Below are 284,145 nucleotides of genomic sequence, written 5' to 3'. Positions count from 1 at the left end.
TTCAGTGGGTGTTTTAGCCATGTCTGAATAACTTCTGTTGAAATATGGCCAAACACTGAGTGCATTCATCCTCTGCCTCCCTAACTAGGCCAATGGCAGATCACCACTTTGGGCAGGATCCCTGCTGCAGAACAGCACCTCACACAGCAGAGCCACTGCTCAGGGACACTCAGTACTGGATGCTCCCACTGGTCAGATGTGGCTGACCTGGCCCAACAGGCTGGGAGGATGCAAAAATCCCCAACCATACCAGAACAACTCTGGCAGATTAAACCTTCCAAGTTCCCTTCTGGCACATCAATAACTATACAACAGTTGATGAAGTTCATTCTTAAAGAGGTGCTATATTTTTGTTAACTAATATTTGCAGGGTGGCAGGGAAGTTCTCAGAAAGGCAGTGACCAGTCCCAGTCAGAGAGATGCCTTGACTTCATGAAGAAATCTGCCACTCTCCTCCCCAGGGTTCACTGGACACTTTCAGACCAGGCTTTCCATCTGCTGCCTAGCAGCAAGATGCAAGTTGAAAGTCTTACAGTGTTTTGTGTAATTATGAGTGCAACTCACAAACAAAATTCAATCAGCAAGAAAGTGTGCTATACAGATGAGACACTGGAGTTCACAGTGGTATAATCATCACAGAAAGAGCAGCCCTTAACCCAGCCTGCAGTTATTTAGAGGTTCTTGTTCTGAACAAGTACACCACATACTTTGATCTCTGCTGCCTCCTGCCAAAATTGTGGATATTAGCAAGCCAAAAAACCAAGAGTCACAGACAAAGATATGGCAGACAAAATACATCCCATGGTTACACAAGCAGCTCTCCTCCTTAAGGAACCTGATGCATTTCAGGAGACACAGAAATGAAATTGTAACTAATGACCTTTACCTTAATCAAAACCGTTGTTTTGAACTTACAGACGAGGAGTCTGTTACATGAGAATTGAAACTTTGCTGTTCAGTTCACAGACTATCTGAAGTGATGCTCTGAAAGGGCGTGAATCCAGCCAAAGCCTTGGATAAAGTGTGGTAGCTCCATGGTGGTGCAATCAGAGCTGTGGTCACAGCCTTGGACAGAAACTCTGTGTAACAGGGGTGTTAGCCACAGTGACAGTCACGCTGAGTTATTCCTTAAAGCAAGGATCTGTCCTCTTTGTCACATACGATGAATCATGCCTCAAGTCACAGTACTTCAAGCAAACTCTTTAATTTGGGATGAAATCGGTCTTCAAGAAGAACATGCTTCTGCCCGATTTTGGCTCAAAACCACCTTATTAGAGAAAGATGGATTCCACAGACTTGTCACATAGTTAATACTCACTTAAATCTCTTGTTTTTAAATAAAATGACAGTTGACAAAACTATGTGATAATTAAGCTGCAGGCATGGGAAGCAGACAGATAGTTGAGACGGTCAAATAACCTTTACTCTGCCCTGTAGAGACAAACTGATAGAAAAATTATTAATGTTTGAAGTTTTTCATTACAAATTTTATCCAGTTTATTTTGAAATATATTAATTTCTTATTTCCTTCTGCCTCAAACCGAGAAGGAGCACATAGCTAAGGTGTGCTGCTAAGACTCTATTTTTACAGCTGCTACTGAACAGAGCTAGATTTCTTCTTCTTGTGATGCTTATCCTGATTTTATTACAACATAATTGGAATACTTCTGCCTGTAATCTACTAATAAATGCTTTCACTTTAATTAACAAAGTTTTGTGTTCTGATTACAAGTGAAACTGCAATGAATAATCATGGAGACAGATAAACTTGGACTTGGGATAAAAGATAATATAATAGCTCATCATTTTCCCCACGATCCACCTTAGTTAAAAGAAAGGCCTTTGATGATCCTGGGCAGCCTGGACTTATTTTAACCTGAAAAATCAGACACTCCTGCAGAGGACAGTGTGTTCTCCTGAATGTTTGTTCAGTGCTAGGCAGTACAGCTCCACCTCCTGAATTACTTAAAGGACACATTTCTTGCAGCCCAGCCTTAGACTACTGGGTCTGTGGTACAGTTTTTCCAGGCAAGGGGGCACAGACCCTGAGCAAGAAGCTCCCCTGACAGCAGAAGCATTCTGGACATAGCAAATGTCTGCAAGGTATATGGAAGTAGGCAGCAGTCATCAGAGGCAGCAAGGGCAAGAGCGCTCTGGAGAGGACAAGAGACAAATGCTGTCAGGGTTTCAGAGAGAAACACAGGAACCTTTGGTGCAGAGATCCTCCAAGTCCAGCATTGCCCCACTGCAGGTCTTCTCTATGAACTCACTGGCTCTGATGAATCAGGCTCTAAGGCAACACCAAACCAGATGAAGTTTTGTTACATGCTAATTTCTCAAGATCCTACATTACCACTCTGGTTTTTGAGTGGGCAGCTGTCAATCTCTAGTGTGCAGTGAGATAATACCAGCCTTTTGATAGACAGAGTATACATTTAAGATCTAAAAAAAGCTGTGCAAGTTTTATATAGACAAACTATGGAAAGGAAATGAGTAAAAGATGCATCCCTATCCAAGTGCTCTTAAAGAAAACGTAGGCAGCCAAAGCTGTTCTCCCCCACTTCATGTATTGTACCACTCAAGACATATTATTTTAGGATTATTTCTGGTGCACTGACTAGAGAGTATATCCACAAGTCACAAATGCCACTATTCCACATGCAATCCAGATGTACAATTGCTTCCATGCCCTCCTCCTTTCTTTCTTCCTTTCCTACTTCCTATTTGTTTGACTAATGTATAAACTGAGGCAGGGAGCATCTTACATAGTCTTCAGAGTGGGTATGACATTTTTATTAGCATGTATAGGGTTGTAGAGACTCACAGCTACCATACAGATAATCCTACCACCTGACCACTGCTCACAGCTGGGTACCACAACAACCAAGAGAGCAAAATGGTTCTGAGATGTGCTTGTTTACGTCTAGTTTATATACCTCAGCCTGAGGGTGAAATGGAGCAAGCACCAGGACTTCCATCTATTAAAGGCAGTTGAGACAATGTGAAAAGCACACAGTTCAACACAATCCTGCATCTGGCTCCCTAGGGCAGCAACCGCCAAGCTTTAGCCTCAGTGTGTCTGAAAGGGATTTGGGATGGCTCTACCAACTGTAATTACACAGCTTTTAAAGTAGATCTGGTACTCTCAACACCCTGAAAAGAAGAACAGAATTCAAAAGAACTCATAATCTGTAATCATAAACAAACTCCTCACCTCCTCCTTCTGTGGAAGTATTGGGAAGTATTTTAGTGGACGCCTTCCAGAAAGACACATCCATCTGCATCCCTGCGACATTATGCACAATGCACTTCATGGCACCTGTGACCTACAGTCACAGATCTGCATCTCATTATCTCTGACCTTCAACAAATACTAACTGCAATTTGTGATTTATACAGAATACACCATATCAAACCAGAAGTCATCATATTCCATCCATGCTCTCCATGGGATGAAAAAGACACACTGACTCCATGAATCCTAAGATCCAGGTTGTGCACAGGTTACTCAGCCGAGTGCAATCCTTGCTGAGTGGAGTCCCACATCAAGGTGGGAGAAGTTACAGGTGTCTACACTGCTGGACTCAAGACCACCACTGGAGATGTGAACAGTACATATTGCAGCATAGACAGGAAACAGAGTAAAGAGATGAAAAACAGAGAGACAACTTCATTAAAACCCCTTCCAACCATGACAAAAGTAGTAACCAGGTGGTCAGAGCCTTTAAAGACAAGGCCTGGTTTCCCTCATCCCAGCTGAAACACGCTCCCTCTTCCTTCCCGCTGCCCACAGGTTTGCACCGAACCTCCTTCTCCACTGTTCCTGCCACCGGAAGACCAGCTCACCTGTCCCACTTTCCCGCTGACCCACGTCTTCTGGCCAGCTGCCCCAATGCCATCCTTCAGCTCGCTCCAAACCTTCTTCAGACCTGTCCCGTCACAGGTCGCCTTGCTCCCAGTCATCACCCCCAAAAGCCACCTGCACCTCCACCCGCAGGCCCCTGTGCACCTGCCAGCTCCAGCCTCCTGCCCTCACTACAGCCACCTTTCCCTTGGTGTCCAGTCAAACACCTTTCTCCTTCGTCCTGCAGCCACTCTGCCGCACAAAGCCCCTGCAAGCGGCACTGCCACCCGTGCCTGGATTCCTATACCACCTCTCCATCCCCACGGTACACATGAACCGCCAGACCCAAGGCACTCCATCTCCTCCAGCTTTACTCAAGTCACAGGGCTCCCCAAACCTTAGGCGGGCCCCCAAAAGCCTCTTCCCCGTGGCACCTCATGCACACCCTGACAGCCCCGCCGGACCCTCTGCCCCAAGGGCCGGCGCAGCCCCCCGCACTCACAGCCGCCTCCTTTCCCAGGGACGCAGCCCCCGGCACGGCACGGCGCGACCCCAGAGCCCCCCGAGCGGCCCCCCCATACCTGGGCGGGCTCCGCGCCGGCGGGCAGCCCCTCGGGCAGGGCCTGGAGCAGCAGCAGGGCCATGGCGGCGCGGAGCCTCCTCGCCATCCCCCCCACCCCCCGCTCCCGCCTCCCCGGCCCGACTGCGGCCCGGGACGGGAGCCCAGGGGCACCCCGCGCCCGGACCCGCCCTCGACACTCGTCTATTGGGCGGCCGACGCGGCTTTCGGCTTGCCATTGATTCAGCGCGATGTCGCTTAGGGCAAAACCAGGAGGGGCGGGTCTGCGCACAGGGAGTTGCCATCTTGAGTGTGGCACAGAGCGGAGGTAGCCTGCGGTCGTACTCCGGCCGCCATGTTGTGAGTGGCGGAACTGTCTGCAGAGGGGTGCGAGGGCTGCACGCACACACTCACCCCCCGCAATGGGACTCTGTGAGCATAGCTGGGCACCGCGAAAAGAGGGTTCACAGGCATCCTCCTCCACAGCCACAGCCTCCCTGTGGCCGCCAGACACTCATCCTCCATTCAGCTGGTCTCTCCTGCTCGGCATGACCCCTGCTCAGCCTCCTCCCCAGGGCACTCACATTGTCCCAAACCCCAGCAGCCAGCCCGGAGCTGGGGCGCAGCGGGAAGTGCGGCATGGAGAGGGTGCTGGCATGGCAGCAGCGGCATGGCACGGGACTCAAGGCATCCAGTGGGTAGCGATGTGTTGGTGCTAGCACCACTGGGAGACATGAGCAGCATGGAGAAGAGGATCTCCTGCTGCGGCTATGTCCCAGCATGTCCCCACATAGTGATCCTGCAGGATCACAGCAGGAGTCGGGGCATCAGCTCTTGGCATTGATTCACAGCTCCGGAGAGACAGCCCATGTTTCCGGGGCAGTGTCAGCAGGTTTCTACACTGCCATTCCCAGCGTGCCAGACAGCCTTCATGCTGGATTGGCACAATGAGATTCATCAGATGCTCAGATAACACAATAAGAAAGGGCAGAAAAAAATAATTGATTTAGCAGCTTATCTCCTACCCTGAGTTTTTCCTATCCAGATCAGCTCACCTGCCTGCTGCTCGTGTGGGCCAGCAGACATTCACCCATCACACCTTCAGCATGCTCACTCCTCTTCCTGTGGCAGCCAGATCCTGGCCTCCACCAGCCCTTGGCCAAGCCCTCCAGGTAGGACTGCCAGTGCTTGAAGGAGCCCAGCAGCCTCCTCAGCCCCTACTCAGGCTCTGCTGCATGCCAATATGACATCTTTGGTGTGGTTGCCATTTGAAATAAGGTCGTAAATGTGCTGGAACATTGACATTTCCGCAATACACAGTTATTAAAGGAGCTTTATTCCTGTTCTCAGCTAGCACTGAAATTAGAGGCACAGCAGGGAGAAAGCATGGAGTTCAGGGGAGCACAGGACAAGCCCAGATCAGGTGTGATTCATTGTTGGAGAGCAATTAACACTTTCTGCTCTTCCCAAGCAGGGATGTGTCTGGCTCTGACTCTGCAATGAGGTTTCCTTCCTGTTGCAATGGGAAATAGAGGCCAGGCTGGCCACGGCTTTGCAGCAGCTCCTCTGCTCCCCAGTGAGACCAAGGCAGGCTGCTGAATTATTGTGGTTTTGGGGAGGGCTGGCAGGCACTGGCTGCAGTGACCGTGTCCAGAGTGATGTGAGTTGTTGAGATGACTTGAATCCTCTGGGGGAGATTCCAGCTACAACCTAGAAACCTAGAAACCCTACTGAGCTGAACTGTCAGCTGGCATAAATCCATGTTGATCTGAAGAGAGAATGCACTGCTATAAGCTCAGGGAGGCAGGAGGGAAGGTCTGCCTTGAGGATGGCTTGCCAATTCTACAAGCCCGGAGCAAACCTCTTACTCTGTCCATAAGCAATAAACTGCACCGTGTCCCACTCCCCAGGGCAGGGGAAGAGCTGATGTGAGATGGCAATAGCACTTCAGGGGGTCTCTGTGCTCCATTGCCCCTCTAGTACAGCTAGGAACAGGAAAAAGGGAGTGGCAAAAAAAGCTGAGGCTTTGCTGCCATGGTCCCAGGCTTGGCTTCATGTGGCTGCTGTCCCAGCATCACTGGCCACAGAGCTCCCTGCCCTGCCAGGATCCCTCCAAACTGCCAAGGCAGGAAGGGTGAACAGCAAGAACAGGGAATGGGAAGTTTTCAGGTGCTACAGCACATCATTTTACAAACATTGCCATGCTCCCAAGCCCAGAGGCACCTTGGACCCAAAAGACTGCTACAAGTACTTTAGTAAAAGTCCTCACAGCTGTTTTGGGTGTAGGACAAGAGCAGTGGAGCTAAGAGGCTTAAGAAAAGGAGACAGCAGAGATGTCTCCATGTGGCTTCTCTCCACTCCCAACAGGAGCGACATCTGTTTCATTTCATGTCCTTATCTATTACTTTAATTGTGCTTTAACAAGAGATCTAATAATGCCCAGGGAATAGATATACAAGTTTGAACATGTTTTCCTACTTTCTGCTCTGCTATTAATTATTTCAGAGCTCTTTTACAGCTTTCTAGCAGTAGCTACATGTGGTTGGAGACATCATCCTTTGCCTACTGCAGCTTTGGCAGAAGCAAACCTGCTGTGGATACAGCTTGGCACTTTAAGAAGTACCTTTTGGGTTTGGCTGCCCTCTCTAAAGAAGCAGAGTGGGTAATATATCCCTACTCAGGCATGTGGCTGATGTGAGAATGCTGCTGCCCTAGAGATCTGACACGTATCGCTGAGGAGGAAGAAGCATGGATCATCCACTGGGCCATGGGGCTCTCAGAACAGCCACGTCATGTGGCTTTGTTAGAAACACACTTGTCCCATCAAGGGATGTTCATCAGCAGAGAGCCTGGATGCAGCTGATTGAAAGCTGGGGCTTTAGCCCAGGATCTGGGCTCCTTTCTAGGAGCAGCACACTCAAGCTGCTCTCCTTTGGGATGGGAGAGGCCTCATGTCAGACCCAAGATAGCATCATGAAACTCTGCCTGGCCATGAAGATAAACAGCACCCATGGGTGTAGGAAGGGTCACCCAGTGTCCTCCCAGGCCCTGCAAGAGGATAAGTGTCACTGTGAACATAGGACAATCACCTTTTGTCACTCGCCATGGGACTTTGCAGCCCCAAGAACATCTTGGGGAAGGCTGCCATTGAATGCCCAAGTGTTTCAGAGCTCATGCCATTCCTTAAACTCTTCCTCCTTCTCCTGGTCCCTTTGCTCACCCTCACCCTGATGTTTGGTCAGTCACAAAGCCCACACCTTTCCCTTCCAAGGCAAGCATGAGACCCATGTACCAGCCCAGCCCAGAGAACCAGAGATCAGCCAGAAGCACAACCCACAGCTGTTTTTTAAACACAACCCACAGCTCTTTCTTAAAAATTACATTTATTTTTCAACCTTCCTCTGTTGTTTGCAATGATGCTACTCAGAGCCTGAATTAATGCCCTGACAGCTCTGTGACAAGAAAGAGAGGAGCTACTGTGTTCAATGTGTTCAATGAAGAGCCACAAAGATGATGAGGGATTTGGAATGTCTTTTATGAGGAGAGACTGTGGGAGCCAGGTCTGTTCAGTTTGGAGAAGACTGAAAGGGATCTCATCTATGCACACAAATGTCTCAAAGGCAGGTGCCAAAGGCATGATACCAGGCTCTTTTCACTGGTGCCCAGTGACAGGACAAGGAGCAATGGCCATAAACTAAATCACAAGAAGTTCCACCTCAACATGAGGAAGAAATTCTTTATACTGAAGATAGCAAAGCACTGGGACAGGCTGCCCAGGAAGGTTGTGGAATCTCCCTCTCTGGAGATACTCAAAACTCACCTGAATTCATTCTTGTGTAATCTGCTCTAGTGATCCTGCCTCAGCAGGGGGACTGGAATAGATGACCTCCAGAGGTCCTTCCAACCCTAACAATTCTGTGATTTGTGTCCTCTTCCCCATGTCAAGGGGGTACAGAGACAATTGTCCCCTAAAGCTGTAGTTTCATGGTTCTACTGTGGGGATAAGAGATATAGGACAAGGGTGACAGTGCTCAAAGGATTGAAAAAATTAGAGCTAAAAACAATTAGCTGTTTCTTTCCTAGATGGTGGCAAACACAGAGTGAATAGAACCTGAACCTGAGAGCAAGGAATGCATAGTCTAAGCATTGGTCTTTGGACTTTGGGATGTTCATTCTCGTGGTGCAGAGAAAGCAGGTCCCTTCACACCTGCCAAGACATGATCCAGCTCTTGGGAAGAGGCTACTGTGATAGTTTAAGGCAGGTACAATGGCAGGATATCTGCTTTTGGAGGTAGAACTGTGCTCTGAGCCCCAAGGGAGAGTGCCTCATGCCTCTTGGGGCCAAACCCAGTGAGGCCCAGACAGGCTGGGCCAAAGGAAGGCACAGGAAGCACAGGCATCCCCCAGGGCAAGAGGGACATGGCAAGGCTGAGACATGGCCAGCAGCAGATGGGGATGGCTCAGGACATGCCAAAGTGCTGCAAGCTGGACACACAAAGTCAGATCCTGATTCTACAGTGGAAGAAGGCTGCAGAGAAGGTGCTGGGTGGGGGAGCAGACCGGACTGGGCTGTGCCTCTGCCCCTGCTCAGGGGACATGGGATTGGTGGTGGCAGGAGGCCAGAGGGGTGCAATGGTTCCTGAGGTAGTCTCCATTCACAGTCCTTTGTTAAAATAGACGTAAGGCACTTTGTCCCCATGCTTGGCCATGATACTGTCACGCAGCTCCACCTCAAGGTCAGCCAGTGCAAGAGAGCTGTGGAGAGAGGGGGATACATACTGAGAGCCATGATCCTCCTCCCCAACCACCAGTCAAGCCACCCTCCCCTCCCCATTGCCATTTGAGGTCCTCTGCAGTCCCTGAGATCTTGCAGGCTCATGGCAAGACCCACCACCTTTCCCTCCCAGTGCTGGAAGGCAGAGAGCTGCCCATGGAGCTGGGTGTCCTGTCACTCCCAGCACAGAGCTCACAGAGCAGGGGAGCCATATGCTCTCCTGCTGCCCTGGGCACCAGCGTGTACAGGCAGGCACTGCCTTGGGTTGAAGGTTGAAGGGTGGGTGCCCATCATGCTTCTCCTGGGATGGGCAGAGAAGAACTAGGGGAGGAAGAAGGCTCCTGAGATCCCATGCAGGAGGGGAAACAGTGGAACAGGTACCATCTCTGGGGGAAGAGGGCGCAGGCTGCTGGCACCATGAACAGGAGGCTGTGGGACAGAGAAGAGCAGAGCATTAGTCTTGGGGATCCCAGCCTGTTTGCCCTTCAGCCATAGGGATTTCAGCCCAAGAGGATCTGCTCACACCCCATGATTCCAAATAACTTGGGAAAGCCCAAGCTCAAAGGTAAGCAGCTTTGCGATCCCGTCTGGGAAAGAAGTATTTTTTTAAGCATCTCTTTGGAGCTGTACTCCAGGCACTCACAGGCGATTGAGCAGTGAGATACTTACAAGCCCCCGCAGAGCAGCACCTGCAGAGGCCCGTGGAGAACCCGGATCCGCTGCAAGAGAAGAGCCAGGAATGAGTTCCTGGTCTCACCACAAGACCCACTCACAGGGTGGGCAGATTTCTCCGCTCAGTAGGGCTGAATGCCCAGCACCTCTGGTGTGCACCAAACCCTGTCACCCTCCCACAGCCTCTTCATGTCACTTGAGAGGCCATTGGTGCATCAATGACTGAAGTAGGGAGCAAAGCAAGCCAGGATCTGCAACTCCCTATTTGATCCCCAGCATATCAGCAGCTGGGAAGCAGGGCTGGGGTACCACAGAAACCACTGGCAGGAGAAACATGCACTCACCTGCATGAAGGGGAATTTCTCCAGCCGCTCCATGATGATGGGCAAAATAACTAGGTACAGAGAGCAAAGGTCAGCCCAGATCCCAGAACAGCTATCCTGCTAGCCAGCCTGCAGGGCTGTCCCAGCAGGACCATCCACCTGGAGGCCATGTCAGCAGCTAGTTATGCTGGGGGCTACTGGATGTTTGCCGACAGCAAGGACCTGACACAAGACCCCCACACATCCATCACCCAGCCAGCATCTGTGCTCTTCATGCTTCTGTCCTTCCTTCTGGGCTTGCAGCATGTCAAGGGTCTCAGGAGCAGAGGGGGTGCTGGGCTGCAGGGTGAGGGGCAAGGGCCAAAGAGATGCATCCTTGTGGGGCCAAACTGCCATAGGAGCACCCCCTGTCTCCCAGGCTGTGGTTTGGCATGGAGGGGGCTGGGCAGCATCTGATGGGAATGGCTGGATTAGGAGAGCAAATGCCATCTGGATGTAGGGCCACCCTCCCTCTTCTTCATGAGGGAAACTCAAGCAGGGGAGGGCAAAGTGGTGGGTCCTGGAGAGTCCCCAGTTCAGTTGTGTACCCTCCTGCCCCACACTCACTCATGCCTGGTGCTGCCATGGTGATCCTGGAGAGCACAACCTGCGCGATGCCCTTCACTGCTGCCCTCTGCAAGCAAAATCAGCAGGTGAGCCCCGGCAGCGCCATGCCCCAACCCGTATCCCCATCCCCAGACTCACCCTGGAGCGTCCGAGCTCGTTGTTGTTCTCATCTGTCACTGTGATCCCGTTGATGATCTCCCTGAAGGGGACAGGCAGCCATGAGTGGAGGATGGGATGGCCAGGAAAGCATGAGGACACAGCAACAGGGTAAGGGGGTGCCAGGGGAGTTCTCTGTATGCAGCAGCTCCGGTTGCCCCCAGGACACGGGGCTCCAGCACCCTGGGGCAGCGTGGTCCCCAGCTCAGCCGATGCTGCCATCTTCAGGGCACAGCTGCGAGCAGGATCTGGCCGTGCTAGGGACAGACACTGCCTGGGATATGCAGCTGAGCCAGGGCACAGTCCCTCACACAGCACCTGAGCTCCTTGTGCCGTGACGTGGGAAACCCCAAGCAGCAGACATAGGTCACCACAAGGACCCCAACTAGGGTGTCCCAGCATCAGGATATCATGGACTGGGGTTCTCTCATGACATGCAGATCTTTGGGTCCAAGGGAACTTCCAGCACAGATTCCAGAACAACTATCCTCAGCCAAAAATCCCCCTCCTGCTCTAGGTGGAGGCTGAGCTATCCTACCCAGCACCCTCCACCACAGACATAGCACAGCAAATGCACAGACCCCAGTTCACCTCCCTCCAGCTCCCAGGATGGGAATCCAAGGCAGAGGAAGGCCAGGCAGCCCAGGCTGCCACCAGCTTGCCTTTGGAGGGAGCTGGGTTCCTCAAGCGCCCCAGCCACATGTGACACTTACTGTTGCCGCATCATGGGGATATTGACACAGTTGGCAGCAGCCACAGCTGCAAATGGGACCCAGCGGGCCAGCAAGGGAGGGGCTCGCTGCAGGAAACAGGCTGGTATCAGCACAGGAGAGCAGGATGTGCCCAGCTGCCCCACCTGGCCCTGGCATGGCATACCTTGGTGTAGAGGTTGAGTCCCACTGCAGTGGCCAGGGCTGCACCAGTGGCTGTGACATAAGCCACACCAATTTGTCTGGGGTGAAGAGAGACAACAGGAAGAAAACAGAATCACCAACTCTGACTCAGCCCTGCTCCTTCTGTGCCCAAGACATGGCATAAGGGGTCTTTACAGGGCATCCAGGGGCGCATCAAATGGACACACTCCATCCTGTGGGGCCCGCTCACCTCAGAGAGATGGGGGAAGCAGCGTTGCGGTTGGTGTAGTTGACAAAGGCATTGAATGACTGGTTCACCCACTGCCAGAAAATCACAGCAGGCACTGTCCTGTGGAGGGAAGGGATCAGGAGAGCACTAAAGGGCTGTCAGGGACACCTGGGCTGTGCCCATGGCCAGGTTTGGCAGGGAGACAGCCAAGATGCCTGCAATCCACTCATCATGGTGTCTCCAAAGGGAAGCTTTGGTAGGAACTGTAGTAAAGTGACAAGCTAGTGGCAGAGCTGGGAAATGATCCCAGGAGTTCTGGTTGCCCTGGGGAGCAAGGGAAGGGGAGGCTCAGTTGTGCAAGGCACTTGGGCAAGGGTGGGAGACATGGCTCTCAGCAGGGTGGCAGCCATCCTCTGCTGGGCTGAGATAAGCCTTTGTCAAAGCAAGCAGCAAGGAGGGGACACATGGGGACAGAAGTGGCTCTGGGGAACGAGGGTGCCTGGGTCTTTACTGCTGTCTCAGAGACTCTGACGTGGTGCAGGAGATGTGGGTCTAAGCATGCTTTGGAATGCAGGGGGGTGGAGAAGGGAAATGGATAGAGCTGTCAGCAGGGGCTAGGGATGCTGAAGCAGCCTGGCCTAGGGGCACATTTGGTCCTCAAAGACTGCCATGGGCCACAGACCAAGAGCAGGAGCCAAGTAGGATTTGGTTGCATTAATCATTACAGGGGCACTGAGCTCAGCTGAGCGCAGGGTGAGGTGAGACTATCACCAGCCATGCCAGGGGCCAGCGGGATCTGTGGTGCTTCTACCACAGGCTGGGCACTGGGGACAGAGCCCAGAGACATTGGGCTTGAGCACACAGGCAAGCACAGCAGCCATGGGCATGCATTGGGTAGCACCCATCCCCAGAGTAGGTGGCCTGGCCATGCTCTGGCCACCGGGGAGTTTGAGAGAGGCTGGGGGCTGTCAGGGTTGTTTCCCCAACCTGGTGTACCCAGGATAGAACTCACCGATAGAACTGGAGCATGCAGCCAGTGATGGCCATGCCCCCTGGCACCTGGAAGGACATCCTCCCAATGAGGTTCATCTTCTCACCGCTGTCAGGGTGGAAGGCTGAGTCGTACAGCTTCTTGGCATAGAGCAGCTGCTCCTGGCTGCTTCCTGGTGGCACCAGCCCGGCCCTGTAAGCCCAAAGACCATCAGGGGAAGCTGCACAGTCCTGCCAGCACCCAGCACTGCCGAGGCACAGAGCTCTGGGCACCACATGAAAGGCAGGGGAAACATCTCTTGAGAAGGATGCATGTCACAGCTTGAGGCTCCTGGGAGAAGCCTGGGAAATTCCCCCAAAACTACCTGCAACAAATGTTACATCACAGCATACCTCCTTGAGAATGACTGCCTCCATCCCCCTGCAACACTGCCCAGTGGTTGGCATGGCCATGAACGCAGGGATGGTGCCTGCCCCAGCTGCACCCCTGCCCCTCACCTGCAGCCCTCCACCAGGGCTTTGGCCCGGTCCAGCTCCTCCTCCGGCACCAGCGCTGTCCGAGGGTCAGTGATGTTGAGGAAGTGCTTCAGGCGCCCCACAAAGGTGCTCTGGTCCCAGCGTGGGGAGTCGATGTTGAAGCCAAGGGAAACTGTGGCCATCTTTGTGTAGGTCTGGGCAGGGGGAAAAGGCCACTCAGTAGGATCCTGCCTTGCTTGCTCATTGAGTGCATGCCTGCCACAGCCACAGGAGCAGTCAGCTGGGTGAGAGCCACTGCAGGTTTATGTTTAACAGGAAAATTGGACTTTCAGCAGCCCTGAGCCCAGGAGGCCCCTGCACTCCTGCTATCAGCAGAACACTGCAGTCAGGCTGCTCCTTCACACATCACCCTGTTTGCCTCAGGTTGCCCCACATGTGGTGCACCCCACAGCACCTGGCACCCTCTCCTCACGATGGTATAGTGCTGCACAGCACTGTAGGGCCCAGCTCAACCCTCCAGAAGGCAGGCACTCCTACAGGGGCACTACTCTGCAGCCTCTCTGTGTGCAGAGCACAGCACCCCCACACTGTGCTGTGCCCCCACAGCACCATCCTGCGCATCCCTCTAATGCCACTCTGCACTGCCATGGCATTGCCCTGCATGCTCCCTGGGGTGCTGCACCACATCCCCACTATTGCACAGCACAGAATCACAAAATTAATTAGGCGGGAAAATCTTTCTGAGATCATCTGAGTCCAACCTATGACCAAACACCACCATGTCAACTACAGCATGGCACTGGTTCAGTCTTTCCTTAAACACCTCCAGGGACTGTGACTCCAACACCTCCCTCGGTAGTCTTTTCCAGTATCTAATCACCCTTCTGTAAAGAAATTCTTACTAATGTCCAACCTGAACCTCCCCTGGCACAGCTTCAGACTATATCCTCTCATCCTGTCGCTGGTTGCCTGTGAGAAGAGGCCCACTCCCAGCTGGCTACAATCTCCTTTCAAAGGTAGTTCTAGACAGCGATAAGGTCCCCCTGAGCCTTTTCTCCAGGTTAAACACTCTCAGCTCACTCAGCCACTCCTCATAAGACTTGAGCTCCAGACTCTTCACTAATTTCCTTGCCATTCTCTATAAGGCACAGCACAACTCGCCCTGGCATAGCCCCGGCACACCTCCAGCGCAGCTCCGCACGCTTTATGTCGACTCGGCACGGCTCAACACAACCCAACCCGGCCCGGCCCGGCCCGGCCCGGCCCGCCCCGCCCCGCCCAGCCCAGCCCTGCCCGTCCCATCGCGTCCCCACGTGTCCCCACCTGCGGTCCCAGGCCCCTCTCCCGCCTCCCGCCCACGTGTCGCTCACCCGCCCCCGCGCTCCGACGCGTGGCCGCTCTCAGCCAATCACAGAGCCCCGAGCGGCCGCGCCCACCTCCCCGGCAGGGCCGCCCTCGTACGCGTGCGCAGTTTGGGGGCGGAGCCGCCGCTGGCTCCTCCCCCCGGCGCGGGCACGTCGGCGCGCGGGGTGGGTGTGACGCAGTTGCCCATGGTAACCCCGGGCCGCGCCGAGGATGGTGAGCTGGGCGGGGGTGAGCGGGGGCGAGCGGGGCCGGGGCCGGGGCTGGGGCCAGCGGGGCGGGGTGGGATGGGGTGGGGGCCACGGGCAGCGCGGCCAGGGGCGCCTGAGGCCATGGATGATCCTCACGCGGAGCGTGGGGTGATGGGGGCCGGAGGGTCTGTCGGGCCCGACCGGGCTCATGGCAGGCACGGGCAGGCCTCGGGCCATGAGAGGGGGTGCCAAGGCGATGGAACCAGGAGGGCCGAGCCAGGCTCTGCTAGGTGCTGTTGGGCAGTAGGACAGGAGGCAACGGACAGAAACTGATGCACAGGAAATTCCACCCGAATACAAGAAAGAACTTTGCTGTGTGGGTGACCACACACTGGAACAGATTGCCCAGAGTTTGTGGAGTCTCCCTCACTGGAGGTATTCCAGAACCATCTGGACACGATCTTCTGCCATGTGCTCAAGGATGACCCTGCCTGAGCAGGAGGTTGGACCAGATGACTGACTGTGGTCCTTTGCAGCCTGACCCATGCTGTGATTGTGTGACACCCACCCGGGGAGTCTGGCCGGCCTGGGGTCTGAGTGCCCACCTGTGGTGCCAGTCAGGCACAGGAGCCTGGGGCTGTGCAGGTTTGGGCACCCTTAGAAAGGGATGAGAACAGTGTAAGTTTGGGGCCTCCAGCCATGGAAGACCCTGGCTGCAACTGGGGCCCTGGCAGCACCCAGACATTATGGGGGACACAAAAAAGGAGGTTGAGTCCCAAAAATGGCAACAGAACTGGTGAAGGGCCTGGAGCACAAGTCCCATGAGGAGTGGCTGAAGGAGCTGGGATTGTGCAGTCTGAAGAAGAGGAAGCTCAGGGGTGACCTTATCACTTTCCAGCTACCTGAAAGGAGGTTGTAGACAGGTGAGGATTGGCCTCTTCTCCCAGGCAGAAGTGACCCAAGTGACAGGACAGGAGGAAGTAGCCTTGAGCTGTGCTAGGGGAGGCTCAGACTGAGTATTAGGAAGAATTTCTTCACAGAAAGAGCGATGTTGTAAAGGACTGCCCAGGGGGGTGGTGGAATCACCATCCCTGGATGCGTTTAGGGAAAGATTGGACATGGCACTTGATGCCATGCTCTAGTTGACATGTAAGTGTTCGGTCATAGCTTGGACTTGGTGATCTCTGAGGTCTTTTCCAATCTAATTGACTTTGTGATTCTGTGAATCAGGTCTAGCAGAGGCTGGGAGGCTCAAGAATGCTGTGGGGATGTCTTTGTTGGGATGGAATCATTATGGCTGGAGTTGGTTCAATCAAGGTGTGGAAGGTGTGATGCAAGGGTGGGTGCTTGGTGGGGCTGTGGACCAGGATGGCAGTGGCCTGATGAGGGATAAACAATGGAAGAACCTGGCAAGGATGGAAGGCAGTGTTCAGAGTGAAGAGTCTGGGAACAGCTGTGACTCTAAAGGGGCACCGGACAATCCAGTCAAGAGTGGAGGAGGCCACCATGAGACTTGAATCCTGGTTGTAGGAATTGAGGGAGCTGGAAGAGCTTGCTGAGGTGGAAGGGCTGGGTTTTGATACACAGCCTTAGAAGGGGATTTCAGTCATGGCAGAGAGAGATTGGATGAAGGTGCTCAGAGATGGCCATGACAAGGTGCTCAGGGGCTAGAAGAAAACTGCCAGTTGGGTGGGATGGACAGTCTGGTGAGTCATTGGGAAGACACAGTTGATGTTTGGCTGGCTAGGATAGTTTTCTGGGATGTTTTGTGCCCTGGAGTTTTCTGCCATGGGCTGGCAAGATGAGGGACAGTCTGTGTTGAACAGAAGAAATAAGAATAAACTGTGTGAAAGACTGGAAGTGGAGTTTTGATGTTGATAAGAGAAATAAAAATCCCAGGGAGAAAAGAAGTTTTGGAAGAGAGAAATAAATTGTTTGAGAGGTAGCCGCATGAACTGAGGGAAAACTGGGTGTCTTATGTGGAGGGCAATGCTGTGAGACAGTTGAGGTGGTGAGGATGTAGTGCAGTCTAAACTGAGGCTGGAGGAAGGTTGGATGATGGACCAGGGTCATCCAGGCGTTGGAGACAATTTGGGTTTAGATGCCAGAGTAGTTGAGGTGAGACAAGTGGGATGCTGGCAAAGTGCAGCGAGGACTGGAAGGAAGGGTTGGGACTGTGGGTGGTGAGAGGGAGCTGCCATGGATGTGGAGCTACTCGTGAGGATGCTGCATGAAGGGAGAGCACAAGCAGAAGGAAATAGCAATGGGGAAAGAGCTTTCCCAAGGGCAAAGCTTCATTTTGTCCAGGAGCCCTCTTGACACAAGTTGGATTCATGCAAGTAGAGGGATTTGTGCATGGGAGGAGGTGTAAGCAAGAGCACCAAAGGCAGCTTCTCATCTTCCCTGGGTTAATTCTGTCTGCATCCCTACCTGCTGGGCCACAGAAAAGGAGATTGAGATAAAGCCCGTGGGATAAATAGATGAGTTGGTGATGGGGCATGTCACACCAGGCACCAAAGCTATCACAGGATGGACATCTGCTGTAAAGATGAGGGCAGCTGCCTCCAGCAGTGCAGTGCTTTGTGGGATGCATTTGGCTTGCAGCTGCCCGATCTGCTCTTCTACCTTATGGTGTCCTGATAAGCTGGTGTAGTTTGGGATCTGGCTGCTCTTATCCAGGCGCTTTGTGTGCGGAGAGGGTGGACCGTGTGTTCTCCAGTGTTAAGACAGTGCTAAGGTTATTTGATACAATATTTTACTGCCTCTTTGTCTATTTTCCATTTCTTGGAATTGGTTTTTGAATTACAGCCTCTCAGGCAGGGTGGGTGGCACTTCGGGGTGCTTTGTGGGCTGGCTGGACTGGGCAGAGGACTGGAGAGCAATGCACTACCTCTCTAGATTCTCAACTTTCACTAAAACAGAATAATCATTTGTGGTAGAAACTGTGAAACAGCAGCAAATATATCCAAAGCAGCTATGGCAGCCTGGGGGTGTGGGTCAGCAGTCAGAAATCATCCAGACAGCTTGCTGTAACAATTTACTGCTTGTCATCTGAGCAGTGGTAGGTGCCCGTGAGCATGTTCCTGCCATGTCCCGATTGCACCAGGAAGCGCTTAAACTCCCCTCAATGACTGCTTGCTCCAACTCCAGTGATAAGAGGGTTAATGCTGAGGTTTAAATTATTTCAGTGTTCATCCAAGTGAGTAAGTACAGAGGGGAAGTGTCTTCTTCTGCAGAGCATACCAACATTTCTCACAGCTGTGGGGCAGGGGTGGTGGAAGGTCATAGTTGGAGCGGGGAGGAAAGGATGAGCTATAAAACTGCAAAGCATGAGAGATGTGTAGTGCTGAAGTCTTCGGCACCATTAAGCAGCATCTGCAATGGGCACATGGTAAGGGCGAAGGGAAGCTGCTACATGAAAGAATATGCTGCTTTCCAAAGTTTAGGAAATGCTGTGTGAAGCAGAGCTTGTGGCTTCCTCGTCATTGTAATAACAATCTTTATCAAGAGACTTGGTATGTTATTGATAGTTGCTGGGACCAGAGGATGTCCTGTGTTTTTCTAAAACCATTGATTGGAGATGACATCGCTGTGTCAAAACCAGATTTGTCAGTGTGGCCCTGTTTTATAGTTAAGGAAACTGAGTCACAGAGTGTCTAGCTGACATAAGGCACATCTGGTGAAGAGGATGAAATACCAGCATACCTAAACGCATAATCAGGCATCTTTCTCCTGGGCTTGAGCTCGTGTTTCTAGGAAAAGCAACAACTATATCTTGCCTGCTCTAGACATACCTCGTACCTAGAAATTATTTCTTTTGTCCCATGTTCTTTTGCAGTAAGGCTCTATTTAAAATGGTCCTGTAAAAAAAAAAAAAGCTTTCAAGGATTATAAATGTCTCACTACTTTAGTTTTCAGTACAGTTCAATGTCATGTTTTTTGGTTTATTTTACTGATTGCTGAGAGGTTGATAGGAGAAATCATCTGCAGATAGGAGAGTATACCAATCACTGGCCAAGACTTTGAAGTTCTGAAACCAGACAGAGACTGCTGACATTGTCCAGTGCTCGGCACTGGCTCTTTTCTGCACAGGGCAAAATACTCCTTTCAAACCTGCTGAAACCAGAGGAGTTTGATTTTAATTATGAAAAGAGGAATCATGCTGGTATTGGTTTATGTATCAAACTGGAAAGAGCTGTATGACCTCTTTGACAGAAAACTACATTAGTAGGTTTGAGCTGGAAAAACTCCGTAGGTGACTTGACTCCATTAAATTTTGGATTTCAATGCAGGAAAGAAAGTCTGCATTGAATGACACCATATGGTGGAGACATGCAGCAAGCAAATGATTTTTTGGGAGTTTTGCCAGAGTAAGAAGTATTGAATAAACTGTGCTCAATAGATTAATTTACTTCGGTTGTATTTTGAAAAAGACTGGATGATTTTATGACCATTAGTGACATTTGCAGTTCTGCAGCCGAAGATAAAGGTAATCAGACGTCATTCTTCAGGGCACCAGCTAATCAGTGCAGTTGTCAGGAAGGACTCCCCTCCTCCAGCTCTGTGTGTGCAGGATTGCACCCTGGATGACAAATGTAGCCTCATCTATCCACTGTGCAAGGCAGGATATTTGGCTCAGCTAAGCCCCTCGTCCTTCCCTGTGTCAGCTCCCCCTGCGTGACTTTCTGAAATCGTCATGTGTATCCTCTATCTTCAACTTACTCTTTAAAAATGGTGAATTTTTAAATGCCATTTTGTTTAAACCATATTGTTTAACTGAAAGTCAAAAAATTGGTGTCCAGAGCTGTGCTAGGTGCTGTGCCGGCAGAGCATGGAGGTGCTTCCATACCATGGAAATACAGTCTGTCCTGGGGGGAGAGATAACCAACTGATATGAATAAGCAGAATCCAAGACAGGTTTGAACTTGACATTTTTGCTGCCTAAACCTCATCAAGGATTGTAGGTGTGGCAGAGAAGGAATTAGCAGAAGAATCATGGGCTGGTTTTATGGATATTTTGTGAAGTTTCTCCCACGGTTGTAAGAAAGTCACATAAGTTTGAGAATAGAGCTCAGCAGTGCTGGGCAGTTGTGAGGAGACAGGAGTTGTCATCTCAATGGCAAAATGTTCTTGGCTGAGATGAGCCTTGAGGATAAAGACAAGTGACTTGTGGTTGCAGTAGTAGGGAAGAGGGTGTCTCTGCAGGGGTGTAGAGATGGGGGAGATGTGGTTGTAATGGCAGGCTGAGCTGCTGAGCTTCCTGGCTGTATTGCATCTGAGTGAAGTGAATTGGTTCTACCTAAATATCCACATCTAGTAGATAAGCAATTGGTGGTGACTGAGGGTGGTTTTATTTTAAATTCATTATCTGAGCCTTGTGGCTAATAAAGTTAAACAGAATACATGTACTTCTCTTTCCTAATAAGAATCAACTGTGCTTTGCAGCAGCTTGCGGGCCATGCTTTTTATCCATGCCCCGTGAATCCAGACCTCAGTACAAAGGAAAATTGTTCTTTCCATTATGGCTTTATACTGCCAATCTGATACAATATTTAAACAGATTATCTCAATGCTCTGTTTGTCCCAAACCAATTTTTGCTTTGGCCTGTAAAGTGAATCTTCCTTTCAGTGGCTTCTGTGGTACAGGATGTAGTTATATGCATCAACTTGTTCAAGAGACCCATATACAACATGGATTTAAAGCTGAATAAACCCACAAAACCCTTAGCTAGGACTATAAATGTCACTGTATTTTTATATATGTTGGATTTTTTTTTTTGAGAGAGAGAATAGGATTACTGCATGCAGCTATAATTGAAAGTCCTTTGATAATTTGGTGAGTATTTTAAACCTAGCAATGATATACTTTCATAAAACCACACATCCCTGTTTTGTGAGGGATGCTAATAAGATGGTTAGCTTTGCTTTCATGCTCAATGTGTTTATGAGTGCTCTTACCCATTTAGTTGCATCTCTGAATTTAATGCCCCACTCTGATTTCACAGTAATTGTCAGGAGTCTCTTTTTCTTATTGTATGTCCCTGCTCACTGTCTGGAAAATACAGTCTCCTCACTGCTGACCCCATCAGTCTGTCTCCTCATGGTGCTTGTAAAGAAAACCCTCTCCCACCAAGGACAAATATGTTTTTAAACAAGCCAATCTGATATAAGACATAGTTTGCTTAACCCAGAGGTGACCAAGAAGCGATTGCTGGCTGACTGTGCCCAGCCTTGAGTTCTCTGTCTGGCTGCCCTTCTCCAAAGGCTGCACACGCTGCCATGCTGTGCTGTTCATTATCTGAGCAGCATCTGCAGTTCCCTTCTCTGTTACAGATGCCGCAGTCTGCTTAGTTTTGTGCAGCTGACACGCTGCCCTTACACTCCTGTGAGGCGTCTCTGCGGCTTCTCAGCCAGCTCACATCTACCCTGGCCTGCTCAAGACTCGTCCTGCTTCTCACCGTGGACACTCCAGTGAGTGAGTGCCACTGGCCTGGCTGCCATGCAGGCATCCTGGGAATCCTCCCTTCTCACTACTGGCTAAGTTTCAGCATGAGACATTTGTTACCTGCCCTGCTTCAAAAATTTGCTCCTCCTCTGTTGCTTCTGTGCATCCTCTCTGCACCAGATCTTCCCATTTCATGGCTTTCTACCTGACATCTCCCATCAATAGCAAGGCACTGCTTTCTGATTCTCCTCAGCCTGTTAGTTTCAGCATTGTGTTTGCCAGCAAAGGAGTGCTTGTCCATCAATGTGTGTGTGTGCAAGAGGGGCTGCTTGTCCCACATAGTGGTGGCATGCAGCAGGGAACTCTGCTGAGTTATTTTTTCCAGTCTACTAAGCTGTCAGAAAATGCCTTCTGTCTTTCTAGCCAGTGTGCTCATAAGACCAATTAAAAAAAAAAAAAGAAAAAGAAAAAAATGAGAAACCCATTTGTGCATGGCTTTTCTTAGTTTTAAATCTTCCCTAACTACAGGGAAAATGCTGGATTCACATTTTAAATACTATTTACAAAATAATAACAGTCACAGGAACCAATACTACTATTTGGCTCTTGATTTAAGTTGTATATACAGACCATGTAACCTATGCTGGCAGCTACTGAAATAAAGTCCACTTCTCTCTGTTGGCTTGCTTGTCTTCCAGCCTTTTAAATCAGCTTACTTTATACCTTAGAGAATACTTTTATTTCTATATATATCTTCTCTTCTATTGGCTACCCCTGATAATCCTGTGATCAGCCATGCAGCAGTGTCACTTGAGTAGAATATGGAACGATGCTGATCGTTTTCTCATAGGCTGTCATACTAGCCCAGAAATAGCATCCATCTACAATGGGAGAAGCTCTATTAACATTTACAACTGTTCCTCTTCCCGACCCTTGAGAATTGCTCCGTGGTAGATAAGCAATACTTTGTAATACATTTCTTTGCGCTCAGTATTTTGGAGTTGAATTCTGAAATATAAAGGCACCTAATCCTGATCTGCTCAGGGATACACTGCTCTGCTCTTAGCAAGTGGAGCTGTGAATAGGATTAGCATTTCAACAGCTTCTTTTTTTAACTGTGAGCAATAAACTAAAATAATAGGGCCTGATTCAGAGCTCTCCAAAGTCGGCAGTAGTGCTTTGGCTGATGTACACTGGCTTTGGGTCAGGCCCATAAGAATGGCAAATTCAGTGTTTCCCTAGAAAGGAAGGAGAATATGTGAATTTTAGAGTTCCTACTCCTGTGGAGTCTGTCTGCACGGAGCTGAAATCCACAGCTTTACAAGCCAACAAACACAATTGTAAATTTGACGGCAGGTGAAAAGAAAATGTGTTGTTAGTCATGCAGTTAAAACTTGTGCTTTTTAATGATGTCAAGGGCACTTAGGACATGCATATAAACAAGTAACCATTAGAGGTATTTTTGCTGCTGTTCCTTTTCTCTTCCCTCGGACGTGTGGAAGTGCAGCCCATCATCAGGGTAGAACATGGGCTGGACACTGTGGCCAGGGAGATGAGCTGTTGGGCTGGCAGGGCTTGCAGTGACTGGCTGCACTGAACAGCCCTTCAAATTCATTAGCCATGGGCCTGCGGGTGAGAGCCAGCTGTGAGCATCTGGCCCTCAGGGCCCAGCACGTGGTGTTACAGGCCTGTACACTTCAACTAAAAGCTGTTTGGGGATTTACTGTGCCTGTGCCTGTACTGAGCAGGCATGGCACCCTCTACCAAGCAGAGCCCATTTCTAATTTGATGTAACATACATGCCACGCTAATTCACAGCTCTTGAGCAGGGTCAGGATTCACAGTTTTTTACCTGCCTATCACCTATGAAATATATGAAATAGGTGATACTTTGAGCCTGCTTATTGGGCAGTAAGACTGCAGTTTTGCTGTTGCTTGCACAAGCTCTGAATTTCTGAACCTCAGCTTTCCACAGTGCTTTTTAAAAGCACAGCAACAGTGGCAATCCTGCAGCTTTCTACAGATACCTTTCAAACCCAGTTTTACTAAGTTCCTTCTCCCTGTTTCTTACATGTTGCACATGTATTTTGAGCTGTAGCTGGTAATTTAACAGAAACCAAATAAATTACTCTGAAATTGCAAATGCTTACGGGGGGGATCAGATGTCACATGCATCTGAATCTCTGAGCATTACTAAAAGCTTTAGCATCACGGCCTGTAGTGCCGAGTTCTTTCCAAAGCACTCCCACCTGGGAGCAGTGAGGTGAGCAGTCGGAAGCAGCATTTGCTGAATGGCTGAGGTTGGGAGTGGGCAGAAGGACACTGCTGGAGAAGGGGGATGTGTTGCAGATGTGACAGTTGTACTGCAATGTGCAGCTCTTTATCTTGAGGACAAGTTTCTGGCTGCTGTGATCTGGAGCAGATCAGGAGCAACCTTCAATGCTCAAATAGTCCTTGGCTCTCAGCAGGAATATTTAGAGGGTTTAGTTCCTCATAGCAACAAAGCACTTCAAGACATTCAACTGATTACACCCTTGCAGGTTGACAAGAAGCATTGTCTCCATTTTGCTATTGGGAGAACAAAAAGGCTTGAAATATGGGCCTCATGGGCTCAGTTTTCTGCTAATATTTGAAGTTCTTCCTGGCTCTTGGTCTTAGTGGGCTTCAACAAGGGAATTGTCTGAGAGAGATGGAACAGGATTGCTGTGGGCTGTAGGTGTATTTCTTTCATGGATTTTCTCAGGCAAATGAGTAGCAAGAGCACCTGTGTCCGCAGTCAGGGTGTCAGTGTGGTGTGTGCTGCTTGGGCTCTGAGGAGGGATCCCTGGCATGCAGGGGCTGCTGACCAGCATGGCAGCATGCCCAAAGACACCCAGGAATTCCTGGTGTCACAGCCTGCTCCTGTGCCCTTGGCTGCAACTGTTAATTGCCAGGATCCAGGATATTTTTCCAGCCATTTTAGAGAGGTGCTGATCTCTGACTGGTGGCACTGACAAAAGCTTGGGTGTGCTGCTGTAAGGTGCATGGTTGTAAATGAGCTGACCTGCATATTCTGTTTCCTAATCCTGACTGATACTGTCAGCTCAGAGAGCTGAGCCTGGCTAATGACTGGAATCCACTGTGCTTTTCTTAGCGAGGATGTGTGGTGATCTGAGATAGTTGTTAAGTGCTACATCCTGAGAATCAGAACTGCACGTGCCCCATGGGTTCAGCATGTTTTTGAGAGATAAACGGGGTTTGAGATGACCAGGGAGTTACTGTGAGAAGAACCAATGTCAGGTACATTGTAACCTGCAGTTACCTAGGAGGCAGATCAAATTAATGGGGTTTTTCCTCTGATAAAGGTAATATAGAGCTTTCAAGGACTTGGTCTGCAGCTTCTGCACATGGTATACATAGGCACTGTCTCCCTGGCACAGGGAATGCCAAACAGCTGTGTGACAAGAGCAGTGCAGTCAACAGGGCACCCCACTGCGTGACATTTTTTGTGCTGTCTGAGACCTTGTTGATACTCTGAGACAGAAGAAAATAGGGTCAAAGGGAGGAGTAGGAAACAAAATGGGAATAGGGACTGCAGAAAGGTATTATTCAGGGTGTCTTGGGACACACCATCAGACAGAATCCATTCCAAGGGAGGAGGACATGACATACTGGGGGGCGAGAGTTGGGGTGGGGAAATAACAGCTATGGTCTCTCTTGTGTATTTAGGGTTTGCTGTCAATCCTGCGCAAACTAAAAAGCACCCCAGACCAGGAGGTGAGAATCCTCCTCTTGGGACTGGATAATGCAGGCAAGACCACACTCCTGAAACAGCTGGCATCAGAGGACATCAGCCACATCACCCCAACACAGGTGAGGAAGGCCTTTCCTTCTTGAGGCAGTTACTGTGGTCCCACCTGCAATGTTATATAAAGCCCTAATGATTCATCAGAGTCTTTCAGTAAAAGGGGAAACAACTGGAGCCTGGTGCACCATTAAGTTTGTGTCTTTTCTGCCTAAGAGGAGGCTTCCTGAAGGAGCCAGAGAGCTTCAGGCCAGATCGGTCAGGTAGTACAAAAGTGGATGAGTGCTGTGGGGTTCTGCAAAAGGCTTTTGAGTCATGCTAGGGTTGCATGTTTGAGACTTTGTTCCTGTTGTCCTTGCCAAACAGGGGACATGTAGAGTGGATGCTGCAACACTGGACAAACCCTTGTCTCTTTGCATCTTTCACCCAACCAGCTCCGAGGGTTCTACCAGTGCTCCTCCCTAATGTCTCTCGTGCCCTTTTGTTGAACTCTAAGGGGTTGGAGGAGAGGGATGACTCCCATTAGAAGCACTGCAGCATTGCTCCAGAGGAGGTTGCTAGAGAGCTATGGGAGATGCTTCCCCCCACCCTGTAGCTGCCTCCCAAACCTCCCAGCCCTGGCACCCTCATTCCAAGCCTTGGTCCCCTGGGTGGTGTGGCAGCACGTTGCCAGCCCACGCCACATCCTGTTTTTCTACTTGAATGCACTTTCAGTTGGTGCTCTAATTGATGAAATGGACCCTTCAGACGTGCAGCTGTTGCTCTTTTAAGCCCAGCATTAGCTGTGTCGTGTCGAATTGAGCTGAGACCTCTGGCTTCATATTAGTTGTGACTGTCTACTCAGCTTTCACAAGCTCAATCCTGCTTCTCACAGTGTCCTTGTTTTCTCCTTATCTGCAGCTCTCCCACCTCTTCCTGCACCCACCCTGCTGAGCTCTCTCAGGGCACTTACTGCATCATATGTCTCCATAGCCATGACAGCATCAACCCTTGACCCAAGAACACTGACAAACTGATGGTTTAGTGGCTGCTTTTGCTGGTGCCTCTCCCACAGCTGATCCATCTTTGAGGCTGCCCAGCCCATCTCACTGCACGTTGCAGGCATGGGATATATCAAGTGTTAATGTCTGGCTATGAACATGCTCCAGTCATTCAGGTTTATGCTCTATGTGGCTTTGTTTTTGCTCTTTCCAGGGCTTCAACATCAAAAGTGTACAGTCTCAAGGCTTCAAACTGAACGTATGGGACATAGGCGGACAGAGGAAGATCAGACCATACTGGAGGAACTATTTTGAAAACACTGATATCCTTGTGAGTATTGGCTGCAGCTGAATGCTGTGTTCATGCAATGGCTTTCCAAGGTCTTAGCCAGAAATTCAGAAACAAGTAATGCAATGTCCCAACCCTCAGCAACACCATTGCCATTGTAACAGGAGTTATTCTGAGCTAAATGGCAAGATTGCTTGAGTGCAGTAAGAAAAATACAGTTATGTTTGCAGAAATTACTCAGTTGCATGTTTTTACTTTCACAGGATGGTGCTGTTTATAGCCAGTTCCTTTCCTCTCATCTCAGTCTCTTTCAAATGAAAGAACATTAATAATGTGTACTTTACCCATCTATAGCTCCTTTCACTGTAGACTCTGGAGGCCTGTTGTGGGCATTAGTGACTTAAGCATCATATGTAGAGGTAGGTCAGTATGGTGGCCTTGTTTTATAGGTGGGGAAACTGAGGTGTAAGAATTAAATGCTCTGTCTGGCATCAGATAGGAAAGCTTCTGACGGAGGGACACAGAGAGACCCCTTGTCTTTACTTTTGCTCCTTTAATCATAAGACTGTCTTTTAATGCTTTTGATAACTTAGCTATAATTTCCTTACAATTAGCAACAGATGACCACAATTATATTTACAATGCAGGACCTTTGTTTTTCCATGCCAGAGCACATTGCCCTGGGACCCTCCAGGTGCCGTCTTGGCTAGTTTCAAAGATCACCTCTAGCATGCAGCCACATATGCCAGGATTAAGGCAAACTGCAGGCCTCTCTCTGCCCCAAGCAATATTGCCTGTGGGAACAGAGAAAGAGCCAAGGTGTGCAGGCTCCCATGGGAAAGTGGGAAGTTCTCTCAGAAAGAGGCCATTCCTCCCTCCTGTCACACACATACTCAGTAATGTGTCAGGAGCTTCAGTGCACTTGAACAGAAAGATCAGTGCAACCAGGAATAGGACTCCCTTCACCAAGGCTCATGTCCAGTTGCTGAAAGGACTGGCTGTGCCTGCAGGCTTAGAAAACATTGTCTAAATGAAGCTGTTATTTACATGTGACTGATAAACCCTTGATACTCTCTTTTGCCAATCTTCATTTTTGAGCCTTAATTTGGAATCTAAAGTTTGAGGACAGCTACCACTGAATAAAACCAGTTGACTGCTTTTGCAAAGCAAGCTATGAGATTTTCCATGGGGTAAGATCTGCGTTTGAGAAACGAGCAGGACACATACTGTGTTCCTCTGTGGCTGTTGAGGACAGAGACATGGTGTGGCTGTGAGGTGACTGTGACCACTGAGCCCAGGCTCTGGTGCTGTGTGTGGGGAGGCAGTAAGTGTGCAGATCAAGGTCAGCCCTGCAAAGCAGCAGCGTTGGGATCTCTGCCTGCTGTGGCAGGTGCTCAAGCTGCAGAGGCTGTGCAACCACAAAACAGTATCTGGAAGACTCTGCTGGCAAAGACAACGAGCTACACTGGCCTGTGGGCTTCCACCCTTCCCAGTGTGTGCTGCATGGGAGGTGCAGAAATAAAGGTGAACTTGAAGCCTGAAGAAGATGAAAGCAGTTGTTTTCCCTGCCCCTCTCTCACCCCAGTTAAAGCAATGTACCGAGAAACCCCTTCTTTTCATAAGAGTAAGAAAATGGGTGGATAGAAGCAGAATCAGTTTGGGGGAAGCACCAATGTGAATTCTGAGAAATAGCTGGTGCACAGATGGACTTGAGTTCCCCTAGCTGCACTTCATGCTGACACCCAGTTCCAAACTGGGAGATACTGGTGGGGAATATTGGTGTGTTGGGCAGTGCTTTGCTATTTCCATACGCACAAAAACTGGGATCACGTGTATGCTGATGGATCACGCTGTCTTTTGCCAGTCCTCACCTCTGTTTTAGCCAGCAATTTTACCCTCTGACAAACCTGGTGCAGATTGTGCATTTATAAATTGAGCCAACTTATCCCTCAAGCTATTTCTTCATCTAGTTCCACCACTTGCAATTTCTGCCCAACCCATTTACTCCCAGTTGTGTTTTGGCTTGTTTCTCAAAGGAGGTACCCAGCTTTACAGGAATTTCTTTCTCAAATCTCCATTCTCCAACATGGTGTTCAAATTGGCAAACTATGTTACCAAGCACCACAGCCAAAAACAGCCTCTTGTGTGGCCTTGGCCATAAAAGAAAGTTGGACATGAGACACACTACAGTTCCCAGGACCCCCTGCTTCTCTCTTCTCCTAAACTGTATTGCAAAAAACAGAAAGGACCCTCTAAAGAGTACTAAAAAGCAGGAAGTAATTACAAATTCAAATCCATGCAGGTGCCTTTGAATGAGAGCTTGGTCTTGCATCACACACCTGTGATATTTGGAAGCTTAACGCAGGCAAATAAGGTGTGGATATCTGGCTGATTGCATATTCAGACAGGCACCTGCAGCTATTTGGCACAGTGCTTGCTGGTTTGGAAGTAGGCACTCTGCACATACTTTACTTTCTCTGTGCTGTGCTTTTGTGGCTTTTGCCCCAAGCACTGTTGTCTCTAGTTCTCCTCTTGCAAAACAGCTCCCTAGTGAGGAGTGAGCGGTGCAGGAGAAGGCCTGTCTGGATTGGACCCAGAGCTATTCCTTCCCAGTTAGAGAAGCACCGTAATATGGAAGGTGCCGCCTTTCAGTTCACAAGCAGCACTCGATCATTGCGTTCATGTGTTGTGGACTTCCCCAGAAACGTCCCGAGGGAGGACAGACGACAGTCCAGTCCTGCCCCAGAACACAATTGCCAGCCCTGGAGCTTCTTCCTTTCCTTTGGTCTGTTTCCTACCCTAAATGGGATGCTTGTTAGGGGCCAGGAGGACGTGTGTAGCCGATCCAGTATTGGTGCACGTGCTTGGGATCACATTGCAGGGAGAGGCCCGTGTGTCGCGCCATGCCCACGGGCTGGTCCCCAGCACGTGGCAGCGGGTGCGTGCTCTGCTGACACATCCCTACGCAGCTGCGTCCAGCCCTGCCGCGTGTCTCCCAGCCTCTGTCAGTGCACAGCAGCCCCCAGGTGATCTGCAGAGCGGCTGGGGGTTGCTGGGTTAGCTCCTCAGGCCTTGCATACAGATTCTCTTGCTGCGTGTTTGGTCCCATTTCAAACAAATGCTGCTCATTAAGGGAGTGCCTATAGTTTAATAGATATTTCTGCTAGAGACCTTCCCTCCCCCTACTATTTGGTCAAAATTATGGAGTCTTATGCTGAGACTGCCTGCAAGGATGCCATTTATCTTGATGGCGGGGTGCTGTGCTCATCTATTCCCTGAAAACCAGGCTGACACTTGCTCCCTGAAAGCCACCAAAGAGCATGCAGATGACATGCTAGCAGTTTCAATCACTACTGATGGGGTATGGCAGTGACTGGAAACAAAATGCTCAGTGTTTGTCACCAGTCCTGTCCCTATCTGCTGTCCCAGCACCCTTCTTCAAAAACCTTCACGTATCAAGCAATGAAAAAGGGACACCAGTCTATTCTTGCCTGCATGTTGTACTGAGGTTCCTCATTTTTTTAGATGGCAACTGAAGTCTTGCAGGCTGAATCCAACCCTCGTACCAAACCACCCTCTCCAGGAGGCTGTATCTGATGGAGATGGAGATGAACTCAGTGTCTCCAACACATTCCAACATATGTCACCTGACTGCCATTGTGTGCCTTGGTGGCTTATTGAGGAAGTGATGCTAGAGGGCAGCACGGCATAGTGACACCAGGCCAGTGTTTGTACACTTTGCTGGGGTGAAAGGCCGTGCCTGGCTCCTCAGGTTTTGCCCTCCTTTAGCTTGTAACAATAAGTTTGAAACAATACCAGCAGTCTCCTGTTCTCTTCAGATAATATATGCTGTGGAGATGGTGACAGCATCCCCAGTACTGCTGCCAGCTCCTTTCTGATTCTACCCACATGGTTGTCCACTCCCCTAGCATTAAAAGAGGTGGCTCCTCTCCTTTCAGAGCATCGTGAAGTTATGAAGTTTTGTCAATATTTGCTGCAAATAATAGCAAGGATATTTGTGCCCAAAAGCATAATTAGTAGGTTCAACTGACTTAAGCACATGCTACTGTGGAAGAGTGTCTTCTGGGAAGGGTAACTTTTCCTGTCATTTCTTTTTTTAGATCTATGTCATTGACAGTGCAGATAGGAAGAGGTTTGAAGAAACAGGTCAGGTAAGTTACTTATGCCCAGCTTCCTTTGAAGTAACTCAGTGCTTCTGAGTGCCCCTTGCTCACAAAAGTTAGGAAGAGGATTTTGTTGTTTATGAAGGAAATTTGCATTTCAAGAGACTTGCCTTTCAACATCAATACATATTATTTTGGTAGATGTGAAACAAGGAAAATAGGTAGCCTAATTCCGTTTAAATAGAACAGTGTTCATTAAAGTTATACAATACTAGCAAATGGAGACTAATACTGAAAGCACAAACTTCTCTAAGTCCTTTAAACCTTGCCAAACCAAGACCCTGAGGAATCCTATTTTCTTATTTACAAAGCTGAAATGGAAATCATGTTGACTTGATTGTCTTTTGGATGTAATTGGAAAAAAGCTAAAAACTTCCTAACTAATACTGGCCAGAGAGTAAGATTTCCGTTTTGCAAAGTTCTGATGTTTTGTAACATTTTTTGTTTTAGGTTGGAACAAAAATAGGACTTTTAAACTTTTGTTGTGTAAAATTCAGAAAGTGACAGTGTCCCAAAATAGCTAGCAATAGATTTACCCCACAGAAATGGGAGATGTAGATTAAAGCCTTCTGTTCTGCCTGATTTGAAGGAGACACTTGATCTTTTGCATCTCAAATCTCATGGACACACCACAACAGCAGAACTGTTGGTTGTTCTAGGGGTGGGGGAATCTTTCCCCTGCTGGAGCTATTTCCTTTTATATCAGTAGTTAAATATTCATTGGGCAAAAAAGATGGAAAGGAAACAGAAGCTTAGATCACTTGCCTGAGTCAGGCGGAGCCAGCCTAGACCCCTCCTCATATTTCCACAAACACTTTTGGTTTCAATAAATCAGCTGTGTCAGATGAAAGACCTATTTGGTTGAAAAATTCCCAGACAGTTCTGTTTATAACTCCATCCTCTCATCCTGGCTTCCAAACCAAACATTGCTCTTGAAGGGATGGAGTTGTATTTCCACTGCCGTTTAGCATTTCCCCAACTGCACTTGTTTATTCCAGAAGGTTCTATTCAGTAGGTAAAAGATGTTAGAACATTATCTGAGAGCATGAGACCTTTCCAGCTAAATATGGAGGCCACAAAAATCTCCTATACTCATCTGTCTGCAATGCCAGCAGTCCCTACAGGTTCATGTTCTGCTGAGTTTGTCATATGTTCCCATAGGGAAGTGACTTGAGACTGAGTGGCGGTTTCACATGAGACCATTGCACAACCTAGACACAAAGTATTTCAGCCACCATTGATCCACCACAGATTCAGATTTGAGCTATTCAAAAAATTGTTTTGAATGAACAAACCCATTTTTTAAAATGCCACCCAGTGTGTGCTGTGCATTTGGAGCGAAAATCCATCTATTAAGGCTGATCTACCTTATCTTCAGTTAACCAATGCCTTCAAATGCACTTTCCTGTGGGAGGGAGATTTCTATTTTGGGGGGGGGGGGGGTGGGGCGTGGGGAGGCCTCTTCTGTTTAAATTGCAGTCATTAATACTTCAAACAACCCCTTGAAACTCATGATTAGCAAAGATATCAGGGCCAGTATCAACGGTTGCTCAGGTACAGATGTCAGTCAGGCAATAACTTAAGACAGATTCCTCATACTGCCAATTTACATGGTTTTTTGCTGTTTCATCAGTTTTGGTCTCCTGGGATCAGAGACTGGTAAAACACAGAGTTGTAGCCTTTAAGGCAACTGCTAATTTCAGACCAAAATGAAGATTTTTCTAACCTGTAATTGGAAGAAATTTTGAACCTTGGGCAGAGATGATTGTATACATTTTTGCTCTCATATAATAAGATCTAGGTTTCACTGGAACACTCTTCTAGCATTTGCCCTAAATATATTTCTAATTAAAGACAAGAACTGGTGGTTGAAGGTTTTCTTCCCTTCCCTCTCACCCTCTTCCCCCCGCCCCACTCCCTTGTAAATGATACAGGAGCTGGCTGAGCTTTTGGATGAAGAAAAGCTTAGTGGAGTCCCCGTGCTCATATTCGCTAACAAGCAAGATTTGCTGACGGCTGCCCCTGCTTCGGAGATTGCCGAGGGACTGAACCTACACACAATCCGGGACAGAGTCTGGCAGATCCAGTCTTGTTCAGCTCTTTCAGGAGAAGGAGTACAGGTGAGGCTCTGCAGAAGGCTTGCTGTGCCAGCAGGCCATCTGTAACAGATTGCTGATCTGCAGGGTGGGGCTGGACTGGCTGCCTCACCGATGAGGGTCAGCACAGCCAAAGCCTTGCTGTGCAAAACGGGGGGGTTGCGTGTCTATGGGACTGTGCAAAGGGAAGGGAGAGCTGTGGGCCCTTGGGATCTCTCCATCCCTAGTAAAGGGGAGAGCGATTGCCTCCCCAGCCAGGAGCCCTCAGCTAGCCCAGATGAAGACATTGATTTCTTTTAAAGAGACTGCTGTCAGGTTAATCATTCTCGCAAAACAAATCGTCTTTTACTATTAACTCTTTGACTGGTATGAGTGTGCACTCTAGAAATCTGATTTACCTTTGCTGCTGATGTCATTTGGTGTTTTTACTAAAACCAGGCACCAGAGAGAAAAACTGATAAATTTTTCTGATCTAGAGAAATGCAAGAGTTGCATATGGAGCAATGACCACTTCTAATGTCAGCATGTAGGGGCCTGCACTGTGTCCCTGTGCTGAACTGTAATAGTTGTGTCTAGGTCTCCTGTGCTGTAGTCAGTTCCTGCGGTATAGTAGCTCTTTGTAATGTAAATGGGACCTAGGTTTGTTTATTTCACTCTTAGGCTTTCCTGAATTAATGAAGTATTTGCAGAACTCAAAATCTGAGTACTCCCTTCACTGATATTTAAAGAAACAGAATGGTGGAGACATTTATCTTCACTGCAGTTTCAGTAAAACCTTATTTGCAGATGCTACAGAGCAGTTTGGGATAGTCAAGCTGAGTGTGAAGAGTCACAGAAACAGCCCTCCATGCTGAGTGGGCCGTAAAATGGCAGATGAAATTCGGTGTTGACAAGTGCAAAATAATGCACATGAGAAACAACAATCCTAATTATACACATACGATGATGGACTCAAAATTAGCTGCCATTACTCAGAAGCAGATCCTTGGGAACAGAGCTTGTCAAAGGCCAGAGAGGAAAGTTCAAGTGCTAGACAATTAGAAGAAAGCAAGAAACGTCTTTCCTAGCAGGTTAAAGTCATTGTGAGCCCATACTTTGAACACGACCTCAATTTCTGTCTCTGCCACATTTAAAAAGGTTTTAGTAGTAATAGTAGAATAATAAAGTCCCGCAAAAAATTAGGTAGAAGGGTCTTCAGAAGATCTTTAGACCAACTTCATGTTTAAAGCAGGGATAGCTGTGAGTCTAGAGGAGGTTGATGAGTGTCTTGTCCAGTCAAGTTATAAGTATCTTTAGGCATGTAAATTCCACATCCTTTCTAGGTCACCTCTTCTAGGCTCTTAACTACCCTAATCAGAAAAAAATATGGTCCATATATTTGCTTAGAATTAGGAGAGATTTGAAGATCCTCTGTCAGGAATGATGAGCAGCACAGAGTAGCATCTGTATACAGGGATAATAAATAAATTAGGACTCACAGTTTGGAAGAGAGAGGACAGAGAGTGGGAACATCCTCAGGATTTAGAAAATAAGGTACAAAAATGTCAGACTGTATGCTATTTTTACATTGCTAGAGGGGGAGTGTTCCTAATGAAATAACCAGAAAACAGTTTAAAATAAATAAAAATAAGTGCTTCTTTGCAAGTTGCATAATTAAATTCTGGATCTCATTGGCACAGAATGTTGGGGAGACTAAAGGTATAAGAAAAAAAAAAGTATCAGAAAAATACTTATTTGGATTTCTGAAGAAGGAACATGCAGGCAATCACTGACCTCTAAGATCTAGAGGCAGCTTTTGACTGAGGAACAGCTTGGGCCATGAACTGGGAGGGCAGAACAGAGTAAGGCAGATCCCATTCCTACATGGTTTTTCCCCTAGCATCCAGGAAGAGGATGCTGGCCTAGATGAACTATTGGTCTTACCCAGTACAGCAGTCCTGATTTAAAATTCTCAACCTGATTTTTAGACCTCAGTGTAGTAGGTGGTATTCTCTAAAGGGCCTTTAGTTAGCTAAACTACAAATTCAGCTGTTTTGTAGCCAGTGTTCTGAACAGCTTGGCTCTAATCTTGCTCTGAAATTTCCAGTCCAAAGAAATCTGACCAGGAAAACGAGGCTGCAGTTGACATGGTTTCAGGCAAACATAGGTCACCTTCCTCCCCTCTTCAGGCCCTTCTCTAGGTTATGGAAGTCCACGGGAGCTCTCCAGCTGCAAAGAGGCAGTAAAGAGACAGATGAAATTCAGAGATGTATGTTGGATGTGGAAGAAGTGTCACTTTCTGTTCCTGTGCTTTGAAATATACCTCCTTCTCAGGCAGATTTGTAGGCTCTCTGGAATGGGCTGAGCACTTCTCCATTGACAGCACCTTCTTACTGTGCCTCCTCCCTGAAGCACAGCACATCCCTAATCATCCAGTGGTACAAAATACTCAGCCCAATACCCTCTGCCAGGGAAATGAAATCTGCTTCTGCATTCACTTCCAGAAAATAGAAGATCAGAACTAAATAGAAGTATTTGCAGGCCTATGTATTTTGTTCATCATGCTTATCTAGACAAATTAGTTTAGATGCAGGCCAGATAACATCCCACTTCATTGCCCTAAATACTGCAGCTTATTCCATAAATGATTATTGCAGAAAAGTCAGGAAAGTCACAAACTCCCTATAGTTTATAGAAGAAGAGCCCCTACATTTCTCTTCAGTCATAACTTCAGCCATGTCAAATCAGACAGCAAGAATGTCAAGCACTCCCTTTCCTTGCAAATTGAACAACATGTCTGGGGAGATGGCTTTTAAACTAAACCCATATCAGCCTAGGAAAAGATGGTGTCTCAGTCTTGGGACGTTAAGGAGAGGTCAAACTTTAGGAGACTCAAAGAACTTGTTTAAAGAGTGAGATGAGGAAAGATGTTTTTGGGGATTGGGGTACACCAGGGCCACAGGTACCAGAGGCTCAGAATAGGAGCTCTCCATGTGTGGTTAAATCTCAGGTCACCACTTTAAGGACTTCTTTGAGAAATGACAATGAGTGGCAGCAAAATAAATGGAGGTGGGGAAGCATCAGGTGTGCAGAATGAAAGCCAAGGAGTGAGCATGCCAACCATCACAGGTGATGGAATGAATTAGCTGGGGTAGAATTGGAGACATTGCTGATGGATTTTACAAGGAAGAGTGGTGGCATATCTTGTACTGAGCACGTGAAGGAACAGAGTTCATATGGGAAGATGTTTGTGATAGCTTGAAAGAAGAGCAACGAGCAAAGATAAATAATGCCAATACATGAAGGAGAAATACTTTGAAGGTCATTTAATTAGTTTAGCAGCTAGCACCATCGTCTATAGAACTGGGTAGTTAAGACTGGGGATTTCAAGGTTAATGAGATTAGATTATGGTTAATAGAATGATATAAATTTAGAGAATTTAACTATTATTTGAAATGGGTTATTTAATAAAACTGTTAATTAAGGGGGGAATCCATATAGTCATCTTCTCTTTTAAAATTAACTGTTAGGGATTCTGGAAAAGGGGCCTAACAGTGCCCTGAGCAGGCTCAAAAGAGAGGTGACTGGGTTAACTGGAAACTCCATGTAGTGTCTCTGGATGCCAGCTGGCAGCCCCTGTTATGCCAGCTGAAGACTTCATTACCTCCCGACTGTAACCGTGGGCAGCACTTGTCTTGTTAATCAGACTTCATGGTGCCATCGAGGCTTTTTCAAGCAAAATGTCTGCTAGGGTCTGATCTTATCCTCAGCCCCAGTTAAAAAGCAGGAAAGCCTTTTCTCCTTGCTGCAGCCATCTGGGCTCTGCTTCTGGAACGGTGTCCTGACCAGCCTACACTGAGACCCTGGCACAGGGTACAGCAAGTGAGGGAGGCGATTACTGATGACAGCAGAGGAACATAAGGGAACTGTTGCCTCACAGTGACTCTCTGGTGCCATGTAGGCTCTCTTGGTGTTGTATTTGTGACCAGATCTCAAATTGTAGCCCTTGGTGTGCAAAAGCTTTGTACATTCCACCCTGGCCAGCCAGGGTGGTGTGAAAGCCAACAGGACCCCTCTGCTTTTCCACCTCCTCTCTTGCTGAGGTGTTATTTAGGGGCTAGGGTGTGATATTAAATAGGACTCAAGGCTTGGGACCAATATGTGCTCTGCAGCGTGTTTCTTGTCTGAAGCAAGATTCTCCAATCAAGGCAGCAGGAGTTCAGCCTGCCCCGAGGAACTGTCCTCCAGAATGATGATGCAGTGTATTGTGTCCAGAGTCTCCCAAACATAATGACCCTCTAGAGACCATTAAAAGCCAGTGAAACTGAGAGTAGCCACTAAACTTTTCCAATTTATGCCAGAGCCCCTCTGGCCCAAAGGACTGTGGGAAGGGCTGAGCGTCTGTCTCCTCCCTGGCTGTTTCAACCCAGTTGAGAATGAAGCCCAAGACCTAAGTCTTGTCTATGCTGCAATTCAACACTTTCATAAGGGCACGATTCAGAGCAGGACCATCCCTCGCAATGTGGTATCTGCAGAGCCTAGGTTTAGTCTTAGCCAGAACAGGCTGGATGGGGATCTTCCACATCTTAACAAGGTTCTGGAGGTATTTGTAAATGTAACTTAAAACCAGTTTTGATGACTGCAGCTCTCTTGGGGCAGGCAGAGCCTGTGCATGTTGAGGAAAAGTAACCATGTTTCCAGATTACAGGGCAGTGTCTTCTGGTTTTTAAGTAGGGTAAGGAGGGAGTCTACAGCATTGCATGAGGGATACAAGGTCCCATAGGACAAGAAAATAAGCTTTCACCCAGGCAAAAAACAATGGATAATGTACTGGCAGGAGCCTGTAAAAGCCAGCCTGTATGATCACTGGAGGTGCAAGGAAATGACAGATAATGAAGGCACAGTCCTGGCTGTGCAGAGGGAGAAGAAAGTGACAGTTAAAATAACACATACCAAAAATGCTAGAGATTGAGAATTTTGCACTTGCCTGACCCAATTTGTTATGGCAGACAGAGGATTACATGAAAGGATTAAGCTTTTCTGTCCTTAAGGTCACATTAGGGGTCACAAGTTTGTGGCCTTGCCTGATCCCGGGCTTGCAGGGGAGCAGAAATCGTGAGGCTTTTTATGGGGTGGAAGGGACTTGTTCACTGTGTTTGAAGTCAGATTACTTCACTCCCATAGCCGCAAAGCTGATAATGCAGAGAATAAGCAAGCAGTGGGCTAATCTTAAACAGGACTTTTTATTTCTCCCAGGGATGGCTCTACCAGTACTTTCCCAAAGGGCGTTGGAGTACAACTCCCTTGGCACAATAGCAGATGGGACTGCAGCAAGGCGGGGTTCTGTGAGCAGCATTTCACTGCAAGGAGTGTTATCCTCTTCCCTGGGGTTCTCTCTCTTTGCTTTGGTAAAGTTTACTAGCTGCTTGTTAAGGAGCTAAGAGAGGCAAAGCTGAAAGATCTGAAATCTTTCCCTGGCTAAGTTTTCCCAGGGTTGACTTGAGGCTGGAATACTAATATTGTATCCGCCTCGATCCTCAGAGTACCTGCCAATGTCTCTGTGTCTCAACAAAGCAGCACAAGGACATCTATCAAAATCTAAATGTTACTGTAGGGATTATACTTTCTTCCCAGAACCATCTTTTAAACATGCAGATATAGGGACAGAATGTGCAGGGACAAAGGATGACAACAGTTGACTCCTTGAGGACCTGACTCTTTCAAGCACTGTTTCCTCCTTCCCATGTGCCTTTCCCATAGCAGCTCTTTGTGTTTCTAGCAGCTTCTCTGGATTTCTCTATTTTACCAATGCTCTGTCCTGCTTCACACCGTAGCTAGAAAAACTACAAATGTACCTTTTAGGTTTTTCTTGCTTTCCGTTGCATTTGGTATTCTCCAAAGCATCTGGGGACACTGCAGAACAACCTACCCCACTCCCACAAAAAAAAAAAAAAAAAAAAAAAAAAAAAGTTGCACCAGAAGCTTTCGATATAGCTGAGGAAGGCATCTCACATACACCTTTCTGATACAACTGAACATGTTAATTTTCCCTTTATCACTGTCACGCAGGGGGATATTTACAATTAAACGTGATTTTTCCTGTCAACTCATGCTAGAAGAGAGTTTTTAAAATCTATTCCTGCTTTAAAAGTTTGGTGACCTACTTACGTATTTCAAGCGTGTTTGGAGTTCACCTTTCCTCTTGCATTTTGCTATGTCATTCTTTTGCCCTCGTTAAATGCTTCATGCAGTCAGGCTCCCAGCCATGGTAAATCCCATCATAAACTCTGCTTTATGACCCTCGCTGTGCTGGTGCTGCAGTGGTCTGCCTTTCCCCTTGCCGAGTTCCCCAATGGCAGCAGGCAGAGTTTTAATCACTGTGAATTCAGGTTGTGGTCAGATTAGGTAGAAGATAAGGATGCGTGTTTGTTGTTTTGCAGTGATGTATTGTTTCTGGGATTACTGTGCTGAATAGCAGAGGGTGTCAGCTGATATTTATTACTTTAAGCTGTCTCAGCTGTTCTGGTTCAGCAAATAAACCTACATTCAAAATGAATGAGGAGCTCTGCTTGCCTTGTATGCCATGATGTGTGCAAATGTGATTATTGCTTCCGAGGCAGGGGAAGCTGAAATCATTGTGGGAGCATTTTTATTTATTTATTTATTTATTTATACTCTTTGCAGGCAATCATGCAGATTTCTAAAGCACACAATCAAGTCAAAGGCTTGACACCTCTCCTTCTAGCCCCATTGTTAAGTCCTGGCATTCCTCATGCTGGGAATCACTCGCTCCCTCTCTCTCTAAAGTGATAAGCTTTAAACCATGCTATTGATTGCTTAAGGCATTACATGTTTTACACCTAGGTTATCAGTGTTATTGAAAGGGGAAGACACAAAGCTGCCGGGCCTTAAAATGAATCTACCGCTCATCTTTTCCCATTTGCTCTGAGGATTTCAGACAATTTGTTTTACACTGATGTCTGTTGGGGAGATAAATAAATGAAACTGGAGACACCAACCCTCCCCAAGGTTAGAGTTAGAAGTGTTATTAGTGTAGGGCCTTATGTGCACCCCAGCACAAACTGGGCTCACTTATTCTTTATTTAACACAGCAGCAAGGGCTGATTTCAAAAGTTGCTGCTCCCCTTCAGATAAGAAGTGTCACATAGCGCAGTTATCAAGGTGAATTGGTATTTTCAAGTGAGAACCTCTCTGCTTCTGATTAAGCCCTGAGGACTCCCTCTCTTCTCAACTCTTTAGCTCCCCTGTGACATGGCCACCACCTTTGTGGCTGAGGGAGAACATGGAGACATGGCAGTGAGTGTCAGCTCACCCGAAAGGCCTGCCATACTCTGCCTTGGGCTACCTGTCCTTGGAGAAGTTGAGGTCCTTGGCAGCCTTTTGTGGGGCTGTCAGTGATGTTTGCCCAAAAGCTCTGACCTTTCTTAGGGTCTAACTGAGGTTGTTGTAATGATACAAAAATTACCACTGAACACAATACAGTGAAATCCCTCCACCCTGAACTCTGAGGTGACATCTGCCTGACTTCCAAACACAAAGATGTGCTGCCCTCCTCTCATCCCCAAAACCCTACCTTTTGCCTTCAGCCTCCCCGTCTGCAGAGATACCTTGTAGGCAGGATAGAGGTAAGGGATTTGATGGGACACAAATATGAGGAGACTGTGCATCTTGTGCTCCATTGTGCATGTCTCCTAATGGGTAAGTGACAGGAGCAGATGAAGTGTTGCTTTGGCTTTCAATAGCATTTCCCATTCTGGGATCTCAGCAATAAACTCACAAATTGGGTATTTACAGCACAAGTGTTGCTGTCCTGCTTGCACTGGCCAGAGAAGTCACCCACACATTTTTACAGAGTATATCAGTCTCTTAAAACACGAACACTTAGCTTCTCACTAACCCCTGTGGGATCCTGAGGGCCCATTTTCTGTGGGGGCCCTGAGGAACAGGACCAGGGTCCAGGTCTGGTTATTGCAGTGACTTTCATGAATCTGGATTTCAAGGCTTGCAGATGATGTTTCTTAACAGGGGGCTGACTGTATAACAAACAGTCGCCTAAAATCCAGTCTCAAAGATAAGATGACTTGCCTGTGGTTACACAAATCATCTGTAGCTGAACCTGGAACTGAGCCTTCATCTGCCACTGACGTACCTTGACTGCAAAGTGATCCTTCCTCGAAGGACCTACACATAGCGACGTGATGAGATGATGATACGTTTTTATGGTCAGATGAAAGATTTAATAACCTCTGTGTGACAACATCTACCAAGCAAGGAAGCACTTATTTTTTTAACCCACATTGGTTTTGGGGACAGAAGGGCAGGCAGGGGGTCCATAAGGAGGCATAACACAGTGCTTGCTGAATGGTGGTGGGGTGGGCTTGGGGGATTCATCCTCCTGTCACTTGACTAACATTACCTTTCTCTGTCTGAAGGACGGCATGAACTGGGTGTGCAAAAATGTCAGTGCTAAGAAGAAGTAAAGCGTTCTGAGCTGCATGGAAATGGAGGAGCGGTGGGAGCAGAATTCTAGCCTGAAAACACTAATTTGCTGCTTTCTGACCAAATGTTTTTCCATCTGTGCACAGCTACAGCTGTTAAAAGAAAAAAAAAAAAAAGGAGAGAAAAAAGGGAGCAACATCGGTTTAAACCTACTGCTGGATTTGGAACTTGACCTGCTCTTTAGTATGATTTTTTTTATCTGAATAAAGGAATTACATATTTCCTCCCTATGCATAAATAGTATTAAACGTCTGATTAGCAAGCAAGTTTTTAAGCAGAAGCAAGACTGATTCAGTGTGGAGCAGAGGGAGTGGTGAGTTACTGTAGTGGCTTAGATGCATAGGAGCTGCCCTAATACGCGCGGTTGCTGAGGACACGCTCGGGCGTCAGTCACAGCTTCCCCTCAGTGACAGATAAAATGCAGTTGTGTTACCAATTGTGGGTAGTTTCTTAAAATAAAGCTGCTAAGGAGTCATTTGAGTAACAAGGGTAGAAGACTTCCACATATTCCTATAGCCATAAAAGAGGAGTTTGATCATAACGAGGCACTGTTGCATTGCGACACCGCTGTAGAAGGGAGAGAAGGGTTATATGTGTATAATTGAAGCTCTTTACAGTTGGAATAATGCAGGATGAGCGTGCCTAGGGCTTTTCTCGCAGCTGAAGGAGAATTTAGCCCAGCATTTCACCTTGAGCCAGCAAAAACGTTGTTACTCCGTTCAATAAGTTCCATATGTGAGATTAGTCTTGATGTTGAACAATCCCTGTTGATTTTCCCTTGATGTTAAGGCAGCTCTGCAGGAAAATGCAATTAAGTCCATGATTACTTTCTAGAATGAGATATCAGGTCCCAGGTTTCCTTCTCTGAAATGTGCAAAACATATTCTCCTACCCCACCACCTCAGCACGCCTTGCTGGTGCTTCCAGGGACTTGGGGGACTGTCCCAAGGCAGGCTGCCTGTCCAAGGCCTGAGGTCCCCCTGCCTGATGCCAGCTGTGGGTTGCCCAGGTGGAGGGTGAGGATCCTGGTGAATGGCAGATGGGAAGTGCTCTGTAAAATGAGCATTCATTCTTCCCTGGGCCAGCTTCCCTTTAAAAGAACACCGTTACTGAAATAGGAAAGAGAATGTGATTTCCACCTCCTCCTCCCCAATTCAAATCTAGCCCTAGACTGACAAGGGAGCGGGAGTGATTAGCACGCCAAAGTAGCCATGTCCTGCATGAAGCGAGCTTGGTGACTCCTGGGCCAGTTTCTAATGCACAGATGGTAAAATAATCCCACTGCCCTGCTTGCCAGCTTTGTTTGCTGCCTGCCTGCGAAAGGCCAGAGCATGACTGGGGACTGTATTACCCCTTCCACCTCCTGGAGACGGACAGTCGCTCAGGATGGGGAAAGCTGCATGAACTAAAGCATGTGGCTTTACCACGCGTCAGCGAGTTGACTCACGGACCCAGGCAGACGGCTGACAGCCCTGGAGCTCTCAGCTCTTTTTTCCTCCCTTCCCCTGGACATCTCCACCTCACGGCACAAACATCTGCACTGTACATGAAGCAGCCCCTGGCCGCCTACGTGTTACAGCTTGGCATATTAAAGTCATCTGGGGCTCATCCCAGGTCCCCCCATACATCAGGATGTACAGTAGCAGTTCGGGGATGATCTGTGTGTAGTTCAGCTGTCTTTGCTGTGGCTGGGGGCACAGGGACAGCTGGGACAGCAACTGCTTTAGCAATCCAAGTTTAATCTGCCTGCGTCCGTGAGTCAGCACCCTCCTAGTGCATCTGTCTCCAGCAGGGAGGGAGGACACGCATGCCGGAGTAGCAGAGCCTTGCTTTAAAAACCAGACGACTGGGGAGCGGGGTGGGGGGGGTAGAGCAGGCTCAAGTGAGCTGTTAAGCAATCGCTAATGACACAAAGTGACACAGCTCCGGCTTTGCATGGATTGAGTAAGGAGTCATAAGATGAGATGTTCATTTAAATGCAGCTCGCTCAGTAACTCCCCAGCTGCGCAGGCTTATCAGCAATGCTGCAAATTTGAGCGTGGCATGCTCTTGGGTCAGTCCAAGGAGGAGAAATTCATCCCAGGATCACCTTTTCCTTACAAATAATGCATTTGCCTGATGCAAGCAATGTAAAGAATTGCAGCCCTTTCCTGTGGGCAGGCTTGTGCTGGCTGAGTGGCAGAGCTTTGTGACAGATAGTCCCCAGGCTTTGGATTTGCCCACATTGCTTACTGGATGCAGGAGAAAATGCTTGGGTGTCTCTCCTCTGGCCCAGGCAGGGCAGGGCAATGCACCCTTTGGGGCTCAGGCATTGATCTTTCACACTTGCAAGGGACTTGAGTTGGTGCTTTCCTGCTCCCTACTCTTTTAGCAGTGGCAGACTTCGTCTGTGACACCCTACCACTGCCACGGTTGGCTTCCTGGGGCTGAAAAGCATCCAGGAGGGTAATGTGGGTTTTTTAAGTCTCACATTGGTTAAACTTGGAAATGCATGTAAAATAAATATGTAGTAATTTTCCTATCATTTTAGTTGGGAAGGAGAAATTGCCTTATTGAACTCAGAAACATTTGCTGGCTCATTCGTTATGTTTGCTTGTAGCCACACGTATCGGTTGTGTGCATCTGTACCTTCCAGAGCGTCACCTGTAACCCAGTAGTTAATTTGGTTTTCCTGTGCCAGGTCGTAAGAGAGGAAGACCATGACAGAGTGAACTGTGCTGGGAGGATGGAGGTGGGGGGTTAAAATGACCATGTCTTAGTATATCATCCTGCAGTGGTGGCTGTAAATGTTCATTGTATTGTAAACGTTTCTCTGTGCAACCTGGTGAAAATGTGTAAGGATTTGAAGTTCTGTTCACTTGCTGCTCCTTATCTGAATGTATTTACATCTGCTATGGCCTCTGCAGGGCTCTCTGCCCTGGGCAGCACCTGGCTAAAAACCACCTGGACAACTGTCTGGGGCCAGCCAGAAACGCCTGCCACCCATCAATGCAGCCCCTGCCCCTCTGCCAGCCCTTCAGCCCTGCTCTGCTTTATGGCAGTGGCACACACAGGGCTCCGTCCTTCCAGCGCTGTCAGCCTCACCCTCCTTTAAAGTGAGGCTGGGGGAACCGAGCGTCTCGTTGGTATGGGTGGAGCTCTGCCACGCGTCCCATTAGTTCCTGGATTTTTAAAGCCAGAAGGGACCGTTGTGTTCCTCTTTCCTGACCTCCCGCATAACACAGCCCGTTAAACCCCACCCTGCCGTGGTGACTCACGGCTGAACCAGAGCCCCTCTGGTAGGAAGAAACCCAGCCATGATTTAAAGGCTCCGAGTGACAAACAGACCTCGGGATGTTTGTCACAGGGGTTAATTCCCATCCCGTGCTTCACTTTCACATCATTAAATCTGGTTTTACCTTTGCAGTAGATGAAAGAAGCCTCTCCTGTTCCTGCCCCATTGTGCTCCCTGGAGAGGAGAGGTGCTGGAGAAGTGAAATTCTCCAAGGGCATGTCAGGAAACTTGAGTCCAAGCCCCTGCTTTGACCATGAGTGCAGGGTGTGGGGACTCGTTTCCTCCCTCAGCTGTGGACGTGTCCTCCACTGCAGCTTCGCTGGAGAATGTCTCTCCTGCCCTTGGAGAATGCTTGTCAAAGCCTCTTGCAACCTTCTCCCATTTTCCCCACTACCTATAATGTTTCTTGCACATTAATGACTTCTCTCTCTGTCAAAACTATAACTGGTCACCAGACTCTTTTTATGAAGTGTACTGAGATGAAACCAGCCCACTTCAACATGCTCACTCTTCTCCAAAAGCAAAAGGCAGCGGCTTTTGCATTCCCTGGGCCAGCCAGGTCCACGCAAGCTCTTTCTTTTATATTCCCTTTTTGTATTTCACCAAAAAGGGATATTTGCAATATCTGGTCATGTTGTTACTCAGTGTATAATTTAGATGTCTTTGTCAAAACAAACAAAAAAAGGAATAAATTAAAATTTAGTAGAAAGACAACTGGTGTTTGGGGGTGATGTTTTTTTCTTCAGCAGGTTCATCTTCTGACAGGATTGTCTCTTCCCAAGGAGCCCTCAGTCAGGCCACAAAGCTGCTCTTCTGTTGCTCCTGTAACCCCACCAGAAATGGTTGCTGGTACTAGAAGTGATCAAAACTGTTGAAGAAGTCTTTTTCCTTTGGATTTTCACTATTCCAAAACTATCAGAGAAGTCAGCCAGCGAGAAAGGGAAACTCTGGGAGGATCTTCTTTTTTCAAAAATCGTGTTGTAGGTTAAAAAAAGCATGTCATGAAACACGTTCTCCACTGACCTGGCAGGAAAAGGGAAGGGGAAAAAGGAAAGCAGCAAACTATTTAGGTTTGGTTCAGTGAAATGGGGTTTGGAGGGAGGGAAGCAAATCTCTAGCTTTCCAACTAATCTGACTCATTACTGTTCCTGCTACACCCAGATGGGCCAAAAAGCGAGAAACTATTAGAACTCTTTAAAGCATCAGCTCCCTCCCTGCACAGTCAGGATGCCTGGAAGGCTGTTAGAGCCACTGGAAAAAAAAACATTATAGATGGTCACACTTAATTTCTTTTCTCTTTTTTTTTTTTTTTTTTTAAGGCACATTTTATACTCAGTCCTGGTATTTTTTCAGCAAAGTAGGAAATACTTTTTCATCTTGTTTGCCTAATGGATTGGATGTGAAAAATATTTCTCTGGCAAGTGAACACCCTGAGAGTTGTTTGACTTGTCACAACGTTATGTATCGGCCCCTGCGGCCCCCCGCCCCCGAAGCCGCTGCGCTTCCCCTCTCCTGTTGCTGTTTACGGTGGGACACGGTAATTTATGGGGAGGCTGCGTGTGACCTTGCATGCGTCTGCTCGAGCAAACCGCGGGTCCCTTCCCCGCACAAGCCCCGCTTTACATCCACATGATGAATTTAGTGCTCCCGAAAGGACAAGGAACCGAGCGGATTGGGCGTGGGGAGGAGAAAAAAAAAAAGAAAATAATAATCTGCAGCCTGCAGGAGAAAAAAACACTGAGATTTTTGTTCCTCTTTGACCAGTATTTCCCTGTTTATGGCCTCGCAGCCCCGGACGCCTGCCTTTATCAGAGCAGAGAAGCACTCTGTAGCCACAGAGCCGGATATTTCAGCCTCCGCGTTCTTGCTGCGTTGGCATCCCCCAGCCCGGCCCTGCTCTGCCGGGACACGTCGGAGCGGGGCAGCTGGACCCATGGCCACGGCCGTGCTCCAGCCCACCCACCCGGGCACCCACCCAGGTGCTGGCTGAAGCTTTTTTCATTTTATTTTGTTTTGTTTAAGTGGAAACAAGCTCGCACTGCGGCCTCGTGATTGGCTCCTGCTGAAATGGCTGCTTCGGGCTCAGTTGGCTGAATTTGGGCTTGTTGGATTTTTTATTGCAATCTGTTCACTTATTTCCCTTCCCAGCACCGATTGGAAGCAAAGCTCTTGTAAAGCTGCGGTCAGGCTGTGGCCGTGCTGGGGGACGCTGTCAAAGGCTTGCTGGAAACAGCATGGGGTTGGGGGGTGCCCCCTCTGCATTTCCTATGTAGCTGTCTGACCGAGATGAGTATCTGTATCATTTTTAATGGGAAAATTAAAAATCACATTCAGAAGAGCAAGGGTTGGAAGGAGCCCTTCTGCTTGTAGTGTGCCCTGGACACCTGACTCCGAGCTGCAGCCCTCACTACCCCAAGTAAATTACCCTAGGAGGAAGGGGGCTGGCAGGTGGGTTAGGCCCCAAGTCTGAGCTGCATTAGGAGCTGGCAGGAATGCCCTGCAAGTAAATCACCTGGATGAGAGATATTTTTCAATAGAAGTTGTCCTTGCTGCTTTGCTTTGCAACATTTATGCTACCAATGGGAGCCACAGCCTGCAAGCTTTAATGCTTCTCTCTCTGACAGGAACTTGGGGTGCCAAGGGGGACACTGTTGGGGACAACGGGTCCCCCCTGCCGAGAGCATCACTGTGGGCTGGGACACTGTGCTGTCCCCAGCCTGCGACAGCTGGGTCCCAACTGACCAGACAAAGCCCAACGTCTTGCGGTGGCTGAGGCAGCTGTCCTGCCCCAGCTCCATCACCCTCCCTGATATCAGACAGAAGGATTTATATGCATTTTGGGTTCATTTTTATAGCTGGCACCTGTGAGGCCAGAGCCAGGAAGGGATAAGCAAAGGGGCCTTACTGTGGGAGGCTGGGTCAGTGGTGTGGGGATGGAGAGCTGGTCTGGGGAATGGGGAAACAGGCGTGGCAATGTCTCTGCACCTGGGGACAGTGCTTGGGTCTGGGACTGGGCAGAGAGCTGGGCCTGGCTGGCGGCTGCTTTTGGAGCTGGGGCAGGAGCCGCAGCTCTCACAGCCCGGGGGGGTTGGGAGGGGCCCTGAATTGGGTGCATTCAGCGCGGCACAGCTGGTGTGGGCTGCGGGGCGGGGGGGCCGCAGTTGCTCCTGACACTTTTGCCTCTGAATGTGATGATAAACTCCCTTTCCCGATTAGCGCTGATCCCTCTGCCTCCAAAACAGTTGGCCCTAATGAACATACGGCCCAACAGCTGTAAGCGGTTATACATATGCATGGATATATATATTTATCCCCCCCCCAGCCCATCCATATATACTGGAGATCACAGCTGTTGCTATTCTTCCTTGCAATGCAGATCAGACGCTCTCTCTCTTTGGAGTCTTACTTGACCTATTTTGCAGGCGCAAGATTTTTTGTGATGATGATTTCCCCAGTTGGTGCTTTTGATTCTGCCTGAAACATCTTGATTGAAGGCAAACAATGGCAGCTCCGGCAGCCGGCAGCGCCCCGCACCCACGCGCCGCCCCAGCCCCGCCAGCCGCCACGCGCCGGGGGGGCCCCGGGACGGCTCCGGCCCACTGCGCCTGCTGGCTGGTCCATCCCGACCCGCCTCTTCTAATGCCACTTCCCTGTGCCCACGGGACATGGCTCTGCCACCTGGCCCACCGCCTAGGCCATCCAACATGGACCTCGAGGCTTGTGCTGGTGTCCCCACCCTCTGCCCACCTGTCCCCTGCTCTGCCTTGAGCCTCTTCCCACCAGCTGGGAACCACTCCACCACCCCAAAATCTTGCAAATCAGGTGGTGATGCCTCTTGGGGTCCCAGGGGTGTCTTAGCTGTAAGACTGGAGGGGGAGATGGTGCCAGAGCTGGCAGGGATGTCAAAACCCCAGTGGCTGCAGTGCAGCATCCCATGGGTGAATGGACACCTTTGAAGTGCATTCTCCAGTGACCCCCAGCCTCTGCTTCCTGCTTTACACAAACTTTGGGGCTGCGAGGGAGCCTCCCCTGTCCCTACAGCCCTCCCCATGCACACAGGGTGCCCCAAAGAAAGGCCCCAAAGCCACCACATCCTGGCAAGGAAAAGCGGCCATCCGGGCGCACACAAAGCCATTTCTTGTTTGGCATTTTTGTTTGAAGTGTGTCCTTCATCTGGGTTTCTACAGCAACTGGGAAGTTCCTATCCTGGCCCAGCTGGAGGGAGTGAAGCAGCCAGGGGAATGGAGCAGGAGGGCAGCAGGCGAGGATTGAGGGCAGGAAGGGAAGAAGAAAAAAATGCATTTTTTGGGAAAACGTGCAGTGGGGCTGCATTTTCCGCCTCCATCTTGAGCCCAGGGCTGCTGCAGCTGGGACAGGATTCCAACCCTGTCTGTGTCCCTCTGTCTTCAGAGGCAGTGCAGCCAGCTGGGGCCAAATCAGGGGGTGTAAAACACCAGCTGTTAAGGTCCTTTCAGGTAAGGAGTAGTCTGCTGTGTCCCACCCTGGTTGGCCCTGGCATGGCTGCATCCTCTGAGCCCCTGTGCCAGCCTGGGTTAAAACGAGTGAATTACCTTAGAAGCACACTTTTCTTAAAAGAAAGCAACAAAGCCCAATGAAACACCAGTGGTTCATCTTAGGCAGTGAGTCTCTTCATTTATTCATTATGAGATAATACCCAAATCTGGCTAATTAATATTCCTGCATATTTTCCAAGGGCTGATGAGGTATCTTAAACATCTCATGGAGATGGGCTTTCATATTTATAAGGTTGATGTGCAAACTTAAATTGACACTGTCTAAATATACCCTCATGTTTAAGCACGGGGCTTTCACTCCCAAGGCGCCGAGGGCACTCCCGGGGTGCACACCCTGGCTGGAAGCGGGACCTGGGGCTCGGTACGTGGGAAAGCTGCCCAAAAAGGCTCCTGCGAGGCAGGGTGTGATGTTGTGTGGTCCGTCTTTCCACAAAGATGTGGGATTGCTGTTTGCTTTGGTAACGGGAATGGAGCGCAACAGGCATTGAGCCAGTGGTGGTTGTGGGGTCAAGGGTGTTTTGGGGTGAAGGATCAGTGTGGGCACCCACACGGCCGGACGTACCAGGGGTACCAGGGCAGAGCCTGCAGCCTCCTGCTGAAACCCTTTTCCAAGGTTAAAAATAGGACTTGGTTGCAAACTGAAAGCCTGGTTTGCATTCGACCTCATTATGTTGATTGCTTATTTACATGTATGCAAATGGAGGAAGAGGCAGTGGCTCCTCCACCTGGGGACCCCTTGGTACAGAAGGGCCTGAACCCCACTGGGTAAATCCCTGCTGAGGGCTGGGGCACAGGACTGTGCCCTCTTCCCAGGATCACCCTGAAAGTGAAGCATCAGCCCCTCTTGCCATGCTGATTCCAGGGCTGAGCCACAGCCCCGTGCCCTGAGTGCGGTGGCATGATGGTTACAGCAGCCATTGCCTCTCCCCTCACCCTACTCCACCAGATGTGCATGTCCAGCTCCAGCTGTTCCCCATCAGCCTCCCCCGTGCAGCACCGCCAGCCCTGGGATCCTTTTTCCACCAGGCCCCACGTCCTTCATCAGACACCAATTTGGTCTGGCCCAGCTGCTCATTTTTCTTTCCGCCGTGTGACATGTTTTCACCTGGCTCCTAATCCGTCTCTTTCCATTCACAACTCGAGCTGTTTATGGATGTGCCTCTGCTCCCCCTGCTCTCTCCACCCCCCAGACACAGCCATCCATCAATAAAACCCCACTGTGCACCCCAGCATCAGCACTTCCCCTCCCGGGACACCAATATCCCAACAGGGCCACGGGCACACATTCCTCCTCCTGTTCCATGGGGGGACCTCAAAGCCATTGCTTTCCTCCTCACCACCAAGCAGCACATGGGGCTTGATGGCACCAATGGTCCTGGAAGCTGGGGCACCCAGGACACCAGGGGACTCTTCCTGGATGGCGGTGCAAGAGAGGGGCTGTGGCCCCTCTGTTCTGCATGAGCACCCACTCTTTTGGGGCTGGTGCCTCCAGTGAAGGCATGGGGCCAGAGTGGCCCATGACGGGGAGAGTCCTAACCTTTGGGGGTCACCCTGCAGGATGGGAGCTGTGCCTGTGTCCCCCCATCAGTAGGTGACAGGTGCTTTAATGTTTGGGCTGGCAGCTGCTGCTACCACAGGAGGAGGCAGCTGTGTCAAGGAGGAAGAGGACGATGATGAGAAGGACAGCTGGGCAGTCAAACCTAGGCACCAAGCCTAGGGGCCATGGCTGGGGAGTATCCAGGGGTGGGGGGTGGCCCTGGCTGTGCATCAGGGACCCTCCTCCACAGGGAGGGATGTCACTCATCTCACCTGTATCACCACGATCCCAGGGGTCTTTACCCCCCAGCGGCTGGCCCTGTGAACATGGAGGGAGACATCACGGGATCCCTGCGGAGGCTGAGAGCATCCTGCTCCCTCCTGCTGCCCTGGAGTGCTTTGCTTTTGATTGAGAAGCAAACCCCCAAATGTCCCGATAGACTGGGGGTTTCCGGAAGAGCCCGAGCAGGACAGGGTTGGGAAGAATCAGCAGGACAAGCAGGGCTGAGCTGTCAGGCTCTGCAGCCTGTGTGTACAGGAACACACCCGTGCAGGAGGTGCTGGCTCCCCAACTCAACACTGCCTGGGAAGTTGTCCAGGGTTGTGCTGCCACCTCTGTTGGAATGGAATGGGGGGAGTTAGTGAGAGGGTTCCCCTCCCTCGAACCCACTGTTACCCTGTTTCAGCTCACTGGGACTTTCTCCCCTTTCCAGTTCCCACTAAAGCAGCACAGGGGGAATCCAAACCGGAACTAAACCATGGGTATTTTGCAACCAAAAAAAAAAAAACCAAAACCAGCAAGCTGAACCCAAAGAGAGCAATGGAAAACCCCTCCTGCCTCTAGGACACTGCTCTGCATTATGAAGTCAGCCTCATTTTCCCCAAAGATTGCCCCTGCACAGCCCCAGCCCATGCCCCACTGCACATCCTGCTCAAAGGGTTCTTCCTTGCCCTCCCCAGCCTTGGCTGAGCACACAGGGTCCTCAAACCAGTCCAGGGAGCTGCCAGCGCCCACAAAGCCTCAGGAGGCAGTGGGGCTTTAGGTGGGGATGAAGGCTCAAGGGCTGGGTGCCAGGGCAGCAGCATGGCCAGAACGGTGGATGCTGGCAGAGTCAGGAAAGCTGCTGTCCCCAACCCAGTCCCCATCCCACAATGGGGATTGTTCTGGAGCCCATGGGCAGGATGCGGCCTGGCCGGCTCCGTGCCTGACTCACATCCTCGCCGCCTGGGAGGGAACTGGTGGAGAGCCACATCTCCAGCACACCTTCCCGCAGGGCTGGGACACGGGATGGGCGCTGGTGAGGACCCCCTCCGCATCTGGGACCCACTGCTGCCCCACTGGGGCAGTTCCCTCCCAGACAGCCCCTCTGGAAAACTCCCCATCATCGTCCAGGCCCCTGCGGGACTGGGCAGCGTTTCCTTCCGAAAGCAGGTTGGAGCCTCCCGCCGGAGCTGGCGTTCCCGGGGGAAGAGCTGCAGCAGAGCGAGGCATTTGCACTAAGTGATCACATTTATTTGAATATTTTGCATGTGTGTGTGTGTGTGTGTGTGTGTGTGTGTGTGTGTCTAAAATCGGTTACAGAATAAATACCTGTGCCTTATAGCAGGAAGTCCACTTTTTTTTATACAAAGTGCTTGTTACAGGAAGTTGCATCAGCGATATGCAGGAGGGGAGTGCGTTTTGGTCACACTTCCCCTCCTGAAAACTAGAACAGATTTTTTTTTTTATTTATTTATTTGTGGTTTTTTGTAAAGTTTCTTTTCCCTTTTTTTTTTTGTGCATTAAATTTCCTGCCATTGTGTATTTACAAATCTCTGAAAGAAGGAAAAAAATGCCAATATGCATGAGAAGTGGCCTTGTAACACAAAAAAAAAAAATCAGCCTTTTAAAAAAAAAGTTACAAACCCAAAATCTACAAGTATCATTTCATACTGAATCAATGATAGATTTTTTCTGTTTTTTCTTTTTAAAAAGGGAAAGAAAGGGATGGGGAAGGGGGAAAAACTGAACCAAACCAGAAAAAATGAACTTGGAGAAACAGGAAGAGAGAAGGTGCCATTGTCCCTTCTGAAGTTTTCCAAAGGCAGAGAGGAACGAGGAAGAGCACAATGCACAGACCCAGATGTCCGACTGAAATCCCCATCAATTTCTTCTCGATAATTTCTCCCTCGTGTTTACCCAGCGAGGGGCAGGAAGGACTTCCAAAATTAAATTAAAAAAAGGCATTAAAATGAAAAAAATTATTATTTCATTTTTAAAGGATTAAAAAAAAAAAGAGAGAGAGATATGATAGAACAGCCCTCCCCAAAATCCTGGAGGGGCGTGAGGCAGGGAAAATATCAGGTTTGATTTAAAAGGGGGGGGCGGGAAAAAAAAGCCAAACCAAACCAGACTTTTCTCTCTGAACACGTCATCGAGCAGGACTCTCTGGAGAGTGTGACGGTTAACTGGTGACGTAGTGTTTGGCCGATGGCTGGCCATAGACCCTATAGAAATCCTGCCGCCCGTGCTGCTGGGATGCGTCAATCCATTCCCTCACGGCAAGTCCCGGGAGCGACTGGGGGACGGCGGGGGCGGGCGGCAGCGGGTGGGAGTACTCCTGCGACGAGACTGTCCAGGGAAAGTGCCCCGACCGCGGGTAGGGCTGGTGCCCGCTGTGGTTGGACACCGAGGAACAGTAACAGTTATCCACGGAGCAGACGAGGATTTTGCGCCCGCCGTACTGGGAGAGCACGGACTGCTGAGATGACGTGGTGTTGGGGTAGTGAGATGGGTTGAAGACGGAGCCCGAGTGCACCGGCTGCGGGCCGCTAGGAAGTCCAACTATGTGCTGCGTGGAGCTACAAGGCACCATGGCTTGTGCGGACTGCCCCTCGCCAGCCGAAGCACCCTGGCTCATGTACTGGCTCGCCACAGTCCCGGACGATGGCTCGAGGAAGCTGCCCTCGGGAAAGGCGGTGGAGTGCTTGCGCTTCTCCGCGCCGGAGTTGCTGACGGTGCAGGGGTACATGGGGATGCTCTGCAGGAAGGGGACAGGGGTGCTCAGAGGACCTGCAGAGGGCAACAGGAGAGGGGGATTGTATTAAGCACAGCATGGCACAGCTCCGGGGTGCTCCGGCTGCTGATCGGAAGCTGCAGTGGAGCCCCAAGACGCACATTCCAGCCTCACGTGCGCAGAGGGTCCCCCAGCCCACCCCACCAGTGGGAAACCATGCACACAGCCCTGTGCAGGTGGACTTGCAGATTCAGTTCTGGGCCCTTGGCAGCGGGCTCAGAGCAGCCCCAGGCACTGTTCTGCAAACAGCTTGTGAACACAGTCCCTAACAGGAGCAGAGTGGGACAGCCTGGGGGATAAACACAAATCCCCAAGGAGGGGACTGGGAAGCCTCCACAGGAGCTGGTCTGCTCCCAGGCATTGGCTGGGGGCTGTGGGACCATGCCAGCCCCTGGCTGTCCCTGCCCACTTGCCCCATCTTTCCACAGACTCTTCCTGGCAATGGCCAACCCCCCAAAAGCTCTGTATTTCAGGGTTTTGTGTAACCCCAGAACACAGCCATTTCACAAGACAAATAAAATGCCCTGGAGAAGAGTCAGGAATTGGCTTTGTGATTCTCCGTGCTCCTGCTGACTGCAGAGGGGCTCCAAGGGGCCCTGTCCCAACGAGATCTCCCCACCCTTTTGTAGTGGGATCTGCGGGGCAGCCAGCTATGGATACAGGAGGTAGTGATGTCCTCTGCACCCCTGCACCCCTCAGCTTTCACCCACCTTCCAGCAACTTCCTCAGCTGCTTCTCCTTCTTGGCAATCTCGTTCAGGAAGAGCTTGGAGTTGAGGTGGCCAATTTTGGGCGGGGGCAAGCTGCCACCTGTACAGTTCTGAGTCCTGTTGGGGATGGCAGGCAGAGTGGCATGAGTTACAAGGTAGACTCAGGAGAGGGACAGCTCCTCCCCCCACACCCTCCTGGAGCCAAACCCCCTCCCTAGGGTAGGAGACAGAAGTGAGCTGGCTGTCTCTGGCAGGCAGGACCTTTCCCGTCCAGTTTCGCTTGAATGTCCCCTGCCAGGACACATGGCCTGCAGTCCATGTCCCCACTGCTCATCCATCCTAGCTCATCTCTGCTAGTGCTGGCTTTAACTCCCTGCCCTCTCTCTGCCCAATGGAGCTGGATGGAGCCCTGCACCCCAACCCAGCTGGTTGCATCCTCTGCTCTTCCACAAGCACAACACTGAGTTTCCCCCAGTCTACAGAGAGGACCTGATTCACTGGCTGCACGAGAGGAATTTTTCATCCTCCCAGAGAGAGAGGGAAGCTGAGCACAGCATATGCCTCTCCCAAGTCCTGCAGCATCCCTGGCTCTGGGTCTTCCTCTGGATACTGTGCTGCTGCCACCCCTGTGGACATGAACACACCCTTTCCCCCAAACACGTCTGTCCCGCTGCGCTTACCTGTCCATTAAGATTTTCACAGACTTGGTATTCTAGAAGTGGAAGGAGAAGCTCTGGTCAGTAAGGCCAATCCCTGCCATGCCCCCTTCCAGTCTCAGCTTCCATGGCCCCCCAGGAGGGGACAGTCTGACCATGGGCACAGAGCCCCTTTTCCCCTGCATGGGCTGCTCCAGCCCCATCTCCAGCTGTGGCACCTCCTCATTTGAGGCCAGCACTGAGCCTGCCCACTTCTCCTTGGCTTCTTCCACTGCTGAGCACTCTGGAGGTATCAGCCAGCCCTGCTAATGTCCCCATCCTGCTCCCCACCACACCCCACATCTACCCAATTCTTCCCACACAACCAAACCTCTCCAAAGCCCCCTTCTCACTCTGCCATGGGCAGCTTGTCTTACCTTCATGAAGTTGATGTCCTCAGTTTTGTCGAACATGACCTGGACAGAGCTGAGGAGCTTCTTGGCCTCCTGCATGCGCTCATTGAGGTGCAGAACCTGGGCTGCGTTCTCATTGCAGAATTTGGCCTGGGCCTTGTCCAAGATCTCCATGGTCTTCCGCAAGTCCTCATCCAAGATCTGGTGCATCTTCTCATACTGCAGGCGCACCTCGTCCTTCAGCTGGCTCACCTTCTCCTGAGGGGGAGGAGCAGGGTCAGGTCCTCTGTGCCCTTCAACCTCTTCCATGATGTCCCAGGACACCCAGGTCCTTTCTTAGCAGTGGAGAATGCAACCTGAAAGCTGCACCCCAGTTCTGCTCTCCTGCAACACCCAGACAGCTCAAACCCTGCTGTCAACTACCACATGGGACTTCTATGTGCCAGAGACCCAACAGGGACACTGTGAAGGTTGGATTGGTTCAGGAGATTCCTGGATGTACTTCCTCGGGTCTGTGTCCAGAGACCCAATGCCAACCTGCTGCACCACCAATGGAAGCTTGCTTCCCTGAAAAATCCCACTCATCCTCATCTCCATACCCTTTCCCATCTTCATCCTCATCCCCAGCCTCACCCCAGGCTGGAGACACTGCACATTCCAGAGCCTTTCCCTTCATGCTCTGGGAGGCCGTGAGGCTTTAAGGACCACAAGCACTCCCTTCCTGAGAAAGGCTTTGCTGAGCCGAGGACAGGATGGGCCATCTAATATTTAAAGACAGCCCTGTTCCTCACCTCTGAACTCAACCCAGGACCCATGGGGCTGCAGAGCAGCTCCAAACACATTTTGTCTCCCAAAATGATGACTGATGACACTGAAATGGAGGCAGGGAATCTGTCCAGCTACTCTTCCCCTGCATGTTTGCCTTCCGCCCTGCCCACCTGGCACCTGTGTCCCAGGAGCTTGTCCCCATTGTGCCATAGGGTGACAGTCCCTGGGACTGGCCGTGGCAGGGTGAAGCACTGGTTACCTCGACCAGCCGCTTGTCCGATTCCAGCTTGTAGAGTTGCTCCTCGATGTCCTGCTCCCGCTCCTCCAGGCGGTCCTGCTGCTTCATCAGCATCTTCTGCAGAGATAGGGGAAAGCAGCATCGTCAGAGCCCAGCGGCCGCGTGTGCCAGTGAACATCAGTGTTGCCCACACTGGCTCTGCCCACATGGTTCAGGAGGGATGGTGCTTTTTCCCAGCAGGATGCCACTGCCAGGCTGAAAGCCCCCATGTAGCTTGTGGAGCTGGAAATCTGGTTATTTCAATGGCAGAAACGGCAAAGGGGCTGTGTGTGCCGGGCTGTGTTATTGGCTGGGTTGGGTGCCCTGGATGGGGCAGCACCTCAGGTAACTTTCTGCAGCCTGGTCAGTGGGGCTGGGTCAGGGCCAAGCCCTGGGGACTGTGGGGAGGGACGCAGAGAGGCTCATCCCCCACTACGGCAGTACCATTTTGAGGCCCATCATCCATCGCCAGCAGGCTCCTGCGAGACATCACCACCTCCCTCACGTTCCCGTACGCCACGCCAAATCCTTTCTCCCTTCCCCGCCTCCTTGACAAGCCCCAGAGCCAGCATCAGTGTAATCTGGAGGGACAGAGTGAGGAGGAACAGGGCCTCCCCCCGCCACACTGCCAGCCCCCAGTCCCACTCCTTGGGGCTGGGTCTGGGCCATCCACTGAATAACTGGGACAAAACCTTATCCCCAGCCTTGCTCCTGCATGCTTCCCAGCCAGAAGAAACCCACTGCCCATGAGAAAAGGGATCCATCCCTGTGAGCAGGAGCAGGGCTTCCCAAAACATCCCTCAAAATCAACTCCAAATATTCGTCCTTCACGTTTACTGGGGGGAAAAGCCAGCACACCAGCAGGGCGAGGAGAAGGGTTTTGCCCGGTACAGAGATGCGGCGTTAGAGACTAAGCGATGGGGGCGAGATGGAAAGAAACCGGCAGCAAGAATGAATTTCGAGGGGATTATTGCTATTATAAACCGCCACTCGGGAATTTATAATCAAGTAATTAATTCCTGGACGAGGCGGGAGGGGGAGGGTGGCAGAGGCGCTGCCGGGATTAATTGCATTGCAGGGAAAGGCTGTCACCTCCGACTCAATTCAGGAGCAGGAATGCGAAGCCTCCTCCCTCCTGTTGTTTTTCTTAAGGTCTCAGGCACCTCCAGCCTTACTGTCACTGGGCTCCTACCACTAATAATAACGAGGAGCTAAAAAAACCCAGCTTCCCACTCACAGGCACACTCCACATGCATGCCTGGGGCCCACACATGTGCACCCACCCAGACACATGCAGACAGACACACAGACAGCACATCCACTGAAACAGGGCCGAGGGGCAGTCACAGCAACGCAGACCCCCAGCCCACAGGGGGACATTTGCTACGCGTGCGTACAGAAACACAGGGGCCTGCAGCATCCAAGGGCATCACTAGAACCATCCACACGGAGAAAGATTTGAGGCATATACTAAAAATTTCCTCTTTTTCATTGTAAAATGGTTATTGTTTGTGCTGCTGCAGCATCAGGAGGCTGCAGTCCACTCCCAGGTTTAACGCTGTGGGAACTGAGCTCTGGAGAGTGAGTGCAGCACCACTTGCTTGAATCCTGGAGAACTGAGGGTGCAGGCTGGAACTGTGTCCTATGTCCTGTGCCAGCAGCCAGGCCTGAGTGTGGAGCTGCTGGGGGCTTCTCTAGGGGCTCAGACAGGGTTTTGGGTCAGGCACCAGGCAGAACTATGGAGCAAGAGAACAGCCCCATGTAGGGAGATTGAAAAGTGGCAGGCAACAAGCCTTTTCCTGGGCTCCAGAGAAAGAGATGTCCTCCAATATCCCTGCTTGCAGGAGGCCAGTTGAATGTGGGAGTTGGGCAGGTTGTGCAGCGCAGGCTGAGCTGCTCACACCCCACAATGGGCAGCCAAAGGACACAGCGTGCTTTGCACCAAGCCCTTCCCTACACCTCCCTCCCTGCCGCAGATTTGCCATCTCCACCAGGGACACCCAGACCCATCCCACACCACCCCACCAGGAGGACGGCCAAGTCTAGCCAGGCCCCCAGGAGCAGCCCAATCCCCAGCCTGACTTCCCTGTCTGCCAGCTGGGACAGGAGTGGGCAAAAAACATAGCAAAGGATCCGAGGCTGACAGCTTGCTGGGCACAGAGGCCAAATCCCCATCCCACTCCGTCGTACCCATCAGATATCTGACATACCCGAGGCAGCCACTTCCCCCTGATGCTGCCAGGATGATCTTGCAGGATAAAGCAGGGTTTCCTATCACTGGCAGATGCCAGGCAGGCAGAGACCACCCTGCCAGCCCCACTGGTGTGAGGGACCCCCGAGGGAGGCACCGAACAGCCCCGGACATGCACGTACCATCGCCCTGCAGCTGCTGTGGCAGAACTGCCAACGTTTGTGTTTTGTAACAAACCTCAGACTGCTCCACTCCAGGAGTCATGCAATTATGTGAAATCACAAATACACATATAAACATATGTAAAAATAACTTTTTATACATATCCCCTCATAGCTGGAAAAAGTGACCATAATCCAACATAGAAATCAGAGAGAATAGAGGACATGCAGCACTTTTTTTAAACCTTATATTTGAGCTATTCTCTTGATTTTAGGGTGATTTAAAAACTGTTTGTGCCTGGGATTGCAGTGAAATGGGAGGGCTTTTCACCCACGGCAACAAAACCTTAACCAGACACAAGGGTATGAACTACCCCTTCTGGCACCAAGGGGCAAAATCTCATTGTCTATGCAGCACAGACTGAATTCCTTAGGTATTTTGAAAAGGAAAATATATCCCTTCCCCTTCCATCCCCTCCCAAATCTGGCATTTCTGAAGTAATGAACTCCTCCTCCTCCAGGATCAGAATTTCTCAGGGTATTTTCTCATATTTCATGCATGACCTTGATGCTGGGAGAACCAAGGCTCTCTCCGTACAGGCACCCTTCCCAGGCTGTGAGCAACTCTGATCCCAGTTTGTCTTTTCCGAGACACGTCGCCGGTTTGCGAAACGCATGCTAAAAATGCTTCTTATTCCAACACCAGCTGAGAGTGAATTCATCTCATTAATTAATAAATTAATCGGTGGCTGGGGTAAGTGGCTGGTCCACCATGACTCAGTGAGACAGGGTGAGTTCATGGACACCAGCTTATTCTGCAGATGAACATAATCTCTCCCCTCCTCACGGAAGAAAATGAAGCGTGGGTACAAAAGGGCTGAGCCCATACAGGGAGCTCACAAACACGCCATGAGCATCAACCCTGCAAGGGAGCTGGACCACCAAAGGTGGAAGGACAAAGGAGGGGATGTTATCGTTGAGTTCCCTTTGGGAGCGAGGGTTTGCTCCTCCCATGCAGGCAGAGGAGGGTGATTCCTGAGCAGCCATTGTGGCACATCAGATGGGTTTGGGATACCATGTCATGCATTGGGAGTGAAACACTACTTGGAGGAACATCTCTGCAGGAAGCCAAGCAAGCACTGCAAGGTCTCATTGCAGGGAGGATGCACACAGCTGGTCCTCGTGGGATTGTTCTGGGGGAAGGCTTGGTGACCATCACTATCCACGATGCTGTGAGGAAACCACCACCAGGGAAACCACAGTCACCCCGCTTGCACCTCCTGGTCAGTCCCCACAGACTATGTGCTGACCCCAGTTCCCACTGGCCATCCCAGCATGGGACACATCCACTCTGCCAGCCAGGGCATGGGGATATGCCTGCTGGGGCACAGGGCAGTCCCAACAGAGAACTTCTGCAACATTAAATGCCTGCAGCCACAAGACAGGAAGATAGTAATAAAGAGTTTAACAGCTCTGATGATAGATGGCATCTATGCCTCTCATCTGAGAGCCACTGCATGGCTGCAGCACCACAAGCCTCAGGTGTGTTACATACACGGGTCCAGCTCAAGCAGCTGGGAAAACCCCCACTGTGAATTGGGGCACTGAGGTGTAGGAAGGAGCTCACACACCCAAGACCTCCCAGGAAGGGAGCAATCTGTGGGCAAGATGTCTCCCCTGACTTGTCTTAGGCTGGTCTCAACACTGTCCTCCCCCAAAGGGCAGAGCTAAGCTTGTGGTCACTGCTGAGTCCACATTAACAGTGGATTATGGCCCTGCCCTGCCTGCAGCCTGGCACTCCCCTCATCCCCCCTTTGCAGCCCTCAGAAGCCCATTGCCCCGGGGCCAGCATCGGGGCAGTAAAGCCCCATGACATGCTCCAAGGTTTTGTGTTCTCTGAGGTTGGTCAGGGCCCTTGTGTGCCTCCCAGGGAGAGCTGGCACGGGAGAGCCTCTGGCACCCCTTCCCTGGGGGCTTGAGTGCTCACCGGCCCCTGCCCAACTCCCAGCAGGATCAGGAAGGAGCCTGGCAGCTTCACCAGAGGCAGAGCGGTGCCCCATGACCTGCTGAGCCGCTCTGGTTTTAAACAAGAGCTGGAGCAGTGAAAAGCCTTACTGTGTTCATAGGGCAAATGGAGCCCGTGCAGCTTCTCTGATGTCTAATAAGCACCGTGCTTCCTTCAGGGCCATTCACCAAGCAAGAGCAACCGAGTGCCCACACACTGACCTGTGGGATGCTTGTAGGATGCTAATTCCCAATAAACTCTGCTAAAAACTGTCTGTGGGTTTGGAGGGTACTATAGCAGGGCAGGTGGACAAACCACAAGAGTGCACAGCCCTCATTCCCGTAGGAAACTGGGGGAGCAGAGAGCCAGACTGCCCCACAGAGCACCTTTAACCACAGCTGGACAGCTGGCCCAGGACAGGCACACTCACTTCTCTGGCTCTCTCCTTCCTCCTCCTCTGCACCCAGGCCTTCCCCTCGCCGCCAAATCCCAGCCACTGAGTGAATAAGGACATTGTTTGCAGTCACCGGAAAGCCAGAACGGAGGGAGCAGCTTGGAGCATGAGGGGCAGGAAGGCTGAGGAGGAGGAGGAAGGTGGAACCGGAGCGAGGAAGCTGCAAAGGGCAGATGCCTCTTGCGGGAATGGCTCCAGACACCTGCAGCTCAGCCCAGGGACCGGGATCAAGAGCCCCCATTGAGACACATGTCCCAGCACGTTGCTGGAGACGGGCCTGAAGTCACAGTGACTGAATTTTAATGCACCAAAAGCCCTGGACCAAGGAGGCGAGCGCAACCTTTCGCCTCCCCAGACCTCCCACACGCAGGCTTCCCTCTCCCCAGCCCCGCTCCACTGTCAGCTGGACTGTTTTCTGAGAAAAACCCACACGATGAGCTATTTTCATCCCTCCTGAAAGTGTCACCCCACCTGCTAACACATCAGAACCTTGACACTGTGCACATCTGGGGCACAGCACCCTAGTGCCCCCAAAAACAGGATCTCAAATTATGAGATCATGCACCGAGCACTGCCACAGCCCAAACCCCCTGGAGCATCCCTCCCACCCCGCTGGTGGCCTCATGCTGACCAGACCCAGGCAAAACCAGCCCTTCCGAACTCCCCACAGCCCCCACAACACTTGCAGGAGACTGATCCACTTAAAGGGGCAGGAAGGAAATGCTTTCTGGTTGGGGTTTCATCTTGCACACATTTACAGTAAGCACCAGGCAGAAGGGAAGGTCTCCAGCCAGAGTATGAGGTCTTGCCTCCCCTGGCCAGCCCAGACTACACACAGTGCTCCAGGCTTTGGCTTTTCTCACAGTGCTCCCTGTGCAGAGATCAGGCTGGTTTATCCTCAACAGGGGAAGGAAGAGGGGAGGGGAACAGCCTGAGATATTAATAGCTGCCCTTGCTAGGAAGGAATGGAAGCAGCAGCCATGCAGTGAAAAGGCACCAGAAACCCCCTTTCCCAGCACTGAGGGACCCCTGAGCACCAGGAGAGCTGGTAGAAAGGGGCTGAAAGCAAAATAGTCAGCATCAACCTGGGGGAACAGGATGTACAGTGCCTCTTGCAAGAGCAGCTCTCCACCCTGTTCTCATGCTGGAGTGGGTGAAGATGCCTCCTGCTTATCCACATCACCCTGTGAGACCTGTGCCTGGCCTCTGAGCCTTCCCTGGAGAAGAAACCATCAGGCTCAGACCCACTCCACTGGCTACCCCACAGGCACAGCCCCATGTGCCACCTCTTGTGCCCACCCCAGCACAGGGCATCCATGCAGCACCACTGGCACACAGCAGCTGGATGCTCCCATGGAGCCATGACTCATGAGTGCTTAGCAGGACCAGGTTGGACGTGGCTCCTGGAGCATCCCAGCACAGTGGGCATGGCAGACCACACTTCTCTGCACGTGCCTGTACCAGAGCAGATCCTGGACCACCACAGGGCTGTACCAGTGCCTGCAGCCTGGGACAGCTCTTTCCCTTGTTTACACCGAGCAGAAAGGAAGAACTTGTTAATAAGGAGAAAATACAAGGCATTGTGTTTCATGGAGCCAGCAGCAGGATTTCTGCAGGCCAGGAAATGGGGACCTATTCTCTCTCAGAAAGTGACCTTTAGGAAGATCCTGAGGGTGCTAATTCGCCTTCCTGGGCCTCTGTGCATCCCCCTGCTCGTCGCAGCCATGGGGTTACTTCATGCTGTGCCTCCCACAGAAATGGGGGAAAGAAGCTGGGGCTCTACCTATGGTTTTTGGATACCAACTTCAAGCCACAGCCCTGCTGTCAGTGTCACTGGAATAGGGATGAAGATTTGCTTCAAGTGGAAAAGGAGGATAAGGGAGATTAAGAAGCAGAGAGAGACGAGGCCAGTGGCTGGAGACACATCACCTCTCTACCAGCAGCCCTGCAAGTCCTGGACGAAGAAGCCTTTTGGAGCCTACTTCTTCCTGGAAGGAGTACTGGGTGTCAAGTATGGGTGATGTACCCCTCAAAACGGAGGCTCCCTCTATGCAAAGTACAAGAGGCAGTGAAAGCAGGGCAAACTGCCTCTGCCAGACCTGGGGCTCAAGACTCACTCACAACATGTGCAGAAGAGGAAAAAAGGAGCTGGAAATGCACCAGGAAGATGAATATCAGGACAAGAAGCTAGTTTGCATGCCGGGCAGGCAGCCAGGCAAGTCATGACTGATGCTACTGGCTCCACAGGACAAAGACGAGCCTTGGTGATAGAATCATGGAATCATAAAATCATTAAGACTGGAAAACACCTCCAAGATCATTGAATTCAACCTTTGACTGAACACCATCTTGTCAACTAAATCAGTAGCACTAATAGCCATGTCCAGTCATTTCTTGAACACTTCCAGGGATGGTGACTCCACGATCTCCCTGGGCAGACCATTTTAATGCTTAACCTCCCTTTCAGTGAAGACATTCTTCCTGATGCCCAATATGAACCCTCCTTAGCACAGCTTGACGCTTGTCCTCATCTTGTCGCTTGTTGTCTGCAAGAAGAGGCCCACCCACACCTTGCTACACCTTCCTCTCAGGCAGCTGTAGAGAGTGGTAAGGTCTCCCCTGAGCCTCCTTTTCTCCAGGCTAACCATCCCCAGCTCCCTCAGCCACTCCTCATACAACCTGTGCTCCAGGCCCTTCCCCAGCTCTGTTGCCCTACTCCAGACTCGCTCCAGCACCTCAATGTTTTTCTCGTACTAAGCGGTCCAAAACTGAACGTGGAATTTGAGGGACTGTGCTGAGTACAGGGGGATGATCACAGTCCTGGTCCTGCTGGCCACAGTACTGCTATACAAGCCAGGATACCACTGGTCTTCTTGGCCACCTGGACAATTGCTGGCTCATGATCCCCAAGTCCATTTCTGCTGGGCAGCCTTCCAGCCACTCTATCCCCCCAGCCTGTAGCACTGTGTGGGCTTGCTGTGATCCAAGTGCAGGATCCAGCACTTCACTTTGCTGAACCTCATACAACTGGCCTTGGCCCATCGATTCAGCCTGTCAAGATCTCTCTGTGGAGCCTTCCTAGTATTAAACAAGACTGGTCCCAAAACCGAGCCTTGGGGAACCTCACTAGTGACCATGCCTTTGGCCAGTAGAGCCACTTCCTACCCGATATCTGCCAGGAGAGACAGCATCCCATCTGGGCAAATGCCCCATACTGTGTCCCAGTGCCACAGGGACAGTAGATGCATTTGGGTGGTGCAGGAGCAAGATGGAAAGAACACCTCTGAGGGCTGCAGCTGCAGGTGTGACCAGGCCCTCAGGGCAGTGATGAACTCAAGAAATTTCTTTTCTTTCTGCTGGGAAGGGAGGGAGAAGAGATCCCCAACCAGGCCTGTGTGCAAACACTGGCCAACAGTCCACCCCAGCCAGCTTTTGGATGGAGGACAGTACAGGCCACCTTTGTCTGGGAGCAAGGAGAGCCAGGAAGAGTCTCAGCTCAGCTCTGTGTTTATGGACAAGGTCTGCATCTTCTTCACCCTCAAGGATGCAGAGGAGGAGCTCTTTTCCCCACCTCTTTCAGTTTTAGGGGGAAATTGTACAGGTTTGGGGCTGCTTATAAATCAGTGCCAAAATTCACCCTTCTGCTGAGCCATCTCCAGCACAGGGTTCTGGCTGCAGGCCCTGGCACAAACCTGCCCTGCCCAGCACCAAATGCACTTTGAGTAACCAACTCAGGAGCACCAGTACTGGGACACTGCAGGGAAAGTGCAGGGCTTGTGATATCCAGAAAGTTTCAGACACCCAGACCCAATTGCCTTGAACAACTGTTTCCAGCCACTTGGGAGCTCAGACTGACACCAACACCTGGAGCACAACTGGTCCCCATGACCAGCGCTGCCTTGTGCTTCATCCCTGCCATGCCAGAAAATAAAATCTGGGGCCTGTAACTGTATTGAGTGGGATTCACCAGATTTCACAGTTTTTCAGAGCCTAAAGGATCATGTAATAAGTCCTGCCCTTTCTGCCTTCAGCACACTCTGTGCTTGTGGTTTCTCATATGCTTCAATCAATTTATATGGACATTAGGGGGGCCTTACCATCATTTTCTCCCTCATGTCTGTTTTCATACATCTGCCCCTCCCAACCACAGATACAGATAAAAAAATTCATCCAGAAAAAAAAGAGCAGTCTGTCTTTGGTGGGATCATCTCCCTCAGCTGGCTCTCAGAAGCACTCTGCCAGCTCCAGTGGTGGCAGTCTGGGCAGCAAAAGGAGATCACTCAGTGCTGAAGCTCAGCTGAATCACAAAGTCCTGCTCCTCACACAAGTCCTTTTGCTCTGACATATCATTTCTCAGTTGCTTCTCCCATAACCCCCCTAAAAAATTCAACAGGCTTTGGCAGCACCCCCAATTCTGCCTCGATCTGCTGCTGTCCCAGTCTTGTCTAGCTCTGTTGAATTCCAGTATCTTCCCAGTGTGACAAAATCTCAGGGTCCCAGCCAGTTGTCCCCAAACTGTGGCTGGGGGAATGGCTTGCCTTACAAAGGAGCCATCCCATAAAGGCCCATCCTATTGCTTGGCAGCAAACTAACCCCCATCTGCAAGCCCTGCAAAACTGAGAAACCCTCACTCCCCCTTCCAAATAAACATTTTGGATTCAAGATCCAGCTGGCCTGTGTGATCTCAGAGCCTTCCCCCTGCAGGGGTGAAACACAGCCAGCCTCTTCCACCCTTGCTCCCACTGCAGGCTGAGCAGCCTCTCCCTGGCCCAAAGACCTCCACTCTGCACCCACCCGGCTGAGTCCTGCCATGGGAAGCCCTGAGCTCTGAACAACAGCCCCTTTGGTTTCCCATCCCTCTGATTTCTAGTTTCTGCTCTGGAGGGAGCCTAGCATGAAGATCTGGAAGCATAAACAGGTTTTGTGGGGAACTCAGATACTTGTGAGGAACAGAGCAGCAGCAGCAATACCCACGTGCACCCACGTCCCAGCCATGAGACCACTAGCAATGACCTGCAGCCATGTGTCCCATCAGTGTCTCATGTGGCGAGGCAAAGACAAGGGGTCCAGGTGCACAAAGCACCTCTGCAGATTCAGGCAGCACTAGAAAGAAAACCCTCCTTTGATTTAAAGGCCATGATTTTTTATTTTTTTCCTCCCAACTGATCTAGTTAAACTTCCAACTGCTCAAGGCTATTTTAATTTGTACTGGTAAGTTAAATCAACACAAACAAGGGCAGAACAGGTTTATATGCACCTCTATTACTGGCCTGCACCAAGTAGAGTGCAGCTACATTTCTCCAGGCAGCTTTTTTTTTTTCTCTAATAAAGATAAGGGGGACGTTTTTGTGCACCTTCAACTGACAAATGGAGCCTGAAAGTGAATTGGGAGTCAAAGCCTTGAGGAAAGTCAAGGTGACTTATGCACCAATAGGCTGGATTCAAAGAGCTTTGCAAAAATGCAGATCAACTAACAAGATTTATAAAACTCGTTAGGGGCTTAGAGGTCGCTTAATTCTCAAAGGTGCCAGGGAAAGTGCCTGACTCGCAGAAGGATGGATGGGGCTTACAGAGGTGGCTATCTCAACCTTTTAGTTGCTTCAAGAAAAGCGGACTCAATTTCTCTTGGAAATGAGGTTTTGACATGCCAAGATGTTTACTGTGAGCCTTGGCTCCTCCATCACTTACTTTAAAGAAAAAGAACAAGTCCTCTTGCTGCAGACAACTGTTACAAACATCTACCGAAAGCCACAGCAGAATCTGCTGCTTCAACTCACCAGCGCCAGACACCACCCAGAGGAGTATGAGACCAGATTCAGCACACAAGCTGGAAAAAACAGGAGGGGGGAAAAGACTTCGCACTTCTACAGCTCCCCAGTGCCTGGCATTTTGCAGGCTGGAAGCAGCCTGTCAGCACCTGCGGGCAGCCAAGGAAACGTACAGCAAGTCCATCCACCCCAGTGACCACTACCACAGTCTGTTGAACACCAAGGACCCTCCACTGCCTCTCTGCTGGGTTTTTTCTCTTCCCAATTCTTTTTTTTGGTGAGGTGGTTGTTGAGAATCTGAAAGCCTGGATTATAATCTTTATGAATCCCATAGTTAGATCCCGCTGAACAGCAGCCCAGCAATACCAGATGTTCAAACAAAGCTGCCAACCGACAGCTGTCTGCAGCTTGCAGCGTGTTTTTACTTTAAAATGCAAAATGATACCAATCTATATTAAAAGAGAGACGTTCAGAGCCTTGCGATAGCAGCTGAAGCCGCAGATATTGCTCTTTCACGCAGGGTGTGGCAGCAGAAGGAAATATCTCAAAAACTACTGCTTAAGCCACCCTCCCAGCCCCCCCAAATCCTGGCCCCTTTCCTAATGGGAAAGAGACTCACGTTACTGCCTGAGTGCCGTGAATGTACCAGTGCATGTCCAAACAAGCCAGCAAAAAGAAAAATGCAGCATGAACAAACACTGTCTAACGAAGGATGCCAGAACGAATCTGGGTGCTGCCCACACCTGGCTCTCAGCAGCATGGGGAGGACAAAGTGACACATGGGGGGATGGAGGGAACCACTCGTGGGGTGGAGGGTGCAGTCTCTCCTCCACCAGTGACCAGAGTGGGACAGGAAAGGTCCCTTCTGGCAGCACAGCATCACCAGTGGAAGCATGGGATGAAGGGGCATCTTCCACTGCTTCAGCCCATCTGCCCAGCATCTCACCTCAGGTTGTCCAGCATCCCTCTAAAACACACGGGGATGCTCTGGTCCCACTGGAGAAACTCTGCCTGAGTCTCCTTGATGTGAGGCAGGTTTTCAACTTGCATTGCTTTGTACCTTTATTTCTTAGGCTGGCTGGGACCAGGCAGAAAGCCTACACCTTGCAACCTTTTCTGCACACCAGCAGCTGGAGAAGGCAAGAACTGGAGCTCAGCCTTTGCTCTTCATTATTTCTCCCTCTGGAAATGCAAGGCACCCACAATGACCACATTTTGGGGATGGCAAGTCCCGAATACACTAGGCATGGCACAGTACTCCTGGCTTGCAGGAATTGTGCAAAAAGGGCTCTGACTTACTCGAACGTGACGTCCCAAATTCCCCACCAGCCGCGATCACAGGAAATCTTTGGGACCGGTCCCAAGGCTGCCTCATTGTGCTCCAAGCAGCAACAGCATGAATGAATCATGTTCTTCAACGTGACACCCAGCTCCCAGCAACGTACTCAGGACGAAAATATTTACGTTGCAAATGATTAAGAATAGGGCCAGATCCCCTCCCCAGCCTGGTGACATAAAAAGGCCAACATGGTCTTGCATTGAGCAAGTGGGTGGCAGAAGGATAGGAAAACAGGAGGCAGGGACCAGTCCCATGTCTCATGGCCCATCTCTGCTCAGCAGTGCTGAATCAGAGCCCGTCCCAGTTACACCAAAACCCCAAAGTGGCAAGCACCGAGACTACGATCCCCGTGGTACCACACTCCCTCTGGATGACACGTGAAGGAGCATGCTGGGACCTGTAGTTTCCAGCCAGCCAGCTGCAAAATGCCATCCCCCAGTAGACACATCTCAAATTAAAGCGATGCAAGGACCCCAAACTCCTGGCAAGGTGCCAGCCATGGCTTCTTGTTGGCAGGCACTTGGCCATTCCTATGTGTTGCACTAGCCCCTTTCCAAGGAGAGGCCAAGAGCCCACACCCTGCAAATCCCCTCGCAGCTGACCTGCAACCTGCCCTTTCCGAAGTGATGTGTCTGCATGGACAGCACGGTGCTCCCAGAGCTCTGGTGCAGCCCTGGCATGCAGGAGATATCAGCCCTGCTCCTGCTTCGCTGTTGAGCTCCACCACCTCTGCTCCATGGCACCGCGATGCCAACCCCAGAGCAAGACCCTGCATCCAGTGCTGGTGAAACTTCAGCTACATAAAGCCCAACAATGCATCCCTCGAGGGGTCCTGTAAAGATGCCACTGAAGCAATCAGAGTCTTAGGCAGCAAAAAGCAACACACTGGAGTGGTGTTTTCAGGCAGAACAGCACAAGCAGGCAAAGCTCCACTGAATCACCATACCAATAAAGCTAAGGACAGCCACTTCCCCACAGCATCCCAGATGGACACACAGCCACCCTGGGAGTGCTGTCACCCTGTGCTCCAGCAAGACCAGACCATACGTCACCCCCTGGGGAATGTGGTACCCCTCTCCTTGCCCGCACACCCTCCCCACTGCAGAGGAAATTGTGCGCCCGGCTGATGTCAGGAGGCATCACTTCACACAAAGGCCAGGCTTCCTGGCGGGGAAGGGGTGGGGGAGTGGGGAGGAAGGGGAAGAGGAGCCCGGGGCAAAGGCAAACAGCATCTACAGCTCCTTGTGTACGCAAAAGGGGCAGCAGCAAGAGACAACATGGCCCCTTCTACTTCAATTGCCCTTGCACCCAGGAAAGAGAGGCAACATCGTTTTTTCCCAGTGCCCTTCACAGGAACCACAGCATGGCCCTGCCCTGCACCTTGTGCACCCCTTTAAGAATGTACTCAAAATCAGGGACTCAAGTTTATTTTAATTTGCTTCTGCAAATAACTAAGTTCCATTTTCTCCATGCCAGGCTGTGGCTGTTGCCAACCAGGGGACACAGCTCCCTGCTGAGCACCCAACCAGGAGAAAAAAACATTTCTACGACAAGATCTAACATCAGCACCCCCAAAATTGGCGTGAGCATGCACTCCACCTGTCTCCTCATGGCTCATGGGTGGCTAAATACTCATGGTACACATTAATTGATAAATACGGATAAAAATAACATACTGAGGACCAAAGGCAAGAGTAGTCAGCAGCCCTCATTTCCCAAACTCTTCTCCCCAGTATGCTCCCCAAAGCCAAGCATCTTTGAAAAACACAGTGTATCATGGTACCCACAGCATCAATAATCTCCTGCTTCAGCATCTCCTCTCCTCCTCTACCTCCTGCAGTCCCAGCTCACCCCCAGGTAGTGAAAGAGGCTGGTGGCCAGCACCAGACTGCATTGCTTTTGTCTCCAGTTCAGCCACTCTCTCAAGGACACTCTGGACCAGCTGCACAGGGACCAGTGTAAAAGGCTCGGCTGTAGGGGACCTGCAGGATGTGGTCGATGTTGACTGAAAAGGGGAATCACTGATATTGCAGAGGGCAGCCAGGGAAGGTGGATTTTGGATGTGGACACCACCAGGGAATAACTTTAAAGGAGCAAACCTTGCTGCTCTCCTTCAACATGCTGACTTCTGCTCCTAGGAGAAGGCCTGTCATTGGTTTTTAATCTCACCCGATTATGGACCAGCCTTTGACATTATTGATCTCAGGCCCCTGAAGTATCATTTATCTTCCAGGTTTGACTCAGCCATCAGAGCTCGACATCTCAGACCCCAGTCAGCTTCATCCTCCCAGGGAACCAGGGGAACTGTTCTGCACAACTCCAGTCTTGCTGATTCACATGAACCATATTTGATGCCCAGTTTCCACCCTCACATAAGGTGTCTTTCACTCTCTGCCTACCTGGCATTTTGAAAAATCCAGCTCCTCAGGTCTCTGGCAGACCAGCACTGCTTTCTCAAGCTTGGCAGTCCAAGGTGCCTCTAGTGTGCCCTGCTTCCCCCTTTCAGTTTCATTGTCCTCTTTCAAAGAGGATGTGGTGGAGACACAAATGTTATGGGATGTGCTGAGAACTGCACAGGGAGTGGGGGAGCAGCGGCAGCAGTCAGCATACAACCAGAGAAGCCATTTCTAGCTGTGACCCACTGCCATTTTCTAGAGCAGAAGGGACCAACAGCAGTAGCTCCTCACTCCCTGGTGAGATTGTACCCACAGAAAAACCAGGTAGCTGTTGTGGTTTTGTGGTGGCTTACCCTTACCTGCCAGCCAGTACAGCTGCCACAGGGCCAGCCTGTGACTTCTGCTTGACCTTCAAAATGTCAATGCCTGCTCCCTCCACCAGACCCAGAGGAGATGGGCTGACAAGTTCCCTTTCCCCTGGATACCTCCACCCCCCACCCAAACTGACAGACGGTCCCAGCCTCCACTGTTTGGGAAGCACAAGGTTTTCCTCAAATGCCTTTGTCAACAGTTACTGGATGCAGCACGAAGGCTGTCTTTTCAGATGCCTCCTGTCTCTCTCTCTCCTGCAAAGCCAGGAACTGTTTAGGGAAGGAGGAGTATTTCCTGAGGAAGGCTCCAGTGGGCAGTTTTAATGCATAGAGGAAGGTTTAGTTTTTGTTCTTCATGTTGTTATACTTTATCATATTGCTGAAAAGCACTTTGGTAAATGGAGATGAATACCATGTGCATTCATAGATTGTAGCAGGAACTAGCACTGGGGAGGACCAGGGGAGGAAGTGCCTGGATGGGGGAAGCTAGCAGGGTCCATATTCTGCAAGGTACCACCATCAGCAAAGAAAGCTACAGCTTCCCCACACTGCCATGGACTTCCTGACTCCTAGCAGGTCTCCCCACCTCTACTTACCTCTAATTTAGGGTAATAGGCTGACTTCCCCATCCAGACTTTAGGTTGTTGCAGAGATTAAAATGATCTTTTTCTCCCCTGTTCTAAGTAGAAAGCTACAAATTCCTTAGCTGAAGGACAGGCCTTGGTTTTACCTGCTAGGCTTACATGTTTGGGAAGTGCGTTTGGAAAGGAGTGCCCTTCACACCAGGCACTATTTCCAGCTCCCTGCCCAGATGCCCTGTTGTGCTGCATGCCAGCAGGCAGAGGCAGAAAAACAGCCCCCAGATGTGCTCCCATTCCCTTGATGAGGGCAGGCTCCATCCCCACCCCCTACAACCAAACTACCCCTGACCAAAACAGAGCTCGCAGGCCTCAGCCACAACAGTGCAGCTGTGGCAGGAGAGCTGCAGTAATTCCCTCCTGGATCTGGCCACCCCCATCACTAAGGGGCTAGCACAATACCAGAGGGAAGGGGGAGCGCAGCACCCCCCCGCACTGTCCCCAAAGGGTCTGTGAGGGGGACAGAGATCTCGCAGCACATTTATTCCGCTCCATCCATTTGAGAGGCACGCTTCAAGGGGCTTTTTGCCGTCAGAGGCGGGTGCACCAGGACAGGAAAAGAACAAAGGGAGGCACCGGCACCCCCAGCCCTTTGTCTGAGCGCAGAGGAGTTCACCTGCAGGGAAAACCTGCTCCCACCGCAGAGGCAGCAGCTCCACAAGGATTCAGATGGGGAGAGGGATGCGGCCCCCCCTTCTAGCAAGAGGCTAATGAGCAGAAGGATGCAATCACATTACCCTCTCTCTCCCCTTGCCACACGCACAAGCCCATTACAGTGCACGCCAACCCCCCCGACTCACCAACAACCCAACAACCGCAACCAGCAATAAAAGCCATTGCCACAGAAATACCAACCCACCCCCCAGTGTGATCGATCTGTCTGCGTGTGGCCCAGCACCAAACCCCGGAGCTCGGCTCCTCCGACCAGGATTGACTGGGAGGGAAGGGGGTGGGAGACTCGTTTCCAGGGGACAGGGTTTTAAAGCCACACAATAACTGGCTCAAATGAGGGTTTAGATTAAGCTGTCATATGGCAAGGGAAAACACTGCCTCCATTAGGACATGTGGGATTTTCCTTCCCTTTCTCCAAAGCTACAGCTCTAGGATGAAGCTTCCAGGTCGCCCAGGCAGGGAGAAGAGAACTGGGTGATGCCAAGCAAATAGGGGATCCTTAACAGGGAGAGATGGGTGGAGGGAAGAAAAGGCAGATCAGCCCTCCCGAAGCCCCAGATCACACAGTCGGCTGCTCTGACAATGTTTACTCATATTTCAGAGAGACACAGCCATCCGGAACATCACTCCCTGCCAACTGCCTCATCTGGAGCCATCCACAGCTCAGCTCTTCCCAGCCCACTCCAGAGACAGTCTCCCCAGTCAAAGCATCTACACAGCAAGAAATTGAAAAAGGACAGGTAGGGGGAAGAGAAGAAACAGATAAATTAAATTAATTTGTCTTTTTTTTTTTTTTTTAACAATTCTGGTACATCATCCCAGCAAAAAGATGATTTGGTGTGCAACGGCACCGCTGCAGAGTGCAGGGCACTGCGCTGAGCTGGGAACTTCTGCTCATGTTACCATCACAAGAGAATCATAAGACAGAAGAGGGACAACCACAATGCTCTGGTGAGAACAGGCTGAAGCTGTCCTTATCAGAAAGGATCTGGGACCGGGAACCTCTTCCCTGAGTTCATCTGGGGGACATATGTAAAAACTTTTGCGTGCATCCAGAGTCTCATCCCTGTGAATAACCATCTCTCCCTCCATATTTGGGACCAGACATCTCTTCCTCCCATTCCCAAGTATGCTGGGTATAGCCCTCCCAGGAAAAGGAGGGGTAGCTGCCTCTGTCCATCCGTGGAAGAAAGGGAAGGGCAGGACATCCCTGGCACATTTCACATCTCCCCAGCAATTCCCCTGCATCTGCCTCACCTTCTCTTCCAGCAAACAGAGGTTCATTGCAGAAATTTGGCTATCACTGCAAGCAAGCTCAGCAGCTCTGAGTCTTCTGTGCCATCCCCCTTACTTCAACCCAACCAGTATCTCCTCAGCCTACAGGCTGTTGATAAATGCAAGAAGTTGACAAAGTCACCAGAACCTAGCCCAGATCCACAGCATTTTATTTCTTTTAAAAGCAAAAAAGCCAGGCCAGACCAGATTCTGCCCTGGAGCCTGCGTGGCAAAGCAGAATCCTGCTCCAAGTGTTTATTTATAAATCCGTACATACATGTACATTTGAATTCTGACAGAATTAATTCTGGCATCCAGCTAATTCAAAGCATTCCTCCCCCATCACACTACTGTTGCAGGCCAGCCCTGCACAGAAGCTGATTATAAAATGCTGCACTAGCCAGGCATTTCTGCAAAGGCTTGTGCTATTGAGCATTCAGTCTTTCCTTGCTTGGCTATTTCATTGTTTCGGTGTCGATCCCTCCTCTCTTGCCCTGTGTTTCCTGGTTACTTTTGTCCCTGCTCTGGAAGCACTGCTGCTCTCAGCCCCATTTCAGTGTCAGATTGAAAAAAAAAACCCCAAACAATTACATGAAATTAAAGAGAAGAAAAGAAGAAATTATCACCATGTACCAAGATTTCCAGTAAACAGATAGGTAATGAGCAAAAAATAGGGCAATATGCTGCAAGGCAAGCTGCAGACAGATCTGGGTATAGAAAACCCGCTGCCCGCCTCCCAAGTACAGCTAAGAAATCCCTGTGTGGTCACACGCTGTCCTCTGGAGCAGAGAGGAGAGAGGTCAGGGCAGCCAGCACTGTAAGAGCCTCTTTATTCTTGGGCAGTTGCACGAATCTGATCGCTTGTGCCCTTTGTGAGACATGGAAATCTGCCTTCTCCTCCCACCCCCTTCGCCAGCCCCTCTTCTGCTCCTCCCGCTCAGATGGGGACAGAGGCAATTCCTTGGCTCCAAAGGCAAAGACCAAAGCAGCAGAGAGGCCGTGGATGCCCCTCTGGTAGGACCAGGCCTGGATGAGCATGTGGGAGACCTTGAGAACAGTGTTTCGCTGGGCCAAGGGGAGGGGAAAAGAAGGGAAGGACAGTCCTGGGACTTCGCATTCCTTGAAGGACTCACCCAGTCTTCCACGTGTCAGGCACAAGGCTGAAGGGTGGAGAGAAGTCCATGGTGTCCCACTGCAGTTCATGTCTCCCCTACTTCTCCCTCTCCATCTTGCTCATGGGTTTGAGGAGAACGGCATGCTGATCACCTCCATGCCAGCAGACACATGAGGCTCACATAAGTATCACACGATAGATTTAGATTAAACAAGGGTCTGGGTTCATTATGCCCTCATCACCAGACAAAGCTAGGCTTAGACTTCCTAGTTCAGAGACCAGACCACAACACCTCTGTCTCAGGGGCTCATTTGAAGTCACTGCTGAGGGAGGGCTTCAAGGTGGGAAGCTCTAGGTAGGCCAGGGCAGTCTGGTGAGCAGGGGTGTAAGCCTGGGCTACATTTTGTTGCTTACTGCTTGCAAAGCAGCTCAAGGTCCTCGGTTGAACTTTTCCTTATCTCTCTTTCCACCTCACTCTCTGACAGCTCCCATCCACACTGCATTGTCCCCTATGGGAAGAGAGCATTCTCCACAGCAGCCCCTGTCCTATTCCTTTACCAAGGCTGTCCCCTCCACACAAGTCTCCTCTCTCCCACCCAACCACCAGGCTGCCTCCCAGCATCCTCCATCTCTGCTGTCACTTCTCGGATTGACTCTACACAAAAGACTTGCAGCTGCAGGTCTGGAGCAACCAACCGCTGGCAACCTGATGGGCTAGGGGCACAGAAAATGCTCAAGCTTAGCAGGAAAGCAGCGGGGCAAAGCCCTTAATCCAAACCCTGCGGAGGCAGGAGACTGCTCCAGTTCAGCCAAAGATCTGGGACTGCCAAGATACCCACTGCTGCTTGGCCAGCAAACCCAGAGGGGTTTGTAGCAGGATGGCTCAGCCCCCCCAGACTTCTCTAGGGCAGCTCAGGCTGCTACGGCTTGAACTGAAATCTGCTGTCCCTGACAACACAGAGCAGCAAAGCCTGACAGATCGATGTGGTGAGTGGCATGGAGCTAGGGAGACAGGCTAGGTGGTGCTGGGATTTCTGCCACTGCCCAAGGCCCATGAAGTCAGTGCTCATCATGGCAGCTTGACCAACTGACAGCATCCCAGGGCACAATGATCAGCCACATTTAGGAGCACAGTGCCATATTCCTGAGGCCCCTGGGCAGGAATTAGGGCATAAGCAAAGCCAGGGATAGACAGACCTGGTTTAGGCTGACCTAACCCTTGGGCTGGGCTGGCAGTTCAGTTCTGGGGTGCTGGTGGAAGTTCAGATGGAGGGTGCAGGGAGAAGCTGCACAACTCCTGCTTTGTAAAATCTGCTGCAAAGTTGTCTGGGGATCAGGTATGCTCAAAGAGTGGCACAGCAAACGCCTGCCAGGCACCAGCCACACCACCTACAGCCACGAGAGCTAAATTAGCACTCAAGCACTTGGGCACTTGCACTCACAATGCCTGCAGTGAGCTGCGTGCAGTGCTCCTCATAAACAAGTCATCTGGAAAATAAGTAAGCCTGTAAAAATCCAGTCCATGACAAGTTACCAAACCTGTTTCAGAGTAAAACAACCTAGAGCAGCTCATGCCAGAAGCCTGGCAGCGAAGCTGATACCAAGCTTCCCCACTGGTGGGACTCCCTTGGTCCCAGCAAAACATCCCTGGCAGAGAATGGCAGCATGGGGATGCCACATGGGAGTTGGTGGTGGCCAAAACTGGCAAAGAACCAGAGTTTCTGGTACAGACTTGAGATCCATCTCTCCCTATGCTACTACCAAGCACTCACCTTTCCTCAGTCTCATAATACAGAAAGTACGTGAGTTGGTCTTATGTGGGGTGCTGCCAAGAAAGAAAGCCCAAACCCACTGAGCTGCAGTTGGACTCAACGGCCCAGTCCCTGTCCCCTGGATTTGCTGAACATACACTGCTCCATGGACAGTGTTGGATGCTGTTCCCACACACCTGCAGGAGGATTCACAATGTTTTCCTCCAGGTCTCAGCACCACAATGCATTTTCTCCCACTTAATGTTCAAAGCCACCAGAGATCTTGATAATGTGAAGGGATTTCTAGGAAGTTAGGTTACAGGAAAAAATCTGTTTCCTTCTCCCTAAACAAAACAGAAGCAGAGCCTCTCTACCCAAGCCCTTTTCCACTGGTGGCACCTCTAGCTGAGGACAGGCTGCTGGGAAACTTCTGAGCAAGCTCAGATGTACCTGGCCTCAATCAACCATGTCCCACACAAAGACCGGGCAACCACAGTAATACCCTGCACGTGAGTCTCTTTCTCTGATTGCCGATTTCTTACCTATACTCCAATCCCACCAATGTAGTTTCCCCTTTTTGGATGGAGAAAAAATAAAAAGCAACACATCAACCTCTCACTGGAGCAACTTTCTTTTTCAGCCTTAGAAGCAGGTTCCCCCATGCAGGTGGGAGACACAAGGAGCAGCAAAGGCAAACATGGAAGAAAACATGTTTCATTTTGAGACCTTGACACAAACAAAATAAAAAAAAAAAGCAGAAAAAAAAGAAAAAAAAAAGAAAAAAAGAAAAGAGGGTGCCTTGTTGGCTTTTCTTCCCCCCCTCTCCTCTTTAAGCGCTACAAAAACAGGAAACAAAGGAGAAAACATCTCACGGGGGGAAGGGGAGGTAAGCGCTTTATACGCCCACGAAAGAAAGATTAACCACATATTTTATTTACTGTTTGTATTACAGTTGTACCGTGGAGTTCAACTAATTCCGAGCCAGGGCTATGTGGGTTTGTGCAGCACCTAACGCTGAGTAGGGTCCTTCCCCCAAACCCACCAGGCACATGTTCCTCTTCAGGCAAACCGTGCACAGGCACCCCCTTTCCTCTGGCAGACACCCACCTCCAGCCTCCTTCACCCAGCCAGAGCCCCAACTGCCAGCTCAGCTGACAAAGTGCTGGTGCTGTCCCCAAGGAGTTTTGATCCCCTTTTCGCCTTCAAACTGGTCTGTGACCAGGGGTAAGGTGCCCTTCGAGGCGGGTTGGCAGCACAGCCAGAGAAACAAATGCTAAAGAGGCAGAGTTTATGGGGAGCGTGTTTGCAGGCTCCTGTCCCTCCTCCGGGCCATGGGGGCCACCCCCTCCACAGGAGTCGATGTTGCAACCCCCACACTTGCGAGTGCCCTGCATCAAGGTCAGGGCTCCGATCCTCCCAACTTTGACTCATTTCTCAATTAACGGCCTTCTGAACACAAACCACATATGGAACAAACCTCTCACAATGGGGCCTGCCCCGGACCTCCCGAGCCCGGCGTTACTCATCTGCCCCCCAGTCCCAGTCCATCTTTCCCGGGATGCTCCAAGAGCGGCTCACCGCCGCTGCAGGGTGAGCAAGCAGCCAGGAATCCCGGGCCCGGCTCCCGCAGGCGGGAAGTCGTCACCAGCTGAGCTCATGCACCCTAATTCGGGAGCCGACGAGGCCACCTTCCTTGCTGGCTGGCGACAGGCTGCTTTCAGCCGGCGACCCAGCCATGGCCATGGAGCAAGGGCTGGCAACCTGCTGGCTGCTTTTCCCAGGGCCTCACCCCTACCCCAGCCACTTCATGGAAGAACTGCTTCAACTATAGGGGGGATCCTTTGGGCACACCGGCCCCCAGCTTGGTGCTGTCCTTCATTGACCCAGACTCCGTGCACCCAACCGAGCCACGCACCCAGCAGGAAGAGACAAGCTTATCATCACAGAGAAAGGAAATTAAAATAACGCGGCGATGGAGGTACCGAGGGATTTGGCCAAGGTCACAAAATAATTCTGTGGCTCTATGATACAGCCGTCTAACGCTTTTGGTGTCTAGCCACATATCCTAAAATTTCAAGCCAGGGCCAAAATCCAGCCTAGCCGGTGGCAGATTTCTGCCAGGTCATTAGCAGCATGCATCCGCAAGAAGCGGCGAACATCCAGCCATAACAACGGCAGCAACAACAAAAAAACCACGCAGCAAGAGTGGGAATAAATGAGATCAAAGTGTCCTGGAAAAGGACCTGGAAAAATAGTTTTGGTCCCTGGCGAAGGCTCCTGGGAGATGCACATGTGAGCCCCATCCCAGCCCTGCACAGCCCTCCTGAGGTGGCTCTCCACCCTGGCAGAGGGAAACCAAAATGACTCCCTATAAATAGAAGCAGAAAAGCGCTTCTCCAAAAGACTGACTGGGTCTTTCCCCTTCCAGCGTGTGTGGCGGAGCTGCTGGCACCTCCATGGAGGTCCCTGGTTTTCCCCCAAAAAGCCTGGAGAGGAAAATAACCTTCCTGTGAGCTCAGGCTGGCTTCTCTCTACACAGAGCTGCACCCCCCCACCCCCACCCCACTCCCAGGCCTGGCCATCCAATTGGAAAGTAATTATACTGCAATTTTTATTTATGACTTCTTTTTTTTTTTTTATTGCTAAATGGTGACTCATTTTGGCAACATTAAAATACACAGGAAATCATCCCCATTTTACAGTAATCACCATTCAATTCATTGTTAAATATTTATTCGGCAGACAAGCGCCGAGCCTCTTTCAAAGGGTTGGAGGGGGAGCGGAGGGGCAGCCCTGAAAATGGGGAAGGTGGTAGAAGGGTCACGGCAGGGCTGGCCGCAGGGCTGGTAAATGCCGCCAGGAAGTGGAGGGTGGGGAGCCAGGGGTGAAAGCTCCTGCCAGATGGCCTGGCCAAGGGCAAAATACAGACCCGCTTTCCCTCGAATCCAGCACAACAGCCCAAGCTGCTCTAGGGAGAGGAGCAGCCCTGTGCCCTCTAATAAAAGTCACATTATTTGGCCAAACCCCAAGATTGAATCCCCACCAGTGAGACGTCACGGGTCTCTGACACGTCATGGGTCTCTGACACGAAGCTCTTCCATTGCTGGGGGGAAGAGGATGGCCCACCGGCCCCAGTGGGAGGCAGTGGGAAGAGCAGGCAGTTTGACATTCACAGGCCTTACAATGGACAGGGTCCGCTCCTGCAGTCGCTTTGTCCTCCCAGGAAGCCCAATTTTGGGGTGACTCGACCTCAGAGGCAGGCAGCTCTTCTGCTTTCCTCCAAACAGCTGCATAGCCCACCACAAACCTGGCAGACAGCCCTCCAAACGGCCCCGGCCCAAGACCTCAACCCTTCCCTGCAGAGTGCACACCCAAGGCGCCGTGGGTCCCACAGCCCGACAGCTACAAAGGCCTCCCAGCACGGACACCTTCCCTGGGGAGCCCCCGGCACCCACGGGCTCCCCGTCACTGCTTGGCTGGGAGGCCACCCAACATGTCTGCCACGGGGGGACCCCGGGCGGAAGGAGCACCAGCACCGGGACGGATTTTGTGTACGTCCTATACAAACACGGGGGAACAGACACGGCAGGGAAGAGGGTGGCTGGGCGGTCCCCAGCCTGGGCAAACCCGGGTGTCCAGGTTGGTTGGACTCACCCGGATCTCATTGCGGCGGATCTCCACGTCGCAGACCGAGTGTCCCTGGTGGGCCCCGCTGTAGTAGCAGCAGAACTGGCAGACGGCCACCTGCTCGGCCTCGCAGTGGTACAGGCGGTAGGCGTTGTGCTGGGGGCAGCTCCAGGCCCGCACGTCCTCCGCCTCCACCAGGAGATGCCCCCGCGCCGTGGAGGGCTGCTGCAGGTGGGTCTGGACGTGGGACTGGCAGCACGGAGCCTCGCACCTCAAACAGATCTTCTGTGCAGGCAGCGGCGGGCCCCGGCGGCAGAAGACGCAGTGCAGGACTGAGGGGGGCTTCTCCAGGTTGAGGGAGTTGAACTTCTCCACGATGTTGGTGAGCTTCAGGTTCTTCTCCAGGTTGGGCTTCTGGTTGTAGGCCTGGTTGCACTCCGGGCACCGCACCAAGCCCGACTCCTTGGCCCACGCTTCCCCGATGCAGCCCCGGCAGAAGTTGTGCTTGCAGGGCAGCTGGACCGGCTCCACAAAGACGTGAAGGCAAATGGGGCAGATGAGCTCCTCTTCGAAGCAGTTCTTCCAATTCTCGGCCATCTCTGCCGGCAGCTCTGTCGACGCTTCCCCCCAGCCGCTTCGGTCGCTCAGTGCGGTCTAGGGGCGGATGCCGGGGTCTGTCCTCCCTGAAAGGGGAAGGCTGAGGGTGAACGGACAGGCTCCCCCCTCCCCGCAGCACGCGCCATAAATAATAAACCGCAGCAGATTTTAAAATCGGGGATAAAATAAACCACAGAGCAGCACTCTAGGAATATCCGGCAAGAAAACGCAACGTCCCCATCGCTTTGTTAAAAAAACAACACAAATGGTTAAAAAAACCCCAACACGATCCTGTTGGACTTACAGCCCAAAGTCCTAACCACCCCTAAAAGCCATTTGCTCCTTTTTACCCCAGAAGGTGAAGTGAAACTTACCAAAGGTTGAAAAAAATCCATACAAAATCCAGCAGCAGAGTCCAAGTTCCATATAAAGCTCCTAAATTTAGCGCTCCGGATCAGATTTTTCTTTTCTTAGGTTTGCAACTGACATTCAATATTTTAAAGGGACTTTTGTCCCCCACCAAACCTGGCCAACAGCTGAGGGCAGCGACTCGCTCGGGCTTTTTTTTTTTCCTTCCCTGTATTTCTCCTCCCTCTCCCCCTGATGGGAGTTGGGAATCAGAGTCTTTTAAAGGAAACAGATCAAAGGGTTAAGATCCAAAACGGGAAAAAGAGGAAGATTAAAAAAATTAATAATAATAGCGACGATGACGATGGCAGAAAAACGAATTCTCTCTGCGGCCCCCGAGATTTGCTTCTAAATCGGAGGACCAGCAGGGAAAAAGAAGGAAGACGGGAAAAAAGACAAGACAGGGAGGAAAAAAAAAAAAAAAAAAAAAAAAGAGAAGAAAAAAAAGCCCTCTCGCCTGCTTCGAGATTGCGAGGTCTTGAATGGGAGAGCTCGGTCATTCAGAGCAAACCTCAGCCCAGCACAGCCCGCCCAGCTCCTCCAACGCTCCCGGAGAGGGATGGGAGAGGGGACGGGCTTTGGCACAGGGGGTTCTGAGCCCCGCGGACCCCAAATCAACCTGCTCCCACTTCCCACCAGGGCTGGGGGGAAAAAGGCGCCCGGGGAGTCCGTCCTAGCCCGCTCTCATGGCCGGCCCGGGGGTCGCAAGCCCCCGACGGTAACAATGCTGTGGGGCGCACGGACGGTGCCCGAGCCGGCGGCGGAGCGCTGCTTCCCCGGCGCGGCCCCGCCGGGAAGGGGCGAGGCGGCGGCGGGCAGCCGGGAGGAGCCGGCCGGAGAGAGCGGTTCCGGGAGAGCCGAGTCAGCTCTCAGCCATCTTGAGCTGCCCGAATGAGAACGGAGACCGGGAGCGCGTTAAAAATAAAATAAAAAAAAAAAAAAGAAAAAAAAAAGAAAAAAAAAAAAAAAGAAAAAAAAAAAGGGAAAAAAAAAAGGGTATTTAAAAAAAAGAAATTATAAAGTCACCAGAACAACCCCGCTCCCGGGAGCCACCTCCTCCGCCTGCCCAGCGAGGCTCTGCGGAGGGGCTGCGGGGCCAGGCGAGCCCGAGCCGAGCCGTCCCGTCCCGGCGGGGCCGCTCAGCACAGCCCCCCGCGCCCGCCCCCGCCGCCTCCAGCCATCTTGGGGTCGCCCTGGGCGCCGGAGCCCCACGCCCCGGCTTCCTCCCGCCGCCCCCGGGGAGGCGGCCGCGGCCGGGGTGGGGGGGAACGAGGAGCGAGGCGGGTGGGGGCGCGGATCCCCGCAGCGGGGAGGGGAAGGGGGGGCGGCGCCTCGGGCTCAGCCCCGGCGCGGGGGGCCGGGGCGGCGGCGGGGGGCGGGCGGGGCGGCCATGGGGGCGGCGGCCGCGGGGCTCGGTCAACCGGGGAAAGGGGTGCGGACGGGCGCGCCCCGCCCCGCTCGGGAGCCGGCCGGGGTGAGGAGGCGGAGCGGAGACGCCGGTGCCGCTGGGTCTCGCCGGGCGCTGCCGCCGCCGCCGCCGCCTCGGAGCTGCCGCTGCGCTGCGGCGGGAGCGGCTCCGCCCCGCCCGCCGGCCCGCCCCGCGCGTCACCGCGCACCGCCCCCGGCCCGCCCCGCCCCGCGCCGCCGTAAAGGGGACACGGACAGCCGGGGGGCCCGGCGCCCGCCTCCGCCGCTGCCTTCGGCAGGCTGAGCTTGGCATGTCCCGTCCGGACACTGCATCGGCCGTAGGGCCACCCTGCCTGGCCGCCAGCATCCCTACCCGGCCAGCGCTGCTCACGGTGCCAGTCCGTAAAAAGGCTGTTTGTCCCGGAACCAGTGCACATCTGGGTCACAGCTGGTGCTGGGCATCATCGTCATCGCTGAACACAACTTCCTCGAGAGGGGAACAGGGGAGCGCTGGTCTCTTCTCTCTGGCTGTCAGGGATGGGACCCAAGGAAACGGCCTGAAGTTGTGTCAGGGGAGATGGAGGTTGGATATTAGAAAAAGGTTCTGGTTGGGCACTGGGACAGGCTCCCCGATGAAGTGGTCATACCACCAAGCCTGCCTGAGTTCAAGAAGCATTTGGAAAACACAGGCACACTGAGGATGTTTAATTCTTGAAGACATCTTGTGCAGGCCAAGAGTTGGATTCAGTGATCCTTGTGGGTCCCTTACAGCTCAGAGTATTCTGGGATAAGTGCCCTCAAGAGCCTCCTATGCCCTCTTGGTTGGCTTCTTAGATGGGCTGTTACTTTGCACAGGACCATTTAGGTGTGTTTCCTCCCTGTGCAGAGCAACAGCTGTTTGTCCCCTGGGGTCTTTCCCAAACCAGCAGCCCCAGCACCTTCTGCCAGAGCTCAGGGCACAAAGGTGTGTCTGTTAACAGCTCTCCCACCAAATGTTTCCGCAGCTGTTTCGTGGGACACTATATCTAACCCCTGCCATATGTGCCAAGCCGCTGGGAATAAAGCACATTGCTGGTGTAAATCCATTTCCCACTGGCAAGAGTGTCAATGGCTCAAAACAAAGTATTTACATCAAAAAATGCTCAGGGTCCACAGTCAGGTTTGTGGTGGAGCGACAAGAGGGCAAAGGCTCAGTCAGCAGCTTCAGGATCTGGCCCAAACCTGACCCTTGGGTGACGCTCTCTGATGGCAATTTGCCTCTGGGAGGGATTTAGCAGGAATTCCCCATCTGCGGCCTCAGAACTGCCGACCAAAACGTCCGGAGACACCACTCAGTAGTGTCTGCTATAGCACCCTATATCCCCAGCGCTTCCGACCGCCCGGGGCAGCTGCTAGAGGGATAAGCATTCCACACCACTCCCAGTATGGGGATTATCCAGGTCTTTCTGCACTGTTCTACAGGAAAGTCCTGTGCATAGGCAGGTCCTGCCAAGAGACGCTGGTAAGGAGACAGTGATGACTTCTGCTGCAGGACTGGGGCTCACCCTGTATCACCCCTCATCTGCCCCCCTCCATTCCTGCACACCCACTCCTGGGGCTTGAGTGCTGATTCCTGAAAAGGGAGCAGTTTGCCATGTAATTCCTCTGCCAGGCCTCAAAGCCCATGGGCTGTACCTCTCCTCCAGGATTTTACAAGCCATCCGGCAGCCAGGACTGGTGGGAGCTGGGCAGGGCAGCATGAGATGTGTCAGAACCACAGTCGACTGGCGGAGGCCGTGTGGAGGCAAACCTCTCCCCAGAAAGTCAGCACTAAACTATTCATGACTCTCACTTCTTTATAGACTCACACAGTACCAGACAGCCTCCAGTGACAGCCACCATCCCTACCCCGTTCAGCACAGGGCTCTTCTGCAGGGGCTTCTCAGGCCCCCTGTACTCCCACTGTGATTGTGCTGGGGAAGCTGGTTGGTGTTTACCAGTACTCAAAAGTGGAAGATGGATGCTGAAAGGAAGCGAAGCTGAATGATGCACCCTGCTCCTGGATGGGAGACCCTCTGTCCTGGGACAGTCACTCTGTAATCATACCCACATCTCGATGATGCCATCTCCCTGCCCATGCCAGAGAAACTCCATTGGCAAGGGAAGCCCCAAAGCCAGGCTGGGCATTGCCGCCCTTCCACAACCAGCAGGAGTGGCTTGGAGGAAGGCTGCAGACAGGGCCCCCTCTGCCTGCACAGCTCCCAGACCCCCTTCTGACAGTGCTGGGTGGCTGATGAGCACCAGCAGGAGCAAGCTGCAGAAAGCCTGCCCATGCTTCAGTCTCCCCTCCACCAGGATCTTGGCATGGGTCCCAGACCATGCCAAGGGGCCACAGAAGTGGTTTGTAGCTGAATCCTGGTGCACATCCCTCAGCCTTGCCCAACCCTCAGTTTTCCCAGCTACTGCCAGGCCTTTGCCAGAGGTCTGCCTTCAGCAACCCTTAGTCCTGCTCTGGAAAGACCAGTGCCTGCCTCCTATTTCCCCAGTAAAGTATCAGCATCTCTGCTGAGCCCTCAATGAGCACTGAGTGGACTGCAAGTACACCCTACAGAGCCAGGACCTTCAGGCACTTGTCACTAGCATCTGGCATTGAGATGTCCCTGGGAGCTGGGATGAGCTTGGCTGCTCCGCAGAGCTGAGGTACCAAACTCATTTTGGTGTTTAGGGCTTGGGACCCTGCTGAGCTGATGGTAGAGGGAGGGTGTTTGCAGACATTTACAGAGCAGTTGGCTGTTAATGTGACACCATGCCTGTCTGCCACCACCCTCTCTTGGGAACACTCCTGAAGGCTCTGGCACCCAGCCCTGCACCTTCTCCAGACGCCTTGAGCCCTCTGGAAGTAACACAAAGTGCTATGTTTCTTGGGTAATTTATAACTCAATTAACCAGTCAGCAAAAACCCTTCACTTCCCTTCTGTCCCCTTCCATGTCAGCCTGGTGAGGCGGCTCAGTGTGATGGAGAAAGCTCCCTCCACCCTCCTCCACGTGATTAACACGCTGAAAGCTTTCACTGAAATTTAAGTTTTAATGCTGGCTTTAGGGAGGTAAGGAACTTGCAGGATGGCAACAGCCTGGTTTCCAACACTAAATCTGCTTATCACCATCCCCTGGATGAGGAGGAGGAGGGAAACAGCCCCATGGAAGAGGCACAACCCCATGGTCACCTGCTGACCCAGCCCAGGCACACCACCAACATGCACCACTTGTGCCCAGCCATCCCATGGAGTCTCACTTGTCCCTCACACGGTGTCAACTGGCCTGCTGTGGCATCCTCACAGCCCAATAGCTTTTGGGAGAAGATGCACATGTGTGTACACAGTGCATCTGCAGGGGAAACCTCCTGTCCTCTGACAGCCTGGTCCCCACAGCACACAAAGCAGGTTCCCAGCCCCCCAGGCACTGGGATCCAGCGACATCCACACTGGAAGCTGGGAGCAGGTCTGGAATAGTGTGATGGGTGCAGGGATGGTGATGCCCTTGTTGGCCCCGTGGGAGAGCCTTACCCTTGTGCAATGGGTGCACAACTGGGGCTCCTCTTGGGGAAAAAATGCTGGGCTTTCTCCCTCCTCCCCAAGGCTAGAGCATGGGCCAAAGTGGATACTGAGGGCTGGCCACGGGGGACTGCATGTCAGGGTGTTGGAGGGGAGCTCTGCTTTGGTTCAAGCAAATCTGGGGTGTAACAGCCCAATCTGAGGTTGACTGTCCAAATCCAGGGGTGCACAGCCTGCCAGCTGTGGAGCAGGGATGATGCTCCAGGGCTCACCACCTTGGCTGGGGTGCTCGGGGTGCTGGTGGGTGCTGGTGGGTGCAGCAGTGGGTCCGGCAGCTGTGGGGCTGGAGCGTGGGGAGCTGGACGAGGGCTGGTGTAGTTCCCTGCTTGGTGGGGTTTCTTTCTATGCAAATGCCTGGGAGCAGCTGCCCTGCCGGCGTGACTCATTTCCTGCTCTTGTGTCACATTCTGGTCAGGCCAGTTTGGCAAAGGCTTTCTTCTCTCCCTCCCTGGCTTCTCCTCCTTCTTTCCCCAGCGCCGAGGGCTGGGATGTGCATTTGCTCAGTCCCTGGCAGGATGAGGCAGGATTTTCAGGAAACTGCGTCAAAGCCACAAACCCTCCATATATATTAAAAAAAAAAAAAACAACCCAAAACAACCAAACAAAAAAATCCAGCACAATTTTCTCTTATTCTTTTTTTTTTCTGAGCTTGATGGAGACTGGCGGCCAGACAGGCTCCTCCGCTCTTCCCCCTCCTGGGGCGGCTCCTTCCCCTGAGACCCAGGGGACAGGACCTGGCAGAAAAGCTGTAGAAGTTTGCTGGCTGGACAAGGCGAAAAAAATGCAGCTTGGTCTCATTTTACCTTCTGCTTCCACTTGGAGAGGTGCTGCCAGAGCCAGGCTGCCAGTGGGCAGCCTTTAGCAGGGCATCGATGGCTGGTGAGAACATCTGGGGGAGCCACCATCCCTGGAATTTGCCCAACATTTCTTTTTCCTCAGGAGAGCTCTAGGGCAGCCTCACCACTTCACTCTGAAAAATGTACTGAATGGAGTTAAAAGTAACTCATTCATTTTAAAAGGGATCTGGAAAGGATGCTGGCAGCTGCCAACAGACCCCAGTGTGGTGAATCTCTCACCACAGATCAGGAAAAGGGGAGGCTAGAAGCGAATCCCTCTGGCTGCTCCCACAGTCCATCCAGGCTGGCACTACCCAAAGCCCAGGCTTGGCACAGGTAGAAAAGTCACTTTTTGAGGCATTTCCCACTTGATCTGTGTTGTAGTGGTGAGGCCAGGATTTACAGCCTCTCAAGTGGCCATGTAAATCCTCCTGCCCCGGAGCTCTTGCTTTGCTGTGTCACCATCCCCTGGGTGCAGGGACACACACCCCCAGGGCAGAAAGCGGCAGCCTTTGTCTTGAGTTTGTGGCCAGCAGTGGCCCGGTCCTCCCTCTGCTCCAGCCCTTTCCCTGGTGCACCAATCTCTGGCACAGTGTCCCATACCATAGTGAGGCATTTCCCTGAGGGAAAGATGGAGCTCCTCAGTGCTGCCAGTGCATGCAGGCAGATGCCAGCCCCAAATCTGATCATGTGAGATAGGATGGGAGCAGGATACAATCCCACTGCCTCCATTCTCATCTGCAGTTTGATTCAGCCACTCTCCCACCAGAAGGCCCCTGTGGTCCCTGCCCAGAACAAGGTGTCATCTTTGCAGTCTTCACATCAAATTCTCAACCTTCCTGTTAATTTTCTGCATGTTCCCTGCAATTCAGGTTGGCTCTAGCCAAATGACCCAGTGCCACACACATTCTAAAAAGCTCCCTTGCCAGGGAGCTCTTGGGCTTTCCTGTGAAGGGCAGAGAATCCAAGGCTCACATGGCCTGTGCACCCCCAAAACCCCAAAGCCAAGTGGTGCCACGGAGCTCCAGTTTGGTGCAACTGGGGGAAACCGAGGCAGATGAGGACATGGGATTGCTCCAGGGCTGTGGCCCATGCACTCATTGCTGCTGGGGTTCAACTTCCTCTCAGAAAGCCTAAATGTCTCTTTGCCCACAGTGAAGGGAAAAGCAGGAGGGCTCTGGTATAAATTAGGTCAGGAAGCATTGCTAATAAACTGTCACTCCTGGTTGTGTAATGGGAGCAATTACGGGTTTAGGTTTTGTTAAGACACCAGGAAGGAAAACATGACCTGTCTGGGGGTAGGAGTGTGATGGCAAACAAAAAAGGAGGGTCCTGTTGACAGAAGGATGAAGCTGCTTTCGTGTTGGAGGCATTTCTGTCTCATCCTGGTGCGTTGGCAGCCTGGGGCTTGAACAGTCTCCTGTATGGGGAATGCAGGGGGTGGGTTCCCAGCTCTCTCTGTGCTCTCTCCTTCCCCTGGGCACCCCAGGGCTCCAGAGTCTCTAGGCATGTGGTTTTAACCCCCCTGAAATCTCCCTGTCCGTGATCCACTCTGCTCAGCTTGTGCTTGGTGCCCATGGTTCCCCCACAGATCATCCTTGGGGGTCCAGTGGGGACCTGTGGGCAGCAGGGCCCATGCTGGGCTCTGCCAGCAAAGCCTGATAGAAGTGCCTGAGCTCTTCCTGCATCTGATGGCCCTCCTCTCCCTGCAGAGCTGCCAGGCTTCCCTTGTTGCCCATCACCACAGCACTGCTGGCAGCAAACACCTCCCTGTCCACCCCTCCCTTCTGCCAGTCTCTGAAGGGATGGTTGGCTGCTGCTGGAGGTTACCCAGAGCCTGGCCAGAGCAAACTCAGGACTCTCCATGAACAGAATCCCAGGGCCCTGACAAACCTGTGGTGGGGATACCCGTATCCCCTCCATGGGTGTCAGGAGAGTGGGAGACTCCTGGAGCGGATCCAGCTCATGCACACCACTAAGGAGGGGCTGTGGCACCTGGCGGCCAGGATTAGCCTTTAACCACCCAAAACATGTCAGGAAGGGAGAGGAAATTCTTGAGGCATCTATTAACATAAAAGGAGTCATACTTTACATTCGGTCCCACTTATGGCTTATAAATGATTACTGCACCTTTTAATAAATGGTTAATCGAGTTTTAGAGTCCAAACAAGTTGATGGGTTGCTTATTACCACAGTTTATAACCTTTTATGAATGCCTTCTGTCGATGTACTTATAAACATCCATACCACATACTTCTCATGTCTTTACACGTTGGTCACATCTGTTTGAAGTTTATTAACCCTTGAGCTGCTTGCTAACGGCAGGCTGGGGGTATCCCGTTATTTTTCTGTATCAATTCTTGCGGCTCAGAGGGCACACCTGCACCAGCTGAGGGGCGGTGTGGCCATCTTCCCTTCATCCAAAAGATGCTCCAGGCAAGCAGGATGCAGCTGCATCAGAAGTAAGTTGGCAGTGGGGTGTTGCTCTCAGGGGTGCATTATTTTTGGCCACCAGGACAAACAGCCAAGGGAAGTCAGTGGGAGATTCTTCCTCTCTTGAAGTCACCAAGCTGAGACAGGACGTCGTCCTGGGCCGCCTGCTTGAATCAAAACCACAAGTTATTGGGCTCAGTGGAAGGGGGGCTGGGGGAAATTCTCTGGTCTGCAAACACAGGAGGCAAAACACGATGATTTAATGGGCTTTTCTGGACTAGAAACCCACGGAAAAATCCTTGGCTATTGCTGTTCCTGTGCAGCTGAAGCCCCCCTCCCACCATGTTGCAAATAATGAAATGAAACTTTCAACAAGCTGAATAATCAGAAAACAATTTTCCAATAAAATCATTCCCTGAAATCTCCTTTTAAGGCAAGGACTGGGATTCCCACTGCTGAGCATGTTCCCAACGCCTCACAGTATTGTTCGGCTGGCTGTGCTGGGGCCGGGCAGGCTGCCACACCGCCCTGTGCCCCCAGGAATGCTCCCTGTCACACGGCCCAGCCACCCTCCACTCCTGAGCCCCTTTGCCTTTATGTTTCCCCTTTTGCTGCAGGCTTCTGATAATTTTCCTGTTCAGAAAACAAATGGGACATACGAGGTGCCACGGGCCCAGCATTTTTAACAGCCAGAGAAGGGGCTTGTGCATTAAGCAGACAGGGATGACCCCAGCCTGGGCAGCAAGCTGGGTCTCCCAGGTCATCATCTTGGCCTTGGACACTCCTGGAGATTTTTAATACCTAACCATGCTTTTTCCTTTGCTCCCTGCTGTCCAGCCCTTCCAAAGTGGGTACCCCATCTCCTGCAGCTGGAGCATCTCCAGCATGGGACAGCCCTGCTCGCTGCCCCTCAGCAGGTTACGATTTGTGGCCAGAGTGTAGAAAGTCTGAGGAAATGAGAATGATGGGAAAGGGCATTAAAAATACTCCTCCCCTAGGAAAAAAAAAAACAAACCTGAGGCACACTTTTTTGGGAAGCCACTGTGGCAATGGCTGCCGCCTTAAATGAGGCTGCAGGCAGTGCTTCCCTGTGGCAGGTGTGAGCAGTGGGGCATGGAGGGGACAGAGGGGACAGAGGGGACAAACCCTGCACTGAGGCCACTGTGGCCAAGCTGCCATGGCCTGTCCAAACACTGCTTCAGTTCTTGTGAGTGATGAGGTGACAGGGCAAGGTAAGACCATTTTTTTCCCCAGTGCAAACCCTGCCTGACAGCAGGAACAGTTGCTCCAAAAGCTGTTTGGAGAAGCTGGAGCTTTTGGGCATGCCCTGGGTGCCTAGACAGGGAGATGGGACATGCAGGGGGCTTCTATACAGTCTCCTCCCACTCCTGACAGGTCCTGGTTTCCTGCACCAGACCTGAGGCTGTGACAAGCAACAGGACAAGGATGCCTGCTGGCTCTCTGGTGTCCCCAAAGCTTGGCTGTGGGGCTTGAGGTGCTTGTCCCATGCCAGAGGGAGGTAGCAGGATCTGGCCAAGCCTGGCTGCTCTGGGACTCTCTCCAGTCACAGTTTGGCCACAGGGCCCCCAGGAATATGGGGTGTTAGCATGTTGAGTCCTGTGCACTGGATTGTGTTGGGAGCTTTTCCTCTGCAGCGAGGTACTGCTGTGGCCAGCTGTGCCACAAACATCAGCTGGGAGAGACAGCAAGCAGGAGAGAAATGAGGGAAAGAGAACACCATCTTCTCATGTCTGCACCATCCTGCCATGGGCTAGAGGACATGCCTTGGGATGGGGATGTGCCATGGGAAAGGACATACTGTGGGGGTGGTGCTCTGCAAGGGGGCTGGGGGTCAGAACTGTTCCTGGGTGCCCAAGCCCAGCTATTTTGGCTCTGTCCTGGGCGGGCAGGGAGCACCATGGGAGTAGGAACCCCTTGCTTGGGGGGTGCTCCTTTGTTCCACCCATGGGGGCCCATCTCCCACCCCACTCCATCTCCCTCTTTGGCTTCCCAGGTGCACCCTCTTCCTCACTCATTCCCAGGCACCACCATTCACTTCTCAGATGGGAAATGAGCCCCAGCCCTCTCTCCACACTCCAGAAAAAAAACACCAAGAGAGGAGTGAAATAAACAAACAAATCCCTTCCCTCTCCTGGCTTGGCATCTGCTCACAGCCCTTCCATTATTAATTAGAGAAGCTGCCGGCATTATTAGCAACAAACCGCTCCTAATGAAGTTCAGAGCCGCAGATCCAGGAGGGGCTCCCAGACACTGCTTTTCAGAAACCTTAATTAAATTCACTGCCCGAAGGTGCTTTTGGCTGGGGTGGAGGCAGAGCAGTGAGGCTGCCTGGGCTGGGCACTGCTGTGCTGGTGGTGGGCCCTGGGGGAAAGGGTGCCAGCAGGAGAGGGGCACCCCACTGTGCCACAGCTCCACGGTCCCCTCCGGATTTGGGGCCCAACAGAGGAACCAGCTGGGATGCACTGCTGCAAAGAGGGTACTGCCTGGCCACCACAGGAAAGGCAAAAGTGGATAGTTTAATTCAATAATTAAATTAACCAAATGGCTGGCAACGAGGGTTCCCAGCACTACCGGGGGTCCCTTGCTGGCCTGGCTCTGCCATCCTTGCAGGGATGTCCTAAAGGGGCAGCCCTGTGCTTGTGTATGCTTCGAAAACTGGGAAGGCAAGAGGCATGAGGGGGTCTTGGGCCAAAGAACTAGTTATGGGTGGCCTCTCTCTTCCCAAGCCCCAGTCTCGGTAAATAACCTCACTGGGGAACCCAGCTGACCATCAAGATTCCTCAAGTGAGAGGATGAAACCTGGCCAAGCTGGGGTGATGTTCTCTTTGTCATGTCCAGCAAGGGCTGTTCTGCACTGGCAGAGCTTGAAGATCTCACTGCTTTGCATTGGGGCTGGGGCAGATTGTGTCTGGATGCTCTTGTGGGAGAGGTCTTAGGAAAAGCATGGCTTTCACTCCAAACTTCAAAGGAAAAGAAATCCTTGCAGAAACCCTTCCTGCCGATTGCTCCCTTTTTGATGCAGGGTGGGCTGAGATAACACCTGTGAAGAGCAAGTGTAAAACCTGCCTAAAGCTGGATTTTGGCTCTCCATGCATCCTTTCCTTTCCCTGTCATCCTTCCTCTGAGCACTGAGATCTCTCTTCCCCCCCACCCAGATATTCCACCCTTTCTCTCTGGCCTTAAAGGCATTTATTACTGAGGGGTGTAAAAAGATTACTGCAAAATCATTCTGTGTTACTGGGAAATCATTGCAACATTAGCTCAGTAATATTTTTTCATAAGTGTTTGCTGTGTCTCTTCTCTGACTTACTCAGTCTCTGCACACACATCCACACCCCCACAAATCCCACTGAAGCCAGGAGGCACTTGGCAGAGGACAGGAACACAGACCTGACCCGACACTCACCCCAGCTCCCTCCTTCCTGTGCTGGTGGACGAGGTTGCCATCCCTCGGCCAACTGGCTGCATCCTTGGACCCACGTGCAAGCACTCCCCATTCCAGCCTGTCCAAAGAGCATGGAAAACCCTGGCTCTGTCAGGACACTCAGGCTGCCTTCACTCAAGGGGTTTTGCCGGCAGATGCTCATGGAAGATGCTGAACCTGGCAGATCTTGGGACCAGTCGTTTTCCTGAGTTTTTAGGGGAAAAAAAAGATCCCTGTCCCTCCCCCACTTGTACTCCAGAGGTCTGGGCAAGAGACCCTGCTTCCCTGGGAGCAGGGAGGAAGGTGTCAGTGAGGAGGAACTGCCAAAGGAGTCACAGAGCTGAGCAGGAGATAGTCAGTCCCACCACGTTGCTTGCAGAGAAGGACACTGACAATTCTGCAAATACCTTTAATGCACTTAGAATACACGAGAGGAAAAAAAAAAAAGTTTAGTGATTCACAAAAATATTACAAAAAGTTACGTGCAGGCGAAACACACCCAGCACTGCAATAACAATGTAAGAATTTACATTAGAAACTAATATAAAATATTTTAAAACCTCTGCTAGTTTAGCTTTCCGTTTGTTTTTTGTCTTTTGTAAAAAAAAGGAGGAGGGGAGAGGGAAGAAAGGCCATCTACAAGGTACTGGTACACCGGCCACAGAAACACAGGCTCTTTCCAGCCCCGCTGGGAGTGTCCTGGGGCTCCTCCATCCACACGACCCCCATGCCCGCAGACCACACACACACACACACACACACACACACACGCAGCTGAAGTACTGAAAAATTCACCTCAGGGCTGCAAGGGCAACCCCAGCGGTCAGGGTTTGTTGTGGTCCCAGTCACCCATGTGTCCCCTGCCCTGGGAACCTTGCCTTTGCTCCCGTTCAGCACACAAAACAAGTAGTGTCCCCAGTGAGAGGAAAAACCTCCATCCATTTTTTAAAAAGGGAAAAGTTAATGTGTCCAGCGTAGGCTGGACAAGAGAAGAGTTTTGAAAGAATAAATTTGCGTTTGGAGCATGACCGTGGCCAAACTCAGAGTATCAGGATTACAGGGCTGGATGGGTGCCAGGAACATCCCAGTGCAGGGGGCAGGGCACCACTACAAGCCTGTAGCAGGGTGCTGCCTGCTTCCACGGGGCTGCAAATTCCCACTTTGGGGAAAAGCCAAAAGCCCAGAGCCCCCAAGCCTGTGATCAGACCCTACCAGAACAACATGGCCACTCACACCCACCTCCCCTTCCTCAACCCCTGTGGGTTTTGCATCCCACTTGCTTCTGTAGGAAGAAGGGCACAGGAGCCTCATCACCAGCATCACAGAGCCCTTCTGCTCCCATCCTGCTCGGGGCACTGTCAACAAGCCGTGTTTATGAAGGACCTACAGCACACGGTGACAGCTCGGTCCCTCCCACCCTCGCTGCTCGTGGAGAGTTTATGGAGCCGCACGTTCGCTGCAGTTGGGCCCCAGGGAAAGGAACAAAGGAGCCATTTTCATCTCCAGCCTCGTCGAGAGCAGAGGGAGAGGGCAAGAGAAAAGACCAGTGTTTGCAAAACACGACAATCGGCAGGAAATTTTCCTCTGGCTTTTTGAGGTTGGGCTTTTTTCTCTCTCTCTTCCTCTTTTTATAGAGGGCAGGCACAGCATCAGGACAGTTTAAAAACAACCAGGCCCTGGTCAGCCACATCTGCCATGTGCAGCCTTTCCTGAGCTGACAATCCTCTCCTGCATTGGGGCTCCACAGGCAAATGGTGAATGATGCAGTGGTCTTCCAGCAAGGGAAAGGGACAGGGCAGCCCCTTTACAGCAGACTAGAAATGACATTTGTGAACTAATGTGCCACTTATGATGATTTTATGGTCTGTCAGCGACTTCAGGGGAAACAATCATGGTAGAAATGAAGAGGTGGTGAAGCACGATACACGACAGGTTCACTGCCTAAGAGACAAGTCGATACGGGACCACATTTAAAACACATTTGCAACCTCAGGCCTATTCTCCACTTGAAATTTTGGACTCATGTCAAACACAAGGGTTGGGTTTTTTTTTTAAAAAAAGAGAACAAACAGACACTGCACAACAGAAATCATGTTATAAAAACAGTAGGTTGAAACAGACCTTGTTAGGTTGAGAGACTTAAATCCAGCTTTAAAATCTTAAGAGGTGAACCCCATAGGCAAATGTGGATTTTGAGATTGCTTTGGATACAGTCTGGCTGCTGTGCAGGCTGGCATTTATCAATAGGGACAGATGCACAGAAAGGAATTCTTTGTTGCTCGACAATTTGTCTGCCCTTGCAGCTTCACTCACAGGAAAAATTAAGGCACAATGTGTTTTCTCACAGGAGGGCAGTCACCCAGTCCCTGGGAGGTGGAAGGGCTCTCTTGCTGCTGGAACCCCTCCTCACCTGGCTGAGATCAAGCAGGGGCTGAAGCCCAAGATTTGATACAGTGGAGCCAGAAGGCACAAGGCGATGGTCTGAGCTAGGGGAAAACTGGACACATGGGTCTAAGGGTTTCCTCTGGCTTGAAGCTCTTCTCCCTACCTGACGTGATGCTGCCTTGCCCTGGCTGGATACAAGCTGGAAAAGCAGGTCATGGATTCTGGATGCCAACCTAGGAGGCGGGAAGAGCCAAGCATTGCTTTCTAGTGTTTTGGGTTTTTTTAAAATAATATTTCTACTGGTCCCAGATCAAAAACAACACAACCCTCACTTCTCCCAAGACCATTTGATGACCTGATGGTATAATTTCAAAAGCCATCCAAGAACAACTGAATATTTAAAGCAAAGAGCTTCAGAATATAATTTCAAATCATTGTTGGCAATTCCATGTAGAGTAAAATCAATATACACCGTCCTCAAAGAATTAGACACAGCAGGCACCACCTATCTAAGCCACTGAAAATATGGTCACAGCAGCTACAAGACTGGCTGCTCTGCTCAGATCACACCCTACATACTTTAATACTGAAATTATACATTCCTTGTCCTGTTTTTAATCAGAAATTGAGAGGGAGAGAGAGTAGCCCTGGCTTTTAAGACTTCTCCTGTTTCAGAACTGCTGTCACATGTTGGATTTTCAAGGCTCTTCATCTTTCCAAATATCTGAATTGAACTGCATAGCCAGATTTCTTCAGAAGAAAGAAATCACTCACTACTTCTAAACTGCTTTCATTTCCATCCAGGTCACTGTCTTTAGCCAACACAAGCCCCACAGGTTTTGGTTTCACACAAACCTGCTTCAGGCCTTCCACACAGTCGAGAAAAAATCAGCACCAGTGGTCCTACCATCTCAGCAGGTTTGGGCTAGAAAAACACCGTGCATTTATTAACACTGATGACTTCCCTCTTTCAAAACTACTTGCTCACTAAAATACAAAGGTTTCTTTTCCATTTCTTTTACATACAGACATGTCCTCTTGACCCAAGATGAAAATATCCAAACTTCACATCTCATTTACTTGCCAGTGAGTAAGCCTTTGGCACAGTTGCAAACTTGATGTGAATCGGGAGAGGACGTCCTGTGGGTGCCCAGCTCTTCAGGATACTGAGTAACTGCAACTTTCTTACTCTAAGATAAATTGCTGAGAGGCAGCTACATGACCAAGGGCTGACTTTCACCAGGTTCTCATAGTTGCTCTAACAATAAGACACAGAATTCTATTTTAGCAATTATTTGTCTAATATTTCCCACCTTACTTAAATAGGAAGATTTCACTTCCTTCCCTTCAAGCCTTCCCTCCTCAATTGTTATTTGGCTACCAGCAAAGATCTGTGAGAAAGTGTCTCAGAAATAGAGATTTCTGGCATGCCACCTGTTCATAACTCAAATACACAGAACTATATATAAATACATGACATGGAACAAAAATACACACACACACACAAGGATACTGGGTGGATTATCACATGCATTCAGCGTGCTCCCTCTAAAGTCAATGGAAACCCAGCCCAGAGTGTCTGATGAGAGTAAATACGGTGAGGAAAACACTTGCATGAGAAAGGCAGAACTGGAGCACAAGCCAGCTTGGAGGAGGTGCTTTCCCTGCATACAGCACCAGATCCCTGCTGTGAAGGCTCAAAGAGTTCATAGGGCAGGAGGTCCCAAGCTTTCCAGATGTGTGTCAGAGCCCAGAGAGGGTCTGATGGACTTCTCTCTGCCCCGTGCTGATCTCTGCAGGAATAGCAACAATTGACCTTCTAAATGTCCCTTCTCCACCAAAATGTGGATTTTAAGCTCCTTTTAATGAGACCTAGCATCTGGAAACAAGGAAGAGCAGCCAGCATCGTGGCAACAGGCCAGCTCTGCCGCAGCACCCCCAGCAAGCTCGTACAAGAGCATCCACTGGCTACTGTTGGATGGCTTTGGGACAATTGTAGTTGCTGCCCTTGCCTCTTCCCCACTGCCACAATTATCTGTTTAGCCATTATCTTGTGGTGGGACACTTGGGCATGTCATTTTTGAAGCTGGGCTGGTAGGTTTTCATGCCACTTTCTCACCCACGCTGTCCCTCGCACATAGATCTACAGTGCAGAAGGGATGCTTAGTGCTAACCAGGACAATGAAAACTGGCCAAGAGATCCCATGGATGAATGCAGCCTGCCACAGCACAGAAATCACTCTGGCTGGCACATGCAGATATCTGAAAGTTTGTTCTTTCACAGCAGGATTTTAAGATGATCCTCTGAGTTCAGACAAAATGACAAACTCATTTACATGTAAATTGCTTTCATAGCTTTGCAGAAAGGAAGGTTCTGCAGAGCAGTGCTGGACCCTGCATTTGGCCTGCCTTAAATTATAATATAAAAACAATTATAATAATACAAATACTACTTTGTACACAAAGCACGCCCTCCCCTGCAAACCCTGGCATGCTTCGGTAGGTCCTACAGCACTCTAGTCAATAGTTACCCTCTCTGCACAGAGAGACATTGAGTGACTTGCCTGAGGCCACAGAGGAATTCTGTAGCAAGTCCAAGGAAAGCTTTGTGGCTCCTAGCTCTGCTTCTTGACCAACATTAACCAGCCTCAAATATATGCAGAAAACATCAAAGCTGGCTGTGCTGGGAAGAAATTAAATCAGAAAACAAACAGAAAACCAACCCCAGGGTACTGTGAGGCCTTCTGGACTTTGCTGTTTGATCAGGGGAGTTAAGTGTTAAAAGCTTTTGTTGTACTTGTATTAGGATCACACAGCAACTCCGCATAAACCACCAGTTATCTTGCAGGCAGAAAGGAGTGGAAGGAAAGCTGCACCTCCCCTGACAAGGAGTGAAGAGTTGTCACCAAAAGACAATGGGCAGAGGAAGGCTGGGGAATATGCATCAGAAACAACCTGCAGCAGCAGCAGGGGGTAAAGCCTGCGGTGGTTTGCTGCAGCATATCCACAGGGCCAGCAGCTGATGCAGAGACACAACCTGGCACAGCAGAGACTGGCTCCTCTGCACACTATTTTGCTCCCAGAAGGAAGTCACAGGAATCTAGAGAGAGTGTATTTTCAAACTAGTTTTGATACTTTACAGTTCAAACCCATCTGAAAGGAGGAAGGTCAGCAACAAGAGCCACCACAGCGAGGCTAGAGGGGAAAATGGAGCTGCGCTAGGGCACAACCCTGCTGGAACAGGGAGAATAGTTGGCTTCATAGAGGCTGGGTCTCCTCTCTGCTGTGCCAGGGCAGCAGAGATCTCCACTTCATATGCTTTCAAGCATTCCCCTCATCCTGCAGAGCTGCTGAAGTTGTCCCTGTGAACAAATGATCCTTTCTAGCTTCTCAAATTCTGTACAATAGCAAGGAAAAAATACTTGACAGTATCTCTTTAAAGATAAACACACTGTAAACAGGAGATCTCCCCCGCCCCGGTAGCTTTCTTCCTCCTGCTTGTGCAAAACCAGAGGTTGTGACCTTCCCTGGGGTTCAGGCACAAGGACAGGATGCATGAGAATAAAGTTGCCTCTGTTTGCAGCGATACCATAGCTAATAGCACCAAGACCAACACTTAAAACATGCCTAATTTGAGGGCAGGGAGGATCTGGATTTGTTTTTCTTGACTGAACTAGAAAGTTCATCTTTAAATCTGTTCAGCTTCAAGCATGTGAGCTTTTGGCCTCCTTTAAACAGGGGAAATACCATTCAGTTTCTAAAAAGAAAAAAAAAAAATAGCACATGGAAGAACAGTTCTGCAGTCAGTAAAAGTTTGGCTAACAAAAGGACTCCAGAGTCACGTAAAGAACATTTAATCCATGGATTATAGGCTCGCACCTGGCAGAAATGTATGTGTAAATACAGGCGCGCAGAGCGTCTACACCCTGGGCTAAGGCAGAGGGGAGTTCTGCAGCTAGGAGAGAGAAAGGATTTGTACTACTAATTTTCATAGTTAAATATTTCTCACTCGCACTCACACATACGCAGGCTGTTCCCAGAGAGTTCAGCCTTGGGAAGGATAAAGGAAAGGGCTCAGTTCGGTCTGGGCTGGTGCTGAGTAGCTTCTCTTCTGTTCGCAGTGGTTGTGCAGCAAACTCTTTTTATTTGCAGGCAGAGTTTTTACTGCATTAATTATCCTGTGAGTCACTGGGTAATGGACAGTAACTTGGCTCTCCCAGTTGTTAGAATAGTGTAATTCAGCTCTAATGCAGTGGGTTGTCGAACACGGCATCTGGCAAGATGGAAACTTTCAGTTTCTTTTCAGGCCAGCTGTACTCCTTTGGAAGTTTAAACTGTAAGACAGTAAAGAGAACCAGTTAATGCATATCACTGCAATCTGCACTGAAAAAAACAAAATTGTTGCAAAGGCAGGCAGCCCCATGTTATTATTATTTTTTAAAACAAGAGGCCACTAAGAAAACATTTCCCCATCAGTATGTTTTGGACAGCAGTGGACATTAGATAATGTGGCCTGTCTCAGTTGCCAAAGTAAAGTTCTGAGATTTCAGCCCAAGTGCTGTTTATTTCATCAGATGAATTTTGGAGGGTTTCTGCCCCCATCACCATTACCCCTTCCCAATCTCTTAGGAGATTTGCAGCAGAAGTGTCTTCCCTCCTATCTAACCATGTCCCTTCTCCTTTCACCCAGCCCAGCCCCCAGAGCTCACATCTGCTTTAAAGGGAGTCTTAGGGCAGCTTCCAAATCCCTGCTCATTCAGGGTGGAATGTAGGTGAGCCATCAGAGCTCTGCGGGGTGACAGGCAAACTATGCTGCCCTGGCTGGGGAGAGCCAATGTGCCTGCACAGCATTCCTGCTCCAGTCCTTCCCACCTCTGGCACAAAGGCCTCAGAGCCGTACAATGCCTTGTGCTCACACAGGCACTCAGCTGCTCAGGCTGTTTTGCAAACATCGGTTGAAACACACACAGAAGGGAGATTTTTTGCCCCAGTCTGGTTTACACAGCACTGTCTGTGGCCAATGTTTCCCAAACAAGGCGTGTCTACTGGTCCCATCCTGATGCCCCTCCTTAGGCTAGGAAGTCACCCCAACATCAACCCAAACACAACCACGCAGGGACAGAGCTGTAAGGAGCCTTACCACCAACCCTTCTCACAACCATATGACCAGTGCCCAAGCATTCACACAGGTCTCTCAAACACAGCTCTGGCATGGGGGTGAAGGTGTGGGGTGGAATCTCTTAGGGAACAAATCTGCCCCATCCACAGCTGAATGGTCACCAGTTCTGCACAGGCATTTCATGCAATCCCAGTGACCAGCCTGAGGACCCAAAACACACGTGGGATAGCTCTGGAAGCCTGTTTGCAGTCTCATTTTGTTTTCAAAACTGTACTGCACCCAGTGTTGCACTGCCTTGCCCTGCTATACTCCCTGATACCCTGATGGGACTCCCATGGAGTAATCCCATGGGGACCCAACACCACCAGTGACAATCTGCTCTGGAGGTGGCTAATTCAGAATGGTTGGGGATACAGTGGTCTCCTCCTAGCAGAGTCCTCAGACCCAGGCCAGCAGCACCGTAGGCTTCCCAGAAGCTGTTTGAATAAGAGAGCTGGTACAAGGGGACAGCGATCTAGAAATTATCAGTCTTTATCCAATTACTCATCCTTCTTCCCATAAGCGCCCTGTTTCTGATGGACATCAACACAGACTCAGTGTGAGGTTCCTGCTGAAGGAGAACCCCTCCATCTGCGTGCTCCACAGAAAAGGTTTCTCTAACCTGAATTTGCTCCTGACCTTGCCCTGTTTGCAGCTGCCCATGAGGGTAACCTGCAGTTGGTATCCATTGACCTTAATATGCTGGTGGGTCATGGTCTGATCCATGATCTGGGGCTACAGTAGGAAGATTCTTCAGGATAGAGGCTACCACAAACTCCTGTTTGTTGTCCTTTAGGAAACAAACAGCTCAAGTGCCATTTAAGTTTTTTTATAAACTCAAGCCCTGTGTATAGCTTGCACCATAAAATCCACTGGCCCTGCACAGCCCAGGGAATTCTGAGTCGCTGTCTAGGACATGTGAAAAACATGCTAAAGATACTCAGACAGATTATTTCACTTAATTTCACTTAACACAGGTGTCTCTTTATGCAGCAAAGGAAAGACTCCTCACAGCGCTTCATTCTACCACATGAACATCATCAGCAACAGCCAGGGTTGCTGAGGAATGCTTTCAGTTGGCCCAACCCAGATCCTGCAAGTTACAAATCCTTGGAGGAATCTGGATGCTGAAAGATCACATTTCATCTCAAGCATTTTCCTTTTTATAAACAGCAGTGGTTCCAAAGCAATCCTCTTGGAGAAGTCATCCTTTGCATTTGTTTGTTTTTCACTTTTTAATTCAGCAAAGTCACAGTGAGTGGGAACCAAACACCCCGTCGCTGTGCCAGGAGCTGCCATGCTCTTTGCCTCAACGGACAGCGAAGGAACATGAGCCGTCCAAAGCCTTCACTAAAGGGCCTTCAAACCAAAGTGCTCCTGGGATTCCATGTCACTAGCAAAAATGAGCTTTGGATTAGGTTTAACTGGATAAAAGCTGGCCTGAAAGTCACTGCACAGCCAGCAGCGTGCTCCCCTCACTCACAGAGTGAAGAACACCCTGGCATTAAGTCAACTCTGGATTAAACAATTAGAGCCCTGAGATTTTCCTGAGGGGGAGGGGAGTGGAGTAAGGGATGGGAGGGCTGCTCTGCAAGCCAAGGAAAGTTTCTTTAGAGTCTGCAGGGAGCTGTAAAAAATGGGATTAAAAATATTACATGTCATTTCTGCCACTGATCTTTGAAGTCAAGCAGAATATTTATATGGCATGCATGGGAGACGGGGTGTTAAATGTTCCCCAGGAAGGAATCACATGGCAGTGGGAAGTTTAGTACCAGCTTTTATAAAGCACCCCTGGTTGCTGCTGTAACGCTTCCAGACTGGTGATGGTTCTTCACACACTGTGCAGGGCCAGCAGGTGAAGGCCAAGTAGCAGATGTGAAACAGCCTTGCCTGCTTACCAAACCCACTAAAGGAGGCCCATACAACAGATTGTTCAAAAGTAAATGTGCTGCCATCACTTTCAGCCTTTCTGAAAGCAGGGAAGGTGATGGGCTAAGAGCTGCTGGTGATGACAATATCTATACATGGCATGGAGGAAACCCTGCCACCTGGCTGCACTGCTTTCATTTGGGGTGTTTAGACACCATGCTGGAAAAGATGCTGATGGAAGTCAAAACACAGAGTTTACCTTACTACCTATCCCTGTCTTGTATTTCTTGCAGTCCCTTCTGTCAGTGCCTCAGTAGTTCACAGCAGATGTGAAGGCTTAGAATGGCCTCAAGTCTAGGGATGGGGCAGGGCTGCAGCCTGCAGGCTAAGGGGAGGATCAAAGACAAGCTGCAGGATGGGCTGAGCTCTCTGGGACAGTACATGGAAGATACAGGAATGATGCAGCCTTACTTCCTCTGGAGAATTCAGATCTTCTAAATCTTCCAGCATTCTCTCTACGAACTCTTCCGTCAATAGGATCTGCAAAGGAAATACAGTATTTTACACCTTTACACTCTTAGTTTTAGCTAATTGCAAGGAACAGCATGACTTATGCACAGAGCAGACTGTACCAACTCACTCCTTCCCCTATGTCATTCTTTACTGTAATAAAAAAGTTTGAGGGCAAGGAGCTCCTAACTTTGTCTTCCACCCCAACCACTGAAAAAAATGTTGAAATTATATGGCAATTTTTTTTGACCCTCAATTATCTCCCTCAGTCTAAAATTAGAGGCTCAGCTTTAGACAGAAAGAGTGGGGAAGGAGGAAAAAGGGTCAAGATAACAACTGTTGGAGAGACAGTAGGAGACAGACACTTTCATCTGATCCATTGAAGTCAAGCTCACAGTTTAATCAGAAAATAGCAGCATAGGAAGAGCCAGAGACACATACAGAGCTGGTGCTCTGGGCATGGGGAAGGGCCTGACCCCAGTACAGCACATAGTTCAGATGAACACCAGATGCTGGGTATGGGAAGTGCTCCTAGAGATGCCCATGCGAGACCCCCATGTTGTGATGGCACATGCCTGTCCTGCATACCTGTACTGGGAAAGCTTTTGGCTCATCTCAGAGCCAGACTGGCAAGCATCAAGCAGTCCAAGAAAACAACTGCTGTCAAGTCAAAAGTCCTGGATGAGGACCACGACCCCAGCTCCATGGAGTCCCCCAAGTCACAGAAACCAGAGACATCATGGGGAAAATCAGCCCCGGGAATTCAAGCAGAGGAACTCCCACCCTCTTTAAAAAAATATGTGATAGGCAAAAGCAAACACATCCTGCCCTCTTCACAACAGCCGCAAAGGCCAGAGCTCCAGGCAGGACAGCTGGCTTGGCACAGGAGCAGAGACGGCAGTGCAGGACCAGGCAAACATCCCCACGCAGTGAGGGGGCCTTGGAGCAGCATTCCTGGGAGTTAGGTTGCAGCAGCATCCAGTGGATTATTATTCCCATTTTAGCCTACAGGTTTGTTTCTTTCTCCCTGCTCCTCCTTTCCTTCCTCTGGTCCACCCTTTCCTCCGCTCTGGCATTACTTTCCATCCAGAAGAGCCCACCATTCCCATGCCCCCTTTCTCACCCTTCTTCTCCCTGTTCCTCCCAGCCATGAGCCCTGTGTTCCAGAGAAGGGACTGTTCTAGCACCAAACAGTGGTGGAGCTAAGTGGCCAGTTGCACTGCTCTCCACCTCATGTCTGGAAGAGGGGCAGCCAGGCTGTCCCATTGCTCTGCAGGAAGCCCATCTCCCATGCCCACTGGCTGCTTAGGCCAGTAACACCAGTGGAGAGAGAGTGACTGCCAGGATGCCATGGGCAAGCGGAAGTCTCTGGGCTCCATTTTGACACCATATAAGCCAGACAATTGGATAGAAAGAGAAGACTCTGGTCTCCCTTTTGTATTTTATTGGGCAAGACAAGATATCCAAAAAACACCAAATCCAAATCCAAGGTGTCTGCAGTCCTCTCCTGTCAACATTGCCACACTACTGCCACTGCACACAGATTTTCTGGGGGAAGATGGAACCACAACCTCCCCTCTCCACTACATTCCCCTCTTCACTTAGCTTCAGCCTGCAGCAGGCTCCAGGCCAGGGCTTATGACCAAGCTGCTCAGCATGAATGCAGGGCACCTCTACCAGGCCCGTCTGATCATACCTCAAGCCTAAAAAAATTCTGCTTCAGCTTGGAGCCAGCAGCTTGCTGCTTTGGACAGGGCTCTGCAACCTGGCACCAATCTGCAGACTGGCAAGCTCAGGAACATTGCACTGAAACACACAGTGCCACCGCAAACTGCTGCAGTCTCCTTGCAGGGGCCTGCAACTCTTCTGCCTGTTGAACCAGAGACACTCATTTGCTGACTGTTTGCAGGAGGAGGGAGAAGTCTGTCCCTGTTGGAGGCAGGAGGGCAACCTGATCACACAGCTCAGGAGGAAGGGCTGGGTGGGGAGCTGGGGCTCTGCACCGGGTGGATCGTTTTCTGCGGAGGTGCAGTCTGCAGTGGGGTGAGGGAATGAAAACAATTTGGCAGACATCAAAATCTACAGAACAGCCGGAAAAAGGAGGAGGAATTGGTATTCACAGCAATCAGGCCAGGAGGAAATGAATATTCAGCCATCCACGGATGAGCAAAAATGCCAGAGGTTGGGATGGGTGAGAGAGCAGGAATGAGGAGCTACAGCTTTGGCAGGGAGACTAGAAGACAAGCGCAGCAGGAAGACCCCTGGGCACTCCCAAGGTGCCACAGGCAGGAGAGAAATGGGAGCCACGTGTGCAAGGCAGCCAGCTGCTCTGAAGCTGTAGGAAAACAAGACAGGATATGCACGGGTAAACAGCAAAAGGTGGAAAGAATGAAGGAGGGGATAGGTCAGGTCTTGGCTAGGGACAAACCTACGTGGAGCACTGTGCCTAACACTGAAACTGGAGTGCGATGCCTTAAGATGGCTGAGCCCGTCTTCAGCTCACTGCCCTCTCTCAGTGGATTTTGGTAATCCAGCTGAAAAAAAGCACAAATTCCACTGAGGTACTGAGCTGAACTGGCTCCCTGAAAGGTCTGACAAGTGAAGTGAGACAGGAGACCACAGCTCAGCTCAGCTGCATTTGGGGGCTCGAAGCAATGGCAGTCTACTCTGTGCAGCACATGAGGAAAGATCGCAGCACCTTCTGCGAGCCCTGCATGGACAGTTAACTTTGGTGGAGGACAGGCGTCACAGGCTGCAATGACAAACTGCTGCAGTGACATTCACACACACACAGCATGTGTCTCAGAGCCTGTCCTTAACAGACCAAGTCAGAAAAAGCCTCACTCTAAATCCTACTACTTACTACCCCACACAGGCTGGGGAGATCTGCCTTCTTTCCTGAAGAAGGGAGACTCTGGAGTGCAGGTGTAACCAAATGTACAAGCAGCCTGTCCCACAGCACAGGAAACTGGCACTCTTGAGGCTCTCCTGAGCATGCAGGGGGAAGGCATGTACCAGCAGGACACCAACTGCTTAAGAGGGCTGGGATGCAAAAAGTATTGTTATCCTGGATTCGCATGTAGACAAGACTTCTCCTGTCAGAAGTAGCCCAGTCAAAAGGGCCCAAGAGCACTAATGCCTGTGCTCATACATAGATCAGGCTGCCATCCCCACCTGAAATCAGCTAAACCACCTTTGTGCTGGTGAGTGAGTCTGATGGAGAAGGCTGAAAATAAATCCAACCCTATCTCAGCACCCTTCACTTGTAATATTTCACATTTCCAGTTCTTGTAGCATGCCTACTCCTGCACAGTATGATACCCCATTACATTAACACACACACATACACGTTGTATGTGCATGATATTAAAGGTGACATTCCCAGCAAATAAACATGACAGACTGCCATTGCTCTAGGCACCTAATTTAATTTCCTCTGGGATTTAAACCTTAGAAGCTCAAATTAAACAAATAGGCCTCACTCACTTTATACTTCAGAACTGAATCTGAGTTTTCCTCTGATGCTGTTGACTGATCTTATCAACAGGACACTACACAGAGATCACAATGATGAAGCAGCTTATTCCCTTCCCAAAGGAAAACAGAGCTCCACTGTTGTGCTGCAGCCATGGGAAAAGCCAACACAATCTGGAGGGCAAATGAAGCCATCCCATGTGCACTGAACAAGCCTCTTCTCCCATGAAATCTCTTGGCTGATGCTGAGGAAGCAAAGGAACGGTCCTGAGCAGGTGTCCTGGGTGCCACAGCAGCGCAGTGCTTGCAGCACTGTTTTCACAGGCCTGTGCAAACAGCCAGCCTGCTGAAGCTGGCCACAGGGTGCAGCTCAGCCTGTGCAATGCCTGTTTGCAGTATGAACAGTGAATGCCCTGCCAGCCAGCTGTGGGTATCTGAAATAACTCCTTGGGTGCTGCACAGTCCTGCTTGCACCAGGATCTCCCGGACCTGACCTAGAGAGGCCTGGACACGTGCTAAACCATTGCCAGCAGATCTGGATTCCATTTGCTCTGTGTTTTGTGGCACTGAGTCATGCTACAGATGCTTGGAAGATGACGACTAGCCAGAAGATAAGTCCCTGTTTTCTATCACAGGGACCTACCACACAACTGAGGTACAAAGTTTGGGTTCTCACCACTTTGCTAACAGCTCCAAGTGTCCAGACATGTTCAGAACACCAGGCTAGGCTGTCTCATTCAGGTGGAAGTGCTCAGGGAACACATGCTGTCTCCCTCTCGTGGCAAGTCTCACCTGAGCTTGCTGAAATCTACTTCTTATCCACAGGGCTCACCTACAGGTCACCTGAAGGAGTTTATGTTGAAGCTTTCTGTGTTGATGCTTTCATACCACATCTGGCTGAGAAATCTGTATAATGACTTGTTACAGGTACTCAGCTGCAGACATATGAAAATGGATGAAATCTAAAAATGTACACGAGATCATGGGTCTCCAGATGAGTTCGGCTGACTCCGAAAGGCAGCTGGTGCTTAGTAAAACATTAAAGACTTTGTAGTCAGCTTACAGGTACCACCCCAGGTACCAGCCCACACTTAACACCTCATCTCTCACTACAGCGTTCAACACTGTCATGAGGGATTGAAATTCTCAGCTCAGGAAAGGCTACTGGGGACAGAGGTCACACCAATGTTGAATGCCTGGCACAGCTGGCAAGACTTTGATCAAGGAAGACTTTCAGAGGCTGAGCTAGGAATCAAGCTTCACCTCTGCCCAGCTTAAGGAAATATGCATTGCCCAGGGCAAGACACAAGCAAATAGCCCAGCTACACTGAAGCAGAGGCTTCCACTGATAACACTCAATTTTCTTACCTACCTTGGAAAAAACCAATCACACACTTTGCCCTAGTGCTCTGTTTCCATTAAACACTGCAAATTGCTTTTCTAGCAGGTTTGTCAAAGAAAGGAAACAATGTTTCATTAGTTCTGGACTCAGTACAGAACTGGCCTGTATGTCCAGCCAGAGAAGGTGAGGACACATTGCAATAAACCCTTATGTAAACCACACTAACCCTTATTAGAAACTGTTCATCCGTTGGGTGCCATGCCTGGAACAGGTGGAACAGTTGTATCCTAAGCCAAATCATCTGTTACATCTGGAAATATCCAGCAATTTTTAGGAGTCCTTTGCCCTGAAAATGCTTCAGCCTAATTCTTGTTGTCAGCACAGCCAAAATTTAAGTTAAAGTGTGTCAGCCTTTTCCACTGAAATTTCCACCAATAAAATCCCCTGATGAACCCACGTGTTGTGCCACAGGCACCCTCCACAGCCCACCTCTCTGCTCTCCCCTTGACCTGGACTCCTTTGCACTGCTTTGCTCACGCTGCAAGTGGTTCAGGGCAGAGGTCTTGTCACATCATTGTTCTACGTCAGGCCAGCCCTGACACTGTCTGAAAAGGCCACCTTGCTGCCAGAATCCATCACAGCTCTCACTACAAGCCTCAAAGGTACCAGTATTGCAACAAACACCTCTGATGGGAAATTCCACTGCTGCTCTTCCAGGAGATTCACAACCCCCCCTTGTAAAAGAGAAACATCCACTCACAGATGCCTCAGGGACCCTATTGCTTCACACCATGATGTTACAATCCCAGAAGAGGAAGTATAGGATGACACTGAAAGATTTTGACCTTGTGGGATCTTTTCATGATATTCTCAGTCACAAGGCTGATCCCGAGGACCTGAGCTCCTTAGAGCTCAGACTGATGAGATCTATGGTGCAGACAAGGCTTCTTTGATTCAATACATAAAACTTGGCTCAGCTGGGGAAAGGGCTGGTAAGGGAGCCAAGACAACAGGCAAATCCAATTCTTTCAGAGAGAAAAAGCAAAGGAAGAACAGGCATTTCAAAGAATGCACTAAGTGGGCGGAAGACAACCTACACAAAGTAGCCAAAATGTAGTTTGAGTGGCAAGGGAGGGGCATTAGGTGGCAGGATAGACAGTCAGTCAGATTAAGAAGGATGAAAGAACCTGACTCATCCAAAACTAGCCTGGACAAAGTACTAGAGAACATGCTGCAGGAGAGTTGACATCGGGAGGATCATCATGTTCTAACGGTGCATTTCTACCCTAGACTAATTGTCTCCCAGTGTCTCATTCAGCTCTGAGGGAGAAGAACACAAGACAATGCAGTAAGATTTTGAGGAGTGTTTGGGGCACAGGATAAACTGGAAAACTGCTAGCTTAGGTTTCTAAGACCTGCTCAAGAATTTGGGGGAAGCCACTCAAAAGATTCTGAAAAATAATTTCATGAGTAGACACATAAAACTGCTTTGGAGAAGAGCAGGCTGTAGTTGTACACAACTCAAAACAGCTTGTGGGTGTTGTCAAACTCACCACGCTAGGAATAACACATCTATTCAAGTGTGGGGAGATCAAAAATCAATCCTGTGTCTTCAAGAGAGGACATGACCCATAGCTACCACTTACAAGTGAGCATCTTGAGCATCAGAGTAGCTCTTTCAAATGTTGCTTTGAACCTCTGTTGCTGCCATTATGCCAATGTGCATAAATGATTTAACATGTGGTCTAGCAGAGAGAAGAACCAGATGTGTTCATTTCCAGGGGAATGTCCTGACTCTACCGGAACAAAGTCATTCTCTTGTGCACTCTGTGACTAATTCAGTGTTTTATATGATGTGGAACAACTCCAATTGGAAGAGCTGAGGAAGAACCAAAATACCCTATAGTTGTGGTGCCCATAAAGCAAAGAAGTAGAAATAGGGGTTCAAATTAAAGAGAAGAAATAAAGTTTGAGTTTCTCATATCCTATATGCACATTATATTCCTTCAATATTGATTAAAGAAAGCAAAGTTCTAACACCTCCAGCCCTATTCTGCAAAACTAGTTTTTTCCCCTGATTTTATTAAAGAAAACTTTCTTATTTCTGGTTTCATTCAACATAAAAGGATTTTATTTCAGCTTTTGGTCTCTTTAAGGCTTTTGTTTCAGCAGGAAAAACTGAAAATATTTAAAGATTGGGCTCAGTCTGATCTTCTTTCCCAGATTTTTCACTTAGGTTGCCAAACCAAAAGAATGGATCATCCCCCATGACCCTGCTCACAGTAATCCCCCCCTCTGCTGTGACTGCCAGCATAGATAGCACATGTTGATAGCTCCTGCACGCTGGACGCTTCCCACGGCTTCCATGTACCTATCCTGCCTACAGGCACATTTAACATTTTCTATGAAAGGTTTGACCTTGCTGTCCTAAGCTTCAACTTATTTTTCCATGCTGGATGCCTTGTTTTTGTTTTTGTTTTTTTTTTTTTCTAAAGGTTTTTAGGGAAAAAGGAATTGAGAGAGGTATTTTGGAAAAAGTGTGTTTTGACACTACTAGCAAATTCATATGATAATTTTGTTGGCATGAAAACCACCCCTTATGAAGAGGGTGATGAAGATTAGTAAATGAGTGCTCTGGACAACATTCAGGTCTTTCTCCTGATCATGAAAATACTTTGCTAAGTCAAAAGTCTCTGAAAGTACTGCTTGCCCATCGCCTTTATGAGAAATTAAGGGTCCTTCTTCACTGAGCACACCCCAGCCCAAGGCAGCTCTGCCCAAAAACAGGGCTAAGGAGTGGTTTTTCCTCTGATCATTCCTCTGAGGTGAGGGATTGCTATGTCACCAGACACATCAGGACTAATGGCAGGGAAACTCTCCAGCGCTCTCAGTGTTTCTGCTGGAAGTCAGACCATGTGGAGGAGGAGGAGAAGGAATTTTCCAACTTGAATGAAGGGGAGGAGAGAAAAGCAGAGACAGGCCAGGATGAGGGAAGGATGTAGATACAGAAAAACAGGATGAAGGGTAGAGGCCAAAGCTGGGGACAACAAAGGCCAAGGAGACTGGAGAACCCCATTTCCACAGCCTTAACATCCACATGCTGTCAGATGGATATTGGGAACCTACTGGCAAGGGAGGTGAACAAAGAGGGCCCCCAGAAGTGCCTGGTGCCAGAGGATAACACCCCACCACGGTTGTGAGCTCTTCAGCTCACACAGAGACATTCACATTATGCTGAGGATCAGGGGGTGCCAAGTGCCAGTGATCTATAGCCTCCACCTGCCTAACGGGATTAGTCCCAAACCCAAGTAAATTACCTGGAAAAAATACCCTCTGCACCCAGACACGAGTGACACTGGGTATACAAAACTTAGAAAACTGCTGCACAGAAACTATGCCATGCTGATTTGGCTTCAGCACGTGTCTGCCTCATGAAACAAATCTGTAATCACAGGATCACCTGCAGTTTTTCTCCAGCAAGATCTCTGCCCTGCTCAGTCCTCAGGATGGTTCTGCTCATTGAATGCAGCATTCATCATCATTTCATTATCATTCAACTTGCTTTCCCATTCTCTCCCACTCTCTTCCCCTTTATTTAGTATGCTTCATCCAACTACTGCCAGCCTGGATAACACAGGAAGCACCTAATCTTACTGTCCACCATTCTCTCAACCTCTGATGTGCTTGGCCTCACATTTCTTCAAGGCAGGGAAGTGCTCCCCTCCATACAGCAGATGGGGGATGGAGGCTCAAGGAAGTAGAGACTTCAAAGTCACAGAGAAAACCTGCAGGAAGCTGAACATGGGTCTTCAACCACAGCTCCCAGGCTGAACCCCTGCCCCAAAGAAATCCTTTCTCCTGACCGGCAAGAACAAATTTTAATCTCTTCCTGAAATTGTTTCTGGTGTTCATCTGTGGAGCTGGAATGCCTGGCAAGCACTGAATTCATTGCATTCTTCAAAGGATGACCGGAAGAATATTCTTCTGAACAGACATAGGAAAATGAGTGAAAAAAAAGTTGAATCTGAATGTCATTCTTGTGAATGCCCATCTCAAGACTTGAAGATCCCTGTTTTCCAATTCACTTAGTCCTGTGGAGCACAGAGGTATGCACAAGGGAATTCCTCCTGACCTCCTCATGTTGCTGGGACCACAGATCAAGCTTCTGAGCTGGGCATCCAGAAAATGAGGAACACAAAGTCACTTGCCAGGTGAGAACATTTTAGCTTAAGACTCTGGAATAGCACTGAGAAAGAAAAGAGTAGTAGAGGCAGGAACAGGACCCAGTTCTCCAGGGCAACATTTAAGAGACTTCACTGTAAGACTGCTGTGATTTTTCTGCAATTACCTGCCTCATTCATTACACAGTTTCCAATTTTAACAAATGAACAAAGTGGAAGTCCTATAGGCAAGAGTTTACTCCACATTCCTGATTCATCCCCCAAACACACTGCATCGCTATGCAGTGAATGAGGCAAGCACACTCTGTTAAAAATATGTATGATTCTTCACTTAGATACTGCATTGAAATACACATGTGTAACAGGGGCAAGGCTAAAGTGCAGAGATATTTCTTACATTCTGTGTGCTAGATTTCACAGTTAATGAGGACTCTTTAACTATAGGTTTGTTTTTACTGCACTGTATTGGCTTGTGTGTCAGAGTCTGCAGCAGTATCTGATGTGTAACATGTACACTGCATATGATCAAAGACTTGAATGTCATCTTCTTGCCTAGAACAATGACTGCCTAAAGCAGCAGGAGCAGAAATTATCTAAAGGTAGAGTTAAACAAACCACCTTCTTCCCTCTGGGGAGAGTAAGCAGTCCAGGTGAGCAAGGCAGGAGGGGAGAACAGCCTGCTTTGTGCTAGACAGGCAGAGAGCCCCACATAAAAGCAGAGGAGCTTTGCAGAAGCATGTCCTGACTCCCATCACTGGAGACTTAATGATGGTAATTCCCAAAGGATGATGCATGCTGACAGGCTTTGACACAAACTACCCCAGGATAATATTAATATGTATTAAAGGCTCAGGCAACTTTATTGGGACAGGCTTGATCAGTAACACATTTCAACAGAGCGCCTCTATCATCTGTCGGAACAAAAGTAAGGGAGGGAGAGAGAACACACGCACAGCCTCACCTTGCTTTGGGAATGTTTTAGAGACAAACAAGGTCAATCTGTGATGAATTGCACACTTGGCACAGCTCAGACGTTGGACCAAGAACCTTGGACGCTCCACCAGAAATATGAATGTCACTGTGGGGCAGTTTATGTTGGAGTCTGTCTGCATGATCAGCATCCTTAACCCTCCAACACAGGACCAGACACCTCCTGCACAGCGTTTCCCTGTGCATCTGGAACATCTACCCCTCGGAAAGCAGAGGAGAGGCGCTTAGGAGGCAATATGGGGGCTCTGCAGTCACAGCACTGGGGGAAGGGGGAGTGGAAGAAAGAACCGAGGAAGCCTTTGATCATGTGTAATGTTAATTCAAGTGTTACACATCAGAGACTTTGCCACAGTAACTAGCATATAAACAGGAGTCTAGTGTTAACAAGGAGGACTTCTTGAATATGTTTGTACATTTCTGAGTTAAAGCAATTTCCCTATTGAACAATACATGACACAGTGGAAGGAGTTCAGAAATAAACCAGCTTAACATGCTTAGACCTTTAATAGAATTTAGCTTCTTAGAACTAATTAAATGTTACTTAAATGGAAAAAAAAAAAAAATACAAGTACTTGGGAAAGGTGCCAATTTGACAGCTCTGGAGAATGAAATAATCTAATCATCCCCAGAGCATGGGCAGCAGCAGGACAGGCTTCCCCTACTAACATGCCTCAAACGTGACCTGGAAAGACTGTTGATAGAAACGGGGCGTACAATCTCTGTGGTCTAATGACTCCTTAATTTTTCTGCTGAAACTGCTAAAACAGTTCACGCTGAGTACCAGCTGTGGTGGTGATATGGGCACCTGTCTGGTTGAAATGGTGCTGGGACCTGCCAAACTCCTGTCATCTGCTAACCCTCCACCAGAGCCTGGTGACTCTCAGCTCATTGCTCAGCCTGGGCAGCGGGGGCTGATAGACAGCAGCTCTCCGGCCTGTCCCACCTTGGACACGCTCCACTCCAGTCCACAAGATGTAAACAGGAGGTACTGTGTTTAGTCTGCAAGTTTGGGCTCTCACTGCACCCAAGCTGAGACTCAAGAGAAGTCAGTATCTGGCTACTGCAGAATTGAGGCCAGGATTTTTCAGGCTCTCATTTCTACCCTAAGATAGGGAAAAAGTCCACAGGAGGAAAAGCCTGCCTTGTGTCCTCTTCTCCAGAGTTCCGCTATTTACTCGTCTTTGCAACATGCCCCTGCATTGCAGTAATGTGCTTTCAGCCACCACTTCTACTTGGAGCTCCTTGCTGTGCCTGGGGTCCCAAACAACGGAGGAGGAAAATCCTCTCTGGGCCTGTGAAAGCTTAGCAGGGCTTGCCAACTCAGCCAGCCCAGGCTGCAATTGACTAAACCAAACACAGCTCACCTCCTTGGAAATGTTATGCACCACAACTTCTTTTACTTCTGAAGCAAAGCCACATGAACCTCCCCCTCCCCTGCTCCCAACACCACAAGGAACGGCTGAACATGCATAAAGTCTTCCATTGCATTCTAAGCCAAGAGCCTCAGACACTCCCACATCTCACAACTGGGTGCTACTCCCAGGCTGTTTTTAGCCTCCCTTCTGCCCCTTTTCAGCCCATCCTCCTTTGTACTCAACACAGGACAGTGCAGGGGCCAGCAGCAGAGCTGGTTATGTCAGACAAGAAGATCCAACACATTGGCCTTGTGTAGGAGACAAGTGAGGGAACTTGCTTCTCCCTACTATCTGAGCCAGCAATTCTTCGCCTTTCCATCCCACCTACTTCAGCACCAAAATAAGAGGCATGAAAACAGCCAGGTTCATAAGGGTTAACACATCTGAATGGTGACATAATTATTGCCATTCTTCACTGTTTAGAGGTTACCTGACTACTCTACACATCAATATATTTTGAGATGTGATGTAAATGCAAACAAACACTCATGTTTGGAGTTAACACAGTCACAAGATCCTGTGTATCATGTGTTGGCAAGAACAGGAACCAACAGCAGATGACCCACCCTTAAACCTGACTCTTTGCTGTTAATGATTACAGGAGCATTGCACTTTCCAGTCAGAAAAATCAAAGCATGCAGGCTCTTTGAAAATCCCTATACGAGATGGTTCTGGCCGAGATCAGCTCCTTTACAAGTCATACAGATTCCAAGGTATCATGTCCTCCAGACAGATGAACATGGGCTGCAGAATGCCTTGAAAACAAGTCATTGGAAGGCTAACTGCAACACTGCAATTAGCATTGCAACCCCCTGTCTTCCAAACAGAAGGGGAGGCAGGAAAGCCACAGTTACAGTGAAGGCAGAGGCATACTGCACACATAGTCCCTCAGAAATGGGCTTTTCTGCATTAACACGTTCCCTCAAGATTTTTTTTTTTTTCACAATATGCTTATAACTGTATAGAAATTCAAGGATAGTGTCAGATCATTAGTGCATCACTGCTCTAGGGCTGACCCTCAACTCCAAGCAGATGGGGATCTTCCAGGGAAAATCTGTGACACCAAAAACATGTGGGTGCAAAAATGTGTGGGTGCTTCAAGCAACCACAAGCTTTTGTCAAAGAATCAATAGAAAAGAGCTAAAACTGAAAGGCACTGCTCTCTGTGCTGCTCTCCTGTTAGAGGTGATGTCAAACTGAGATATTTGCTCTGCAGGATCACAGTCCTACAGCTTTCTAGCTGTTCTGCCCTGGCTCCATTCTTGTTTAGGTCATTCCACTCTGCCTCCCCAAATTCCTTTCTGGAAGAAATCAAGAATAAATACAGCCTGTAAAGTGTTCATTGACTGCAGGAAATGGATACTACTGTATTCACAGATGAGTCCTCAATTTTCCAGTCAATTATAATTTTGAGTTCCACTAATATAAATAGCAATATTTCACCATTATTTTTTGAGGCCATAATTACTGAAAATATTGTGCAAGAGCTATGAGAGATGTTGCAGCAGAAAATACAGGTTTGTTACACTTTTAAACAACATAAGCCCTTAGCAAGATAAATTTTTAGGTCGCAGTAAATGAGGAAAGGGGAAAACCAGGAGGCAGGCTTTCTCACTTGTAACCAGGGTCCGTGGGCTGCATAGGGGTGCTCCTCTGTAGCAAAGGCTCCTTCTACTCCCGTTGACACAAATGTGATTGCTGTATCTCCTGTAATACTTTTATACGTAAAGTGCCGTCCATGTAAGAGCCTTCCCCTGGGGAATTAAACACATGTGTATGAGTTGAGAGAGCGTGTGCAGCATTCAACACAACAATGGAGATTCATCACTATTGTTTCTGCCATCAGCACAGGAAACTATTTTGAAGGCAGCAAATATTAATTTTTCAGGAATATAAGAATGATTTGCTCCAAAAAGCAGGTGATAAGCCTCCTTCTGAGGCAGGGAGCTACTCCTCATCTTCCCCCTTAATCTCAGGACCTTGTTACAGAGCTAGAATATATCTAAATCCCAGTTCATGCCTAGCCCCACAATGAGGTGCTGATGTATGCAAAGGCAGGCCAGTTTTCCAGCAAGATGGAAACTACAGAAGAGAATCCGGACTCCATATTGTGTGGGAATGTGAAGATGCATTTCTAAGAAGGCTCATTGCTGTGACAATACTTAGTAATCAACTGCCCTGGTGCTTCACAAATGTTACCTGTACTACTTAAGCAAATGCCTAGAAAACACACATACATGACAATGTACAGTATTACTTCCCCTTTGTCATTCAATGCAAGGGAAAATCATGACTTTGGTATTTCGGCTCAGAGCATCTGTGACACCCATGCAAGGCTTCTAACATGCAAGAGGGAAAACTTCAGGTAATGTATTTAGTGCCTACCAGAGTCACAGTTGCTTGATGAGTTACTGCTGGTCAGATGAGCTGTGGTAACTCACCAGGACAGACTGTTCACACATTTGTGATGTAAAATAAAATATGCTTATGTTAACTTTCCCATTGGTTTCTCAACAGGCCCAGGCAAGTGTGCACCTGCTGCTGATAACTCTGATACTACCAACATGTAACTCATTAAGCTAAAGTAATTCAATCACCTACAATCATTCGTCTTGACACGACAGTTCATCTTTATTTTAAAGACTAGAACATTTGCACAGGGATTTTTAAAAATAATGCTGGCTGAAATTATGGAAAACAAGAAGGCAGTGATATGCACAGACTGAACCTTCAAAAGACAATGTGTAGAATATGCACACAATGTGTTGCCTTCAGTCATGTGATATAATTTATCTAAAAACCACACTTGTGTGCATAAACTGATCGCAAACAGGTTTTGCACAACCACTTATCTGAGTCCATAAGTCAGAATGAGTAACTTAAGGGATTTCTTTGACAGTGTATGTTAAGACATCCCTTCTTTATCACAGGGTTGCTAGCATTAGACTAATAAAAAAACCCCTATAATAACCCTGTCCTGCTTCAGCACTCAAAAGACACTGGAGGACGTAAAAAAGAATGAGAAATAATCTTAACATGATGAGCACAGAATCATGCAAAGAATCATCTGTTTCTAATGTGAATTGGCAAAATATCTAAGCTCTGGCCTTTACAGACCCATTGCATGCATGTCTGTATGGTGAAACAATGCCACAAGGCAAAAGCGGCGTGTTAGCACAGGCTGTGGAGAAGGATGGCTTCACTCACCTTAGACAGAGGGGGATGAGTGCTCCAGACTCCTGGTTAAATTTCAGGTGCACGCTCTCCAGCTGTCTCGTGCGGATCAGCTCATGAGGAATGATGGCTGCTGAGCTCTCGCTTTCCAAACTGTCCTTACGGCTTCTAAGAGAACAGACAAAATGCACATATTTAGGATTCCAGGACTGTGTGCTATTTTGATTGCAAATATTGAAGGATACAGGAAAAAACTGTTTTGAAGACAAAGACACTTCTGAGTTTTCAGCACTCCTGCAGAGATACAGCCTCACTCAGACTACCAGTCCCAGCATGCAGCTCTTCACCTTGATTTGACAACCTAGGATCTGAATTGATGCTTATACATGGTGCATTCCTTCCCAGTATATTAAAAAAAAAAAATATTCTGGAAAGAACTGCAGCAAAACTAAAGCCTCCAAAACTCCAAACTCTATAAAATAGTTTGGAAGAATTACCATGTGTGTCCTCCCTCCTGCTTTTGCTTTATCTCCAGGATTTTTCAAGTAGTAGCCTGCAGGAAAGACTTGTCCAATCCTTTGTGCCTTTTTTTGCACCAAAAGGCTTTGAGAATCTCCTGGTTCCACCAGCATCAAGTGCAACAGCCAAAAGACAGACTCTCCATGAGACAAGGAGATTCACAGATTCTTTTCCCTTGTAAGTCAGGCTGTTTTAGGATAATGGTAGCTTTGCTTTCTTATTCCTTCATTTCTGCAAGATCAGCATATTCTGAAGCTACAACACAGTTATGTTGTTACATGATTAGGAACTTTGCCAGACCAAATCCTCCAGATAATAAAACCATCTATCTCAAAGTACTTGACCATAAACACTTTTTATGTTCAAAGAGCACCAGCATGATCCCTTACTTGACAGTCTGGAACAAAGAATAAAGGACAGGATGGGTTATGACTTTAATGGATGACATGGACTGATGAGAAGTGCCTGATAAGTGATTTATATTTTTGTCACCTGGCATTCCACAAGAATTTAATAGAGGTAAGACTTTGTTAAGATAGTTTCTACAGTACAGAATTGCCAGAGGAGAGGGACGGGGAAAGCAGGAGGGCACTGAGATTCCACATTGCAATGTACTTCCACTGTGCCACAAGAACCAAAAGCCAAACAAGGCTTTCCAGCTGTGGCTCCATTTGAGAACACTGTTAAGCCTGGATCCTTCCTCCTTCCAAGCTGAACTGTCTTTAATGTACATCTGAAAATGATTGTAAAAAATCAGCTTCACCCTCAGGAGCTCACCTAGATGATACCTTTACTTGATTTTACCTTTGAGGGCTGTCCCAAAATTACTCTCATCAACCAGACACACAGTAGTGCAGGTTAGTGTGAATTCCAGTGCAGATCAGCCTGTTGCTTCTGCTGGATCACCTAGTCCCAGATAAGCCCTTCACCCATGCTGCTGAGCTGCCCATTCTGAAACAGCTAAACTGATATCTCATGGTCCAACCTGCAAATACACTGGATGGCCAGGTCAGACACATGCAGAAAAAAGATACCAGAGCAGCTCAGCTCTCTGCAAGATAAAAACTGTAAAACATGTTCCATTTTCTTCTTTAGCAACACACCAAAGGAATAATGGATCCAGCAGGGACATGGTAGGTCAGGATACAGCTCATGCACAGGGTGGGCTGATGGACTGACAGTCAGCAGAGTGTCATTTTAGTGGGTTAACCCTGAACACAACAGGCTTTGTAGTCTATGTGTGGCACTTAAAGTTGTGTTTAATCTACTTCAGCAAACATTTTATAGCTCTTTCTAGGTGGGGTCTTCAAAGAGTGGAGCAGGCCAGCATTTTTCAGGCTGATTACCTGAGAAGTGCAGTTACAGTTGATTAATGATCAGTTGACCTTAAGCTAAGCTTTGTCTCAACTTCCTTATCAGATCTTATATACACAGTGAGCTGTGGGAAAGTCAGCCTGTGGTCTACAGCTTCCAATCATTCATTTATCAGCCCCTACCAGGAGGCTCAGCCATTAGCAACCCATGTTTTTCAAGCAAGCTATAAACTTGCACTCCTAAATGCAGCTCCAGAGTTCAGGCACTGTGGAGTGGATCAGGAGTTTTACAGCAACGTAACTGCTACAGACAAGAGACTGTGCCCGGCTCACCTGGACTGCCTAAGCGTGCCAGGCATGGGAACGTGCCAGGCATGGGGACATCTCAGAACAGCCTCACAGGCAATCCATGGTGTGAGGTTTGTTTCAGCAGGACAGAGAGCTGCAGGACAGCTCCCCACACCCCTGGGCTCCAAATCTCTCTGAGCTGAAGGTGGGTTTTTTAGGTTTCCACAATGCTAGCCAGTACAGCTGCAAGCACAATGGGGCTGCAGACCGGAGGGGAAACAGCCTCCGGTTGTTAATGCAATAATAGGAATGACGACAATATTCTGGAGGCAAGGGGCAAAGCTTTCTGAGTCTTATTAAAACCAGCAAATGCTGTTTGTCATTACATGCTCAAGAGAAGATTTGACTAATGTATAACTATCAAACGGAACTGTCATGACTTTACGGCTGTCAATAATTATGACTTAACATTAATAAGTAACCAGCCTTTCTGTCAAAAAGGTGAAGCAAAATGGTAGTTAATACTTAGAATGACATGAAAAGATTAATCATTTCAACAAAATTTTTCCAAAATACACATACTCTGTGTCTCTTGTTTCCCTCCAGAGGAGCTCACACAACTTCAGGTATTTAAAATTAAGGGTGAAACTCCAATAGCAGAAACCAAATAACCTGCTGTCTAAGGTAGACCTTTCTAAACAAGGACTGTGTATTGTGGACTGCACGTAACACATCAGGAGGCCACAGTGCCATCACTTTCAGACTTGGAAAAATGTCGCATAACACTGGGACTAAGAAAAACACATTAAAATTCTCTCTTTGGGATTGGAAATCCTTGTGCTGACCCTTCCAAAGGGTGATAGCCCAGATGAGGGGTCAGCAGGACCTCTAGGTTGTTATTAATAAAAATCTCATGTCCTAACACACATTGTCATCCACAGCTTGTAGTTTTCAGACTCAGAAAAAAAAAGTAGAAAAAGTTTGCTTTCTAACACTAACATCCCTGGTTTTATGACTGTCAGTTACCCATAAGTCTTTGCTTCCTCCACCCCATCACCAAATAAATCAGCAGCAAGAGCCAATGGAGTTTTACTTGTTATGACTAAGATCTAGCTGACTATCATGAAAAATGTTGCAAACTTTGTCTATTCCAGATTTAATACTTTGTCCAACCCCCACAAAAAAATTCATGTTTCTCAGTGTCCAGAAAAAACAACTCTGCAAAAGCCTGGGCTGCTGCATTAGGAAAGGCAGCAGATTTAAATGGAAGCAGCATGCCGGAAATGCCCCAGTTTAAAGACTGCACATCTAGTGTTTTGTGAAACTGGAGGGGAGTTGGAGGAGATTAAAGCGCATTTCCCTCTGATTGGGAGCTTGTGGGAGGTGTAAACGTGGGCAGTTGTCAGATTAATTCTTTAGATGATTACATTCTTTTTGTTTCTTTAAAGCTGTTTGTAGTTGGGTTTGATGTCTCCTGTTCTGGGCAAGTGTATTGCTGCAGTTACCAAGGTGACTTTAGCTGACTTTCAACTATTTTTTCCAGCTTCAGTTTCTACCAGTAGTCTGCTTCTGGGTGGAGGAGAGGGAAGAAATTATGTTTGTTGTTTTTTTGTTAAGTCTCATGAATGCTGATTAGCATGAACTTAACCAAAGCCATGTTTGATTTTTTTTTTTTCTCTTTTTCTGAGAAAGAAAGGTGGTCAAGACATTGTAAAGGTATCCAGTGTGGCCTTCAGCTTCCCCAGATCTATCAACGAGGGGAAAGGGCCTGAGGAGACTTGACATCCCAGTGTGCTGTGCTCCTTCTTGAAGTGAGAAGGCCACACGCTGGAACCTGTAGCCTCCCAGGGGCCCTCTCTTTGTATTAAAGATGAGGGTGACTGCAACCTGCTTAATTTGATGCCAATTAGCAGCAGCCCGTGGGGATCCTGGAAAATCGCCAATGCAATCACTGGGTTGCACAAAGTTTGGATGTCCCCTCCTTATAAGTCATGTTTACAGCAACTCCTTCTCAAGCAACCACTGGCAGTTATTTTATTGGATTCAAGAACAACCAGGTTGATTGGATTAAGAAAGGTTTATTTATCCTTGCATTTGCACTTTGCTTTATGATCAGAGCACTTGATCTCATGGATCTGTCAAGGAAGGAAGCCTCAGTTCCCCTCCAAGCTCTGATGCTGATGTAGAGCATAACTTTGCTGCATTTCCAAGCTACCTTCCCAGGTATAGAAATCACAAAGGACACGCTGTTGGAAGCTGGCCATGGCAGGGGCTCTTTCCAGGAGTGGGTGCCCACTGCCTCACTGAAGTTAGTTTCTGTCACTGCTCCTTGCTCCCCCCATACAAAAATCAGTACTGTGAGTTAGCAAATACAAACCATCAGTGCAGGCTTGCACAGCTGGGAGAAGAAGGCTGGGCCACTTTTCCTTTCTTCTCCTCCTACCCCCCCCCTTCCACTCCCCCTTCTTCCTTTTCCAACTGTGGCTATTTCAAACCTCCTCACTCTCTCATGGAGATATGGTCAAAGATCACTTAAGTGCCAACAATCTCCCAGTCTCTTTCCCACAGTTTCCCCTGAAGGGCAAACCAGCAGTTGTGGGAAAGAGCCCTAAGCACCTTGGCACACACAGTTACTGCAGAACTGGGGAGGACGTGGTTACACAGCTCCTGCCATGGTCACACTGAGACAAGGCTACCTCGAGTACTCAGACTTGGGTGCTCCCCAGCCTGGTTAAACAGGATGGTGACGATGTTCTGTGTGCATTTCTTGGCAGGGAAGGGCTGCTAGGACAATGCCAGTAGCAACAATCTTCTTGCCACTCACATATCCCTTTGGAAAGCTGCATAATAACCACTGTCAGAGCTTGCAGGGGCCAGACTGTTCCAAGACCTGCAGATGAAGTGGAATTGAGAGATTTAGGCTGTGCCACTGGCACCCTGCAGACTCATGAGTGAAGTCAAACAACATTTTTATGCTTCAGGTTCCCTGTCTGTAAAACCGAGACATTTTTCCACGCAGCGACGTTGCAAGGATTAAGTCAATGTTTGCAAAGCACTTTTGGATTCTTAGATGGGGAAAGCTACACAGGAGTGCAAATTATTATCATGGTGACTGTTTTGCACTTCTACTGACACTGGTTTTCCAGACATTTACTTTTCTAGTTTGCAATCTTGTCACCCAGCACTCAGCCTCATGCTGAGAGACACTCCCTAAAGTATATTGCCTCCCTCCATTCAGCATTCCTGACTCAACCAGGACACCACTGAATGGCGATCTGATGAGAGAGCATGCCTAAATAAGCAGGACTGGATTGGAAACTTACTGCTTAGTGGTTGCAGAATCAGAAAGCCTAGCCAGAACCAGAGAGCTTCAGAGAATGCTGAAATGCTCCTCTTTATGTAAAGTTTGCCTCCAAGAACTGAAGACAGGAAACCAGCTACAAAGACAACAGCTCCCCTCTGCCTAAGTAAAGCAGAATGAAAACCCAGTGCAACTGGGAGAAGCAAAGTGCAGTCTCGCCTCCAAGCAAATCCCACATTTTGGTATTACCGTCAGAGCTTCCTAAGAAATGCTGCTCAGATGGAGCTTGTTAATGTGCATTAACTCAGTGCTGCTCCCTGACAGGAGATATCCCTGTGCCCTATTTACCAAGTCAGAGGAAGTACAGAAGCAGCGGACTGCAGGCCTGGAAGCAGTGCCACTATTACTCATGTGCTCCAAACCAGGCATGTGACAGTCTGGGGTTATCCCGGGAGGAATTCTGGTGTGACACAACTCCTCCCTCTTCCCACGAGAAGGGCAACCATCTGAGATGCTCAGAGTGCAGAGTTCCAGCAAGTCACTGCCAGGACAGTCCTGCCAGCCCCACCTGCCGGAGGGTTGTTCCCTACTCTGTTTGCCAGGAACCTGCTTTCATTTCCCCGCACAGCTGGAAACTGTTCAGGGCTGGATGGAATTAGCACATGGCTACAGGGCTACCATATGTTCAGATTTCCCTAGACTCAACCTGTCTTTCTGCCTAGCAATTGAATGCAGATGGGACTCGAGGTCTCTGTGGGTCCCTGGACAAATGACCACCATACATAAAGGACCAGCACAATTACCTGGGAAATACCAGACAGAAATATGAGAGTCAGGCATGTGAACCACACGACTTGATCCTTCTTGAGAAGGGGGAGAGTTATAAACAGCAGAGACATGATGGAAAAGCCTTATCAAAGTAATACAGACTTGGGAGACCCTTTTCTATCAGTCAAACCTCATGTTCAGACACTGGGGTGTGCGTGGGCAGCACCTGAATTCTGGCACAATGAAATGCAACAATTACAGATAATTTTAGCTTCAACACATGCAGCAATACAGTGTGTTAGCACTTGGTTTCTACTCCATGCCTCAACTCACAGTAGAACAGTCTGAGTCTGCCAAGAGCCAGAAAAACATCAATTTCAGCAATGCTGCATGATCAAGGGGGCCCTCGAGGGGTGGAAAAGGTCAAGAATTCCCCTATCCCAATGCTGGCTCTCACTGCAACTGTGGCAAATTAACTCTGCTGTCCTAATCTGTAACGCGGAGATGCTACTCACCTACTGCACAGGAGAGCACAGAGCTAATTACCAGGGACAACCAAAGACTTGGCCCCAGAAATTATTACATCAAGAAATTAAATAGTTTTTGAAGCAAGACTCCACAAGTGTCACTGAACTTTGACATCTGGAGCTTCCAGCCCACTGAGGCCTTGACAGCAGCAGTGTTTAGTCTGACATTTAAACATCCCCTATGGGTAACAGTTCTCTGTATCCAACAAGAGTCAATCTGCACGATTCAGGAGACTGGGACCTTGCCTTTCTGTGTGTCTCAGTGGCGCCTACTAAGCTGATGAGTCCTAAGAAACAAATAATGCGCCACTGAAATGCACACTAGTATTCATACACATCTTATTTTTCCAAGTGGTAATTGAGAGTATTCAGTTACCTATGTTCAAAATGATTAGTCATGTTTCCAAAGATTAATTCACATGTTCTTTTGTTAATATGTACGAACTGATTTAATGGCTGCTTATGAACTGAGCCAACAGTCATTTTGAGAAACAGATGTCCGATGCAGTTTTAAGCTTTAAGTGTGCTTTTATTCATATCCTTAGGAGAAAAAGGGCTACACGGTCTATGGTAATAACACTAATGAATCAAATACTACAGCTGCCCAGCAGGGTTTTGACAGAAACCAGCTTTTTCTCAAAGGAACTTTTTTTTAGGACTCTGGGACAGTGAACAACTGGTAATATGCATGCTTAACATGTAAGTATGTGCTTTGCTGGAGCCAAAACACTGAATCAAGCCCTATCTGCAACCAAATAATGTGAGGTTTTTGCATAAGCACTGAAAACTGTAACTATACAAAGACTGTTCTGGAAATCTAGACGGAATCTAGATCCTCTACATTTTATACAAATAAATATTCAAAAGTTTGAGTGTTTCTGATACTATTTGTGATGCTGAATGCAGAACAGGTTTTCTGCTTTAAACCTTGATAGATTATTGTGTGTGGGTGGTAGGGTTAGGATAAAAGAAAGGGAAGAAAGCTACTAGGAAAGCAGTTGGTGGCTGCAAATCCATGATAAATAAACAGCACATTCCTCTTCTGCACAAAGCCCTTAGAGTCTGTGTCAGACTTTAACATCCTACTGCCAGTTGGGTGCAAATTTGACAGCCTGGGGTTCTGCAGTGCTCCCTATAGAAAGCAGATTTGAAATAATTTGCCACGCCCCAAGAGAGTGTTTCTGTCAAGTTCCTAAAGAACTTCTAATGCACCAGTTATTCACAGGACCCTTGCAAAGAACCACAGGTTTGGTATTTTATGACCTGGTGTGTACAGTGCAGGGTATGATTACACACAAGCCTGCTCCTCATCAGCCAGCACCTCGTAATCATTAACATATTTATCCTTGTGGTGCCTCAAGAAGATGACATTGTTATTAGTCCCATTTTATAGATCCAGAACTGAAGCTCAATAGCTAAATGACTTGCCTTTGATTACACAAGATTTACAGCGAAAGATAGACCCGAGTCCCAGTCCTACTAGGCCCAAGCAACGAAAGCGAGGATCACACCAGAAGGACTAAAGCTATGTACAGAATTGTCCTTCATCTCAGGTGCTCAGAAGTCCTATGAAAAGAGTTATATCTGCACTGGGTTTGTGCCTTTTGTGTCTCAGCCTTTACCCCTGCAGGTACCTGGAGGGAACATGGATGTAGATACATACCGCATGCAAAAGCTGAGCTCTTAAGTTACATTCCTGTGCAGCAGCTGGAGATAAGTCTCTATATCATGCTCTTGTACTTACTTCACATTGAGCAGTTTTGCTCAAATGCATGAGACAAGCTGAGACAGTGTATTAAGGAAGGCGGAGACATAACAAGATCTTCCTCTTCTGCTCCATCTATACCACACTGTTCTGGAAAATGTGTTGACTGATCACTTTTAACCACAGTAAGGGTAATCATCAGGTCCGATTTAAGTAGTAGTTAGTCAGAAGTTGTCAGTAAACGCTGCTTTCCAGTACAAACCACCCCTTTTGGTATGGTCAATGCACTGAACAAGTCCCATTGTATCTGCTACATGGAGAGTAGAAGTAACTGCACAAGAAGACCTTTCCCAGACTCCTCTCAAAGCAGTTAGTAAGATGGAGGAAAAAAGTATTATGACACACTGCTATTTTAAGCTGAGATTTCCCCTATCCCTCCAACAGCATCACCACAGTAACACAGCTGCTAGCTGTCTTTCCTTAACTGAAGTGATTATGGAAAACAGCCACCTATCAGTTCCCCCAGTGTTTACCACAGACCTCAGAGAAAAGTATTGACCTCCTAGGAGACAAATATTGGGAACCAGCCATTCCTACCACTCAGGCTTCAGGCAGGGTTGGTGTGCAGCTGCTGCAGGTAAGAGAGATTTGCAACAAAGAGCACTGTCACAGATGTGAGGATTTGACCTGCCTTCCTCTGTCTCAGAACAGTTAAAAACCTAGGTCTTCCTTCCTCTGTCTCAGAACAGTTAAAAATTTAAGGTAAATATTTGTGTGCTTCATCTTAGACCTCTGTGAACCTTTCACCACTCTGTCTCAAATGTATCTCTGTTTATCTCACCCTGAATAACGTAAAGCTCTCTTATCTAAGCAAAAACTGCCTCCCAGCATTAAGGCTTACCCATCAGCTGCTTCCTTGACCTGAGGTGCACCCAAAATGTTTGTGGTCACTCTCAGCCACTGAGGACTCAGGCTTACACTGGGCATGCAGATGCATGCAGGAGCCCAGCATCTGTGAGAAATCCTGCCCAGTAGTTTTGAGTTCTCCAAGGCTGGGTGTGATTTGTGCAAATCACATGGTATGATTTTATATTTTTTTCAGTGGGCCCAGTGGGTCCAATGTGACCAACCTGCAGGCAGAGAAATACTACTCAAAATCTCAATCACATCAGATTCAGACTCCATATAAGTACTATATGACAAAAGTAAGATTATTCCTAAAGCAATAATAAAGTCACTTGAGGTTTTTTAATATAAGTACCTCTATCTCATATTAGCAAAAAGCATCAGCAATTGACACAATACTTCCCCCAAAGGATTATGCAACTCATAAACATTCATATATTAGGCAAATTGGAAGTCACCCAGAAAATGGAACAAGAAAGGACAACAAGAAATATTTTTCTCATGAAATGTTTGAATCAAGAACGAAACAGGAATTGAAACAGACCAGGGTGCTGTCCCTGCCTGGCACTACAGGGAAGTGCTGATTTAATGATGATCTTTACTCTTGAAAGCAGAAGGCACAGATGTTCATCAGAGACTAAGAAACCAAAGGAAATACCAAGAAGAAGGAGTGCAGCAAAGATACATGTCTTTCTGTATTATTTAGATGAAAATATTAAAATTGATGGGAAGACACTGAACTAGCACCTGAAATCTAAGAGGTGAAGGGCAGAAGCCCACAAAGACAGAAGTATAGACACTACACATGGCTTGAAACCAAAGTAATTTCCTAGAGATTTACATGAGCCAAAAGTTACAAGAGATATCTATGGGTCACCCTAGTCCCACTTAAATCACCTCTTAGACTACTGCTATTAGAGACACAGGTGTCATTGGCATGTAATTACTGAGAGAACCCCCCTGTTTAAGCAAGGCAAGATCAAAGTCGCTTAAGAAGGAAAAAAATCAACGTTTTAACCAAAAGGTTTGTAATTATGAGCTTGAAAACAAAACACTTAGGAAAAAATATCAGCAGTCACCTATGCCACATATTTCTACTGGTACCACAGCACTTTTCAGCACAGTACTTTTTACAGCAATCACTCTGGTCTGAATTCAAACACCAAAGACCGTGAACATCAGGTGCTACAGAACAGTTAGAGCCATTCTGCATTAGCACGGTTTGTCCTAAACCCCTCTAAAAAGCTGCTGTCCTGAGTATTAGCCCATTTATCCAACCTGAAAAACTTTCCTTCTATCTTTGCACTTTGCAAGTATTCACTGCCAGCTTTCCTCTCCCCTTGCCAAATCTCTTCCCACCCAGCTTTAACCTTGTTTTCCATACTGAACTCTTTAGCCTGCTTCTGGCACCATATGAATGTGGAGGATGAAACTCACGGTGCTCGGTCGAGGTTCAACCCATTCTGTCTTTGTGCATTGATTGGAGGTAGGACAGGTTTGCTGTTAATCTCAAGCCCTCTCCGCAAAGTCTCCCTGATTTGCTCTGTATCTGCAAGGAGAATTTTTTTGAACATGATTTAGAATCCCCAGAAACAACACAGACACAAGAAGATATCAAGTGTGTTTCATCTAAACTCTTCCCTTCCAGAAAGAAATGGAGAAATGTTATGGGGTAACATTTAACTGCACTTCCTGAACTTCCTTAGGAATTATTTCACTTTATAATGTCAGCTAGAATTTCCTTGTTTGAGCTTCATTGTTATGTCAGGCAAGGAGAGCAGGAATCTTTGGTATCGAGTCCTTCTGAAGCAGAAATTCTGAGTAGTTTTGTAAATTTTCATAAATGAGGTGTTTGTTGGTTCTGTAACTCTCATAGAACCTCATGACACTTCCGAGCCTTTGTACTGGAAATTATTTTTCCCATTAGGCATAACAGGAATTTGTTCCTTTCCCAAACAAATGTCTGAAGGTTTCCAAGTTTTTTTGCAATTGGCTTTGGAAATCTGTTGATTAATTTACAACAAGATTCACAAAGGGAGGGATTTTTATGCAGGGCAACCTTTAGCCTCAAGCTCACATCTGAAAATAAGCTGCAAATTATTCAGTTCAGATGCAGTCTTTTTACTTCTGCCTTTTTCTGAAATGTCTACTGGCCAAATACTTTCAATAGGAAGCTTTCTTGCCTTTCTTAGAAGTTTCCTTGTCTATTTTTGAGAAATGTGAGAATTAGGTAGTGAAAAAAACCCACAATTATTTCAAAATCTTTTGAAGGGTATACAAATTTCATCATGTATGCCTTTCTTGGGGGTATAGGCAGAGGCAAAACAGCCTTTTTAGATCCAGTGCAGTGCAAGATATTTGCACAGAAGCCAGAAGAAATGCTGGATGCATTTTACTAATTTTTACCATGCATTTTAAGAACAAGATGTCATTCCTGCAGATAACATTGTTAATTCCAGGAAATCTCAAGCCCTCAAATTTTATGTTATTCACCCAATTGAAAGGTAATATGCATAATTTCAAGCCTGTGTGATGGCTATGCCATCTCTACCCTGAGAAGTCATCTTGCTGCAAAGGGGCACTCCCTGGTTTTTAAGCTCTTTCCACACAAATTCCTTGAGTTCAGCTGCAGCCATGTGCAGCGTCAGTCCAACCTGACCCCCCCAGAAGGGATAATGTTAATAAGGAAACACAGCCTGGGAAGATGAAATTACTTCACCTTACAGGTGTTTACAGTCCTGGTTTCAGCAGGTGCTCGGTTTAACTTTGCAGATTCAGATTACAATTTGCCTAAAAACTGAAAGAAATGTTTAGACAAAATAATGCCAAGAACTCTTTTCTTCTCTCCTGCCTCCTTCAAAGAGGCCAAAATCCATTCTGCTGCCCTGAGACACACCAAGCCTCCCAATGGCTGTGGAGTCTGTTATGAATTCAAAGATTCAGCATGACTCAGTGCACTGCCCAGACCCACAAGAACAGAAGCTGAAAGGCCATGAGAGAGACTTGGCCCAGGATCTCTTACCTTTCCCAGAGAGCCGCCGAGGCTGGGTCCCAATGCAAATGCTCCTGCTGTCTTCATCATCCTCTGGTGGCCGGCTCAGGTCATCCCAGGCACATTTGGCACTCACTCCACTCAGGTTTGAGCCATCTGTCTCAATCCCTTTGTCAACTCTCTCCTGCTTGAAAAGATTCAAAACACCAAGCCTTTTTTTGAGTGTGGTTTGAGCCTGAGTTGGAACCTACCACCATGCAGCCCAACCTTCAGCAACTCCTGCAGATCCCCTTTTGTGGACAATTTCCACTCTGAACTCTGTGCTTTGCTGTGTCAGCAAACAGCAACTGCACATTGAGCCAAATCAGGAAACCACTCTGAACTAAACCAACCTTTTCCATAGCAAGTTGGTCTGAAATCTTGACCCCACTGCTTCATTACATTGCCCTGGCAGACACAAAGCAGGGATAGAGAAAAGTGAAAATCAATGGCCTGAGGTGTGCAGGATTTCTTCTTTTAGTGTTAGCACTGATTTACACCAACTTGAAATATTTAAGACAGAAAGCACAGAAAGCACGATCTCTTATACGTCAATGAAAACAAACCCTTGAATAACTAAAGTTCTCTTTCCAACCTTACCAACGAGTCCCACAATGAAAACAGCTCACAGAGAGACTCATCATTCACATGGGTTCCTCATTTGCAAACTGCCAGAGAATCCCTGCTTTCCAGTGTGCTGGGGTGTCCCATAAAGGACAAATGTTCAAGTTTGGATGTGCAAGGTGACACAGGTCTGTTCCCAATGTCAAAGCATTTACACAGCTTTCTCTTATTGGCAAATAAACAAACTCCCTCCCTTGTAAGCTGAATTTTCCAAGCACGTAACCAGTGTTTGGGTCTCAGAAGGTGTCACACAGCAGTCATAAGCAGCTGGATGCTCTCAGGCACCAGGCATTTTCTCAAGGACATGTGCATCTGTTGCCAGCAAGACTGTACTAAGCTACAGCAAGAACTACAGGAAGTTCCACCTGCTTGGACATGGGCATCAGTCTGAATTTCCACCTGTGACCCACAAGGGGGTAATGTTGAGCTGAACAAACTCGGGGCTGTGCTACACAGAGGAAGGACTGGCACCTCTTCCCTGGCATTGAACCAGTGAGGCTCACTTCCCCCTTTTCTGAAGGGGTGTTGCCTCTGGTACTGCTCAGTGGCACCAGCAAGATCTGCATCTCTCTGCATACATCTGGGTCACCTCAAAACGCAGGCAGTCCTGAGAAACTTTGAAGATTTGAGGAGAGAGCAGAGTGGTGTTATACACAATGGGAGAGGATCTCTCCACGTAAGTACCCTCTGGTTTGGCATTGCCACTGAAGACAAGAGACTGTGAACATTTTGCTCTTTGCAAAATTTGTCCCAAATAAACAGTTTCCAGACTAAACCCATATACTTCCCTTGCCTTGCCCAGCTGTGCACGCTGCACTCTGGGAATAGCGTTGCCTGTTCTTTTGACCATTCAAGAGAGGATTTGCTCAAAGATAAGCACAAGCATTCAGGGTGTGGCTGCACAGCGGTTTGAGTTGATGTAATTTGCAATGACTGCAGTCCCACCCTCTTCCATGTGCTCCTACCCCTTCCCTCGAGCCAATTTTTTTTTTTTTTTCATCTGGATTACCTCCCAAAACCCATTCTTTGGCCCAAAAGTTGAGGTAGGAGCCTGTGGCTGAGTGCAGGACCAGAGCAGTCTTGACTTAGACTTAAGAACTCAATAGACTGCCTTTCTTCTGCCTTTCTCTCTCATTAGGCTCTTCCTCCAGCGTCAGGGGAAACTGGCTTCTTGAAAACGTAATAGGAAAATCTGAGAAATAATAAAATCTGCTGTGATTTTCTTTTGTTTTATCCTAAACATAAAATTAGTTGTGTCACCCAGAAATAGAAGTTGTGGGAAAAGAAATAAAAATACATCCGTTCCTACATATGCAGACAATGCTCTAAGTGAGATTTAGCACGCAGCTCCTTTGGGAACCCTCCACAGTGCTCTGTGAGGACCCAAATGAGCTGGCGTGGGGAGGTATAACTTGTCAGCAAAGTTATTTTTTATCCCAGTCATTGGAGAAGCATTGGAGAACCACCAAACCTGCTCTTGAGCAGGGAGAAGAAGCCAGAGGGCTGTGATGCCCTGGGGGGATCTGCTCCCCTATTCCTGCAGCCAGGGCCTCACTCCCAGCCAGACCCTGCGGACAGAGTGCAGAGCCTCGGGGAGGGGGAAAGGACTCTCATCTGCCGCTCAGCTGGCTTGCAGAGCACTTCCTCAGGGGAAGAAGTGCTGCTCTGTTGGCATCCCTTGGAGATCAAGGGGAGCTGATGGAAACGAGCTGGCTTAAGGCAGCCTTAATTTGCATGTCTGTTTCATAATGTTTACAAGTATCGATGTTAAAGGGGGAAAAGTCCAAAAAATTCTACAAGCAGTGTAGACTCATAGCTCTGCCAGTGTACAGTTCTACCCTACCTTTAGCCAGCAAAGATTTGCCTGGACTGAGGGGCTGTTCTTCCTCCCTTGAAAGGGCAGCTTGAACAGGAGGTTGGAGGAGCCCAGGGCAAAGGAGGTTCAGCTTTTTCCTTCCTCAAAGAAAGGATATTTCTGTCCCATTTTCCTCTCAGCATGTGGGAGGGATGCTCTGAGGCTCTTATAAGTCATTGATCCCTTTTTAAACGAGCCAGAGCACTGCAGTGTGACCTGCAGAGCAGCAACCACAACTCAGGAAATTCAAATCAGCTTTATTCTCTTCTGAGATATCTGCTAAACAGAAGCAAAGCACTGAGAATCAGCACAGAGCTGGGGACCAACAGGAATTGTTTGACAGTGCTGCCAGGGAAATCTGAATGGCCTACAGGGAAGCCTGGCTGAACAGAAAACAACCAGCGTTGCCACAGCGTTAATTGCCGACATCCTGGGATGACATCTTAGTTGGGATCCATTCTCAGCAACTCCGAACAGAAAGTACAGCTGCTGCTGCCAGGGCTGGGTTTAGGCTTCAACCAATTCCCACAAGAGACAATGCAGCCTCCAAACAAGCTCTGCCTGCTTCCCAGGCAGACAACATGCTTGCTGGCTCCCAGGAAAGTTGTCTAGTTTCTCTGCCTGTTCCCTCCCTCCCCTCCACCTCTCTTCCACTGCTGCCTTTCTGGTCTCACACACCCTCTACCAACAGCAAGAAAATGACACTTTATCCTTTTTCCCCACTAATCAGAGCAGGGCTGAAGCCAGCCTGGCACAGCCATACTCCCTGTGCTCAACAGAGGCTCTTGGTGGGACTCGGGCGGATTTTTCTCTCTGAATCCCTGGGGGCTGTGGCAGCAGAGCAGGAGGGAGGTGTGCACACACACACCTGCCCGTATGCACTTCTGCAAGGGCAAGAGAGAACAGAAACAGGAATGCGTTCAATGTGAGGAAGTCCGGAAGGACCACAGACATAGCAGCTTTCAGCAGCAGGACACACTGGTGAGGCAGAGGTGTTCTTTTATTTGCCTTAACTTGCCTTGGCTGACTCAGATTCCAGTAAGCTGAGCTATTTTTCATTTACAGTAAATTGAAGAAAACCCTATTATCATTAAGAATCACCAGTGTGCAGACAACAGAAACACCTCCAGGAGGGGAGAGGGCAAGGTTCTAGAAAGTCTAAAAACTTTATGGGACTTTGAATTGTACTAGCTTCCACATTGTGGAACATTTGTGGAACATTTTTTTGTGTTTCTCAGACTGGGGTTATTTTAGATGAACAAATCCTTAAAACCAGTAAAAGTAGAATTTGGTTTTGTTCTTAAGCTTTCAAAGTAAAAGATGCTGTGAGGCAACTGAGAATAATCAGATACAGACATGCAGACCAAAAGCAAATGCTTGTACAAAACATGCACATTTTCACGTGCCCTGCCAGGCTGAGCTGTAAGTTCTATGTTAAAGGCAAATACTCAGTGATTCACTGAAACACGGCCAGCACCACACTGGATTTCCTGGGGACCCATGTACTCCAGTACCATGTACTCCAGCTCTGCTGAAGGGATTGCAGAACTGTCTCCCAAATGCATGGATCAGGAGAAGTCCATAGTATAGTAACCTCTCTATAGAGGTCCTATTCCTATCTTTAAATTTCAGAAATTAAATTGCACTCTGAAGAAGAAGGTTGAATATATCTTCCTGCATGGATTAGTAATAACTGCATCTGGTACTTTTGGGTTTCCATCATTTCTCAGTCCAATCTAACTACTTGGCCTCAAATGATATCTTACAGGAATGAGCTACACTGTCACATTTCCTGTGAAAAAAGAGTACTTAGTTGGTTTTGAGTTTTCTGCATGTTATATCTCCTTACGTTTGCATATAAAAGGAAAGAGGAATTTCTAAATCTTGTATTATTCTTTGTCTTTCATCTTCTTTCTTCCTCCTTTCTAAAACAACCAGTCCAAACTTTCCCAATTAGTCTCATATAGGAGATTCCATTTTCCTGGTCTCCCTTCTCTATCTTTCTTCCTAGAGCTGCCATTCACTTGGGGCTGGACATGTCCCTCTTGAACCATCTCTAAGAAGGCAAAGAGTTTCTCAGACTTTTCCAGGATTATTATGGACATTGAGAAGATCCAAGCATCTTTACAGAAAATATGAGAACTGTTGTATAACATGAAACCAATTCTCCTTGGCTACTACAAGAGATATGACATTTTATAAACTAAAGACATACTTGCAGATGTGGGTCAATCTCGAATATGGTCTCTCCTCTTCGCATGTCTGTTATCAGCCAGGGGCCTCCAGCTCTACAAAGAAAGATAGGTAACAAACCAAACAAGCCCTTTAATTAGAACTCCCCAGCAGGGTCCTCAGAGTGGACCTGTACTGAAAGGAAGCACAAGATAAGGGTTTAAAGTAAGCTTAGAAACCCCTCTATGTGATGTATACATCCCACAGCATGCATTTGCTCTTTACATTTTCCAAATAAATAAATAATAAAAGCCCTCCATGACCTAGCAGTTAATCTGCTCAGTGTCTGGCACCACCCAGACGTGCAGAGCAGTTCAGGACTGACACAGGCTGTTATCCCCTGTGCAGGCCCCCTTGCTCACACAAGACTGAGACAGGTTTTAATCTTACAGGAAACAAACTGAAACTGAGAAGTCCAGTGTAGCCTGAGTCAAAGGAAGATGGGCAAGGCATGGAATCAAGATTTATTCCTCTATTACATATCTAAGAATAGAGCAGGGCCCCAGTGGGACTTTTTGCCAAGATTGGCAGTCATGTTCAGTACCACAAAGAGCTTATTGCTCTGATAAATACTATCAAAACAGACATTTTGCTCAGTTGGTACTTAATGGCCAAGTACTCAGATGGTTCAGGGAAATCTTTGTTATCATTAGCAATAAGAGTTGGAAGGCTCAAGGTGTTCCCCAACAAAAGTGATAGAAAACAGATTACTGTGAAGATGAAATATTCAAAGACTTCACTTTAGGTCATAATGCAGCCAAACTGCAGAAGTCAGCCTTAGATAGTGCTTTTCATTTGAAGTAAAAACTGAAGTCTTTTGCCATAAAAAAAAAAAAAGTCTTTTCATGAGATACTTTGTTACTGCAGTCAAAAGCCCCCTCCTCTGGCCTAGTTTGTGTTAGTCTTCTAAAACGCTTAAGAGTGGGAGCAGAAAAAGTTAATATTTTACAGGTTTTCAGATGCATAGATAACCTCTCTTTTTTTCACATCACTTTGGAAGTTGTAAATTATTAACTGCAGGGGTGTGACCTCCCACAGCTCCTCACGGGGGGGTGCAAGAGACTTTTGCCCTGATTCCACATCAATGGCTTAGTAGTTTGAAGCTTTGCCTTCAAATCATACACATTTGGGTCTCATTTTTTTCTTGGAAAGGTGCTTATACCACAGCACAAAAGCCAAAACCCAACATGAACAATGAACATGAATCTGAGGAGAGAGGTGCTGTATCTGTATTGACTTAGAGGAGCTAGGGGAGCTGCAGGCAGTGTTTATTGTCTCAGGGACTCAGAAAGAAAGCTTGCAGCTGGACAAATTCACTCTACTCTAGGGCATTTGCATGAATTATCTGCACTTGTGCCTAAAAGGGAAAAGTTCAAGTTAAAGAAGTCCAGCTCTTCCAAATAATCAATCAATCCAAGGCTATTGTGACACTAGAGAGTGTACTATTGTGCCTAGAAACAAATATTCAGGATTATTTTGCTTTAAAAAGTAAGTCTTTTGAGTTACAATCACATGGCAATAACTTCCACAGAATTTAAAAATGTTTAAACAAAATACCTGTAAGCCAAAAAGATTTAGCTGCACCCTGGCAGCAAACAAAGCATCAGCATATCATTTACCATTTAAAACCCATCTCTTCCTCAACCCAACATCATCTTTGTTATTTCTCCCACTGCAAAACAATGAACTTCACTTTCATGAATGCTCCTCCTGCTGCAAACTGGCCCACCAAGAGTGGGCCAAATTTGAGAGTGACTTTCTCACTTTCAGACAGCTTTGTAAACCAGACCCTCTCCTTTCTTTCTTTGAACTAAACAGCGAGGTCATCAGTAACAGTTATCCCAGGAAGAACCAAAGAGAAAACCCTGCAGGCATAAGAGGAAGGAAATTAAGCTTTCAAGACCTCATTCTCTTTCACCCTGAACATGTGGACTTCCACATGCATTAATTTGCCATCTAAGTGTCTGTGCGTGAGAACAGATTTGCAATGATTTCCCATCTCTTGCTACGGCACAGATTAAATAAGTTCCATCAGCAAGTTAAAGATTGTTAATAAAAATAAACAACTGAACTGTTCTCTATGGAAATGCTCCCCTATATGACCACTTACACCGGGACAGTCCGAAGCAGTTCCAAGATCCCTTGACCATTCCACTGCTGAGCTGCGTGCAGTTCCTCAGTGCAAACCCCAACAATCTGTAATACATAACAACAGAGATACTCAGCTGGGTGGGAACCATGAAAGAACTGTGGAGGAAATGTGCCACATGGTACTGGATCAAACAGTGCAGATACAGAGAAGCAACATTTCTTTAATCTAGATATGCCAGGACAAATGGAGGCTGAGACAACAGTGGGATCCCACAAGTCCTTGTTGTCTCTCTCTCTACATTTACCACGTGAAGTGCACTGGACATGTAACATTTAATTTTGTAGAAAGTGTGTGGATGTAACAATGAGGAGGGCCTGGCGAGAAATCAGGGTTTATACACTAGTCTGCTTGACCTTTTGATCAAGTCCACACAGAGGGGATGGAGCAAGACAGGTTAGGGTCTGAGCACATACAAACACTGCTCTGTCAAACAACTGCTAGGGGCAAATGCAATACTGCACAAGCAATCTCAACCAGGCAAAGGATTTGCTGCCACATGGGATTGCTTTGGTGCTCATAAAATCTTTGACCAACTCAGTTTGCTGACTGGTTACATCTTACCCAGCACCATAAAGTAAAGCTGCTTACACACCACATAATCCACTTGTCACTGCAGGCAACTGCAGAATTCTGCCTTCCTGTATAAAGCAGGATGTGTTTGCTTTTCAGGGTAGGAGCTGCCACACTGAGCAATACCAGATGTCTCTCTAACAGCAGCTGAGATCAGCTGCTTCAAATGAAGGGGTGAAACACCCTTCAGCTGATAGCAGAAGGCAGTTTCTTCCTGCTGTATCAACCACTGGCTTGAGCACAATGATTCATTCTGAGATCAAAAACATTTTTAGCCATGGTCTTCTATTTTCTTCCTCAATACTCTTAAGTCTTTTCCAACAACACTGAATTTTTGGTCAAAATCTGTTCAACTGATGTTTTATCAGAAAAGAGGAAAACTGAAAACTAAGTTCTGAAGGGCAGCAAGCAGAAGTGAAGGATGTGCCTTCTGCTGCAGGCATATGCACTGATAGAGATCTATATAGAAAACCCTCATGTCAGCACATACCCAGCTCTGCACACACTACCTCTCTGGCCCCTTGCAGAGTTTGTTTTCTCAGGACCCAGCTCTTGGAGGTGCACTTCATCCCCACCCATATTCCAGGCTTTGTCTAACAACAGCCTGAATCACCCCTGCTTCAGGACACCCCTCCCTGGGCCTTCACTCACTAATTACATACAAACAGCAAGACTCTAAACAGGAAATTATTTTGTGTTCATTCTTTGCTTTTTGTAATCATTTATCCTCATGGGTCAAAATAAATCCGTAATAACAAGCATCAAACAAAGGGGAAAACCAAATCAACTGTATGTCTTGGGGAAGATTAGAGGCCAAGGGCCTCAGGATGCAGCAAGCTAACTGTTCCTTGATTCAGGACAGCTGGGCATTGAAGAAGAGATGAGGACTAACACAGTACTAACTGGAGAGTCAGCCAGGGATTATCCTGCTTAGCTTGGCTCTCTGTCTCTCTTTACAGGTCCCACAACTCACCTTGCACTTATTAATCTCACACCCACTTTGTTTTTGCTGACAAAACACAGCCATTTGGGCACCTTAGGAAAACCCTGGACAGCAGCTGTCTTGTGCAGGTTTGTGGTAACAGAACTTCCTTTTACATGTTGCAACTACAGCCAAAGAAATGGGAGCAACTAGAGGCTTAAGTTGTAAAATATAGACACATTTTCCCGCAGGATGGAAGCTTTTCCACGGAGCATGAAGAAATCAGCAGTTGGCATAAACTATGCCACTCTTACACTAATGTTATTAACCCAATGTGCAATTAAAAAATATCCAAAGCAGCCCATATCTAAGAAGCATTACTGAGAAGGACTTTGGGAAAGCAAGCAAACCTGTTTGGCCACAGAAGCTTCCCATACTGAACAGCAGAATCAAATGTTTGAATTTAATGTTTTTCAATTTTTTTTGCAAAGCAACCCTAAACCTTTCTTAAATAGTAGATCAATACAGGAAAACTCAGCCTCTAAATAATCTCTGTGTCAGCGCTGCAAGCTACATTTCTGCCATTAAGTACTGCAAAACCAGCTCCAAGTCCTGCTCCAAACTCTCCTCTTCCTAGCATTCAAACCAGTAGATCACTTATCAGTATTACCATAGAATTAACTTTAATGTGTCTTTACATTATATTTTAAAACAGTTTCGCTCAACATTTCTTTTTCTACATTCATGTTTGAAACTGAAGACATGATAATAAATATCTGAGTTACACAGCTCAGTGCAATGTTAGCTGCACTCCATGCCCAGGAGGTGGCAGTCGGAGTCATCGTGGCAGGGCCGTACCTGTAGGAAAGTAACGACCCCAAAAGGAGTCTGCACCGGCTGCATCTGGGGGTCTTCTGTCAGTAACATGTGCTGGATTCGAGATTCACTGTTGTCCAAAGGACTGTGCCATGACACATGGTCACCGCTGCAAAAGGTGTTTTCTGCAAGGACAAGAAACAAGAAATATTTAGTCTGTGAAGTCTGCTAGAATATTCCTTCTGTTGGCAGCTGCTCCTGACTGCTGCCAGGGAGGGACTTCCAGCCTCAGCTGGGACAGTCACTGGTGACTATTCACAATGTCCCTGGCCAGCTCTGCTGAGCCCTTGAACCACCTGAAGCAGGAATGGAGTCTCATTGAGTCATCTGAATTCATGCACTGATTTCAAAATTGCCCACTCTTGAGCTCTGTGGCAAAAAATACTGTCCTACTTTGATATTAAGCCAAACACAGGAATACCAGCAAATAAAATTAGCCTCTCATTTACTATTAATTTCCTTTTGTTTGAGGACACAGAAAATCAGCAGGCCATATTGGATGCCCATTGCCACAGCAATTCACACTCTTAATTTGCCATAGAGAAAATATTCTGAACTTGGAATTAAACATGAATACTACCCTGCTATATCTAATAAAAATTCTGCTGCCCAGCTTGTGATAGTGTAAGTCAAAATCACTGTCTCTCCCAGTTGTCTGGGCATCTCTGGTGCAGAATTATAATTAATATGTTTCTTCTTTCCCTAACAATGAGAAAACCAGTACGCTATAAATTTAATTCTGTGTCAGAATAGACTGCATCAAAACAAGGCAGGCATTCCTTTCTTTTCCTTCCCTCCTACTTAGAAAGACAAAACCTTAGATAATCTCATGTTCCACAGCTAGTGCATGCCAGAAGGCACACCAGAACCCATCTGTCTGATGCTGCCCCATCACAGGAAAGAGTAATGCTTGCTTTCTGAGTGAACTAGAAGTAAAACAGCCAGCCATGACCGCATTCACAGCAATTAAAGCACGCTCCATTTGCACGCAGTTCCTGGAGCATGTGTGGTAATGCTGCCTAGCTGACTGCTTTTATCTTTGGTCTTGTGTCCAAGCAGAGCTTTATTGTACATACAATAAACAACCTGGAATCTACATTCTGCCATCTAAGATAGCTGTAGTGCCCCAGGGATGAACTGAGTACTGCCTGCCTGCTTCCAAAGTCAGTGGCAGGCCCAGTGCTCCTCTCCTTGACCAAGCTCATCCATGAAGGTGTTCTGGGCTGCTGTCCTCGCTGTAGTCTCTCCCAAGAAACCACAAGGTCACATTTAGAACTCAGCAGGAAAGGAGGCCTTGCCCACTGGAAGAGGACTAGGAATTCCAGTGCAGACTGCAAAACGCTAGTGGTTATTTTTGTTGCTGTCTGTTGAGACTGGTGCATCTCCCACGCTACAGGAGCAGGATCCAATTTAGAGAGTTGCCCTCCCCATGGGCACCTAAATCTTCACCTAACCTTCCCACATCACCTTCCAAACACATCACAACAGGACAACTCTTAAATATCTATAGGGCTAACAGATGAACATGGCAGCATCTGCAACAGCAAGAGAAACACTTTCTGAACTGCCAGTAATTGCAACCTATTCCCAGTTACATTAAACAACATACCCCAATGCAATAATTGTGCATCAGGATCACCACAACGGTGAGTGCAGACTTGTGCAAGGGCAGCAAGGGCAGGATGCTTCGAGGGAGACCTCAACAGCAGCCAGGTAAACTAATGAGAGTTCCCTAAGAATTGCTGTGGTTAAAAATATTTGAAGTCCTCTCTCTGATGAGGAGCTGCTGGCCCGCTCCGGGCTGTAATGTTGGGCAACTCAGAGCGTCTCCACTGGGTGTCCCCATTGGTGTGGGTTTGAACACTTATTATATATGTTTTTGCAGATGAATTTCCTGCTTTAAAGCTCATTTAATTAAGAATTAAAATAAACTCTAAATACCATAAGAAACTTAGCCTGAAAAATGAGGCATGTAACAGAAGTGCTGTGATAAGTAAGGGAATGTTTTCCTTAGTTAAAATTAGGAAAGAAAGAAAACATAGTGAATGCAAGCTGCTTCAAAGAGTTTACTGTTATGTACACTAAATTACACGCTTTCAGCTCTGTGACTGAAAGGACTGGTTCAAATATTACTTTACTATTAGAGTTGAGGAAATATAAGCAGACAAATGAAAAATTATTTTTTTTAGTATCAAAATCTGATTAAAGAAATCACACTTAGAATGTTGCAAGGGATATCTTGTGATATTTTCCAAGTTAGACAAAATGTGGCTGATTAATTTTTTTAAAATGATAAAAGCCTCTCAGTCACAGTTTTCAGGAATGAAACAAAGCCACAAAGAGCTTATTCTTGGGCCCTGTCTTTATACCACAACATTTTGCCCATCAAATGCTCACACAATTCTATGCTGATCGATCGTTGCGTTTCACTGTTAGTGCTACTTCTCCTGGGAAAGCCCAGCCCGTTTAGAGCAGGTTTTCAAATGCAAATGTCTCTGCTGGAAACCCACCTGTTTATATCCATGTGAACATTGAACACTTAGAAAATCTCCCTCTCCCTTGCATACACACGAACACCACAAAATTCACACTGACTACTCAATTAAATCACACCAAAAAAATTCTGCAAATAACACGAAGCCAAATTAAAACCTGTGGGAGTTCAAGAAATTTGGAATTACACCCTGAAACCCATTTTTCCACTTGCTGCATTGTCACCCATGTGGGATGTAAGATCAACTCTTTTACAGAGACCATTACAGCACTGAGAACAGCCTGAATTACATGACATGTAGCCGCAAAAGCTAAGAAATTATAGTAACAAAGGACTAGATAATCACTTTCTATTGCCTCATGCTGGAAACAGGGAGAGTATCTTCTCTTCCTACCTTTCACATTCATGTTTTCAAAACAGGACAGAGACGAGAACACCACAACTGGGTAAGCCTCATTTCTTCAGATGACCACAGCAAAAGCAACAGTCATCAGAAGTTGTTCCAGGACAAGACCAGGTAATTGTCAAATTCATAGGACAGGCGACAAAGCACAGAAATGATCTAGCCATCAACAGGAGAAATTAAAAGCAAAGGAACTAAAAGAAAATATGTTAAAATGTTAAATCCAAATTATTTAAGCCTATGGATAAATCAGCAAATTCTCAGGAGGAAACTAAGGCTCTGATTTACTGCAAACAAGCTGACTGCTGCTGAATACTTCTGCCTCGTGGTAAACTAAGGTACCAAAACTAAGGTACCATGAGCTAAGGTACCAAATCTGCCCCAGGGTAAATTCATATCCTTCAGCAGTTACCATGGGAGCAGGGGATGTGTTGTAAATATACAGGATTGCCCACAGTATGCTCTGGGACTCTTGCACCTTCCTGCTTGGAATGGGCACTAACTACCAAGCCTTAAGCCTAACACAGCAAGGTGACTCATCCTCACAATTTTGAAATTTGTTCTTTTCCTGCAAGTTTATGTTTTAACAAAAAGCTCTGACTTTTCTTTCTGGTGAGGATTGCCAATTCCATGAAATCCGACTGCTTCATAGGGAGGTATTGATTTTCTAAGAACTCAACAAGGAAATCATTAAAACATTTCAATTCAGACTTACTATTTTAGTTCATAATTTATAATAGCAAATCTGAAACCTCTCTCTAGCTCTACAAAAATGAAAAGTCTCTAAATCTGCCATAGACCAGCTCTTGTACTATTTTTTTATGCAAAAGCAGCAGTTATACCAGACCACTCTGTTAAGCCACCCATATTTTGAAGTCTTTAAAATGCCATTATCAATTTTCTTTTACAGCTCACATAAAGCAGGTGAGGTTCCTTCATGCAGCAGAAGTCATAATTCAACTGCACAACCTCTCCTAACTTTACTATCCAACTGCTCTGTAATGAGAACTGGGGAAATAACTCAGAGGGAACCATTCCACTGTAGACTAGTAAATTTCCTTTGTCTAACTTTGCTCATGTATTTTCTCAGACTGCGTTCCCCCTCCCTCCTTTAATTTGACTAAATATAGCTGATGCCTAAAGAAATAAAACCAAGTCATATTCTTGGCCTCGGGATGTTTTATAAACAGTATAATGCATACAATCTACACTCAAGTAGTGTTACCTAGTTCTAGAGAGAAACACAGATTACTTCCCACTGTATTTTCAATTTCTTTTTTAAACCTGACAGCTTTCCATATATGGATCCTGTTAGGAGTCCTTACTCCCTTAATTGCCACAGGGAGTAAATTGAAAAAGACAGCAAACTTAGAGGAGTAACTGGAGCTAAGAGAGAGCTCCATCCTAAAGGTAGCCCCAGGCTGAAAGAGAGTAAGGGAATATCTCCAGTGAGCTGGCTACCCTGAACCCAGAGCAGATGGTGAACACTTTCTGGGCATCTGGGCGTCCAGTATCTTCTCTTGCATGTGCATTGGAATCTTAAGGAGGAAAACAAAGAGCTGATGCTGCTCTACCACCAAGAATACAGCAAGGGAACTTTAAGCCTTTCTCCTGTCCATGCAGGCTTCTGTCCCCAGCCTGTCTTAAAGGCAGTTCAAATTGCACCACCCTGGTTCATCCAGAGGCCACAGACTTGCCCCTTCTAACATGGTCCCAACCACTTTATTCTTGAGATGAATTTTAAAATTAGAAGAACAGATTTGCAGCCTGAGCATTCCTCCCTACCTCTTCAAAGACACCTCCTCCTTCCAAATGCCAGCTAAAATCAGCAACAGAGGGGTTAAACTGTGCTGAGTAATCAGCCAGATAAATCCACCTGCACAGTGTGTTACTGGTTAGAAGCTGATAACAGCACAGAGTGGGGGAAGCCCTAAGTACACTAATTACTACATGTGCTTGGTGTTGGGAAAACAGCCACTCTAGACTCATATCCTTCAAGAGCATGTTTCTGTTCCTCCTGTTTCTGGGGGAAGCCAGGCCATCATTACATGGTTATTTTATCTGGGGACATGTGCAAGATGATGCTGAAAGAAACAGTCCTGCTTGTCCCCTGCAAAAGCAGGGCTACCTGGATCACCCCCTGAGAGCAGTGATGTTGCTTAGCTATGCTAGTACAATGCTTGGCAATTCTCTGCTACCTTGGTCTAAAAATAAAAGAATAATTACAAAAAAACCCAAACCAAACAAAAAACAAACAAAAAACCCCAAGATACCAAACCAAACCAACCCCCAAAAAACAAAACAAAACCCAAAAAAAACCTCAGTAAATTTGCATCAGTGTGTGGCACTGGGGATGCTGGCACACAAACAAGATGCACTGCATCCCTCACATGAGCCAGACCTATATTATCTGCAGCGCTCAGCAGTGTGAAAACTGGCTGCTCTAAGGGCTACAAACCTGCATTTTGACTCAGAGATCTCAGCTAAACTGCAGGCAGCAAGTCGCCTATGTCAGCCTGCATAACTCAGAGAAATTGTGTATTTGAGGGCAAAGAAGGATTTTAACTCCATGACTTATGGGTGCAGGAATGTTATAAAGGCCCCCAGTGAGTTCCTGACCAGCATGACAGTGATGCAGCCAGACATTTAAATTGAATGCAGCTTATCCAATACTTACAGAAACAACATAATTTATTGCCTTGCCATTACCCCTTGCATGGTCTGTATAATTTATTATATAAATGCATTTTCTCCAACATATTTTTAATATTCAGTCTGGCTTTGTTAAAAAAAAAGTAATCTGGCAATCTGTCACAAGTAAGATTTGATGCTGTTTTTCAGTTCCGTTTTGCAGACCAAACAGCTAGAATTAATTGAGAGAAACTGAAGGCAAACACAGAATCCAATAGCTATGTTCTTCACCAGACCTACTTAATATATTTCTAACTAGCTCAATAATAAATATAAGCATGCATGCAAAGATGTTAGCTATAATAAATTGATACAAAAGCTAAAGATGAATGTTGTGCCTAAGTATTTCAAAGTAATACTGTTATTGCAACTAATTATATGGATTATTTTTTTAAAAAAACAGAGTATAAATAAAAATACTTTATTCAGACTCATTTTCCAGCCACATTAAACTAGGATAATCCATGTTAAATTCAGTCTCAAGCTTAGTTTCCTAACCTACAAAAAACTGCACACATGGCTTGGTAAAGGGAACAAACAATTGGGATATAATCTGTGGGGCCCACTGGCAAACTGTAATTTTGTTTTCAAGTCAAGATGAACATGTTTTAAGAACATAGAAGGAATTAGTAGAAACAAAGCTGTGATACATCTGCACTATGTTGAAAAAATGCTTTTCCTCCCTGGTTTTATTTTTTGGTTCAATTTTGCTGCCCCTTATCTCCTGCCTTGGAAACAGGAACAGCTCCAGCCCTGGCACTCCAAAGAGGTGAAAATTCACACAGTGCTGCTGCCTGCTGCAGACATGAAGCATAGAGAAGATCCCTTAGGAAGAATTAAATCCCAGGAATACAATTAAACAATAGTTCCACTGCAGGGATTCAAATTGGGCTTTTAGAAACAAGGAGCCTAGGCAAAAGGTTCTTTTAAAAAAAAAAAACAGCAGGGAAAAAACCAGATTTTCTTGACCTCTGAGGTTTGAAGACAGTTTCAGAAAGCAAAGAAGCATGATGCAGATTATTTTTTAAAAATTGCTCTGCAGGTTGAAAATACAAAATTGATTACTGTACAGCTCCAGGGTGTTAAGTCTGGAAAATTAACAACCCTCTCAAAAGAGCCAAATCAATTTATGCAAACACATTTAAACTTACTTGATCATTAAATTCTTTGAACTGAAAGCCCAATGAAGTGCCTCCTATACCTTCCCAGGGTACATCACCAGCAGGGCAAGGTGATTCCTCACTTATCCGAGTTGTGCTTTGACTCGCCACTACTATTGGCAGTGGGATGATGGAAAATGTGTCTCACTGTACTGCAGCTTCCACTGATGGAGTTGCAAACGCTGTTTTTCTTATCACAAAGTAGATCCCAGGCACCCAGATGCCTTCTGCAACATTGCAGAGTGCAGTATTATAGCAAAACAAATCAAAACAAAACCAACAAAAAATAAATGCTATTGTACAATAACTAATTTAGATCTGAGCCTCCTTTACCCCTCCTGTTTTCCAAGACCTTTCCATCCCTTACAGATCTGCACATCTGGCTTGCTCCTTCTCCCTGTCCCGTGCTACATGTATGTACAATTTCCATGACTGCAAACCCTGGGAATTTCTTACGCAGGCTCCCAGCAAGTGACTTCAGTGCCCAGGGCACACTCCCACCCTCTGCAAGTGGTGGGCCCCCTGTCCTCTTCCTGACTCTGTACAGCCTGCTCCACCAGCCACCTCCTCCCTCACTTTCCCTCCTCCTAAACTTCGTTTAGCTCCTCCACTTTGTTCCCCTCAGGCTTCTGCAGCCCTTGCAATCAGCAGAACCAGGAGCTGGCACATTCACCGTGTTTGGTGTCCCCTTTGTGTAAGCATTGTCCAGGGCAGGTTGCATTTCTCACTTTGTTTTTGCAGCAACACAGTTTGCACCCATCTACAGATTTAGCTGCATGGCTCCCTCCTCCAGAAAGGGGAAGCTGGAAGAAGGTATGGCAGCATGAATGGACTTAGCTGGCATTGCTGAGTATGGCAGAAAAAGAAAATGAACACAAGATGTGAGTTGCTCCTTCTCAGTCCCACAAAAGTTTGCTGCTCCTCTATACCCCCTCTATCACTCATTGCCCTTGGGTGCTGCAGGGTTGGGGTGCTTTCACCTCCCCCAGTTTCCTCTTACTTTCTCCATCCTCCTGTTCTAGCAAACATAATGGAGCAGGAGTGATGTGCTTGCTGAATTCTGAGCTCCAGGTTAGGCAAGAGTCCTTTCCACCTCTGCCCAGTTGCACTGCTACCACCTTTCTGCATCCTTCATGTGAAGGAGATATTTTGCAGCACCCTTAAAAGGGTGGCAGTTACATCCATCATCAACAGTTTCAAAAAGCGAATAGCCTCAGGATGGGGTGGAGGCCCAGGAACCAGAAATTATATTATACAGTAGGATCTGTCAGGTAAGGACTTGGCTCAAAACAGGTATTTAATGACAGTTTATCTACAGATCATGTGGCCCCACACGACCAGTCTGAAGGGATACTTGCCTGTCATTTAAAAACCTTATCCTGTGTTCTGGCACAGGAAATCCAGAATGTTTTATAGTTACATGAATGTTTCCCAGCCAGGTGCAACTAGAACAAAGACTGGTACCCACAGCAACTGGCAACCTTTAAATGTCCTCAGTGAGGGAATAGAATTGCAGCAGGTGAGAAAAACTTTCTTCCTTGTTGTTGGACCTCCTACATACTTGCACATGTGCAGGCCACTGAGAAGGGTGGATACTTAGATGGACCCATGAGCCTGTACAGCCACTTGTGATCTTCCCCTCAATATGCATCTATAAGACATTTCTGTTGAAGAGCTTTCAAGGAGCTTGAAGGGAAAGCAAAGGCAGTATCTGCCTCTGAAGAACCCAAAGAATATGCAAGCAGCTTTCTTTAATAGCCTTCACAGCACAGACATCTGACATAGAGACTGTTAGACTGCACCAGAGCATCTCTTTTAGCAAAATTATTTAAGAAATGGCAAGAAAGGAGATGGTCTGTGAGAAAACATCCACAAAGATATCACATCATAACCCTTTCAAAAAAAGGTTCTAATTACTCGGGAATTAGTTCTGGGACTTTTAATGGACAAGAGGGCAGAGGTCTTCAAGAGAGCACTGTGTCATCTTTCTCAGTGGTTGATTATTTTCCCTTAAATTTTCAGGAATTTAAAGCTTGCACAGGCCAAACTTTTGTTTTACTTTGGCAAAGCAGGAGGCCAAAGGGCAGGAAACAGAAAAACTACATTCACACATACTTGCATAAAATAGTTATGCATTGAGCTCTGGCAACCTATTACAGTTCTGCAAGAGAAACACACTTATTCCAAGAGTTGTATTTATGGTTCAAATGCAAAATGGACAGCCTGTTTATGGAGCATCTTTTGAAACACCATCCCAATTGTTCTGAGAAGTCTCCTTTAAGCCCCTAATTTTAAATCAGAAACACAAGAGCCCACTTCCCTCAGGTTCTGGGCTGCCCACGGCCTCTGAATATACTCTCCCAGTTTCTCTTTCCCACCAAGAACAAAACCCTTCCCCTGCTGTGGGCATTTGCTGCCTCCTGGCTGAGCAGGCTGCTGCAAAGGATCTTTGGCTCGGAGGCTGACAGAAGATGGTCTGTAATGAGCTCTTCACACTGCCACTCTCACAGGCAGAGTGGGTTAGTCAGAAAGCACAGTTTGAGCACCACTTGCTGCACAGATCTTCAATAGAATGTGTAAGAAGGTGGATATGTAACAGTGAACCCAACTTCCAGTTCTGCAGTTCATCTGCAGTTACTCTACTCTGCAGTTTCATCTAACATAGGCTTGGCAGCTGTCAAGGGAAAACACAGCCCTTTTCAGAAGGCTACTCAGTACGTGTAACCTTCAAACTCTTCTCTGTGCATCCCAAACAATTGCACACAGGCAGTGAGAGAGGATGCTCTTGCAACTGCAGAACAATCCCTCTGTGTTGTTGCTTTCAGCTCCTCCATAGGAGGAGGCAATACTGTTCTCTGCAGAAGCTTTTAACTGCTAAAGCGGCTGCTTCCGTTTCCCAGGAAAGGCCGGGTGGGACAAAGACCTCATATATGAGAGGCCAAAGGACCTCACACCAGCAGGAGGGGGAGTTTTCTGCCTTCCCTGTGCTGTTTCCTTTGTCCTGCATTCCTCCTTCAGAACAGGGGACAGAGCCTTTTATCCAAGGCTGCTGGGCTGACCATGTGCAGCTTCTCTCCCACTTCCTTTATCCCAGGGTTAAGAGATATTCTTCCTCACAGAGCTTGCTGGTGTGTAACATGTGGGCTCCTCCTCACTCTCCTACAGTGGGGAGGCTCTGGGTAGGATGGAAGAAAAGGCTTCCGGCAGAGAGCTCGGCTCCCCTCCACTTTGGGCAGACAGCATCAGCCAGATCAGCCCTGATCTTGAACTGCAGCCACTCTGGATAAACACCTGCTAGGGGCCAGCATCCAGGCGTCCCTGGGCGTGGGGCCTGCTGGCTGTCCCTCTGCCACTTGGGCTGCTGCAGCAGCCCTGCTCAGAGATGCATCACACAGCTTCCTCCAGGTCTCTGTGCCAGCTTCTTCCCTCCCTCTCCCAATAGCAGCCCACCTGCAATATGAAAGCTAAAACAACTTGTGCATTTCTAAGTATAACCATGTATCAAAGTAACAAGTCTTGGTGCTTGATCCATCTCTAACCCTCTGGGAGCAGCATCAGGGCTCATGGACTGATGTAAAACACAGAAAGAAGACAAATTTTCCACCCTTTTTTTTTTTTCCTTTTTCTTTTTTTAAATAAACCAACTGAATGAACTGTACTGAGCAGCTGAAAAACAACAAGCCAAGTTCAGTTCCCAGGCAGGAACAGGACATGAGCTGACAGAATTAAAAGGGACAGCATCAGTTGAAATCTCGCCAGCTCAAACTGGGCCTAAATTTACTTTATCTAAATTGCAGTAGCAGCTACAAACAAGCCTTCTCTTTCAGGCAGCACTGAGATCCCTCACTTATTGCCTGGAAATACTATGTAATCAGTAAAGCAGTCTCGGGGAAGACAGCTTTCCTTCTATTTCAACAAAGTCTTTTATAAGCAACAAAGGCTTTCTGTGCCTTTGCTCCTGGCAAAGTCTTTCCATGCCTTACTGTGAACCTATCCTTTGGGGCTGGAAAAGGTCAGAGACCTGTTCCCAGCCAAGAACTAGGAGTTGTAAAGACAACAGTGGCTTCCACAGCAAGACACAGGAAATAACCATGAATCCAGACAAACTGCAGGGTAGGGAAAAAGTCCAAACTGTGGGAGATTAGGTAGGTAGAGAAGAAAAGACTTTAATTTATATTATGTAACTAGCTTAATGACAACATAAGACAATAGACTTTTCATCCTCTAAGTAAACTGAAAGTACAGGTGCCCTTGGAAACTCCTGGGTTTCCAGTCATGCTTTCCTACTGCAGCACTTCTGACTGGGAGGAGTCTCATGCCCAGCCCTGCTTCACAGCACCTGTGCTAATGAAGCAAAAGGCAACGTCACTCAGCAGTGGTGCTGGTCCCTTCCTCTCATGTTCCTGGGAAATCAACATGCACTTTTCAAACCTGGCCAAAGGACAGCAGGGGTTTTTCTATACTGCAGCTGAATTGAATGTGTGGGGAAGAGATTCTCTAGTGCAGCCCAAGGTCCCAGCAAGTCACAAGCAAAGGCCAAAAAGACGCTACTCACTAAAACCATAACAAGCAGCAAAAAATAATGGCCAGCTTATCCCATCAATGGCTGATGAAGTGACAGTACTTCAAGGCAAAGGTCAGGACTGAGTTTGGCACAGGGGTGCCTCCAGTATTGCAAAGGCGCAACACCCTTCCTGCTGGAAACAGGAAGAGAAATCAATGTTATCACACAAAATCCAAGACCATGCAACTCCATTTGTGCTGCCAGGAAGAACAGACGTACCACACACTTGGTGGCTGGCATGCACAGCTGTGTCCCTGCTCTATGTCCTCTCAGTGTATCACCCACACCTGAAACCACTCTGATCAAGAGAGGACTCACAGACAGGAAGGACAGGCCACCAGCTGCGTGCTAGTTCACAGCCAGGGAAACCTCAGCCATGGCCAAGGCCACTGCAAAGCTGCTGTCCAAGGACTGGCAAGCCTGTGCCTCAGCACCCACCCACAAAAGAGAGCTGCGTGTATCCCTGCCTCACAAGTGAGGCATCCAACTCTGAAGGCCCCAAAAATTACAGTCATACAAACTGACCAATCATACTAAGCTTTGCAAGCCTGAAGAGGGGACCTGCATTAATTTCAGCAAGGGAATCCAGATCTAAAACCGGGAGTAAAAAGGGCCAGGTCTATGGCAGCCAGCACTTCGCTGCAATGCCTTAAAAGACAATTTACAAGAGTTACATCTGGCAATTCTGTTGCAAACAACTTCAGCTCTGCCACTGGCTCCAGAGGAAGCCAGCTACAGGTTAGGGACCAAAGCACGAGCTTGACAGCTGCCTGTTGTGCCCAGCTCATCAGCCAAACACTCAGCACACCAGCAACCGGTTTGTTTCATCAGCCAGCACATCATTTGGTACCACTCACAGCACGTACATCCCAGCTGGAAGCTAGGGGATGTGACAAGGCTGGCTTAGGAGATGGGGAAGGGATGGGAAGTACTGGGGAGGTGAACTCAAAGGCAGCAGTCTTGGGAGAAGGGGATTTATTGTAGCAGTGCAGGACGCAGCATACAAAAACGCAAAGGACCAGGCTCGATCTGAGCTGCTACTCACAAACAGCTTGTTTTATGGGCAGCATCTAAGAGGAATTCTGCTAAAACCCAACCAATTTCTCATGGACTGCTGAATAACTATCAGATGATGAGAGCTTTTGGCCATGACAAACTTGGGTTAAATTGGAACCAGTGACTTAATGTTTCCATACTCCTTTGCAGAATACAGGCACGCAGCCCCTGCACACTTGGTTGAGTTCTGTTCACCTACAGCAATTCACTGTGCCACAATTTCAGCATTCACGCAGCAGAGTTCACCGCATAACAGGTTCTGTTGAATTGAAATTGATGTTGATTTATACTTCTTCACAGAGCTAAAAAACGCAGCTAATCTCCATACAGTTTTAATCTAAAATCCTGGAATACTAGAGAGGAGACAGGGCCAGCTCTACACTGGAAACCGGTCAATATTATAAACAGATGATAGAAAAAATATATATATTTTACAGAGCCATAGCAACCAGAAGAGAATAATAAATCGGCCTGGGGTTGGAGAGAAAAAAAAGATAAGGGTACAGTCAGGGAAAAATGTGTATGAATTACTGGCAGATTTTATTTGGCTTTAGTCATCCTCTTGGGAAGAAATAAACAACTTTACAAACAGGCCAGAGAAGCTTCATTTGTATTCAAGGAAGCAAGGAGTTTGTTTTAGGTTTAGAGTTTGGTTGCTTGTTTTGGTTTTTTCCTTTTTACACACAGAAATTGGCCTGTGTCAAGAATGTTTGAAAACATGTTGGCAAGCAAAGAGTCACTGAGGCTACTACTCTGAAGCTTTCTGGACCCCAGGAGATCTAAAGATGAGTCCTGCTGGTTATGGCAGGACAGCAGGTGCCAAGGTATCTGCTGGCTAATGGCTGGAGGTCTGTGACCCCCATCAGATCCTCTAATCCCACTGAGCCCCACTTTCAGTGTAAGAGTTATAGTGCCTGTCAAACACAAAGAACCTCCATGACTCAGACTAAACTGATTTGATTCAGGTGAAAACTGCTGAATAAGAAGAGTGCATCTACACCTGCAGCCTTTACAACTTCCATAATCACCCTTGCTTAAACAAAGGTGAAACTGTGGCATAGAGAGATGGCAATATGGCCACAAACAGATGTACTGGGACATCATGCACGTGGCAGGAATCGTGTGTGTGTGTCCTTCTTTAAACTAGAGACAAGCTGTCATAACATAATTTCTACCTGAAGAAAGTACAACATGTCAGAAATTACTAAGGAAGGCTACATGTACCTCATTTTGGGCTTGCTTTGGCCTGGCTGCCAAAGGCTTGTGCAGCTGTGCTGCCTTGGGCACTTCCATGCAGCAGAACCATCCTCCTATCCAGGGGACACTTTGGGAAATTGGCCCATGGACTCGAATCAGGACAGAGAACAGAAGCTCACAGATACTAAGTTCCTACAGGTTTCACATAAATAACAGATATGAAATCTATCTTTTTCTCTGAAAAGGGGATCCTTCACCATGACAGTGCAGAGGTGTTTGTGGGGAAAAAACCCAAAACCAAACCAGCTATAGTTAGTTTGGTTGTTGTTTTGCCATGTTGTTATCAACATGTATAACTTGTCATGTACCTAACTAGAATTGGTTCTGTCCAATCTATTTTTTGGAAGTAGTAAGTTTTCTAAGGAATAATTCATATAAGTTGCTTCTGAAGTACTCAGCTGAAATCTACATTAAATTGCCACTGAAAAATTGCACCTTGCATCCTTACTTTCTTTGCCTGCACATTTTGTTATTACTGTTTTGCAGTACCCAGGATGCAAGCAGCTTTCTACTACTGGCTAGTCAAAGGTCAAATATTTTCAACTAGGTCAAATAATTCAACTTTTCAATTAGTTGAGACATCAAACTCACATTTAAATATCTTTCAGTGCTATGAGAAAAGATAAATTACCTATTTATGGAATAAAAAAAATTACATTTAGAAGACCTGAAAAGAATACTTAGTCATTCAAGACATATTTATAATAATGAGACTAAGAAGGTTCTAACTCTGCCCTTGCCTGAAGGAATGATCAACTCTCCCTGACAAATATCCATGAAGAACAGTTTGACTTGTTCTCAAAGAAATGCAGCAACAGGGAATCTGCCACTATCCAAATGTCACTTGCCATTCAGAAGTTCTCCTAATGATAAACTTTGAGCTTATTTTACAGACATTTTAGTAGTTAAATTACAGAATTTTTAGTCTCTCCTATCCCCAGTAGTACATGAAAAATGTATTTATTACTTTATTCCTTACAGCAACCTTTTGCATACTTGAAGGCTGTTCTCACATCTTCCATTTTCTTCTCCTTAGACTAAACAAATGTAACTATTTTAATCATTCCTTCACAGGTCATATTTTCTGGACCTCTGGATCATTCTTACTGCTCTCCTCCAGTCTCTCTCCAACTGATGGATGCATCTGACTTGAAGCTTTTTGCCCAAAATGAAATACAATGTTGTCCCTCTCTCTTGCAGTGTAGGACCCAACCATATGCAATACACAGAACACCTCTATTTATATACCAGAATAATTCCACTTCTATCTCTCAGCATGAAGAGCACGTTGGTTTAAGTATAGCTCATTGGTAATAGAAACTCCAAATAGTTTTCTTCTCTTTTCAGAACTGCTACTTTCCCCCAACAGACTTCGCTGGAATTTTACTGTCAGGAGAGGACCCTGCACCTGTTGTGCCTCCCTGCCCTTACTGCACACCAGTACTTCCCAGCTCTATCTATCTTGATGTTGTGGTTGATGACTACACATTGACAATTACTCAGATTCTAACAATCCAACCAGTATTGCAGCCCTCTTCTTTACCTTCTACCAAGATCTCATTTCCTTAGCTCATTCACACATCTATTGGGACAAGGTAAAAAGTCTCAGTAGTATCAAGATAACCAACATTCACTGCTTCCTATGGTACCTGCAACTTATTTACTTCTGATTTATTGTTGATAATTTCATGCTGGAACATCCACTGTTCTGTGGATGCCTTCTGGATGGTTTGTTTCTCTTGGCAGTTTCTTAAGACCTGAAATCTGATTGACCAATTAGAATTTTTTTTTTTTTCATTTTGGGAGTTTGTTTTGGTTCTGATACAGGTTTTTTTATGGGATGTGAAGAACAGCATTTGCCAGTTTTCCAGTCTCCTGTGATGCTACCTGTCATCCCTAAACCAGGAGGGGCTCAGCATGCTCATGCTGATATGTTCTGGGGCAAATGTCATCAAGCTCAGCCTACCTGCAAACTTCTAACTGTCTAATTAAGACATCCTCTTAATACTTCTGGCTCATTCCCCACTACAACTTGTGCATTGTGGAGAATATAACCATGACATATGCCACATCATTATCTTTAGGCTCTATGCATGATGAGTTTTCATGACAATTTCTCCAAACCTGTACCTGACAGCTGCAGCTGTTTTCTTTCAGGCTTAAAACATGGAAGCAGCAAGAGCCCATACACACGCGTACTTGTTTCCGTGCTACATCAATATTGCCTTAATGACACATATCAGACAGACCCTTGAAAACAACATAAATTTACCCTAGAGAGAAAGAAAATGCAGATTCTAATTTCAGGAAAACACAAACCATAGTCCCTCTGTAGTGATCAAGGGTCTTAATACTCTAGTACATAAAGAGTTAACAATTGTAACAATTGCAGTAAGGTCTGGATAAGCTTTCTGTAGGAAGAGCATTTCTTCCTTTTCATTTGAACTGAAGTATGAATTTGTTCTACCATGAGATATTTGCAGTACACCCATGAACCATGACAAGCTAAGGTCATGGAATTGTGCAAAGTTTCATTTTCAAGGTTTGAAGGTTTGGGGATTTTTTAAAACTAACAGTTTTAGTTTAAAACTAACAGTTGGAATTTGTGGTCATGGTCAAACAGTGATAAAATTAAGAACAGATAAAGCCACAAATAAAACTTTTTGATACTTGAAAGCTTGGTTTTGTTGAAGGAGGGTAAGTACTGCCCTTTAATCAAAAGCACCAAGCGCTTGTTAGAGTGAACAGAGAAACCAAGGCTGAAAGAGGTCTGAAATTCAATGCAGAAGATTGCTTTCCTAAAGCACTGCTACAGTGCAGGAGAGACAGAGAGAGAAACAAAGGAATGCAACATGCATATGCCTAGAAGTGTTTATTAGAAAAATACACCACTTGCAATGAGACATGCTTTGCAATTGCAATATACAGGAATAATATTTTGGACAGCAATAGCTGCTAAGTGAATATTCAACTCAGTCATCACCCGAAAATGCTCAGGCTCAGCAGGAGTATATAACTACACCTTACTCTCCCCCAGCTTCAACTGGACTCAGCAGAACATCTCTGATAATTAAAAAGTTGGTTTTTACCAAGAGATAAGAATTTAGCTCTTAGTGCAGCTTTCAGAGTAAACAATTTTCTGACACGTAAAAGTGCTTGGAGCCTATCCAAGAAGTTTCTGCCAATTTCATTCTTTTTCTTGCTTCTTGTTCAGGGTGGATTCATAAGCTTTACTTAAGTTGTTTCGGTTCATCAAATGTTTTTAAGGCTACTTCAGAGTATTAAAGAGACACCATAATTTTTTTTTTAACAACTGAAGAGGACAACATTAAGGTACATACACCAGAGTTAACACTTATCAGAGTTTCATTTGAGAAATGCTCTAAGCACTACAGTCAGAAAGAACTTGAGCAAAAAGAAACCTTTCATCACGTAAAACAATGCTGTCATGCCACAGCCTGTCTCATGGCCAATGCGCTTCAGAAAAACCAGCCCTTCAAATACTTCACAGTTTTTAAAGCTTCAAGATCTGAACAGAGAAGTCCTGTAAAAAAACAAGGAAAAACAATGGCAGAAGCTCACTTGGCTCTGCAGAGTGAGAATGTCAAACTGGGCTAGAAACTCTAGTAGGCAGAAAATAAATTAACACTGCTGAGGACTTGGGTGCCCGATTACCCAGGAGTGACATAAGGGAGAACACAGGAACTGCTATGGACACTACCATCCTGAGAGAAAACAGCTCAAGGGAGTATAACAAAACAAAGCAGGACATATCAGATGTAGCAGAAGTACTGGGGACTCTGCAGAGCAATGGAGTGAGAGACCTTTGACTAAATTAGAAAATTACTGCATCTAGCTGTGCTCAGCTGGCATTGCCCTGAAAGATCAAGAAAAAATTTGGAGGTCTCTCATCCAGCCTCCCTAGCTGAAGTGGAGCCATCACCACTGTTAGATTAGGGCCAACTTAGCTTTGTTGCGTTAAGTCCTGAACCTTTCCAGGAATGGAGTTCCAGCACCTCTCCTATAAACCATTTCCTGTCCTTTGCCACTCTCCTTGTGAGCAAGTTTTCCTTGAAGCTTTTCCAGGGCCTCCCATACTGCAATTCAGAGTTGTAGTCCTTTGATGTACTATCTAGGGCTTGACCCGACAATCTTATACCTACCCTCCCTACAGCTGTAGGCTCCAGTTAGATCACCCTGCACATTCTCTTCCCAGGCTAAACTGGCCCTGCTCCCTCCAGCTCTCCTCATGGCTCACATGTCCTAGAAACCCTGACTACCTTGAACACTCTCCAATTTTTCAGTATTTCTTAAAGGCCCAAAACAGGACACAATATTCTAAGCAAGGCCTTCCCAGTGCCATGCCAAAGAGGTAATAACTTCCCTCCATCTGCTGCTCATGCTTTTCCTAAGGTAACCCAGCATGTGGTTCGCCCATTGTATGACGAGCGTGGTATTGGCTCCTACCCAATCTCATAGTCAAAGAAAGAAGTCAATTTATGATTCATACACTGTTGTTTTTCATAAGGCAAATTGAAAACTAAACACCCAGAGGCTAGGATCCATCAGCACGAGTTTGAACGTGTCTTTAAAGAGTCATGGTGGATATAAAGTAAAAACCAGCACGGATAAGCAGAATACTGGAGGGTGGTTCATGCCAGATTGATAAGCATGGGCACAACCACTCTTTTCATTCTAAGAACAGTTCTTTGGCTTTGAGGTCAAAAAGATGGGACTGCAGGAAGTGAATAAGGGAAGTCTCTGCCCTGACTGCCTGCTCAGTCACCATGAAGTTTGCCCTGAAGTATTCTTCCAAAGCCCATTGCACTCTGCAGACCTCCTCTCATCCATGAAAAGACAGTGCCCAACAAACAACTGCTAAGAGAACTAGCCTGGACTAGGAAATCTAAAATGTTCCAAATGGGACGTAGGATATTTAGTATAAGTTAACATGTAACATGTATATTACTTTGTATCTAAGAGGGAGCTTTTTTTTTTCGACTCAGATGTTCTCTTCAGACCCTGCAGTCGTTGCATAGAAAATGTGAGTATGAATTCATCACTGCATGGTTAGTATCAAAATACAATACAATTTAGGCAGGATGGGAATCTAAAACAATGTAAAAAATAATGACAGTCATAGATTTAGATGCTTAACAGTTGCAAAAATAAAGGCAGAAAGGTGAGACAAATTTTGGATGGCAACCAGGGAGGACAGCTACACAGGAAAGGTTACAAAAAGACAAGCAATAATCAGAGCTGGCACTGAACTCTATCCAGGAATATTTAGAAAAATACCCACAAGACTGCCACTTCCTCAGATTTGTTACAGAGGTTAGTGGAGCAATCCTGTTCTTACCCAGACCTTTTCCCTTTGAGAGTCAGCCAGCTGACTGAAAACCATCAGGAGAATCAAAAGTTACTGAGCAATTTATGGACTAGTACTGCAGGTACCAAATGCTACAAACTCAATAATCATTGATTTAAAAGGTACTTTACCTGTAAAGAACCTCAAATTAGGTTAAAAAAAATCTTTAAATATTTTTATTCAAATCTTATGATGCTGGTTAGTGCCTTTCAAGTACATTAGCTATCAGCCATTCCACAGGTTTTCATGTGCTGACACTAAAACTAACATTCAATCCAGTGATATAAATGAAAGTATGAAAGACCAGTGCAAGAGGATGGTTTGTAGGCACCCTGGTTCCCAGTTTTCTGGCAATCCTCCATCCGCAGTAATGATTCACAATTGTTAATTCCTTGGCCCTCCCAGCCTTAGCATTCCTTACAACTTTTACATTTTTGTATCTCAACAACTCCATGTTCATATGCATTGCTACTGCTTGGCTGCAGGGACCACTGGAAGCGATTTGCCTGTGATGGAGCTGCAATGTTTTTGGAAGTTATAGTGCTTCTGCTGAGAAGTAAGACCTTATTAGCTGGTTGCTCCTCAGCCATTCAGGATAAGAAAATGTGTTTTTCTTGCTGAGAGAAGATACTGGATGTGGCATGCAGTACCATGCTTTAGTTGATGAGGAAATGTTAGGTCATAGGTTGGACTTGATGATCTCAAAGGTCTTTTCCAATCTAGTTCATTCTGTGATTCTTTGAACCCAACTATGCAGGAAAGAGTCACTGGGCAGACTTCCTGTAGTTACTGACTGTTGTGTAACTTCAGCTTTTCAATACTGAGGATTTGCAGTAACCTGAACAAAAATTGGTTTTGTCCCTGCAGGCGGGGCTGGAGGAAGAAACACACTCTTTTTTGGTTCCCACACAAAGACAATTCCCAAGACCTGACTGGGTGCAGACGAGACAAGTGTCATATCCTGCAACAATGTGGCACTTCAAACCTAGAGCAGGAAAAAGCAGGGCTGTGTATTTAACCCTGTGGTACCTGACTGGAAGACATATCTGGCCAAGCCTTGCATCAGCTCCGCTGGCCAAGTGGGTGGTGCCGACTCCCCTGTCTCTCTCTTCAGTCGGAATGTCAGCTCAAACCCAAAACCACTCGGTCCATCTGTTCCTGTAAACCTGGAGGGAATGAAAAATAAAAAGTCATGACACACTTCTTGAGCAGAGCAGGATTTAAGACTAGGACCATTGAAAAAGGATGAGCATTCTCCTCACAGAATCAGCCACTCAGGGAGTGGAATCTGGATGTATAGTGAATCCTGAGTTCTGTAACCACATGCAGATCTACCTGACTGGCTGATACAGAACGGTGATATCCTCACAGATGCAAAGTTGTATTTTGGACAACCAGCATCCCTAAAATGCTTTATTAGTTTCCCGTATCAGTTAGTAAAGGAAAAAAGAAATATTTCTTAAAGGGAGAAACAAAAATGCTTCAAAGTGGATCATTCTCAAGAACTGATTCCAGGAAAAGCATAAACCAGAAACCAAAACACATTATGAATGGGTCAGTTTTAAGAAAGATCAAAGTTAACAAAAAGCCTTCAAGCTGATCTTTCTCAGTTAAATTGTTTGGAAAGTAAGATGGGTCCCTATTGAATTTCCTCCTTTCAAGGCATGTTCTGAAACAACACAGCTTTACTTCTAATATGCAATGAGCTAGAGTTCAGTGGGCTTTTTTTTTTTTTCCCTTAACCTCTTGGATCTCTGCTTCCCAGAAATAACTGTTTAAAGAAGACCACACATGCTTTACATTGATCCATATGAAAGTTACTGATGGAAGTGTTTAGGTGAGTATCCATCAAAACTAAAGCAACACTTGTATTTAGAAGAATATTGCTGATCAGCAACACAGCAGTAGTCACAAAGCAGTAAAGCTGACAGGCAATGTTACTTAAATGGATTTGTTCATATGGTAGTTTGACTCTTAAAACAGACATCTGCTAATTAAAACAAAAAAAAAAAGTAAGGAAAAAAGCATTAAGCTACTTCCCTTTTAAGATTTTTTTAAAAATCCCCAAAGACTCAAGATGTATCTTCCAGAGAACACTCAGAAAATGCAGCAGCATACAATGCTTATATTCTCAAATTAACAGTTAAATCTTAGAAGAATTTTATTTGCATGTAAGAGATTTGTATTTAAAGATTAGACTTGAAATGTTTTTGAACCATTAATGGCCACGAGTTGGTGAAAATACAGGAAAATTTAAAAACATGCATTTCACCTGCACTGTGCAGCTGTTCTGAGGTAACAGTCTATAAAGTGAAAGTCTTTGATCTGTTTAATTTTAGCTTGGTAATCTGGTTTTGAGGAAATCGTGACACATGTGGCTTTGAATACTAGTGATTACTTCGGAAATACTTTATGCTTAATTTAGACAGGTCTTTAATAGAAAGAAATATTAATATTCAGAATGTAAATAGCATAGTAATTTTGTTAGTATTTTTGCCAAAGATTTTGCTTTTACTCTTAGTAAAAGTCTTGTATTTGAAGGTAAGTTCAATGCAGTTTCAACAACTGCCATGAAATTTCTCTCATTGAACAATGGACCATAACACAGGATCAGAGCTCCTGGATGAGGTTTGGGGGATGTACCTGAGAATGCAGGCAGACATGACCTTCAGAAGTTACACAGACCTACAACCTCCCTACATGCTTCTGACCCTTGGTCACAGAGACGTATCCAGTAGCCAAGTTATACAGCTTGGCTTCTCTTATAGATATCCTTTTTACTGCAAGTGTTTACATTGGCCCCAGCTTCAAAATTTGTGATAAGGATGCATCAGCCTGCTAATGGAGAGGCAAGTAGCATGTGAAATGATTTTTCCCAGTTAGAAACCCAGGATTTCCAGATACATATGCCAATGGAAGACAAATGGCTTATTATCTCTCACAAGAACAGACTCCTCTCTATTCCATGTGGAAACATTGGGTTCTCATGGCAGTTTCCTCCTTTTAGAGCACGTCTCCACTGCTTAAGCATTTTCTTATGAGGATGACTAGAAGCTGGACAAAAAACCCCATCACACCTTGCAGATGTTCAAACTTGTGCATCTTCTTGTAAGTTTCAAATTTCCCCCAAACTTCTGGAAAACTTCTAGAAAATCAACCGCCTTCATCCAGCCACAGTCAATGAACAAACTAAAAACCCTAACAATACTTCCAGAAGAGAAAGACCAAACAAGCCACATTTCCACAAAATAAAAACAAACTGGGTGGAAGGGTAACAACAATCCACAGATGGAAGAAATCTTGCTAAAGCAAATGGAAGCCATGAGCTCTTCCAGGGACCTCCCCACATTCTCTGCTACCTGTACCTGCACCAACCTGCTCCCTTTCCAGTGGAAAGCATTCCCAGCAGGTCAGCCTGACACAACTCCTGTGCCAGCTGCAGAGGCAACACACTTTGATCACAGCTTTTGATCTACAGAAAAAAAGATTCTGCACTATTTGGGGCTGGTTTCCCTGAGAGCTAGGGAGGTGAGGAGTGAGGTGGTAGGTTTGGCGTGGGCTTTTCTGGTCATGGTTAGGTTGATTGGGTGTTTTTGTTTTGGTGTTGTTTTTGGGTTTGGGGCGGGGGGGTGGTTTGAGAGGTTTATTTTGGGGGTGTGGTAGTGGTTTAAATCTGAAGGTAACCAATTCAAACTACAGCCAGTTTAGAACAAGGACTTTGGAGCTTATTCAGCACCTCAGCACTGAAGCGCTTTACAGGTAATTTCTTCAGCCAAACTCCTGCAGTGTAGCAGTCCAAAAGCGCCTTAGCTTTACATTAAGATGATGATCTGAGATGGAACATGTGCAGGAAAAAAGTCTCAAAAATATTATTTTGTATCCCTGCATGGCCTTGATTACACAAACTGAAAGCTGCAGTACAGCATTAAGTTCCTGTACTAACAGATCTGAGTATTTCACATAGTTTGTTTTATGCCTTGGTTGTGGTGAACCCTGAAGTTTTGAGTGAAAGTTTCTTGTAAACACTTTTAAAACACTAAGAAAGTGTGTGTGGGGATGTTGAAAGCCCGTATTTTGCCCCAAAACTAAAGATGCTAAATATAAAGAGTCAGCATGGACTATATTGTGCCCACCACTGCTTTGCTCTCTCCAACACAAGGGCACATCACCTTTTTAGCCAACCCAACTGCAAAACAACCGGGTAAGTTTTCAGAAAAATAAACACTGATGGAGAAATTCTTGGCTCGCTGCATGCTCACTGGCACACATCAGATAGTTTTATATTATGACTACAGCAGTAGTAGAAGGCTCTGGCATCTTCCAAGTCAAATCCAACCCCATATTTAATATTAAAACCTTATTTTGTCAAAAGAACAAAAATAAACCTTCCAAAAGCCAAGGTCATACATTACATGCCATTCTTAGGTTAAAACTCCCTTATCTGTTCAGCAAATCAGCTCAGCAGAACAAACCACACTGCAGCACTGCACATATGCTGGAGGAGCCTGGCTTGTTCATTTAATGAGGTAAGAGTTTCACTGATCATGATATTCAGTTCCAGCAAAAGAATCCAAAGAAATAGAGGCCCCTTTATTTATAGAGCTGTGCAATCAGGCCCCCCCCTGAGCCCCCCACCACCCCATGCTCTGCCAGGCCCTCTCCTGAAGCCACACACAGAGAACTGAAAAGCTGCTCCCCTCTGCAGCAGAGTACCCAGGGCATTTTTCACATCAAATAACCCAGCTTAAGAGGATCAAACGCCAAAGTAGCCCTTTGCTTTAAAAGCAGCTCTGAAAACCAGAGGCTTTTCAGTTTACCAAAGCATTTTAATTCTCACTTTTGCAAGGAAGAAGGGAAGGTTTGCTTCACTGCAAACCTTCTGCAGTGCAAATGGCAGTATTTCTGCAATTCTGCTTTTGAAAGCTACACAGCTCTGTACAAGGAGCAGAGTGTACTAGGTGTTTGGTTTTTTGAGAGTTTAAGGGTATGTGCATATAAATATATTAGGTGAACCAATCCCAACCAAAAAGAGAGTTTACACATGGAAATCACTGTGATTATTTCAGCCTGAGAACAACAAGAAAGCCCTTTCAGGCTCTTAGGGGATAGTTAGGACTGCACTTTCAGAAATCATAGCTGCACTCCCAACAGCTTCAGAGAGATAAACCAAATCTCTTCTGGGAAGCAAGGTCACAGCACTCCGGAATGACTCACTCAGTTGTCAGCTGCTTCAACACTACTTTTGTGAAGCCACTTAAGATGCCTTTACTTCAACTCCTTAATTGCATCTTTCCACATCTTCTACAAAGACAGTTACCTGTTCTGCTGCTGGTGAGCCACTTTGAAACCATTTTGAAGGCTGCAGAAATACAATATCACTACATTTCTAAACCTGACATCAGGAAGAGCTGCTGTTATTTGCATCAGTACCAATTTTAATTGTACCCACAGTCCCCACCCCACCCACCAAAAAAAAAAACCCAACACAGTAATTGTCAATCCATAGCTTTCAATACTCCAGATCAGCTTCTCAGGATCTTGTTGAAGTTTGAGGAGTTAGCCAAACCAAGGTGATGGGCAGTATCCACCACTCTGCCTGATGAGACCCAAAGCACTTCAGAGTCCAACCCTCAGTAGTGTTTTACGGCTGCAGAGCTAATACCCGTCCCAGAAGATTTTTCTACTAGGTAGCAAAGAGACTACTGTTAGCAACACAGAGGACTGCTGTCACAAAAGGCATCAAGGTACCCAGTGACTGACTTCACAGGTCCTCCCTGAGAATCACCCAAATCACCTGAGACATGAATCACTTCCCTTTTACTTCCCACTAACAAGCAACACAAAGGGTGGTCTCCTGTCCAAAACCAAAGGAGAAGCCTTCAGCAGCCACTGACCTAAACACTTCAGTGTCTTTATCTCCTGGGAAGGACATCAGGCAAGAGCTGATGTGCCTTAAAAAAGATTATGCACAGTCAGTCTTCTGAATTCAAGCTCCAGGTGCATTGCACAATTTCTACCCAATATCAGCAAATGACTCTCAGATTCCAGAGCTTAAGGGAGAAAGGAAAAAAGAAAAAAAAGAAAAAAAGGGAAAAAAAGGGAAAAAAAAAAAAAAAGGACCATACCTAGTGCTTCCAGCATCTTGCCTAACAGGAAGCAGTTGTTTTTAGTGCAGCTGTCAAACAGTATAAAACTCTCATATGAGAGCCCCGATGGCATGCTGGGAGGTTCCTGTGAAGCAATTCTGTAAAAAAATAGCACAGCAACCCCTTTATATAAAAGGCTTAAAAAGTATCCAGAAGACTTATTTCACCCAAAACCTACCTGCTTACTCACATATTCCCCTGGATTGTTTCCTGACATTTAAAAAGTATTCATTCACAGAAAAATATTTGAGAGAAGCAGGGGATGATTATCTGGATGTCAGATGGTTATCTCTTCAGAGCGCTTAGCAGGAAATTCCATGAGCTCCTGCCACCCCAAACTTGCACACACAATCTTACTGGACTCCTTTGTAGCTTGATTTAAGACAAAACTTCATGCATAACCAGGGCAAATATAAAAAAATAAACACATGCTCAAAGACTTTTGTTCATGTAAAATCATGGTTGGAAAGCGAGTGACACAGTGCTCAGAGATGTCAGTCTGTGACAGCTGCTGCTTAGAGCTTGCTCTTCCAGTACATCATATCAAATGTGTAAGCCATCAACTGAATGGAAGACTCTTCTAGAAAGTTAAATTGTTTTTAGAGACTTATTCCAACATCTAAATCCAAACAGATGCAGAGACACCCACTCTGCAGTTATTTGGAGGCATTTCTCTGCTTTCTAAAATACTTACATAGGATCCACTTAAAAAATTTACACTGAGATAGATCTGAGTAAAAATTTGTGAATTGATTTGTGCTGGCCAGTGTGAAAACAGAACTGTGTTTCACTGAGCTACCATTCAATGAGGGAAGAGATGTTACAGGGCAGAAAGGGAAGAGGAGAAAAGATACAGTTTCATTCACACATACACAACATTGATTTCACAGACTTTACTACTCAGTTTCTTCAAAATGCAGCCAGTTACAATCTTGTCCCTGAAACCTGGAGACTCACAGTTTAGATTTTGTTTTTACAAAATTGTCTCTGTGAATAACAAATGTTGATACAACAGATAAATTGTTTTTTCCTCTAAACCTAGAGTCAAGTCAACCTTATTCATAATTCTGTAGGCACAACTGTTTCATATAGCATCACTAGATAATGATCAAACTTTGCAATAGGATCTAGCGATGTGATTCAGGGAAGTCAGCCCTCTGAGAAAGCATCAGCTGGAAACTTTTGGAAGACCCTTCCAACCCAAGCGATCGGACAAAACATCATGGTCAAGATAAAGGTATGAACTTCGCCTATTGATACTCTGTATCCAGAACTGTGCTTACAGGACCCACAGCTGATAATTCACAAGGAATTGAGTTGGTTCCTATACTCAGCTCGTGCCCAGCCACCTGGGAAACAGCTCCTGAATTGCGCTAACTCCAGCCTAGTATGCTGAAGTAAACCACCAGGAGTTTTCTGGTCACTTCAATGTGCTGGGCTGCAAGTTAAGGCAATCTTCTTTGGGGCTCTACTGTCCATGCCATGAAAATGGTAACATCTGGAAGAAGGACAGGATCATGCTTAGCTGCTGGAGGTTAATCCCTTTGAGCTCTAGAGCCTTGAAAGCATTATTGTCTCATTCTGGAGAGTGCCAACAAACAATCACACCTGTAGGGATAGTGCTTGCAAATTAAGGGCAAAAGGCTGCAAAGGCCCTATCAGTGCCAAAGGGATGGATCTGCCTCATTATTAACACTGCGTCAGGAAACTTCAGAATATTCTGAAAGTGCTAAAACAGCATCCAGGTAACCTAAGTTTGAATCTCCTGTCTGCTACAAACTTCTCATCCTCCTCAACAAGTTACTTAGGAATTTGATTCTCAGATGTAAATAATGATAGTCCTCTGCTTCAAAGAGCAATGTGACACACTCATCATATAGGAAATGCTTATATACTCATCTATCAAGGTCACAAAAGCTGGGAAATTAACTCCACATTCTGCACAGCATGGACTAATACAGAACACGGGAAATGACTAAAACAACCAAATATGAAAGAGGAGGTTGCATGGGAAATGTCACTTTCTACTCCAGCAAAAGATGTTCACAGGAGGGCAGTTTACATTTTATTTTCTCTTTTTTTACGGTGCACTATACCAGTAGGTGACAGTTTACTCTCCCATTACAGTTATAACTAAACTGACAAGATCAAACCATTCATCTTCATGATTTCCAAAGCAACTTATTAAAAATAAATAAATCTATGTGTAATCAAGTAACTAGACTACTGACCATGTTTTTCAGCTCAAGGACTCACACATTCCTCCACAGAGCAACTCTGGCTTCCCACTTCATGGCCAGCAGAATCAGTCCCAGCCCAGGTGAGATGTTGAGAGCAGTTTCTGAACCACCACAACCAGCACCACAAATGAGGCTGTGCTGCTTGGCAAAGAAAGTGCAAACAGTTTCACTGCAAAAGCCTGGGAAGTTGCAGAGGACTTGCATCATCTTAATGCCCACTGAAAGGATCTGGAAGGAAAAGCTAGGATAAGGATTTACTATTACTATTTTAAGTATCATTGTACTTAAAGGTACAATAAGGATTTACTATTGCATTCACAGAACAAGAGTGAAGGCACTAATGAAAAAGAAAACTTATCAAGATCTGTAACATTTTACTTAAGCTGCCTATTTATGCTATACTTCAGAACTACCCATCCTTTGTTTCTACAAGGCTCAGAAGAACAGTGCTCTCATTTGGCCTGAGCTGGAGGTGATTCTGCCAACAAAGCACATAGTCATTGCACGACAGAGAAGACAAACTTTCATCTGCACATGGATGCCACTTCATATTGGAACTGAATCCTTAGCTCTGATGGATGGGAATAATAATAATAATAATAATAATAATAATAATAATAATAATAATAATAATAATAACAACAACAACAACAACAACAACAACAGCAATACATCTCCACAACTTCACCAAAGGGCTCAGCTGCTACCTCACCAGGCAAGAGAACATTAGCAAAGGGCTAGTTTGAGCCAGCGTGGCTGGGAAGGGCAGCGTTGCTGTGCTTGGTGAGCAGTCGGGAAAAGGGCATCAACTTTACTTGCAGTGTCTGCTGGCTCCTTCCTAGCTCCTACTGTGGAAAGTTCTGCAGCTGCTGGGAAGAACCTATTCGCATAATGAAAGTGCCATTCAAAAGCCATAGGGAGGATGGAAAGAATATGAAAAAAACCTCAAAGCCACTGACAGCTACAGTTAGTATTTTTCAGCATTGCCTAAAGGTCTCAGGCGAGGATCAGGACTCCAATATGTTACATAGAATATAAACACTGGCATCTCCCATAACTTTCCTGCTGGCTAAAGAACGTACTTTAAGAAAAACCATGCAAGAAGCAACTTTAATATATCCTTGAGCACATTTTTGGGACTCTCATACATTTATGTTCTCAGCTGTGCAATAAATGAACTCGGGGCATAAAAGGTATTCAGGAGCTTTTAGGAGCCTGAACTCCAACAGCTTGCAAGCAGGCTGTAGGCACTCATGTATTGCTGGTTGGCAAAATGCTCAATGTGAACCAGCAAGGTGCACCCGCAACGCAGAAATTCAACTGTGTCCTGGGCTGCACCACCAGAGGTGCGGCCAGCAGATTGAGGGAAGTGGTTCAGCTCTTGTACACTGCTCTTGTGAAATCCCACCTAGACTGCAGCATCCAGCTCTGGGACTCCCATCCTAAAAATAACATGGATCTGTCACAGCAAGTCCTGAAGATGGCCATGAAGATTCTCAGAAGACTGGGGACAGGCCAAGAGACTTGGGCCTGTTCAGCCTGAAGAAGAAAAGGCTCCAGGGAGACCTTAGAGCACCTTCCAGTACCCAAAGGGCTGGAGAGCTGGAGAAAGACTTTTGACAATGGCATGTAGTAAGAGGAAAAGGGGGAATGCCTTTAAACTGACAAAAAATAGATTTAGATTAGATATTAGGATGAAATTCCTTACTGTGAGGGTGGTGAAGCACTGGCACAGGCTTGGCCAACAGCACTGTGGATGCCCCAATTCTGGAAGTGTTCCAGGCCAGGCTGGATTGGGCTTTGAGCAAGTTGGTCCAGCGGGGATTGGAACTAGAAGTTCTTTATGGTCCCTTCCAACGTAAACCCATCTATGTCTCTACAATCCTGATGGATCTGGAATTCAATCCCTGATCTTTCACTTCATCAGCTATAGAAATCCAGACAATTCTGCCTTCCCTAGTGAGCTGTTACATAGTCTCATTTCATTGCAAAGGGTGCACTTAAAAATATACTGATGAGCACCATGAGAGATCTTAATCAACTAAACAGGCAGCGAAAGGTCCTTGGAGCTTGAGCTGTAATTCCAGAGGAAAGAAAGCACTGGATTGCTGGTGAAAGACTCCCAAAAGGGAAACATGATACATAGCAATGTAAAGTCTACTACAGGTATTTTTTAAATCTGCCTTTAAGTGTTAAGCTTTTCCTGCAAAATTATCTTTCCTTTGAAGCACTTGAAACTTCTAGGGCTTGTGAGCGTTAGGCAAACTCCATTAGTTGTAAGACAATGTCCAAAAGGATAAAATAAATCTTTGCCTCTTAAAAATCAAACAAAGGAGGAAAGAGTCATTCCCTAACCATCCTTTCAGTGGCTTCAGGCTTACCCCTAAAAATTTTAATAGTGGCAAAATAGTTTTGCCTCTCAGCCAAACCACTTCAGTTATGTGAACTACAAAATGGTTCAGCTTGTCATTCAAACAGGAGGAAAGCTGGGAGATATGTCAACTTACAGCATATTTCAGTACTGCTTACATTTTAGTGCAGTAAGCAGGAACACTCTCCTCGTGTTCCTGATCACTGTTGAAGGAATAACCTGTCCAGTAAAGAACACAGAGGTCAGCATACAGTTCATCACAACTGCTCTGTTAGAGAAAATCCCCCATCTATCTCTGAACACTAAATTCTTTGCTTTTCTACTTAATGTTACTCTTCTGGGTAAAAAAGGAATTCAAGGCCCAGAGAGATATTATTTTTGCGTAATAAGGTTATACATATGGATACAACTTAGCTAGGAAATGTCAACTTAAAGCTTGCCTTCATGAGGAAATTTACTGTAACCAGTCTACCAGTATAATTATATTGCTGTAGTTCTACTGGTAAAATTCCCCTGTTGAGCCTTATTCATAACAACAGCTGCCCTTATGGTTTATTTTTGTCGACTATGCCAAAAAAGGCCCCTGCTCCAGAAAGGCCACAACAATTTACAGGGGAGGAGGGGAAGGATCTGTGCCAGCGCAACTGAAGCAGTAGAAACAATAACATAGAAATGGCAGTGTTTCTTTATATTAATTAATTATTTGCTACAAAAAAAAAAGTGAAATGCTGTAAGAAAACTATACTGTATATCAGATGTCATTGCAGGTAAGGTATGTTCCAGTTTCGTGCTGCATTTCATAGCTTTGGTAAAGATCCCCAAGCCAAACACTGGTCTGCATCAGCCTCTCTGTGTGCATCCTTTTGTTCTCACCTCCTCACCAAATGCTGGAGTGCATTTTTCCCAGGAGTACTCCTTTCCCCTCATTCCCACATAGAAGCAATGCCTTGCTGCCCAGCAACTGCCCAGGGCCCCTTGGACTGACCCTCCAAAACAAATGGGCATTTAAGACCAGTCCCTCTGGTTTACAGTTTGCATCTCGGGGACCAGGGATAGCTGGAAAGCAAAGAGCACTCTTTGCTAAAAGGATTTTAAAACAATTGCCCTTCACTTCGGCAGTGCAAGAATGCTGAGCTAGACAAAACAATGAGCCATCTGTGCACTCTTCCCTCCTTCCCTTGTCTGTATCCTCTGAGCTTACATCAGAGTTCCCCAAGAATGGCTGAGTCCCCCTTCACCTCCGCCCACCCTGTTTACATCCTGAAAAAAACCCAGTTTTCTGGCCTATTTTTTCCTTTTTGTTCTTAAGAGCCCTTGCAAAATCTTCCTTTAAACCTCAGCCCTTTGTCAGGTGGTATCCCATCTACCCAGCTTTGTCAAGTGATCAAAAAATGCCTCCCACCAGTGATCCGTTCCTTGTTTACCATCCCTAGAGGCAGAGTGGCACTCAGGAGCCCTACTCACCCCTTTGTCCAAGGAAGGCAATACCATCTGAATGGGAGACCACCAAGATTTGCAGCCCTCTTTTGTTAGCCTGGTGTCACTGCCTATTGGGCCTTGATTCAAAATTGAGATGACAGTAGAGAGGCAGCTGAGTTAGGTCATCACCACGGAGTTTCCAGCTTAGAAGAGAGAAACACCAACAGCTCAAATTTCATATAAAATAGGTAACTTTATTATCAGTGGTAATTTGTTGCTACCAACTGTAGCCACTGCCTCATTAAGAAACATGCACTATTCTAGTACTAGTCAAGAAGGCACGTTCGCAACACTAAAAAAGCATTGAAGAAAAAACAAAGGGGATTAGGTATGAATAACAGCATTCGGATCTATTTCTTCAAACATTTATTTTGTTAGTATCTCTATTCCACGCAGCAAATGGATTAAAAACTGCCAATGATCTCACAGCTGGCATGGCTGCACTGATCAAAAATACTTTTACCTTCATGTCTCACTTTAAAAAAAAACCTGACTATCATTTATTTCTTGATTTTTAAAACATCATAAACAGACCTTTATCACGTAAAGTGATCTTTCACTAGTAGACACAGTTTTGATCCGCAGTTGCTTCTGTTCCTGGCAGGCTGAACTCGCTGGGAGAGCAGAGCCTGCAAACTCCATTCAGCACTAACCCAGCTTGGAGATCAGAGTAAGGAAGCCATGTCTTGGATCAACTCTCCTCCAATGTACCAAGATAATAAATGTGAAAGTTCTGTTGGCAAAAGACACCCCACAAAATCATCCAGTTTGAGCACTATGCCCCTTCCCCTGCATGGCAGCAAGAGGTTAATTGTAGCAGGATACAGCACTGGAGTGCAGACACACTACTAAACAGTAGTGGTGTTTGCCTTCAATGCTCAGCACTAAACCTTCTTCCAATATTTCTCTTTATTTTTATTGAAAACAGTCCTTCTTGTAAATTCAACTACCATGCTGTAAATGTTAAATGAATTTCCTTCAACGCTTCAAAAAACCATTCCAAATCTAGCACAGTTCAAGAGTGGTCTCGTCCCACAACTCCTGCATGTAAACACAGAAACACAGCACAAAGCAGGCTGCTCTCCGTAGGTGGCCTACATTTTTCATTTCATTAAGGATACTACCTCCAGCAAATGACATTTGGAAGCCAAGTGCACTCTGCCTTGGAGGAGGGAAAATCACATTTCCCTGTGGTGACCATAGCTTCAGGGGAGGTCTGCCTCCAGCAGCGAAACACAAGACTTAGAGGGTTCTGGTGCAGGGCAGTCACTAGAGGACACCTCAGTGGGACACATAAATAGGCATGATGCTTGGTTTAACAGGACTTTATTTGTCTGGGAAACAGAGAATTGAACCCTACATGACCACACTTATGCAAATGCTTCTTTAAGATGTCTGAACTGACTGGTCAAATTCAATCCTGTCCACAAAATGTCACATTTCTGCAAAGTATGTTTTGCAAGAGAAGGATCTACAGGTGTTCCCATTAAGCAAGTTTCAGTAGAAGCACATCTGTATTTCTAGACACCAGAGAATCCATACAGGTGAGATTTGTTAAAAGTACCTTATGTTAAGAGAAGCTAATTATAACTCATATCTTTATAGGTAAGAAAGTAATCTAATTACAAGACAAATCCATTAAAAGATTTCATTTTTTATAAATAAAAAATAGGCATATTTTTATTTTAGCTGCTGTGCAGCTAAACTACTCTTATATACTCTGACAGATTCCCAAATAAACTATCAATGAAAGGAAACACTTTTTTTTTTTTTGTCACAGAGCTCCCTAATTCTATGGCCTCTCTCTTTGCACTCTGCCATGAGCCTTCCTCTCTCCCCTCTGCCTCAGACAGAAGGGCAAAGGAAAGAATAAGCATCATATTTGGGGCTGGTCTTTGCAAGGCAAACAAGTCCTGGGAAGAAAAGGGAAGTCAGAGTATGGTGCCCATCGTGGGCCCTCTCTCCTTCAAGTCCTACCTCTTGTACCTCTTTCCTAAACTGCTGCTCACTGATATCCTCTCCCATGTAATTCCTTTTAGCTGAAGTAGATGCTCTACCTCCAGCAATCTTTCATCTCTCAAGGTAGACATACTGAACCTTACAAATCTTATCTGAAATACGGATCCACCACCTCTCTCTAATTTACTGTCTTCCAAAGGGCCCTCTGTTTTATCATGAAAACAAAGAGGGGCAGAGTCAGTCTCCACCACTTTAAAAGCATTCACAGTTACCTTGGAGTTTGGTGTAATGTTTCAGTAGTGCTTTAGACACGTGGTTTATAAAGCACTTAGGGACCCATTAAATATCAAAATTTAAGGCTAAAGGCTGGCAAGCTGAGGGCAGTGAGCTTTTAAATTTATGAAAGGCTACAGAACTAAGAGGCCACTAAAGTGACAGCTGTCAGCACCACTCTGTCCTACATTCATGCAGGTTCAAAGCAGAAGCCAGCATGCACTCAAAAGAAAGAGAGCACTTGTTCCAACTTCCAGGCTATTTTCTAAATACTCTTTTCAAACTCCTTTTATACTCAGCAAAAGCCTTCCAGAAAACATCCACCCCTCTGCAAGCCCTGCATTGGTTACCTGATCCAGTTTTGCGCTCCTTTTTCTTCCTCCCAGCTCTAACAAGCATCCTTGCCCTTTTACAAGTTAAGGTCATTCAGAGGATCTATACAAGCAAGCAGAACACAAGCTGGACTGAAGATCTTGAAAGGCTCATGCTTACCCTCACCTTTAATAGGGAGGCACCACCCACAGAGACAACACGTTATCCCGGCATGCACTGCTCCCTCCTGATCCAAATGGAAAGCAGCACAAAATCAAAAGAACCACAGCAAGTTGGAACCTGTTGTCTCAGCGGGCGGTACCCTGCATCTGTAATAGAGATGAAGGGAGCTGTAATCTCTCCAGTTTTATGCAAATGGGATGCTGCACTTCAGCTCCTGGCTAGGGGCCAGGAAAAAAAAACAAAACCAAAAACCCCAAACCCCACCACCCTTGTCAGTATGAAGATAATGTAGTAAACATCAAAACACAGTTGGCATGTCACTTTGTGGGATGTGGGAAGACCACAAATAAAAATCTTATCTCAACCTATCCATAATTTAAGCCTTACTTTCTATTTCAACTCTGAATTACAACCCTGCAATTTTAATACAAATAAGACTATTCAAAGTGTTTAGGAATTCTATTGCATCATGGTTTTCACTTTCCATGCACCTCTTTAAAGTGTTAAGAGAAACGATGAGCCCTCGAACTACACAACAGTTACGTGGAGATTCAACCTTGGCCTTAGAGCAAACTGAAGACACAAGCCAGTATGGGAAAAACACGTTTTCCATCTTAGTCCCTGGACAGCCCTGCAAACTTGTGCCAGCACAATTCGGGTCTGGCGCGCACTGTGGCACCACAGTAACACAGAATCAGAGTGGGTAAAGTTGAAAGCGATCATAGTGTGTCATCTGGTCCACCCTTCCTGCTCATGCAGAGTAATCCCAGAGCACATGACACAGGATTGTGTCCAGGTGGATCTTTACTACTTCCACAGCCTCTCTCTGTTGCAGTGCATGGTCACCCACACAACAATTAGGTTCTTCCTCATCTGCAGGTGGAAATTCCTGTGCATCAGTTTCTGCCCAGACTCCTGAGGGCTGCTGCAAAGGCAGCACTCAGCAGTAGCTGAAGCTGGCATTGCTGCTGGTGGAGTCCAAGTCCAGCCACACCTGCTGATGCTGCCCTCCTCATGCACCTGTTCTCCACCACGGAAAAAGTCATCATGTTTGTAAACTGCAGGAATAATCAGACGTCTGTCCCTTGACCTCGATGATGGGCTGGCATCAGAGCATGAACCTGCAACTGCCGGCTGAGGTACTGGCTTTGTGCAGACACAGAGGGACACGTTCCTTGCTGCTAGCATTGCTGTGGGCAGTTGCTGCCAGCATGGGGTGGAGAAGAGCACAGGACTTAGCATCTCCTCTGCCACAGCTGCACTGGCCACATGCTTCCTGCCAGCAGGCTGTGCACACTCACCGCTGCAGTGCAGAATCTCTTCAGAATGCAAGAACAGTCCAAAAAAAAAGGCCCTCCTTTAACTCTGCTGAATAGATTCTAGAAGCTACACATTTGTTTTTATTTGAAAGAAGATAGAAAAAGCTAAAAATGGAGTGTAACTTGCAAAAACATCCTGGAAGGATTTCTGCTGCCACTCAAGTTGTGCAACACGCTCGAGTGGAGAGACTTATTTCCATGCAAGCAGCTTGGCATGAAATCCCACTGAAAGGCCTGTGGCTCCCTAAAACTGTCATGACATCATGATTTAGGATTTTTAGAGCTATCAGCCCAGCACAGCTGGTGTCATGGTTGCCATTATACCATGAAACACTGAGGGGTTTTCAACGAAAAAGGTTTCCTTGTTTGAAATTCTTAGAGTTCTTCCATCTTATTCTACAGATTCTTAAAACCAGACTGGTTCTGTAAGCAGAGTACAGCTGATATGTAAGCAGAGCAGGAAACAGTGCTGCTTTAACTGAAAATAAATCTGTCAACAAGGAGGCACCAGGAGAGCTCTACTTCAGATCTTTCAGGTTCTTATTAAAAAATATAAATTAAAGTCAACATTTTCACATTATTTTCTACATCTGTTTGCTATTCTAGTATAAATAAAAATACTGGGGCCTCCAAGTCAGTGTTAGTTCATTAAAAAAAAAAAGTCCTTTTCATTTAATATTGCATGATAATTGTTCTAGACTGTACTGTATTACCACGAGTGTTCCACAAGAAATAAGCTATGCATTACCCAAACTGAGCAATTAACAAGACCTTTAGCAGTATTCTATCTTTCCCTTTCTAAAGCATGAGGGACAGCAAGGCTATGGAAGCACATCCCTGTTGTAGGAACCTTGCTAACTGTCACAAGCAGAACCAGCTCTGCACTCTTTGTGGACAGCTGGGAAACCTAAAAAACCCAAACACTTTCCTGTCTCCAGAGGCCAGGACAACTGAGTAGAATTCAGCATCACACTGGTTTTAAAGGAAATATACCAAAGATTTAAACAACTGCCCGGCCATCCCATGGTCCTGCCAAGCATTCCACAGCACACTTTACCTGGGACGGCAGAATCCCAAAGCCTTTCAAGCGAAAGAGACATATTTTCTTAAAAAAAGATTTATTAAATTCCCTGTCAGAGAACAAGAACCTCCTGAGTGCATAGGAAAATCCACCACTTTCCTACAGTGTGCACCCAGGGCTGGGCTGGTGACATGAAGTTCCTATAGCCATCAAATTTCAAGAGCAGTTTTAGCAAACAGCAACTGCTCTTGGAGTGAGAACTGCTGGTGAGTGCTCAGCTCCTTTGAAAATCTTATCTCAGCCAGTCTACAGTGCTCATATACCAGCTGGTGACTTTGTGTTCAGTGTTTAGGAGATGTGTGGGTCTTGACAGCTCTTCCACATGCACAATTGTATATTAAGACTTTTGGACACAAGGCAGAACTGACCTACTTGACAGGACAAATACTACTAAGCTTTGTAGCTCCAAGAATGAGGCCAAATTAAAGGTGATAGACTGCAGACAGCCGGACATCTCAGGACAAGTGACACAATGACACAGTGCTGTGGAGCTGGGGATGCTGTTCCAGCCACACAGAGAGAAGGGAAATGCACACCTAATCTATAAACAAAAGCACCATATGAAGGCCTACACGTTCACACTAAGTTCTCTTGTGGAAGTGGGGGAAGGAAGCCTTAAATTTCTTTCACTTGCCCTACTTTTCTTCTGCCCCTGCAACTAATGACTGGGGTTTGTTATTAGTAGACGTGTTGGTTAAATATCCCAGGCAGATCTCTGTGACATTACAATTATAAACTCCAGACTTGTTTTCTGAAAAACAGTTCTGTAATCACAAACACAAGAAGAAAAAACCCAGGAGAAACTGCCTTGAGGAATGTATAAAATTAAAGAAACTGCCCAACTGCTGCTTTTGCAAGAAAACCACTTTGCACAACAAGCAAAGATTCAGCCACCACAAAAAAAAAAACAACTGGTGGCTGAATCTTAACCAAGACAAACAAAAGGAGAAAAGCTTGTGTGAACAAACTGGAGCCTTTGCTGCACCATTCATCAAGGACATTTATCCTACAACTATAACACAGTGCAAAGATAGTTTTAGTAAACAGCAACAGCAAAAACCTTGTGCCATTGCTGGCTGGTTAAAATGCCATGTTCACAGCCTCAAAATCATGATGGCTTGGCAACTGCTCCTCATTTTAACTGGAGTTAAGGAGTAAGGTCAGCTAATGAAAGACAAGAATGGGGTTAGCTCATGCCGCCTGCTTGGCCTAACCCAAAGTTCCTGCTAGAAACCATCCATACCAACAACCTAAGATAATAATTTAATTACTGGAGAATAGACAGTCAAACAATTAGAGTTTTAGGCTTCTGTTACACAAATTGGCACTTTATACAGCAGCCACTGGGGTGGCAGTCTGCTGACAGTAACACTGCTGTGCCAGCAACAGCAAAAATGCCCTTACAGCAGTTTTCCAGAGGAAGGCATTTAACATGCACAGGGAGGGGTCAGGATTTAAGTGTACAACCATACCAGGATTGCAGAGTGTGAAAAACACAAGACAGTCAAAAGAAAATTTCCCAACCAGTTAAAAGAAATTTAAACAAAAACCTACTCAACACTGAAAGAAAATACAGAGGGGAACATAGAATTTCTTCTACATACAGTAACAGGCATACGTCATCTTTTTTGAGACCAGGGCTCAAAAACCTAGGGTGCTCTCAACTGAAAACCAGCTGTTCAAATAATATGAGCAGCAGGACAGGGTTTTACCTGCACACCCCCAAAACACAATGCCCAGCTACAGAACTTAAATAACACTTACTCATGAACTCTGTTGTCTCCATACAAATCACTTAACCCAAAACTGACATAGTGCCAGTGCTCAGGAACATTCAGCGCTGGGTTTCCCAGGTTTCTGTACATGCTAACATAGTCCAGAGGGTCAGGTCCTCCCAACCTGCATTAAAAACAGAAAAATTCTTATGTAAGTAGCTTGCTCAAGACAAATGGTAAGTCTCCCCAGGTTCTAGAAGAGGTTGTACAAAGACGTCATTTAAAACAAAAATTAGAACATTCAAATTACCTCTTAAAAAAAAAAATTGAGGAGAAAGGTTAGATTAAGTCCAGAAAGCTTTGAGCACAAGAAGACAAAGTACACATGTACAACCTGCTAAAAATGTTTTTAACGTTAAAGCATAAAAACCTCTGGAAAATCATATTAAAGCTTCCACAAAACACAAAGAAAATTGAAAAACTTTAGTAGTAAAAGACCAATGACTGTATCTGCATTGCAAGCTCTTAATTCAGTCCAGAGGCACATACCTCAAAAAAAGTGATGCTATTCCTCAAGCAGATTTTGAAACAACTAAGTTTTGAGGAGAGTAATCCATGCTTCTGAACACAGACAAATTAGTTCAAACAGCAGAGGAGTCTAAGTATACAGCACTTGCGTTAACCAAGAATGAATAAAAAGCACCACTGTACCCTCTGCATCAACATTAGGATGGCTCCCTTAAAAGAACATAACTCAAAAGTCAACGCAGCAAAGGCGGGTAACACTGAGCAGCAACCACTAAAGCCTGCAGCCACCCTTCTTGCTACAAGGCACAGGGAATTGAGGCCATGTGTCAGCAGAGAGCACAGCACATCCTGCCACTCACGTCATCTCTGTCTGAGCAAAGACAGGACAACTCCCTGCTGAAGGAAGGAACCCGCTGAACTGTTTTGCTGTTTGCCCTGTCAATCATAGAACACCTACCACAAGCAGTTACGGCACAGTTGAGCAGCTGTTTAACCACTTTGTGCCTAGAACACACTGTGCCTTCAAGTAAAACTTTCAGCTGCTCCAAACAAGAAAACCCAAACTCACATGACCCCATTCACTGGAACCAATGATTCTACACATCAATTCCTCTCATGTCTGTTGTCTGTTTAGACCCTGACACAATCATCTGCAGGTTGCAGGGCATGTCGGTGTTTCCTTCACTTGTTCTGGGGGTTTGTGTATCATCATACACAGTTTCCATGGCTGGACAGATGGATCCAACCCTAGTGACAGTAAGACACTATTATAAATCCTCTGCCCTCCTCCTGTTGCCCAGCCTTATCAAGTCTGTACAAAACAGCATATCAGCTTGATGTACTAAAAGGCCTCTCCACAGGTATGCTGTGCTGCCTTGCACAGCACAACCCAGGATAATGGGGCAGGACAGAGGGGATGAGCAGCTTACTTACAGAAGTGGCACAGGTGTCCACTGTCAAAGCCTACATGAGAACAATGCGGCCTTCTTGTATGCCAAGTGGCATCTTCATGGCATAGAAGGCAAATTGGTGAGCAAACACGGGGAGAGTGTGTCAGACCCCAGGATGGAGCTGAATCTGATCTTCAGTAGACACCTGAGAAAACCTGTTTACAAAGTCTAGCAATAGTTTGGAACACTCAGGAAAAAACAAGTCTCTTCTGACACCCTTTCCTCACCTGTTCCCTTTCACTGGCATCAGGTCACACTGGAACTGGAGACCTCTACCAAAAACACCCATTCAAGTGGCTCTGTTCAGAGCACAGCACCTATGTCCTGTGTGCTCAGTGTTCAGCCCCCCAGGGATCCATGATGGAAGCAGTCAGATGGAAGTAATTCCAGCCAGGATGGTCACTTACACACACAACTATTACTGGACTGGGAAGACTCCAGAACGAGGGAGGTTCATACACTGACCAGCATGAGAGTCAGTGGTCAGAGCAGCTGTATGGACTTTGCAATGAAGGGATCACTGCTAAGCAACCAGCATCTCCTACATGAAGAAAACCTGCTTCCAAGCTGGGTTTAGTAACACTTTAGAAGTCAAACAATCAATGCTGGAACACTGCTGACACAGGGACTCTTACACTGACAACACACAAGACAAACCTCTACACTCTGTAGTTCCTTTTCAGGACAGGGACTGTTCCATGAGTACATGCTTTTCCCTAGGGTTACTCAAACATACTTGTCAGGTCTGATGCAGATGGCCAGTCCTGTCTAGGACAGCACCAGGCAAGCCAGACACCCCCCTCTCTCACTCCTGCCAGCAATCCTATGTTTGTCTCCAAAGGCCAAACTTCTCTGGAGACCTGCAGCACCACACTACCCAAGAGATGGCCACATCCATGTGGCACCAGGTGGCCTGGAGGACCTGAGCTCAGTCCTGCCCAGAGTTCACTACCAACTGGTTCACATGTTGTTCAACAATCCAGTCACACCATCTTTACTCACTGAGAAATGTAGTAGGCTTGGAAGAGATGTAGACTAAAAGCCTGCAGCAGTAACTAATTCAATTTTGAAAAACACATATCCAAGCCATAGACCTATCCCAAAACTGCTGCAACCGCACAAGCATCCAGCACGAGCTTTAAGCCAGCTCTGCAGCACATAGTAACATAGCCATGACAACAACGCTCACCAAAGGTTAGTCAGCACAGATATTCATCCAGTTTCGGTGGCAGGTTTCACTGCTCTACTGTCGACGCTGCTGTGGTGCATCCTCCCGCCCACAGCTGCCGCGGCAGGGTTCGACCTTGTATCACAATCTACATATCAGTACATGCACTCACACAAAGAGCTGGAAGCGTTGGAGGATTTTATTAGGAAGAACCCAACTTCAAAGCCAGAAGTACAGTACAAATTTGTTACATTCTCTATTCATGGAGCTTATTCAGGAGCAGGAAGGGCCGCCTCAGGGGAAACCCTCTATTTGCATCTGCACGAAAAGTCTTCTTTTGACTGATGCTAAGAGCACTCTGAAGTTTCTGTGGAAGGAGAAACAGCAAAATGCAGAGAGGAGAGACACCCACAACAGAAAGAAATTGGAAAACTCCTAATTCGTTCACCCTGAAAAGTCTTTAGTGTATTGTTTGTAGTCACTACCCAGCAGCTGACAATAGTTCTGCTTTTCACAGCTACCTTTCGACAGCCCTTCAGAAGTAGTCTGTGATTCCCAAGAGGCCACAGACCACAGCTTACTTCACAGGTTTTTGAGAGTATGGTCTAAATTTAAGACAGGTGATAAAAACCCAGTAGTTGAGCCCAAATTATGCCTATTTCAAAACCTATCACAAAAAAGGAACAATTTTGCTTTTTTCACCAGCAATTCAATTTGAGAACTCTACCACATTTTATAATAAGAGTGGATGCTGGATATCAACAGAGAAACTCCATCTTGGTGCACAGCCTTCACAAAAACAGACAGAAATTCTTCCAAGAAGTTTTGATTGAATCCCAAGCTCTCCCCCAAGATATGCAAATAGCAGTTTAAAATACTAGTTCCATTAAATAATCCACACGGCCAAACCCCTTTATGCAATAGGCATGGCGTTCTGCAGATTCTCCAATGTTACACAGTTAGGATCTGCTCTGATCTGCAAGCCAAAGACTACAACTTCAGCTCCCTGAACAAAAAAAACAAATTGCTGTTAACCATATAGAAACTGATACATATAATTAAAAGCTGATTAGTCTTAGAATATTTCTCCTAAGGCAAGGAACTTTGTTCAGCAATTTCCTCTTCTAATCTAAACCAGCTAATAGCTGGCAGGCCAGGCAGAGAGAGTTGTGGCAGGAGTCATTCTATCAGACTTAAAAAAAACAAGCTCCAAATTTCACCCAACAACAGGAGAGAAAGAACTTGTGGTGTCCATGGAGGCTTTACCTCACACAAGCATTTCCTGCACAGGACAGCAGTAGGAAGCTCACCTCTACAACAGAAGCTCTCAGCTCTCACTGCTGGCTGAGCTAACACCTGGAGGAACTACTAAGTGGAAAATGTCAGGATAAAGAGGCCTTCACATTTCTTCTTACTTGCAACCTGCCACCACTGCTAGCAGCAATTCTTTTAGTGTTTGAGCTCAAATTGCAGCGAAACCCTAATCAGTCCCTTAAGCAACAAGGCTTCTTCCCAAACAAGGGTGTTTGCAATTCTTTACTACATACCTAAATTTCCCTCAACCTCCACAAATCTTACATCAATATAACCAGTATGTTCTAAGCTCTTGATAGAAAAAAAGTGCCAACGTGACTGAAATGCTTCATGAGTATCTAAGATTAGATATATGTGTAAAAACAGACTGATCAGACCACCACCAAAGTAGTGATGTGGACAGATGACTCAGAAATTACTGCTATTTTGAGGTCTCAAATTTGCAACATCTTATCTTAGTCCACTTTGTCATTTTAATACAATATTCCCCTAGGCAATAACGGGAGTATTGTATTAAAATTCCAATAACAAAGTTCTTGCTAGAATAACTTAAAAACACTCCTGTGGACAACAATAGCAATAGCTTTGTCTGTCAGAGCAGCACATAGGGAGGATATTATTCTGCTGTAGATCGGGATTCTAATTAAAGACATACAGGTTGAAATGAGATGCAAATAAAGAAGCTGAGCATTTTCTAATTTTTTATGTGCTGAGGTAGGGGCTGGCCAATGTCATGTAAAACAAAAATTCGGGGGGTACTTGATCATGTTCCTTAGCCCCAGAAGAGGGGACTGAGCAGCTAAGCAGTAGCAAAAAGCAAAAGGAACTCCACACGGGATAAGATGCTAGTCGTTTATCTTGATAGCTAAACATCCAAGAACTTCCTTCGTGCCACTCTCCCACATAAACAACTGCTGTTCCTAGAGTCAGACACTGTGTCAGCAGAGACACTGAGCAGCAGATTCACAGTCAGCGATAACAAACGGCTACGTAAGGCCAAGAGAAGCTGGCACTGCTCCGCGGGTTTTATGGGTACACACGGCATGTGTCCGGCCTGGAGGCTGCGACAACGGGCTCGCTCCGGTCAGTGCCGCCACACTCGAACCCCAGGCTGCCGGACAGAACACAGAGCTCGTGTCTCCTGTCCAGGGGGGAAACTCCAGACCCTCACCTTCTGTGGGAACACCTCCACTGAGTAACACGCACTCCCTCTTCCTAAGACCTGCCCCAGCCGGGCCTTCATCAGCCACCCCTCATTCAGGGACACTCCAAATTACCGCAGAAATCCCAATTCACTCTCCAGTCTTCACTGCACCCCTCTCCAGACCCTCCTCCTATTGCCAGCACATTCTCCCCAGGAGCCCTTCCAAACTCACGCCTTAGGCAACCAACTGCACCCCCAATGCCTCCATCCCCAGACCTGCTGCATATCCCAAAAACTCTTGCATCTCACCCCTAAGGACGCAATCCCCAGACCCTCTCCCCTTTGTGCAGCCCCTCCACCTCACCCCGCGCAACAGCCCCAGCGCTTCTCCCAAACCTCTCCCACTCCCACTACTCCTCCCAAACCTTCTCCTATCCCACACAAGGCGCCGGCCCCACTGCTCCCCCCAGCTCCACACAAGACCCCGGCCCCATCTAGGCCGCCTCACCAGTACTTGAGGATGGCGGTGACCTGGAGCGGGTTGGGCTGGTCGGGGTAGAGGCGGCGGCACTCGCCGTAGATACCGTGCAGTCCCGGCGGGAACAGCGACGGGAAGGACCCGGACCCGGACCCAGACGCGGACCCCGGGCCGGACCCCGGCCCGCCCGCGGGGTGCCCCCCGCCAGGCCGCACGCCCTCCATGTCCCGGAGGCGGCTGGTCCCGGCCCGTCCCGGTTGGTGCCGAACCCACTCCACTCCCGGCCCGGCCCGGCCCGGCCCAAGCGGCTGCGTGGGGCCGCGGTGAGGGGCGGGGCCTACTGCCAGGCTGCGTGAGTGACAGGCCAACTCCGCCAATAGAGGCGCTGCGCGGGGCTTCGCGGGGAGGAGGCGGGCCCCCACTGCATGGGCGGCATGAGTGACAGGATGATCTGACCAATGGATACTCGCGGCCCTGAGGGCGGCCGCACCTCTGCCCCCGCCCCACGTCACGTTGCGGGCGCGCCCCCTAGCGGCGGCGCGGGGCCCCGCGATGGGCGGGGCTATGCCCGCGCGAGGCGGTGGCGGGAACGCGGAGCGGGTGCCGGGAGGAGCGGGAGCTCCCGCACCCGGGCAGGCCTGGGGGCAGAGGAGGGGTTTGGTACTGCTGCCTTTACACCTCCTCCAGTGCTCAAGGCACCTTTACCCGTGCATTCTCTGCTTTAGGTCCCTTGGAGGCAGCTGGAAGCTGCCAATAGGTGAAGTTTGAGGCCTTTCTGTGGGTTGTGACTTGTACACGAAGCACACTGGCGATCTGGCTCGTTCCCGAGCTGCAACTACAACTGTGGTTATGCAAAGCCAAGTATGTACATGTGGATGGTGTGTGCGCAATAGTCCTACACCTTTGCTAATAGTCCTACTCCTTTGCTAAAGCAGGGTCCTGCTTGTTAATAAGCAACTAGAAAAAAATTAGCTACAGAGTGCACAGAGGAGAGGGTGTGTGCTCATGCCCGCATTTCTCATTTAAATAGGTGAGAGTTTATTCTAAAAACGTTAACGACACTGTTCGGGAGAACAAACATGGTCAAGAAGATGACAAGCTGACAGCCAAGCAACAGTCCCCCGATAAACGAGGTGAGCAGTTGATGTCCTCACTTTCCACAGTGAAAAATATTTCACTTGTCCTGTTACAGTGATATTACTTTTTGTGACGTCTGCCTGAGTAATCAGTGGAGAAGGTGAATGTAACAGAGCCTGTGTGAAAGGCTGTGTTGGGTCAATACACCCATAACAAGTGTCTCCTGGCATTCACTAAAGTGATACAACACTGACCTTAATTTAAACTCCTCAATCCTGTTGTACAAAAACTCCCTTTTTTAGACTAGATGAATGGGGAAGGTCGCTAAAGGTAAACATCTGGGATGAGACTTATCTAGTAGGGCTAAGGGCAGGAGCTACAGGAGAAAAGTCCATGTCTGCAGGAGAGATGTGGGACAAGACAGGTGAGTCAAGCCTCAAAGTGCGGTCATTGGCATGGAAGTCCATATTAATTAATTTCAAGACCCAGAGTTTCAGTCATCGATTATTCCAAGTGCTTTTAGAACACTTAATCAATGGAAAATGACAATGTGTTCATTATTCAATACTGAAATGCTCATGATGTGCATTCTTTATACTGACACCTCTTTTGTGGTTCTTGTGACTCAAAAAGAGAGAGAAACTGGTCTTTCGTGGAGGGAACAGATGTGTTATGACAAGTAGTTCCTAAAGATGGTCACATGAAATTATGGGACAATAAAACACTTTCCTTAGTCATAGATCCTCTCTGTAGAAGTTGATGGGATCACCTTTTTCTCCTTTCCTATTAGAAAAAATTAGGCGGAAGAAATCTATTAAGCGTAAGCCAGCCAATTGCGATACAGCATTTTTGGTGGAAGTACCCACCTATCTCCTGGACCGCAACAGCCACCGGTTTCTCGGCCGTGGACGTGTCGGCGGCATTCCCTTTTTCCGCACTCCGCCTCCCAGCACGCCCCGCTCTTGCGCCGGCCTACAGCTCCCAGCACGGCTCACTCTCGGCGCCGGCCTACAGCTCCCGGCATGCCCCGCTCCGGGCGCGCCTCCCCGCTGGGTTCTGCGCAGTGTCGGACTATAACTCCCGGCAGGCGCCGCGGCGGCGGGAATACATCACCCAGGCGGCGCCGCGTCGACGCTCCGCGCATGCGCCGCCGAGGGTTGGGCTGTTGCTCCCTCACGGGCGGCTGCGGCGGGTCCTCGCCATGGAGTCCTACGATGTGATAGCGAACCAGCCCGTCGTGATAGACAACGTGAGTGCGGGCGGCCGCGAGTCCCGGGAGCGGGGAGGGCCCGCAATCCCTTTGTCATCGGGGCGGCCGCGCCCCGCCCGCCGCCCCCCCCACCCCCCGCCACCTCGGCCGGCCAGGCCGCCGCCTCCGGCCCTCGCACAGCGCCATACGGCGTCCTCGGGGGGCGGGGCCGCTTCTTCTCGGCGAGTCGCGATTGGCTGGGGCGAGTGGCAGTCACCCGCAGCGGGGCCGCTGCCCCGCGCTGGGGGGCGCAGCCCCCGCTGCCGCCGAGCTACTTCTGGCTGGGAGGGGCGGCGCGGCCCCATTGGCTAAGACAGCTGTCAGTCAGCGGGGCAGCCCGCTGCTACCTGCCGGAGCGGGGCGGGACTGTCGCCAGAGCACCTGCGCTTATTGGCTGCTGGCGCTGTCAGTCAGGCTGGGCTTCCACCGGCCCCGCCCCACTCCTCTTTGTGCCGGGGGGACAATGGGGCTGCTGGGCCAGGACATGGCCACACTCCCAGCGTCCTCCGGGGCAGACCTCGGCTAAGGTTCCAGCGTGCTCCTGGCAGGCCATGGATGGACCCCCAGCAAGCTCTGGGCGTGCTGGCACTTCCCTGGGCTCATGCAGGATATAGAGCTCTCCAGCCAGGCCCAGCGAGAGGGAAGCCTTCACCCCTTGTACTGCCCTTCCTCCACTGCATCCAGCGCAGTGGTCACAACAAGGCAGTGCCGTTCCCAAGGCATGGATTCCCATGCATTGGAATGCCACTGCTGAAGGATCTGTGCCCAGCGAGCGTTGCATCAGTGTTGTGTGGTGTTGCAGATGACTGCTCCAATGTGCTGATGCTGCTCATTAGCACAAAGCAGAACTTCAGTCTGTGTGTGTAATAGCTCTGCAGGAGATGAATGACGGTGATTCCCTGCCTCTTTGAGATACTTTTGGGATCGGTTCTGATTCGCCCCATCCATGCTGCCCTCCCAGAAAGAAGGACCGTCCAGGAAGGGGTGGGAGGGCGCATCTTGGACAGGGCCTCTATTCAGTGTACTGAGTCACAAACCCGTGCTCCTCCCTTCTGACCTCTATCGCCAGTGATTGAGATTCTCTTGTTTTGAAGGGTCAGTACTGTGCTCCGTTCTTCCTCCACCAGCTCAGTTTCTGCTGAATCTTTTTGCCATATGACATGAGTTTTCTAGCCTGGCATTTCTCAACCTATTGCTGTAACTCCCCATAAGGTGAATGATTGTAGGTCTTCTCAAATAAAGGTGGCTATTCTTCTGACTTATTCTTTATTATGGATACAAAATTCCTCTCTACAGCTTGAGCTTTTTGATACAGTTTTGGCTTTGTTTATTTCCCTGGAATCTTACAGCAGAGAGATTTGGGTTAGACACTGAAGGAAAGCATCTAACAGAAAATGAGAGTAAGCAGTAAAATTGACTATGTTCAGAAAAACATGTATCTTCATTGAAGATGTTAATAATTTTTTTCAGTTGATTGTTTTTAGGATTGATTGTATCAGCACCAATCCTGCTGCATTCTTGATTGATTAGCTAAATATTAAAGTTATCTATAGGTGTTCTGGAACTGTGAGGATGACTTTGTTGAGCTATTCATGTAGTAGCAGCCTATATTTAATTTCAGCATGTCCTTTTGTTATTTAGTGCAATGATTACCACCGCTGCCTCAGACCTGAAGAAGGGCTTATGTGCCCGCAGCTGATTCTGTGTCTTTTTTCATTTTATCAGCTGGTCTTATAAAAGCTAATTCTTGTTCTGTCCTCTCCAAAAAACGAGCTTCCCCCCTTCCCCTCCCTGTACAAGAAGTAGAATGGAGCAGTTGTTGTGACATCTGCCTGGAACACTGGCATGCTATGGGCCGAGGAGACTCGTGGTGACACTGCATTTTTGCTCCTCTTTGGAGTTCAGGCCGGACGGGAAGTGGAGCTGCACAGAGCAGGTACCACTCTTCCCACTGCTGTTCTGTTACTGCTTTTCCTCAGAGAGCTGCAGGCACCTTTTGGAGGCTGAATGTTATCCTGTCTCACGTGTGCCTGTGTGTGGGAAGGTGGAAAGGGGGAAGTGAGATACTGAGCTGGTGAGAGCCAGACCCACCCCAGTCCCAGCCTTGCTCTAGTATCTCAGTGTGTTCTGAAAGGACATGAAGTTCTGTAGCTAAAAAATTAACAGGGAGATTTTTTTCTCTTACCATTGCTGTTAGCTGTATGTTTTCAGCAGGGAGAGCTTTGTAATGTACAGTGGGAGGTTGGAGCTGTACCTCAGCACACCTTTATACTCTTCATTGTCTAATTTTTAAGAATTGTATTCCCATCTGCAGTCCAACAAACTCTCTCTGAGTGGTCTGGGAGCCCTGCTGAACATAATGCATATGTCAGTGGTCCAGCTGTGGCCTAAATCAGTGCAAATTCCTTGATATCCATGGAACATGGAATTATCTCTTGTTTGCTTTGTAGTCTGAGTGGTGGCATTTTATGCAGTTGAGCTGTCAGCAAGGGCTGTTGTATATTTGGTTTGTTCTTGATCCTATAAATTCTGTATCAAATTAAACAGTTTTACAACAATATGAAATGTGCACTCTCCATAGAAAGTGCTACATGGAAGATTGATTGGTGATTTCCATTTAAATTTGAGTCCTAAATGCATCAAGATGAATGAATCCATAACCAACTGGCTACAGAGCTAGTAGATGAGGTATGTTCAGTTTCTTCAAGACACTCACTAGAATTTTGAATGAATTTATCTTCCTTGACCTTTATATTTTACATATAGTTTTTCTTCTTTTATTCTTTTGATTAAAATTTAAAAAAATAAATAATAAACAATAAACTCTTGCCAAACAAAATGGAATGAAAACCCAGCCAGGATAGTTACTGGTGGAAGTATATGAATTTTAATTTTTTTTTTTTTAAGTTTTAATAAATCGGAGTTTGTAACAGAAGAGAAGATGCAGGTGTTTTTGCTTATTTGAAGCAAAGATAAAAAACCAGGTCTTTAAACCTTCTGAATCAGAGTTATTTCAAAATGTAAACATTTTCCTCTCATTGCATAGGAATCTTGAACTGGTCTATAATAAACAGATTTACTCAGTGTGCACATATCTTCAAAGAAGTAAAATGTTTTCAAGAAAAATTGAATAGGTCAGAAAGTGCAGTCAGGTCTTTGTAGTGCGGAGATATCAAACAGCTGTTCTTGGTTTTTTCCCAGGCACTTGGAAGTACAACTGAGTTGAATCCCCATCCCACCAGCATATTCAAAGCAGTCATTTGTCTTTGACTCCAAGCTGGAGTTCTGAACTCCCAACACATTTGGTTAACTTTGAATTTCAGTATGTAAATCTTAAAATACATAACTTGCTGGGAATCTCACCAGGACACACTGGGTAATTTTTGGCCTGACATAAGGAAGTTTCAATCTATAAGTTAAAATAGGAGCATCATTGTTTTCCTGAAACCAGTTCCCCACAGCGGAGTGTGCTAGCAACAAGATCAGTCATTATCCTGAACAAAGTATTCACTATGTGCAATATTCTAATGTGGTTATGTTACTGCATTTCATTCAATTATTTTTTGCAAGACTTGCCACAGAATGGTATTCTTTCCCAAGCAGAGGGTTGTTTATAAACGACAATAAGAAAAATTGAAATAGTGGTTTTAGTTTATTCCTTGTTTCACTTTGAAGGGAACAGTCAGAAGAGAATCTGTCTCAAGGGAAGTCTTTTTAACACTTCACAGGCTACTTTGTCACGCTGATATCAGTTAGTGCAGACCTTGAGATGCAACTGGAGCTGAGTCCCACATGCCAAAAGGAAGTAGTTTGTCCTGCCCAGTTGGCAACTTGGGTGTGCTCCTGGAGCCAGCCTGGCTGCAGGTGTTTTTCAGGAGAGAAGGATTCAAGCAATCTACCTTTCATATGCTTTATAAATAGCTACGTCTGATACTTTGCGGAGTATTCCTGACACTCATGTCCTACAGATGTGTCCTGGCAAATCTGACTGGTGGTTTAGAGGCAGGAGTATCCTGGCTCTGGTGGCAGAGTGCACATGTTCTGTGCAGAGCCTGACATCCCAGCTGAAACTGCTGATGGAAGTAGCTTGGCAATAAAGCACTGGACTGTGAACAGGAGAGGCTGGGGCCGCCCTGCATTCCTTTCTGCTGAGCCTGCTCTGGCTGGTAACCTCTGGTACTGGGAAGGCAACATCGGAAACCACTGCAGCCAGGGCATGCCTGACAGAGCTCTGAGCAACTCATCTGGCCCCAGCCTCAAAGTGACAGTGGATGCTGACCCATGCAGAGGTGGTAAGAAGTGGAAAGCTATGGAGGAGCTTTGTTGCTACTCATTTTAAAATGCTGTGAAGTAGCCAAAATGTCTTTTTGGCCTCAAAACCAGAGCATTCCTACTGCAGAGCCCTTGAGAGTGAACAGGCGCTTCACAGGTCACAGCTTTCATTGCAAGCTCACACACTTTGCTCCCACCATGGGGCTAAGCAGAACTGCTCCTTTTTTTTGCACAAGATCTTGTGCTGATGGTAGTCTGGGATTACCAGTGAAATGGCTTATCTGAGGAGATCCTATGAAAATCTGCTCCTTGGCAAAACTTGGGTGTTCCTGCAAGCTGCTCATTGTTTCAAGATGTCATTCCCTTGCGCAGGGAGAGGAAATGGAGGGGGGGAAGGAATCTGCACAGATCCAAGTTAATGATGGTGTTCCCAGGATGCTTCCGGACAGGGATGAGAGCTGTGGGGCCAGATGCCCAGCACTGACTTCCTGCCAGGGCCTTGCTGTGGCTGGTTTTACCCGCTCTGTGTTTGCTGCTTTGAATGTTGCAGAAAGCTCTTTGGATCTGTGCCTTCCTGACTGCCATCTCTCATCTCTTCTTTGTTTCTTCTCTACAAGCTCTATCCCATCAACTGTGCTTCCTGCCCCCAGCCTTTCCCTTTGCAGTGTAACCAGCACCTTTGTCCTTTCCAGACCACAGTCTAGGTTGGTTTCCAATGTCTTTTCTGACCACACTTCTGCCTCCTTAGTGTTAGCTAGTTCATCCACTACTTGGTCATCTTTTCCCTAGTTTCTTCTCCAGTCTGTTTCCCACAATTCTTGGCTGAATTCTTTGCTTCCTTCTCTGACTTTATCTACCCTTCCTCCATTCTTTTCAAATCTCCTTCTGAGAGGCCTGTAGCCTTCATCTTCCAGTGCTTCCTGAAGCTGGCAGAGTTCAGCTGCTCTTGCTGGGCTTTCTGGATTGTTCTTTTCTCCCCAAAGATTATCTAATATCAATAGACACCTGTGAGTATGGATGTAGCCTCCTGCACCGCTCACAGTAGCCCTGGCTAGAAAAATACTTGTCTGTACAGGGCAGTGTTTGGGTGTGTGCAGAGCAATACCAGGGTGCCAGGGATGGTTGTGTCCTGTGAGATGTTTCACAGGCAAAGAGGGTACCAGTCACTCCCTCCAATAGCCAAGCTTGCACTTCCCATCCCCAACCAGCCTGGAGAGTCAGTCCCTGGGGAGCTTTATTCCTAGTAGAAAGGAGAGGACCTGGCAGTGCCGACGTACTTTGCGACTTCTCTAAAACTTGTGAAGATGATGGAATGAGTGATAAGCTCACGTATTTGTCTGTTGCTTCCACAGGGCTCGGGTGTGATTAAAGCAGGTTTTGCGGGCGATCAAATACCAAAATACTGCTTTCCTAACTAGTAAGTATTCTGCTGTTCTTGGTAACTTCTTAGTACTGTGTAGTAATTCTTTGATATGTAGAGGGGAAGAATTATGAATGGAAAAACTCTTTTCTGCCTGCTGAAATGGAGATGAGAGATCTGCTGTTAAATGTTTTGGGATTTTTGGGGACACATACATCATAGAAGATGACATCACTTTGTCAGGCTCAACACACACTCAAAGCTGTAGGATCCTTTAATCTGCACACATGAGGAAAAGGATCTGGAAAAAGTAAAATTTGGGATATGAAGTGTGGAGACATTTGTATTTTTTCAGTGTGTGGTATGATGTCTTGATTTTTGCTGGACTTTTTTGTAAGTTTTCTGAGAGTTTTTTCAGGATGAAGACTGATGGAACAGGAACTCTGAATAGTCACTGGCTTTTATTTTCACTGGTTTCAGTGGTGGGTTTTTAGCGAGTAGTTTTGTGTTCTGAGCAACATGTTCTGTATGGGATGGTGGGGTATGGGACACAAATGTCTAATTGGAGAAGTCTGCCTGAGGTCAAGTAGCACATGTGGATCCAATACCTCAGACAATTGCTCAGTCTAGCCATGTTCATCCCAGGCACTGTTGAAACAGGTGAGTCCTGAATAATCAGTGAAAATATGGCCAGACTCAGCTGGTTTATGGCCAGCCAGTTCAGAACTGTCTAAAATCTGTCCCTTTCACCTCTGATTTCTGAGATTAGGTCAGAGCAAACCTGGTCTGTCTGTACCTGGTAGCACCCCCGTACTCACCCATTCAGAAGGTTCTGGTTAGAACAGAGAGAAACACAAAGCAGGCAATTCTTGGGTACATCTGAGCTCTTTGTAGAAGCATTTACTCTCTTGTCTCTGTTCTAGTGTGGGCAGACCAAAGCACGTTCGTGTTATGGCTGGTGCTTTAGAAGGGGACATTTTCATTGGTCCAAAGGCAGAGGTAAGAACACCTGTACACTGCACATGTCCATGTTTCTCAGTGTGCTGCTGCAAGGGGAGGATGTGGCAGCTGGACTGTGGTTCTTTGATATCATGTAGATCTGAAGAGTAGAACAGACTTTCACTTGTGTGCGTGTCCAAGGTGGAGTGGGAAGCTTCATTAAATTCTTGTGCAAATCTGCTGGCCATAGACCTAGTTCCCAAGGCCTTCGATATCTTTGATATCTTTTTTTTTTTTTTTTTTTTCCTTTTTCTTTTCTTTCTTCTAGCTCCATATGCTTACATACTTCTGACTGGGAGCTTTAGAAATGGACCCTACTCAATTGCTGTGTATCTCCCTGCCGTGGGCAGGAAGTTTCTCTCCACAGTCCTGTTTTTGTCAGCATGTAGTCAGTTGTGTGGTCACATTTTTTGTGAGCCCTTCAATCTGCATTCCCCAGTAACATCCTATTAAGTTTTATATCTTGACTGAGTTGGTACTACAAAGATACCATATGGTAGGTTCTGTGTGTTGACTTTGAAAGTGTCAGGATGGAATATGCTCTGCAAATGTCAGACACAGACATTCCTAGTTGGTATGAAAAGGCCTTGTCTAGTCTTGGCTTCTCTGGGAGAGATGTTTGCGATGAGTGTTCAGGTTTTGCCCTGTATACTATAGATAAGGTATCTTTTAATAGAATCAAAACTGAAGTTGAGTCTGACAATAAGTCACAGTGCTCAGAAGTGTAATTGTTGAAAGTTCTAATCCTCTCTTGTCCTTCCTGTTTGCTCAGGAGCACAGAGGTCTTCTTGCGATCCGATACCCAATGGAGCATGGCATAGTGAAGGACTGGAACGACATGGAGCGCATCTGGCAGTATGTGTATTCTAAAGACCAGCTCCAGACATTCTCAGAAGAGGTGAGAGACCACATAATGTAAAGGCACAGGCATTATTCAGTGAATGTATAACACCAGGAGCCTTGGAACTCTGGGAAAGATTTGGGATTTTTCCTTTGCCCTTCTTTCTGAATGTGTGTCTGTTGCTAAATTAGGTTCTTTCACCACTCAGGAGGTACTGCACAAGAAGTGTCCAAGCAGAATTCCTCTTCAGATCTGATGGTCTGGCCTGACTGAAAATCTGCCTTTCACATTTGCTATTCACTCTCTCTCTAATGATTCTACTCTGTGCCAGGTGTTTCTGACTTTTCTTGTTCTGCCTGCATATCAGGCATATCCACTCAGCAGTGACATGATTTGAAGTGAGGAAGGAGAAAACCATAGTCCTGTGGTCTGGAAGGATCTGACCAAAAAATTATTAAATGTCTGAGGGCAATCTAAGTTGTGGAGTAGGAATATTTCTGTCTGCTTGTGCTAAGACCATATGCATTCACCCTTTCTTAGGGTCTCTGTATTTTGGCTAATCTGGCTGATTTTTTTTGTCACCAAGAATCATCCTACTTGTCCTTCATGGGTCAGAGTTACTCACAGAGTACATCTCCTAACAATTCTTCATAACTAGACCAGAACCCTGCTGGTCTTCTTACCTAATAGAGATTATTCAGAGTCTAATACAGCTCAGCTGAAATTATGTCTTTGTACCTGTCCTCTTGCACCAGTGGTTCCTAAAATGAATAAATAAACAGAAACTTTTAGGAACACACCCCTACTGCCTCCTGGTTATGCAGCACAGCTCCTTCTTCTCTTCCCCAGCATCCTGTGCTGCTGACAGAAGCACCCCTAAACCCGCGCAAGAACAGAGAGCGTGCTGCTGAAGTGTTTTTTGAGACCTTCAATGTGCCAGCTCTATTCATCTCCATGCAAGCTGTGCTTAGCCTGTAAGTGTCTTTCGTCTTTGATTTGTGTTTGTGGAATGTTGCCACAAAATCCATTCTTTTACAAAAATAACTGTGGAAGACCTCTCTGATGTCTGACTTACCCCCTTTTCATGCAAGAACTGAAACTCGATTTGTGTAATAAAGAGTTTACAGGAAATTTGCTGAGCTGCAAACAGAACTTGTGTTTTGAGGGGCTTTTGTGTTTTGAGGGGGTTTTAGGCCCTGTTTGTGTGAAATCTCTGCTTCCCGACTTGAGCATGGATGTGCTGCTTGCCTGGGCTCACTTTGAGTTGCTTGTTCTGACTTGAGCCTTTGTCCCTTTGGTAGCTACGCAACCGGCAGGACCACGGGAGTGGTGCTGGACTCCGGGGATGGCGTCACCCACGCAGTTCCCATCTATGAAGGCTTTGCTATGCCTCACTCCATCATGCGGATTGACATCGCTGGCCGGGATGTCTCCCGCTTCCTGCGTCTCTATCTCCGGAAGGAAGGCTATGACTTCCACACAACCTCTGAGTTTGAGATTGTCAAGACCATCAAGGAGGTGATGCCCTGCCTTGTGTCTGTGTTTGTCCAATATGGGATTTCTTCTCAAGGAAAGTTTTAGGTTGTGAAATCTGCTGGGAAATTCCAGCCTACCCAGCTCTGCACCTAAATGCATTATCTATGTGAGGGAGTCTAGGGCCACTAAGATGATTAAAGGACTCTTACATGTGGAAAGGCAGGGAGAGCTTGGACTGTTGAGCCACAAGAAATGTTTGGGGAGAGTCTCATTGATGTATATAAATATCTGAAGGGAGGGTTCAGAGAAAACAGAACCAGACTCATTTCAGTGATGTCTAGTGACAGGACTAGATGCACACACTGAAACACAGGATGTTCTGTCTGAACATAAACTTTCTTCAGTGTGAGAGTGACCAAGTGCTGGCACAGTTTTTCTAGAGGGTTGTAGGGTCTCCATCCTTGGTAATATCATCTGGATGTGGTCCTGGACAGCCGGCTTTAGGGGACCCTGTGTGGACAAGATGACCTCCAGAGGTCATTTGCAACCTCAGCTGTCCCGTTTTCTGGGAGAGTTATAGTCAAAATCACATTAATCCTTGTTGAGAAGCTGTTAACTTGGAGGTGGAGATGGGCTGGTGGTTTAAAATCAGTTTTACATTTACCTGTGCTGCAGTTTTTCAGAGTCTGATAATCTCTTTCACTAGTGTTTGTTTACCCTTCATGGAGTAAAATCTATGGCAGCTAGGGATCACAAGTGGGATACTGCAAGGTAGTTTACCTGCTGTGAGCCTTAGAAGCCAGCACATAATACTGCTGAAATCAGTCTCCCCAAAGGCATACATGGATTTTGATTGTTACTGAGAAAAACATTTTATCAGAGGCATTTGGGTTTTTCCTTCTCATCTTCCTCTCCCTGACTCTTGTTTCCTCTCCAGCGTGCCTGCTACCTGTCAATAAACCCCCAGAAGGATGAGACTCTGGAGACTGAGAAGGCTCAGTACTACCTGCCAGATGGAAGCACTATTGAGGTTTGTAAGGACCACCCTTGAAGAATTCCTCACATGAGGCTCAGGGTTTCCAGAAAAGCTCCCCAGTGACAAATTTAATGTGGTGTTAGATGGGAGGGGATAATTTTAAAAGACCATAGCTCATCCTAGGCTGTTGACTGGGCACTAGAATTTTTAAGGAGAGAAAACTCTACTAGAAACTTCACAACTTCTGCTAGAAGTCTTGGGTAAGGATGCAGCATGACAATAGGGACTCTGAGCTGTTTGAGAGAAGGCTCTGATCTAACAAACTTAATGCAGGTCAGGTATTGGATGTGGGTAGGTGTCAGCTCACTGAATCCGTCAGTTGTTTTATACGTGCCTTTTGTCCTGCCTTGAATTGTCTCCTGTGCATTAACAGTTGGTTTGAAGAGTTAGGAATATTCCTTAGAAGGCTGAGCCCACTACAGAATGGTCAAAAGAGAGGAAATACAGATTTTACCTCCAGTACCAGGGCTGGATTTGCTGTCTTTATGCCAGACCTGCTGTATGCAAACAGGCTGAGCAAGTTTCTTCTTCTCTTTGATCTGCAAATTGGAAATGGTGCCCTTTGTAGGAGCTGTAGTCCAAACTGGCATTCACTTGGGATCTAGTGATGCAGCATGAATGTCCAGGAAGCTTCATTACTCTGAAGCTTCACCTAAAAAATGCAGGCCCATCTGTAGGTAGTGGACAAAGCCACACTGTTTTCTTCCGTCTGTCCTAACTTCTGCTCTTGCAGATTGGCCCTGCCCGTTTCCGAGCCCCAGAGCTCCTGTTCCGGCCGGACCTGATAGGGGAGGAATGTGAAGGACTTCATGAAGTGCTTGTTTTTGCCATTCAAAAGTCAGACATGGATCTGAGGCGAACACTGTTCTCCAACATCGTGCTGTCTGGAGGCTCCACACTTTTCAAAGGTTCCTGCCTCTTCTCTTTCAGTGTGCTGTGACATACCTGATCTCTTGCTTCTTCTCGTGGGAAACTGGGGAGATAACCCAGATCACCCAACTTGTCCTCTGGGGTGAGGGCTGTGTAAATTCTGCTCTCTCAGGACATTTGCTTCCTAATTCTCTGAGTCCTAGTCATATCCTGCTGAGGATGCAAGACACCTGCCCTCATACATCACTTTCTGGGCTTGGAGGGCTTTTACTGTTTTCCTCCAATCGATGCCTGTGGAAGGACTGAATAGCTGTGTTCATTCCTGCTGCTGTAGCTCCCAACATCTGAGATCAGATACCAAAAAGTACTCTTCCACTTTCTAAGGTTTCTACAGGTCTCTGATATGTGAGAGTTCAATGGTTCTGTGTGAGAGTCAGCTATGTGTGTGCAGAAAGGTTTCAACCCATACCCTCAGGCCTCAGTTGGTACTCATTGACCTAAAGAAGCCCTCTGTCAGAACCCATCAGCCTGTTATCCACTGGTTGACATCTCCAAACAGATCCTGGTCTTCCCATTCAGCCCCCTGTACAAATGGGCTAGACACAGGAGGAATGCCTAGGGAAGGAGGAGCTCCTAGCTAAAAACCTTGTTTACTTGACTCAGGTTGCTGCTGAGGAATAAAGCTCGTTGTGACAGTGTTTGAGGTTTCAGTGAGACAAAATCCTGTTATGTCACTGGGTGTGTTCTGTGCCTCCCCAGACTGGACTCTGTTAGATGTGGAATGGGATATTTGAATAGGACTACATAGGGCATGTGCACATTGTTAGTGGATGCAACTTGGGATTTTGCTGAGGTGCTCATATGACACGTTTTCTGTCTTGTGTAGGCTTTGGTGACAGGCTCTTGAGTGAAGTGAAGAAACTAGCTCCGAAGGACGTGAAAATAAGGGTAGGAACCATCTCCATTGTGTTTGGCACTTACCAAGTGTGTTGTTCTGTGACCTTGAAAGAACCTTGCTCAGACTACAGCTGCCATTTACTTGAGATCAGAAATGCCTTTCCTGAGACACTCACTTGCCCAACAGCATTTGCTGTTATGATGAAAATCAGCTTGGTTTCATCACTGAGAAGAGAGAACGTGGCTCCTCTGACATGACCCCTGTCCAGGATTCTGGATCAGAGTGGCTGTTTTGTGGGGACTGCCAGGTGTCTTTCTGTTGGGAAAGATCACATCTGTGTTTGTCAGGTGTTAGCTGGAGTGAAGTGTGGGCAATGTGCTAGGAGGAGCAAACGAGGTTGGGAAGGTACTGACTGATACTCTCTTTCTTTCAGATATCAGCTCCTCAGGAGAGATTGTATTCCACGTGGATTGGGTATGTACTGCACAGCAACACATTTTACTGTGAGATTAGCCTGGGGAAGCACAGCCCAGCAGCTCTCATGTTGTTATCCCAGCTGGTGCTGTGTGCCAGGGGCGTTGTGTTGCTCAGCTGGGTGATGCTTTGCATGTTCTTGAAGCATCAATCACTAGGTCATGTGGAGGGGGCAGGTGGTGCCAGGCTCTATAGCACTGGCACATTTGAGGATATTGGGAGAGACAGTGGATGTCAACCCATCTCTGCAGAGATACTATGAGAGTGCCCCCAGCATTTTACTTTAACCCATAACATGCCTGTCTCTCCATAGTGGCTCTATCCTGGCCTCTCTGGACACCTTTAAGAAAATGTGGGTTTCGAAAAAGGAATATGAAGAAGATGGAGCTCGTGCCATCCACCGAAAAACCTTCTAGCCCTGGGACCTGTCCTCAGTCTCCTCCGAAGACTCACTTAAACTCGCTTTTCTGAGTCCGAGTGTCTGAGAGCTGCCTGTGTGTGTGTGTGTGCGCCAGCATGCCCCGATGTCACTGAGCAAAGACGACAGCAGCAGGAGGGTTGTATTAGTACTACTAACTTTTTTTTGTTTTCTTTTTTTAATGGTAAGGAGAAAATACCAATCAAAGTTTCTCCAGAATGGCCCATTCCTTTTTCATTTCAGTCCCTTATTTTCTTTTTCACAGTCACATCTATCATTGTAAAATAAATAAGCAAAAACAAAGGGAACAGCTTATAGAAACTGCCTGGCAAGCCAGAAGGGAGCCAACCACTGCAGACTACTCATGCAGGCTTTAGTCAGCCTGACTGCAATGCCTGGATTGTCTGGAAACACATAGCTGAGGCCCCACAGCTCCTTCCTTCTTCAGCAGTGTCTTCACCATCAGTAGGTTTTTGAAGTTGTTTTTAATATATTATTAAGAGAAAGCACATTCTCAACAGTTAACATTTGTCCCACTGTTTTGGTGCGTGAGTGTGTGTATGAGTGTGTAACTTCTTAGCCTAATGTGGGGTCTGTACCACAGCTGGAGAAGTTTGCGATAGGACTTAGTTTGTATTGCATGGAGTAGAACAAAGCAAATCTAATCAGCTGTCATTGTACTAGACGGTTATTCTCTTGTCCCTTGTTTTAAATACCTTTTCTCCTCTGGAAGCAAGTACCCTGGAATGGGTGTGAAGGCACTTGTGTGTTTCCCCTCAACCTGCCAAGATTTACAGTGCTGACTTCTTGTGTTCTTTGTAAAGAGTCGAGGCTGTTTCCCTCCTTCCTGCTATGTCAGGGCAAAGGGAGCATGTATTCACAGCCAGGCGTAACTCTTGTGTACTTTATCCATTCTGGGGCAAAATAATAATTGGGAAGGTGCATTGTAATGTAAGAATTGTTTTATTTATTGAAATGTCTGAGCATCTCTCAAATACTGACCACAGCACCTGGGAATTATGCTTTGGGTCTTCTTTGAACACCTGTTGCCCAGCTGCCCGCTGCTCAATGTTCGCACTGCGCACAGCACCCACGCTTAGCGGAAAGGCCAGCCCTGCACCACCACCCCGTCCCTGCTCCACAGGGACTCGCTGGTCTCTGGGAATGCACCAGGGGAGAGGACAGTAAAGCGCACCGGGAGGTCGGTGTGTGGCAGGTTTGTGAGCAGGAAGCTGTCCTGCTGGCTGTGTTCCACTGCACTGTGGTGCCTTTCTGCTCATCTGGTGGCTGCTTTGCTTGTACTGCTCTAACAGCCCTGGGCAGCCTGCAGACCTGCTTGTGTTGGGGCATGCCACTGTTCTGGTTTTACTTGTGCATTATTCGGTGCTCTCTTTTTTTCCCATTAGTTTTCTGCAGAATGTGGCAGTAGCAATGGAGCTGGAGTTGCTCGATGGCAGTTCCTCCCTGTTTCTCTCTTTTCTGTTCATTGCCACACATCACCTTGGGGTCACTCTCAGGTGCAGTCGGGGTAAGAGCTGGAGGATTGCCACAGAGGTGAGGGAAAGGCCAGTGCACTGCCCCAGCTGAGATGAATGTAAGCAGCAGCTGTTGCCACTGCGAGGAACCACGTTCTTGGGGCTCACCCATGGGTTTGGAGAGGCTGTAGGTAGGTAGTCTCTCCCAGCTGAGGCCAGGCTGCTTCTTCCCCTCCCCCAATCAGAGCAGACTGTTTTTTAAGCAAGAACCTGTCAGAAAACAGCCATCAATGCTCAGCCTGCTGCTGGGAAACTGGTTCTGTTCTTGCTGGTTTGCTGCAGCACACAGAGGGGAATTGCAGCAAATTCCTCTTGGTTCCATTAGCGTGTGCCCCAGGCAGTGCCCTCCATCCCCCCAGCCCCTCCGCTGGCCTTGCAGCAGCAGTGCTCCATTTTGTAACCTGCAGTGACTGGGCAGGCCGGTGCTGCCTCCAACCTAGCGTTTGTTTGGTCTGCCTGACTGTTCCCTCGCACACTGTCCAAACCATGTTGCCTGGTGGTGCCCAGCATACTTAAATAAAGTCATTCATATACAACACTCAAGCCTCCTGGCCTCCTCTTCCCACATTTGCAATTTTAAGGAGATAATTTGTGTTCTCTTGCCTGTGAAGAACTGTTGCCAGCCAGACTCTGCAAGGAGACACCATGTTTGGTCCAGGATTGCATTCTTGGCCTGACTTTTGTAGGAAGAGATTCCTGGGCTGCAGCCATCGTGTCCAAAATCTACTCTCCTTTACATGTGTTATCCCTCAGACTTTTGTCACTACAGACATGTGAAAGGCTGGAACAGGGCAGCCTAGGCTGAGCAAGGGTGATGCAACTGCTCTTATGAGAAGAGCTAGTGCCAGCCCAGGTGTATGCAGAGACAGCAGTGACTACAGTTGTGCTCACAGGGTGGGCCCTGGGAAGGTGGCACCATGTCTAGTGTACTATGACTGGTCCCATCTTGTCCCCAGCAGCCACTGGTGTAGGAACAGGACAGACTTAACTCTGGGGCCTGCCAAAGCAGCAGGGGTAAGTGACACGTCCTTTCAAAGGCAGGTGATCCCCTCTGCTGCCTGAAGAAACAGCCAAGCCCCAATGCAGTTCTGTGGAAAAGGAGCTGTCCCCTTGTCTCCACCCAGCCACAGCTGTGTCCCCACATCCACCCGGTCAGGCTAGAGCCATGAGCTAGAAGAAAATTATTAAGCTATTCAGAAAAAAATAATTTTTAATTTATGAAATGGAGAATCATTCTCAAACTTGGTTAGAAGTTGCACAAGTAACTTATGATTGAACCATTAACAACTACAGCAGCCTCATGGCAGGAATGTCTTGGTCCAAGACAGAAGGCAGCCATGTCCTGAGGCAACATGGCAGGTTGGTGGGCTGAGACCCCAGAAGGAACCTGGCACTAAACAAAGAACATCCTTCAATGTTCAAGAGCTTCCAAACACTGCCTGCAAAACCCCCCTCCTTCAGCAGGCAGGTGCAGGCTTTGGCACATCCCCTCTGCCTGCCCACAAACACATCACAGGGATTGAGGAGTCACTCCCTTGCCTCAGGGACCCCTTTGGTGATTACCTGTTCATCTGCTCCCCACCAAAATCAAGGAGACCAAAGCACCTGCTCTCCTTGGGTCCCTGGCTTAGCCGCCAGGTGAGTTGATCTAACTCAGGCACTGCTTCAAGTGCAGAGGAGCTGAGGTGTCTGCCCCTCCCCTTAGGGATGAAATCCCAACCCTGTGACTGGCCAGTATTGTGTCAGACAAGCTCCAAAGCACTGTGTCAAAGGCACAAAAGCAAGACCTGGTATCTCCAGGCTGTGCTCTCGTGCTAGAAGGGAGGGTGCCAGGCTGCCTCACCAGGTCACCTGGGATTGCCCTGGGCAGGGAGGCACTTCCAGTGGCTGGAGTAGGGTTGGTTCCCTGACCTTGCCCAGAATGGGAGGGACTCATGGTATAGCTGTGAGACAGCACAGAGTAGAAGGGGCTGTGGAGAGGAAAGGAATAAACACATGCAATGGGATGCCCAGTGAAATGATACAGTTCAAGGCTCTGAACTCAGTTCAAGCCCAGCATCTTTCCCAGGCCAGCAACAACTCCCTCTACAAGGCCACAAGGGAGGAAACCTCAGCATAAAACAGCAAACACAGCAGATCCTGGCTGTGCAGGATATTGTCCCAGGAACAACAAATGCTTAAGAGTGGATTTGGTCAAAGAACCATGGCACTGCAAGTGGGAGGGTTGTACCAGTTACTGGGAAAGGCCTTAAAGGTCCTCTCATCCCTGCTCCTGTTTGGCAATCATTCCTTTCGTCCCTCAGGGGCCTCCTACTCCACTCCCTGCACGGCTCTAGTGATGAAGGACTCCCTGTGCAGTCTCCTCCTGCTCAGCTGGAGAGGCTGTGGCTCCTCAGAGCCATGCCCAGCACAGAGAAATGCATTGGGGATGTGTCTGTTTCTAGTACATGCAACCCAGCACTTCTTCACTGGAGTAAGCAGCTCTCTCTGCTCCCTGGGATAAAATGTTCTTCCTCTTGAGATCAAGCAATCTATCTCAGGCCCTTCACATTCTGAACCTCTCTGCCTTCCCCAGTGACCACCACCTGGAATGAGTAAACACTAGCATGACAGCATTTCAGAGCTGAACCACGAACATCAGGCTCTCTAAGCCCATCATCCCTGCCCTTCGCCTGCTCCAGCACCAGCCTGGAACCAGCAGCATCCTGGGAGCTCAGGCACCCTTAGATTGTTTTGATCTCTGGTGCTTGGCCTTGTGTCAGGCTCTGCCGCTGAGCCTTCACCACCTGCAGCCGCTTCCCATGCAGGCTGAACTGTGACCAGGTGAGGAGCTGCAGCAGGGCACATGTGATGGGCACAAAGACGAGGAGGTAAAAGCAGCCCTGGCGAAGAGTTGGCTCCAAGGCCGCAGCAGACTCCAGCTTCGGCTGGGCACTCACCACGTTGTTCAGGGGGTTGCGCTGGAAGATGTCGTAGCCTGGTGTCAGAGAAGAGTTTGTGAGAATGGGGCAGTGGGGATGGACCTATGTCCATTCTCTTTGAGTGACCAGCCATGGAGATGCAGAGACCAGGCAAAGGTTAGCAACTGAAGAGCCCTCTGCACCCACCCAGGGCACAGCAAAAGGTGCCTGACACTGAACTCACAAGTTTGCCTTGTCCTGCTCCACTGCTTTCCCCAGGAGCATCCTTACCTGTATATGCACAGAGCAGCCAGGTGCCAATCAGCGGGGCGAAGGTCTGGCCTGGCTTGGTGACCAGAGCCACCATCCCAAAGAGCAGGGCTGAGGCTGCCTGCTTCCTACAGTTCAGCACTAGGTCCTCGTCCACCAAGTCAGTGACCACCAGGTTGAGTAACTTACAGGTCCCTTCTGTGAACACACGGTTGCTGCAGAACAACAGGCAAAGCATTGAATAGGGCTATCAAGAAATGACAGGAAAATGTGACAGACCAGAAAAAATGGCGAGGATGGAAAAGGCTTCCCCACACTTGAAATAAGAAATGCAGAAGCCCTGGTTACAGGAGAGGAACACCACTATCAATAAGACTGTACCCTGCAGTGACACCTCAGATCAGTCCTGACCTGCCACAGAGACAGGCCTGGGGACAGGACACACTGGGCCTACGGCTCACAGGCACCTGCAGCACACACTAAGGGCTGCAGAGGAGTACAGAAGCTCTCAGCAGCTGGCAAAGGCAGGTGCAGGCTGCCACTAGCCCTGCTGGTCTGTGACCTGAACATCACTGCCTCCCCCACTCTGCAGCAGAATAGCCTGTGGATTCTGCAGTGACCTGTCCCATGTGCTGTCAGAGCTGAAAAATCACACAGCTTATGTATGATCCTGTCCCCTGTTCCCTACCTTCCACTCCTGTTTTTAAAACAGGGACAACTCATTTTGCTTCCCTGGAAGCAGAGGGCAGGGGAAGTGACTGCTGCTTGCCTACCTGGCAATGAAGATGCAGAGCAGATACACCTGATCAGGTCCTGCCAGGAGCATCACAACACTCAGAGCCAGCTTCAGGAAGAAGAGTCCTCGCACCACAGCGTAAACCCCACAGCGACGGCAGAGTGACAGGAAGTAGAGGTTGTTGAGATGGGGGGCAATGTAGGAAACACCTAAGCAGAGACAGAGGAACAAACAGCTTGATGGAGTTACACTTTCCACCATGTCCTCAGACATGATACCAAGGGAGACAGCAAGGTTGGCTATTGCCAGCAGGACAATACAGAGTAGCTCCCCCACATATACAGAACGCTGCAGCAGATTTATTCCACGGCTTTGTGGCACAGCACACACTTTCCTACAGAGGGAGACCTTCTTCCATCAACCTCATGGACAAGAAGGAAGAAAAGACTTGCCCAGTGTCGTGCAGAGGCTGCAACTCAGCCCTGGTGCAGAAATGAGACAGACAGGACTGCCTGACCAGACCTGGCAGGCACAGAACCCTCCCAGGGTAACTCCAGGATCAATGCCCACATATCTGTGGCAACTTTGAAATGGTCCATATGCTGCAGAAGGAAAGGGATAAAATTCTGGGCTGTGTTCTCTGCTGCTTCCTGGGAAAGGTATCTGCAGCCTCTAGTGCTCAGAGTAATGCCTCTCTGGAGTCTGGTGTCCAGCACACCAGGCTTTTCTACTAGAAAAGGCTCCAAGTTACTTCAGTGCCCAGGAAGGACAACTCAGAGGTCCCAAGGAAATATGCAGGGTGCGTGCATGACTGAATCTTACAGCCCAGAGTCCTGCATGTGAGCACACCTCTCCCCAGATGGAGTTTGGAAAGAGCAAACCTAGACTCGGGCCAGGTCCTATGTTTGGCTCCTCCCTCCAGTCGCACCTGAAACTCACCAAGCAGGAAGGATCCAGTAGAGACAGAGATCTGGTCTGACAGCAGGTGCTCCAGGAACAGAGGGAAGAAGTTGCTGTTAAAATGGCAGTGAAAAACCTGTGAAGGCAGCATGCAGACGAGCTGGTCAGCAGGAACAGCAGTGAGAAAGAACAGAAAAAGCTACAGCCCTCTGGGCTCTGTTGTCCTAGGAGCCCCATGCCAAAGGATCATGCAGGATAGGCCCGGAGTACCTCAGCAGAGCAAGACCTCGGCTGTGGCATTTCCAACGCTGCTGGCTGAGATTGCAGAGCTGCAATGCCATCAGCCATGTCCACTGTGTGACTGAAGTCAGCCCCACTGCCCAGCTGTACAGCACAGTGCTGCTGGGGCAAACAGGGCCAGCAGGTGACAGCAGTGACCACAAGGCTTTGGGGGAGACAGTGGCATGGCAGGAGGGAGGAGGCAGCAAGGGGCAGGAGGATATTGGTACGGCAGCAAGGCTTGAACACAAAGATGCAGACCAGCATCGAGAGCCTGCCTGAGGGGAACTGAGGGATCCCCAGGGAGCCACGACTGCAGCACACAAAGCTGGGCAGGCTGCCGGCATTTGGTAGTCATCACTGAAGAGGATGAAGAACAGAAATGGTAAAACCCAGATGGAGATAGATCCAGCTGGACAGCAAGAACAGTGATTTGAGCCTCAGGAAAACGGAAGGGGAAAGGAGATTGTGATGACAGCCACGCCAGTGAACAGCACTCCTGAACTCAAACCCTCTGTGAGCCAGACCCTGTGCTTCTGCACCCCATATGGGCTGCACAGAGCTCAGTCAGCCCCCATAACCCAGTCTACACTGCAGAGAGAGGAAGGAGCACCCCACAGCTTGCTCAGGAAGTATCCTCAGCCACAAGGAGGGAGAATGGCTACCAGCTGCTCAATCAGCCAACATGTTCAGGAGGCTCCAAGAGCAAGTGGGTGGTGGAAACACCTTGGCCCTTCCTGGGGAACTCACATACTGCTGAATCACCTATCTCAAACAGCCAGAGCCAGCACTCATCCTCTGAATTGCAGCATGTCACTTCTGTGCCTACCTGGACAAGATTCATGCAGACAAACCAGAGGAAGTTGCGATGCCGAGAGAGCTGCTGGAGATACTCTGCCAGGGTGATCCTCTTTTCCTGGGGGACGGAGAGTTTCTCAATGTACAGCCTAAATGAAAAGGAGGGATAAAAAGCAACCATAAATTCCTCACACCAAGACAGAGTCCCCAGGTCTCCCCATGTAGATGCAGAGCTGTCTCTCCTCAGCTCCCATCCCAACCTTTCATTTTCCTGGACCAATCAAAACAGTGGAGTCTACACCAATGATTGCTTATTGCTAGTAAGAAGCAGAGGCAACAGGTCTCTCAAAGAACATCTGTCTTCTTAACACAAAATTCACATTTCTGTCCAGAAATGCATTCTCCTCTTAGCAGTCATTCCACTATACATACGTTCCTCTTCCAGGTCCCTGCAGTTAGCTCACCTGGCAGATCTCATCAGGATCTGCTGCTACTACAGCACAATGCTGGCAGCTCATAACAAGAGATGACAAGTGAGCCAGCCCGAGGAAGAAGCTGAACAGAGAAAACCAGCTTGGTGTGGCCAGTAGCCCAGCCACTATCAGGCAGCTGAAGTGAGTAACAGGGAGAAATAATCACTTGTCCAACTCTGTGGGGCATGGGCAGCAATGTGGTCTCATGCTCAAGCAGGAATGCTTTCATAAGCTACTTCTGACACTTTACCACTCACGGGCCTCACTGGGTACCCTAGACATGAACTCATTTCATGATCCAAACATGGGATGGCCATATAGCAGGTTAGGCCTCTGCCTCCAGTTTGGACTAGAGCTGACACAAGACAGTTTCTATCTTCAGAGGAGCCAGTGTGACAGCTGATCCTGAAAACTGTATCAGTAGACAAGAACCAGAGATAATTAACAATTTTTGCCTCATCCTGGATCTTGTCACACATTTAGTTTGTTGTGGATCTATGCCAGGGCTTTGTCTCTGCTGAGAATTTGTGACCCTTACTCTTTCAGGGTTGATTCCTGGTCCCATTTTGCTTTCCCATCAGCCTGAAACCTCTGGCGGAGCAGCTGTGTGGACAGGGTGAAACCAACAATGGAGCAGAGGGCCAGCAGGATGCAAAATATGCGGAAGGAAAAGAAGTCCTCCTTGTTCCACACTGCATAGGACATGAAGACAGACAGGGAGCCTATGGCACTGAAGAGGGAGCAGTAGAAGTTGAGGCTAGTCCTGTCTTTTGCTGAAACAGCCAGGTCTGCAAGCAAGGCGTTGTGATGGAGGTCAACCATGGTGAGAAAGCTGTCATACATGCAAAGGCAAAGGAGGAACTGCAAACCAGGATGAGCCCAGGCAACCCAGAAAGCCAGGAAAGAAATGGCAAAGAGGGGGCCATTGTGGCTTAGTGCTCTGAGCCTCTTCAGAACTACTTCAGGGGAAGAAATCTCTGTTCCTGCCCTGTAACAGAAGGAAAAAAAAAATATTTTAGGTACCTGGACAAAACCCTGATCACATATTCCTCCTCTCCAAGGAAGTAATGTAAGCGGCATAGACACAAATACAGCTTTTGCTCAAGTAACAACCACCCACATCAGACACCTTCTCAGCTAATAGTGAATACACTGAAAATATGGGTTTAAGAAGGCCAAAAAAAGAGATTTATTTTTCTCCAGAGTATTTCTCCCCCTGACAGTGCTGTACTGTCTGCACTTTGCACAATGTAAATAATTTTCATGAGTTGTTACTACTTGCAGGAAGCCGCACCATGATTTTCATTAAAATGTTGACATAAATACATGAGAAATACTAATGGCCAACAATACAGAGCTGTCTTGCCTCAGCTCTCATCCTATAGTTTGGAAACAACTGGTCTGAGGCATTCCATGTGGAAAAAACTGTACTTTTCCCCCTTGTGCCTCCCAAACCATGTACAGACACTCTCTAACACCCCATTAAGAGGCTTGCTCATATAGCAGGGGCTTGAGATTTTAGATGCCCGTATTTTAGGTTCTGCACCACTCATGACTGTTAAGGGTTAGGGTCACATACATCCAATAGGTGTGTGTGACTTTCCTATGCAGTCAAGTACTGAAACAACACTTATGAGCACTGAACTTCAAGGATGCCATGAAAAGCAGGTATTTTAGAGTTCCATGCCCAATAAGCCATTCCCACACCATCATTTTAAAGCTGCCAATTTGACATCGTCTTCCCAGGAGACTAAACAACTTCCCAGACTCTTCTGGAAAAACTTCACTTACTGCTGTGTGCTAAGGAACACTCGGTCACTCAGCCAGCCAAACAGAGGGTCATTGAGGCTGTTCCAGATCAGAAACACAGTCTAGGAAAGAAAACAGGACATTGAAACAAACCACAGGACAGCACTGTTCTGTCACCAAAGCAAGCAGTGCTGAGCTGGCATGGTGAGCTACCAGCAGGAACTGCCCCAGCACACCTTCCTTGCCCCATCACCGCTGTATGATGTCCTTGTTTGGGGCAACTGGCAGTAAGGCCAGTGGTTTTCATTGCCTGTGAAACACCCTGATGTCCCCAGAGGAAAGGCAGTCTTAAGAACTAAGTCTCTGCATTTTCTGTCCCAGCTTGTTCTATTTTTATATAAGTGGGAAAAACTGAAAAGCCCAAGTTAGCACTTGGAAGGCTCCCTTGCTCCCTCTCCAAAAGGGAACACTGCTGTTATAACTAACAGTTTTCACATTTCTAGCAAGGAGCAGCCTTGCTTTCAGAGTTTCCTACTTAAAGAGTACAGAAGCTGATGGAAAACAACTAACCTCTCCTATCCAAAAGGACAGTTTATCAATCTTGTAAACGGAGACGAAGGTGTCCACATAGTACAGGAGGAACACATTGTGCAAAATGGAAACAAAGAGCGACAGAGACCCGTAGATCACTGCAGTGGGCAAATGGAAGAGACAAGCCAGCAGTCGCAGCCCCATGTTGGTGCAGTCAGTGTTCAGCTCCTTTGATCACCTCCATTTCAGGTGAGATATCTTCTCCCAACACCTACTACATCTTTGTTGAGGCCAATCCATTGTTGCTCCTGCAGGAGAGAAAAAAATAAATAAAATAAAATTAAAATAGATTCATTTTTTTACATGAAGTAAGAGGTGAATCAAGTTAATTGTTAAATCTTTGTCTGCAGAGATCTGAATTCATATTGTTTTGAGGAGCTGCTACAAAGTGGATTGGAGGGGATTTAAGAGACTAGAAGCTGTCTGCTGCTCTAAAGCTGTTTCATTAAGCTGAAGCCAGGCTGTGGGCTCCTGGAGATACAACTGCCTCCTCCTGAGCAGCCTGCCCTGTCCTTTACCCTGTAACATTCTTTGTTATCCAGCAAGTAGACAATTAATCCAGCTCTTTAAAGGCAAGGTCACAGGAGGAATCAAGCTAGATAGCAGCAAACAACAAAGCAGCCTTCAGAAAATACACCTAGTCACTGGTATCTTTAGGTACTAATGTAAATTTTTACCCAAATAAAAATGACAACAGCTGTGATGTAGCTTTACATGTGCACAAGCTTTCCCCAGGCAGTCACAGCTGACTGCACCTGGGCTGGCTCAGACGGGAGCTATTTATGGTGAGCAATGTTGCTGCTTTGTGGCATAAGGAGACACAACCAGAACACAAGTGCAGCAGGCATGCTGCCATAATGCAATAAAAGTGACCAGAAGTGCCTTAGCAGTTGTCCAGCTTGTCTTGGAGTGGCCTAAATCTTAGGACCATAGTCTGAAATAAAGATGCTTTGGCTGGACAGCAATATACACAGAAATAAAACACACGGACACAGCAGCCTTCGACCAGAACAAGTTGCTGTATGTTCACAAGGGGCTGAGTGTGAAAGGAGGACTCCTCACACTTGCACTGACTGGAGCTCATGTCCAGGAGGTGGGGCTAGAAATGTTCTCTTGTGCTTCTCAGGCTGAGCTCTCTCTCACACTTGAGTTGCTACAGATCAAGGCAACACACAAAGCACTTCTGTGAGACATAAGGGCTTCTTAAATCAGTAGAGGTCAGCTGCTCCACCCCATGCCATCATGAGAAGCCCTGTTCACAGCACACACACATGAAGGGTGACAACAAAGTTGTTATCTTGGCACTGTCAAAAGCAAGATGAAGGGCTGCATGTCACTTCTGTTTCAGCCCTCCAGGGCCTGCACTCACCCAACTCAGACACATCATGGGGGCCTTGCAATGTGGGATAAGACTGAACACATAAGAAATAGGAACCTACATACCACACCAGCCCCTTGGGCTTGCAACACCAGCTGCAGCAAGTCCAAGCAGGAAATCAAGCAGAAGAACAGACGTCTGGGTATGAAACCTGATGAAATGCCAATCCCATTCAGCATTTCCCTGAAGCCATGAGTCTGACCACTTCTAGGCAAGATTAGAAAAGCAAAAAGCAAAAATAACCATCTCCTCTGCCTAGGCCAAGGAATTCCTCACAACTAGTTCAGAAGGAGCAGGAACAGCATTTGTTCCAATCAATTACATCACTAGACTGAAACTGCACCTTGGTTCCATTCCCAGCCAAAGCACTAGACCTCAACTGGATCCAACTGCAGAGCCCTTGTGGAGCTCAGACACCACTCTGCATCCCTGCCAGGCCAAAACCCATGGCCAGAAAAAAGGAAGACACTGCTGGAAGGGAATTCAGCCAGACAATGAACCTTTATAGATGTAATTAAAAACAGACAAGCCTCAAGGGGAAATTTCATTTTGTATGGTCAGGAATTGGAAAGGAATCACAATGTGCAAAGACAAAGGTTAAGAAGATGGGAGAGTTAAGGCAACTGTCCCAGAGGTAAGTCCTCTGTCTCCCACCAAAAGCCTTTTGTGGAGAACTGATTGAAGAGCAGATGAAGACACCAGACTGCTGGGCCCTCTCATGGAACTGTCAGGACACAAGAATTGGGAACACTCACTGTACCTAGCAGGAAGTCAGCTTAAAGCACCCAAAAATATTTCTTTACCTGGCTGGTAATAAACAGCTGACATTCGCTATCAGAGGATATTAGAGAGCTGGGCAGCAGGTTCAAAGGATTAGACAAATTAACGGAAAACAGCTGTACACAAACAGCTACTAAAGGGAACAAGGCAGGGAAATCCCCTCCAGTTGCCTCAAGTCAGCTGTGCAGCCTAGGGGTGGACAAGGGGAAAGGCCACAAATGGTGCCCAAACTCATGTGCTCTCCCCCTAAAAAGCATCTCCTGCTGCCACCGTGGGGCAGGATATGGAGAGAGATAGGTCAACAGTGTGACCCACTAGGGTGATTCTTATCCTGGGCTTGCCTCTGCTATCCAAAACCTGTGTGAAAGCAGAGCCCACTCAAGCCTTGATCTTAGCGCTGCAATTCATGCTGTCCCCATCCAAAAGTGCTTCACTGAGCACATGCTGCACAAACCACAGCTGTTGAAGTTCCCAGAGACACCTCATTTTGCCATATAAATGCTACAGCACTGTTCTAGGAGGGTGAAGTTCCACTTCCTTTCTTTCTGCCCCATCATTACTCCCTCACAGATGTGCAACCTCTACAGCCAAATGATATTTGTAAGTGATGTCACTTTTTCTATGATAGTCATTAGGTCATTTGATAGATATTTTTTCCCTCCTCATCTGCAAATGTGCAGTTAAAAAGAAACAAATCACAGTTGTCTGTAAAAAGCAGGTTTTACTTCTACACCCAAAGCACTGTGTTATTGCCACACTGGTATTTTCATAACCTTTTCCTTGGGATGGAGAATTACTCATGGAGTATGTCAGAACTTTTCAACATGAGGCTTTAAGAAAGAATGGGAAAAGGAGCTGCAGGAGGGAATAGCTATCATTCATTCACACTGAATCTCTAACACAGTCATAAAGGAACAAGCTCATAAATTAAAAAGCAACGAGTCTTTATTTGAGAAACTTCCTCCTCCACATTTGACATCTGGCTCCTGCCAGTGACGTCCACAGATCTTATCTTCCTGAGGAGGATGTTGGAATACCGGCTACCAGGAAAGCACTGCTTTTGTTTGAGAGTGCTGGCATACAGCTGTGTATGGAACACACCAGAGCTTGGGGCTCACACATCTGCTCTAACTTCCTAGCCAGCTCACAGCTGGATTCACGAGTCCTCGTGTCCCATGGTGATTCGGCAATGCTTTGGCCTTACAACAAGGCTGAGCTCCAGCCTTCTACAGCTGAAGCCACTTGTACTGAGCCAGCAGCAGAGCCATACATGTGAGTCTTGGCTCAAGCCAGCCTTTTAAGCAGGGCCAGATGATTTCCATGTGCTGAAGCTACCACTCAGCAACCTGAAACAGCCATCTGCAGACCTGACTGCGGTATCAGGACGAGTCTCGTATTCATTCTCCCCTGTGTGGGTAATGCAGGCTGGAATATCCCAAATAATACTTCAGGATATGTCTGTGCTTGCTTGAACTGACACTACACTGCCTCTGCTGCATATCCTGGGTTTTGAGAGGCTTACTAACAGAGGGCCAAATGCACCAGCTCTGTATCTCTACAACTGCCACACAATAAATCCACCCAGCAGCTGGAAAAAACACCTGAGAGAAAGCCCTACTTAGAGACATTTGTCACTGCCAGACAGGACCAAGCTGCTGGCAGTCCAGCCCCATTCACAGGAAAGCTGGGCTGGAGCTGCACCTGTGAAAGAGTTGATGTCCTGTGACCTGTCCCAGCAAAACACCTGTTGCTGGACCCATCAATTCCTCCCACAGCCTGCAAGTGACAGTCATGGATGTCTTTATCTGGCCAGGGTTACCTGTTAGTGATGAGCCCATTCTGGGGGCACAGACCAAGTTCTCCACATTCTCTTTCTCTCCCACATGTTACCCCAGGACACCTCCACAACAGAAGACGTTTCAGAGAGTCCTCACCCCACGAAGCTACCTGGACTCTGGCAGAACTCTGTTAATAAAATGAGAATCCCTCCACAGAGCTATGAATGAAACCAAAAGAGCCTCTACTTAAACAAGAAAATACCTCTCAAAATCCTATTTCTATTGCAGAAAAGCTCCTTCCTAGATACACACTTCACAAAATTTAGGCTCCTCTGAGCCTAAACTTTGATCTTGTGCACCCTTTCAGAGATGAATATAGCTCCAAGGCTCCCAGTTTCTCCACTCTATACTTCTCCTGAAACTCTCCTAACACCCTCGGATAATCCCTTAGCAACAAGGACTCTTGAGGAAACACTAAACACAGTCCTGTGTGAAACATGAACAAACATCCCAACAGCAGGCTCCCAGCAGCCTGGTATCTGATGGGTGAAAAAAATGGAACCTTTGAAACCACCTGGATCAGGCATAGAAACATGACTGGAAGAGGTTATGAGGGCATTTCCCAGTACTGTTTACCAGCTCAACAATCACTGATGATTGTGCATCATGAGATTAAGTAATACCCTTCTTATTACAATCAATCATGTGCTTCCGTCACTCCTGCTGAGTTCATACAAGCAAACACAACTGCCACACAGACAATTAACACCTTGAACCAGCTGGTAGCTTCAATGGAGCTGTGCTCCAGCTGAGCAATCTTGTTCAATCAGATCTCATTCCCTAACAAGAACACAAGGTTTGTCAATATAGAGATAACTGGGCAGATCTCAAAGCCTTGGAACTTGTCAAGGCTCTTACCATAACAACACAAAACATCCTGTGTCTAAAGAACTCATTGTTTTACAGTGTAAAGGAAGTGTGTTAGATGTATTAAAAGATTTGTTCCTGATCATTTGCTGTCAATATAAACTCTAATCCTGTAGTGGACCTCACAGCATTAGGATGGGAACCACTCTGGCCTCAAATTAAAAAATTAGAAGTAAGTTTGAAATCATCATTGAAAACGAGCTGCAAGAGTTGATTCAAAGGAGCTACAGGAGAGGATTACTGCACACATACTGTCTGTTCTTCATTAAGACTTAACAGAAAACTCCAGGTGAGAAGCAACTTGCAGCAGTCTGCCAAGTGCAGCCACCAGGAGTTTCTGCTACACAGCTTCCCGGGGATAGGGAGTCTCCTCACCTATGCAAGCCTCCCAAAGGCACCGTCCCTCCGCAGCGCCCCAGCTGCAGCCACAAGGCCACACGCCACTGACCGGGTCGCCAGCTGCAGCTGCTGACATCCCACGTGCAGGACAGGAGCGCAGGGAGCCTGCGAAGTCAGGCTGGGGATTTGGACGTGCCCAAGTAGTGCTGCCATCCCCTGTGCCCCATCCGCAGGGATCCTCCGCGCTGAGGGAAGCCCTGGCAGAGGAAGGGGTGGCCGGGAAGAGGCACTGCCATCCTTCCCTATGGGGTTCTCCAGAGGCATTGCCATCCTTCCCTGGTGGCCTCTTCCTCAGGCTCATGGCAGTGGTCCGAAGCCTGTCAGGTGAGGGGAAGGCGTAACAAGGACACCAGAGACCCGCGGCACTCCGGGAGAAGAGGGCAACGCCAGAGCCGCCTCTCCTTGCCGGAAGGCAGACCCCACCGGCTCCAGGGCCCCCTGCCCACGGGCACCGACACCAGGGAGCGACGGCACCCCCCGGCACGAAGTGGGATCACCCACGATAACAGAGGGAGATATTCACCAGGGCTCTACCACTGTAGGGAAGGGGGATCCCTCTACCCCTCAGAGACACCCCTGCTGGGGGGTACTGTTTCTCCCACCCTGCCCGAAGCACATCACTGAGCGGACGAGGAGTCCACCACCCCACCCCACCCCACCGTACTACAGGCAGGAAGACAAACCGGGGCCAGCGATCAGGCGATGAGAGACGCCCGTCCGCCGCCTTGGCGCCTCCTACCTGCGTCCAGTCCCGGCGCTCCCCCGCCGCTTCGCAATCGTACGCCGCGGCCGCGCATGCGCACCCTCCCAGCCCCGCCCCGCGGCCATTTTGCGCCCTGGCAAGTGAAGGCGCCGGCACCTCCCGGCAGCCATCGCGCGTGAAGGCACGCGGCTCCCTTATTTGCATATCCCCGCCCCCAGCCTCACGGGCCTCTCTGGTCCTGCGCCACCTCTATGGTCCGTCCTCCTGTCGCCATGGAAACGCGGCCTGGTCGGGGACGCCAGCGCTCGGAGACAGGGAATCATCGTGGAATCATCAATATTGCACGAGATCTTCAAGTTTATCCAGTCCACCCGCCAGCCCAGCTCCACCACTGTTGCCCCTAAGCCACTAAACCATATCACCCAGTGCCAGATCGAGAGGCTACTTGAAAACCTCCAGGGATGGCAACTCCTCCACCATCTGGGCAACAATTCCAATGCCTGATCACTTGAACAGTGAAAAAAAAAATAAAAATCTGTTATTTAATCTGAATCTCCACTGTCCCAGCTTGAGCCCATTTCTTCTCACTGTAGGCACGGTAGAAGAGACCAGCCTCTGCCTCATCACAACCTCCTGTCAGGGTTTGTAAAGAACAGTGCGGTCCCCCCTGAGCCTCCTCTTCTCCGAAGATGTGCCAAGATGCAGAATGACATCTTGCAGAAACAAAAATATATACATGGCTGCTTGGGTAGGTGGGGCAGTAATCCAGCAAATATGTCTCCAGTCTTAGTAATCAGCTACTTACATTTCTCTCCTGTGATTAATTTCCATTCATCCTGTGTATTTCAGAAAATAGGGACTATCCTTGCCCATTATAATTTAAGATCTCTCTGTGGCCTTTTCTTCCAAAGAAGCAATTCCTATATTCAGCATGTGCGTCAGCTTTCCTCTCTCACAGCAACAGTTGCTTCCATTCAGCTATTCTCAAATTTCACCAGGGGAAATTTTACCATGAAAAATTAAGGCAAAAGCCAATCGCTATGTACAGAAAGGTATTATCGCACCCTATTACTTTCCAATGTTTTTGCACAGTAGACTTACTAGTAGCTTCTTAAGCAGGTAATTTTTCTAAATTCCCAGAAGCCAGACAACTAATTGTAATCAACATGGTTTGTAATTAAAGAGTGATTTGTAGGTATTTAGCTTCAGCTATTGAGATCACCAACAGAAGAGCAAGGAATAAGGCACTAATCAAAGAATCATTTAGTTTGGAAAAGACCTCTAAGATCACAGAATCACTAAGCATCCCAAAGGAGCTGCACTGCTGCTCCTGCTGTGCTGGGTGATGGTGAGCCGACCTCACAGACGGAGTCATCCATTTAAAACTCCTGTGGAGATTTCTGTCTGTAAAAGTCCAGCACAATGCAGGTGCTTACAATAAGGTAGTGCTGATGGGAGCCACTGATATGGCTTCTTACTTGATTACAAGCTGGATGAGCTGTTACTACAAATACCAGCTTAGTTAGGGCTACATGTGAATAGAAAGCTTGGGGGAAGTAACACTAAGAGAAAATAAGAGGGTTTATGTCTGTAGTCCTCAGTAGGGGGGCTCTTTTCTATATTAGTCTTTTGCTTTAAAGGTTATAGTTCTTTAAATCTTACTGACTTGAGAAAGAACCAGACGTTTTGGTAAGTGCTTTTGAGGTTTTTCTATGCTGGCTTTACGTACTGGTTTTAGCTGCTTCTTTGTTCTGTATCCTCGTTCCCTGTCTGAGCATGTAAAGTAATTGCTGAAGGAATGAGTTTCCTGTTGCTGCCTTTAGGTATAAGGGCAAGTTCAGGCAAGTTTTGCAGCCCTGGTTACCACAGGAAAAACTTCCATAAGGTGTAATGTGGTATCTTAAGGCATTTCTGTACTCTCTGTGTGTCCCCTTAAGGCACTTCAGTGAAAAAGAGCCTGTAGAAAGTAACCTGCTTTCTTATGATCAGGTTGTGCATCCTACTGTTTCTTGGTTAAGTGAAGGCATCCTCTTGGTTATCTTTTCTCTAAATGTGAGTACATGTATGCCTAGCAAATGTGTCTGAGTTCTGCACTTATAGACTGGGCTGTTTTGTGATGTTGCTGCATTTATATGCTACCTTAAATGTTTGTAATAGTAGAGCAGTGTGCAACTGAGGTGTTCTGTATTTTGTCTGGATTTTTAAAAACACAAATCTCTTTGGAGGTGGCATTCCTTTCACATCTACTGTTTGATTATGTGGGTGCAAGTCCACCTATGGTAGTATAATTTGGTTGTGGTATTGATTCAGGCTAGTGCTCTACTCTGTAACATTCCTAGCACTACCTGCTTGTAAAAGATACTAATGTAAATTGGCATTGTTGTGTGATGAGAGGCTTTAAGCACTTTAATTTGGAAAAAAATATACAGAAAGGCCTTTGAGTGATTGTATTCCTGGATATTTTTTTTTTATTCTCATTTTAAAAAATCAATAATGTTATTTGTGAGCTATGTTCTGTATTGTCTAAAGACCATAACAGAAGGTAGTTGTTTTTGTTTTTTTTTAAGCTTTAGCAAAGTTAAAGATCAGCAGATACTGCAGTTGTCTGCCTTGGGGATGCAATAAGAGTAGTATTCCTATGGGTAATTCTAACTCAGCTGTTTGAACTTGCACTAGAAATGCAGTGTGTGTTGCTGTTGTAACACAAAACTCCCTTACATGCTAGAGGGGTACGTCGTGTGTAATACAACCCAAAGACTGGATAATGTTTCCTGCCCTGCTGTTTAGAATGTTGATCACCTGGGAAGACTTAGTGCAAGTGTATAAGATTATGCCTTCTATACTCCTGCAGATCTATCCTTGATGCAGGATATGTGGGAATGGGATCTAATTGTATTTAAAGAATAAAGAGTTAAAATGTAAACAGTTTTCTGTGACCCTGGTGCTTGTCAACAGAGGAAACCCACTGTGGACACAAACTCCCTCTGGAGAACCAGGCTATGTGACCAGTTAACTCCTTTGCAGGATATCAGGAGATTCTCTAAGAGCTCTTCAAGGACAAAGACTTGTAATCAAGTAGCTGAGAGAGCAGAATGCTGTGGAAGTACAAAACATGTTGCTCTGCTATGCAAACTGTCTGTGTGTAAGATAAGAAAGTGCTGGTAGGTAACTGGAGCTGGGTGTGGGAATTAAGGCTGGAATTGAATGATTTGTCTTGGCGTGTATAAAGTAAACAATATATAACCAGGAGGAACCAGATAATTATGGAGTGTCTGAAGCAGCTCTTGCAGAGTAAAACCTTTCAAGGCCACCTGCACCGTATCAGCAATACTATGTAAGGCTGCGATTGCCAAGGTAACGATATCAGACTTGTCAGTCTTAATGATAGATGAAGCAAAACTGAGGAAGAAGTAATCTGGGTGGACTGGCTGTTTGGGAGGAGACTGGGGTAAGGGAAGCATAAATGTGCCAGAAAAAGTGGATCCTGAAATAAGAGAATAATACATAAAATGAGACAAAAGTGAGATTAGCTGACTGAAGGACTGCAGGTATCTGTGGATGATAGTGAAGCCTCAAGACCCAAGCCCACAGGAACGCTGAAGTGATGCTCCTTGAACAACCTGCTGGACTCTACATCAGGTCTATGGTGGAATGAATTGTTGTGGGAGGGCAGAGCAAAGTGGGATAGATGTATATCCTGGTGCTAAGTGGTGTGGGAGGAAAGGATGACTCAACAGCATCATGTGTGCTTTTTAAGGCTTGATTAGTAGCTTCATGGCTGTGTGCAAAATGATCTAAATAGCCATGAGATACTACCGGTGCATTAATGAGGTTGCTTAGTTGATTTATTGGTGTGCTTGATACAAGTTAGTGCCCTGAGTCTGTTCTCTCAACACTGTCATGTGAAGAGGAATAGCTGTGCAGAAGTCATAGCTGGGGGCTCAACCAGGACCTCCTAATTTGGAAGCTTGAGCTAACTGATACTGAGATCTTTTCTTTGAAGAAGAGCATGTGTGGATGGAGATGATGGCTATCAGATCAACTCTTGAGCGACAGGAGGAGCAGGTCTGTGCAGACTGTGTTTTAACATGGAGGGGATCCTTAGGACTGAATGCTATGAAATACATATTAAAATATGCTCAACTAAAGAAAAAAGAGTAGTGTCTAGATAGAGAGCTGTGTCTGGGAAAGGGTTTAAATGAGAAACAACATAGCTAGGGTACTGAGACACGGGATGCAGGTTTGAACTTCAGGTGGAGGAAGGCATCTGATGCAAAGGGTACCTGCAGTGGTTACTGGGAAGATGAGAATAGTGGTGGTAGAAGCTTTAATAACAAAGTTAGGCTAAGCCAAAAGGAGAATGTATCAGAAAGAGAAACTGTGGAGTATATCTAAAATGTATGCTCTGGTGCAGCAGACACATACCCAGGGAGAGGCTGAATAGGTGACAGTGTCAGGATCACCTTGGCAGCAGGCAGGGATGTTTTTTGGAGCCTTGCCTGCTGATGCAGTCATCCTATGGTAACTCTCATCATGTTTTATTCTTGGTGGCACAGCTGTGTTATCCAGTAGCTGCAGTCAGAGCAGGAGTGGCTGCTCCAAACCTCTCTGTCACCAGCGAGTTGTGTTTTGGCTGCTATTTGAGCAGAGTTATGCAGGGGGGTGGTTTCTGGATAGCTACTGTCAAGTAAAGACTTGCTCTGCAATGACTTGGCCTTTTCCTGGTGTTTTGATTTCATAGAGTCTGGGCTTTGTGCAGACCTCAGGAACAAGTGCCAGACCCACACTAGACTTCAGTGCTTTCTGGGAATGTTGCTTTGAATAAATGAAATGGATCTACTCCCTCTTCAAAGGGCCTCTATAAGGGGTGACTGACTGTAATATGCAATAGCTGCTATTTCCACAGTTACCAGTGCCAGCTGGAGCTCTTTTCTTAGTGGTGCACTAGTAACAGTAGGGTGAGGCTGGTGTCTGCTGGCTTCAGAAGTTAAATTCTCCCATTTGGCTGAGCTGAAGGGATTGTTCATGAAGCTCTTGTATCAGCTGTGCTTGTGGTATCTCTCCAGTTGGCTTGGGCTGCTGTAAGAATTTGGGCAGTGAAGCAATTCCTGATAGAAAGGTCCCTCCTGTGGGGTGAGGGGAAACCAGGTCAGAGGCCCAGCATTGCTGGGGGAGTTCTTTAGACTGGGTTAGTGTTGTGGGGAGACCTGTTCTCTACAGCATTGATTTGTATTGCTGTAGGTCACTACTGTCTGCTGGTACCTTGAACTAGGCACGATGCAGTAACCTTTTGTGTAGTGTTTAACACTTCTTGGGGTGCTTTGCTGGGGCAGTATGGGTTGGTTTTCTCTTGGTGAGTGTAGCAAAATGTGGTGCTGTTTTATGTTTGGGCGGTTAATGGGTTTGTGTTCAAAATTCAAGTTTTTCCATTATTAAGCAGCACTAGCATGGGAATCTGACCCTCTAGATAAAAACTGAGGCCTGAGAAGGCCCAGCTTTTAAGGAGCTATTGCATTTTTCTTGAATTCCTGTGTTGCTGCTGGGCATCCTATTTAGGAAGGCAGCCAAGTGCCTGCATCCTGAGGATCAGTACTGGTGATGGAGGATCAAAGTTATTGTGTTGTGTGCTTTTTGTACCATTCTCCCACCTCCACAACACTTGGGAGTCTTCTGGATGAATTTTACTGAAAAGGCTTCAAACTAAGCATGACCTTCAGTTGACAATAAAGGGATAGAAGTGACAAGGAAAAATGTGAAACTGCTTTGTCGTGATCTTCTCTCACACACTACCTCCAGCTACCAGGATGCTGGATAAGTGCATGGGACTGACACCAGAGTGATGGAAGACAAACCTTGGTTGAATAAAAGCATTCAGTTTTAACATCTCACTTTAAGCAGTCCTTAAAGTTGTTTTGTTTTGTTTTTTGTTTTTTTTTTTAAAAGCCAAAGCTTTGTCAGGTGGCAACAATTTTGCAGACTCTGCTCAAAATGGGGGGACTAACTGGAAATAACTCATTACTTCTTCATCCTCTTGGCTGGGGGAAATTAGTGCTTTTGCAGTATTCATCCCTGCACCCTTAGGAGTTGTTACAGAGCAATGGCAGGAGATCTGTGTTTTTTTTGTGGGGTGGGGAGAGGAAGAGGTCAGGAAAAAAGCTAGAAAGAATTGTCTGAAATCTTGAGTGCTGGAACAGAGGAAAGGAAAGGGGAACTTAATGGTATCTTCATTTGTGAGCTGATCACAGGGCTATGGAATGAGGGAAGAATAGCCTTGGCTGAGAGTTACAGTAAATTAGATGGCCCTGTCCTCTCCCATGGGCCCAGTGTCTCTACAGTTGTGTTGGTTTGCAGCATGTTCCCTGAGGAAGTATCTGAACATGCCCCAAACTGCCAGCCTGGCCTGGGAACCCTGCTTCAGATGGACAGAAGACTTGATGAAACCAGTCTCGCCAGACATGTGAGATACTTGTATGAAGTTTCATATGTTGGGTATTGTGGTACACCTGTATGTTGCTATTGCCCATGATACAGTCATGTTCACTTTAATCTCTCTCCTACAAAATGTGTAGTCTGGCATGGAATTGAATATTTACACTTTCCGCTGTTTTCTGTAGCTCACAGTGGTCTCTTGTGTTCTACAAATACCTAAAAAGGAAGCTCACCAAATTCAAAGCTAGCCTAGGTGATAGTAAAGCTCTACTGCCCTGAGATGTTCAGAAAAAAACATGATATTCTGTATTTTTAGCAGGTAATTTGTGCTGCTTTGAATACTAGGAAAGTCCTACCAGACTTGGGCATTTCTGTTTTAACAGAGTGGTGGATTTATCACCTGTAGTAACTGAGAGAGCTGACACAAAAGCTTCTCTTATCAAATGTCCTCTCTACTTTGTATTGCAAACATTGCTTGGTTGCTTTGTAGCAACTGTGTGGGGCAGCTGGTGTGAAGCACAATTTGCTTGGCAGGCCTTTTTTGGGAGCTTGGTGTCAGTCCCCTTGACCTGCACCAAGATGTTTGAGGAGGGAAAAGTGCTGCCAGGTGACTGGGGCAGTGGGTAAGGGAATTGCTGGAGTCAGCTCTGGCAAGCCTGGGAATAGTCTGCAGTATCATGTTCTCACTAAGCAGAAATGATGATCCTATGTTAGTTTTCTGTGACCATCTTTGGAGTTTTCTCTCCTTTTTATTGTGCCTATGTGGTGTTTCATTCAGCTCCAGCCAAGTGGGATTTGAGCCCTTTTCCAGCAAGGTCAAAATTGCTGGAAAAGCTTAAAAGGAGAGGCTGCCTTGTCTCTTACTGTGGCCTTTCTTACTGCGTTGGTCCCTTGTTGCTCCCTGCTGCAACCACTGCTCTCAGTGCCCTGGCTTCGGGAGACTTGGCTCTCAGGCACTGCCTGCTGTCTGCCCATCCAGGCTTTCCATCTGTGCCACCAATACCTGGCATGTATGGATGGATGTCAGTGGCTCTCAGGAGCAGGCCAGCACTCAGCAGAGTTCAGCACAGGCTTTAAGGACTTCTTTGCCTGTTCCTGCTCAGGACATTCAAGTGCTGGGCAACAGATATGGTGATTCTTATTTCCCCCCGCCCCCCCCAAGGTAAAACAGAGCTTGAAAGTGGAACAAAGGAGGATGGTAGTCTGAAGAGACAGATCAGTTAGGTTCCCTTCTCTCTTTCTGGTCCTGTAGTTGCTCCTGAAGAGTTGGAGGCTATCAGATATTTATTTACTTCTAAGACCAGGCTGGCCTCTGGCTGCTGGTACTGGAGAAACAAGCAAGAGCAGGTGGATCATGGTATGGTTTGAGCTGGAAGGGACTTAAAGATCATCCAGTTCCAACTTCTCTGCCATGGGAAGGGGCACCTTTTACTAGACCTGAGTCCTCAGAGCCCTATCGTGCCTCACCAGGAATGCTTCCAGGGATGGGGCATCCACAGCTTCTCTGGGAAGCCTGCTCCAGTGCCTCACCACTCTCACAGTAAAGAATTTTAGTTTTTAGTATTAGATTTGAATTTGCTCTCCATCAACTTGAAACTGTTCCCCCTTCTCCTCTCACTGCTTGGCCTTGTGACAATTCCCTTGCCATCCTTCTTGGAGACCCCCTTTAGGTACTGAAAGGTGCTATAAGGTCTCCTTGAGAAAACGAGGGGGAGAAGAAACTGGGGACTGGACTCCTTCCTCAAGTGGCACCACTTGATGTTGGTGTTTGGAGTTGGTTTTCTTAAGTATTTGGCTTTTGATGCCTTCCAGCCATCAGATGGCCTGACAAATGATCACCTTCTGGGCAAACCCCATTTTCTCTGAAGCAGTGTCTGCTTTTACTTCCTGGTGTGGGACAGGATTGGGCAAGCCAGTACTGGTATTCTCAAAGCCCTCTTCTCCTATACACATGGATTTGACATGCTGTAGCTCAGCCTGAAGGTCAGTATGAACAGGCAGTTGGGTAATGGTGGGGTAAACTGCATTGTCAGCCCCTGGGAGCACCAGGGTGCAGCTCTGCAAAGGCCTCCTGCACACCAAAACCTTGTTGCAACACACCTGAGCATTCAGAGCAGTGCTGGGCCCTGCAAGCCAGGAGCTGGTGCCCAGTGCCCTGTGCAGGTACGGCTGTGTCTGGGTAGTCTGAGAGCTCTGGGCTGGGGCATGGGGAGAGCTCTTCTTGTCAGGCAGGGACAGGGCAGCACCAGGCAGCTGTGCAGAGGAGCCTGGCAGAGGCCACCTGGTCAAGGCTTGCTCTGACAGGTTTGCAAACTTCCTCTGGGGCTGTGAAGTCTTATGTAGGATGTCAGTACATTCCTCTTGAGTGATCTGCTTCCAGGGAAATGTATTTGCTTATACATGTGACAATGCTGCCCTGAAGTGCTTCTAGCCCCACTTAATCCTCATCTTGTTCCCCCTTCTTATCTCTCCAGTTTGCTTCCTCTTGTGGGTCATCCTGCCTGGCTGAGCCACCAGCTTGTTCCCCTTATCTTCATCTGGTGTAAAATCAAAGCAATTGGTAGCTGTGCTCAGGCTGCCTTGTGATAAACCCCCAGTAATTTAGATAGCCTGTCAGTCCTCCTTGCAGCTGCCAGGAAGACCTGGGAGAGCAACTATGCTGACAACCAAAATGCAAGGTGCTACAGAAGCTTTTGAGCAAGAGCTGGTCATCAACTAAATGTGAATAGCTTCTCCAGGGTTGTCCTTAACTGGCACGTTGCAGCACACTGCCCCAGCAGAAGGGGTGTAAATTGGGCTTGCTTTATTTCAAACGATGGATGCAATAGCTGCACAATCTCTGTGTAGACCACTTCAGATAGTTCACAGAAGTGTGGATCTCAACAGGGATGCATGGATGAGCTATTTAAACAGATGCTGACACTAGCTTTCAAGAAGAGACCATTTATTCCACATGCCCACCTCATGCTTCCATTGACATTCAACATCATTTTGCATTTTTGTGGTGGTTCTGAGCATGTTAGAACTTGCTCAGTGAACTTAGTGAGTGAACTTAGTTTCATTTCCCCCTATCTGAGGGGGTGATGGTTGTGATGGACTTTGCCTCCAAGGCTTGTTTAGGGGTGCTGCCTGGTCTTGACTGAATACTCCAGTGCTATTCCCTGTATGGGGTGAAGGCTTCTAGCCCTGATCCCATGGCAAAATAGGCTTGAGCCAGATAGCGTACATTATGAATCTCTAGGAACGGGAGGAATTTGTGCTGGTTAAAAAGAAAAACCTCCATTTTGCAGTACCCAGCATTGCTTGTTTCAGGCAGCTCATAGGGGACAGCTAAACTTCAATCTCTCTTTCTTGGTCAACATCTGTTGGAGAGGCAACTCTAGTTAAGGCTGAAGCAAGAAGAGCCCACAGGATCTAAACTCCATGAGAAAACAATTGTCCAGTTTGCTGCCTTTAGTTCTGTACATGGTCTTTTCCTGTCTCTGATAGCAGACTTTCTTTTTAATAAAAAACAGCCCTGTGCTATATACAGCTTCCTTTTCTGCCTAGGGGAGAGGATAGGGTTAGGGTAAGTCATAAGTCTCCCATAAGTCATGGGAGGACATTGCCTCATGCTCTGGAGGGTGCATGGATATCTGGCAAGGGCAGACTAGGAGCAAATTCAGCTGTAGGTCAGAGTTGCTCAAGGTAAATGCACGTGAATGGTAATTAGTGAGACCAGAAAGAGAAACCTGTACATGAGAACTTGTCAAAGGAAATGTAGATGTGCCTGTATTTTGCTCTAGAAATAAACAGTAGGTGTAACTCTAGTTTGCTTATCTGAGTAAAAGCAGGGCTTTGGAAGGATGGGGAGAGAGTCAAGAACAGTTGAAGATCTTATTTGTTTAAGCTTTCCTTGTCTGGGCAGGACGGCAGTTGACATGACTGCAGCAGGGTTGGGCTGTTGCCTCTTTCCTTTCTTTGCCAGCTTGCTTTGTTTCTTTCCCTTGTGCCTGGCTTCCCCATTTTCATGCCTGCTTAAGGGCCTTCAGCTTCTTGCAGTGTCTTGCTGCTTCCCAGCACTGCAGACACAAGTCATGAGGAGATGAGGTTGACTCTTCTGCCCTCAGTGGTCTTTGTCAGCTTGTTCTCATCTTTGCAACTCTGAGATATGTGAGTTAAATGATGTCTTGCAGAGCAGCTACCAGGTAGTCATTGGCAATGTGGCTCACTTGTTCTTGATAGGTTACTGCCACTACAAGCTGTGGGGAGCTCTTTGTATTAATTAGTTGGCATGCTTACAGTGCAAAGTGTATCTCCTCATTCGGCCTGAAATGTATATAAACAATATAAGTTATTTCTCTTCTCCTTTTGTCCTCACAGCTTTTGAGACTCAGCAACTGCTCCAGAGAAGTGTCCTGTGTAAAACCCCAGGCTCCTGTGCAATGTACCAGTCCAGCTTTGTGCCACGGGAATATTACCCAGCCATGATCCTACCTTCTGCCTACACCTACCCCCCGCTGCGGCGTGGGAGAGCAGAAGACATGTCCAGCTCTGTGATGTTCCCTCCCATCCACATGCACAACTTCTACAGTCGACCCATCACCTTTGTGGTGGACCGGAACAGCTACCCTGACTATGCAGGAGGTCAGGTGGAGTATCACCATCTCTATAGTGCCTCCCATCCCTACATCCATCCATACCACACCTGGCAGTTCCCTCCCATGGTTCCTGTTCCTCTCTACAATCCCTATGCAAACTACCATCCCTATGCTGCCTGTCAGAGGTCAGATCAGTATCGAGACACGTGGCCAGAAGGCTTCACAATGAGAGGGGAGCTTCAGTGGGGGAAGCTTGGAAAGGTGTTTGGGCCAAGGAAAGACCTCCCAGAATTTGTGAAGGATGATCTCCGGAGGGTTTATGGCACCTACCCCCGGACTAATGTTTCCATATCCTATCGGAAAGGAGAGTTCTTGGTCAAGGGAGACCCCAAGATAGAAGACCAGGAATATGCAGTGGAGAAAAAGGTCATCCAGCGGGCTGTGACCCCCAGTGCCAGTGAGGCAGATGACAGCAGTGAGGACCGGAACCGTAAGAAGAAAAAGAAACTGAGACGTTGAGGTAGTTAGATACCCAATGGACTGATCTCCAGTACCCTCTTGGGAGCCAGCTGGCAGCTGTTTTTGGTGTGGCTGGCAAGTAACACAAGCAATGGATGCCACCATTCCTGTTGATTTCTTTTAATTGCTCCTTATTCTCCACAATGGGTGGATTTCCCCTTTTTGATGCACAAGGTTCATCCTGTGAAGAAACCACATGATACTTGACTGTTGGATCAGCTCATTGGTCCCAGTTTTGAAATGAACATTTGATTTCCACTGGTTTGGTTGACTGGTCACAGCCTGGTGGGGGATCTCCAAACTGCAGCCCTTGATCAGAGAAGATGTCTCTTCCTACTTCGTCCAGGGGAAGGGCCTGTAAGCTGGTTCTCTTCCTGGAGAGATAGAAGCTGAATTTCCTTCAGGCTGAGGGCTGTGCAGGTCCCAGTGGACATGGGGGTTCTCTAACACTCTAAAGAGCAATTGTCTGCATGTCTTGTCACTGATGTTTATGACATTGTGCTTTATCACCACAGGAGGCCTGTATGCAGCACTTCTCTACACTCTGGTGTCCCCATCCTCTTACACTTGATAATGTGGTGCTCAGTACTCCTGGCCACATGTCCTTATTGAAACTGCTGTTGAGGCCCTGCTCTGGGTCTGACTTGGCTCTGGTTGGAGGTGCTGGCTCTCCAATGAGCTTACTGGAGTTGTTGAACCACAGCACTTCCATAGCTTGGTGGTTGTACTGGAAGAGCTGTGCTGGAAGCCTGGAGGGACTGGGTCTGACTTACTTGCAAATTTCTGTACCTTTTAAATGACTATAAACAATAAAAAAACCCCAAATGCAAATGCTTGTATTTCTGATTCTTAACTACCTAATATCAGCCTCTTTTGTGAGCAACTTGCAGTCAGATCTGTCACCTGCTTGTGAAGTTAGGGATGGCTTCTGCTGTGGCTCATGCCCAGCCACAGTGGCTTGCTGCACTTGGCAGTACCCTGCCTTGTTCTAGTTTGTTTTCTGCCAGCTTCTCTAGGGACCAGCAGGAACTTTATATGCATACAGGAGAAATATGGGACCCTTCTCTGTTCCCCTGTAGTCTCCTACTCTCTCCTGCCCTCCCACATGGGAGGGAATGGGATGTTACCCACCTGCATAGCAAAGGAGACTGTGAGGGTGAGCTTGGAGGCCCTCGGTAGTTTTGAATTTCTGTAAAGTGAAAGCAAGTGTATTTTCTTTAATTTTTTTTCTTCTTAGTGCAACAGATTTTAACTAATTGCCAAAATGTCTCTGCAACTGTCTGCATTTCCCCTTCCCCATTTAGCTTCTTGGAAATGTGTTAACTCTGCTGTCAGACAAAGCTGCAAGAGGGCTGACCAGAAAAACTGCTGTAGAAACCTTGGACCAAACTGATGCTCCTTGGCTGTGTTGCAAACAATGGCAGTGGGACTTGCTGAATGGGCTAGAAAAGGCCTCCATTAATAGCTGCTGGCTAATCAGTTATGCTTTCAGTTAGTATAGTATCCTAGTATAGGAAAAAGGCAGCAGTTCCTGCTGGGTTGGTTGGTTGAGGGTTTTTTTAATCTCTTCCTTGGCTGAGCAGGCTGTCCTGCCCAGTTTTAGGGATGTGCAGTTAAATGCCTGCATCAATCTTGCATTGGTGGTGCACTCCCTGTCCTTCCAGCAGCAGCAGCTCCTTTGGGCAGAAAACCCGAAGTTCATGCACTGGATCCCTGTGCAGTGGTGCAGCACCTCAGTGGGGTGTGGGAAGGAGTTTCTTCCCCATCCCCTGAAGCTGTTGTGGGGCACAGTTGAGCTGTCAGAACCAGATGCTGCCTGCCATGGGTAGGGGCTGCTCTAGTTGAGATTCTATAGGAGGTACAAACCAGCTCTTCTGGGCAAGGTGAGAAGGAGCATAGGGTTTGCTGTACAGTGATGTTGAAATGCCACATAAATTACAAGGACTTGCACAATAACTCATCCTATAACTCAAGCCATTCCTTCAGCTGTTAGGTTCCTGGTGGCATGACACTGTGTTATAGTGGAAATGTACCCAAAACTCAAAGGGCACAGCCAGGCTCTCCTAGAGGTATGTGATGGATGGATGAAAACAGAGCCTGCTGCCTACACAAATACTTTTTCTAAATATGTCTCTACTGGGGTCATCTCCAGGGCCCACAGGGTGACAGGGTATAGCCCTTAACTTTACCCACCCCGACCTGTTTATCTTCTCTGAAGTTTTGTTTTGCTGCTTGGACTTTGAACAGGAGATTGCTGGGCACACCCAGACTGTTCTTCTGACAATGTGTATTTTTAGTAGAGGCTCACAATTGCATGTAGTACATCAGGAGGTAGCAATGTATTTATTTTCTCAAGTACTACTTCACTTCCAGAGGGAAGAAAACATTCTATAGTTGAGCTTTTGTTTCCCTTGGGGGAAGATGTGCCACAAACCTTTAGTAGCTCTCTGATAGATATTTCTGTGGTGGCCATGACTCCCCTCTGTCCCTAATCTGGTTCTCTGTGCAGGAGCAAAGATTTACACATTCCTTGTAGGAAGAGCTCACAGTTGCCTTCTCTTCCTGGAGGTTTGAGGCTCAGTTGCTGCCCAGCTGCAGAACTGAATCCATAGGGCATTTTGAAGGCTTTAACGCCTATGGAATTCAGTTCTCAGAGCCAAGCAGCCAGTGCGAGTCAGCTTCCCCTGGCTCCAGCCAGCTGTGTCTCCATCTGCAAGGAGGGAAAAAATAGCAAAGATCTTGTCATGGCTTTGACACAGGGCAGGCACTGAGCTGACACAGATTTTTGCAACTGGGAGCTGCCACAAGGAGAAGACTCTGGCACCTCTCACCCCAGAAGCAGCACGGACAGATGCAGCTTTCTTTGGAAGCTTTGCTCAAGTTGGCTGGCTCATTTTTTCCCACTGCTTCAACATATCCTGTTGTTTGGAGTCACTGCAAAGCTTCAGGTCAGCCCTGAGCTCTGCAAACCTGCTAGAGCTGTAAGAGAAACCCCATTTGTGCCACGTGGGGCTGGTATTGGCAGGTGTGCTGAGAATCCCCCTATGTACTTGCTCTGTGTGCAGGTGTCACACATCCTTTGGTCGAAGCTGCTCTTCCTCAGTGTGTGTCTGAAAAGGGGCAAGCTGTGCCATGGGGATGCTCAGTCCTGCAAGAGCAGCCCAGCACTCCCAGGCACTGACCCTCTGCTCCATTCATACTGAAACCAATGCCCATGGGAACCCCTTGAACTGAGAGGTGCCAGCTGAGGAGAATGATTTGTGCAGCAGGTGCTACCCTGGGTACACCATGAAGTGCAGGGGCTTTCTGCCTATTTGGAAGTGGGAAAGGACACATGGTAACTTTAAAATGAAGAGTGAAAGAGTAAAAATGAAGAGTGAAAGGCCTTTTCCAGACAGCTCAAAGAGTAGATTCAGGGAGGGATTGGTCTCTGTCTGGGTTAACCTGGGCCTTGCTGGTTCACCCCACAACTCTACACCTGCTCTTTGCTGCCCACTTCCCCATCCTCTGGTTTGGGTTGCAAAGCTCACACGCATGGAGGGGCAGACTTGAGGGACACATGGGGATCCCCCTGAGCACCCACAGAGATGCTGATGCTGCCAACAGCTTTGGGCAGCCTCACCCCTCAGCAGATGTTCACTTTCAAACCTGGGGACCAAGCTAATGGCTGAAAAGCTTTTCCTTGGCTCAGCAGTAGTTTGGCACAGTTGTGATGACATTGGCTCAGGCAGGAGTAAGCACCGGGAGAGGATTCCAGCCCTTTGCCTGTATGCCAGCAGTGCAGAAGGGCTGCCTCGGGTCAGCAGAAGAGACGGGAAATGACACACACCGCTTTGGAGCACGGGCAAAGATTTCAGTGAGGGAAGCACTGAGCAACTGTGCACGAGCAGTGAACTCTGTGATTGCTCAACTGCTGGCCCAGGGCTCTATTTTAATCCCTCTGCTGGGAATTGCATTTCAGTTAGGGCAGCATGAATTCACCATCCTGATGCACGTAGCAAAGGAGCCAAACCCTGTTGCAAAAGCTGAGGAATCCCTGGCTGAAAGTGCCAGCTCTGGTGTATCACAGGAGCCATGTGTAGCAGTACTGCAGGGGCTGCCTGGAGGGGCAGCAGTGGAGGGAGATGGGGTAAAGCAGAGATAACACCAGGGTCCTCACCCTGCAGCAGGTGATCAGGGGTCAGAGAGGCAGCTCAGGGACCCAGCTGTGCCCTGTGCTGGTTTTCAGACCACTGTGACTTGGCACAGAATTTTCAATAGCTCTGAGCTCCTGAAACTCTGATCTCCCTCCTCCTCCCCCTGCTCTGCAGGCAGCCACTTGTGCAACTGAGTGAGCAGGAAGGCAGCCTGCCAGAGACACTGAAGCCACATGGAAGCACCTGCTGGCTTGAAATGGTTGGTAGGGTTGGGATGCTTTGGGGCTGCTTGTTGTCCATCTCATGCCCATGGGGTGGTTACCCTGCAGTCCCTGGCTATTTGAACAGCAGATGTCCATCTGCTGTGCACTCAAAGTGCAATCCATCTGCCTTCATTCCTCTGCTGCCACTGTTTTCAGAAACTGAAAGGTGCAGGCCAAGGAAAAGCTTTCCTCCTCATCTTCCCCCATGGTCTGATTTGCGAAGAAAGGGGAAGGGCTTCAAGCAGACAGGCAGGGTGAGCAAGATGGGGGTCAACACCAACAAGCCCTGCCTGATGGTCCTCCTTCCCTTGCTCCATGGCCCAGGGAGGTGATGTGGGTGCTAGGGCTGAGTGGGACAGCCCAGCAGCCATCTGGCATGAATTCCCCCCATTCCCTATGCCACATCCTCCCCAAGGTGGGGCAGGGACAGCCCAGCATGATACTTTTAGCATCCTACCTGTGGGTACTGAGACTGAGGCACCCCACTGCCAAAATGCACCAGAAACAGTTTGATCCAAGTGCAATGGAAAGTCCATGGGGGATGAGATGGGAAAGAAACTATTCAAATGCAAACTCAGACTAGCTCCAATTCTGATTTAATTCCTGACTACTCCTGCAAGCAATGTCCCCATTGTATCCACAGCACTCCAGATGCTCTGCCTTTACTCCTTGGTTTTCCTGACACAGCTTTGTCCTGTGTTCCTTCGCCCAGGCAGGGCCAGGGCTGGATTTGGCCCTGTGTATTTGGGATTATCTCTTGCCTCTAGCGGGTCTGCACTGGAGTGGGCTGCCAGGTAATACCTGGGAGAGCAGGGATGAATGAAGATGTGGGAACCACCTTGGTGATGGGTATTTTGCTAGTATGAAGGTGCCTTGCCCTGCTCTGACCCTGTGTATTCTGGAGGCTGGGTCAGGGTCAGTCTGCAGCGCTGCACTGTGGGGTGACCATTGCCCCAGCTCAGCCCCGAGGGGAATTGCATCAGGGCAGCTGCCACTTTTGCAGGTGGGGGTTTCATAGCCCCAATGCAACCTGCTTCCCCTGACCCTGGAGCAGGAACCCTTGGCTGAAAGGTTGAGAGATCCTCAAGGCTCCTGACCTCAGCCCAAAATGATGGTGAGTCAAGAGACACTGCAGATAATCAGGTGCCCAGGAGGACCCTGCTGTGGGGCTTTCTCTGTGGAGCACAGCAGAAATGGCCACATGAGCAGATTTCCCCATGGCAAGCCCTGCTGGAGGCGGTGGGAGGACACAGAGAAGCAGAAGCTCACTCGTGGCCAACCCTACTACTGGAGAGCTGTGCCACAGCAGTTCAGCCCTGAGCTGTCGGAGGCATTGGCTCCTTCTGGCTTTTGCTCCCCACTCCTTCCCTCCTGTGGGCACCCGGGACAGGCTGGAGCGCTGCCCTCTCCCTCGCTCCTGGGGGAGACAAAGCACAAGGACTGCTCCAGAGCGGACGTGATTCCCAGGCAGCTCCAGCGCGCAGAGGTTAATGGTTTATTGCTTTATGTCATAAAAAAGGCAGCAGCGCCCTCCTTTTGGCATTTCCAGCTAATTATCCCGGGGGTTACTGATTAGCTAGGACGTGCTTAGGCCCAGGCAGCGGAGTCCTGTGGGTGCTGCACAGTCACCGGCACCACGCTGACATGGTGGCTGGAGCATTATTCCAGGGAGTTTCACTTTGTCTTCCCAGGAAGTTTGTAGGAACATGCCCCCCGCCGTTTCAAGTGTGAGAAGCACGAGTCCGGTTTTGCAGGTTACCAAAGAGCCGCGGGTAGAAGTGAGATGCTCGTGTCCGCACACGGTGCCTGACACCCCCTGTCCCGCTGCCATCCCCGAGAGACGTCAGCGCGTCCCGGCACGGGCACAGCCCGCGGCACAGCACCGCGGCTCCCTGGGGACAGCAGCAGACGAGAGATCCCCTCGTTCCAGCCACAGCGGTCCCCCCGCTCAGACCCTCCCCCGACCCCGGCACTCACCCGACTCCCGTCCGGCTCCCGTCGAGGCGGCTCTGCGGGCGGCGGGGCCGGAGGCGCTGTTAAATATTGCAGCCGACTTACTCACTTCTCTTCCTGGACGGCAGCGCAGAGTTTCCACCCACTTCTTTCACCTTTGGTTTCCAGGCTTTCTGAGAAAAGGGGAAGCCGTGGGAGGGAGCAACCGGCATCCCCGTGCCAGGGCCACGGCCCCCAGCAGCCGCTCCTTCCCGGGAAGGGGCGGCTGCCAGAGGGGGCCGCTTTCCCGGGAAACTGCGGCTTGGCTGGGAGTGCCTTGTGCCCGTGGCCCAGCACTCCACGACCCTCTTGGGTTAGGCAGATTTTCCTCCCCAGCCGAGTTGAGGGGGCACCTGAGTGCTGCCTCCCTGGCATAAGCTCAAGGGTGGCTGCCTGACCAGTCCAGGCTCCTCCTTTGGGAGTGAAAATTCTCCCCGGGACTCAGACGTACCTTGGCCTCACCCCACCAAAGCCCATTCTGTTCCTCCTTGAACGTAGTGCCTCTGTAAGTGGGGACAGTGCCAGAGTTGGGGTCACATCCACATCACCGATACCTGTGATGAGCTGTGTCCGTGCTCAGCCTGCAGAGCTCTGCCAGTAGCAGGTGCTGCCGAGAGCCTGGGAATGTGCCAGCCAGCATTCCATTTGACAGCCAGTGCTTCATCCAGTGGCATGCCCATTGGCACCATAGGGAGCTGGCTGCTCTCCCTGGGGACATTGGCAGATGACATTCCCTGGGTCATAAAGCCCCCATTGGCTGCTGCCAGCTCTGGTGGGTGAGCATACGTGTCTGGTGGGACTCCTTTTTCTTAAACTCCCATTCTCCAGCTTTCTGTTAGTGCCACCAAACACACAACCATTGTTTTTGCTCAGAAGTGACATCAGGTCTCCTGGGGTTCCCCTCTGCCAGAAGTCTGGAAATGAAAATCTGGGGCCCCAGCACTGGCTGTGGCACTGAGATGATGGTGAGGTGAGCATCACTGCTCCTTCTGTGCCATGGTGAACAAACCCAGAAATAAACTGGCAAATCAATTGATGGGGCATGGCGAGATGCTTCACATGCCTGGCTGCCTGCACCACCCTGCCCAGGCTTGACAGCCACCCCACAAGTTCAGATAAAATTTACAGAGTGGTTTTGTCTTTTGGGAGCTGCTATGGTATTTCTGGAGTGGGAAGCACCTAGAAGGCTCTGTCATGGAGATGACCAAGCAGGAGCCACAGTTTTATCAATACAAGCCCACAAAGCAGGCAACATCACCAATTCACATCCTCCCAGTGTATTTTCAGTTTGTGTGAGTGTGGTTTGGCTGCTAACCTCAGCTTTGTGTGATGCCACTCTCTGCCCCTTAGCTCCATCAGGGGGCCAGATTGGAACTTTGGCATGTGAATCTGTGACCTGAAATATCTCTGTTTCCTCAAGGCGGGGCTGCCCTCCTGCTCACCTGCCGCAGTTCCACCCAAACATGACACAGCTTACAAGCACCCAATGCTCCCTTCCCACAGCCATCACTTTTGGCAGCTCTCAGTGCCACACTGGAGGGCTGGAGATCTCCTTGCTCCTTCCTTGCTGCCTGCTCAGCTCTTCCAAGGCAGCACTGCAGCATCATGGCTGTGACATCCCCATTGCGGATGGGGCCTGGCCAAATCTGTCCCTAGCACTGGCTGCATTGCTTGTCCTTGCTGGGATCAGGCCTTGGACATCCATCCCTCTGGCTACTGATCCTGATACCTTCCCCAGGATGAATCTTGCCCCAAAAGGGTTATTATCCCCCTTCACAGTACCATGGCTGGCTTGGCCATGTCTTTGCACCCCTGTCCTTGGCACATGGGTCCCCCACAAGCTCTGTATGTGTCTGCCTGTTGGGAAGGGCTTGGTGAGCTCCAGAGCTGGAAAACCACTGGGGAACAGGGGAAGAGGCAAAGAAGCAGGCAAGAGAGAGGCACAAGTAGGGCAAGCAGGGAAGTCACTGCAGGCTGATGCTAAGGGGATGGCCATCAGGGCAGCTCAGACCCTGCATGGGTGGGAGGAAGGGAGTGCACAAGTTTGCTGGTGAACAACTTTGCCAGCTCCCTCGATGCAGGTTGTGAGGGGAAGAGGAAGAAGAGTGTGCTTGGAATTGGAGTGACTGCCTGAATCCCAGTTTTGATAGGTCTGGTTGGCAGAGGTGAGCGAGCAGAAGCAGCCTCTGGGATCACACTGCAGCACTCAGGACCCATCCCTTCCCTGTGACACTGGCACAGCTGGGACCTGATGCTGTCTCTCGTCCCCATTTCTCCAGATTCCCCCCCTCTCCTTCAGCCAAAGGCAGCAGGTGTGAGTGAGGAGCAGCCTGGCCCAGCCCCCATGGAAGGACAGTGGCATTTATCAGGGGAAGGGGGAGCTTCCTGCAGCTTCACTGTGCTGGGAGCATGGCTAGGCACGAGGGGTTTGCCCTTTTTGGGGAGGGTCCTATGGGAGAGGAGGCTGGGGAACTGCCCCTCTAAAACTGGGACTTCACCCTGGGGGGAGAAAATCCACCTTCCACCTCTGGGGAGGGGGCAAAGGAAGAGAGAGCAGCTGGCTTTTCCTACCCATCCAAAGAAATTAAGTTAAAATCCCCCACCTTTGATCTCCTGTGACTGCAGAGAAAGCCAGGCAGCAGAACCAGGGTGTGGTTTAGTGCTCAGAAATAAGCCAGCAATTAGAACACCTCACAGTGTTACTGCTGAAAGCAGAAAGTAGCCTTAGGGAAGGGCTGATTTGTGCTCTCCGAGAGCCTGAGCCCCACAGCACTGTGGGGTTTTGGATAAAAGCTGATGCACTGCTCCTTGCCCCGGGTCAGGACACTGGAAAGAGGAGCAGTGAAATGTCTGCAGCCTCCAGGAGTGTCCCAGTGGCAGCCACTGCCTCTGGGGCTGGAGTGGGACAAGGGCTTTCTTGGCTGTCTGAGGTGCTCTCCTACAGGGAGATTCAATCTCTTCGGGGAGGCTGCTCTGGGCTGCAGCCCCAGGCTGTGCACAGCAAGAAGGCTGGGCTGGAGAAGCTGGGAGGCAACAGCGACTGTTTGGCCCTTTAGGAGAGAAGCCCACAGTAGTGCCCAGATCCAGGGTCGTGCCCAGCCAGCACCTGCTGCCCCTCCTCAGGCAGTTTCTCTCAGATGTAGACTCACAGATGTCTAACACAGAGCTAATCCCACACTTCAGCCTTAGCTGAGGCTCAGTCCATCTCCAGACTTAAACCTACAAACGTCAGGCTTTGTGAGATTTTGTGGCCCTTGTGTGTCTTTCCTTTTCCCTCTTCCCTAAGCCAGTCAAGCTGCCTGCAAGCCCCCGTTCCTCCTCATATGACAAATGTCATACATGGGGGAAAGCACATCTTTCAGCCTTGCCCTTGGGATGAAGGATGTGGTGTTAAGGGACAGCTTGGGCTCAGCAGGTGCTTTTTCTCCTGATAGCACAAAGACAGAGATGCCCTTGCTGAAAGAGCTGAGCAGCCTTGGTTTGAACACAGAGCCTCAAAACCAGGTTTGAGAGGCCACACTAGCAGCCTCAGAGCCAGGGTGGCAGGACAGGCAGCTCAGGCTGTTCTCAGCCCCTTTGTGATGCCAGCCCCAACTGCACACAGAGAGCCTGGAGGGGCTGAGGTGCAGCCTCCGTCACACCAAGTGTCCTGTGGGACAGGCTGCTCCTGCAGTGCTTGCAGATGCACTCGGACCTCACAGCCTGGGGGATGCTGCTGTGGACTCCTGCCTTCCAGGCCCTGCACTGAGCATTTGCATGGCTGCAGAGGAGCTCAGGCATGGTTATACCCATCAATGATGCCCTGCAAGAAACCTCCCCCTGCAAAGGCCTGGCCAGCAGTGGGTATTTTCCTGCCAAGGGGACTTGCTCTGCCTCTCTCTCCAGCAGGGCTTTTTGTACACAGCCAGGGTTTTGCTCAGGCTGCGTTGCTCTGAGCTCGGGCTCTCCCTCCACCTGCCTGGCTATGTTTAGCCTATGTTGTATTTTTGCATCCTTTGAGACCTCCTGCTGTCTGGCCACATGGATAGAAATCTGGTAAGATTTCATGAATGGAAATGAACAGGGGAAATGCACAGAAGTTCAGCTGGTGTGACCACCAGAGACGGCATTTACCTCTCTGGAGCAACTCCCCCTGCCCCCAAAGAAACGCTGAAAGCAGCACACACCCCATGCAGCTCCCTGCTAAGTGTCATCTGCCAGCATAAACCAGTCCCCTCAGCGCTGGCAGCCCCAGCGGAAGCATGGTCAGGGGAAAGGGAGTTTCTTGGGATGTTTTTCCCCTCGAGGTTCCTGTTTCCCCTCCAGCCCTCATCCATGGATGCTGGCAGCCTTCCCCTTTTCCATGTACCTTTGCAGAGGGAGCAAAAAGAGTGGCTGGGGCTGAAGAAGTCTGGGAGATGGAGGAAGGCTGAGGAGAGGAGGGCATGGGGAGGAAGGGGGGCCCCCTTGACCCGCTGCTGGCACGGCAGCCCTGCCTTCCAGCAGCCCTGAAGCAAATTGGGAATCAAATCCGCTGGCAAGGAAGGAAGGAAAACCACAGGGCTGAGTCACTCCTTGGAAGGCATTTGCATGTGGACAAATTCCAGCTGAACCCCTTTCCCACTCCCTCTGTGTGGGGTGTTGGGGTGGCTTACAGGAATGGCCACATCCTTTCCCCCCGGGATGGAGCCTCCCTGGCCAGTCACACTCAGCAGAAGCCGGGCAGCATCCACTGCCGACTTTGGCAGCTTTCCATCAGAAAGCAGGAAGGCTTCCCCGGGGGGAAAAGCTGCGCTGGTGAAGCAGAAGCGAGAGTGAAGGCAAGTGAGGCTGCAAGGAAACTGAGCCTCCTCCCAGAAATGGCGAAGTGTGGTGGTGCCTTTCAGCATCTCTTGAAAGTGTCAGACTGGGCTGGTCCCCCATCTGAGCTTTCCATTTCCTAATGGTCAGGATTTGGGATGACAGTCTGCTCCAGGGATTTAGGCTAGGAGAGGAGCAGCATGCAAGAAGGATGGAGGATCAGGAGCATCCCAAATGCTGATCCAGCACCTGCAGAAGCTCGAGTTTTTGGCAGGGGTGAAAGAAGGGCTGGGGGAAAGGTTGCAGAAGGTGGTGGGAACTGGCAGGGGCAGAGGATTCACCCAGAAGGTCACAGGGTGGAAAAAGGTCCAGGAATGAAACTGCCACAAAAAGGTGTCTAAGAACTTGGTGTTTATTTCCCTCCAGAATCATCTTGGGGGAGCTTCTCCCTATGCTCTGTACCCAGATTGATATTTTCCCGAGGTTTAAATTTCCCTGATGTGCAAAGTCATGTTCTTGCTTGAAAAGACCTTTGCCAGGGTCAGGTGCTGTGTGTGGCTAGAGCAGGATGGGTCCCCAGCTCGGGGAGGTACCTCAGGGTGAGATCTCAGTGTCTGTGTCCAGATCTGAGATTCATTGCGCAGTGCTGGAGCTCTGTGCACCATCTCGTGATATCCAACCTCCCTTTCCTCCCTCTAGTGGTTAAAATCCCGGCATTTCCCGGGGCTCCCAGAGCCTCCGGCAGCTCCCGGGGCTGGGGCACAGGGAGTAAGGGGATTGCCCTTGCGCTGGGACAACGGGTGGGGGGGGGGGGGGGGGGGGGGCCCAGCCCCTACCAGCCCTCCTGGCAGGGATGCTCCTGCCTGCCCCAGATCTCATCTGACAGGAGATGGAGTTTTGCAGGGGGGGTTTGGGTTAGGGACGGCGTTACATGTAAAGGGAAGCTTTCAAGCATCATGCTGGTCCCCATGCCCACAAATGCTCGATGAGGAAAACCAAGGGAAATGTCAGCTCTTCACTAAGTAATGTCTTTCAGCTAGCCTTGCAATTAGTCCGTTGGAATGAATAAAGAAATGAAAAAAAAAAAAAGAATAAAAAATAAAAAATAAAAAATAAAAAATAAAAAATAAAAAATAAAAAATAAAAAATAAAAAATAAAAAATAATAAATAATAAATAAATAAATAAATAAATATTTTGAGCTTTGCCAGCACTTCTCTCTGCAAACGCTGGTCTCGCCTTGTAACTAGGGCACAGTGGGAGGCGAGAGCCAGTTAACTCAGCACCGAGCTTTCCTCGGACAGCCCGAGGCGGCTGCGATGGGACTGCCCGGGGGAAAGGAGCCTGCAGAGGCTGAGTGGGCAGCGAGGGGTGCCCAGTGCCCGGCAGCTCGCCTGCAGCCAGTGACCCGGCTCAGGGCACGCTGGGGCTCCCTTTCCCCTCCACACTCCATAAGCGTTTTGCAGGTTTGCTCCTGCACTTGTGCTGTGCTGCAGGATGGATAGAGAGGATGTGGAGAAGGTGTGGAGGTGCTGCTCCCTGAGCCCGGAATTGATGCTGTGCTGCTCCCGGAAATCCAGCTGGGATCCACCCACTGTTTACAGAGAAAAGTGCAGTGAATCATCTGTGCGGGGAAGAAAAACACAACAAACTTGGGCCTTTTTAAGCTTTCCGGGCAAGTGAAAGCTGCTGGGAGAGCACCTGACTGGGAGCAAACCGGCTATCCTGGGAATAGATGCTAGGGCTGGCTCTGGAGGGATCTGTATCCTGGGACAGGACACCTGTTTCTACCCCAGAACATTAAATATAGGTTAAAACCCATCACAGCTGGAAGCAGCTGTGCTCTGCCCCACCCCAGGCTAGTCTAAAGGGACTCCAAAGTGAGTTTTCCAGGGAGATGTCCTGGCTGATGGGGAAGAGCTGACACTTGAAAACAAATGCTTTTCTCTAGACATAGAAGTAAGAAAGTGTTGATCTGGAAATGGGTTTGCTATAGCAAGGATGGAGTTACTACATCTGCCTGAACAAAGGGACCAGAGCCCTTGGGGATGGCCTGGGGTCCTCCACCCGGCTTTAGAGTGACACAGGCCTGCTGGGGTCCTCTGATATCTCTGCCAACCCCCAGGCTGTCTCAGGTGTCCTCTGGTGCAGGGCAGATGCTCAGGTAGCTAAACCAAGCCCTTGGCCTCACACACAAAAAAATGTTTCTTCTATGTGAAATAAATGAGGTGAGGAAAGGTCTTTGTGTCATCCAGAGCTGTGTTATCTTCCAGCTGTGGCAGCTGAAGCAACCACTGTCCCCACAAATGTGGTCTTTAAGTCAAGCTGCCCAGTGCTGTGGCCCCAGGGCTTATTCCCTTTCCCAGAAAGGGAAGGTGGATTCAATTAGCACCTGGAGAACATTTGGGATGGGGTCTTGGCATCATTAGTACCCAACACTGGGAGATGGTAAGAGCAGACTGAGGGGAACTGTCAGCAAATAAAGTCATGGCAGGCAAACCCAGCAGCTTGGTGTGGCTCTGGGGAATAGCTGGGTGTCTTCCAGAGGTGAACTCTGGGTCTTCAGACAGTTGCCAGGCACAGAAGGTAGAGGTAAGTGGAAATACAAGGGGAGAAGACCCCTAAAAGCCAGCAGGACCCTAAGGAAGGATGGAGATAGCTGCTGTGTGGGTGGAGAAGGGCTGACCTGGCACAGGGGCTGCAGCCCTGATGCCACCTCGGCTGCCAGCCCTGTTTTGGGCTCCTTTGGGGTTAGTGAAGAGCTAGTGCCAGAGGGGACAGGGCAGCTGGATCATGTGCAAGGTGTACAAGTGCAGTAGCTGTGACCCTGTAGCAGAGACCGCGAGGAAGTGTGGGTTTGCATCCCAAGTCAGAGCCAATGGCCCATTCCAAGGGGAAATATTCTCTACTCATAGCTAAGTTAGGGGGATCAGAAAAAAATGTGGCCTGATGGGAATGTTACCCTTCAGTACAAATGCAGATGTGCCAGCCCTGCTTGCTGAGGGAAGGTTTGTGGCTGGAAGGAGCTGGAACAGCAGAAGGTACAGAAGAAGAGCACTTCTGGGCTGACCCTGCACTTGAAGGCAGCTGAAAGCCAAGAAGGTGGATTTATTTTTTTATTTTTTTTCCAAATGTGTCCTGGGCCTCAGGGTGCAAAGTGTGTGACCTGCTGCCTGTCAGGAGCAGATTCGGGAGTGACAGGGTCTCACGGCAGAGGTGGAAAGCTGCGCAGCTCTGCAGGGACACGGCCACTGTGGCAGTACCGTGGCTGCCACTGAGCACTAGAGGGCTGCACACTCCCGTCCTTGCTGCCAGAAATGTCTCTCTCACACTGCACAGCCTGGTCTGGAAATGCTGATTAACTTCTGACAGACTCGGTGACCCGGGAGAGATTAAAATAACTTTGAAGAACGGTGGTTAGCCGCTACATGGCCAAGGCAGTGATTTTTCTTCATTTCAGTTGTGCTTTCCCCAAGCTCTGCTGCTGCCAGGGCAAACTTGCAAGGTGAAAAGAAGCAAGTTTATGCATAGGTTTGATGCTGGGGGATGTGTGATGAGCTTGTCCAGTTCCCTTAGCCCCTGAAAGTTTCTCCAGCACAGCCCTTATTCCCTGGAAAGCCGTGTCCTTTGCAGAAGCAGTGGGCTCCTCGGGTTGTTTACTGTAGGTAAGGAGTGGCTGGGGATGGTGCAGGCACAGCTGATCCTGCCTCAGGTGTGGGTGATCCATTGGGTGCCCTCCTGGATTTCTAGGGAACCTGGCAGCACTGGAAAGGTGTAAAATTAAGGTACTCTTACTCTGAATCATCTAAAATGATTTTGGAGCAGTGTTTTTGTGACCATGTATGTCCACTGCTTTATTTTTCTTACCTGTTTCTGGCTGTTTTGTTGCCCTGCAGGAAATCCCTGCTGCATTTGGGACAGCTGTGGCTCCCTCCACCCTGCACAGTGGTAGACAGAGATGGTTCCCATCCTTCCCCCTGGTAGGAAGGTTTGGCCAGGTATCCACAGGTATACCAGATACCTAACTCCAGAGTTATCAGGGGCATCAGCCTCAGCCTGGAAAAGAGAGAGGAAGTGATGAAGAGAGGCTCTTGCCTCTGGAGGCTCATTCTTTCACTGTGCCACACTGTGCCACCCACCCTGTGTGACACCACTGACCTCCCACTGGAGGACACACTGGTGGTAAAGGTTCTGGACAAAAATCCATCATGTTCCTGTTGTGGGAACCAGACAGGATGGATCCTGGGACTGACTGAACATCTCAAGAGTTGGCATGGGAACAGGAAGTTTGTGTTCCTGTGCCAAATGTGGAAAGACAAAGGTGAAACATTGACAGTATTGCCTGACACGTACCATGGCAAAAAAGGGATTCAGAAAGTATTCCTCTGAGGTACGTGGAAAAGCATTCAAAATTAAAATCGGCCTGGAACAACACAAAAAGCTGGCCCACCCAGTTGTCAGGAATATTGAGCAGATCGCTGCCTCCCACCCCAAATAAAGATCTGCACAAGGACCATGTTGGCAATACTGGACCAAGGAAGAAAATTTGGATGAGCACTATGAGGGGAGAAAAAATTTAAACAAGTTGATTGGGGAGTATATTCCATCAAAAAACATGAAACAGATAAGTGGCAAAAAAATAAGTATTATATAAGAGCCCAGTGAAAAAGAAGAGGAGGGACCCGGAATGGGAAACATGTTGCTGCCATTGAACTGCATGCAGAAGGGGAATTGAAATCCCACTGAGGAAGAGTTGTTGAAGACTGGTTACCCCCTGTAAAGCTGCCTGTGCCTCACAGGACCTTTGAGAGAGTGATCACATGCAGCTGCTAGCAAGTTGCATAGCACTGTAACATCTTGCTTCTATTCAATATTTTTATTGTAACACCTGTTTAATACTTGAAATATATTATCAGCTGTGGTTAGCTAGAGATGTCCTGCCCCATTGTTGCGTTAAATGCCACACTCCAGGTGCATTGGCCATCACAAGCCAGTTTCCATTAGGTGCTGGTGGTATGTAGGGATGCTAAGGGGCTCTTAAGCATGGTGTGACATCTGTAACAAGATTTTGAGGCATAAACCACTGGTTTTGACTAAAGTGAATGGGCCACCTATACTTAATCCGGAAAAGGAACATGTATAATTTATGTATTTTGTAAATAGCATGAGGATAAATATTCAGGTCCCTTTTGAGAGACAGGGGCTATCCTCAAGTATACAGCAGGGACAGCGTGAACTGATGCACTCTGCAGGTGTTTGTACACTGATAGAGGTGGATAAAGTAAAACCCCTGTCCTCAAAGGTGAAAATGGTGTGGAAGGAAGGCATTTGTCAGAGATGGTCTTCATATGAGCTCATCAGGCTGAGTCCTACCTCATCCTACCTTGTAATCACCACCAAGGTGAGAGGGAAAGGAAAAAAAAATCACTGGTTTTGTTCCCAGAAGTCTGATATAAATGGAGTGTGAAGAAAGAACTGCAGGAGTATGTGGAGATGAGGGAATGTCTGCAGGTATTGCTCAGGGCACTGACAAAGTGTAAAGATAAGGAAGGAAAAAGCCAGCACTTGCTTGGGAGATTAGGTAAAAATCAACCTGCTTCAGTTGCTCCTGCTGGGACAGTCCAGGGAGAACATAGCTGAGTCAGGTGGGAGATATTTAAGAATGGTATTTTTTTGCTGCTTGGTAGATGAATTGTGATGTGGCTTTACAGGAGTACTTGACCTCTGTTTTCCTATGATATGGTGGCCATATTTACTTGGCAATACTGGTGTTGGTGGGCAGAAGGTGTGCAGAGATTCTGCAAACACAAACCCCTTCCCAATGCCAAACTTTCTGGGAGATGGGCTAGCAGATATAAAGGTAATGGGGGTGATATGAGACACAATTGTCCTTTAGTACAGAAGGCATTTGATTTTTCTAGGTAAAAACCTCAGATTTATTGCCTAAATTCGTACAAAATAATTGAAGTGGATGAAGTTCTTCCAATTTTTGTGATGAGAATATTTTGCTAAGACATCTTGAAAAATACTGTGATCCCAAAGAGACTGATAGCAGTCAAGTATAATGGAAGCTTAACTGGATCTGGAAAGATTGCTACATGGGGCTGTAGAGGAATGTGGATGTTAGGCATGCTGGAATTCAGAAAACAAAATGCAGGTTTGTCAAAACTTTCCCAAGTTGCCTGTGTGTGCTGTGCTTCCTGTTGGTTACCTTGTCCCAGCAGCTGAGTGATCAGAGGGGTGTGGGAGTTATTAGTCAGGATTTGCTTTGTAAAAGCACCTTACTGATTCTAGTGGGAAATAAGAGGCAAAGACAGTATTTTTCTGCTGAACAAAACATTCTTGATGTGGAGATCTAAGTGGAGCCCCAGAAACTGACAGGTACTTGTGGGTTCCTTGTCTAATCTGACTGTCAAAGTGTAGGAGAAACTACATAAAACTTGTATTTTCCTAAAAGGGATAATGGGATAGTAAAGACAGATAATGTGTGTAGGACACCCAGGATCTGTTTTGTCTACAACATTTGCTTGAGTGGAGCAGAAGGGAGAAGGACCTGAATTTGTTTCATGCCCTGGAATGAAAAAAACAGAAGGGCTGGGAATTGCATGTGACCCGAGCTGGCATGTGGCTCTGGACAGGCAGCAGTGTGGGTGCAGTGGTCAGCAGGGGAACACCCCGTGTGGGACTGAATGCCAGCTGCCTGTGGGAACCCTGTGGGTGCAGGGTGTGTGTGCATGTGGATGCAAAATCCTCTATTTCCTGTTCTGGAGTTCAGCTCTGCAGAACAGGCAGAGACCATTAGACCCCATTGAGTGACCTCCCATCTTTCACAGGCCTTGCAATTTCTTCCTGTTTCTCTTGACATCAACCCACGGATTTATGCTGAACTAAAGTACATATTTTTTCCAAAAAAGACAGATCTGAAGACGTTGGGAAATGAGAAAACCAATATTTCCTCTGATAATTTGTTCTCTAGTTAACCACTGCCACTCTTTTCCTGTTTCTTATTTTTCATTTCAGTCTGTCTGGTTTCTGATGCTAAGCATTCCTGTTCCTGTTATAGATATCAGGAATAAATCAAAATGCCCTCTAGAACAGTACCTGCTTTCTTTTCAGAATGTGGGATATGGTAATTAAATCTCTTCAATTTGTCTTGGTTTTGCAGAAGGCTGGGGTTTAGTGCTATTGCTTCTGGGGAAAAAGAAAATCCCATCCTTCCCTCTTAACTGGCTTGTGCCTTCCTCCTCACACGCTGTTAGGCAGCAGGGCAGGGAACTCGTTCTGTTGAAATATATAAACCTTTGGTTGCCTTGGGGTTATTTGGAGTTTTCATTCTGCTCACCACAGGGCTGTAAAGGTGTCTGGTGGTGTGGTGCTGAGCCCTGCATGGTGAAGAGGAGGCTGGAAGAGTTCCAGGCAGGATGTTTTTGCAGCAGAGCCCACTTTCAGGGACCAAACTGCCACCAAAGACTTTTGCTCAGGGATGCTTTTCCAGTCCCCAACTTAAAAGAAAAGCAAAAGGCCACTGTGTTTGACCAGTGCCAAGCACAACCAGCCTTGTGTGCAGGGCTGCATAAGGAACAGAAACAGAGCAGTTACAGCCAATAATGAAGCAATCAAGCTTTTTTGAGTGTATGAAAGTGAAAAATGCTTTCCTTGCCTTTCAAGAGGATGGTTTTGCTTCCTTGCCTTTGAAAAGCCACAGCTGCTCACACTGAGGGCAGAAATATAGGAAGAGCAAGCATGTACTGCAAATGTACACCCTGATCCTCTTGAAGGGTTTGGCTGAAAGGAAGAGGGAACATGGACAGACCATTTGAGACAAAAGTTTCTTGCAGGATCAACACAACTAAGGCAAAGGTGAATTAACTTACAGAAACTCAGTTAATTGAAAGTGCATATGAGCCAGAGCTATTGGTGGGAAAACACAGCAAGATTTTGTTTCTGCACGCACGCACGCGCGCACACACACACACACACACAGACATACAGACACACAGACACACAGACACACAGACACAGACACAGACACAAACACACACACACACACACACAGACACACACACACACACACACACACACACATTTCAGTCAAATCAACCTGGATTAGCAAAAAAATCTATTTAATAAACCAGGAAAAAATACTTTGATGGAAATGGAGAAGGTGTGCTTAAAGTACCAGGAAGGAGATCTGAGGAATGGTGACCTTTAGCAGAGGGCAGAGAGGAATGAGCTGTCTTGCATAGCTATGACTGATAGGGAACATGGATGAAACTAATTGATTGGATTGATTATAGTCTTCTTGTTACAAGTGAAACTCTTCCCTAAGAAAGAATTAAAGGAAATTCCTTTGGCACAGTGGAGGGAAGTGTAGGAATACCTGCCAAGTTATAACCTTTACATTTTTGTGGCCCATTTAAGGAAGGTATAAATGATTCATGCCTTGTGTGACTCAACTCTACCATCTCATAGTTTTAACTGAAGAAATGGCTTGTAGGTGAGTTCATGCTGCATCATGTTTTGTGTATTTAAAAAAAATCCTCAATTTCTTCTAGGCTATTACAAGAAAACAGATTTTAAAGAGTTTGTTGGTTTTTTTTTTTAATAAACAAGACAAATAAATGTTAATAATTACAAGTCAATTATAAACTGTGGCTGTCAAACAATATAAAATTAAAGGCATAGCTGAGCTCCAAACCATTTCTTTATCAGAGATGATATTCAGATAATGAGACTTAGCTAGCCTGTTGCAAATACTGACCTTGTACCTACAAATGAAGTTTCTAAGGATTAAAATGTCAATGGGTGTTTTGTAAGGTCACTCATATTTCCCAACGCTTATTTTAAAACTGTGCCAGTTTGTCTTAGCTCAGGGTTTGACCTCTGGATCATCACAGGGTGTTTATGTAGATGCCAGAGTCAACAGTTCATCATTAAGTGACAAGACACCGAGGAAAAGGCCTAAGGGTGTCCCGGGGTTGCTCTGCAGTGTCACTCTGGAAGGTTTGGGTGGAAACAGGAAGCTGTAGTGGAGAGAGCCTGTTTTAGCAATGCTCAGAATGATGAAAGCGTGAAGTAGAGCATGGGGGAACCATCTCTCCTTTTTAGTCAACCTGGGGATACTGAGTCTATATACATCTTCTGATGGTATTCAATAGTGGGAGAATTATTGGCATAAAGAGTGTTGCCTCCATATTTCTCCTCAGTTTGCTCTCGGACAGGTGCTTATGTTGTACTATTTGATCTATCAATTTAACTTGTCACTATGCCCTGCTAATCCAACATTTGCAAAAAGCAGGTTTATTTCTTTGAATGCTGTGCTGCATTTTGCTGCCTGATTACCCTGCGACTTGGTCACTACAGTGTATTTACACATAATCACTATGAAGTGCGACTCCAACTGTCCTGAAACCACTTTCAAGCTCAGAAATCCCTAACAGTGTGGCCCTGTGGAAAGAATTTGGCAAGGTGTATTTGCCTATTTGTGTATGTGTCATGTATATTCAGGTGCCTGTCTTGACTTGTAGCCTGCAAAATTGACATGAGAGTTTTTGGCACCAGTTTGTGCACCTAAACTGCCCCAGTTCCTGGCCATCTCTACCTCTCCTGTGCTCACTTGTACTTAGGTAAGTTACACAGAGTGTGTTGACAAAAGAGCAGGATTTATTGCCTAATTTTTTCCAGGAGCCTGTCCAGTGTTCAAGGGCATTCAAATATTTCATCCAGAGTCCACACAGTGGGCTAAAACTACATTTGTGGCGTATGTTTGCTAAACTGTTGTGAATTTGGGAGGGATGGTGAGCACTGGAAAACTGAGTCAGGGTTAAAAGTTATCTTGAGGAATGGTCTCAGGAATGCATTGATGAATGGCACAAAGGATTGCAGTGAGTTAATGCAATGCACTGCAAGACTGTCAGATGGAGTGACTCAACAGCTCTGCCAGAAATGATCTGCAGGTCACCTCACATCATGTACGTGAGGGGGGAACCCCCTCTTCCTCCTGTGTGAACAGAATTTTATCCTGTGGGTATGGGGGTAGATATTTCTGCTGTAATGGGGCTCCTGTGGGAGTATGGTGAAAGGGTTTGCACTTTGTTCTTCAGGAAAGCTGTGAACTTCTCAAGGGAATTCAGAGAGCAATTAGCGGTGTGCTGTAGCAATATTTGATCTTTAAGTGGAAATAGTTGTGGCCAACACCCTGTGCTGTCCAGTTTTGTACATTTCTAGCAGTGTTTAAGCTTTAGATATCCAAGGAAGAGCCTACAACTCATCCCTGCTATCTGACATGGGCCAGGATGGGGGAGCTGGCTGGACTGCTAGGCTGGGAGGGTGGACTAAAGCAAACGAGGCCCTGGGAAGATGTGTGCTGCCCTTGCTGCCCTAAAACACTGCTGCCTGTAAAAAAATTAATGTAACAAGATTCAATGTGAATCTTAATGAAAAAGGAAGTTTAGTGTAAAGAGAACGTATTTTCCTCAGTCATTGTCACATGCCTTACTCACGTTTTCACACCCTCATGGATTCCAAGATGCATGTCAAAACCCAGGAGGACTGCTTGCATAACACTAAGGATGCAATGCTGGCTTTCAAATCCTTGTTCCATATTTTGGGTTCCTCTTGATGATGCTAGATCTAGTTTTTGAGCTGGTTTGAACCAATTTTTAGAATGTCATTTACTTAAGAAGTCCAAGTTATTACAGTGAATTTGTCTCCCTAAGAATCTTGCTTCTTCCTCTGTAAATCTTGGACAAGGTGGCAACAACTTTTCCTATTAACATCTATCTCTCTTCTGCTTTTACAAAGCCTATTCCTCTCTCACCAAGCTGTGGTGATGCTTTTTCCTCACTTAAGTGACAGCTGTGTGGCTCCCTGACTTCTAGGTGAATTGGCTGGTCCTGCAGACTTATCTGGTTACTAAATAAAAAGCCATTTAAAGATTTGCTGGTGTGTGCCACTTTTGATATACAGCCTTCCATTTGTTCACTCACAGACATGGAACTTAGATTAAAAATAGTGGAAAGTCAGTGTGAGGGGTTTTACTGAGTGATTGCATGTTTAGCTTTTGAAATACAACAGTGTTTACTCATTTTGCCCAGATGTCACATGTCCTGTCTGCTTACCTCTGATGGAGGCTGCGATGCTTATTCATTCCCCTGTCCCAGCAGGCATTTCCCTGTTAATTATTCTGAAGCCCAAGCAGTCCCTAGCTTCATCAGAACTCCGATTGTGAAAGAATAATAATATTTAAGGCTGATTCAGGAATTCCCTCAATCTTTGCAAAAGAAATATCTTTGAAAGAGCTTGGTCACAGCATAAAGTGTAAGTGGAAGAAGATGAGAGAGGTCTGGCAACTTCATTAGCTAACTGAACCCACCCACTAAAATTTCTGTTGCTTGTTATGCAGAAAGCAACATGTTCATGTTGTGTAGAAAATGCCAGAGAAACAGTGATAAGCTTCTGAAGGAAAACCCTTTTCATTGCCTGCCAGCAGTGGATTGTCCCTCATCTTTTCTTTCTGTGTTTGACCTTTGTGTCAAGAATGATTAATCTTTACAGAAACAATCAGTGATTAACATGAAGTTTACCCAGAGACAGCCTCCATAGAAAGGGAGCATCAAGGACAGGAATTAGCTTTGGTGACTTTTAACATTATGGATATCTGCTGAAGAAGCCACAGGTGAAGGCCATTTCCATTTTTAATTTGTTTGCACTATAAACCAGACTTTTCCTTGTAGTCATGATAAAGGAATTTTTTGTGTGTGGCTACATGGCTATTGCCAATGAAACTTTTAAGTATTGAGGGACCTGGAACTCACAACTTTGAAATACTTGAATAAATAAAAGGTAGGGAATAGAATAGATGGAGTTTAACTGATCTAGACTGATTTGAAGTTTTCCATGAAAACGGTTGTGGGAATGGGTATGTGTGGGAGTGGACTGGCGGGGACTGACAGTGAATTTGCCTTGGCTGACTACACAGAAGGCATCAACCTGAGATTGTGGGATGCAAAGTGCTGAAGAGAGAGAATGTCTAGACCTGATATGGAGAGTTGTGTGGGTACCATCAAGATGAATGCTGTTGTTGAGCTAAAGAACTTGCCAGTTTAGGCATGACATAATATTACAGGTTGAGTAAATATAAAGTTGAATAAGATAAGCTAAAGTAAGTTACTTAAGTAGCTTGTTAAGGGGTTTCTAGAGGATTGTGGGATTGTTATGTTAATAGAGACTACCTCACAGTTTCATATAAGGTGACATTGTTAGTGATTGGTAAGCTATGTTTCCATAGAAGGTAATAAAGTTGTTGATTGGTTGGGTAGGACACAGAAGTGTTATAGCCAAGGGTACATATTGTCACGTCTTCGGCATTATGCTGTCTTCTGAGGTTGATCTTCCTAAGTGCAATTATGTCTGATGCTCTAATAAATGAGCTTCTAATCAACGCTCAGTCATTCCCGCCTCTTTCATTGCCAAAGGTAGTTGGTGTCCCAGCAGGCAGGCGATGTCAAGGGTCAATTGTCACCCCGCAGCTGGAATGGTGGCAACAAGGGACCTTTAATTTTATAGAAGATCCAGCTGTTTGGGAAATCAGCTATCAGGCAGCAGTGGTTAGCTGATTTAGTCAGCGAGGCCCCCAGGAATTTTGGAGTGCTGCAAGAAGCAGACACTTGGAGCTGCTGGGAGAAAAAGGATCTGGATCCGACTACTCATCTGGGTCAAGAGTGCAGGTGAATCTGTGGGGAATTACCATGGGACAAGGAATGTCCGTGGTACAGAGGGGCACATATGGACATTTTAAGGCACTTTTAAATAAGCATGGCAAACAATTGCTGAAGTGGGAACTGAAGAGAATAATGAAGCAGATCTTCCATAGTTTTCCCAATGCTACGGCTTTGATTATCCTTACTGTTGATTACAGGGAATCTGTGGGTGTTAAACATTATAATCTAGCTACTAGGAGAGACCCTGAAGCACCCCGTATGCTGCCTGCTTTTCACATTATTTTGGAAACCTTAAAATTAGAAGTTAAGTTTAATAACTCCAGTACTTCTGCTATCCCTATTCAACCTGAGGCAGCACAGTCCTCTACTCCTTGCCCTTCAGCCCCAGAAGATGGTGGCCACACCATCTTGGACCCTCCCCTTCCTGCTGCTCCTCCTCTTCCTCCTTCCTCCTCTGCCAGCCACCATTTTCCGGTGTTCTCCCAAGCTGCCATCTTGCCCCAAGGCCCCTCCCATGGCTCCACCCCCACAGGCCATGTCCCCATGGAACCAGGAACCAGAACCCTGGCTCCAAAAGCCGCCATCTTATCTTGTGGCCTGTCACCTTTCTCTGCTATGGTTAAACATCTTCGCCATAACCTTGCTAAAAATAAAGCTGCTTTTATTTCAAGTTATTCTTTTTCCTCAGAAGGAGACCTTGACCCTCCTGAATCTGAGGAACTTCCACTGTGCCCCTCGGGTCCTAAAGACCATTGGGAAAAGATCCAAAAAGCTGCAGTTAAAGAAGGGGATCTAGAAGTGGCAGCAAAGTTTACTGTGGTGCCGGTACAGGATGGAAGGTGGGGAGCAAATCTGCGGTGGGAGCCATTGACTTATGGGGAAATAGAAGAGCTACATAAAGCAGCTAAAGACTATGGGAGGGAATCACCATTTTTTAATAGTTTATTTTGTGCAACCCTCACAGCTTGTGTTTTAACCCTTTATGATTTGAAGTATTTAATGACAATGCTGCTGTCACCGACACAATACACCTCATGGGAGGGAGGATGGAAAAGACTATTAAATCAGTTGTTGGTGGACTATGGGGGTAATCAAGCTTCGGCAGCATTGACTATAGATCATCTTGCCGGTGAGGGAGCACACAATCAACCTGAAGACCAAGCCACAAACCTCCTGAGGCAAGCCTTAAATGACATTAAAAATGTGGCAAGAAAGGTGCTTTTATGCAAATGCCTGATGGTGTTATAAATGTAATTAGACAACTAGGTCTATTGTGTTAACAGCAATTTAAGAACAAAGAAAAAGGATACGATTTAATGAATTGAATAGCAATTTGGTATACAAGAATACAATTTAGTAAAAGAATACAATTTAGTGAATAGATTCAGATATATATTTATATATATATATATGAATATAATTTGCCAGTAATTAAGTATGATTCAAACATGAGCAAAACCGACTGGGGAACAGAGAGAGCTTCTCCTGCTACCGCATGTACGAAACCAACTGGGGTACAGAGAGGGCTTCTCACCCTACCTTATATATAAAACAAAGCAATTCAAATTAAATTTATATACTATATGCTTATACATATTCATTAATCTTTCCTGTAAGTTTCCTCCCATTTTCAGTTCTTAAATTTTACGCCACTATACTCCACGGCGCATGCTTCACTTGTTGCTGGGGGTCTTCAGTCTTCTTTTGGTGGTCTTTGCATGAAGGCTTACACTCATCTTTGTTGTTCTCTGGATAACCTTATAGGTTGTGTGTGCGTATGAAGCATTGTGTTATGTAAGTAAGCATTATGTTCCAATAATTAGCCTTGCATTTCATAGTTAAAGCTATAATTTCAAACCTTATGCTTGAAGCCGCTCCAACTTTGTCCATCTCAAGGTGAATTCTGTCTTGAGACATTACTTAAAACTACATCCTGTATCCTATTTTTAACATGTAACATCTGTTAAGGGGTCCATCTGCCTTGTAACACTAATTCCCTTTATTGCTTTATAATAATAACTTTCCAAATAGTTACAATTTAGTTAGCATGAATCATCTCCATTTATCACAATGGCATTACACCTACACTAGACTTTGTAGAAATAAAGCAAGGGCCTGATGAGCCCTACATGCAGTTCATTGATCACTTAAGGGAAGCCCTAGAGAGACAAGTTACACATGAAAGGGCAAGAGATGAACTGGTAAAGAAATTGGCTGTATCTAACGCAAATTCATAGTGTAAAAAGGTATTATGTGCCCTTCCACCAGAGCCTGAACCAATTCTAATGCAAATGGCAGAGGCTTGCAATCGCCTCAGCACATCAGAGCACTCTGCAGCCCTACATGCTCAAGCTGTACACCAAGGACTTGCTAAAGCTTTAATGGCAAGTTAAATTCTCATGGCAGGAGAATTATTAATGTTAGTTAAAGTGAACAAACTAGGCGCTGATTAGTAAATATATATTAATGTAGTAGAATTATTATGTACAGACAGATATTTTATACACACTGTGTCCCCTTGACATATCAGTGCAGTGCTGCCAGCTTTTTGTCCAGTCAAAAAAAGGAGCTGGTGTGCTAGTTGAGTTCCATGTTACAATTCCCTTGGTGAAGCAGGCTCTGAAAAGCACAAATACTTCATAACCTTGAGATACAAACCCTCTCCACTGATTAAACTGTTATTGCAATTGAACGTGGTACCATAAATATTCTCTCCAGATGTTTACCTAAAGGAAACTTTAGTCTTCTGCTCCATAAGCTGCATGTCAAGGTATCAGTGTCTGCTTGGAGAAGGAGGTGTAAATTGGTTCCTGCAATGCACATCGGGGAGTATCTGATCTGATAACATCTGGGAATTAGTGAGAAAGGGAGAGATTCTCCAGGAAGACGGAAGGAAAGGAAACCAGGAGTGCCAAGAAATATCTGTATCTGAGCTCTACTGTAATTTGTGGCTGTGCCGAAACCACACAGCAAATTGGTGATGAATTGAACAAAGAGCAGCTGAGGCAACCCCAGCCAGGAAGCTAAGTTTGGAAGTGCCTGGAAGAGTAATCAATCTGATGAGTTTACACAGGCTTGGCTCAGACATGTTCATGTGAGGTGCTGTCATGCTTCAGGCTTTGTGCTCAGGTATATGATTCAGTCAGAGGAAACCAGCCTAAAGAAAAAAAATTACTATTCTGGTTTCAAAAGAAGTGTTTTTCTACTTTAATACACCCAGACTGCATAGCACTTCAGCAGTGCTCTCTACATGTGCAGCACAAAGAATAATGGCTGCCTATACCAGAACACTTCGACAGGAGACTGGGCTTTATTCCTTCAATCATTTACACAACTTTTTTCAGTATCCGTGTTCTCCCAGGAAAAACAATGAAAATCTTTAAACATTTCCTTTCTCTTTCTGAGCATTGACCCTGAAGTCAGTGGCACATCAGTTTGTATCTGAGAAAACCACTCTGGTCAGCTTTTCCTTCCCTACTGGGTAGTGGTGAGTGATGGCATGTGTGTGAATCTTGACAGAATGACTGAATTTAGTGTCTGGATAATGATCTGCTATTAGTAAGTTGACTACAAGAGCTTAATAAAAGGTATGCTAATAAATATTGGTTCATCTGTTCCACACAGACTTGGTCCTGTATGGGGGAAAAAGCAATCTACAACACTTAATCTCAAGGGGGTAATTTATGACAATACTGGTCTTTGCCCTTACCTGCCACTCCCTGTGGTTACTTAGCAAAACCTTCCTTTTCTGGCCTCACTGCTTGTATTTGTTTTTATTCTTGTACTTGTAGTTACAGGAGAGTTTTACAGGCCTCTGCCACTTCAGAAACCCATCCTTACTTCCCATGATAAACAGCTTCATCCTGCCATCACCAGTGCTGGAATTGGACGTTCTGTCAAAGCTGCTCTGTATTCAGCTCCTTGGTTTTCTTCTAGGAATTCTTTACGACTCCAGGTGACTTAACCCTAGAAATGTCTCAATTGCCATTTTCCATGGTTAAACTATTAAACTTGAAAGACAAGGCAAATGCTTATAGGACTTCAATTTCATCTGCTCCTTTAACGTGTTATAAAAATATTTCTGGAATCCCTGGATAACACTGGGCATGAAACTTTAACACTTTATTAATGGTACTTCATATATACACTACTGTCTTTTCAAGCAAATCTATACAACAGCAAGTTGAACTGTTCTTCATTTGTTGCTCAAGGAAGTTACACCTAGCATAAACATGGATTATTGTAGTGTTGTGCACAGTGGGTCTAGAAGTGTGTTGTCAAATAGTGGGATCCACTCCAGGAAGGTTCTTCATGAACATAATAGTCATAGGTGGTCCCTGGGACAGAGAGCTTGCAGCTGAAGGAAGAATTCGTGTAGGAGGGGCTCATTCAAGGAAGAAGAAAGATGCATGTTGTGATGGCAGCCAGTGGTTTACACTTTTGAAGCTGAGTTTAAGAGATCAGAAATTACATGGCTCAAAGCTTTTGAAAAACAGAGATTGAGGGATAGGCAAAAAGGGTGGGGTGCACAGCAGAGGGCAGACTCAGATATGCAGGTGTTCAAAACCCACTTTCTTATTTTGTCCTATGCCTCCAGTTCTGTGTTACTGTTACTTCAGCTTTGCAGCCTTTCCCTAGGCCAGCCTAAGGTAGGGTGTGAGAAGAGATCTGGGGTGGGTCACTCCTTTTCCTTTGAGTCAGTTGTCTCCTGGTGTTTCTGAATCCAAGAAAAGTATCAGGAAAACAGTGGCTTTGGTCATCTCCACTCTTAGGTAAAGTGCTAAAGAAAACCTCCAACAAAATCCCTAATACATACACACAGGGAATATCTCCTATCTGTGCAGTGCTTACTTTGAAATTTTAAAGCAACTTTTTGGTACCACTAGTTTTTACAGACTAATTATGTGAATTTACACAGAATATTACAGATAGCAGTACTGGCATTCTCTAAGCTGGCAGGTCTGGTTCTGCAGGTTGCCTAGTCCAAGATTTTGTCCAAAATGTTTGTCAGGTGGTGGTGTAGGACACGGGATTCCACTCAGGATGCCTTTTCTGGAGGAAGTCGAGGCACAGAGAGAATCTTGCACAGCAGGCTGAAGACGGGAAGGCGCAGGCTTTAGTGGTAATTTTGAAAGTTACTCCCATTCCAACTTTTTAGCCTCCCCACCTTGTCTCGCGGCTCTGGAGACGGATGCGCAGCCTGGATCTCCTTGCAGCCGCAGTGCAAGCCGCACGGCCCGCAGCTCGGTGCCGGTCCGTGGGCACTCTCCTCGCAGGACCAACTCCCCGCCAGGCGCGCCCCCGCCCGGGAGCGCGCAGGGGGCGCGCAGGGGGCGGGGCCTCGCGGGGCCCGCCCCGAGCGCACCAATCAGAGAGCGGCAGCGCGGGCGGGGGACCGGCACGAGACCAAGGCGCCAAACAAACCCTTCCTCCCTCGGCCTCCGAACGGCGCTCCCGCCTTCCGCTCCCCCAGCAACCAATCACAGCCACGATCCGGCTTCCTGTCCCGCCCCCGCCGAAAACAAGCCAATGGGAGACGCAGCTGCTGCGGCGCTCAGCCAATCAGCGTCTGAAGCATTAGGAAAAAAGGAAGAACGGAGCCCGTTAGCTCCCGCCCGTGACCTGCGGCCGTGCTGGGCGTTCCGGCCGTGTGGGGCGTTCGAGCCGCGGTCCTGGCGATGCTGTCGGGGGCGGCCGCTCCCCTTGGCCGCTCGGGCCCCCCTGGGCCGTTCTTGCTATGACCCGACCGCTCGGCGAGGGGCTGCCGTCTCCGGTCCCTCCCTTCGCCATGTCCCGCCGCCATGTTACGCCGGCGGCCGCGGGCAGAGAGGCGGCCCAGGAGTGCAGGTACCGGCGGGACGCGGGAGAGGAGCGGTCGCGGTCGTCGCCGGGCACCGGGCCCGCCTAGCGGGATGCCGGGCTGCCGGCGTGCGCCGCGGTGGCCAGGGCGGGTGGCAGGGCTCGGCTCGGCGCGGGTTACCGGGACCTCCCCGGCAGCCTGCCCCGGTGTTCCAGCCGCCAAGGGAGCCGGCGGGGGCCTCCTCATCGGAACCGGCACATGGAGCCGCTGTTCGTTGGCCGAGGGCTCTGGCAGCGTCCAAGAGTCTGAAGGGAGTGTCCAGCTAAGTTCTGGCTGGCATTTCCAGCACATCCTTCAAAACCCCGGAGCTGTCCCTCCTGTGGGCTCGCAGCTCCTGGCGTTACCCAGCCCGCCTGCGGAGCTGAGCGGCTCCAGCGCTTCGGTTCCAACCGAGAGCTTCGGGTGCCGGTTCAGCTTCCGAAGCTGCTCCGGCCGGGAGCGGCGGCTAACGGTGCTGCGGGACGCTGCCCAGTGCAAACACCGACCGTCACTGACTGCGTTTTCTGACCTGACAAACTTGTCTGCTAGCTAGAAATTCAAATTCTGCCAAAGACTTGAGGTTTTTTAGAGGCTGCCGAGTTGTTTCTTGCTGAATGAGACAAGTCATAATTTTCTTATGCTATTAGTAACATCTTAATTTGTTCAGATCCTCTGTTTTGATAGCACTGTTATTTAAATGAAGGGGATAGTGTAAAAGTAGTTAACTTTTTCATTCTTACAAGAAAGTGAAACGAAACTTTGTAATTTTGGTTTTGTTGCGGTTGAATTTTTCTATATAAATTTCCGTTTTGGCTGGTTTTGTTTTCCTATTTTGCTTTTATTTTCCTGCAGAGCTTTTTCAAGATACTCTATGTCATCAAAGATACAGTAACTTTTTGTAGCTTATTCCTATGTTAAGTGAATTTGCTATCTTGGAGCTATTGCTAGTGGTTCCAATACAGCTTTTTAAAAGGATAGTTTTTATCCAGCCAGACAACAACCAGGAACGTGGCTGTAAGCACTGACTGCTTTTACCAAATGCTCAGGGGGTTATTTTTTAAGGCAAGTGAAAGTATTTCCTCCTTCCTTCTTCCCTGCAGGCTGTGTCCTTAGTTTTGAAAGGCCTGGAAGGTCTTTTTCTTTTGTTGTGTGAGATCATGTGTATTTATGGGTTTTGCATTTTCTTTTGGATTTTTAGTGGTCTCCTTGGTGTTTCAGTCGAGCTGAGATTTCACAAAATATGGTGTGGTAGTTTTTATTTGGGATAAAAAGTCTTGCTGAATTTATATGTATTGCTGAAAAGTGTTAACTAGGGCTGTATAGTTGAGAAAGATACATTGAACAACTGTGAGTGTCATGTTAGCAAGAGTGAAACACAGTAACCTCCTACTAAAGGGTGGAGCTTCTCCTGAGAATGGTTTGTGAACAGTTATGGCCCCGTTCACGTAGAAAATCACATTTCTCTTTTTACTTTCACATATATGTGAAAAGGAGGTTGGATGGCCCAGTTATTTTTCACTTTCTTCCTTGTACTGTATTACATTCTTTCTTTTTTTTCTTTCCTCCACCCTTTGCTTTTGTCTGAAGTTCCTAGTACACTTCCTTGTCTGAGACCTTATACAGAATCTTGGCTGGACGATTCCTCACCCTTGCACTCCAAAAAGCAGGGTTACAAATGCCTTGGTGGATAAGCACCTTCAAACAAGTAGTCTAAGACAAATCACTCACCATCTCTTCATTCAAATTAAACTTGAGGGAGAAGGGAAATGCCTTCATTCCCTGTTATTTTTTACAAGGCTTTGTATAATTATGGAATAAGCAGAGTTTTTGTTACAAAGCTCTTGGATTTATAATAAAAGACAGCAAAAAATAGAGCAACATGGGAAGGTCATAAGCAGTCATTTGGAATCAGTGGCTATGGAAACAAGGACAGAGATGGCAGAAGGCCTTGGTTTTGGTTTTGTTACAAGGTGCCCTCGGAGGTCAGAGTAACTGAGGTTCTTGTTAATAGAACCCTTGGGGCAGATTAGAGAGAAAGAACACTGAATACCTGGTGTTTATATGTATATACATGTATAGGGTTTATTTTAGAATAATTTGGTTGCAGTGGAAATCAGGTATGTAGCCATTATGGTTATTATCTCTACTAATATGATAATATAAAAGTATGAAAATACCACTTAAGAAAATACATAAGGAAAAGAAAGAAAAAGCAAGGATAAGAGTAGATTGTGGAGAGATATCGTTGCAATTCTGATGTCTGCTGCTCAAAGTGATGCTTGCTGTCTTGATCAGTCAGGGATGGGGGAAGTCCCCAAAACAGAGTTCAGTGGGTTAATAGACACTCGGGTGGGAATGCCCAGGTACCTCCCTTGGAGAGGATGAATTAACAGTCTGTTGCAAGGCCCCAGAAATGAGTCTGGGGGCACTTTAGGGGTCTTTGATGGTTTATGACCCTATCTTAGACTGGTGTTTCTCATATTATGTCTTATTAGGAGGGATAAGTACCTTCAGGCCTAGGTGTGAAAATCCCAATACCTGCCTGTGTTTGGGGAGGTGTTGTTTGATACCTGAGCCATGTGTGTAAGGGAGGACATTGATGTGATAAAAAGCATTTTCCCACCTACACAGGGTCTATGCCTTATTCACCTTATCTGGCTCAAGCCCCAGCTTGTTTTGTGGCGGCCATCCTCCCGTGCTGGGTGTACAGCCTCTCCTGTCTTAGGCAGATCAGAGGTTTCAACACAGCACACAAACCCACCTCTTCTTTCCCCCTTCCATTGCAGGGTGCAAGCCTGGGCCTCAGCAATGTTGTTTGTTTGAGTCAGTGACCTTTAACATTTCTGTCCCTCACAGTTTGTCTTCAAGATTTAAGCGCAGAGGGGAATCTGGGTGGTAACTGAAGAGGAGATGTGGCCTGCCAGCAGTGCTTCATGTGCAGCATGGGGCTTTAATGGGGAAGAAAGAAGTACAGTCACTTAGGAAAATTTAGTTAGGAGGGGTTTGGAAGGATACACAGTGTGGAAAGCTGTAGGCACCGGATGGTTTTGCAGTTTGAGAGCACTCCAAGCAAGCAGCGGGTGTGTCCTGAGGAATGCGAGGTGGAGAGGGCTTTGCTGTGAGCAGGTGAGGCCAGTGTGGAGTGCAAGGAGGTCTAGGCCAGAAAAACAAATCCATCAGCAGCAATAACAGTGAATAAACCTGCATTAAAGTCTTTGGTTCTTCTGTTGAGCTGAAATATGGGGATCCTGTGTGCTGAAATTTTTCTCTTATTTGAAAGTAGCTGAGTGATGTAAGTAGCAAGAGTTGTTAGGCCGCAAGTTGAACTTGAACTACAAGGCTCTGTTGAGTAAGTCAAAGATGGATTATAGCAAAACGTGGGGCTAACAACCTGAACATTAACAGCTGTTAGACTAGACAATGTTAATGGCTTAAATATTGCTTTAAAATTAATAGCTGGAGTGGACAGCCCATAAATGATGGTACATGACCATTAACAACCATATTACAATATGGACCACAGAACCAACTGAAATTCCCCCTGAAACAGCGTAAGAGGGTGTGAATATGACCACAGAGCACCACTGGGTAGCAGAACAGTGAACCAATGAAGACTGACAAGATCCCAGACCCTAAAATCACTATTGGCCTGGACTGCTGAGTGGTTCAGATTGCCCAGGGATTTCTGTTTGTGGTTCCTTTTTTGAGGCACCAGCTTAAGCTACCACCAGGTAACTGATTTGTGCCAGTAAACTTGTCTAATGGAATTGAGATCCTAGTGTCAAAAATTTAACACTGTTGACATAGCATGAGGGAAGAGCACATGTATTTTGGCATATGTCAAAGTGAGCTGGGACAAGCTGGAGGCAGCCAGTCTTTGACAAGTAGTTTCTCTGCTTTCTTTAGTACACCAAACCTAGTTTTGTGCACTCACAGATTCTGATTACAGGTGAATTTTCACTGAGTTACAGTATCTTCAAATATCAGTGCTTGTGGGTATCCTGATTTAAGAAGTATCAGTGTGTTATAAACAGCTCTTTGTATTTCTGTATGTGCTAAAAACACAAAAGCCATGTTAGAAAATGCAAAAGTGATGGTTAAAAGCTTAGAGAGATGCAAGATTAAATCTGAATTAATTTGTGAGCAGTGGGTTCCTCTGGTCTCATTCATTCTGGGCCATTCAAAAATGGTTATGAGTCTGTGAGGACACAGTCATTTATGGATACTTGAATATATTACCTTAGATTCCAGAGTTAGTAGGTTTTGCCTTGGTTATCACTGTTGCTCAGGCAGTAACAATGTAAGAAGGTACAGAAAGACAGCAAAATGTGGAACCAACCTCTGCTGTTCCTGCAACAACATGAACAGTTGTTCTCACATCAATACTTTGTTTGAACTTCGAGACACTTCCAAAATGCTGTATAGTCTTAAAGTCATTAGCAAACTGTGTGGAAGAAGATGAAGATACCAAGTTCACAGATTCTGATGTATTTTGTTGTTCAAATTGCTCATTGTTCAGCCAATCTGCCCTATTTTTCAAAGTGATATTCATCAGTGGAGAAAGCCTTGGTGTTCTCAAGTCCCAGTTGTTTTTGTCAGAGGAAAAAAATTCTGATTTAAAGCTAATAATTATCTTGTAGGGGGCTGTAGGCTGCTGTCTCTGTTGGAAGCCAGGTGAGATGCTAACTTGGGTTAGCAGCTCAGAGTAATAGTGGACATGGGGAGGTTGTTAATGTCATCACATAATGTGCTGCACACACCTAGAATACTGAATGCAGGTGAGGTCAGTCCCATTCAGGAAAATTTAGTTTAAGGTAAAACGGTGCTTAAGATTTACATGGATTATAAAGAAAACAGTTTCAGTGAGGAAATTGTCAGGTTAACTTCATTAGCCAAGCAGAATGAAGGCTAGAAGGTGAAGAGGATGATGATGTTTTTTCTGATTTATCAGAAATAAGAGCTGCTGGCATTAAAGAAAATCTGTAGAAATAATTTACAGTATTTTAATTATATAACAGTTACCAAATGGGCATTTAGGTGTTGTTCTTTTAAAATGATAAAGTTATGTTTTCTCTTTAGAAACCAGATGATTACGGATTTCTTCAAACCAGTTTTAAGTCAAGGTAAATATGTTTTTTTTTAAGTGGAAGACATTTATATGAATTTTAATTGTGTAAGTGTGCAGAATGGTTGTCCAATCTCATTCCATATTGGAGCAGCAACATAATGAGTATAACAAATACATCAAAATGAGCACATTTAAATTTTTTCTAATAATATAAATGAAAATATCTATTTCCTATTTCATTTCTTTAAATAGTGATGTAACTATTATTTCAAGTTATGCCTCATGCTTAAGCCAGATTGTTTATAACAACTGAAGCTGCATCATAGGTCATGTGATTCTTTGCATAGCAGTAGCAAAACTGGATGGTTAAGTTAATTAATTTTGGATTACATGTGGTAGAGAAAGAAAATACCAAGTAATACACTATAATGAGGTTTGTTTTGTCTTTTTTTTTTTTCTTCCAGTATCATTTTTGTGAATAATTAGTGTTTTCTCTCCTAGACCATGGCCATAAAGACAGAACTGTGCTGTCCTCACCAGACAAAGGAAATGTAAAAGATGAAGGAATGGGACTGTCAGTTTTATGCACTGAAGGTTTTGAAAAGAATTCATCTTCCCCAAAGAAGGTCAGAAGAGAAAGATGCCAGACTAAACACCAAATAAGTCCTGTGGTAGGTGTCTTTTGGAAAAGAATTGAGGAAAAGGACAGTGTGAACATGTCAGAGAATGGCAGAGTGTTCAGGCCCCTGGCTTCGCTGTACCCAAAAGTTGTGGTTCAGAAACTCTTTGTTGCTGCAGTGTCTCACATGTGTTCGTTGACCAAAAAGGAAAAGACTGCCTAGCCAGAACAGGGAAGAAATGACAAGTGTCTGGGTGTAAGGAGAGCACCATTATCTTATGGAAATAGTTGAGAAGAGAAGAATGACTGTATGGACCTCACAGACTCCAGCTCAGACTCTGACAAATGGGTTTCGCCTCCAGAAGCTGATATTTGAAAAGCCTGGGCTGGAAATAATGGCACTGTGAGTGTCACATCTCTGTGCTCAAGCCAGATTTCCCCACTGCCCTGCTCTCCTACTGATTCTGCATTTAGGTTGTCACTGGAAGCTCTCTGCAGAGAAAGGGAATGGGAGAAGCAGAAATTGAAACAATCTTAGCCACATTCTGTAAAGCCATTCTAAGGAACAAATGTTTTGCATCAGGTGTTTTTAAGAGAGTTATTAAAGATGGAAATCACTGACCCATCAAACGTAGCAGAAGTTTATGTTCTTTTGCTATTCCTTTGGAAGCTTTAAGTCATGCTTGGGTAAGCTGGTTCTTATTAATTTTACAATCTGGTCCTTAATCATTTTACAGTCAGTGAAAAATCCTGTTTTAAAAGTAGGGGAGATATTCTGGGCTAGATGCAAGCATAGCAATGCAATAGAAATTGTAACTTGAAATTGTGTTTTGTAGAAAAAGATGCCTTTATCTTAAATGCCTGATAACCTTGTGTTTTACAATGTGGCTTAGGGAGCACACTGGCAAGTTTCTGCTATTTAGAAGTTGTAGTTAATAGCAGTTCAGATATATGCATTTAAGACACAGTATTTAGATAGAGATGGGAGTGGTCCTATTAAAAATATAGTATTTAATTACAGGTTGCTTTTAATCTGAAGAAAAAAATTATGATTTGGGTTCTGGAGAGTTCTTTGCAGCTGTGTTTTAAATTTTTCTTGAAATGAGGTCTATTAACATATTTCTGGGGGTGTGTCAAACTAAGTCTGTGCTGGATTCAACACTGGTTTTAAAAAGTATACAATTAACTTTTTTTACTCCCTCTGTCTTTATTTTTAGGGAAATGGATGTCCTATTAGAAAAATAATGCCTTTTGGTTCAAGGGAGACTGCCTCAGGTAAGAGCATTGCTGTTATTATAGAATTAATGAATCAGTCAAATTCATCACTTCATGTCTCTTTTTAATGGCTTTTTTTCCTTGAAATTTTTTTAAATTTTCTTTTACTAAAACAATATTTGCTGCTGAATAGTCGATGGTATTTCTAATACATGGCAAATTTGAAGAGTTTTAAAAGTAATTTAGTATTTTAGTGTAAAACACATTAATTATAACTTAATTAAAATTTGTGATATTTCATTTCTTAAAACCTTGATCCCAGATTATTTTTATGGTTTCTCTTGCGCTTTGAATAATCCACGTTTTCTGTGGTGGTTAATAAATTGTGCCTTTCAGTTTAATCCAGGAAGAATTTTCTTGTTGAACCAACCACTAAAGTTGAGCTGGTATTTTTGTTGCTTTTTGACCTTTTTAACCACATAATTTTGTTCTGTGGGTGGTAGAATGGAATCTAAAAAGCTTGAGGTAGGTCAATAGGGAGATTAAAATTTAAAAAGAAAAGAAAGGATGTCTATGGCTGTGGAAACCCATCAGACTCTTTGCTGTTCTAGTTGACTTAAAAAACAGGAGTTAGTTTTTAAATGGAAAGCTGTTACATGTTTGATTTCTAAAACTAAGATTGTTACTATTTTGATTTTTTTAGAAGTGATAACTGTGTTTTATTTTTTTCTCCGACACTTCACAGATGACCCATCTCAACCAAGGCTAACACAAGTTTTGGAACATGAGGCATCTACTCCACATGCATTTAGAACATCATCTGAGATGGCCTCTGGTGCACCAAAGAGCTCAGCTGTTCCTTCACACTTCCTTAAGGTGTCCTTTGGGCTGTCCAAATCAAGAGACTCTCCTGGGAAAAGAAAACACACTGCCATGGGTGTGGATGTAGATAGTTCGGATCAATCTGAAGTGAATGACCCTGCTTTTAGTAGACCATCTTCAAAATGCAAATATAGGAGGTGTGACTTTGTAAAAAATATCTTTTTAAAGTCTCCTCATGATGATGTTCTTCAGCTCAAAGAGCCTGCTGCCCTGTCTAGACATGATTTGACTTTTTCAGAGGAATTCCTCAACTCAAGCAATGAAAAGGAGAAAAATAATTACTCCTCTGTAGGTTTGTCATCTTCATATTCTGCACACAGTCCTGCTAAAAATAACCACATTTCTGTTGTGGATACCAAAGAGAATCAATTGCAGCTGGCTAACTCATGCTTTTTCTTGGAAAAGTCCCTTTCTTTTTCTCAGGAAAAAAGTACTGTCTTGCCTTCTCCCCAGCATTTAACACAAACAAAAGGCGTGAAATCCCCTCTTCAGTTTGCTGGTTTATCTCAGGTATTGGATGCTAAGAAAGAGCAAGATAAAAGACCAGAAAGACATGAATGGAATAAAGGATACAGTATTCAACCCAGCAACAATTTTTCAAACACAATTAATGGCATTTCTGAAAATACTCCTGATTCTTGTAGAGTGGAAATCCCTGGGACGTTTGGACTGTCCCCAGAGACCGGTAAAGGTGTTCCCCCTTCAGTGCTTTTGACTGAGTCTTTCACGGACAGTGATGATGAGTCTTCACAAACCTCAGGAGAGCTAGAAGTTAAAAGGAACTTTACACACAAGTCCAAGCTGAACAGAAAATGGCAAAGCAGCTCTGAGAGTGAAGATGACATTTTGGAATCCATTCTAGATGATGATGATGAAGAAGAAGAAGAAATTTTAATGCCGCTGCAAAAAATTCTCAGTTCAAGTCTCAAGCCAGAGTCAAGAACTCTGGAAGACTCTTTTGACAGTGTTTCTCAAGACACTGTAACTCCATTACTGAAGCTTCATGTAAGTTGGCTAAAAACAAAAAAAAGACATTCTTTCAAGTATTCTTTTATGGATGTTATTTGCAAGAAAAATAATATAGATTTTAGCACAGTACAAGGCCCAATAGGTGCTAAGTTATTACCCCATATTTCAAATTTTAGGAGAATGAAATTTTATATACCCCCAAAACACAGTCAGAGGCCCAGCTGAATGGAGATATCTCATACTCAAGAATCAAATTGCCTCCAACCTTACCTGTTCCATCTGGCACATACAGACAGCAACTTGTTCGGTTGTGCTAGTGATCTAATTTCTGCTGTTTAGCTCAGTTTTAAATAACAAGCTACTCTAGCAGATAAGATGTCCATGTTCAAGTACGTCTTCCACTACCATGCAGGGCACAAACCATGACTGTGTCTTCTAAGAAAATTGAATAAGCCTTGTAAACTCAGTCAAGTTTTTGTCTAAGTGTGCCAGTAGAACTCTTGCTAACAGTAGTCAGGATGTGTGTGACTGATTGGTAATAGTTACTTTACATTAATTTCAGTCAAAATTGTATTCTGCACCAACACTCAGTCCCCTCTTGCTGATTGTCATTAGCCCATTAAAGCTACAGCAGAGTGTAATGAGATAGCAGATGATCAGCTTTGTTATGTTGTATCTTTATATTATTTTCTCCCTTATTTGTAATGCATGATAATTCAGAATTACTTGCCTGCAAAACTGCTTACTTGGCTTAAGGGTCCTGTGTTTTACAGTTACAGTGTAGGTGGAGCAGGGATGTGCTTGTTAACTGTGCTTGTCCTGGGAATGTCTGAGAAAGATGGTTTATACTGCCAGATTGATTTAGCTCTATCCCTTCTGGTTGTTTCTAGGAGTTCTGGGGTTTTTTCCCTGCCTAAAGTTGGGAGGTTATTTTTAGAAGATGTGTGCAGTCTAATGTTTTTATTTTCCTAGTCAGGTAAGATTTTCATGAGCTGAAGTTAACTGGAGGAAATTGATGTAGATGTACATTCAGAGATCTGTGTGCTAGGCTCCAGTCATATATCCTTGACACAGTCTGTGATTGTCAGAGATCTGTGTATGAGTAAGTGTGGTGTTTTCTTTGAGGTCGTACTTCATGGAAATTTGAAGTATTTTAGGATTTTAAAAAGTGGAATGAATTCTGATCACAAGGGATAGATGACATCTTTGAATCCCTGTGTATAGGATACTATGGTGATGAATTTGTCTGTTTTTAAAAATTAGTTCATTTGTTCAATAAGAACTTGTCAAATAGGTAGTGATTTTGAAGTTTTATTGTAAAATAATGTTTTAATAGGGAAGGGACCTAGCTGCAGCAGGTCTTAGTGTGGCATTCCTGACAGTGCAGGTTGAAAATGGCTTTATTATTTAAACAAAGATTTTTGTACTGAGCCTGGCTGGGTTGGAATTAATTTTCTTAATAACAGCTGTATGGTGCCATGTGTTTCAGACAAATCCAGTGTTGATAATAGACCAGTCTTCTACCTGTTGTGGAGCAGTACTTGCACAGCATCAAGGCTTTGTCTTCTTCCCATGCTGCCCCCCTAGAGTAGACAAAAAGCTGTGAGGGAACAGAGCCTGGAAAGCAGACTCTGGATGACCAAAGGGCTATATTCCATGCCACATAATGTCATACTCAGCAATCAAAAAACCAAGTTGGGGGAATTGGTCTGGCTTGTAGCCATTGCTCAGAGTGTAGCTGGGCATCCTTCTGCTTGTCAGAGGTGTTGAATGACTGCCTTTTGGATTGCTTTTTCTTTTCTCACTTATGCCTTTTCCCTTGTTAAACTGTTGTTATCTTAAGGCATGAATTCTCTTGAATTTGCTTCTCTTGCTTTTCTTTTCACTGCCCTGCACCACTGTCTGGGGAAATGACCAAGCTGTGTGGTGCTTAGCTGCTGCCTGGGGTCAGCCCATCACTAGTTTCTGGAGTGGAAAACGAACAGCAGCATACCTGTGTAAATTCTCTCTTCTGCCTCCCCTTTCCTCATGCTTTTCAATCTCTGATAGGGTTTATTTATTGACTGAATTACTATCTCCATGTGCAGATGTTGAGCAGCCGTAATTATTTAATCTGTTCTTATGATTGTGCAGTCAAGAGTGTTATAGATCAGACTTGTATGGTTTCATATGTATTTCACAATCTTGGCCAACATGACTATCTGATTAATGGTTAAGCCTGATAAACACACACAGCCTAGATCAAATGCTTGTGGGACATGTGTGTGACCACAACATCTGGCTGGCCTGTTCCGGATTTAATTGATGGCCAAGTAAGACAAAACAGTTAAGAGCTGTCCAAACACTTCCACGACTGTGATTTTTGCATATACCCACAGTCTTCTTTTGTTAGAAAGGGCATATGTGTACATTGAAATAAAGTTTTGATTTCTCAGTTCTTCAACAGTTACTTGACAGATATTAACCAAATATAAAATAACCTAAGAAGTCTTCAGCTTTCCTACACAATTTCCCCCACAAAGACATGCTGCTTGTTTGTTACATTTAAAAGGTGACTGTATATTAGGGTGGTGTCAGAAGAGCTGTGCTTGTCCAAAGAATAGAATCATGGCCATAAAATATTTCAAATCTGTTGTATGCTACAAGATGAATAAAAGACTGGCTACTGAAAAAACAAGCCACTAGCAAAATTTGTTAAAATTTTGTGTTGTTCTGTTTATTAGCTCCTTAATTTGGTTTTGTATTGGGATTTTGATTGGAAGTTTTGTTTTGTTTGATTAATTTAGAGATGATTTAGCAAACACTGGAATTTTGCCGTCTAGAGACTCTGAAAGTAAAAAAAAATTAGTAATTTTTGGAGGTTCTTTGTCTCATGCACAAGAATGGGGATTCCTGGGGTCTCAGTGGATGATAATAATAGTAAAGTTGTGAGGTTAGAAGCTTCTGATGGTAATGCTCTTTGTGAAGGTTAGCCCCAGACATGCAGAGACTTGCTTCACTGTTCAGATCCATTGTGAAGCAGTTATTTCTAAATTAGTCACTGAGAGAGATTTGATCATTATGTAAAATTGTCAAGGGACTGAGAAACCTAAATGGATAATCTTTCTGTTTTGCAGGCTCTCCGTTAGGTTTATATCTGCATATAAAATATCATTAAAATTGGAAGAGGTTTCTATTTTGATTATTGTCTAATAATGAATTGATGGCTTATGGTGTTTTTAAATGTCTTACTGTTTCATTTACAGCTTTCTAAGACTCCTATTTTAAGCAAGGTGTCATATGTGAACAGCTTAGATCATCTCTTGAAGGAGAAAGAAGAATCTAGAAGGTGTGTTTCTTAAAGCTGGTTTGAAAAACGTGGGATGGTGTTGTAGAAGCTTGGATTTGCCTTGTCTCCCCAGAACTGATGGAGTTTGATTAGCAGCAAGCTAAGCTTTGCCTGCTGATGCCACCAACATACAACTGAACTGACAGGACCTACAAGTGTTGCTTAAATGGTAAAAGCTGAATGACAGGCTCCTTCCAAGCAACAAGGAATGATTTGTGATACATCTGTTTACCCCTGAAGAGCCAGGCTAAATTTACTGTTGCCTTTGTTTTAGGTCAGCAAGCCAGCTAGCAGCTGCTGGTCAGGCATGAAATAGAAATATTTATGTAGACTGACTATAGTAGTTTTTTTTAAAGGCATTTGTAGCTCAATATTGGTTGCTGAATTTTGCAGGCTGTTGTTGTCTGAGTAGTTACACAGGTCAGTGAACAGAACTAATGAGTATTCTTACAAGAGATCTTTTGGGTAGGAAGTAAAATTGATTTATGTGTTAATAGCAAGTGGTGGTGATGGGTATATGTGTTTAACTGCTTATGTGATTAACTGTTTTGATTAAAGAATTTGACCCTGGTAACTATGGGCTGACTCCTGTAACTATTGATGTTTAATAAATAAAATATTTGTTTGGTGATTAGAAAAAAGTAAACATTCAGCCACAAGATCACAAGTTTTGTGCAATTACAAAAACTTTATTGGAGGTTGGTTGAGTATTTGTGTCTGACAAACCAGTGATTGATTGTGCTGTTGGAAATTGATTAGGTTTTGCGAACCATTCACTTTGCCTTGGGTTTCACACAGATGCAATGTCCACATGGTTTTACCATGTGTAGCTGGCTCCTGACTCCAGGATTCACATTCAGAGCTTGCATTTTGTTGATTTTGTTGTAAATATTAAATGGTGATGATAATGCTCTGCTGCTGCTGTTCTTTCAGGTTAGAGGAAATAGAGAAACAGTTACAGGAAGATATAGAAAGAGATGACAATGCTTTGGGTGAAGAAAATGAGGACAATGCCAGTGGACACGATCTCTCGGAAGAACACAGGTCTTTGCAACCCCACAACTAATTAAATCTTGATCTTTGCTTTTTTAGCCTTTTTTTCCCCCCTAACCTCTCTCTGTTTCCAACAATTGTTAGTATGTTTAATGAGAACCATTTTAAAATCTTTTGGGGTTGGATGGATTTCCTTGAGTGCAACTGTATTCTAACAATTCAGCTTTCACATAAGACTGATGTGTTTATCACCTGCAAATTACATTCTCAAGCAGCAAATAGCTTCTCAGTGTTTGAATTGATATAAGCTGTTTTGAATTTTACAGGGCGTTTATAAAGAGATTTTCAGTAGTAACTTATGTCATACCTGACAAACATCCTGGAGAAGATTTATTTGATTTATCAGCTGCTGGGAAAATATTCACTCAACATAACCTTGACTTGAGGAATTTTCACTTTGTCCCTCAAAATCGTATAGAATATTTGCTTCTTAGGTAAGAATATACTCTTCACTTTGTTGTGTTTATTTGTACAATTTTCCTTTTATTTTTAACAATTTTAAGGTACTATTTAATCTTTGCATGCAAATGGATTCTGTCTTAGTAAATAGGCAAGACTGACTCTCTTTCCCTGGAATTTTCCTTTCCAAGTTAACATTACAGGACAGTAAATTGTAATTTGAAGCTTCCTTCTTTCCTCCTCTGGAATTCTTGAAAAACTTTTAAAATGAGACATTAGGAAAACCATCTGTTCTGTCCTCTTCCATATTTCTACCACATGGGGCTATTGTTGATAACCTTACCAGTTTGTGGAAGTCAAATGTAGAAGTGAAACATTACAATGAACACAAGCTTAACTATCTGCAGACTGAAAGACCTTTGTGGTTATCTATTTGTGACCTTCTAGTGTTACATTATGTCTGCTGATAGACTTTTCGTGCTTCCTCCTGGATGGGCCTGGCACTTGAGGCTCCATCTGATGAGAATTGCAGAGGGTCAGGATCTCTGACATCTGTTAGATTCAGTCACTGAGCCACCAGAGTGTGTGTGTGTACATAAACAACTGCTCTGTAACCCAGAGGCATTTCTGCTCTATATTTACGAGGCTGTTGCACTACTAATAGCTGGACAAATACTTGCCTAATGCCACAAGTGTAAATCCTGAAAATTTCTAGTTATTTCATTTGGTATTTTATTCCAAACATGCATAAGAGGAACTTAGAGAGTTCAGTTACTCTCAAAGGATTTTATATACGTGTGTATGTGCAATTGTGGGTGTGAAGAGGAGGAGAGTGACTTTTCATCTCTTGAGGAAGTGGTGTTTGTGATACGCTCCTTTGGCTTCAAGCCTTTCTATTACTATGTTTTGGAGATCACAAGGGTATGAGCTTCAAAAGCATCTTGTAAATCAGTGACTGGAGGAATGAGAATTAAACTGATCATCCTTTACAGAAGGCAATTATAATTTAATTGCTTATGCATTCAGCCAGTTGGCACAGCTGGCACATACCAACTGCCCAGTTGGCGCATGGAGGCTTTACCAGTCAGGCAGGTAGAGGGGTATATGTAAGAGTTAGGACATAGATCTCTTGCCAGAGTTACCTGAGCGAGAGGATAGAGAGGAGAGCGAGAGGATAGAGAGGAGAGCGAAGAAGGGTATGTGGGAAACTGGATATCTTTAATTCAGCTGCTTATGACATCCCTAACTTTCTAAAGAATAATCATAAAATATCCTGAGTTGGAATGAACCCACAAGGATCATCAAGTCCAACTCTTAAGTGAGTGGTCCGTACAAAGTTTGAACCCATGAAGTTGGTGTTTTCAGCACCCTGCTTTGACCAACTGAGCTTATCCTGGTGACTAAAGCTACAATAATTCAGTAACAGCAATGGCACACTTTCTGTTCTTCCAACAGCTACTGTTTGCACCCCACAAATTTGCACAGAGAGATAGGCTGTGGGATTTTACTTACATTAGTTTGCCTCCAGACTCTTTATTTTAAAGGGAATTTTAAAAAGTTTGAAAACGATGTTTTTACTCTCTTTGTCTGAAAGTGTTGGTAAAGGTCATTGGATAGTTAAAAATCTTATTTAATAGTCTCATTGAGCATAGCAGGCTGTATGTGTAGTCAGGCACATTGGTTCATAGTACAATAGTGTAAATCAATGTTGGTTTGAAACTATTATTCCTACATAATCCATATGTTTGTAGACTGTGTAGTATGGCTTTATAGAGAGAAAAATAGTTGTTCTAAATGACATTTGTAAATTTGATTGTTATTAAAAATCAAGGTTTGATTATGATGACATTTTATATAAGTAATAGCATGAGAATAACATCTGTTTTGCATATTCAGATCTTTCTTTGCTATTGATGATGATCTGAGGGGTCAGGAAGTTCTTATGGTTTTTTGTGAAAGTGATGATGCAACCATTAATTGATTTTTACCCTCTTTCCTTGCTCCTATTTTTCTCTTACAGTTGTGGTATAAGGCAGCAAGTTTTATTAGTTGTTAATGGTGTTCTGAGCTCTGCTTACCACAATACATTGTGTTCCATGCCAATTCTAAAGTGGCTTTTCCAGGTAAGCCTGTGCTATTCATGCAGATATAATAACTCTGTGCATGTATAATATTTTTCCTGGAAGCCAGTTGAAGTCTGAATATGTTCCATTACCAACTTATAAATCAGATATTATTTTTTCCTCCTGGGTTCTGATTTTGTTCTTCAGTCCAAAATACTTTGATCGTCACTAGGGGTAAAACAATGGAGTGCCTTTTCTTCACACTGAGTGAATGCAAAGCTGCATGTCCCTATCATATATGCTACGGCATTGAAAAAGGACAAAGTGGATGAGGAAAGGTGCTGTGGGCCAAACCATATGCAAATGCTAATCTTATTTTCTTTCACCCTTAGAAAAACAATGCATGCAGCAGTATGCAAAAGTACCATTTTCTACATATATTATCTTCTAAATCATCAGTGATACTAGTATTATCAGATAATTTTCATTTCGAAAAGGTACCTTATGACTCAGGAAGAAGTCTGGAGTCATTCTCAAAGTGTGGTGACTCTCTTTTCAAGATATGTGTCAGTGTCTGGATCACCAGGCATTTACACAGTGCTGTTACTCATGAAAATGCCCCCCTCCAGTCTCCATTCTGTTATTAATTGCCACATTCTAACTGCATCTGAAACAAAAAAGGCATCTGAACCACCTGGGAAATTGTAGCTTCAGTCTGTTGATTGGCTTCCTATATTTGCCAAAAGCAAGTGCTCTTTCATGTCCTTTCCTCCAGCCAGTAAAAAAAATTGCCTTCCACCTTTCTGTGAGCTCTGGTGTTCCTCTAATAAGGAAGAAGTGTGAGCCAATTGAGATCACTTACAGAGCAGGAAACTGTCCAGCACTTGGGTGAGAAAAAGTGGTTTTTGTTGAGCCAGTGAAGTGCTCCAAGAAACCTGAACTGTACTTCATAATCATGTTTTTGTAGTTAAGAGTTATGTGAAAAACTAAGAATTCATTTGGGTTTAGTATTGCATATATCCAATTTGTGTGTCACTTGAAAAGAGTGTAGTTAACTCTGTTGCCTCCACTCCTGCTCAGGGAGCTCAATTTGATCACAGATGCAAATGGGTTCCAAAAGGGTATGTGATACTTTCTATTCTCTTAAACCTCAGAACTTGTTTATAAACCAACATGGGGTTACAGCATTCTGATACTGCAAATAATTAATTTTAAGGTATTCATGTCATCTTTGCACTGCTTGAAATAATCAATATTCACGTTATTCTGTTCTCATTGGTGTATCTTGCTTTAGAGGCTTTGGGATTAGATTTTTTTGTTTGTTGGTATTTTAATCTGTTACTCATTTTACTCTGCTGGGAAGTTTGGTGTTGTTTTTGTTCTGGTTTGATGTGTTATTTTTTTTTCTTCTAATTAAAAGAAAACTGATGCTGTCATGCAGCTTGGTTTTTAATGTGTAGCTTCTCCTCTCTTCACAGATGATGTCTATTCATATTGACCACTGTGTTTCCACCAAGATCTTAGAGAGATTGATGGAGCTAACACTAAAAAATTGTAAGTATTTGAAGGATGGAAAACTGACCACCTGAATGAAAGCACTTCTCCTCTCTTCAGTTTAGGAAAGTGTTAGTGAGGAAGTAAAAGGTTCTAGTTCTGTAGGGTGATTTTGGCTTGAATTTAGGCTCGGTTTTTACTAAAGTAATGCAGAAATGCTGTGGGCTGACCTTCACTGAGTGTGTGCAGCCTGTATCCCAGTATGTGGTCCTAGCACATACATCCAAAGTAGTGCATCCTGTTCAGAGCCTTTTAAACTCACTCCTGGTATTTCACAAATAGAATTGACCTGAAGAGAAGCTCAGTCTACTAAAAAGTTTGCCCTCCTTTCCATCTTTTACTTTGGATGATACAGACATTTGTAGCTTAAGGATTACAAGATGTTTTCCCCCCTGTCATACCCAGTATGTAGCACTTCATGATTTGCTTTCCAGATAAATGACAAAAGTGAAGTGAATCATACACCTGCACAGAAACACTGAAGGATCTGCTTCAGCCCACAGTGCTGCTAATGTCTTCTGTGTTTTGTCTTCTTCCTTTGTCTGTACTCAAATATTTCTCCACTACAAGTTCCTTTGTATGCTCCCCATGTCTTCATTCAGATCCATCAAAAGTGACATTCATTTAAGATTACCAGTTAATATTGTTAATGTGGTTCTTTTGGAGTATTTGCTCAGGCCTGTCCAAACTATACCCTGTATATTAATTCTTGTTTGAAATCAGCGCTGATATCAGAGAGAATGTAGTGTCCTTTATTTTGTGCCTTGCTGGCATTAGGCTTGATTCTGAATGAACAGCTCAAGATAATGAAATGAACATTCAAATAATTAATTAAGGCTGGGAGCTCCCTGTTTACCACTTCTGTTCCAGTAACCTTGCCTGGTTTCAAATCTTACTTAGCTTCTCTTCCAGTCCCACTGTGATAACATCCTCCTGCCTTTACCTACACAGGCAGTAATTTATCTCTTAGACAAAAATATTGCCTTGTTGCTTGTTCTGCTGTTTGTGATGAAGGAGAACTATGACAGAAAATGGGCGGAATTTGAAAGTAATTGACCTGTTATGTAGGCAAGATGTTTTTCTAGTGTAAAATACCATATTAGAATTTTTTCCTCCCTCGTTCTGAAAATAAGCTTACTGTTTAATGTACTGACTACTCTGAGATGAGAGCTGCTAGAATTGATGCAAACTGCTAAGCTTATTTGTTTCCCTTAAAAGGAACGAATGCTAAGAACTAAATTTAAACTAATCTATTCCATGTATTTTATTTGTAGCTTCCATCAATGATAAACAGTTTAAACCATGGATTCCTTCAATAGCTGATATATCGGCTGTTTTTGTCAATATGGGTATTGGATTCAGATCTCTCTTTCCATTACAACATCTTCAACCCTCCTTCAATGAACATGATATTTTGTAAGTGTTTTCCTTTTGATATTTTTTGCCTAGATCCTGTAAAAGCAAGTCTTGTGCTTAGAATGTAGAATCAGATGGTTCTTCTTTATTTCCTTTCCCATACTCTGTAAGTTCTTGGCTCAGGTTTTAGTAAGAATAAATAACCCTGGAATTCAAACAATGCCTTCTAGGTAAGGATTCAGCAAACCAGAGCATTGTCCTTTGTCCTGCATCTTCCTAATGAAGGTTTGCAGGAATATTGGCTGAATAGCTGGGCAGTAATTTGGCTGCAAGTTGAGTTAGATGTGTGTGTTAGATTCTCTGCAACTGGGGATTATTTTGATTTGAAGGCATTTTAATGAATGCAGGCTTTTTTTTTTTCCTCATCAGTTTGATGTCAATAAGCCTTTGTGGGCTTTTGAATTGTTCATTTTTTGCTTAGATTGTGTTTTTTCTATTAGAAGTCAGGTGCAAGAAACAGAGAGTCAACAACGGCCAAGGGGATGTGTAGCCTTTGCCAGTCCAGCATTCCCCACTCTGCTTAAAAGCAATTTAATTAATGTGATAAAGGTGAGAAAACGCCAAGGTTTTTGTGGGTTGGGTTTCTTTTTTTGTGTGTGTATTTTCTTTTGGGAGGGAGGACAGGGTTTGCAATCTAGTCCTGAGTGGGTGTTTGAGTAGGTGCTATCCTAAGACTTCAGCTTCACATTCAGCAGAGTTTATTGCAGAGTTCTGCTGCCTCCCTTTTACAGCTGTGGCACTTTATCGAACATCTTGGCTCTCTCATATAGAAGAAACTATCAACTGATTTCAATTTTCAGTATTACTGGAGTATTTAGAAAATCTTTTGGCTTTTCCTTCAGTTAAAGGAGGATTATCTATGTAGTAAAGAAAAATCTTTCCTGCTCCAGTAGTGTTTGGGAAATATTACCATTGCTGAAAATAAATGAGTCTCCAGCAGGTTTATTAAAAAAAGGGTGCTATTACTGGGGGATGGGATATGTTACTAAACAAGTGTTGCCAAAACAGTACATCATTTGAGGTACATTTTAATATGAGTGTGGAAAACTTAAGTTCTCATCATGCTTCAAAATATGCTAAAACACTTCCTTATTTTAATGCTTTGTATTTCTTTTAAAGTTTCTAGTTTTCTGTACATCAGTAATTCACGATGGATATACTGACCAAGAAATATGGCTGCTTCTTATATTGCTACTTAAAATAAGCTTGGAGAAACAGTTAAAAAACCATTTTCCAATAGATTTTCAGTGCCTTTTTGTGAAGCTTCTGACGAGTATAAAAGACTGGGATACAAAGGTAACTTCATAAATTTATTGTACCAGATCTGTAGATTTGTGAAACTGTAACTTGTGTTTTGAAGTTTTCCTTTTTTGACATGTCAGAAAAGTACTGGCTGAAAATGTAACATAGAATTTTCAACAATAGTATATATAATATGAAAAATTCCAAGTTTAGTGTTTAGGTGAGAGGGTATACTGAGAGGGTTATTGTTGCATGATGTTGAGTTGCCTGTCCTCTTCCACAGCAGTTCATTGATTTTAAGATTATATGTGCTAAAATAGCTGTATGGTTAAAATGTCAGTCTGAAAGAATGAAGAAGTTATTTCACTAGGGTAAGATGTCATTAAGAATATTCTGATGTCAGCTACCCTATTTTAAATTGTATTTAGCACACCCACCTCTTGGTGCAGTACAGAATGTTTTTTATGTACATCACCTCTTGTTAGATCGGTTCCTTTTATCACTTATGCTGCCTGTGTTTCTAGGGAGTAGATGTGTGCTCCTCTGCAAATGAAGCAAATTCTTCAGTTTCAGGAGGTTTTGTTGTTCATTTAAAGGTGCCTGAGCTGTGCCTGGCAGTGAGTGAACTCTCCAGTAATCACCATAACCTCCTGTGGCTTGTTCAGCTCATGCCCAGCTGGATCACACGTGGACGGTAATGACACTGTCATGTCAGGAATACAGAGGATCTTTAACAGCTGGTTTATTTGTATAAGCTTGAAGTCTGAAAAATGTGGTATTTATTACATGACACTTAAAAAAAAATAATTAATTTTCTCATATGTTACAGATGTATGTGCAATTCTTGGTGTGCATGTGTAGCTTCCTGATCATTCCTGCTGTGAAAAAGGGTTGTTAAAGCTTTTATGTCGTTTCTGGGCTGTGGATTCTTGGTAGCCTGTGGCAAAAAAAGGCTTAGCTTTAGGTTCTGACATCCAGCACTCTAATTCTTGTCTGAGTGACCAAAACTTAAATTTTATTTGGGTGGTTCATGTCTGCTTCTAAGCATCATTTTGAGTTCCACATCTTTGAAATTAGTAAATTATAATGTAACTGAGTGAGCAGAATTAGTTGGGTCAATAACTTCACACTTGGAGGCAAGTATCTAACATTGTTTACTTGTGCAGAAGCTGAGCTACAATGAGATTAAGGGTACTTCTGTTTTACTAGCCTACTTACTGGTTTATATAGCACCTATAGTCAGAAAATCCAGTTTAATAGTTGCAAGCAAGTTTATGTCTAGGGAAGACATGCATAGCCTCACATACTTTGTAGAAACTGTGAGAAATTCTAAGGGAAATAATTTAAAAATTATTTTTCAGGGAAGTAAGAAGACGTCTTAGCCTAGTGATAATTGCAAAATTTCTTCATAAAAGGCATGTTGAAATACCTGATGACACTGACAAGCAGGTACTGCTTACTTGTGTTGTCTTTGTAGAATTTGGAAGGTTAGAAAACATATATTGTATGCTTGTGGTTTGTTTTAATATTGTAAGCTGGTTTTCAAGAACCTTGCCAAATGACCAATTAATAATATTCTGTTTAGATCAGTATTAAAAGTGTATTTGCATGTGTGTAATCTGCATGTTCTGCAGCTTGTGCTTGTTTATATGCCTAGACATTAATTTTTGACATTGGAAAGAGGTCTATACTTCTTTGAGTCTTCCTTTTATAATCATGTGGAGACACTCTGATCTTTTGTTGAGGAAGTGTACAAACACTGAAGTCTGTGAATAGTCAAAAATTACTCAAAGCATGAAAACTTCTTTTTTAGTTAAAAATGCCTTTTCTGTTCTTGTCTTAATGGACAACTTATAGTGGCACTCAATTTCCAATTTTCTGTTGTTAGTAAATCAGTCCAATTTATTAATGCTTGTATCTGTAGATGTTTCTTCTGCACCACTTTCTGGTGTGTATGAAACCTTCTTATCTACTGAAGAAGATGAGAGAGATGAGAAAAGGACAGGAGGAGCATAAAGATTATGAAGTTCATGCAAAGCTAGAACATGAGGTATATAGCCAATAGTGCTTTTGTTTCTTTATGCATCTTTTTTATTTTATATATAATATTTTATGTTTTACACAATTTGGGCAATGTTTATTTTACTTTTTAACAGTTCTTTATGTGGAACTGTAAATGCACTGTTTTGGTATTCATCTTCAAAATATTATTCATTTTGGTTATAATCATGGAGGAAGGAAAGGAACATGTGGTGGAGGAACCTGTGTTGGGTTCTTTTACAAACAGGGAAATGGTCAGATTTCCTGAGTTATGGGGAAGTCTTGAGTATCTGCTTCTGTAATCAGAGGACAATCTTCTCTCCCTTCTGATGTAATCAGTGAAAACTGTTTGGTGCTGAGCCAAACCTTCATCTGCAGGCTTCAGAAAAAGATTTATGAATCTTTTATTAATCTCTTCTCTCAAACAAGTGTTAGGAAGATTTAGTATTTCCATCCATCCAAAGACTGAATATTTGTTTGGTTATTTGAGTGATTATCACAGAATCTCTCAGCAAGTGTTTTGATCTGGGGTAGATGATGGGAAAATAAAGCCAACTGCTGAATTTAATTTTCAATTATTAAAACCACATTTTTTTATGGGTTACTTAGGTTATTTAAAACGGAATAATACTGGTTTAAAATGTTTCTAATATGTGAATATACTGTTCCAAATTAGTTATTTAGGCAGATATGTTTATATATCTGTTCATTGGCCTGGCTGTTGGAGGATTCATTCCTGAAAGCAGAGATAGTTCTGTTTCTAGATGAGAAGAGTTATAATGGTGCTTTGACTGCTAAAGTTCTTTTGATTTCTCTCCAGGTCTACTACCTAATCTATGTCCTCCTTCATCTAGTCAATGAAGCCAGTTTCCTTGATGTTGTAAATGCTAGTCAAAGGGTAAGTAACTTTAGGGGCTAGACCTTTAAATTTTAAAATATTGTTTATCATGCACATTTAGTCTGTTTTAGGAAGAGCTATCATATGATGAAGATAACCAGTGCATAATAGCACCAGGGGAAACTTTTGTTCTGGGCAAAGTAAATGTAGAAGAACTTCTGTGTGTTTACTGCAGAGAAATGAAACCTTTCTTCTGTGTTTGTGAATTGAGCTACCTCCAAACATAAGGCTGTGAAGGAGCAGGCATTTGTTGTGTTAATCTTTCTCAGAAAGTACCTGGAGATAAACTTAACACAGAAATTCTAAGTAAAATTATTCTATCAATTTGGCAAGTAGGATTTAAATTTTTCAGTCTAGGAGGAAACCACTTTAAAAATATCCAGTAAATGTTTTCAAGCACGTTTCAGTTTCCTATGCTGGAGTGCAGCAAGTGAAAGCAAGGGCTGCAGCTCTTCTCTGTAGTGGTAGCTCCTTTGTGCCATGTGATGTCAACATCTGCTAAGTAATACTTTCTACTTAGCCTTTCAGTATTTCTGTTCAGATTTGTGATCATTTGCTGGGATTTGCTTGCTGCAAGGTGTTTGTGTAAACCTTCTGCCCTGTGGAATCACTCTTGGCTTTTAAGAAATCCATCATAGGAATTGTTTGAGAGAGAGAAACTAGTAATATTTGGCTACGTTTGGATGCTTAAGTGTCTCAGTATATTACTTAGATTTATGGAGAAATTGATATTTTCAACTCTATTTTTAATGTCTCACTTTCTAACAAAGAAAGATTTTATTATTCACTGACCTGTTAGCCATCAAGTGGCAAGAGGAGTGTGGCTGAATATTGTGCAGGCTAGACTCGTGTAAAATCAATTTTACCTATTTTATTTCTGCCCCTCTTCCAGTTAGAAGAGGATAAATTGTGGTGGCCTTGGGACACCAGCAAATGTTTATAAATAGAATTTCAGCATGTCTCACCTGTTCTGCAGAGCGGAGCCTCTTGGCAGCTGTTCAGTGAAAGACTGAAAACAGGAATTTTATGAAGAAACTAACAGAATGTGAAAGACCTTGGGAGTCATTATCGGGAGATCATGAAGTACAAAACTGCTTTATTAAAGTAATCAGAAATTTAGAGAAAATAAAAGATCAGCGCATAAAACCTTGGATATATTTTACCTGCTCAGCCAATTCCTACAAAAGAAATTACCTGAGTCATCATTACTGAAAAGGTTATTTTCAGCTATTGTAATTCAGAACTTTTTTTGCTGATAAAAGATGAATGACAATTCACTTTTTGCTATTTTGGGGGCAGAAAGAATTGGCAAATTAGTTAGTAGGAACTTTAGAATTTGTGTTGTATAGCTCTGCTATGCTTTGAAGTTGCTTTTAAAAACTCTTAGACCTGGTTTACCAGGGGCATGCCAGCAACAGATAGAGGATCTTGTGGTCTTGTTTTCTTTCTTTTTCCTTTAACTATGTATTTCTGGGAAAAATTCAAACTGAAGCATGTATTTTTTAGATTGATATAATGTTTGTATAAAGCCTGTAGTTTTGACATGGAGGATTTAATAGCTGTACACTTTTGTCTTTATTTAGCAACACTTACTGAAGCTTTGTCGTGCCTTAGATAAGCACGTAAAAGGTGATATTAGGGAAGATGCAAGAATGTTTTATCGGTCTAAGGTAAGATGCAAAACTTGATTTGTCTGTTTTGTTTTGATTTTTGGGTGGTTTTTAGTGTTTGTGATGCATGTTGTTCGCTCAGCCCTGGGAATTCTAGGAGTTCCTCATGGGCTTGGGGTTTTTTTTCCTATTTTTTCTGTCTTTTCTTGTCATTTCTTTGCATGGGCATAAATACATGCCCATTTTAAATGACTGAAAATACTCCTTATGCTGACAATGGGACTCTTAACAGCCCTAAAATGTGACTGCTCTTTGCTTTAGCCAGGCATGTCCACGTTTAGGCCACGGAGTTGCTCTATTTCTCTTTGTGACAGTCACTGGTAGCTGACTCCAATTGTAAGAGCGGGGCCTACCTGCAGGGCAGGTTACAGAGGACTGAAAAAGTTGCCTGTCCTGCACAACTCTCCATTTTATTTCTCAAATGAATGAATTGATTAAAGATGCTTTGGATTTAAGCCAATTACGTATGTGATGTGGCATCAAGCTTGGACCAGCTGCCTTTTGTTTGCTTTGTCTTGTGAGCCTTGCTACTGGTAGTCCTAATTTTGTGACCTTCATGCTTTGCATGCTGTTGTAACAAACCAAGTCAGCTCAGTGATAAGAGTGACCAGCCCCAACTTTGAAAAGCCTTGGCTTCTTTGGCTTTAAATCAGACATTTACAATTGTGTGTTTCCTTACCTCTCAAAAACATTCTTCTTTTCTTACTCAGACAGATTAATGGAGCATGGATCCTTTTAACAAGTTAATTACTCTTGCCTTGGAGTGTTGTACCTCTGGTTGCTTTCACTTCTATTTCTATTGGCTTTTGCACTGAGAGGGCAAAATCTTACTCTGGCTTTCTCCATTGCTTCATTTGTGTAATATGGCAGTAACTTCTAGAGGATGCGACTCACAGCACAGCACATGAAGCAAATCTGAGTAAATGGCTTGGATTAGACAACTGCTTGTGATGGGCTATGAAAAGCATAGTTTTCTGTACAAGGAATTTGTTTCAGAAGCAGCCACTGCTGCCACAAAACTGTTTTTGTGGCCACAGTTGCACCTGTTCTATGTACAATCAGACTTGTGTGACAAACCTCATTTGTGGTGTGGGATGAGGTGTTTGGAGGCCAGAGGTTTGTCTGATGATTCCAAACATTTAACCTGAGGAGTCATGTGCCTCTAATGTGTTTGTGGAGTGCGTGACTTTAAATTCAGAGTCACGAGTTACAGGGATCTGAAGTTGAGGTGATGATGCTTTGTGACAATAAAATTGTTCCTTTCCAGTAAACCTTGCATCTTGAGTTATCTGGGGGTTTTTGGAGTTCGAAGCTATGAGGGGGAACACAGGGTATGATTTTGTCTTTTTTAACATAAATGGCTAAATTAATCAGTGTGAATTTGCAGGTAAAAGGCTTGGCTGCTAGGATATATGGGAAATGGCAGGATGTGATACAAACCACTCGGCTTACTCAGGTACTGTTTTCTGAAACCATTTTCTCTCTTCCCACATTGTGGAGTGCATTTAACTCATTTTTTAGCACTTGAAAGTGGCATATTCTTTCCAAGAGATTTTCTTTCTCAATGTAAATGGCATGGCTGTGGAATACACTTAGATGCATTAGAATGGATTTTAATTACAATTCTTACTTTGCTGGCTTCAATAGAAGCAGGATCTCCTCTCCATCGTTAAAAGCAGTGGTTTTGTAAAGATGTGTGTAATACACCGAAATCCCAGTCCTGAGTCAAGTCACAGGGCCTGTCTCTGATTACAGCTATTAGGAGATACTTCCAAAAGGACATTGGGGCAGGAATGCAGTGAGGCACATCCTGCTGTGGTCTGGCACCGTGTGGCTTTGAGACTTCTTGAGTCCAGGGCTTTATTCACATATGTTTAAGGACTCTCAACAACTCTTCCCTCTTTCAATGTGTCAAATTTCATGCCATGATTAGTCAAAGCCTTTCAGGTTTGTAGAAGTAATAAATAATGCCATGATAAGTCTCAGAAATATTTGCCTTTGTGACACCTAGCTGGCCTAGGTAGAATAGGTGGATAATTTCTATGGATACTGAAAGTTCAGAGCTCTTTTTTTCCAGCTTTGGCTTGTAAGGCTTATGTTGTAATGTCATCAGGCCAACTGTTTGAGTCTTGTCTTGGAACATAAAGCTATCTCTCTTGGTAAAGCTTAGCTTTCCAGTAATGCAGAGTATCATTAACCTAAAATTTAAATTATACATATGTGCCTAGTGTGGATTGCAGTTAAAAACTGTGTAATTAACCATTTGGAAAAACTATTAATTGCTCCGAACAATGGAAAAAAAAAAGTTTTTTGTAGTGTGTGTGATATTTCATGTTCTAGAGCAAGGAGTGACACATGTAACACATGGCTGCAGAATCTAGTTAGCAATTAATGAAAGTTGATAATGAGGTGGCTCTTTTGGTGTTGTTTTTTCAGAGATTTTTGGGGTTAATTCACATATGGGAAACCAGCAAGTATTTCAGAATAAAATTCCAGGGACTTTTTCTAGCACATTGTGGTGCTCCCAAGCTAAGCACTTGCCTACTGTACTCATTTCTTCTGACACTGGATTTCTGACTTTGTATACTAATTTGTTTTTACTCTTTAGGGAAAACTGCATGACTTCTGGGAGCCAGATTCGTGAAAACTTGCCTAGCTAAGTGAAAATAACAGAAACTGAAATCAAGGAGGATGTAGAATGAATGGAGCTTCACCTTGTTTGGAACAGAAGAAATCAGTCACCTGAGTTAGAACTTGAGCTTGATTCAGACAAGCACTAGACACATGAGAATCTGATTTGACTAACATTGTTTTTTACTACGAGTGCTCTACTTCTGAAAAATTGATGTGGATAAACTGAAAAAACCCAGCCATTCCTATAGCCCTATCAGAACTGGCTAGAAATATTTTGCCGTACTGAAAGCTGAGGGAATTTTTCTTGTTTCCCTTTTTAATCACAAGACATATTTTAAAACAGTGTGTATTTATTTTCTTGTCAGCACATACCTGCAAGCATTGTTTTAGGTTGGCTGGGGAAGAACTGGCCTGTGACATGAAATGCGAGTTCAGAAGGAGTGTTAGACCTCCCCTGTTGAGATCAGGTGAGGAAGTGGTTCAGATGTGGGCTGAATCATGGTAATCTGCAAAGCAGAATTGGTATGAACATCCCGTGTCTCTTAAAAATACAAAATACAGCAGTTACACCTTCTTTAAATGGAGAATAAAATATCATCTCAGTGGAGATTAGAGAACAGCATTTGGCTCACCTCTGTGAAGACTGTGAAAGCCATATGATGACTGAATTCCTTGGTGTGAAGTCCTGCTGCACATACAATATGTGCTCAAAGCTCCAGGAGCTGTTTATGAAATAATCAGAGGAAGGTGTGATCTCCTTTTGTGCTCTCTGTACAAATACTATCACTTAAATCTTACACTGTGGTTTGTCTGTAGGATGGGTATATATATATAGGAAGAAAAAGTTCAGGTATTGGGTAGCAGCACTAATGGGGATTCCCATAATAGAGATTTTTAATAACATCAATGTGTGTGTTTTATAATACTGTTTTGTTTCAATTCTTGTAGATTACCCTGTCTTGTATGATAAATTCTCAGATAAGAATGTAAAATAACAAAAAACCTGCCAACCACACAACCTTCAAATTTAATTATGTGTACTACATATAAAGGAACTGCTATAGAATGGACACATCTTAGATGAAATCTATTAGATTTGCAAATTCATACTAAATGTTTTTTTCTTTCTTTTCGAGTGTTACATTGTTATGTCAGTGCCATCTTTTGCTTTGACAGCTTATCTGCCCTCTCGTAACAGTTGCTTACTCTGTTGAATATATTGTATGTAATTTTATTAATGTTTTTATTTTTTTCACTAATATTGTATAAAGGTAAAGAAATGAAGAATGTTTACTGTATTTAATGTGTATATTTTCTTACTGTGTAAAGTTGACATTGCTGGCCTGTATATTTTGAAGAGGAAAAGGGGAGGGGTTTAGATGAACAGCTTTTGTACTGCAGTTCAAAGCATGTTGAAACTGCTGAGGGTTTTTCCACACAAAATAACCACTTTGATATTTACTTTCATTTAACAGAACTATGGAAAAATAAAACCAGACACTCGGTTCTAGTTAAATGTCCCTGGACAAAATGGGCTCTGTTTCACAACAAAAAAAAAAGGACTTGCAGGTTCTATTTTATTTTTATGGCACATGTTACAAATTCTGACGATTAGCTCACTATAGATGCAGACACTCTTGAAATCATTCTCAGCTTAGCCAATCCTGTGCTTTCATGCTTAATGTCTATTCTAATACTTTCCCTCTTTCCCCCACTCATGCTTGATCTGCACTTCTCTTCCATCTGTTTTGTAGCTGAGGAGGAATTGCTGAAGTCCTAGCCATAGGTTAAGTTGGTGCCCATCTGAATCTTTACAGAGATGATTCCCAAGCATCACTACAGGGTCTTCACAAGGGCGTTCAGGCAGTGAAATAGCAAACCTGCTGCCCTTGTGTTTTGCCAACTTATTTGCTGTCCCTCAGCCAGGACTTATAT

General features: G+C 46.7%; 9 protein-coding genes and 1 long non-coding RNA gene across 23 annotated transcripts in view; 4 read left to right on the top strand and 6 right to left on the bottom strand.

Moving 5' to 3' along the window:
* The window catches only part of WBP1L (WW domain binding protein 1 like), a 58,963-nt gene extending 54,411 nt beyond the window's left edge, over positions 1–4,552 (bottom strand). For both annotated transcript variants that reach the window (XR_009277831.1, XM_058841102.1), the window contains exon 1: positions 4,426–4,552. Coding sequence is in view for 1 of the 2 variants with exons in the window: in XM_058841102.1 (XP_058697085.1) it covers positions 4,426–4,512 (87 nt within the window). In the remaining variant the exon portion in view is untranslated. The remainder of the gene's footprint in view (positions 1–4,425) is intronic.
* Positions 4,553–7,788: 3,236 nt separating this feature from the next.
* SFXN2 (sideroflexin 2) lies at positions 7,789–14,904 on the bottom strand. 3 transcript variants are annotated; one of them, XM_058841937.1, is made up of 12 exons: positions 14,855–14,904; positions 13,506–13,678; positions 13,030–13,200; positions 12,039–12,137; positions 11,811–11,886; positions 11,648–11,733; positions 10,917–10,977; positions 10,779–10,845; positions 10,194–10,243; positions 9,847–9,896; positions 9,559–9,606; positions 7,789–9,158 (listed from the first exon to the last, which is right to left on the bottom strand). In XM_058841937.1, exons 2-12 carry the CDS (start codon positions 13,664–13,666, stop codon positions 9,059–9,061), a joined length of 969 nt encoding a protein of 322 aa, XP_058697920.1. In that variant the 5' UTR covers positions 13,667–13,678; positions 14,855–14,904; the 3' UTR covers positions 7,789–9,058. The 3 variants fall into 3 exon arrangements, with proteins under 3 accessions (XP_058697920.1, XP_058697918.1, XP_058697919.1); XM_058841935.1 differs by lacking the exon at positions 14,855–14,904 and adding an exon at positions 14,808–14,832; XM_058841936.1 differs by lacking the exon at positions 14,855–14,904 and adding an exon at positions 14,667–14,733.
* Positions 14,905–14,961: 57 nt separating this feature from the next.
* ARL3 (ADP ribosylation factor like GTPase 3) lies at positions 14,962–45,261 on the top strand. Of its 2 annotated transcripts, none has more exons than XM_058841415.1 (6): positions 14,962–15,062; positions 25,191–25,334; positions 26,461–26,577; positions 30,657–30,707; positions 32,654–32,839; positions 41,249–45,261. In XM_058841415.1, exons 1-6 carry the CDS (start codon positions 15,060–15,062, stop codon positions 41,294–41,296), a joined length of 549 nt encoding a protein of 182 aa, XP_058697398.1. In that variant the 5' UTR covers positions 14,962–15,059; the 3' UTR covers positions 41,297–45,261. The 2 variants fall into 2 exon arrangements, with proteins under 2 accessions (XP_058697398.1, XP_058697397.1); XM_058841414.1 differs by having other exon boundaries at positions 14,973–15,077.
* A 6,890-nt stretch (positions 45,262–52,151) lies between these two features.
* On the bottom strand, positions 52,152–82,484 carry TRIM8 (tripartite motif containing 8). Its single transcript, XM_058841587.1, has 7 exons — positions 81,252–82,484; positions 80,308–80,963; positions 56,501–56,596; positions 55,498–55,731; positions 55,106–55,137; positions 54,427–54,542; positions 52,152–53,712 (listed from the first exon to the last, which is right to left on the bottom strand). Exons 2-7 carry the CDS (start codon positions 80,875–80,877, stop codon positions 53,105–53,107), a joined length of 1,656 nt encoding a protein of 551 aa, XP_058697570.1. The 5' UTR covers positions 80,878–80,963; positions 81,252–82,484; the 3' UTR covers positions 52,152–53,104.
* Positions 82,485–93,390: 10,906 nt separating this feature from the next.
* SUFU (SUFU negative regulator of hedgehog signaling) lies at positions 93,391–183,074 on the bottom strand. 3 transcript variants are annotated; one of them, XM_058841142.1, is made up of 13 exons: positions 182,767–182,904; positions 179,822–180,167; positions 177,204–177,338; positions 159,106–159,242; positions 139,066–139,208; positions 136,674–136,759; positions 134,547–134,619; positions 129,844–130,000; positions 128,259–128,370; positions 117,528–117,662; positions 115,936–116,074; positions 102,880–102,948; positions 93,391–99,715 (listed from the first exon to the last, which is right to left on the bottom strand). In XM_058841142.1, exons 3-13 carry the CDS (start codon positions 177,302–177,304, stop codon positions 99,626–99,628), a joined length of 1,242 nt encoding a protein of 413 aa, XP_058697125.1. In that variant the 5' UTR covers positions 177,305–177,338; positions 179,822–180,167; positions 182,767–182,904; the 3' UTR covers positions 93,391–99,625. The 3 variants fall into 3 exon arrangements, with proteins under 3 accessions (XP_058697125.1, XP_058697122.1, XP_058697124.1); XM_058841139.1 differs by lacking the exon at positions 179,822–180,167 and having other exon boundaries at positions 182,767–183,074; XM_058841141.1 differs by lacking the exon at positions 179,822–180,167 and having other exon boundaries at positions 129,844–129,997; positions 182,767–183,074.
* A 1,837-nt stretch (positions 183,075–184,911) lies between these two features.
* Positions 184,912–199,779, top strand: ACTR1A (actin related protein 1A). Its single transcript, XM_058840829.1, has 11 exons — positions 184,912–185,062; positions 190,687–190,751; positions 191,618–191,693; positions 192,466–192,591; positions 193,384–193,508; positions 193,836–194,052; positions 194,948–195,040; positions 195,780–195,954; positions 196,803–196,864; positions 197,248–197,288; positions 197,602–199,779. The coding sequence occupies exons 1-11, from the start codon at positions 185,015–185,017 to the stop codon at positions 197,702–197,704; spliced, it is 1,131 nt and encodes a 376-aa protein (XP_058696812.1). The 5' UTR covers positions 184,912–185,014; the 3' UTR covers positions 197,705–199,779.
* Positions 199,093–213,985, bottom strand: MFSD13A (major facilitator superfamily domain containing 13A). 6 transcript variants are annotated; one of them, XM_058840825.1, is made up of 10 exons: positions 213,883–213,981; positions 209,381–209,522; positions 207,917–208,185; positions 207,389–207,468; positions 206,136–206,585; positions 205,156–205,273; positions 204,087–204,183; positions 203,185–203,356; positions 202,433–202,626; positions 199,093–202,218 (listed from the first exon to the last, which is right to left on the bottom strand). In XM_058840825.1, the coding sequence occupies exons 3-10, from the start codon at positions 208,079–208,081 to the stop codon at positions 201,965–201,967; spliced, it is 1,530 nt and encodes a 509-aa protein (XP_058696808.1). In that variant the 5' UTR covers positions 208,082–208,185; positions 209,381–209,522; positions 213,883–213,981; the 3' UTR covers positions 199,093–201,964. The 6 variants fall into 6 exon arrangements, with proteins under 6 accessions (XP_058696808.1, XP_058696809.1, XP_058696810.1 ...); XM_058840826.1 differs by having other exon boundaries at positions 213,939–213,967; XM_058840827.1 differs by having other exon boundaries at positions 209,381–209,519; positions 213,883–213,905.
* Positions 213,986–223,927: 9,942 nt separating this feature from the next.
* C6H10orf95 (chromosome 6 C10orf95 homolog) lies at positions 223,928–228,113 on the top strand. Its single transcript, XM_058842045.1, has 2 exons — positions 223,928–225,604; positions 227,980–228,113. The coding sequence occupies exon 1, from the start codon at positions 224,645–224,647 to the stop codon at positions 225,428–225,430; it is 786 nt and encodes a 261-aa protein (XP_058698028.1). The 5' UTR covers positions 223,928–224,644; the 3' UTR covers positions 225,431–225,604; positions 227,980–228,113.
* LOC131580631 (uncharacterized) lies at positions 228,000–232,395 on the bottom strand. The gene is made up of 3 exons (XR_009277909.1): positions 232,273–232,395; positions 231,807–231,955; positions 228,000–228,140 (listed from the first exon to the last, which is right to left on the bottom strand). It is a non-coding gene; the product is annotated as an uncharacterized LOC131580631 (long non-coding RNA).
* A 22,525-nt stretch (positions 232,396–254,920) lies between these two features.
* SLF2 (SMC5-SMC6 complex localization factor 2) lies at positions 254,921–283,491 on the top strand. 3 transcript variants are annotated; one of them, XM_058841545.1, is made up of 20 exons: positions 254,921–255,168; positions 260,240–260,283; positions 260,730–260,899; positions 262,065–262,122; positions 262,808–263,949; positions 267,159–267,241; positions 268,175–268,285; positions 268,561–268,728; positions 270,714–270,816; positions 272,235–272,310; positions 273,585–273,726; positions 274,170–274,275; positions 274,846–275,022; positions 275,565–275,662; positions 276,330–276,417; positions 276,893–277,018; positions 277,829–277,906; positions 279,490–279,576; positions 280,964–281,032; positions 282,185–283,491. In XM_058841545.1, the coding sequence occupies exons 1-20, from the start codon at positions 255,059–255,061 to the stop codon at positions 282,218–282,220; spliced, it is 3,072 nt and encodes a 1,023-aa protein (XP_058697528.1). In that variant the 5' UTR covers positions 254,921–255,058; the 3' UTR covers positions 282,221–283,491. The 3 variants fall into 3 exon arrangements, with proteins under 3 accessions (XP_058697528.1, XP_058697527.1, XP_058697529.1); XM_058841544.1 differs by having other exon boundaries at positions 274,167–274,275; XM_058841546.1 differs by lacking the exons at positions 279,490–279,576; positions 280,964–281,032; positions 282,185–283,491 and adding an exon at positions 278,883–279,482 and having other exon boundaries at positions 274,167–274,275.
* The last annotated feature ends 654 nt before the right edge of the window (positions 283,492–284,145 follow it).

This window comes from Poecile atricapillus, chromosome 6, assembly GCF_030490865.1.
Source record: "Poecile atricapillus isolate bPoeAtr1 chromosome 6, bPoeAtr1.hap1, whole genome shotgun sequence".
Taxonomy (NCBI): Eukaryota; Metazoa; Chordata; class Aves; order Passeriformes; family Paridae; genus Poecile; species Poecile atricapillus.
This window is presented reverse-complemented; position numbering and strand designations above follow the sequence as displayed.

Bases quoted from the DNA above. Each gene is read 5' to 3' on its own strand.
- SFXN2 (XM_058841937.1), bottom strand. From the start codon at position 13,666: ATGGCCACAGTTTCCCTTGGCTTCAACATCGACTCCCCACGCTGGGAC. The intron at 10,244-10,778 runs GTGAGTGTGGGG...CTCTGTACCTAG, and splicing joins CATGGCAGCACCAGGCATGA to TTATTTTGCCCATCATCATG. The intron at 9,159-9,558 runs GTACCTGTTCCA...CTCTCTCCACAG, and splicing joins GCCCTCTTCCCCCAGAGATG to CTCTCTTGCACTGGCTGACC.
- ARL3 (XM_058841414.1), top strand. The intron at 25,335-26,460 runs GTGAGGAAGGCC...TGCTCTTTCCAG, and splicing joins GCCACATCACCCCAACACAG to GGCTTCAACATCAAAAGTGT. The intron at 30,708-32,653 runs GTAAGTTACTTA...TAAATGATACAG, and splicing joins GGTTTGAAGAAACAGGTCAG to GAGCTGGCTGAGCTTTTGGA.
- TRIM8 (XM_058841587.1), bottom strand. From the start codon at position 80,877: ATGGCCGAGAATTGGAAGAACTGCTTCGAAGAGGAGCTCATCTGCCCC. The intron at 54,543-55,105 runs GTAAGCGCAGCG...CATCCCCAACAG, and splicing joins GTGAAAATCTTAATGGACAG to GACTCAGAACTGTACAGGTG. The intron at 53,713-54,426 runs GTGGGTGAAAGC...TGCCCTCTGCAG, and splicing joins GCTGAGGAAGTTGCTGGAAG to GTCCTCTGAGCACCCCTGTC.
- SUFU (XM_058841139.1), bottom strand. From the start codon at position 182,960: ATGGAGGGCGTGCGGCCTGGCGGGGGGCACCCCGCGGGCGGGCCGGGG. The intron at 136,760-139,065 runs GTACGGCCCTGC...TATGTATTACAG, and splicing joins GGGTCGTTACTTTCCTACAG to ATTGTTGGGGTTTGCACTGA. The intron at 134,620-136,673 runs GTAAGTGGTCAT...CTTTCTTTGTAG, and splicing joins CTGCTTCGGACTGTCCCGGT to AGCTGGAGGCCCCTGGCTGA.
- ACTR1A (XM_058840829.1), top strand. From the start codon at position 185,015: ATGGAGTCCTACGATGTGATAGCGAACCAGCCCGTCGTGATAGACAAC. The intron at 195,955-196,802 runs GTTCCTGCCTCT...TGTCTTGTGTAG, and splicing joins AGGCTCCACACTTTTCAAAG to GCTTTGGTGACAGGCTCTTG. The intron at 196,865-197,247 runs GTAGGAACCATC...TCTTTCTTTCAG, and splicing joins CGAAGGACGTGAAAATAAGG to ATATCAGCTCCTCAGGAGAG.
- MFSD13A (XM_058840823.1), bottom strand. From the start codon at position 208,081: ATGGGGCTGCGACTGCTGGCTTGTCTCTTCCATTTGCCCACTGCAGTG. The intron at 205,274-206,135 runs GTAAGGGTCACA...CTTTTCATTTAG, and splicing joins CAGGAATCAACCCTGAAAGA to GCTGTACATTGAGAAACTCT. The intron at 202,219-202,432 runs GTAAGGATGCTC...CTCTGACACCAG, and splicing joins GCTGCTCTGTGCATATACAG to GCTACGACATCTTCCAGCGC.
- C6H10orf95 (XM_058842045.1), top strand. From the start codon at position 224,645: ATGTATATAAACAATATAAGTTATTTCTCTTCTCCTTTTGTCCTCACA.
- SLF2 (XM_058841544.1), top strand. From the start codon at position 255,059: ATGACCCGACCGCTCGGCGAGGGGCTGCCGTCTCCGGTCCCTCCCTTC. The intron at 260,900-262,064 runs GTAGGTGTCTTT...CTTTATTTTTAG, and splicing joins AACACCAAATAAGTCCTGTG to GGAAATGGATGTCCTATTAG. The intron at 263,950-267,158 runs GTAAGTTGGCTA...TTTCATTTACAG, and splicing joins CTCCATTACTGAAGCTTCAT to CTTTCTAAGACTCCTATTTT.